The 228390-nt window shown below is 44.1% G+C and overlaps 6 protein-coding genes and 1 long non-coding RNA gene across 58 annotated transcripts; 1 reads left to right on the top strand and 6 right to left on the bottom strand.

The window, feature by feature from the left end:
* Window positions 1-3461: 3461 nt before the first annotated feature.
* Window positions 3462-59873, bottom strand: NOTCH3 (notch receptor 3). Of its 6 annotated transcripts, none has more exons than XR_014522825.1 (35): window positions 59531-59803; window positions 46663-46744; window positions 34151-34293; window positions 33615-33950; window positions 32867-32989; window positions 32236-32469; window positions 31795-31950; window positions 31200-31385; window positions 26528-26641; window positions 25100-25213; window positions 23756-23989; window positions 22397-22507; window positions 21930-22122; window positions 21572-21717; window positions 21090-21203; window positions 19740-19859; window positions 19042-19194; window positions 17689-17917; window positions 16390-16591; window positions 15985-16138; window positions 15008-15192; window positions 13725-13857; window positions 13122-13373; window positions 12621-12733; window positions 11463-11989; window positions 10690-11037; window positions 9699-9847; window positions 9378-9591; window positions 9050-9131; window positions 8646-8808; window positions 8124-8521; window positions 7642-7789; window positions 6437-6534; window positions 4798-6173; window positions 3462-4651 (listed from the first exon to the last, which is right to left on the bottom strand). XR_014522825.1 is itself a non-coding variant. In XM_083490678.1 (34 exons), the coding sequence occupies exons 1-34, from the start codon at window positions 59625-59627 to the stop codon at window positions 4935-4937; spliced, it is 7200 nt and encodes a 2399-aa protein (XP_083346804.1). In that variant the 5' UTR covers window positions 59628-59873; the 3' UTR covers window positions 3462-4934. The 6 variants fall into 6 exon arrangements, 4 of the variants coding, with proteins under 4 accessions (XP_083346804.1, XP_083346801.1, XP_083346803.1 ...); XR_014522826.1 differs by having other exon boundaries at window positions 8124-8431; XM_083490678.1 differs by having other exon boundaries at window positions 3462-6173; window positions 8124-8431; window positions 59531-59873.
* Window positions 59874-76144: 16271 nt separating this feature from the next.
* LOC310700827 lies at window positions 76145-82135 on the bottom strand. 2 transcript variants are annotated; one of them, XR_014522858.1, is made up of 3 exons: window positions 81695-82135; window positions 79116-79244; window positions 76145-76231 (listed from the first exon to the last, which is right to left on the bottom strand). It is a non-coding gene; the product is annotated as an uncharacterized lncRNA (long non-coding RNA). The 2 variants fall into 2 exon arrangements; XR_014522859.1 differs by lacking the exon at window positions 76145-76231 and adding an exon at window positions 76910-77479.
* Window positions 82136-100466: 18331 nt separating this feature from the next.
* On the bottom strand, window positions 100467-109733 carry LOC310700813 (epoxide hydrolase 3-like). 9 transcript variants are annotated; one of them, XM_083490733.1, is made up of 8 exons: window positions 109682-109733; window positions 106056-106317; window positions 105648-105733; window positions 104755-104930; window positions 104253-104381; window positions 103546-103649; window positions 102233-102381; window positions 100467-100906 (listed from the first exon to the last, which is right to left on the bottom strand). In XM_083490733.1, the coding sequence occupies exons 2-8, from the start codon at window positions 106296-106298 to the stop codon at window positions 100687-100689; spliced, it is 1107 nt and encodes a 368-aa protein (XP_083346859.1). In that variant the 5' UTR covers window positions 106299-106317; window positions 109682-109733; the 3' UTR covers window positions 100467-100686. The 9 variants fall into 9 exon arrangements, 8 of the variants coding, with proteins under 8 accessions (XP_083346859.1, XP_083346858.1, XP_083346853.1 ...); XM_083490732.1 differs by lacking the exon at window positions 109682-109733 and adding an exon at window positions 109108-109143; XM_083490727.1 differs by lacking the exon at window positions 109682-109733 and adding an exon at window positions 108379-108439.
* A 2859-nt stretch (window positions 109734-112592) lies between these two features.
* LOC310700814 (epoxide hydrolase 3-like) lies at window positions 112593-118712 on the bottom strand. Of its 2 annotated transcripts, none has more exons than XM_083490736.1 (8): window positions 118574-118712; window positions 117390-117651; window positions 116915-117000; window positions 116104-116279; window positions 115741-115869; window positions 115030-115133; window positions 113761-113900; window positions 112593-113333 (listed from the first exon to the last, which is right to left on the bottom strand). In XM_083490736.1, the coding sequence occupies exons 2-8, from the start codon at window positions 117630-117632 to the stop codon at window positions 113114-113116; spliced, it is 1098 nt and encodes a 365-aa protein (XP_083346862.1). In that variant the 5' UTR covers window positions 117633-117651; window positions 118574-118712; the 3' UTR covers window positions 112593-113113. The 2 variants fall into 2 exon arrangements, with proteins under 2 accessions (XP_083346862.1, XP_083346861.1); XM_083490735.1 differs by lacking the exon at window positions 118574-118712 and adding an exon at window positions 118431-118567.
* A 97-nt stretch (window positions 118713-118809) lies between these two features.
* LOC310700820 (uncharacterized protein) lies at window positions 118810-157280 on the top strand. 20 transcript variants are annotated; one of them, XR_014522855.1, is made up of 10 exons: window positions 118810-118945; window positions 121540-121600; window positions 124930-125010; window positions 143483-143628; window positions 145421-145524; window positions 146465-147078; window positions 150005-150170; window positions 151952-152009; window positions 155068-155227; window positions 156358-156898. XR_014522855.1 is itself a non-coding variant. In XM_083490746.1 (6 exons), the coding sequence occupies exons 2-5, from the start codon at window positions 121540-121542 to the stop codon at window positions 151998-152000; spliced, it is 357 nt and encodes a 118-aa protein (XP_083346872.1). In that variant the 5' UTR covers window positions 118810-118945; the 3' UTR covers window positions 152001-152009; window positions 157065-157280. The 20 variants fall into 20 exon arrangements, 1 of the variants encoding a protein (XP_083346872.1); XR_014522851.1 differs by lacking the exon at window positions 124930-125010; XR_014522853.1 differs by lacking the exon at window positions 143483-143628.
* On the bottom strand, window positions 126335-205088 carry BRD4 (bromodomain containing 4). Of its 8 annotated transcripts, none has more exons than XM_083490703.1 (21): window positions 204871-205088; window positions 185145-185231; window positions 170051-170369; window positions 167812-167949; window positions 166870-167005; window positions 165510-165799; window positions 160643-161005; window positions 157059-157187; window positions 156400-156609; window positions 154197-154396; window positions 152014-152315; window positions 150926-151036; window positions 139605-139657; window positions 138283-138610; window positions 136828-137358; window positions 134288-134400; window positions 133947-134103; window positions 133659-133786; window positions 133265-133476; window positions 132664-132925; window positions 126335-131212 (listed from the first exon to the last, which is right to left on the bottom strand). In XM_083490703.1, the coding sequence occupies exons 3-21, from the start codon at window positions 170333-170335 to the stop codon at window positions 131144-131146; spliced, it is 4017 nt and encodes a 1338-aa protein (XP_083346829.1). In that variant the 5' UTR covers window positions 170336-170369; window positions 185145-185231; window positions 204871-205088; the 3' UTR covers window positions 126335-131143. The 8 variants fall into 8 exon arrangements, with proteins under 8 accessions (XP_083346829.1, XP_083346834.1, XP_083346832.1 ...); XM_083490708.1 differs by having other exon boundaries at window positions 152014-152312; XM_083490706.1 differs by lacking the exon at window positions 204871-205088 and adding an exon at window positions 204288-204458.
* A 4566-nt stretch (window positions 205089-209654) lies between these two features.
* AKAP8 (A-kinase anchoring protein 8) lies at window positions 209655-227025 on the bottom strand. 11 transcript variants are annotated; one of them, XR_014522829.1, is made up of 16 exons: window positions 226907-227025; window positions 225300-225338; window positions 224704-224736; window positions 223108-223396; window positions 221851-222364; window positions 221281-221428; window positions 220875-220921; window positions 220682-220718; window positions 218615-218653; window positions 218433-218532; window positions 217798-217939; window positions 217144-217237; window positions 216466-216596; window positions 214392-214487; window positions 212483-212676; window positions 209655-211067 (listed from the first exon to the last, which is right to left on the bottom strand). XR_014522829.1 is itself a non-coding variant. In XM_083490722.1 (15 exons), exons 1-15 carry the CDS (start codon window positions 226920-226922, stop codon window positions 210627-210629), a joined length of 2166 nt encoding a protein of 721 aa, XP_083346848.1. In that variant the 5' UTR covers window positions 226923-227022; the 3' UTR covers window positions 209655-210626. The 11 variants fall into 11 exon arrangements, 4 of the variants coding, with proteins under 4 accessions (XP_083346848.1, XP_083346849.1, XP_083346850.1 ...); XR_014522830.1 differs by lacking the exon at window positions 218615-218653 and having other exon boundaries at window positions 209655-210353; window positions 210402-211067; window positions 226907-227024; XR_014522833.1 differs by lacking the exon at window positions 212483-212676 and having other exon boundaries at window positions 209655-210353; window positions 210402-211067; window positions 226907-227022.
* Between the last annotated feature and the right edge of the window lie 1365 nt (window positions 227026-228390).

Below are 228390 nucleotides of genomic sequence, written 5' to 3'. Positions count from 1 at the left end.
TAGTCCCTTTTTGCTCACTCCAAGCGGGCAGGTGAACAGGCAGTGGCAGAACAAGGAAGAGGAAGATCAGGGCCAGGGGGTTTAAGGGGTGGCAGTGGGCCTCTAGCTGAAGCATGGCCCTCAGAAAGCATATGTCATCAACGCCTGATAGTAGCTTCTAACGTGGACGGAGTGACTCTCACTGTGTCACCACAAACTATATAGCTTACGTTATGGTGGCCCAGTGAAAATTATTCTGTGTGCAGGCCCACCCTGTGAAGTGATTTAAATCAGGCTCATCACACTTAACACCTTCATTTTTCAGGGGTAGCATCCCAGCTGCAATTTGTAATACCAGTACAGTGGTACTTCGAGTTACATACGCTTCAGGTTACATATGCTTCAGGTTACATATGCTTCAGGTTACAGACTCCGCTAACCCAGAAATAGTACCTCGGGTTAAGAACTTTGCTTCAGGATGAGAACAGAAATTGTGCTCTGGCGGCGCGGCGGCAGCGGGAGGCCCCATTAGCTAAAGTGGTGCTTCAGGTTAAGAACAGTTTCAGGTTAAGAACGGACCTCCGGAACGAATTAAGTACTTAACCTGAGGTACCACTGTACTTGGTTCCTATAGGCACTTTCCCATATGCAGGATCTCTGACATTTTCACTGATTCGGGGCTGCAAAACTTTGGTTTTCAGAGGCCATATTAGGCTGCCGCAGCAAAACAAGACCAGAACCTTGGGATACTTTAAAGACCTAACAAATTTATTGTGGCATAAATGTCTGTGGGCAAGAGCCATTTGAGCAGGTAAGTGAAGTGGTCACATAAGTGGCTTTCTTTCTTAATAACCAAACAGAACAGCATTTTATGGAAGCTGTAGCCCAAAATGTCTCAAGGGCACCAGGTTGGTGGAGGGGGGTGGGGAGGCTGAACCTTCTTCTTCACAGGTCTGATAAAATGGGTTCACACTCACAAAAATCTGAAGCCCAATAATTTTTTTTGTTCTTAAGGTGCCAGGAAACTCTAAATTATTAAAGGATACTACTATTTGTATTTTATTTATGTGTGCAATAAACTCGTAATAGAAAACGCAGTCCCTTACCATCTCTGCTGCCACACAGTGGTGAGCAACTGCTATAGCAATAAGACTGAAAATGTTAAAAAAGAGGAGGGACAGACTACACAGGGAATAACTGAACAGAACTATTAGGGGGCCTAATGGGGAGGTAGAATATTGCAGGCCTTGTGGAGCTTGATAATACTTGCCAACCTAAAGTAAAAATGAACCATGCCTTCTCAAGGCAGTTTCCTGGACATTCCTGGGAGATATAATAGTAATTTTAACAATAATAATTTATTATTTCTTCCCCATCCATCTGGCTGGGTTTCCCCAGCCACTCTGGGCAGCAGAGTTCTATCGTTAGTCAGTCACATCCTTTATTGGATGAAGTACTGTATTAAAATATGATCTCAGGAAGGTGAGTTCTTAAATCTTCTTACTGTATTAGCTATTCAAGGGGCAGCTTTTTCAGTGTCTATGAAACAGCTCATGATTTACCCCCAAGAAAAGACAAGGTTTCATATATGGTTGTTGATTCCTGTGTCCACTATCTGTTGCTTGCTGCTTCTGTTGGGTATTTCACTCTGTGCTCCTTCTTCAGAAGTCTTCAATATGCTTGCATGGGAAAAACTGGGACGTCCCATCAACCACCATACCCAAACACACCACAAGGTTAGATTCTCTGGTTAAGGCAATGTTTCTGTCCATAGACTGCTTCGTATGTGGGAAACCAAAGTAATGTATCCCAACTTCTTTTCAACACAGATATTTTTAGCAGTGAAACTTCCAAGGTTGTATCAGTTCCTGTCTCTGCATTGTGCTGCCACAGATGAGAAAGCATTACATGCACGTAGATTAAGATTAATCCTGGCAACTTGCAAGCGCAAGCCAGCTTCAGTTTAGGAAGCAATAGATTTCCCGCCCCCACTCTGGGGAAACCAAACAGAACACCATTGATTGTTCATTTGCAAATCATGTTTGGAATGCTGTGACGTCATATTGCTTTGATGACTCAGCAAACAAAAACCTCAGGTGAAATCCGAGGCAAGAAAAAGCATTAAGACCCTGCTAAAGAAATGGAAGTTTGCGAGGAAAGTATGTATTTATTTTTCTCTGTTGTGATGGCGACGTAACCTTTTTAAAGGCATTTCTGCTTGTAAAAGGTGTTTTTGTTTTCTAAAACCGTGGGGTTTATCAGGGGTTCTTCCATTAGATGATTTGCTGAAAGACAGCTTAGCCACTGCTCCTACAATGTGCAGCTGCCAGGAAGCATTGTGCGTGTCCTCAGTTCATGTGCAGCAACAGTGAAGCCCAAAAGACATGGCCAGTGCCCCATATCGAATCAAGGGTGAGCCCTAAAACAGTTCCATACAGTGGTGCCCCGCAAGACGAAAAACCCGCTAGACGAAAGAGTTTTCCGTTTTTGCGTTGCTTCGCTAGACGAATTTTCCTTTTTCTAAGCCGCTAAACTGCTAATAGCCTTTTAGCCGCTAAGCCACTAATAGCCGCTAATCCGCTAAACCGCTAATAGCGCTAATCCGCTAATAGGGTTGCTTCGCAAGACGAAAAAACCGCTAGACGAAGAGACTCGCAGAACGGATTATTTTCGTCTTGCGAGGCACCACTGTATTTCCGTGGCAGAATAATGAATGTCAAAAGGATCCCCTTATGGTAGGAAGTTCAAAATCCAATAATGGAAAGCCTATGGACCTGTGCTTCTAAGCACATCGGTCACAGCAACGCTCTTGAAAGCCAGCAACCTTCTTTCAAATGCTACAACGCTGGAGAAGTCACAGAGAGCAGGCATTTGAAAGGGTGGTAGTGGAAGAACCTTTGATAGTAGAGTCGTACCTTGGTTCTCAAACAGAATCCATTCCAGAAGTCCGTTTGACTTCTGAAAACGTTCCAAAAGCAAGGCGCGGCTTCCAATTGGCTGCAGGAGCTTCCTGCACTCAATCGGAAGCTGCAGAAGCAGCGGGACGTTCGGGTTCCAAATAACGTTCGCAAACTGGAACACCCACTTCCGGGTTTGTGGCGTTCGGGAGCCAAAATGTTTGAGTCACAAGGCGTTCGAGAACCAAGGTACGGCTGTATTCCATAGTGACCCAGAATGGAAGGAAAACAAGACAAAACCTATTGAATCTATTTGTAGTAGACTACAGCAGTACCTCGGGTTACAAACGCTTCAAGTTGCTTCAGGATGAGAACAGAAATCGTGCTCCGGTGGCGTGGTGGCCCCATTAGCTAAAGTGGTGCTTCAGGTTAAGAACAGTTTCAGGTTAAGAACGGACCTCCGGAACGAATTAAGTTCTTAACCCGAGGTACCACTGTAAAGATATATGTAAATATGTAGTGGCTTGCTACACAGCCGGAACTTGCAACTACGAAACAAAAAACACACAGAGGAAGCAGAGGCGATTTCCTTATTAGCTATGTTTATTATGCCGCGGCTCAAGCCGCTCTGTACACAAAGCACCCAGCTGCTTTAAAGCTACTTGGTTTACACTGGATTTTTTTTAATTTGTTTTTTTAAAAAAGTTTTTTTGTTTATTTATTTAAATGAGCTAGAAATGGTCCTTCTATGACAAGAGAGGTCTGACTTGCACAGGGCCATTCCCCCACTATTGCTACAGAGCATGGGAAGGGAAGGGGGTGGGGTGGGAAGGAAGCAGCGGTCCCCACCGGACCAAGGTCCTGCCTGGGCCCCTGCTCCCACCAGCAGTATTTACAGCCAGGGATAGCTGGAATGTACAGAGTGCGAAGGGGAGGGGGGGTCAGGGAGTGAGGAAAGTGTAGGTAGTTGGCTGCTGGGGCCAGATGTTTCTGAGGAGAAACAGAAGAAGCATTTTGTGTTCTATCTCAGTACCTTTCACGACAGAGTGAAACTCTTTTTAGTGTCTGGGGCTGCCCCCAAGATTCCCACGCAGTACCACAGGGGCAAGGAACTCGTCGTACAGGGAAAATGTAACTTGCCGATGTAGGCCGAAGGCGGCCTTGGACCAGATGGGAGGAATGTTAGTAAAGGCCGGGAATAATAATAATAAAATATAATAATAAAAAGGGGAAAACAAGAGTGGCTCAGAATACTCTGGAGACTGAAAAAATCCCCATGACCATGGCTAGCGTTAGCTGAAGCAATTTGGAAAGTCAAGGGGGATTTTGTGGGGAACAGGGTGGGAATGCTGTAGAATTTAAGATGAATAAATTAACCTGGAATGTGAAGAAGTGCCAAGTTTTTTTGGGGGGGGGGGCTATGGGGCTTAGTTTCCTGCAGGACAGCGGGCAGGTTTGGGGCTCGACCCTCTGCATAGCAATGCCAGTCTGGGCTAATGCTGCGTACCCAGTACACAAATACAGTGAGCAGAATCCCGCCCCAACATGGTGGGAGGGGAGGTGGGTGCTCGACCCGAGAGGCAGTGCCATGCAGAGGGGGGGAGCAAGGGGCACAGTTTCCTCTCCATTCCTCACAGCTCAAGACCCATAGGAAGAAGAGTGGCAAGACAGGGGTTCTGACATTGCATACATTGTAAAAAATAAAGCGTTTGGAGTAAATGCAGTGTTTATACAAAAAAAAGAGAGTTTATTTCTTTTTTTAAAAAAAAAAAATCCTCCCCTGAAACCTCGTTGCCATGGTTACAAGGGAGGGGAAAGGAGAGGGCCAGCCTGGGCTCTGTGGCAGTGAGGGAACGGGGAGGCCATGCCTTCCCCCTCCAAGACCAGGCATATTTTATTTTATTTTATTTTTTAAAAAAACCTTTTTACACTTGAGTTTTTCTCTTATAAAAACACAGTCAGGGGAAACGACGACAGGAGCCCCTGAGGCAAGTGCAGGCCCCAATGGGGGCCACAGAGGGACACAGGCCTCTGGGATCTGCTCCACCACCCACCTCCTCATGCAAACACCTGCATCTTAGCGGATGGCTCCACCGAAGGCAGCTGGGTGTGGCTGGGCCCCAGGACAGTCGGGCTGGGAGTAGATTCAGACCAGTCGGACAAGGAGTGGGGCGAGGGGCTGCTCCACTGCTCTGGGGACTCTGGCGAAGGAGTCAGGTAGGGGTGCTCACTGGGCGGATGGAGGAAGTGCTTGGGGGTCGCGTCCTGCCCCTGTGTGTAGCTGTGTTGAGAAGGGGGTGTTGGGTAATCCTCCACCCCTGCGGGCTTTAGGTACTGTGGGGGCCCTGCACGGGGCGCCCCCTGGGCCTCCTGGGGCGAGACAGGCTGGTTGGTTCTCATGGTGGTAGCTGGCGGGGGCATGGGCTGGGCTGCCTCCTTGGCCTGTGGAGGAGCTGAGTTGGGCAGACCCTGGGAGCTGTGCCCCATGGCCATGTGGCTGGGCAGAAGCAGCCCTGGTGGGAAAGCCTGGCCTGGTTGGTGCAGGTTGGGATGGGAGGCGGCAGGGTGCACAACCCCTATGATTGGCTGGCACTGGGAAGTGGGGACACGGGCATGCCAATCAAAGGGCATGGCCACGGGGCTCACCATGCCCAGGCTGAGCCCCATGCGGCCTGGTGGCACTGAGAGGCGGTTCATGGAGAGGAGGGTGCCATCCCCTAGGTCGCTCAGGCGTGCCAGACTGACAGCAAAGGGCGCCTCCATCATGCCATGGACCATGGGAGTGGAGGGCACTGACAGGGAGGAGTTGGCTGGGTGGAAGACCCCTGGCGAGGCAGGGTTGGGCACATAGGGGGAGTCCAGTGAGTCAACGGGAGACAGGGTGACAGAGCTCTCCAGGAGAGAGCCTTGGCACTCCAGGTTGAGCTTCTTGGCACGTGCCTTGGCCTCTTTGCTCTCCCTTGCCAGGCTGGCGCTGCTGCCTGCCGTCGCGTTCTTGGTGCTAGGGCGCCGGCTCTTCTTGCCCTGTGGCGTGGGCTTCAAGCTGGGCAAGAAGCTATTGGGAGGGCACATGAGAGGGGAGAGGGAGTGGCCGGCGGGCAACGCCCCCTGTGGGCTGCGCACGGTGTTGTAGTCATCCAGAAGCCGGACAATGTCGTGGTGCAAGCGCTCCTGAGCCACGTCGCGTGGCAGGCGATCCATGTGGTCTGTGATTTCGCGGTTGGCAAAGTGATCCAGCAGGATTTTGGCTGCCTCATAACTGCCTTCCCGGGCTGCCAGGAACAGCGGTGTCTCCTCCTGCCGCAGAGAGGACAGGGTGATGAAGAGCACATACTACAAAGCGTTCTAGAAAAGGAGCCATGAGCTTCTTGCCTCCCTGTAAACCTCCCCACCATATACAGGCAGGGGAGTCACCAGGACTAGCTTAAAGACATTTACAGGGATGGAAAGAGCTGCTCCTGTCAGAAGGAGCCTACAGCAACGGATGTGATTCTGCCAAGTTATGGGGACACATGAAACTTAAAGCATCACATGAAAAACAAATGCAATAAAGAACTTACTTTGCTGTCCTGCATGTCCTTGTTGGCTCCATTCTTCAGCAGCGCAATCGTGGCCTCCACATTGTTGACAGCTGCTGCCCAGTGCAGGGCTGATTTACCTGAGAGGAATGACACCATGAGGATTACTGTAAGTTCTCTCTTTGATACAGAGTCTCAGATCCCACTAGAAGTATTCTGCTGCATCAGCTCCCCTAACTCTCCTCAATCTAAAGCTACCACCTTGCTCCTCACTACCATCCTCGCCTGTTGCTGCTCATTCTGTGCTTTAATGCTGGACCTTCTGTAGACTCTGGATTTGTCCTCTCAGCAAATCAGCTGCTTTGTTATGGAGATGAATGTCCATGCAAGAGTCAAGTAGCTACGGGGTCCCCAGAATCACCAGCAGGTTCCCCAGAAGGTCTTCTGTCATTTCGACCCTGCACACCAAGACCATGCCCTACTCTCTTAATACCCCTCCACACAGTAAGGCGTTGTCTTAATGCATCAGGAACGAGGGCCACACATGGATCTTGGCTTATTTTTATGCAGGTGGGAGAAGGAGAAAGGAGGGCAGGGTGGTGGATTGGAATGGGAAAAGGCAAAATGGGTGGAATGATGGAAGGGCAGGGGATGCCCTCTGCAAGCAAATAGTTTAGAACTCTGGCTGGGGGCGAGAGTATGGGAAGAGGGACGTCAGCAATGGATGCTTGGAGAGGGAAATCCTCTGCACCCAATCAGTTCTGGCAAGGGTTTTCTGTCCCCTTTCCAGCAGTTCAATAGGCAGACTGAAAAAAGAAGAGCTAGTAAAAAATAGGTAGCAGAGAGAGAGGGGGTGTCCTATTGACTCTCAAGAATGTGACGAGAGAGAGATAAATAATAATCCCACACTCGTCACGTGTGTAATCCATCCTTTTGCTCCGTCCACCTCTGGCACTCAGGCCTCTATGATGACAGTGGCTCTTGCCTTGCAGAGCCTCATCAGAATGCATCTAAGGAGCTTAGAGAGGGAAGCAAGAGTCAGGAGAATGGCCAAGTGAATTGCTGATGCTTGAGAAATGCCCAGGGCAACCAGACTGGATGTTCAGCAAGTGCATTTGTGGAATTAATTTGGAATACATTTGCAATGCATGTTGTAGTTCTGAGGAGGCCTCCCGCTGAAGTCTAGCATAACGCAGACTAGCCAAGTAAAAGAACTCAGCCCCGCAGCCTCTCTGGGGGTTACGTACCCATCTCATCCACAGCGTTGACATCAGCGTGGCAGACAATCAGCTCCTCCACCATGCCCTCAACAGCCAGCCTGGCTGCTAGGATCAGTGCTGTTGAACCATCCCCCATTCGGGCATCCAAGTCTGTAGATCGATTCCGGATCAGGATCTAGCAACAGAACATGTTGGTGTGTTAGGTTGGTGCCAAAAACACACACCATCCAAGGCAGCGTGTGCACAGTAACACTATCACCTCAAGTACAGTTCTTAGGTTCCCATTCACTCTTATCAATGCAAAGTACAGCCAGGCTAACTAACTTTTCATATTGTCCCCAGAGAGGTAATGAGTGGATAACACACGAATAACTTCCAGGTGGTAACCATCACAGTGGCTCTCCACTTAAAACGGGAACTGGAGCATGCTGTTAACATGGGCAAGGCAGAGGAAGGGGATTTATGTCCAGGATTTAAAAGGCCACACTAGTCCATTGGGTGAGACCCACCTGGAAGACTCCCTGGGCATCAGCAGTCACGGCAGCATGAAGTGGTGTGCGCCCTGTGTTGTCTTGTGCATTGGTATCAGCGCCAGCATCCAGCAAGCGCTTGGTAGCATCTGCCCGTGCATATCTGGCAGCCAAATGCAGGGCAGTTTCACCTGTGCGGTCTGTCTGGGCACTCAGGTTAGCCCCCTGGCAGATTAGGTCCGAGATTATGTTGGCAGAGGAGTCATCTGCTTCCTCTTCCTCAGCCAGTTCAGTCTCCATTTCACCACCACCACGGAAGGAGGCCAACATAAGTGGAGTGAAACCATCTGTAAGGAGATCCCAACAAGGGTTGTTGCTGTTGTGTTTGGCTTTTGTTAAAAGATTTGCTCTGTTTCTCCTCTCCCATGTGCCACATACTGGATTAGAACAAAACATGTTGGGACTTGTTACAGAAGACAGGAAGTAACAGATCTATTCTGTTCATCAGACACTGTCTGCAAAAGCTCGCAGACCCAACTCGCTGCCCTCATTCCCAATTACCTGGTCCACGGACATTGACGTCCATGCAGTCAGTATCAAATTCACCCTGGGGTGGCGTCAGGGCCATAGATGGTGGCATGCGGATGTCTGCTGCCACCAAGTGATGCTGTGTCCATTGACGGCAGTCCACAGGGTCTTCACGATCTATGGCTGGCTCCTCCACCTGGCAAGGATGAACACGGGCCTGTAGCTATTATGGAAAGACATAATATGCGCCTATTCACCTAGTGCATCAAACTACTTCATTGCTGCTTGCAAACACTAATGAGTCAGGCCCACAGTAGTTTGATGCAGGGAGTAATACCTGCGGACACCAAGAGAAAGGGCGGGGGAGGCAGTGGGGTAGCTCTTGTGAGGAGCTGGAATCCCCTTTCTTAAGCCAGGCAAAGTCTCAAAAGGAATACCTTTAGTCGCTTGGCCTCTGGGCATTCTTCCAGCCAGTCTTCTGAGCTGTCTGGTATTAGGCTCTCTCCTTTGCCAATATTCCTGCAGCAGGGGGAAAGATACACAGTGAAGTCAAACAGTAGTGCAGGGCAAACACCAAGGCTATGGGCTTACACCCTCTTGCTCTTTCCCACACCACACCACAAAATGAAGGAAAAGGTTCTCCATCAGCTAACTAAAGCACAATTGGGAGCAAGTACAAGCCACAGATATCTGACCATTTCCTGCAGAAGCTGAAACCTGCTGCAGGAACTGGGGTTTCATTCTGGGTGAACGAAAGGCTCTTACTTCATGCCTAGGGCATCCTGACCCACAGGCTCACGCCGGTTCTTATTGCTGCTCTCTTTCTTCAGACTGAAGCCTTCAGGGAACCAGAGGGTGCTGTGCTCTCTTTTGCGCCGTGCTACTAGCACACCCAGCACCAGGATCACCAGCAGAATCAGGCATGCCACCACCAGCAATGGCACCAGCTTAAGTTCGCCTTCCTCTTTGATCTTTTCACCTGTAGAAACAATACCGCCCTATTAGGAGACCCTGTCATGACCTTCCTGTAAAGTCCAAACCCAGTCAAATTCTGCTTCCGGCAAATGACTCCTCTGCTGCCCTCACCTCGCACAGCCTTGAGGGGGTATGGGAACTCTAGGCGCTCCACCGCTGACAGGGCAGCCAGGTAGTCTGCAGCACTATCTGCATCAGGGAAGCACTTGTCTGAAGCCTGGTAGCAGAGTCGGTTATCAATCTCAAGAGTGACCTCAGACCTGGAGGAAGAAGCAAGTGTTACGAGGGCCTAGAACTCCTTATCTAGTAGCACACACAATCCTAGGACAAGGCAAGTCAGCCAGCTCCACAAAAGGTCCTGCTCCCCATTCATCCTTTGGGGCAGGAAACAAGGTCTGTTGCTTTTTACACACTGAATTTTAGAATGGGCACTTCCAAATACACACATCAAGGAAAAGACCACCCAAGATCCTATCAGCAGCTTTAATAATCCTAATGTATTTGTGGAGGACAATCTCTTCTTACAAAATGCAGGCTGACTCTTCCTAAGCAGATCACATTTACCCCGTTTGTTCTTAACGATGCATGCAACCCACTTGCTTGGCATTAACCTAAAGCTTCCAGAGATCCACCACTATCTCAGACACTCACTTGCTTCTTTTATTTCATTAGCCACCTTCTGGTACTTTGGCTAAGAAAGCAGTTAGACATCAGAAGCGGTTCTTGAATAATATAATAAAGTTATCTAAAAACGCTTGAATGAATTCCCGTCTAGTTATGGAAATCTATCACTAAATAATCCTGTTATCAGCTCCAAAACAGTTTTTGTGGATTTGTTAGTATTTCCTCAGAACCCTCAGATTTGTATGCCAGTTCTACAGTTGTTGTTTTTCACAGCTGCCCTATTCTGTGAAGGCTGTTGGAAGTAGTTTAGCTGAGCCTCTGGGCCCAACTACCTCTCCTTCCAATTCAGGACCTTCTTATATCCCTCCCTCCATGTTCCTTGAGGCCTGGGTCCGATAACCCCACCACCACCACCACCAAGCAGCTCTCTGAACCCCCAAAGTTCCTTGTTTTTCTTCAGCAACTCTGTGTGACTCACCCAATAATCTCTTGTTCCAGTTCCCTGCGTTGCCGACCGCCAGATCCATAATACGGCGTCCGACTGCCAGACCCGTAATATGGCTTGATCATGAAGTTACCGTCCTTGTCACGGCGGAAGCGCAAGGAGGTTCTCAAAATGGAACTCAGCTTCTGTAGGAAGATGGTGCTTGTGCGGAGCAATTCGTCAGGGTGTAGCAGCACAGTGATGACCAGAACGCCGTCCGCCAAGCGCTCGGGCACCTCCAGCGCACAGTCCAGCCCATCCCAGCCACACTCTTCGTTGTTGCAGCCCTGGTCACAGTGCCCATCAGCAAAGTGATCTGAGCAGTATTTCTCATAGACAGGGCTGTGGAAGAAGGAGGAGGAGAAGGAACTGAGTCATGCCTGTCATAACCAACCCTGTGCCAATACAGCTCACTGGTGCCTTGTTAAGCCCTAAGGAGGAAAGGGCACAAGGCATTATGGGTCTGCAGCGGATTCCTACACCCCACAGCTAACATGGCCAAGTCTCAGAGCTAGTCAAGTGGAACACATAGAAGGAATCCATGCAAACAATACCAAGACTCTGCCATGTTTGGTGTCGGACAAAGGGACAGATATAAATTCATAGGTCTCAGTGGAAGCACCCGTGTTTGTGCAAAGCACCCCTACACTGCCTAAAATAAGACTTGGTTCCTCATTTAGTTGGGGTGGCCCTTGATTCCAGGGGTCTCTGGTACAGTATACACAACTAGATGCCTCCCCTACTCAAGAGGCAGTGGCAGGACTCACTTGCAGCTGGACTCATGGTTCTTGCAGTCAAAGTTGTCGTAAAGGCACTCGGCAGTGTTGCACATCTCATCACACTGGCTGTTGTTGAAGAGCTGCAAGCACAGGGGGCTCTCGCACTGCTTCCAGGGATCATCGACTCGCAGGGAACAGTCACCGCCATCCCAGTGGCAGGCTGGACTGTTGCACATCTTGTCACAGTAGAAATCCCCGGCCTTTGCAGCACACTCCTTCAGCGGGCAGTGGACCTCAGGGAGCTTCAGAGTGCGGGTCTGGCAGCGAAACCCCGTGTAGTCACCAAGACAAAGGCACTGAAAATAAGGGGGGTCAGCAGTCTCATGGCAAGCACCCCCATTGTGGCAGGGCATGCTGGCACAGCTGCTGTTGGCATGCAGGCGGCATTCCGGTCCAGCCCACCCAGGCAGGCAGGAGCAGCGAGGACCCAGCGCTGTGGTCCGGCAGCTGCCACCATTGAAGCAGGAGAGTTCCCGGCAGGAGAGCATGCGCTCACAGCGGATGCCTGAATAACCCTGGAAAAGAATAACAAGCAGAGTTAGGATTGGAAAGCCGGCCAAGCCCTCAAATCGCTCCAACTGCTGGCCTAACAACAGAAAGCCTCTGGCACCATAGCTGCTCTCTTACAAGCGCTCAGCCTGGTGAGTAAATTCTTCCCTCCACAAATCTCAAGGCCCAGCACCCATAACCTGCCCTCAAGAAGTACCTTCCCACACCCCACCATCCTCCAGTACTGGGCACCATTCACCAACACCATCTCCCCTTATTATCCAATATTAGACTTCTGCATTGTGTTATGGCAGTGCATCAAACTTCTCTTGCAGGTTTCACAACCAGAATTCCCACAAGATCATGCAGCAGAATTGTTTCCTGCCACTCCCAAGCAGAAACTCCTTCCATGACAAGCGTTGCATTGGAGGACACTAAACTCTCTACCTCCAAAAAGCCTCCCAGACAGAAACCTTGTCCTAACAGGTACTGAAACTCATTCATAGCACAACACCAACATGTCAACCTAACGGTTCCCCCACCTAATCCTCCCAACCGCAGTCTTCCTTTCTCTCCCTCGCCTAGCCCCTTGCAATGTTTGTGTATAGGAGTTGCATTAGCCACTTGCTGTAAGCAGCTGTGTTGTAGGGGACTCACCCGGGGACAGTGGCAGGTGTAGCCTAGAGGCAGGTTGACTGCCGGATTACACTTCCCACCATTCTGGCAAGGTTGAGAGTCACATGCATTCACAATGTTCTTGCAATGGCGGCCTGAGGATGTGAAAAACAAGAGTATTACTGATGGATTCCAACAGAACCTAGCCCCAAAGACCACCACCCTGCTATATTTGGCCTTGCATCTTAGCACTAGTTCTCAAAGCTCATATTTGCTCACTGAAATGGCCAAAGAGGCCCATCTCACCCAGTCACCATTCCAATCTTTGTTTTAGATCACAAATATGCATTTAGCTGCACAGTTGGATTCCCCTCCACCCACTTGGTTGAAGATGAACTCCTAACTTCTTTCCAGGGGAGAGTCTTCCTACTTGCAGCCCTTGAGCCTGGCTCCTCTACACATCACTGGGGTCCGCTTTGGGCACACTCTCCCTTGCCCCTTGCACACATCAGCCACATGAAAAGAGAACACACTGCCACTCACCAGTGTAGCCTGGCTTGCAAATGCAGTGGTAGTCACTGGCTTCCTGGACGCAATCAAGCGTGTTGCGTGGGTGGCAATGGTTGGCCTGGCACTCATTGATGTCTCCCTCACAGCGCTCGCCTGTGAAACCTGGTGGGCAGCTGCATCGGTAGCCACCAACTCTGTCCACACATGTCCCATTGTTGAGGCATTTGGGGACCCGGGAGCCAGGATTCATAGCACAATCATCTTCATTTATTTCACACAAGACACCTAGAGAGATGACAAACACGCAATCACATTAAACATCCAGACTCAGGGAAGACAAACCTCTTCCTCCTCCTCACAATCCTTGCATTGTCTCTGTGGAAAAAACAAGATTCCTCGCCCTTTACGGTGCCCAACAGTGAGTCAACATCCATCTATCCATTGCCCTGGGCACTGTTGCTGAAGCTGTCCTCCCTCAAAAAGAGGCCTGGGAGCTCCCTTTCACTATTCTTCAACAAAACTGCAAATCCAACAATAAAAACCTGTGCCATAAGAACTTAAATCCTTTCCCCAGTCTGCTACTTTCCTCCGACAGGTAATACTGGTAAAGGTCTCCCTTTACCAAGGAGCACTTACCCAGAGTTCCAGGTGGACAGGAGCAAATGTAGCGGCCAACAAGATCAATGCAAGTCCCTCCATTCTGGCAGGGGTGTGACTGACACTCATCAATGTCATACTCACAGTTTTTCCCCTCGAACCCTAGCGGGCACTGGAGTAGAAGAGAAGCAAACAAGACAAAACAGCAATGAGCACAAAGGGGCCAGAAAGGCTGAAGCCTTGCATCCTTGAAAAGGTTTCCTGCTCTTGGTTCCATTAAAATTTATGTTTTGTTTGTTAAACTGTACTATTATTGATGTGTAAAATCAAGTAAAACTAGTACAATTTCATAAGGAAGGGAAAGTTCCTTCAAGTTGCACCATCCTCTTTCTTGTCCAAATTGAGATTGTTAAACTTCAATGGGACTTTGCGCAAATAAGACTATGGCAAATTATTCCAAGATTTATACAAATAGATCAGTCTGGCTTCATAAAAAGGAAGGAAAATACATAGCAAGAACAAACATTAAACATAATTATGAAACTGTATCACAAGATCATGGCTAACATATGTTGTTAGAAAACCTGCAGCTCTTGTGGATGAACAAAAAATGTGTATCATTTCTGTTTGGTTCCTGTGTAATGCTGTACTTCTTCAACATCTCTAGACCATAGATAGTGAACCTTCTCCAGTCTGATGGCTACATTCCCTTCTGAGCAACCTTCCAGTAGTCATGTGGTGGGTGGAGCCACAAAGGCAAAAATGGGTGGAGAAATGACCGTAAATTTTACTTTGTAGGGCAGGCTGTTTTCTACACATAACACAACTCTCTGCATCCCCCACAAGGGCATATAAATATGGGTTTGGCTGTGCCTGGCGTGATGAGAAAAAACTCTTACAGAGAATTTGAGAAACAACACAATGGACTTCATTGCTGATATGCAACAATGATGTGGCAAAGAATAAAACTAAAGATGTATGGATTTTGTAAGACATGGTGGAAGTTCAACCAATCTGACCAGCCATCGAATAGGAATTGACACCGAAAGTAAGGAAGGTTGCAGTAGTGGGAAAACAATTATAATCCATATCGATATTTCAACGAAATAAAACTTTGGAAGAAAATAGAGGGGTTTTCGTGGTTGTTTTTTTTTTTTTAATTACTGGGAAAATAAGTTGCAGATTTGTGCCATTTTCTTATCTTATTTTGCAATTGTTCACTGGACATTCAACAACTCATCATTAAATGTTACCAGGTTTCCCAGAGTTCTGAAGAGACACCAGGAACCCTGGCCTGTTCCTGGCTGCAAGGACTCCCTCACCTCACAGACGTAGTCTCCCACAAAACTGCGACAGGTACCCCCATTTCGACACAGGTTGTACTGGCAGTGGTCCACTTCACTCTCACAGTAGCTGCCGGTGTAGCTTTTTTTGCAAATGCAGTAGTGAGTATTGCCAGCATCCACGCAACGGCCGCCGTAATGACACACTTGCTCTTTGGTCACACCTATTGTACGGAAAAGCAAATTACACATTGTGTACTGCCACATATTCTGCCCTCCTGCTTCCAAAGGATGATTAGACAAAGTGACTAAAAGCAGGGTAAGTGAAGACTGAAGCAACATTGTACAAGCAAGTTGGTCATAAGAACAGAACCCAAGGGCTTCCTCCAAGCACTAAACTTTATTGCCCACCTCAATTTAAAGGACACTTTATTGGGGAAGCACAACATATCCCAATGTTTCCTAAGTCAGATTTTAATTTACATTTCTGTAAAATGTAAAAAAAAAGCCTCTTTAGAGTCTTGATAATAGAGGTTAAATTGTGACAGAACATGCAACGTGCTCCAGTACCATAGCAGGACCAGGGAATCCAGACCAACTCTCCATTGCCCTCAGCCATTATCACACCATTTTGAAATTATTACAGAGTTTCATATACAGAACTACCACTTCTGCAACAACATTTGCAGCTTTTATTCTGCCCCCTAGAAGCATGGAAAAATTGACTTCAAACGTTGAGCATTTTTAGTTTCCAACGCCACTGGGAATAGCCGTCTGAAATATTGATTGGAGCACCAGTGAACCCAAGGGCATTGTCCCCGCATCACGGAAGGCAAGTAACATTCTCTGTGTCAACTCTGGAAGTCCTGTACCAGCTTTGCCAGTGAGCATAAGCTGATAATGCTGGGGAGCCTGGATGACAAACATGTGTCATCAAGGTCACTGAGGAAGCAGATAGCAGAATAAATGAGGAAGAAGGGCTTCCGTTTCACCGCCCCTGGAGCATGTTTCCTTACCTCGGTTCCTGGCCACCACTTCACAAGAAACATTGGGGATGTCGCAGTAACGCCCAGTCCAACCTCCAGGGCAGGAACAGGATAAGGTAGTGCCTGTTTGCATACAGCGGCCACCATTCTGACAGGGGGAGCGACTACACAAATCCAGCAGGGTCTAGAGGGGGCATGACAAGGCAAGAGATTTTGTGGCAAAATAAAAGCACCCAGCTCCCACCAACGATGACGAAACCCAGGCGCCTTCCCAATCCATCTCCATTAGGTGTCTCCATACTGCAACCACTCTAGGGGCCTGTTTGCAAGGCATATGTACTTTTTTTTGAAAAGATGTAAACTCCATCCAAACTTAGCGGCTCAGGCTTTAACAAGAGAAACCCTGAACCTCGACAGAGGCCTGGGGTGGATTACCTGGCACTGAGAACCTGTGTAGCCCTTAGGACAGGTACAGCGGTAGGACTGCACACCATCCTGGCATACGCCACCATTGAGGCAGGGCTGTGACTGGCACTCATCAATCTCATGCTGGCAGTGGGATCCTTTGAAGCCAGCCCGGCAGTGGCATGTGTACGAATTCACTCCATCCAAGCATGTGCCACCATTGAAGCAGGAGCTGCCGGAACAAAAGTACAGGAGTCAGGAATAAAGGAAGGAGGAAGGAGGTTATCTACCCCAAGAGACACCCAGCATAGGCTAGGCCTGTCCCACCAGCTAACACTTGGCTAGTTGTGCTGGCTTGCATCTGCCTTACACAGAAGTTTCTGTTCTAGGTGAAAAGTGCAACTGTGTGATAAGCCTCCCTCCTTACTCAGTATTTGACCATTCTTTACAACTGGATTGGATTTGCCTGTAACTGACAACCAGGGGAACTTCAGATCTTGCTCTTGTCACCCAATAGCACCCAGCACTTAACCCCAGGCTTAGTCTTGTGTTCATATGAATAACTAATTATCAGTTTTTACTGACAGAGGAGTTAGGAGCAAAGAGGGGACAGGAGTACACTGTCTCCTTTTAAACAGGATCCTACCTACATCTGAACCATTCGTCCATCTAGAGTTTTCTAGAACAGAGCCCTTTCCGCACATTGCTACTAGAATAAGACAGTCACTTTGTTCTAAAAATCAGAGAAGAAAACTCTGGGTCCTTATTAAACATGAAACAGTGGGGAACTAGCTCGAATATATAAAACATGTGAACTGTACAGCAGTAAGCCAACCCTCTTGACTAACTCCTATCATATAGTGCTGTTTGGCTTTGTTCATATGAATGGGGCCGGGGTGGTGCTGTGGGTTAAACCACAGAGCCTAGGACTTGCCAATCAGAAGGTCAGTGGTTCGAATCCCCGTGATGGGGTGAGCTCCTGTTGCTCGGTCCCTGCTCCTGCCAACCTAGCAGTTCGAAAGCACATCAAAGTGCAAGTAGATAAATAGGTACAGCTCTGGCGGGAAGGTAAATGGCGTTTCCATGCGCTGCTCTGGTTCACCAGAAGCAGCTTAGTCATGCTGGCCACATGACCCAGAAGCTGTACGCTGGCTCCCTCAGCTAATAAAGCGAGATGAACGCCGCAACCCCAGAGTCGGCCACGACTGGACCTAATGGTCAGGGGTCCCTTTACCTTTATCCATTCTGCAAAATGTGCCCTCTGAGTAATACAAGTTAAAAGATAGGCAGACATAAGTCACTGTTCCTCATGACAAACTATCCGCTCACCTGTCGGTGCATTCCTGAACATTCTGCTCACAGTGTAGGCCAGCCCAGCCTGGCGCACAAGTACAAGTGTAGCTGTTGACGTAGTCTGTGCAGGTGGCGCCATTGCGGCAGGGGTTACTCAGGCACTCATTGGTCTCAGTTGCACAGTGTATGCCTGTGAAGCCTGGCAGGCAGGTGCACATGAAAGTACTGATGCCATCTTGGCAGGAGCCACCATTCAGGCAAGGATCTGTTGGCAGGGATAGGAATACTCAGAGGGATCAAGACAAGCTCTCAACTCTTTCACTACGACATCCTCCAATACAAAAAGACTAAGATCTTTTGTCATGTTTAACTTCACACATGCAGAGTCACGGACATAATCCAGGAGAGACTGAGGATGGAGCACAGGCATGTTGAATTTTCACTGGCATTAACAGGAGTTAATGTTACATTCAAACATCTCAATCCAAATAAGATCTAGTTCTGTCTGAATATCAGTTGCAGTCACAGTCCACAACCTACTCTTAGTACTGCTCTAGCCTATATTGGAATAGCTCAGTCGGTAGAGCATGAGGCTCTTAATCTCAGGGTTCTGGGTTCAAGCCCCACGTTGGGCAAAAGATTCGTGTACTGCATAGGGTTGGACTAGATGACCCTCATGGTCCCTTCCAACTCTACAATTCTATACCTAGCCAAAGAAATCCAAGTTCTGCAAAGTTTAAAAGTCTGAAGTACAAATGGAACCTGCAAGCAATTGTTGCTATGTTAAGCATTCCTGTTCCCCTGCCAGTTTTTCCCCCCCACCCCACCCACAACAATCCGTCAGCATTCCATGGTCAGTAAGCTTACTCTGTCTTGTTGGACTGTTTAAGAGAGTGTTTCCCCTTCAAAACTTCTTGTAGTCCTGCGAAAAACTTGGGGTTCACCCAAACCTGCCGACACCTCTCTCATATGCATGGAGGGTTCTGTCTTGGCTACATAAGCACTGGCACTCAAAGTTCTGAGTTTGCAATTAGCAATCGTGATGCAACACAGATTATGCTTAGGTAAAAGAAAGCAAATTTGCTTAAATCATCTAGTCTGTACCATTTAATTGTCTTAGCATTTTAATTCTCTAGACATAAGCCAAATGACAAGGCACAGCCACTTCCCAAAATGTGAACTTGGAAGCCAGCCTGGAAAGGCAGATGTCACCTAATGACCTTTCTGCCCAGTTTCCAGTTCTTTATTAGGTTTCCTGTCCTACCAGTGCTCCTTCTTCCTAGAGCTTTCACCCAGTTCTTTTTGCTATACTGCCTCACCAACATAGTTAGCAAGATCTCAGATTCTTGGTTGTTCTTTCCTGTTGTCCCATGTGCTCAATGAACTCACTTGGTTTGCAGTCATCAATATCCAGCTCACAGTTGGTACCAGTGTAGCCGGGACGGCAGGCACACCTGTAACTGCCATGTGTGTTGGTGCAGGTGCCCCTATTTCGACATGGGTCCTGGTCACATTCATTAATGTCAATCTGGCATTGCTGCCCTATGGGGATAAGAAAATATGGTTACTGTTTGTTTTTCCCCCTCCCCCCCATCCACTTCTATTGACTTTTTCATATTGCTGCATCCACCATGTGGAGAAGCAAAAATCCAACAACAATGAAGGAAACAACAAAACAATATCCCAAGCATGTGTCTACTATCAAATAATCAATCACACAGAATGCATAGATATAAGAAAATTATTAGATTATCCAGCCACAATTACCATCAGGAATAATGATAATTTGCCACATTAGAATGGCAGATCTTCTGGTAAAGGTATTTGTGAAGTAATATCAGTACAAGAATGTCAAACCAAGTAAAAATATTTAATTTTACTTCTGAAATTTCTTTTTCGCATTTCCATCCAAAGACACTCAGGACAGTGAGCCATACAAACTCAAATTAGTAAAAATGCCTTTATATTTAAAAGCCACCCCAAAATTAAAACAAATTAAAATATAAAACTGGCACATAGGCTCATAGGATTAGATGCCACAATATTCAGAAAAGTACAGGAAGGATGTGGCTCATGAGTCTGAGTACCTTGCCAGCCTGGTGCACAACCACAGGTAAAGCTCTCATAGTCCGGTGTGTGGTCACAGACACCATTGTTCTTACATGGATTGGGGAAACAGGGAGCCAGCACATTCTCACAATTCCGGCCTGTGGGAAGAGAAATAGATAAGGGTACTTGTTTGGATTTCCACTGGCCTAATAGCCATCTTATTCTGAACTAAATAACATGTATGTCTTGAACTCAACAGGAATACAAATCAAGTTCAGAGACCAAATGTCTAGCCACAAAGTAATGTCAGTGGGAATTATACTTTATACATAAGGTATATATAATAAAGTTAATTCAAGAGCTTTCCCAGTTAGTCAGTTTATAGAGTAACAAATGTTTAGCTGCCAGTCATTTGTTGCATGGATCCAGATGTCTTTCTTTGAGGAAGCACTTTTGTTTATACCCATCTCCAGGCTCCCTAACCATGACATATTGCTGCTTTAAAAATGTGGTTTGCAGAAAGCAGATGGTGTTGCAATTTAAAGTGACTTGTAGAATGGAAGTTGCACAAATACCAAAGGCATCTATTGGATAATGCCTGTGACATCACCAAATGATGAGTGACTCAGATCCTTCTCCCTACCCATGTTGTGACATTGTCGCCTGAACTCAGCATGCACAGTGGCAATTCCCAAGAACTAAACATAGTAAAGGCAACATGTCATCCCTTATCATTTTGTTTCTCAGTCTCTCTTTTTCTTTCTCTCTCTCACACCACACACATCTATTTCAGCTCTCCAAGCACTCTCCCTTTAGAGCACCCAAGTACATACAGTCGTACCTTGGACCACAAACGCCTTGCGAGTCGAACGTTTTGGCTCCCGAATGCTACAAACCCAGAAGTGAGTGTTCTGGTTTGCAAACGTTCTTCAGAACCTGAACATCCAACATGGCTTCCATGGCTTCCGATCGGCTGCAGGAGCTTCCTGCAGCCAATAGGAAGCTGTGCCTTGGTTTCCAAATGTTTTGGAAGTCGAACGACTTCCGGAATGAATTCCGTTGGACTTCCGAGGTACGACTGTATTATCTTTTAAGGAGGAAGAAACAGACACATGCAATATTCTCCATCCATTATTTGTGGCCTAACTATCACACCATTGTCCTTTAGTCATTATTGGCATTACTTATCCATGAATGGCTAAAATGCAGAATATGAATTTCTAACATGGCACTCAGTACAAACAATTACTGCTTATTAATCCCTCCCTTCCAAACTGAAATCCTGGCATGGGGTTTGCATACAAGTCCCTTCACTAGATCAAGTCCCTTAACAAGAATTAAGTTTTGCAGAAGATGTTCAGGTGTTCCCCACCGCCCACAAAGCTCACCAGTGTAAGGCAAGTCACAGATGCAGGTATAGCTGGCAATGCCATCAGTGCAGGTGCCCTGGTTGAGGCAAGGGTTGGAGGCACAGTCATTTATGTTGGTCTGGCAGTAGGTCCCTGCAGAAGAACCAGATAAGTATTAAGGTCCCCATGAACACAGATATCCCTGAAGATGAATCTTTCTCCCACTTGTAATGCCACCAACCAACATCAGCTCCCATGAAGGACCAGAAAATGGAACTGGGGGAAAGCTGGGTTCAGATACCTACAAATCCCTCATAGATCTAGATGGCTCAAACACTGAAGGTTACATAGAAGGCATAACTTTGGACAACAGGCAGAGTATTATCCAGAGATGGCAAGAGATGAAAAACAGTATGTGGGTGAGATATGTATCTTGGGCTACAGAAGAGCTAGACAGAGGTTGAGCATGGTGTAAAGTTCGGGCAACAAAAGCAAGGCAAGGAAGCTATAGAGACGCATACCCTGAAAGCCTTCTTTGCACTTGCAACGATAGCCATTGACATAGTCAGTGCACGTCCCTCCATGCTGGCATGGGTTGGATTCACACTCGTTGTGGTTCACATCACAGTTGGTGCCAGCCCAGCCTGGCTCACACTTACACTGGTACCTGTAGAGGAAAGAAGGGGGGAAAGCAAGGATGAAGAGGGAAAGCTTTCTTACACCCTCCAAGAAGCACCACCCATTGTTAGCCCATTTGACTGGCCTGTAGGAAGTGACTTAATCCACTCCTGTCTTCAGAGCCACCTCATGGGAACAATAGGAGCAAAGCCTGCCTACTCCTGCTGCAGCAGTTCATGCACTGGGGTAATCAGTTCTCACCCATTGATGTTGTCGTGACATGTGCCATGCACACATGGGCTGCTGCTGCACTCGTCCACTTCTGAATAGCAATGTGGATCATGGAATCCCTCGGGGCAAAGGCAAGAGAAGCCGTCTTCACCATCCACACAGGTGCCACCATTCTTACAGGGGTTGGAGGCGCATTCATTAATCTCCACGTTGCACAGGGGACCTAAGTGGGAGAAAGGACTGCTCAGCAACAGAGTGGCCAAGAAGAAACTTCTTGCTGCTTTCATCCAGCTTTGTCCCCTTCACCAGGCATGGATTAAATCCTATAGCATCTATTGAGCAATGCTACCTCAAGCTCTGCCTGCAAAGCCAAACACTTGTAGATTCTGCCATGGTATTCTCTCTTGATTAAAGCTGTAGCTGTTGACTCTGACCCTCTTCAATTCCCCCTACTTCTGCCCCATTCCCGACCAGCAATTCATTCTCCCAGCCATCACCTGTGAAGCCAGGTTTGCAGATGCAGTCATAACGATTGATGCCATCGCGGCAGATGCCATAATCACAGGGGTTGCTGGCACAGTCATCGAAGTTGATCTCACAATTGGCACCTTGGAGAAAAGGATATATCACAGGCCTGAAGAAAGATGCAATCGCCCTACATCAAATGGACCCACAGCAAGCTTGAAATTTTTTTCCTGTCTTGGCTGAGTGACATGTATAGAGTGGAAAGAACTGGTGCAAGTAGGTTTAGATGCAATGAAATGGAAATTGTTATAGCTTCCTATGCATAATCAATGGATTCTGCCCAATAGCTATGTAAATGGTTAATCCTTCGCTGCATAAGGAGATGGTCCCTACCACCTTGAAAGAGGCAGGGGTATGGCCACTCCCAAAGAAGCTGACTCTTTAGTTTGGACTAACTACTGACCAGTTGCAGGCACTCACTTTTTGGGGGGAAGGTGGTCAAGAAGGTTGTGGCAAGTACAGATTATCGAGACCCGTTCCAGCTGTGGCTGGCCTGATGGGATGATTTTGATCAAGAGTGCAACCTTGCTCCTTCTTGATCTCCTTTCCTGCCCTGGAGAGGATTTCCTGCACTCCAGCGTAGCAGGTACACAGCCTGGAGGTGCTTCTGAATCCAGTTTTGTCACTGGAGGTCCAGGTGTGCTCAGTGGCTAAGAGAGCCTTTTCCCAGCTTCTGCTGGTGCAACAGCTGTGACCCATAACTGGACCAGGATAGCTTGGCAACAGCAGCACAGGAGACTCACAATTTGCACACATTTAACTTGTGCGATTGCAGCTTTACGTGCTTGGCAGCCGGCCAGCTGACATCACACAAACTAGATGCACGCAAAGCAGACAGCTTAAAATAAGCTTAGTATTCACATATAAAAAGCCCTTAACAGCTTATATCTAGTTTGTTGGGGGGATTGATTTGCCCCATACATGCCTATTTTGCTGCTTTGATCTGCAAAACTTGAGTTTTATAAGTGACATGTAATGTTTACTCTGCATTTGTGAATCTCTCTTTTAGTATGGCAGCACCTGTGCTTTCGAATTCCCTGCCTATTGACACCAGGCAGGTGCCTTCATTATATTGTTCTTTTTTATTGCAGCAAGTTTTCCCAGGCATTCGTTTAGTTTTGTGTGTGTGTGTGTGTTTTACTTTGCTGATTTTTATCTTGTGTTTTTATTGATAACAACTTATTATATATACAACTTACGAGAGTTTTCTGATTAAACAGTCTATACATTTTTCTAAGAAAATAACCAAAAAGTGTGGTGCTGCTGGATAGGACTGGGAGATGTAAGGAATGAGAGCAAGCAGAGAAAGAGAGCGAGGAGGGATGCCCTACCTGAGGTCCCCTGCAAGCAGTGGCACAGGTACTTATTCACCAGGTCAATGCACTTGCCGCCATGCTGACAGGGATTGCTGTGGCACTCATTGATCTGGTTCTCACAGCGGTATCCAGTGTAACCAGCTGCACAAGTGCAGGTGAAACTAGCAATGCCATCCACACAAGTGCCATGGTGGCAGGGATCTGGAAAGCAGTCGTCAATGTTCCTTTCACACAAAGGCCCCTCAAAACCTGTAAGTGAAAAGGGAAATCAGCATCAGCATCATAGCAATTCATGCACACAGCAGACTGGGGAAAGGTTTTCCCCTCCCTTCCATTTTCATAACTTTTAGGTCCATCCAGATACATTTATCTAATATGTTAGAAAAGCCCAGTGTTTCCTAAACTACTATTTATCTGAAAAGATGCATCCAAAGACCCAAATGTAGCAAGCAAAACATTTATTTTTTTCCACAACTACTGTTAGTTCTCTGTTTTACCTTTACTTAAAACTGCTTGTGTTCAAAACACTGTAATTTTCAAACTGAGAGTCATTGTTTTGTAAGCCAATCAGATATGCATCTACTGTCCTTTTTTAAGTGTCTGAGCAACTGAGAAGGGATGTCACTTCATGTTTATCAAGCAAGTTAGAAACATCAATTAAGAAACTCAACAAAAAATGAGGAGTAACCTAACCCTCCTTTCTCCATTCCACAATGTGAATGAACTGTGTGCACTAATTTGGCTTCCTTTCCCCTTATCCTAAAAGCCGTTCTGTGTAGGCGTTTCTTGCAGTCTGTTAAAAAAAAATCCTACTCTCCCAAGTCCATTTCCTTTACTTCATGGGAATATTAGTTCTCTTTATGATGTGTTGTGGCATGCACTGTGCACCACTAGGTTTCAGAACACAATAATCTTCCTTGGGAATTTCATGGTGTTAAATTCTGTGCTCATCTTTAAACCAAAGTCATCTAAAAGGAAATAAAACAGAACCTCCGCAAGCATCAATTTGATCTTGATCTTTCACAACTATCTGGGAATCAAGAATAGAGAAGTTATTTTGCTGAAGGTTTGATACCAAAGTTAGAAAGTGATTTGACACCTTCCCTAAAAGATGCTCAAAGATGAAGGACCATGGATTGGGAAGAAAGCTCACAACACACCCAGCCCAGGCTTTTCAAAAATGGCACCCATGAAAGGCAGATGTAAAGGATGTTTTGGGGAAAATTTTCTCTCGACTGCATCAGATTCTAATAATCCTTGTGCAGTCGTCATCACAACATCCTCATAATTTGAAACAATTCCCTCTCCAGCAGCACAGAAGAGCATGAAAGGCAATAACTCATTGCAGAGTGCAATTACCTTCTGTACAACGGCACTCGTAGGCATTGGGCCGGTCCACACACTTTGCACCATTCTGGCATGGTGTGCTGGCACACTCATCGATGTCAATCTGGCACATGGAGCCTGAGAAGCCTGAACCCAGAAAGAAAAAGTAGTCAAACAAACCAGATGGACCAACAAAATGAGGAACATGCACTCAATCTGGCAACATTAACATACGTGTTGCATTTCACCCAATATATACAAGAGAAGATCCAAACAACACACACAGAAAGAACACTTGTTGTTATCCACTCTGATGGATGAGAATCTTACACTAACATCTGCGCTATATAAAAAAAGGAGCAGGGAAATGGACACTCAGTGCTGCAGTGGAAGAGTGGAGGCACTATATGTATAGCACCTCTTGTTCCCTAGCTGGGTTTCACATAGAGCTGAGTGAAAAAAGCTTGTGTACTTGGAAGTTCCCAGCTGTTAAAGGTAACAGAGGACTTTACAAGTATGTCTGAAAAGGGCACAAGCTAGGCTGGCAAAAGAATTGAGTGTATACTCATTCTCAAGCTAAGTGTCTGAAGTGGGTACACAGCTAGAGCAAGCCTCGAATAAAATGATAGTTTGGACAGAAAGCTCCAGATAAAGAGAAAACAGGTTCGCATTGGGAGGAAAAATTATGTGGGACAGGAGTCCTCAAACTTCATCCTGGTTGCACAGCACAGCCCTACCACCAGAGGCCTATAGCAAAGGCTCTCAATGTTCTCTCCCCCTCCTCTCCACAGGGGGCTTTGCGGTGTCTGCCCCACATGTAAATTGGGTTCAGGGGCCTGTGCGACAGGCTGGGGGAACAAAGATACCATTGTCCCAGCTCCCACACAGCAAGCTATAGGCCTGTCTGTCAATCAGCCCTGGAAGCAACTGAATGGAGGACAGGGCCCCCCACCCGCTTGGTAGCAGAAAAGCGGAGCAAGTCCTGGGGAATGAGCTGAACACACTCTCCTTAGGGCTACAGTTGCATCCCATACACTGACAAAGAATTCCCCAAGCTGGACTCCTAGCTCAGCAAAGAAAACTTACACAAACTGTACCACAGTGCAAGGGATGAGAGGAAGCACAAGGGGCAGTGTGAGCTCATGAAAAGCTACAGCACAGCTCAACTTAAGAGACTCAAATTCAGCTGAATTCACACAAGGGGCAGACATTTCCTAACATCAGGAGAAGGGATGAAAGCAAGGCTCCTTAAAAACAGGGCAGATGCTCACCAGCTTTATCAAAGTAAGGTCTGGTCAGGTTTCAGATACACACAAACATGCAAACTATTTTAAGAGACCAGAGAAGGTGCCCTGTAGGGGAACAGGCTCAAGTTCACCTGTGCTATGCCAGGCAGGGAGGACAGGTAAGAGAACGATGCAGTGCCATTTATCTCCTTGCTGAAAAAAGCCCTTGGCTTACCGGAGGGACAGGTACAGCTGAATCCATTGACAATATCCTTACAGACGCCACCATTGACACAGGGATTACTCTCACACTCGTTGATGTTGATCTCACAGTAAGTGCCACTGAAACCTGCAACCAAGAGGAACCATTTGTTATTACAATGATTAGACTCACCCATGTGTCCATCACTGTAGCACCACAACCACAGTGAGGCAAGGGGGTCCATCTCATCCTGGCAAGCTCACACCTAGGAATACTAGCTTATTATTCCATAGCAAAGGTGCACAATAAATAACAGCGTTTCGCTTCAAATACAAGGCATTAAAAACAAAATCCCTAATTTTAAAGCTGGTTCCTTATAGTTACTAACTTTAAGAGGTGAAAATGATCAGACAGACAGTTTAAGGCCTATCTAGTAGTAAGAAGGGGGGGGGGAATTCCCCCAAAACTCCAACTCCATCTTTGCTGTCTCTACAAGTCTCCTTGCATCCCATTCCTTCCTCTCCATTATTTCCCCACATCCCGACTTAACCATAATGGTACATACAGCACCTATCCTAACGCAACTGTCTTAAGTTTACGGATGGTGGAGTAAGCATTCCATGCATCAAACTTGATCATGTGTTAGTTCTACTAATCCAAAGCAATGTTTATATAATCTGTGCAACTGCTGAGCTTATTCCATTTTCAATTAAGCAGAAGTTCTGTTCCCACTCCTTCCGTGTCACGACAGCTCAGTGATGGGCCACATGTTTTGCATGCTGAAGATCCCAGGATCAACCCCTGGCATCTTCAGGTTAAAAGAATCAGGAAGCAGGGGATGTGAAAGACCTCTGCCTAAAAACCCTGCTTCCACTTAAGAGTAGATAATACTTGGCTCGACAGTCAAGTTGCTTACGTGTTCCTGATAAGAGAACTGCAGGAACACAAAGAACAGATGAAAATACAGCCAGCAGCTGGAACCAGTGGTAGAAAAGGAAATCAAAAAGGATTTTTTTGGGGGGAGGGAGTACACCAGGCACATTATTATTGATTTATTTTATTAAATTTATTACCTGCTCTTTATCTAAAGTTCCCAGGGTAGGTTAACAACAATAAAATATGCAATTACAAAATAAATAAAGCAGTTAATGCACACAGAAATTATGGGTGCAAAAATACACATGCGGAGCTATCTTATACCAAGTGAGGCTGTAGGTCCATCTAACCCAGTATCTACTCTGACTAGCCGCACTTTCTAAGGTGTTTAGGGACTGCTCTTTTGACCAAGACTGTCTATTAACCAAAGACTGACCACTTCTGCAAAGAATGTGTTCTACCGCTGAGGTATGAGTCCTCCATCTAGCTGTGGAGTTGAGAAAGGCAGCCATAACAGAAAGGAGCAAAAGTGGGGCACTGGACATGCCATGCATAAGGTTAGCACAACAGTATCCTGATTCTCTAGGCAAGGGGGTTAAGCAGGCTCTGGTCAATAGAGGAATGACCACCCTGAATTTGCCCAACTGCTGGTCTGTGTACACATGCTCCAAGGAATCCTTGCAGCTATAAAGGCACAGAATTGCATGACTAACCCTCCAGGCTTTGCTATTCCCAGCCCTTCGCCACTGTAATAAAAACAGTGAAGTCTGCTTCTCCGATGAATAGTTTGCTGGCAAGCAGCACTGAGGAAATCATCAAGGCCCACCCCCACTTTCCTTGACTACTCATAGAGGGTCTGAGCTGCTACAGCCTTAGAGTATCAGTCTCAGCTCCTGGCTGAGACGCCATCTCCACTCCCTTAAGCTACTCTTCCTGCCAAAGGGGAGACAGGAGGGGCAGAATTTTCTCACGTAAGAAGGCACTTAAATTCGTCTCCATATGAACCTTTTTAATGGGAACTGTCTCCAGGAGTTTGCCTGTATCTTCATCTCTGAGGGGGTGGGTAAGAGAATGCAGCGTTTTGTGGGAGGAAACTCCTGTTTCCAATTTGGAGAGAAATCTCTATGCAAGGGGGAAATCCCAAGAGTGAAGGCAACTTCTAATCTCGTAGTTCTAGCTCACCAAAGCCAGGTTTCCCAAATCCTTGGGGGTAGTAGAGAAAAACCTAAAATGGTGGTGACTCAATAACCCTACATAGCCCACTTCCTCCAAGTATCCTTGAGGCAGAGAATCTTCTTGCCTCTGATACTGTGTAGAAAGGAAGTGTGGAGAACCTTTGGTCTTCCAGATGTTGCTGGACTGCAACTCCCATAATCTCTTACCATGGCCCATCCTGGCTGGTGCTGAAGAGAGTTAGAATACAACAACACCTGGAAAGCTACAGGGTAGGCAACTCTGATATAAAAGATATGCCCGCAAGCCTTGCTTATTCCATCCACATTGGGAAAAAGGAATGGGAAAGTAAGAAGCGCCTTGGCAGGAAATGACGGGATGGAAAAGAAAGAGGGAGAGAACAGTGGGGGGAGAATTGAATACTCTGCTTCTCTTAACAGATAAAATAAACAAAGCTGGGAATTGTGAGAGGAAGTTCCAGTGACATAAAAGGAATGGGAGGGTGATGTAGCTCTGGAGCTTACACCATAAAAAAGGAGGAGAGCTGAGGCTATGTGGAGGAGCTTGGAACCATAGCTGTCAATGTTTCCCTTTTTTAAAGGAAATTCCCTTATTCTGAATAGGACTCCTCGCAAGAAAAGGGAAAAGTTGACAGCTATGCTTGGAACAGTTTGATTACATGTGTCTTGTGCAACACTTTGTCCCAATGAACGGAACTGAAGATGTGAGGCTAGCAGGAGGGAGGGGAGCTGAGTTTCAAGAACTGTGAGGACTGCAGGAGTAACAGGAGTCAGAGATGACGCCCTAGTGCAAATGCTGATTTGGGTTTCAAGAATTGGGGCTACACACAAAAAAACTTGGTTTCCAGAACTGTTTTCCAACCAAGCAGCAGCATTCCAACTAACACTCACGTCCCAGTTAAAAACTTTTAAAGGTTTCCTGTTTCTGCTTTGGGAAGGTGATTTTGTAGCAGAGGCACTCCACTTTGTGCTGGGCTCCTAATTTTTGGAGCTGCTTGCCAAATATCTAGGCGATACGTCAAACCTCTTGCTCCATTCTGATCCTGGGGGAAATGATTCCAGAATGCAGCTATACTGGGTTAAGCGCAGTAGTGCAACACTAAAACAAAGTTCTCTAGCCCCTAAACCAAAGCCATTCTCAGCTAGCAGGACCCACCCCTCCCCCAGATTTTTTTTGATTTTTTTTTTTTTTACAAAAAGCCAGCATTAACCAATGAGTGAGCAAGCAAGGAGAATGTTCCTCCCTATATGGGGTAACGGAAACACAAAGCACAGTCAATTCACATCACCCGCCAGGCCGGCCCCACCATTAATATTCCAAGCACAATGCTGCACTCCCACTGTCTGTATGAACATTGTATCGCTTTACCCAGCACCCCAGTCCTATAGCTCTGCCACAATGGGAGGAGGGACAGCTGTATAGTCATCCCTCACTTTCCAGGGATTCCTCCATATGTATATGCTTTCTTCAGCCACCAAACCGCTTCTAAGGATCTCGGCTTGTTCCTCATCCCAAGTCCACAGAATTGCAATGCCATTTGGGGGCAGGGGGCGGGGGGGGGGGATGAAACAGCAGAATACTCCTCCAGGGACCCTGGACGAAGCCTCCACTATTCACAATAATATCTTGCTTCCTGCACCTTTCTGGGCCCTTCTCCTGAATCGGTATTTGCCAGCTCTACTGAAAGTACAAACCATGTTCTTGCTTTGTAACTGCGGGGAATACAAAGCCTGGAATCTAGCAGGGAAAGGTGCAGGTTAGACTGCTATACCTTGTGGCTATCCCCACAACAGTCTCATACCAATCTAACTATTGTATCCCCCCTGCCCACGCGCATCTCTTAGTTTGGAGAATACCACCCACACACTGAAGAATCCAGGCCTAAGAGGAGCAGGCAGTGTGAAAGAAACGTCCTGCTGATATACTCAAAAAAGAACAGGCACAGCCAACGAGACATGGAAGTGTCATAGTCTGAGAGGCACCTCCTGTCTCAAGTGTCTAGAACATGTGAAGAGCAAAAAGAAAGCCACTCCACAGAGCCTCAGTGTAGATCAGTCAGGTATGCTAACACCTGGCAGACAAGATACCGTGGTACCTCGGGTTACAGACGCTTCATGTTACAGACTCTGCTAACCCAGAAATAGTACCTCGGGTTAAGAACTTTGCTTCAGGATGAGAACAGAAATCGTGCAGTGGCAGCGCAGCGACAGCAGGAGGCCCCATTAGCTAAAGTGGTGCTTCAGGTTAAGAACAGTTTCAGGTTAAGAACAGACCTCCGGAACAAATTAAGTTCTTAACCCGAGGTACCCCTGTACTTGGGACAGGAAGCTTCTGGGAGCCCAAGAGCAGAGGCTGCTCTACAATCATTTACATAATATTTTTTGAATGATCTACACTTTACACAGAGCTTCACAACAGCTCTGAAACAGGTCACTGACATTTTCACTTTTAAAAGCAAATTAAAATAAGGAAGTGACTTATCTAAGTCCACTCAGGGAGCCTGTACTTAGCAGGGAATTTTACCTCAATTCGTGCATATCCAGTCGCCTACCTATTCTCTCCCCACATCTCATGCTACCCAAGATACAGTCCTGGATAGGATGGGCACTCTGCTCCCCAGAGCCAGGAAACTCACCTGACATGCAGATGCAGGTAAACTCGCCAATGCGATCAAGGCAGGTAGCATCATTCTGGCAAGGCATGGAGAGGCACTCATTGATGTCTGTCTCACAGCGGGGACCTGTGTAGCCACGCCCACACTCACACCGGAAGGAGCCTTGCGTGTTCACACACTTTCCGAAATGCTCACATGGATTGGCTCCTGGAGAAGGGAAATGCGCATGAAGTGAACATGGCTGGTTCAAAATTACTTCTTCTCTGCCTTCACTTAAGGCAGGGGTGCATAACCTGCGAACCTCCAAATGTTTTTGGACTATAACTCCCATCAGCCCCAGCCAACATAGCAAGTGATCAGGGATAATGGGAGGTGTAGTCTAACAACATGTGGAGGGCCGCAGGTTGTGCACCCCTGACTTAAGGGATAAATCCAGACAAGGAACGAGAAGGGCATGCCAGCAGAAACTGATCCTTCTCATAAGTGCTTTACTTGTCAATAGGCCAACCCAAAAAGCTGGCAAAAGTCCATCTCAGTGACCCCTCTCACATGCTAGAGAGGCAGTCCTCCTTCCTCCACCTTTTGGAATTGCAAAAGAAGGGTGCAGCTGTCTTACCAATGGAGCACTCATCCACATCCTGGTCGCAGGCCCCTCCGGTAAAACCTGGTGGGCATGTGCAGATGGCACGGCCATTCATTGGGTTGGTGTCACAAATGGCATCCTCATGGCAAGGGTTACTGACACAGGCATCGTCCAAGTGGCAAAGAAGGCCTGGAAGAGAAAGGGCCATGAAAGGCAATCACTTGACAGCAAAACAGGAGGAGTGTAGAGAATGGGATGGAATTTATGGACAAGGGGTATCGATTTCCATATGTTGTTCATGTTCAGCAATGTCCTTCCATTTCTGATTAACACCCTATCCTTGTTATCCAATATCCCTTTAATCCACTCCATTCTTTTTACACTGACCAAACCCTTCAAAAATTCTGCCCAAACCAGTTAGCCAGAATAAAAACATATGACATGGACACATTATGCAAGCTAGGAGCCAGTTACCTGTCTTGCCCATAGGACATGCGCAGTAGAAGGAAGCCACACGGTCATGGCAGGTAGCACCATGGAAGCAGACTGCTGTCTGACAGTCATCAATGTTCTCACTGCAGCTCTCCCCTGTCCAGCCGTTGACGCAAACGCATGAATGCCCCCCATTGGTATTGAAGCAAGTGCCTCCATTGTGGCAGGCGTTGGGTTGCAGCTGGCATTCATCCACATCCTCATTGCAGTGCTGGCCTACAGTGCAAAGAAGGTGGGGCTTAGTTCACTAAAAGACCTTCTCATCAGGGATGGCCTAACAGCTGCAGCACCACCTCTCCTTCCCCCATGCACCCCAATACCTCCACACTCACAGCCCTGAGTTGCCCTTTCCTTTGCCCACCATGCACCGAGCCAGATTAAAGCCAGTGTTTTCCCAAACTACAATAAGGTAATATTTCTCAACTCATTCTCTAAAACAGTTGGCCTTCCTGACTTAGAGGCTAATATTAAGTTAACGCTGTATAGAGAAGAAAAGAACATTTCCCACCTCTGCCCAAATCCTAGATAGCTCCCTACATTTCCCATTAAGGCCCTTAAAATCCTAGGCTGTTCCAATCACATTTTGGTTTCTGGACCAATAACAGTGCAGTACCTGTCCACTCTGGGGGACACTGGCAGTTGTAAGTGTTGACGCCATCCACACAAGTGCCTCCATTCATGCACATGTGGCCTGGGCAATCATCTATGTTAATCTCACAGTTGTGTCCCTTGAAGCCTGAAAAGGAAGAAAGGGAGATTTTAGCCCAGCCAGTAACTGTGGAAAAACTGTTGCTAGTAGAGAAAGAAAAATCCTCCCAACAACCCACCATTCCATCCCTAATGTGCAACTATGGGTTGTAATCTTTTGCACACTTTCCTAGGTGTCAATTCCATTGGCCACAGGGGGACAGTTTCAAGCTTGACAAGGCTTGGTAAACACCACAGAGTCACACCACAGAGTCACACTGAGCAATGCAGCGCCCCTCCTCTATTCTAAGCTCTACTCTTGTTCCAAATCTCTGACTAGAACAAGGAAGAAGAATTAGCTGAGCCTTCCACTACACTCTGGCTCCTGCAGTCAAAGCCACATGTGCTGGCTGCCAAGTTCCCCCGCCTCCTCCCACTGCCTAGATTGTTTCCTTCCTGCTCCACCAAAGCGCTCAACAGCTTCCCATGAGCTTCCTGACAGGAGAATAGTGAAGCATGCCACGGTGTAGCCAGAGAAAAGGGTCAAGCTTGAGTCCCAAGTGTAACTCTACGCCCAGCTGCCCTGAGGGATTGTCCCACTCTAAAATCTACCTACTTAGTACTCCATCCCACTCCCTTACAGAAGGTACAAGCAAAGCAAATTGTTCACTCACCAGGTAAGCAAGCACACTCGTAGCTGAGTTCCCCTGTCTGACGGCAAGTGCCGCCGTTGAGACACTGAGAGGGAGCGCAAGGTGTGGAGATGCTCTCACACTGCTGCCCTGTGTAGCCAGCTTGACACTGGCAGTGGAAGGAGCCAGGTGTGTTGATACAGGTACCCCCATGCTGGCATAGGCCAGGCACCCGACATTCATCCACGTCACTCCGGCAGTTACGGCCCTGGTACCCTGATGGGCATGTACAGTTGTAGCGGCCATTCCAGTTGGTGCAGCGGCCACCATTGACACACGGCTTGCTGGCGCAGGCATCAAACAGAGAGCAGTCTTGACCTAAATGGAAGATGATGTACCAAGTGACCTAGAAGGTTATTTCTTCCCCAGAAGGCCAATTTTCTCACCTACAATCTGGACCCATCCTCCCTGGAGAATGTGCATTCCCATCTCCCAGCAAAGTAATCCTTATCAGGAATATGAAACGCCTGTGGAGCAGAAAGACACACGCTGCATCTCACCACATTGCTTATTCTTACCTCGAAAGCCCTTGGGACAGGTGCATTGGTAGTGCACAGTGCCATCTCGCAGAGTGCTCTCACATGATCCCCCATTAGCGCAAGGTGACTGATGGCAAGGGTCTTGAAACTGGCAGTGCTCTCCAATCAGTCCAGGCTGGCATCTAGCAGAGACAGACAGACAGAGTTTACTAGATGGCATCTGCCACTCATGCTATCCCTAATGTACACAAGTGCTATTCTGGTGCCCAATGGACTAGTAACGGACTAATTCAACAAGCAGTTAGACCCACCTTTTATCATACCCCTTTCTGCCATTTCACCAAGGAATTGGGAGCCACAGAAAACAACACAGGAACCTGCAAAGTGGCTTAGCATGAGCATGTCTTTTTCCTCTATTGAGCAACAATTCACTGAAGACAACTTCCTGTTGCTCACACTAAACTACTCCATCAGTGTGTGTCATCTGCAGATTCTGCTAACTGCCCACACTTACCCTTTGCCAAGCTGAAAATAGATATCTTAGACATTGGCCTTCTGTCAGGTTCCAACCAACCATTTCCTCTTACCACTAAATTCCGGGCAGATCTAAGAAAAGTCTTTCTCCCTCCCTATGTAAGATTTTGTCAGCAGGTCTCACTGCAAAACATCGAGGGAAATAAGGACGGGACAATGTTTATACAGATGGCATTCAAGTCAGTTCTGTACCCTCAAGCAGAGCTGTTATGCTGAGAGTAATTCATACAACCTCGGGGCACGGCTATGGTCCAGATGGCTGTGGTTCCTAACTTATCACCTGATGGTTTGGACACCCTCTTTTGTAATATATAGTATTGTCCAAAAGCAGAACAGAAGGCTAGAATCAAAGGTTGAAGGAGAAGTCCAAAACTTGTATGCAAATACCCAATCAAGCAACTCCAGCAGAATCTTAATAATCTCACATTTAATGGTATATTAAAGATGCCTGATTATCTACAGTAGTGAAAAGGATAAATAATGTATTCTTACTCAGAAAACTGGAGTCTCAAGTAGTTAGAAGAATGAGACTTTAAATTCGGCAAAGTCCCTGGTAGTTTCTGACCTTATCCAAATATTACTCCCACGAGATTCCTTAACACCCTGATTCATCTTCTAGTACCAGACAAAAATATTTTAGTCCAACTCAGGAAGCCCAGGCAAACTATGTAGAATTAATGATCAACAAGGTCCAAGAATCCACACCTGTCCAGCAATGCCTAGAAGCAAACTGGGTAGCGTCCAGAAAAGCTTTTATTTTGCTTAGGCATTGATCAAAGTTTACTTTCTGCAGCCACCTGCCCCCCTCCCTGGGTAACTGGACAATCTTGTTTCTGGTGAGAAATGTAGCTCTCGTTAAGGAGGATGAAATTGTGTTATCTAACTGAGGCTGATAGCTCAAGGCCAATATGGCAGCCTGCTTAATTAACAGCAACTGTGCCTCTGTGGGAACGCACATATTCAAGCACCGGAAGGTTCTGGCCAGCTAAGCTCTGATTGGCTGGGTACTTCTGGTCTGGTTCCTATGTTATTTGCTAGATGTTTGCGTTATTCCTTTAGTCCATGCCTCACACCTTTTCCTGATGCCTGAGCACCTGTTTGTGATGTTTGTTCCTGTGGTGTGAGGTCAAGTGGGTTTATACTAGGTTAGATAGTTTTGTTGTTTTATGCTGCCTTGTATTTTTCCCATGTCTACAGTATTCTTTTATCTCTACTTTTTACAGGTTCTCTCTTATATATTATTTATATGCATTGTACAGAAACTACCTCACTCAATTTTCTAGTGTTCTTTATTCTGGAATGCCTAGAAACCTAAGCCCAGTGATGTAGCCTTCTTGGTCAACTGTTACTGCACAATATTTCTGCTTAAGACTCAGATGGCAGAGAGTGAACCTTTAGCTGTTATCTGTCTGACTCTTCAGGGATATGCAGTGAGGTGTGGTGATAGTCTTTAATTTTTGCAGGTCTGGTTAGACAGCTCTAGTGGAATTTTTGTATTAGCTTAGGCCTAACAAAATTCCTGGTTCCCTGGGCTTGGAAGCTGGGCAATCCTGACAGCTTGGGGACATCCCTCTGGTGGCCTGAAGTTTATTTATTCTATTTTATGTATTAAATTTGTACACTGCACTTCATCCAAAGATCACAGGGTGATTCACAACATAAAAATACAAAATAAAAACACAAAATACTTAATAAAACAAAACCTAATACCACCCCTCTTCCACAAACACATTCATCAGCCAAAGGCTGGTTATAATGAAAAGTTTTTGCCTGGCGCCTAAAAATATGTAACGAAGGCAGCAGGCGAGCCTCCCTGGAGAGAGCATTCATCTCATGTTGCCACCCTCTGGACCTCTCATGAAGGAGGCACACTTAGAAGAGTTTCAAATCATGATCACAGGCAGTCTTTGAGATATGGCGGTCATGAGCCTTTATAGGTCAAAACCAGCACTTTGAATTGGGCCCAAACCTAATTGGCAGCCAGTGCAATCAGGTCAGGATCAGTGTAATAAGCTGAATTCTGCACCAGCTGAAGTTTCTGAACTGTCTTCAGAGGCAGCCCAATGTACAACACATTGGAGTAATCTAACCTATAGGTTACCAGAGCATAGACAAGAGAAATTAGGTTATCCCCGTCCACATAGGGGCGCAGTTTCCATTTGCTCCAGCCTAATCTCTGTCAACTCCCTATATCCTGATGGACAGATGGGGAGAACTTTGCATTGGCCCACACAAAGTGAACATGCTAAGGAAACAAGAACGGGGTAGGGAACTCATCCCTCAATTTCCCTGGGCTTTCACATCGCATTCTCATTTGCAGGATCCAGCAGATTGCCACAAGCAGTTCTGTCCACCCATTCAAACGCTCTCTGCCCACCCCAAGAGGGACAAGATAGCAATGGGTGGCATAGGTAAAGGTAAAGGGGTGGCATAAGCAGCACATAGCTCCCTTTCCTAATTCCTGGCCGTCCTGGAGTCTTCAAAAGGGGGTTCCCAATCCAAACTCCACAAGCCTTCCCTGTAAATGCAGCCTCCCTGAGCCCTCCGGCCTGCCACTGCCATGACAACACAGAAAGCTGTTTGCTTTTCTGCCCAGCCTGAACAGCAAGTCCTGGACACTGGCTGAGACAACAGTCAGGGCCTTACAGCCCAAAGAGGAATTGGACAAGGAAAAGGAATGTCTGAGCAAACTACATGCCTCCCCCCACCGCCACCAGGCAAAAAAGAATAAGAAAACGGAAACAGCCATACTGTGGGATATGTCAATTGACCAAAGCTGTTTCTCTGCAGAACAAATCTAGAGCATATGTAGTGGTGAATTTTGTGTGAGTGGTAGCCAACTAAAAGTTAACCCAGGGTGAAAGGCTGGCTGCTGAGTAGTTCCAGTTGCCATGGGAACTCAGGAACTCGGAGGGAAAATGGGATAATTGAAAACTGCAAGCTGCGGAAAGATCTGTCTGAAACCTGCAAGGGGCTCAGTCTGAAAATTGGGAAGATCCAGCCTGAAAATGGAGGAGGCAAGTTCTGCTTCAGTGGAGGGAAATCACAGCCTCCTGAACAAGCAGGGCAGGGAGATGAGAGGGGGAAGGCCCAGCAGGTCCAAAGAGGAAAGTGGACACTGTCCACGAAAGGACTGGCGTCTGAGAGGAAGGCTGCCAGCAACTCTTAAGGCTGCAAAACAACTGTGTGTAAACTGTAAAGAAATTGAGGGAAACTGGGGTGGTATTGTCCAATTTGTATGCATTTGTTGTGTAAAATCAGTTAGCTAGCAGCAGTAGTTTAGATTTAATAACAGCCAAAACATGCAAGTTATCTGTTGTTTAGCAGTCAAATTACTTGCTCACCGAAGTTTAACTTTCCATCATAAATCTAAAGCTTGTCTCTCTAAGCAAAATTGAATACCACTCTGATTGAAATCCATGCAGTGAGGGTTCAAATACCCATCCAAGGAAGCGTTGTAAACAAAATACTACATGTGTCTTTTCAGCAAACCACCCCCACTGTGGGCCTGTTTTCCAAGCAAGTTCAGCTGCTCCACTCAGCATCACTAAGCTTTAACAGTATTTACTTACCCAGTCGGATACCAATGTCATGAGATGACCAAGTCCCAAGTAAGCTTCCCACCCTCCCTTCAATATTCAATTGAGCTCAGAAAGTCAACCAGAGTTGATCCTGGCCCCCCAAAGCAGGCCATCCTAAGTGTCCTATTAGCCTCCAGCCCAAATAAACTGAAGTGTGACCTTCTCTTTCAAACAACCTACAGGCTGACTGAACATAGGTGCACCCATATGCTGATGGGTTAGGAGGCAGAAGAACCAATTTATTGGCTTGTTCACTGAGTTATAGCAGGGCCTGTATACTTCCCGCTTCCAGCTTCTAAGAATGTAGTCTTCAGAAGAAGGTACGGTGTTTCTAGATTGTGTTAACTACTGTGGAAGATGTAAGACCAAAGATAGTTGGCATAGATCTTTGCAGCCTTTGGAGAGAGGAAAAATTGCCCTTGGGAAGACTGAGTGTTCTGAGAATAATCCCCCAAATCAGTGGTTTTCAACAAGTGTGCCATGGCACCCTGGGGTGCCTTGAACAATAGCCAGGGGTGCTGCAGGCAACACTGGCCTCTGTCCCTCTTTCCTTCCCTCCCTCCTGATGCCCTCTTGCGTCTCTGCCTCCCAAAGGCTTGCACAGCTGTTTGTTGCAAAAGTCCTTGCTACAAGGTCCCCAGGCTTGTATGGTGCCTCTGGAGCTGGCCAGAGGTTGGTTCCCAAGCCCCTGTGGGGCAGTTTGAGGAGGCATCTCTCTTGGGGGGGGGGTAACTCAGAGACTGGGGCGGTAGCTGCAGCTGCCCTGGAGAGAGGAGAGGAGGCTGAGGGAACACTCCACAAGAGAGGGTGTTCGAAAAAGGGTAAAAGGCTGCCAGATCTTCAGGCAAGGGGTGACATAACAGGGCTCCTGAGCCCCACAGGGGTGCTGCAGAAAGAATGTAGTTGGTCAAGTGAGCCATGGATTTAAAAAGGGTGGAAAGCTCTGCCCCAACTGATCACTGTATTTAAAGCCAGGGAAGCACATCCACAAGCCAGATTGGAAGGGAGGAAGATATGACTTCCTCTTGAAATGTGGTTTGGTTCATTTGTTCAAGCCATCCATAGCTATTTGCTTTGCAAAGTTGTTTTGTAAGGCAGGAATGCCAACTGGCCACTGAAGGGAGGGGTACAAATTTTAGAAATAAATAAATATTTGCTCTATAGGCACATTACTGCAAGACATCTGCTCCCTAGGTGTGCTGAAAGACGAATGGCTTTACCTTGTGGCAAAAGCTGTGGCCATAATTCTGTTGCCACGAAAGAGGAAAACCACACTCATAGTAAAAGAGATGAGTGACCCGAAGTCAAGGCGGACAAACCAGGTGTGAGTCAGTTATATAAATCTCAGAATAAGCAAACATGAATCTATTTGGCCAAGTGTGTATTTGGGCCAAAGTAGGCAATACATTAAAATATGAGTGTGCTTTGTGTTTACTTAACTTTAAAAATAAAACAGCAGCAGGAGATTTAACCCTTTCCCCTTGAACTTTAGTCCCAGTGAAAATTGTTTCTTGAAGTTGCTATTTCCCTTAGGAAGGAAGGTGCCATTGGCACCAATTACAGCTTGTGGTCCAGGATAAATAGCAGGTTTAATAGGAAGGCAATTTTCACTGAGACCACAGCAAAAGTGATCAAGAACACACACAATATTCCCACCAATTCCCACGTTGTTTTTTCAAAAGGCACATATGCATTTCATTTATTGTTTAGTTTCGCCCTTTGTGACAATGGGCTATAGTTGCTGATGCACAGAGTCCACACTTGCCAAGTACCCCCCCCCCCATGGGACATTCCGCTTGTCGGTACGAGGTTTCAGCGGCCATTTTGACTTGCTCTTGCACTGCGCTCTCGCCCCCAAAAAGCGCTTTCTTCAGGGCGAGGTGCAGGTCACATGACTCGCCCAAGAGCATGTCCTGGAAGACACGTGTCCTGTATTTGAATGTGAAAAAGTTGGGCAGTTTGAGAGTCTTTGCACCCTCCTAAGGCACAGAGGGAAACAAACAGGTCTACAGCAAAACTATGCTCTGCGCCAACAAGCAGGGCCTTGTTTATTTACTGAGCACTCCCTCTTGCCCCAGGCCAGTACAAGGGCAATCTCACTTACCAGTTGAGGGTGGCTAGGTGCCCCAAAGAAGAAAGCCTCTTCTTTCAGCACAGGGAACCAAGCCTTGGCACCATGTCCCTACCTGCTCACATCCGGGGAGTAGAGCTGGTTTTTTATAGCTCTCCCTGGGGCTGTGATTCACCAACTGTGTCTGCACATGTCGCTCAACACTCTCTGACTCAGCCCTTACCCCAGGGCTGCGCAGGCGGCAGTAGCAGGCCTGCAGCCCTGTGCCAAAATTGAAAGACCGAGGGCTGCTTGGGGGCACTGCAGGCAGAACCCTTCACACATCCATCCAGGCAAAAAAATAATATAAACCCCACCACTGTTCCCACCCCACTCACTGGAAGAAAACCAACAACTTGCACAAGGTCAGCAACAGTTTCTAGTTCCTTTGCAATTACTGCCACAGAAAGCTTCAAAGCACGGACTAGAGAAAATGCTTATATCTTGCAAGTAGAGGGAGACCAGGAGCTGACAATCAGCTCTGACCCTCACAAAGCCGGCAACAAGAACCAAACATACATATACACACAGAGAGAGAGTGCCAAATCATAATCCCTGCTGGCAAGGGTTACAATGGCAATTTGCCCCCACAAAACTAAAATGGATTACAAAGAGGAAAAAGAAAACCAGTAGCAAGTAGTGCCAACTCCTTACTGGAGGGGGTTGGAACTGTCCGAGCCCCAATGGAGAAACAGATCAAATAGCTGCAGGGCGCTGGCTGGGCACTGCTGTGTCCCTTTCTCCTGCTCCCCATTCTAAGGCCAGCTGTAGAAACTCATAGCACTGGAATCGAGAACAGTGGGATTGGTTACTACTGCTGTTCTGGCACTATAGCCATTACCCCATCAACTGTGAGGGCTCCATCAGCATGGATGTGGAGTTGGGGAGTCACAAACTCAAAATTCCTGTTTTGGGGGACTAAAAAACCCAGTACCACTCATTAGTACCATGGTGCTTTCAAAAACGTCCTACTCAAGTAATTGGGAGCAAGCAAATAAACTAGGGGCAACTTCATTTTATTTATCTGTAAGCTGCCCTGAGAATACTGCTGTTGAAGGTTAGCCTATAAATCATTAAAATAATGTGACTTTCTCTTGTAGAACATAGCAAAGGAAGCAACTTGTGCACCCTCTTTTTAGTGTCCATTCATGTTTGGGAAGATGCATATCTCCCTTGTATGCATTAAGACATGTGAGGTCCACATGCATGTAGAGCTCACACTTCTCACCATGGTGGAGAGGAGCCATTTTCCTCCCTGCATGTTACACAGGAGGCACAAGCGAGAATATGAGCAAGGGAATCCATTCATCCTCTGTCAGTGCTTCTAAATAACTGGCTCAATTTGCACCATGGGTTAGAGTGAATAAGCAAAGACTGTGGCCACAGCACTACTCCCCTAGTCCTGCTGCTCCTGCACTACCCATGGTTTAGCTCAGCATTACATCCAAAACTGAGCTTGTGGTCTGCCTCCCTAGGTAATCCCCATGTGGTAAAACAAGAATACTGGGTTCAGCTTGTGCTTTTTATGGAGAGAAAGCCAGGTTTTGACCCAATGGTTTGACTCCAGGTAACACAGCAGGTCCAAGAAAGAGTACTGTAGTTGCAATCTTTGCTCTGGGGACCTGCCTTTTGCTTGCTCCTGCCAAGCCATGGTTTGGATTAGCATTACAGTACTTGCAAATGAGATCAGCAATGGGAGTTGCTTTGTACTGCCAGCTGTCATAACCCTTCTTTGGGCTCCAACATCATATACCAAGGGGCAACTTGCCTATATGCTTCCATTTGCTCTGGAATCTGTCACCTTATGGCAAGCTATACAGTGGTACCTCGGGTTAAGTACTTAATTAGTTCCGGAGGTCTGTTCTTAACCTGAAGCACCACTTTAGCTAATGGGGCGTCCTGCTGCTGCCATGCCGCCGGAGCACGATTTCTGTACTCATCCTGAAGCAAAGTTCTTAACCCGAGGTACTATTTCTGGGTTAGCGGAGTCTGTAACCTGAAGCGTATGTAACTCAAGGTACCACTGTACACTGCACTGCATGGTATAGTATAGAGAATTTATGGTATACATTGCAGGATCAAAGAGCAAAGAACTGCCCAAAGGATGCAAGATTTCTGACATAAAAGAGCTCTGCCATATGTGTAACTGGTCTGGGATTCTAATGTCACACTAAAGGCTGCACTAGACACCGCAGTGTCAGACACGTGTTTATTTTGATGTGTCTTCTTATTCATGTATAAAGCAAGGGGTGAGGAGATCTTATTTTAACATTAAAAGGGGGCACCATAAGTTCATTCTGGTGGCCCACAGAAAGGCAATGCACTAGGAGAATTGGCCTCCACAGTCACTTACAGACTCATTGTTAAAACCGTGTTTATGGAAGACAATCTTAAAGGAGGAGAAGGAGGAGGAGGAGGAGGAAGAAGACTAGGCCCTGCACTTGGTTTACTTTTTCCCAACAGCAGAACTAGTGGTCGCTTTGTCCAGGACCAGATTATCAAACAGACCAACAAGGCCCTGGTCTAGATCCTCCGATTTTTGTAATACTATGCTGGTGCTGTCTGCTAATTTCCTCCCCACCTCCCAAAAAATGAAAAAGTTAAAGGGGACCCCCATCAATGTTCAAATTCTCTGCAAAAAAAAGTTTGAGAACCTCTGAGTTATGAAACAGATGTGAGGGAAAAGGGACACATGAACAAGCAGTAAAGGCAAACAGAAGCTGTACCCAGTACAGAACCTCCTCCAGTGGCCCTTACATTTTAGTGTTAATTTCTCTTAAAAATGAAAACCAGGAATCTGTGGTGACTATTAACCTCAGCATTAAAAACAGTGATACAGATTTCATTTCAGTGCCCCAGCTGCCCGATTTCTCTCACCAGGACCCCTTCTGATCCCATTTCCATTCTAGACCACCTCTGCTACCTTGGCTTCCCCATTCCCAGCTCCAGAAACATTCCGTTTCCTTACACTGCTCTTCTTAGTAGCTGCACCTGCCATCTCCTAAGAAAGCCTGTTTTCACATTCATGTGAAGTGTCTCTGGCAGCCCTAATCCAAGCCCCACCTTCTTCAAGATTTGAGGAGGGGGGTGGATTAAAGAGAGAGGCAAAACTAACCTGAGAACCACCCATTGTCCACCTCCTCCAATTTGGCATTGCCAGGCCTGAAGGAACCAAATGGTGACCGCCCCTTTAAGAGGCCTCTCTGCAGGTGTTTAGTGGGGGAGGGGGGAGAGAAGGAGGGGAGGAGGAGGAGGAGTGTTTTCCCTTCAGCACTGGGCACTCCCAGGCCTCCCCACCCAACCTGTCCGACAGGTTTCAGACCATGATGCCAAGAGCAACCTTCCTTTTTCTTCCTCTCTCCTGAGCCCCCAGAGGAACATATCCAGCTTTCCTTAGATTTCCCCACTATTCCAAACCCCCCCCAAAGGCTTGGTTAAGTGCCCAATCTCCTTGGTGGGACAGCTGCGTTCTGAACAGGACTTACAGGTGACTGGTAGTATTTTCTTGTCCTATCATCCCATCCAGGGATCCAGGCCGGGCTTCGAGCCTCCCAGTGATTCACCTGTTCTGGGCGTGCCAGCTGCAGGCAGATCCACCTGTCCTGGATTCCAACACAGGCAACACCATACTAAGCTAGGAGCTCACAGAATTTGCTCAAACACCTGCCACTACGAGAAGCAACTAAAGGAAGGAGGGTGAGTAAGCATCCCTGGCCCGGCTAAATCAAGGTCTGTACATCTGGACCATCCATTGCCAGGAAAGCACAAGGGCATATGACCACAGGGACCACGTGGCTTGGCTAACACAACAAAGAACTACACTGAAATCCCAATAACTATGTCATCCACACATCCTTGGTCTCCCCCTTTCGAGCTTTAACACCACAGTATGGAACCCCTATTACAGAAAAGCAACTGCATCACACGCCAATATAAAATCAGCCCTGGACACTACCGGCAGCATCAGCGATGCCCTTCGAAGCAAGGGTACTCTCCCACCCTTTAGCAGGGCGCCTGTTAAAACACAAGCTCAAGATCAAAAGAAGAGGAGGACAGTCTAGCAGCAGCTTTCAAACCTATAAAAACAACAGGCATCTGTACTGACAGATCCCCATTACAACGTTCCAACAAGAGACATTCTTTGTCTGATAAATGATCTTTTTTAAAAAATAAGCCAAGCTTTGTCATAATTTTAACATACTATGAAGATTAGAAATACATATTTAGTCTAATAAATTCATGAAACAGAAATATAGAGGCGTTATGACACTTTCAAATATTCTAAATTCCATTAAGGCAATTAATTCTCAGGACATAAAACAAACACAAAGAATTGTCACATATATTAAAATTGTAAACACTATAAACACTTAAAACACCATTAAGATGTACAGTGGAACCTCGGGTTGCGAACATGATCCGTGCGGGAGGCACGTTCGCAACCAGCACTGTTCGCAACCCGCAGCGCGGCATCTGCACATGTGTGGGTTGCGATTTGGTCTTCTGCACATGCGCAAAGTGTGATTTAGCGCTTCTGCTCATGCGTGAGCACCGTAACCCGGAAGTAACCTGTTCTGGTATTTCTGGGTTCGGCGCAGTGCACAACCCGAAATAACGTAACCTGAAGCATCTGTAACCCGAGGTACCACTGTATTTATAATGTAGAAATCTTTTAATCTGATAAAATATTTCTCCAAGCATATATAATAAAGCTTACTTCCAAGTAGGCATGTATAGGATTATGTTGTAAGATCATATCAAAACATCAAAAAAAAAAAAAAAAAAAAACCAAACACCTGCAAAACATTTTAGCAATTCACAAAAGTTTTAGTTTATTAGATTACCTATTAAAACATAAAGACATTACAACTTTAATATTGTTAATAAAAAAATGCTTGAGATTTGCATATCTGAAGTATTGTCTTAAATTCCAGTAGAAAGGATTACTGCATACCATACTTTGTTTAGCATTCCAAAACTTCTTAAAGAGTTCCCATTCCTGTTCAAATTTGTTCACTTTATACCTTTCTTCCTTTATAAGAGCCCATGTGATTATATTCAAAATTGCTAAGGCCCATAATGTAATCTATCCTCCCTTTATCTGGGATATCGTCCTCCTTTTCCATGATAAATTATCATATTTTAGGGTCAAAAGAAATGAGACAGTGGAAGATTGTGATCAAGGCTTCATAAATTCTGATTTCAACCTAAAAACAGTTGTGTGGGGTGTTCCAAATTTGATCAAAGGGGTCTTCCTTTAACACCTTGAGCCATCCCACCATCATGTGTATGTTTTCTGCTGTGGGATTAATAGCAACTACATGAACAGGAATTGAGATTCAGAAATAGAGGGGAAGTGTTAAATCCTAGACCAGGGCAGGGAACCTGTGGTCCTGCAGAAGTTGTTTGACCACAACTCCCATCATCCCTGGCCACCAGCCACACTGCTGGGGACTGATGGGACCTGGAGTCCAATGACAACATTTGGCAGGTCAGAGGTTTCCTAACACTGCCCTAAATACACACACCCATTGCAGCTGCTCAATTCAGATCTAGATCTTCTTCATATCATCTGTTTGGGCCCTTAGCTCCTTTGTAGATTCATATTAATATAATTGCTGCGGTAACCAGAAAACCTGTTCTTCTTCCCTCTTTTTTCCTCCTTGTAAGATGTTTGTTTACCACATTTTTATTCCACTCTTCTTCCCAGGAACTTAGGGTGCCTTACATTGGGGGCGGGCGGGGGCGGGTTATCATAGTTTATCTTAACAAAACAAAACACCACCCCTATGAGGTAGTTTAGGTAGATAAATAAGAATTGGCCCAAGATCTCCTGTCTTTAGTGCTTCACTGGTTAGCAGGAAATCACACTCAAGTTTCCTTAAATTAAGTCCAATATGCTATCCACTCCAACAAGTGGATGTCTCTAAATGGACGTTGAGACCAAATTATTCCAGTGTCCCATGGCAAACAGATTCCCAGCTGAAGAATAGTCAAAGTATGCAGTGGAAGCCAATCTGCACCAGTCATTAGTTCCTACAGGCCTAATGCAAAGCCACTGAGAACGATGCACGTCATGTCATGACTTTTGAAGCATTTCCAGGCCCCATATTTCCTAAACTATACTGCATCCTGTCAACAGAGCTCGCTGCTCTCCCACTTCAAGCCAAGCAGCAATTTTTCACAATGACAACTTTACAGCTCCCAAATTACACTACTAGTCTGCCCTTTGTAGGCAGTGGCCCAACCCTACAAACCCCCAAGATGGTTTGACGCACTGGCTGTTGTTGAACCCATGGGCCAAGTTGTGCAAGGGTGTCACTTACATGCAGGCAGCTATCCCGTTGGAGTAAACAACACAGCTCCCACCATTCTCGCAGGGCTTGTCGCCATCCAAGCACTGTATGGCTGTAGGGAAAGAGAAAGAGCTTGGTTAGAGCATGCCATTGCACAGCTGTAGAAACAACAAAGCAATGCCCAGGCTGTGAAGAACAGATCTAGCAAAGGTTACTGGTCACAACAGCTCAACAAAAGCTCCCATGTACGCTCAACCTGGTGCAAGGACAACAACAACAACAAGAAGGAAACAACTATTACCATCATGCCACGAGCTCAAAAAGCACCTCTTATGTGTTATAGTCATGCTTAGCTCTTGCCCCAGGATAAAGGATATGGACTGAACTTGTATCTTTTGCTTTTACAATCTCCATTGCACCCCCAAAGCAGTGTTTTGCTCATACAAAGCTGACTTATACCAAGTCAGACTATTGGTTTATATAGCTCCCTACTGTCCACACCAGGAAGGATAGACTAATACTGCTGGACTCCCAACTCCCGTGATGCAGCCACAATGGCCAGCGGTCAGGAATTATGGGAGTTGGAGCCCAGCAACATCTGGAGGGCCACATGCGCACTGTTAGAAACTCAGGTATATAAAACTAGGCACCAAATGACATCTTGAATCTAGGTTGTGGTCGTCACAACAGAATGTCTATTTGCCAGGGGATTAGACTAAATGACCCCCAGAATCCCTTCCAATGCCACAGTTCTATGATTCTATTATCTCAACTACATTGCTTAACTGTAGCTTGCTCTTACAACAATTCACTTGTCCCAGTATGAAAGAAGAAACACACACAGTGGAAAGGGAAATGGTACTAACTATGGAGTAAGGCAGAGATTTTTCAACTGTGATTGCCAACCTGACGCCCAGAAATCTCCACGCTGTTGCAAGTGGACCTGTGTCAGTAGCAAAACGTGCCTGGTGCCTGGCTTATTTTAAACACTGCACCCCTGGTCTACACAACTGGCAGCATCTCTCTAGGGGTTCAGACAAGAATGCTTGGAAATATTAGAATTGAGCCTGGGACTTTTTGTAAGCAGAACTTTGCCACCAGGCTGTGGCCCTTCTCTCTCTCTCCCCCCCTCACAGAAAACCTTTTCACTTAAACAAGATGATAATGGCAACTGAGAGCAGATTCATCCCATCCGAAGCATTGCCCACAGTCCCACAACAGGAGGTTTTTCTTGCTAAAATTATCATCCATGGAACAATTCATATATGCTATTATTGTTAGGCTTCTGAACACACAGAGAGATGGAAATCATAATTGAAGGTCTGCAGATGCATCTTCAAGGGGTCACGTCAGACAACACAAAACAGGAATAAGGCAGAAATGCTTCAAACGAAGGGAGTGGACAGAATTTCTCACAAGCCACAAGTAGGTTTAGCTGGCTCAGTTAGTGCAACCTCAGCCTCTACACTGCCCAGTAACTAGAGACCGGCTTCATTGGCAAAGGTCAAAAAGTATGGAGAATACCATCAAAAGTCGTAGGGAAAAGAGACATTCTGCAGAACGGCAAGAAAAAACGGCTCCTCTTCAGAGATTTCTCCCTTACATTGGTTTCCCACAATCTAGCAAAGAGAGGGGCAAGCACAGGGATCCATCTGGAATCCCCAAGCAACCAGGAAGGGAAAGACAGCAGTTTCTGGGGGACTGGGCATTCTAGAGAAGACAGAGATCATCTGAGGACTGCAGCTAACCAACTAGAATCACTAAACAACCCAGCAGTCTCAGATCATGGCGAGTCATTGGAGTTATGGAGATTCCACAAGTACTTAGTGACCTCTGACAACTGCCACTGAGAGAGCTAGCTGAAAGTGAGATTCAACCTCCACAGATCTGTATAGAGAGCCCTGTGTATGGGGAGGCTAGTATTTTTAAGAAAACCCTGCAAAACTCAAAGTGGAAGGACAAGGGCCTTGCAAAACTGGCACAGAAAAATGGGGAGCCTGCCGTCTTCCTCTCCCTCCTATGTGCCATCGTGAGTAGGAGGAGCCATTTAGTAAATGCCCAAGCTAAGCCAAGCAAAGCACGTCCCCTGATGGGGCCCAGGCTAGGGGAAAGAACCACAGGCACCCATCTCTGCCAGCCCTGAGGGGGTGTTTGAGTGCCCTCTGAAAGGAACAAAATTAGAGACACATCCATTCCCAAAGGAACCCCTTTTCAGGCTCAAGAGACACTACAAGTGCTCTGGGCCTACTGAAGGAGGGAGATGCAGCCGAGCAGCAAAGGGATGCTGGCTGAGACCCCTCCCCTCTCGAGAGCAGAGAGAAGATGGAAGGAGCTGGGGCCCAGGCAATACACTCACTCTCAGCCATTTCCTAGAGACCCACTTGTAACAGAGTGCGTGCCCAGCACACAGATCAGTCCCAGACAATGCCTCTCCCCCCTCCACTGCCGCCCCTCACTCTGTCGGCATGCAGAGCCAGCAGCAGCACTGCAGCAAAATATGCTCTCAGCAACCGCCCTGTATGCAGACCATATTAAATTCCCCCGCACCCAAAATGAACCTACGCCACTATGGATTTCACCCTCCCCACAACTTGAACAACGTGTAACTAGCAAAGGCTGCATACAAATAGGGGCAGACACTCTGCTCACCGGAACCTAAACAGATATGTAGCCAGCGAGTTTCTTTTACACATGCACACACTCTTACAGGTGAACAATATGGGGCAACCATCTCAAACACAGCTAGCAAGCACAGTAATGAAAAGTATTCCCAGCACAGTTGCATGTGTGTACAGATACATACACATGCACACAATGCGAGGAGCTCACAAAGACAGCATAAACACACCCTGTGCCTGAATGCTTTCAAACCAGCTTAAGCACATGTAACACTGCATACATGAATATGTACACAATCTCACAGGAAGTATAACATGCATAGCCAAGTATCCCAGTGGGAAGCATTCCTGACACAACACAAACCCACAATTTCCTACCCTTTCGTCCTTTCCAGAGCACACAGCCAAGTTTGAGCCAGTGGAATGCACTCCCCACACCTCCAACTCTACAACCAACATTCCAACACGTGGACGCTTTTCAGACATGGGCACCCAAATGTAGAGGGCCTTGCAGCCATAAACACAATTCTCAGCTCTTGCATGGAACCTTATCTCCAAAGGAAAGGCCAGACCTAAACCTACACAGAGGCAAGCCAGTCTGAAACCAGACTGCCTAAAATGTGTGGCAAGCCAAGGGAATAAGGGATCAGGCTTCCCTCTCATATATACATGGGATGGGATGGAATTGCAACATGGGGTACAGTGGCAAAGAGAAAATATTCTTAGTCCTGTTGGCCACCCCCTCCCAAAACACGGCAAGGCAGAAGATGAACTCATAACAGCCTTGATTTTCCACCTTCCAAAGAGAGGGAACACAAGCAACCCAAAGAACTTTCTTTGCTCAAATCAACATTAGCCTCCCCCAAAGCCCAGGAAATTAGCTCTCCAAGGCTCTAGCTTTGCATCAAACCGTCCAGAAACAAGTTAGAAGGCAAATAGGTTTCATGCTCTTTAAAGAACCACTGGGAATAAGAAGTGGCAGAGGTCACCCTTCAAGGCAGTGAAAAGCCAAAGACTACAATTGAGGTGCTCTGGCTCCCACTGCTTTGACTGCTTAATCCTCATGCTCTTTGCAGGGCTCAGCCAGATGCCAGGAGTCCTGGCTTCTCACCTCCACCCCAACCATCCCTTCCTAAAATGACAAGCAGCACTAAACATGCAAGCAATGTTGAGAGAGAGAGAGAGAGAGAGAGAGAGAGAGAGAGAGAGAGAGAGATTGTAAGGGTTATGTGCCCAAGGGTCATCTCAGGCCAATATTTAGGGCTCTGTCAATCAACGAGTCTATGTAAACAATCAAACAAGTTAAGAATTCAGTCTTGTTTGTAGAAAACCACCAACCAAGAATCATTTTTTAAACACCACGTGTTATGCCCAGGAGGAGGGCAGTGGGGAGCCTAGGTTTTCCAGCAGTAAGGGGTTAAGGCTTCAGTGCCTTGCATTAGTTCCTTGCCCTTCTCTACAAGCTAACACAAAAGTTAGGCAAACTAAACAAACTTGCTTGATTTATATAATTTATGCAGCTTGCAAGATTCAGCACAGAATTTGGACTATGATAGCTAGCAATATTTTTTCTTTCCCAAACTCACACAGCTATGTCCATAATAAATCTTATGAAGGACAGCACACCTCACCCAAGATCTCAGGTGCTATGTTTGCCACTCTGGGCTCCTTTGGGAGAAAGGGCAGGATATAAATTTAATAAAATAAATAAAATAAATATTTGAGGCCTGATGATCTGGTCTCACTGAATCTTTAGTGACATGTTGGCCCATGGTGCAATAGTGGGTTTTTAATCAAACATGTCTTGTAAGAAAGAAAGAAAAAACCCAGAGAATTTATCTTGTAAAGACACCCTTAAAGTTTCAAGCATTTAAGACACTTTTAAAAGAATTTGGAGAAGTAAATGCTTCTCTGTCTCAGTGACCTCTGTTTCCTCAACAACAGCATCATTTCTCTCCAGATACAATTTGTTAATCAAGAAAAGCAGCATTAGCTACACTCTAAAACCACGGATTTTTCATTGCACCGCATGCCTAGATATACTGTATATTTGCAATGATGGTTTCATCATAACTAGTATAGCATGCTAACCATGATCTGATTGCTAGGGCTAGTACCCATGTTTAATCTTTGTAAAGCAAGAAAGCAGTAACCCTTGACGACTGCAAGATCTGTTGTTCTTTCACAATTGTCTACTCTGGACCTTCCTGTTTAAAAACATAGGCCTCTGTAGTTCCCTGTGCATGCAGTTTGTGCAGCAAAGTTATTAGCATGGAGCTTGATCTTTGGGCATTTCACAGGAGCCCAGCATCTTAGGAATGAATGCACTACTGACTCACAGCTCGTAAACCCCTTTTTGCACAAGTGTCATGCCACCACACTTTATTTGGGGAACATTTTGTGCTTTGCAGGGCAGACATTGTTCCTAGATCTCCACCATAAGTGCACACAGCAAATGCCTGAGGGAGACTCACATGCCTTGGAAGACACATGAAGATTAACCAACTGGAACTCCTTGGGTTCTGTCCATTCTGTATTCCATGTACAATCGTACCTTGGAACCCAAATGCCTTGCGAGTCAAACGTTTTGGCTCCCAAACGCCACAAACCCGGAAGTGAGTGTTCCGGTTTGCGAACGTTCTTTGGAACCCGAACATCCGAAATGGCTTCCAATTGGTTGCAGGAGCTTCCTGCAGCCAATCGGAAGCCATGCCTTGGTTTCCAAATATTTTGGAAGTTGAACGGACTTCCGGAACAGATTCCATTCGACTTCCATGGCACTACTGTACTTTCAGGTGGACAATACAGTGTTCACTGCAAGACATGCAGGAAGCATTCAGGAAATCCCTGTGATGTTAAACTTGCAAATGGATCCGACCCAAAGAGCTATAACAGTTTACCTACTGACTTCTCATTCTGCAAGACCATCGTAAGTTGTTTCTTCAAGACAGAGGCAAGAATGAGGTGACAGTTGTATGGCAAGATTCTCCACTCCCTGCAAAAGACTCAAATTATATCATGAAGACCAGTATCATGTACCTGATAAGGGACTAGGGTTTTTATCCCACCACAGTAGCTACGCCATAATATACAATCAAAACCGTAATACTGTATCAATTGCAGAGCAGGTCTTTTGAATTCTGGCCTACCCCTGACAACACATCATAGTTTATTCTACTATGACCTTGACATCAGGCTTGCCAAGTTCATCCCTTCACAGAACAGGATGCCCTTGAAATGCCTTAAGAAATATATCCTCCCAGGGCTTGGCAATCCAAGGGTGCAAAACAACCCTTCCTCCAATGGAAATTCCCACTTTTAAAACCTATATTTCCCAGGAGGCCTTTGGCTTAAAACCAGGTCAGATATGTTGACACTAGCTGGGGCTGAAAGAATCTGACTTAAGGATAGTCAGGCTCTGTAATAAAGTTTGCAGTATGAGGAACACAGAGACGGAGCACATGCATTTCAATAGTATGAGGTCACCAATGGGAGGAAAGGATGCTGTGGGACAAATGTCTCTGGAAGAGGCACGTTGGCAATAATTCTTCCCAGCAGTGAGGTATGTTTCCTGGGAAATTATTAATAGGACAATTTTCCAAATTAGTGTCATTTGGATACAATAATTTGCATCAGAAAACTTTCTGATGCCCTAGAGCAGGGATGGGGAACCTGTGGCTGTCCAAACGCTGCTGGTCTGAAACATCTATCATCTCAGGTCATGACTCTGCTGGTTGGGGCTCATGGGACTTGGAGTCCAACAACATCTAGAGATCCAGAGGCTCGACATCCCTGCCCTATAAGAGTGATCTACTTTGACATGTTTATTTCACTTGTATTTGTAAGCAAAGCTAAAAACTTTGAAATTGCCAAGTTTGCCTGATAGTTATTTGCAATTAGGATCCATTCAGTTACTAATGAACTTAAAACAACGTAAAATTTTCTTCAGGGAAAAGGAAAAGCAGTGGAAAATTTTCCAACTAGCAATCCAAGAAGATGTTTTACTGTATTAAATACACATGGGATTCCATTGCTTCATTTTCCTTTCAGAAGTGCGAGCACAGTTGGCTACCACGTCTCAATTAAAATTTGATAAAGGGTCCTCAGATCAGCTGAAGCTGACAGCTGAATCTGGCTTGCACCTCTCTACTTGGCCCTTCCTGAGTGTGAGCAAAGGCCCTGGAAGCCAGGATTCCCGAGTTCTGTTCCAAGCTCTAGATACGGGTGAAGTCAGGGAGGACCAGACTCTAGCGATTCAGCCAAATGTTCTGTCAACACATAGGGCATTATATACATCTTCTTCTGGAGCAAAATATCACCACTCAAAGAGGCTCCAACTTGGAAGTCTGCCTTCAAATTCATTCTTGGAGTTTGAAGCATTTCTAACACTTCCTTTAGGAAGAAAATTTTGCCTTGCTATGACCTCTGTTTGACATGGATAGCTATTTGAAGAACCCATTTCAAGCCATCAAAGGGAGCGTTGCATGCGATACAGAATGGGAGATCCAATCCCGCTTCTCACATTAACGGCTTGAACGATCGCCATGTGATTAAAGGAGGGGAGAGAGAGCCAATGGTGTGGACCCACTGCTCCCTACCCCTTGATGCCAAACATTGAACATGGGTGTCTCTATGGCAGGAAAGTCTATGCATGCAGAGCTCCTGGGCTTCCATGGAAGTCAGAACCCCAACTGGACCACAGTTGCTCCTCATTCTAGGAGCCAGTGCCAACGTGGAGTGAATGGCTAGCTCAGAAAACTCAAACCTGGGGAACTCTTGGGGTTTCTCAGTGATCCAAAATGGCAGAGAAGCTTTGACACCTTGCCCACTGCTATCCACAAACTTCTTGGCCACTGGAAGTACTTAGTGCACCCTAAGGTATACTCTCTATTGATGTAGGTTGATGGTAAGGCTTAACAGACTTAGCCAATGCCCCACATGAAGAGAACATGCACACTATGCTTTATATAGTGTTCAGGAGTTCCATATCCATATCCTCAGGATATAAGTAAATGGAGAAAGTCTGTGCTAAATTCGGAAAGTTTGAAAACCACTCACTACCTCACGGCAATAAGCATGCATGTTACAAGCACTGCTTGCCTTTTTCAAAGGAATCAAAACCTACAAATCAACAAAGACAGAGTCCCAGAGAAAAACCTCCTGCAATTCCCCATCTTCTTTTAACATGCTGACAGCCCATGCCTTGGGTACCACCCACATATCTTGGTTACCATGTAGGGTGTGGTTGACTGATTCCAGGCCCCTATTGGCAGGCACATATAAACAGGACTCGTTACTAACAAAAAAAGAAAGAAAGAAAATTCTGTGCCAAGGTATACAGAATTCTGAGCCAAGAAAAGCTGAAAATCATGACCGGGATAAATTATGCAAAATGAGTAAATTTGCGTGAGTTGCCTATCTTGCATAATTTATTCTTAGTCACAGGGAGGGAGAAACAGCTATGCGTGGCACCAAAGTCCTATTTCCTGAGCAATGGAAGCCCTACTCAGCCTCTCCCGGGTTACTGAAATGTTCCCGGGCATTGCTGAGCCCTACTCAACACTGCAGCAGACATAGAAGCTAGGAGCTTGCTTTAAAGAATGAGCACCAAGATTCACAGGAGGCAGAGTTCTGCACCCAATACCAAGCCTTCTGCTTGGAGAAAATATACTTGGCCTGACTGCTAGGCTGGACCATTGGAAGCTGCCAGACATTGGAAGCTGCCCATCTAGCTCAGTACTGCCTATGCTGGCTGGCAGAGGCTCTCCATGGATGGCATTTCCAGCCCTACCTAGACATGCTGGGGATTGAACCAGGGACCTTCTGCATGTAAAGCAGATGCTATACCACTGTGCTACGGCTCTTCTATGTATGTGGGGACAGCAGTAGCAACACCCAGCAGAGGACAGAAATGAGAGGAATTGGGCCTTTGTTCCAAAATGTTACCACTGCATAGCCCAAGCACAATTCTGGCTTTTAAAAGGGGCAGGTTGAGTCACAGCCACGTCCAAACAGCAGGAGCAACAATGTGCCCCTCTCCCTCACCATCCTCCTTCAGGCTCTCCAAAACAATGAAAAGGATAAGAGTTTACCATTGCTCTCAGTCCAAACGATGTGATCAACATTTGCACTTATTTCCGATCCATTCTGATTTTTATCAACCCAAACTGAATGCAGGTGTGATTAAGCAAGCATCTGGGAAGTCCACAGCAGGCAACCCAATCCTGATTTCCTTAGACTGGTTACCTGTGCTTTTGAATACAGTGGTACCTTGGGTTAAATACTTAATTCGTTACGGAGGTCCGTTCTTAACCTGAAACTGTCCTTAACATGAAGCACCACTTTAGCTGATGGGGCCTCCCACTGCCACTGCACGATTTCTGTTCTCATCCTGAATCAAAGTTCTTAACCCAAGGTACTATTTCTGGGTTAGCGGCGTCTGTAACCTGAAGCGTATTTAACCTGAAGCATATGTAACCTGAGGTACCACTGTACATTCTGCACAGAAGCGTGGTGAACCAGGATCCATGCATATAATGGGACTCGGATGCTGCTTTCAACCCACACACATTCCGCTGAGGCTAATAAAAAGGAAGTGTGGCTACCTGTTAGCGAGGAATCTGGCCCCCCAAAAGTGACTGAGTGCAGCAAGGCTGTGTGGAGGGGCTCCCAGGCTCTCTCCAGCTGCCTTTGTTAGCTGGCTAGCAATGTGGGCAGAATAAAGGGGCAGGGAGTTGAATGGCCAGCCGGCTGGCCCTGCTATTGCATCTGGAGGGGCTGCAGCAGGGAGGCAGCTGCTGTGTCTCAACAACTCTGTGCACAGACAGCTTCAGCTCACAGAATCTACAAAGGGGGTGGGAGGGTGAGGGGAGAGATTCCTCACTGTGTCCACACAAGAAACACAAAGAAAGGCAGCAGGATTAGATACTGCATAGTCAGACATGGGCTCAGTACCATCAAGACTTAGGATACTCCCTTACACAGACACAACTGAAGGCAAGGAAACCTATTGCAAAATGGAAAACACCAACTAAAAGCCCCAAGGGAAAGACCTCTGGATGATTACATTTATTCTTTCTAGAATTGACAAAAACACACACACCCAGATTTGCACTTTTGCAGTCTCGCCATCCCCACAAGCTTAAAAAAAAAGGAGGGGAAAGATTTCAGATACACACAGAGGGTGCCATTAATGACAAAGCTGTGTTACTATCAGATCTGGAAAACTGCGTAGGCAGGGAAGATTTCCTTCCCAATTCCAGAGGATGGGATGGGAGCATGTGCAAACTGGATTCAAATAATCAATTCCACCAATCTCCAGGTTCAATTTTGTATTGAAGTATATTAATTAACGGCATAACTTGGCGCTTGTGTTTTTGGCAAAGCTTAGCACGTATTTAAATGCTCACATTTGAGTCCCTGCTCCTGCCAAATCAAACCACAAATTTCCATTTGAAATTTAGCAATGTTCACTTTTAGGCAATGGGTTGCACCCGTTTTGGAAGGGAAAGGCTATGCCAGTTAAGAACGCTGCATATGTTACAGAATTCAGATGCATAAAGAACAAAGACAAAACACATGTACAATGATCACACATGCAGATCTTTCATGTCATGGCATGTTGCATACATTTTCTGGGAAGCCAAGGCCAAATCAGGGTGGAAAAACCTCATGTGTGCCCGATCATGTGAAGCAGCCCTTGGATGAGGGCTTCATCAAGTGAGGCACTTTCCTGCAGATCATCACATTGTTATCAGCGCAGCCAAGCAGAAAAGAAGGAACAGCTTTGGAAGAGACAAAATGTCTGGCTTGCAGACACTGCTGTGGACGAAGCCTAAGTGTCTAGCCCTAAGGTTCATATGCATACTGTGGTAGAAAGCGGCCTGCTTTCTCTCTCACACAGGGCCCGTCCTACTAGGCAGGAGTCCCAACCCTTGCATGACCCTCATCTGATACAGCCCACACCTAAAAAGAAAGGAAGAAAAAAGACAGCACTCTGCCAATTCAAACTCAGAACACTCAACCAGAGTTGGCCCCTCACCCTGAACCTCCTAGTCTTAGAGGCCCCTCAGATGCTGTTCTGGGAAAACTTGAGGACAGGGGTCCCAGTGCCTTTCGCACCATTTTGAATTCTCTAGAGCCATTAGAAATGTTCCCGTGTGGCTCAAAGCAGCAGCTCGGAGCCCTTGTCTGGCGCAAGACCGCCAGGGCTTCGGCAGCACTGCGGTGGAGTTGCTCAACCAAGAACAATGCCCTGTCTATGTCCAGCCAAGCAGCAAGCTGGCGGGGAGGGGAGGAGGGGATTCATATTCCCGGGCACCCACAATCCACAGCATATCCCCGGCCTCCTGCGTTGGACGAGCCGCACATTCCCACGCACTGGAGCACCAGCTGGCCGGGAGCGTTCTAATAAGCAAGGCCGGCTTCCCCAAACCAGTCAGGTGGCTTCATGGGAGAGTGAAACCCAGGCTGAATAATAGCCCCACGTTCTATTTACCTTTCGCTGCAATTATCTCATCCCTGGCATACTGCTGCACGTTTCATAGGGCAAGCAAGTCGCTGCACGACACCCAATTAAATCATCTTATCTCCCGTTTGCATCACAGTATATTCCCAAGCGCACAAATGGGGGAAAAGCCGGCTTGGTGGGGGGGTGGGGGTGGGGAGGGAGAATTTCAAAGCAGACTGAGCCACTGCAACTCCCCAGAAGCATGGGAACTGGCTGGCCCAGTTGCTGAGCTGTGCACTCCCTAGCATGGCTCCAAGACGCGTTCCCAGTTTCACAGTCAGGGATCTGCAACTTCGAAGCCAGCCACAGACTTAGCTCCTTTGGGTAGGAAACAACAGTGCCATGCCAGGGCTATAGAAGGCATAGTGCGAGAGCAGGATTGGCTCGAGAGGCACTTGGGCAGCTTCTTGGGAATAGCTTGCAGCAACAATAAAAGTTTGTGCATCCAGCAGAATGTGAAAGGGGAGGGCGCGCGAGGGGGCGACAGCTGCTACTACATCTGCCCAGATCATCAACACCCTTCCCTTTGCTATCCTGTACACACAATGCGCAGCAACAAAAGCTCTATCAAATTCAATGTCAGTGTGGGTGTAAAGCCTTCCAAGGAGGCCATTTCATAACAATCCCAAAGGAGAAAAAGGGAGGCGTGGGCGTCACCCCTTAACCCACAACCACCCCACTTACCAGCAAATCATTTCACACACACACAAACCAGCACACAAACTTGCTACACAAATATAAGTTCATGTATGTACCTCTTGCATATATTCCATGAGAAAGAGAGGATGAGTGTGCCTTGCACATGCAATGCATTTTATGCGTTTTTAAACATACGATCATGCGCACATTCACAGACAAACTCACATACACCAGTTGCACAATCAAGCGCACTAAATTCTCAATCCATGCCGTTTACCAAATGCATTTGCATGTCTGCACAACAGGCGTGTTAAACCAAACATTTATTTCCTCCTTTAAGCTCTTACACAAACTCCAGGCTTTGGCAGAACCAAACTCCACAGCATACCCGGTTCAATAAAACCTCAATGGGATACCATAGAAAATTGAAAGCTTCTCCCTCCGCCAGCCAGCCCGAGCAAGATTTGCTTTGCAAGGAGCCGAGAAAGAGAAACAGAGAGCGACGGCTACAGCGGAGACCGAGAGAAGCCAGATCCGAAATCCACGCTCCGGTTTTTCCAGCCGCTCCGGGCTGGGAAGCTTAAACTGGCTGCCGAGAAAGTTTACTTCAAGTAAATAAAAAGTGCAAGATTGTTTCCCCGCAGCTCAAATCAGTGCCGGCGAATTAGCACCCCCCGCCCGCCCGCCAATCCAGCCTAATCGCTCCCTCCCCTTCACACAATCGATAATTAAACAACGATCATTTATTTTCTTTGTGGCCCGTTCCGTAACCCTTTCCCCTTCCCTCCCCTTCTTCTGGCGTGGGGGGGGGGTGCGGAAGAGAGAAAGAAAAGGACGGGGATCTAGCCGGGAACAAGGAAAATAACTTCAGGGTCCCCCACCCACCCACCACCCGCCGCCCGGACTGGAGGGAGATGCCAGCTCAAGGCACCGAGGAGCGCCAAGGGGACTCCGAGAGGCTCCGGCGAAGTTGCTTGAAAAGTTTGAAAAGAGGAAACGAAGAGGCCATGATCGAGCCCGGCCGAAGCGGCGAGGGCTTTCTTCCCACCCGTGCTAGGCTTAACGAAACCGGAGGGGCGAGCGCACTGTGTCCCGTCCTCCCCCCCCCCGACACCCCCGAGGTTCTCCTTACCTGCTCCCCGGGTCAGGCGCGCCAGCAGAGCGATGCCCAAAAGGCTGCAGCCCAGCCATGCCCGCCACGGGCCCCCGCGCCGGGACGCCAAGCCCATTCCCCCCTAAAGTCCTGTTGCCGCCCTATAGATCCATGGAAGGGGCCGCGCTGAGGCTCCAGCCAGACACCAGGACACCGAAAGCGCGGCGGCGGCGGCAGCGGCGGCGGCGCCTCCTCCTCGCTCCCGGACCCTGGGAAACTTCTCGGAGTGCGAGCGGGGCGGGGCGACCCCGCTGCCCGGGGGCGGGGTCCGCACCCAGCCCGCCTGGCCTGGCTCGGCTCGGCTCCCACGCTCCCTCCTTCTCTCTCGCCACCCCCCTACTCAACACCCCCCCACCGGCCCCTCCAGCCCGGGCGAGGATGGGGCGCAGGGAGAGGGAAAGGAGAGAGAGAGAGAGAGAGAGAGAGAGAGAGAGAGGGCAGCGTGGCGCCGCGCAGGATCCCGCAGGCGGGGAGATGCGCGCTCTCCTCGGTGGGGTCGACTTTGGCGGGATGGGTCTCTCCCGACGTTGCCCCCTCCCCTTAGGCGCACATCTGGGCGCCTCTGGGGAAGCGGTGGGGCGGGGAGGCTGGTGGGTTGCTCCTTTGGCAGTCGAGGCCAATGTAGGCTTGCTGGGTTTCGGCCCAGCGAGGCGGATTATTTTTAGGATTTCGGAGGTGGGGGGGCTGCAGGCGAGGGGGGAAAGAGGAGGGGGAAACTGCTGTGGAAGGCTTGGCTCCGGGTTAGGCACTGTTGAGCCACCAGGCCTCCTCGCATTTTCCCACACACGAACTCTCCCGCGAACTCTCTCCAAACGTGACCAAAAAAGTTGCTGTTTTCTTGAACGTCCCAATTCCCCAAGGAGAGGGGGAAGTTTCCATCCTTCCCCCACGATGAGGGGTGGAGGCAGCAGCAGCAGCAGCAGCCCAGAGCAACGTTTGCTTGTTTCCAGTGGCACAAACCCAGGAGCCGGGCCGTGTAGCTGGGCTAGGGCGGAGGGGAGGCACAAAGGAAAGGCTAAACGCCTTTCCAGAAATTTCTTATTTCTGGATTCTCGAAATGGGCAAAGAGCTTGCTGTTTGCTGCGCGGATCTTTGACGACTAAGGAGCTAGGGTGGGGGCAGAGGGAGAAGAGCATTTAACATCCTAATGAAGTGGTTCCCAATTAGCTAATTACTGAGGACCCCCCACCCATTTGTGAAAATTTTGATAACTCTCTGGTAGTTACCTCTGCAAAGCAATTTTTGAACAAAATGTGGAGCAGCCCCTAACAAGCAAACGATTTTAGGTACACTAAAAAAAAAAAACACCATAAATTTTGTGATATTATCATGCAAAAATGACAAAAAATTAGTTGGGGGAGAGGCAACATAAGGGGCTGTGGGCCGCTTGGGTGCATTCTGCGGACCCCCAGGGGTCCCCATGCCCTTAATTAGGAACCACTGTCCTAGTGGGTTCCAGATTTGTGTAGAGATTGTGCTGCATCACAGCATTTTCTTAAGCTGAATCTTCAAACTGGGCCCGAGAACTCTGGCATTATGATGCTGCTGCTGCTGTTGTTCAAAATGTGTGCAGCCTTTTGATGGGATATACAGTAAACTGACATGAAATCCTGGGGGGTAAGACTATTATAATGGTTCTAGCTCGATCAATGGGTATGTGGATTGCCTGTTTAGTTCAAGTAACAGCTATCAAAAAAGAGAAGGGTTTACCAAGCTGTTTTCATGCAAATGATCACTGGAACTCATTGCCACAGTATGTGGATCAAAGGGATAACACAAGACCATTAAAAGGACTGGATAAGCCAATGACTTGGAAGATAATCAGAACACAGAACCTTCTATCAAGAGACTAACATTCATCCAAAAAAAGGGTAGAGTGGAACATAATCCTGGGCTGTGTACAAATCATACATGTAAAACCCAAAGAGTCCTGGGAACTGTAGTTCATTAAGGGTGCTGGGAATTGAGTGGTAAACTACAGTTACCAGGATTCTTTGGGGGAAGCCATGTGCTTTAATTGTCTGGTGTGTAGGCAGCCCTGGTCTCCAGTGGGACAGGATAACAGAGCACATTTTGCCCCTTTCAGTCTCCTTTATGCTCAGTTTGATTATGTTAGATGAATCAGTTTTTTCAAAGGAGGGCTTGGCTCCCTGCTCTACCACCAACACACTGTGTGACCTCACATGAATTAGTCAGCTTCTTTGGCTTTCCTCTTCCATACTCTAGCCATGCAAATAATGTCCCTGCCTTGCTTCACAACAGCAAGGCACATCCAGACTGAGACTTCTGAGTGCCATGATGACAAAGCAGCCACACATCAGAGGAGAAGCCTCCCCTCCTTAGCCATGGGCAAACTCAGTTTCTATCATCAGCTTCCTGCTCTTGAAGTATTGGTTGCTGGCCTAAGGTCTACAGGACCTGCCCATAGTCGTAGCAGAAATCATCACCATCATCAAGCAATTAGTAGTACAGTACAGTGGTACCTCGGGTTAAGAACTTAATTCGTTCTGGAGATCCGTTCTTAACCTGAAACTGTTCTTAACCTGAGGTACCACTTTAGCTAATGGGGCCTCCCGCTGCTGCTGCGCGATTTCTGTTCTCATCCTGAAGCAAAGTTCTTAACCCGAGGTACTATTTCTGGGTTAGCGGAGTCTGTAACCTGAAGCGTCTGTAGCCTGAAGCGTCTGTAACCTGAGGTACCACTGTATTCAGGTGTTCCAAATGGCTCATGTACATTAACGCATGGACAGCTAAAACGTACTTCTACACCTTATGAAAATTTAGCTCTGAATCCTCATAAGGGTCTGAACAATCCAAGGGGCAGGTCTATAAAATGACCATAGCACTACGGTTAGAGCGAACCAAGATTCACAACATGTGTGGTATGAGCTTTTGAGTTTTGTAGCACACTTCCTCAGGCACAGGATGTTTGCTTTGTTCAATTTTTGTGTAACTTAAAATCTCGCACAACACATTGGATGCTCTTAATAAAAGCAGGGCATTTTGCTTCTGCTTGCAGAGTTCGAAAGCTTTCAGCCTTAGTAATTGTCTCACTTCCATCTGTCATGTCTGTCTGCTGAAATCCTCTGTGCCAGTGGGCTAAGGACGGGAGTAAGTGTTTGGTGCTCAAGTCTGAGGAGCGGTGGAACCAGTCTGAGCGAGTCAGGCCCATTCCCTGCTACAGGCAACTAACTCACATCTGGCTGCCTGGCTGCCTTCCATAGGAATGAGCAGAGATCTGGGGCCAGGGACTTTGAGGAATGTTCAGGCTGCCACTCTGCACACAGGGTTCCCACTCATCCTTTGCCAAGACTCTCTCCGAGGGGATGAGAAGCAGCAGATCACACATCCTCCCTCATTGCTGGGACTCTTGACCCACAGCTAGACCCTGAAACTAGGCCCTAGCCCTCCCAAGCCCTGCATTACAATCCAGGCACCATTATTTCTCCCGTTCTCCCATCCCTTACAATGGGCTAGCAGACTTCAGGCATATGGGATCTACTTTGCTTTTTACTGGAAATCCCAAGATCCACCAACCAGAGCTAGATAGAAAAGACAAACATTCAGAATTAAATAATTCTGAAACCAGGAATTTGCTCTGAGTACCAGACATGAACTAAGCTAACAGTCCTTCCACACAAAAGTCCACTCCTAATTGGACACCCCTCCCCCAATTTCTTAATTACAGTGGTACCTCGGGTTACATACGCTTCAGGTTACATACGCTTCAGGTTACATACGCTTCAGGTTACAGACTCTGCTAACCCAGAAATAGTGCTTCAGGTTAAGAACTTTGCTTCAGGATAAGAACAGAAATCAGGCTCCGGTGGCGCAGTGGCAGCAGGAGGCCCCATTAGCTAAAGTGGTGCTTCAGGTTAAGAACAGTTTCAGGTTAAGAACGGACCTCCGGAACGAATTAAGTACTTAACCTGAGGTACCACTGTATCTGCTGCGGTGTGAGATAGCCATTTTGTTGTTAAAGAACTGGGAATCAGAAATCCTTGCCCCGCAATACAAAATGGCACCATTGTTTTTATCCTCACTACATTGATTTTTCAAATCAGACTAAATTGAGGCTGAGCGGATATTGCTTCTGCTCTGCTTCTACCCTGTTACTGCTAGTTAGCATGTACATTTTAGCACCAACAAAATGGAGAGGGCCCTAGCTTCATGGTAGAGCATAAGCAGAAGGCCCCAGCTTCAGTCCCTGTTTTTGCCACTCAAAAGGATCAGGGTAGGCAGCAGGGGTGCCAACTTGAATTGAAGAATTGATTACAAGACGCAGCATACACACACCATTTGAATGGCACTGCCCATCTATTTTGGGGACGGGGTGACCACACATGCACACAGAGGGTACCCTGCAACATTTTGGGACTCATGCTGTAGTAACTGGGCAGCTGCTTCACTGCATCGCTAGATCTAGATCCTTTAGCTTGGAAGGTTGTTGGTAACAGTGCAGTAAAATGCATGTATTCCTTTAAGTGATTTTTATCCCACCCATCTCAGTTTGAGGTGGCTAACAACCCATTTAAAACAAAAATATGATGAACATGCCGTGAGGCGGGGGGAAGGATTTCGGCAAAGAATTACAGTGTTCACTGCACCATGAATTAATACCAAGTGGGATTGTAGAAAGTGCAGAGACTTGGTCACAGGAGCCAAAGCCAAGAAGCAGTGCGAGAAGGGTACCTACTTAGTAAGGGAATGCAAGTCACATGTTGCCACTGTGTGAAATCACTTCTCACAGGTTTGTATTTGTGAGCAATGCAGCTCCTGACTTTGCTCTGTGTGTGTGACTCTGTGCAGGTCCCTGATTCTCTGCCCCTGCCCCACCCCCCTCACACACAATGGCACCTGTATTTTTCCACTAATGAATTATAAGAAGAGTAGAAAGAGCATGTGCTGCTTTAATTAGGGGCCCTTTGAATAGGTGAAAATCAGGAGGAACAACACATCAAAATTTAAGTTAGAAGCTAGCTGTTTATGTTTTTGTCAAACAGGCCACCACTGATCAATGACAGAAAATAATTTAAAACTCAGTTGCTGTTTTTGTTTAACAAGTTGTTTGCTACCAGATCATCTGTAGAAGTGACAAAAGTTAGGCTAGGAGCAGAAAGAGATAATTACTGTGGTTCCTTGTCTCATGGGACACAAATTTCATCCCATGTTTGCTAGCAACCTTGGCAATAGAATCAGGAATGTGTTGGTGGAATTTGCTGATGTCATAAAGCTGAGAATTTGAAATGCTGAGATCAATAATCCAAATGGAGATTGCAAAATTATACAGATTGAATTGGCTGGCGTCATAGGCCTTGGATAAAATAAAAGGGGTGGCCTTAAGGTGCATCCTGCCCCACAGCAAGGTTGCAGTCTCAGTATGCCCACCACCAAGGACTGACTTCTGAGTTGACATGCAAAAGAATACATCATTAGTCAATTCCATTTTGCCTTGCATTGTCTCTATACTAAGCAAATTACAGAAATTTCATACATTTGCAATTTCTACTCCCTACAGTTCTGCCTCAGATGTTTATTTTCTGAATGAATAGTGGTGTGCATCTGGGCAGCCAGAGACCCTCCCAAGTGTGGTGTGGCAGAAAAAGGCAGATGGAACTTCAAAACGAGAAGCTGGGCCCTGGTATCATGATGTAGGCAGGCTTTAACATCTGCTGAAAGAAATTAGTGAGAGCCATTTCACACTTGCAGTGCAGTCCTGTAATGTCTACTCAGAAGTAAACCTCACTGAGTTCAATGGGCTTACTTCAGTTACCGTAAGTGTGTACAGGTTTTCAGCCTTATCGGAGCAAGAGTTTTCCATTTTTCTACTAAGTGCCTTCCAGCAAAACCCATTGATGTTAGAAAGTAAGACACATGCGGTGCACTATGTTTCCACACTTCACTAATTACAAAGAGCACACAAGTAGCAAACTTATTTTCTGGATATTATATGAATTGGCCCTAAAGAGAATAGAGAGAAAGGTGAAAATTCAACAATAGGGGAAGAGGCATGGGAAGTCTGTGCAGACAAACCAATAATTGGAACCCTTGTTCCTCTTTAAATAGTGCAAGCTCACACACAAACTGGGAAGTGGTGCATGCACTACAACAGACCGTGCTACAGACTGTGCAATTTCTTCTTGTGCAATCTTCCATTACTGCGCTTGCGCTCTCTCTCTCTCTCTCTCTCTCTCTCTCTCTCGCACACACAAACCCGCTGTTAATGACCCTAGCGCTGCAATCTTCTAACACACTTACTTGGGAGTAAGTCCCATTGTACTCAGTGGGACTTCCTTCTGAGTAGGCAAGCATAAGTTTGTAGTATAAAAAGTGAAAGGTCATGTGTCCAGAGTGACTACAATAAATAGTTTGGCTACCTGCTATTACCTATTCAGTTTGAAAGGTCAAACAATAAGAGAGACCTGCAGGCACTGATCAGTCATAGAACTGGTGTAATCACAGGCAAGACAAATTAGATTTTCGGGTGTTACACATTTCCATGTGGAAGCAGAATGTCGTGTTCAGTACCCTGGAAAAGACTGCTGGTCATAGAAGTAGCCAAAACTGGAAACAAAAAGTATTTCCAATTAAGTCTGATGCTGGCTGTGAAGAGTTGCAGGATAACATCACATTATTAGGAAAGTGGTTCTCAAGCTTAGGAAGTGAGCCTTCCTGAATATGTGTAGGCAGTTGTCAGGTTCAAGTTTTTCCATCATAGCCCTGCAGATAAAGGTTGCCACCTTTTTTTACAGTGGTGCTGTTTCTGTACTTTTAATAGCTGCTGAGCACACTCGAAACTGCAGGTGAAACTTTCCCTGTCCCTTTATTTCCATGATGTTAATTTTCTGACGCTTGTTGTTCTGCATGTCATGCTGCTGCTAAAGGCACAGGAAAGGGGCAAGTTTATAAAAGGTGGCAGTGCCACTCCATACATTCCTTAGGCATTCCACCATTCACAATCTGGCCCACCACAGTCACCGCAAGGATGGATATCAAATGTTAACGTGCTGGCACTGGGGATCCCTGAATCAACCTTCTGTGTTTTGCAAGGTTGTTTTGTTTTTGTTTGGTTGCTTCACAAGTTTTCTTCTCTGCAAGCCCAGATGCAAGCCTAAGTTTGCTTTGATCTTCCTGCCTCCAGGCCCAAGACAAGAATGAACATTGTCAGCTGAACAGGCTTTTGTTTTGCCTTACATGTTTGGAACATGGAAAGCTGCCTTATACACAGTCAGACCACTGGTCCATCTAACCCAGGCTCCATCTGCACTATGCAGTTAAAGCAGTATCACACCTGAGGATAGCTCAGTCAGTAGAGCATGGGTCTCTTAATCTCAGGGCTGTGGGTTTGAGCCCCACATTGGGCAAAAGATTCCCACATTGCAGAGTTGGACCAGATAATTCTACGATTCTGTACCACTTTGAACAATCATGGTTTTCCCCCAAAGAATCCTAGGAATGGTAGTTTGTTAAGAGTATTGAGAGTTGTTAGGAGAGCTACAATTTCCAGAGTGGTTTAGCAGCCAATACCTCTTTCCCAGGGAACTCTGGGAACTGTGAGGGGAATGGAGGGCGGGGTCTCCTAACAACTCTCAGTACCCTTAACAAAGCCAATATTCTTTGGGGGAAGACATGGGTATTTAAAGTGGTATGATACTGCTTTGAATGTATAGTGCAGATAGGGCCTTAGCATTGTCTGTTACCCTGATGCAGAAGCTTTCCTAGGTATCAGGTAGAAGTGCCTTACAGAGTACCTGGAGATAATGGGGACCTTTTGCATGCTAAACATGTGCCCTTTACACATGCAAAATTATATTATGATTATTACATTTGTATACCACCCTATACCCATAGATCTCAGGGAGGTTCACAACATAAAATTCAAATGTTGTTGTTGTTGTTGTTTAGTCATTTTGTTGTGTCCGACTCTTCGTGACCCCATGGACCAGAGCACGCCAGGCACTCCTGTCTTCCACTGCTTCCCACAGTTTGGTCAAACTCATGCTGGTAGCTTCAAGCACACTATCCAACCATCTCATCCTCTGTCATCCCCTTCTCCTTGTGCCCTCCATCTTTCCCAACATCAGGGTCTTTTCCAGGGAGTCTTCTCTTCTCATGAGGTGGCCAAAGTACTGGAGCCTCAGCTTCACGATCTGTCCTTCCAGTGAGCACTCAGGGCTGATTTTCTTAAGAATGGATAGGTTTGATCTTCTTGCAGTCCATGGGACTTTCAAGAGTCTCCTCCAGCACCATAATTCAAAAGCATCAATTCTTCAGCAATCAGCCTTCTTTATGGTCCAGCTCTCACTTCCATACATCACTACTGGGAAAACCATAGTTTTAACTATACGGACCTTTGTCAGCAAGGTGATGTCTCTGCTTTTTAAGATGCTGTCTAGGTTTGTCATTGCTTTTCTCCCAAGAAGCAGCCGTCTTTTAATTTTGTGACTGCTGTCACCATCTGCAGTGATCATGGAACCCAAGAAAGTAAAATCTCTCACTGCCTCCATTTCTTCCCCTTCTATTTGCCAGGAGGTGATGGGACCAGTGGCCATGATCTTGGTTTTTTTTTTATGTTGAGCTTCAGACCATATTTTGCGCTTTCCCCTTTCACCCTCATTAAAAGGTTCTTTAATTCCTCCTCACTTTCTTCCATCAAGGTTGTGTCATCTGCATATCTGAGGTTGTTGAAATTCAAATATAAAAAAAACACAAAATGCATAATAAAAACAAGAGAATAAATATCCTAACATATAGTCAAAAGAGAACATCTACAATTTTCCCTTTTGGCACATAAATATATAAGAAAATTGTGTTGTCATTTCTGTGGGTTGGAAACCACCTCAAGTACAGCAAGATGGGAAGGCGGTATACAAATTAAAAATTAAATGACATATGCTCTGGGACCTGGAAAGCCCCCTGCTCCTTCAGATGGGTGTGAGTGAGCCCTCCCTTGCTCTTCCCAGGGTTTGAGCACACTGACCCCAACCAAGTTCATCTAGCTAATGTTTATTTCTCATATGCTATGGGCACAAGTGTGTGTCTTTCTTTTTGTTTTGCTCTCTGCATGACACACAAATTGTAAAGAGAAAAATGTTGGAGTCAAACATGTATCAAAGTCTTGCTCTCCAACCCTAAATTAATAGCAAATGGTTGTGATGGCTCAGTGGCGCAAGGAAGGTCCAGCCTGAGCATTCAAAGATGTACTTGGATCTTTCCCACTAAGTAGGATCCCAAGGTGGAAAGACAAAGTTTCACACTATCTCTTAGGAAATTAGTGCAAGAAATTGGATTTGGTAACCTTCAGGCTGTATCTACAACCATCATGCTAAGTTTTTATTTTGGTGTGAGTGTGTTTTGCATAGCTAAGCTGGCAGGTGCTTACTGCTGAGATAGTAGAGATGTTGTATGTCAGCATATAAGCTATTGGGCTTGAACTGGGCTCCCTGGCAGACCATTCATCTGGTATACACTGGAGTGATTTAAGACATTTTACTGTACATGGTTTGACTCTAAAAATACAAATTCTGAACCAAGTTTATTCTTATTCTACATTTGTGATATATTGTGCATATCAAGAAAGTTTACATAGTTACTTTATTTGCATACTTGTTTATTTTGATTGCAGTGCTTGGATTATTGCAAAAAACCCACACCTTTCAACCTCTTGTGGCAGGGAAGAAGCAGGAGCGCACGGAGTGGGCAATGCAGGCGCATGGCAGAGGAACAAGGCCACGGCAGGGGCTTCAGGGAGCTGTGTCCATTCAGAAATGCCATCAAAACTCTCCTGTTTCCCTGAGCTTTTAGCAGGCGTTCCTTTTCTTCCCTCGCAATCATGAAGGCTAGAAACTTTTTTTTTGTTTTAACTGAAAGCTGATTCTCTGGAATCCCAGCCCTCTGCCAGATTCTAGATTCAAAGCTTCACAGAAGAGGACGTACAAAAGCACAGGAGAGAATACACACAGTAAAGGTGCCCAGCTTTACCTTGCTGCCCTTCCTTACAGCAGGTGTTCCATAATGGCCACCAGTGCCAGCTTTTGTCCTCGGCAAACCCAAATCCTCTCCCTCGACACCCTGCTGCTATAGCGTGAGCTGTGTATGCTGACCAGCCTCAGGGGGCACCCTTCCCTTTCGGCTCCTTCCAGGCTCTCGAGATCATTGACAGCCTCTCCCATCAATCTCACCTCCTGAATTCCTAGCTGTAAACCAACCGACCCATAATTCTTTTCCTTCGGTGGTTAAAACTGAGCAGAAGCAGGTCAAAAATGATGGAGTCCTTGTTTTATAGCACACAGTCATCACTGAACTCAAGATGGTCATGCAGTGTTCTGAGAATTTTGGGAAGACCTGTCACCCACTTGCGTCACTGCCTTCTCTCTCCGCTTCTTTCCAGCCCAGTCGCTGCCCTCTGCTTCCCCAGGCTTCCAGCTCAGATGCATCTGTTTATTTTCTTTGCCATTTGTACCAACAAGTGACCAGCTTCTCAGTGGAGGAAGGGAGTGCAGGTAGTGCGGGGGAGGGGCACCTATCATGACTAGAAATGGCATAGGAAAGGAGAACATGAGCATCTGAGTTTGTGTGTGGAGTACCTAGGAGGACTCCAAAGGGCAGGCACTTGTGGATAAGAGGGTCACAGCAGTGGCAAGCCTGGGCAGGCCTCAGCAGGGTGTGGCAGGTTATCATGGCTAGAGTACATGAAGGAGGCAGGCCGAGACCATGAACAGGTTCCTCTAAGTGCTCAAAACAAGTGAGTCAGGTACAAGCCGTACTCAGTCTGTTTGTGTGCATGTGCGCACATGCCCCGATATATATATTGGAACCCAAACCTGCTGAAAAGCCCATCTCGGGGGGGGGGGGAGCTTCAACTTTCTAATCACAAAGTATTTGCGGCTCAGCTCTTCATATTGGGGGGACAAGACACTTTGTCCATGACCAGGAACCCTCTGTGATTTGCTTCCCATCCTCCAGGAGTGAGTCCTAGCCTTGCAAAAAATAGGTGCTAGGACTCACCCTGAATGACGCTTAGCCCCAAGCAAGACCTGGTGGTGAAGAAAGAGGCTTTGTCAACGGTTTCCAGGCATACTATGCCAGGTGTCGGACAAGGTACAGCAGACTTGAGGAAGGGAAGTTTTCAAGGCCCCATTCAAGTTCTCCTCATGCCTGGTATTGCATCTAACACCCTCTCCCCCACATGGTGGTCCCAGCTCAGCAGGGTTTTGGCTGGAGCCGCTGCAGCTGTTTCCCATTTCGACATGGATGAAAAAGATGCATCTTTCAACTTTAGATGCACTCCCCTCCCCACCACGCCTGGCTTCTAGCCCAAGCAAAGCCTGAATCCCTCCCCTCCACTTCCAGCATGCATACTTGCGAAACTATTCAACTCTTTCCCAAATCAATGGCAGTTTAGTGGCAAGATAACTTACCTACGATTTGGCAAAGCACACAGGGACAGATCGACCCCTCTGCTAACTGTCAAAGGAAGCAGGGTTCTAAATCTTGGGATCAATTCCTTTGTCCAATTCACCACAGGAGCCAATCCATCAGGATGTAACCTATCTGGATGGAGGTTGGAACTACACATAATCTTGGCAAACTGTAAATTGCCAAGATGATGTGTGGGCAAGGGGAAGGACTTGCGGGCGAATCTGGTGGGCAGCAGGAAGAAGCCGAATCCTTCCCCCTATTCTCCTCAGCAAACACCCCACCCCCAATGCTATTTATCTCCATAACCAGGCTTATTTCTGGTTTCAGGGAAATGAATTTTTTAAAATAGTTAAAAACCTAGGGAGGGGCCATTTGCAAGGGAGAGTTAGAATTTGGACGAAGATTAAAGCATCTCCCCTCTCACTCACTAATCATCTGCAGATGCCCCCACCCACCCAATAGTGTGATGGGTTCAAAACCCTGCACTCCCCTTGTAATATGTTGGTCTGTCCTAAAGCTGGAGGAGTTCAGACCAGGGAATGGCGAACCTGTGACCTTCCAGAAGTTGTTTGGCTCCAATTCACATCAGCCCCAGCCAGGATGGCCAATGGTCAAGGATGATGGGAGCCATAGCCCAACAGCATCAGACAGCCGCAGGTGAACCACCCCAGGTATAAATGATGAATTTCTAGGAATGTGGAAGAAATGTGCTTATACTTTTCACAAGTTTTAAAGGTATCTGTAAACAAAGTAGGGCAATTCCTGCTATCCACAAGAAGCAAGAGTTTCCAACTATTTCTTTCTTTATTCATTCATTACATTTATACCTCACTTTTCCTCAAAGGTGCATGAGGTGGTGTGGCGTCCATGGTTTCCTCCCTCCCTTTTTATCCTGACAACAGTCTTGTAAGGTAGGTCAGGATCAGTATCATGCAGTGAACTTTGTGGCTGAGTGTGGATCTGATCCAACATTCTAACCACATGATTACCCACCATGCCAAATACCCCTTACCAGACATATATGGGGCTCACCAAGGGCTCAAGAAATCTCCTGGTTTTTGTTGCTTTCCTGGGATTACAACCACCTGCCACATGCTTGTCATTTCTACTGGGGTGTGTTTAGCTTACTGGAAAACCAATTTGTGCAGACTTGACATTAAATATAGGAACAATAAAAGAGGTTGAGGCATGAAATACGTTATCTGGAGGTTGTGGAATCTCGAGGAAATGTTGAGCAGACCTCTAAGGGGGATGCTTTAGCCAAACCATACATGATGCACGCTTTCGTGTTTCTTCCTTTTGGATTTTATTTTAGAAAAAAAAACCTAACAGGAACGATTGAATGGGATAGGAAAGGAGGGTCTAATTAATCGACTCTTTCCTGCCATTTGTCAACTCAAAATCATCCCAGTGCTTTTCTCCCAGTAAAGGAAAAGACACCCAGCCCTTTATCTTTTCCCTAACTGGGTTGAAAACAGCTTGGAAGAGGTGACCTTGAGCAGACAGGAAGGGAAAAGAAAGGGAAAGGATTAAGTAATACATAGACACTTAGACACGCAAACCCCTTCACATCACTATTCTTCCACTCCCAATTTCAACTTACTTTTACTTCAACCTACTCATTTATTTAAAAAAACAAAAACCAACAATAAGTGGGAGGAAGAATCATGAAACTGCTTGTGGTGTAGTTTTGGCCTCCAAATAAAGGATATCCTGTAGAGATAGAACTAGATAGAGCCCTTCCAAATCATACAATCATCCTCCTCAGTGTAATTTGTCTGGACTCTAAAGCTATCCTGATTTTCTCTGCCCATTATGACACTGAGGATGTAACATGGGCCCAGCCTGTCTCCTTCCTTAAATCCCACACAAGGATGGGACTGTGTGCGTGGATAAACAAAGTGTCTACCTTACACGCCTGAATTGGTCCTATTACTCGAAAACAATGGCAATAAATTTCTAGTCTGCAGGCCTAATTAGGCCCACCCAGGCGTCCCATTGGGCCCATGAGGCTTCTTCCCCCAAGCCTCTCCCAGTTGCCCTACACCTGATGTCATACAACATGAGGTGTGAGGCAGATACAAACACAGCAGCAAAGGATCAGTCAGAAAGCAGCGCTTGCATTTGGTGTTTTAAATCTGGCACCAAATAAAAGACGCACTTGGATCAGTTTTCAATTCAGCACTGAAGTTCATGATTGCAGTCAACGCCTGCCACAAGCTGGGCTTGCTGTCGGTGCTGAACACCGAAAGCAAGCCCCACTTTCAGCAGAGAAAGCGGCAAGAGATTTGGTTTTCGCAGCTGCAATTTGCATGAGATCATCATTCTTCCTTCGAAGTGCAATTGTCTGGCATCATGTGATCATATGATATCAACTGAGTGACAGATGAGTGGCCCCACCCAACCGCCAAAATGAGCCTGCAGAGGTGGGCCACATGTGGGTCCAGCCTGCTAAATCAGATTCAGTATACCACCGCCCACCACCCTGGTTCTTTTATGTTTTGGTTCTGCAGTGGTGCTTCTGTTGCTTTGCTCACACAGTGTCTGTTGCTTATTTTTTAAGTCATCTTTCTTCCCAAGCCCAGCCTTGAGCCTATCTTGTGGAAGATAGTGCCACTTTGGCGGCATAAATAGGCAGCTGGAGAATTTGCTCAGCCCACAGCTGACCCTTAGAATTGTGCCGTCTTGTAAGCTTCTTATCTCTCTCTCTGCTACACACAGGAAAACAGACTCCTCATCCACACACATACACAGTGGGAAAGAACAGCATAATGTGGGCACAGCTGCAAGATGTTTTGTCCCTTCCACAGGACATGCACTTATCAGCCTGGGGAAAGTCAAGGGAAGGCCAAAAAACCCATCCGTTCATTGCAACTCCTCTGCTTTTAGATATTCCTGTTGTGGGTGAGACACACCCTTCTCCAGCTACGCTTAACAGAAGGGTAGCTGGGATTTCCATTGCCTTTCAAATCTTCCATTGTATTCCTCATGCTCTCTGCAGCTACCTCTTTTATTTGTGCCTCAATCCTACACCCCCCACAACCCACAGGCTTGTGCTACATAACTGCTTGTCCTACCCATTTTCCCTGGGCATCAAATTCCCATGCCCTTTGGAGGCCTCACTCATAAGCAAACTCTTTTCCTCCAGCAGGAAGGAGGCACCAAGCTCTTACAGCCCTGAACTATGACATTCCCTTCTCCACAGAAGTGGCCTTAACCTGAGAAAATGTACAGCCACTGGCTATTTGAGGTGGCAGAATTGGGGCATCTGTTTTATTATTAAGATAACAGGTGAACACAGGTCTTTTAATGACATATTCTTTGGATGCTCAGGTTTCACATCAAGCTCCCCCTTGCTGTGTTTTATGCCAGTTTTAAATTGTGCTGGTTTTAATTGTGTGTGGGGGGGGGGGTTGTTCCTGAGCTTACTGATTTGCGACTTTTTTTGTTGATCCTTGTGTGGGATACTTAAAGTGCAGTCAAACCAACAATTCATGTTTTGATAGATACATACAGCTCTGAAGCTCACAGACGTTTCCTGTTAACTTGCTAGAGAGAACTCTGTGAGAGACATTCCCACTGTGCCGTAACAGGGGGAAGGTACAGTGGTACCTTGGGTTACAAACACTTTGGGTTACAGACTCCGCTAACCCAGAAGTAGTACCTCGGGTTAAGAACTTTGCTTCAGGATGAGATCAGAAATCGTGCTCCAGCGGTACAGCAGCAGCAGGAGGCCCCATTAGCTAAAGTGGTACCTCAGGTTAAGAATGGTTTCAGGTTAATAACGGACCTCCAGAATGAATTACGTTCGTAACCAGAGGTACCACTGTATCGTTATATATTTTCCCACCTGCCTGGGCACACCCTCTTCCTCACCAAACCAGCAATGTGAGACCATCTGCATATCTGAGCTCCAAGATCAGACTACATTTTAAGCTAGACTGAATTACCATTTTAAGTCTGCCTGTACAAAGCTGCTGTATCTGTTACTCTTCAACAAGTATTCTGAGTGAGTCAATGTTATTTTTATCTTTTACAAGACTACTTTGTGTGTTTGTTGTTTTAAGGGGTGGAAACCAGGAAAATCCAGCCTGCCTTAAAATCCTGGATTACTTAAAACTAGAAGGCTAAAACTAGCCCATCTAAGCTTCCCTTTTAAGCTGCAAAGGGATGGCACTCTACTGCAGAAGAAAGGATATCTATTAAATATCTATTCACATCCCAACATCTTGTAAGAGTATTTATTGCATGTTTTATTGATATTTAAACTGCCCAGAAAACTTAGTTGAATGAGCAATGTATAAATGAAATAAATAAAGCAATAAATAAAAGACCTTATTTGAGGACATAAACATTGATGTCCTTTCTCTACTGAGAAAAACTACAGTGGTACCTCGGGTTACATACGCTTCAGGTTACAGACTCCGCTAATCCAGAAATAGTACCTCGGGTTAAGAACTTTGCTTCAGGATGAGATCAGAAATCGTGCTCCAGCGGTACAGCAGCAGCAGGAGGCCCCATTAGTTAAAGTGGTGCTTCAGGTTAAGAACAGTTTCAGGTTAAGAACGGACCTCCGGAACGAATTAAGTACTTAGCCCGAGGTACCACTGTATTTCAAGAAACTTTCTCCGGGGCATAGTTGCCTCACTTTCATTTTATCGAAATGCACTGGCCACTTTCCTTCTCATTAATTCCTTCTTCCAGTCCTTTTTCCTGGGGGGGACACAGGGGTAAGCATACCCCTAAACATTTTGTGAATCTAAGTTTGACCTCATTGAGGGGCATTATTTCAATATGAGTAGGAAAATGAGAGCACCCTTAAACATTTTTTAAGAAAGAAAAAAAGCACTGCTTTTTGGGCACCTCCTTATGGCTTGCCTTTCCTCCTTGCCTTGCCTTTCCCTCACCTTCCTGCACTGATCTCTGCCTTTTTTGTTCTGCTTGTATTGTGAGGGCAGAGAAGAGGAACTGGTGGGAGGAAGGTCAGGGGCTGTGAGGCCTCCTTTTTTATTGTGCATTCGTTATGATTTATGTTCATGATTGGATCAGGGCACTTCATATGTGACCCGTTTCAGTACCGTACATGCCTGTAAAAGTTTCAGAACAGTCATGCCACACTTCCTTTCTAATCAATGCATGGAACATCCCGATGAAATCCTGTTGCTTTTACGCCGCAAATGTTCCAGGTTTTCTTTGAGTCCCACGTTTGTTGCAGGATAGTGCAAGTTTGTCCCTTCAGACTGCGGTAAGGCAGCAACACTGGGGAAGCATCACAGAAAAAGTGGAATGAGTTATATACTGGAAGGTGGTGCAGTATATATACCCCATTAATGTACTATTATTGTATCAATGATTTGTTGCAGAATACATTCCCACCCCAACAGCTTGGATGGGCCCAGAATAGGAAGGAGAGTAACAACTGAGTCTTTTCCCTTCTGCTAGTGGAAACAAAGGCCACTCCTGCTTCTCTGGTGCAAAGAAGGAGCCAGTCACCAGGCCACGCAAAATACCTTCCATTTAAGCTGTTGACCAGGGGTTTCCCCCTTAGCCTTCTGCCGGATCAGACACGTGAACAGTGAAGCCAATATACCGTGATCTATCCTGACCACCTCACTCTCCAATCCTTTGTATTCATGCTCACTTGCATCTAGCCCCACATTACTAACTCCATAGCAGCCAGGGGATGTGTGAATAATGCCTCTTGTAGGAGCACAGGTCAGAAAGAAAACAAGCCACAAGCCAGCAATGTGATATTTAACCCAGAGAGTTGCAATGCTCTGAAACAGAGTATGTTAGTTATGGTCTCTAGGCAGGTTCTCCAGCAATGTGAGAGGCTGCTCTTTGAAATAAGAAATATAGCAACCCTGGAGTCCCCTGACTCACAGTCTTCTTCCTGGGTGCTTTAAGTATTTGCTGGATGTTTTGGCTACAACATGATTTATATCACTCTAGTATTTATTCAACACTCTTTCTAAGTGCTCAAAGTGTTTCACATGCATTCTTCTAGTAAGGTAAAAGGCCAATGTTACAAAATCCTTATCATATGCCCTGGGGTCTTTTGAAGTGCTGTGCTTAAGTATGATTCAGCTGCCAGTCTGGTAGGCTTTTGTCCATGGAGTGGGGAAAGGCGCCACCTTTGCCTTTTCCCCAGGTGGCAAAATGTCTTGGGACGGCCTTGTCTTCATGCCACCCAATCCTACTCATAGATTCCAGGTTCAATTTCATTCAGGAAGGGCTGTGGCTCAGTGCTGGAGAATCTGCTTTGCATGCAGAAGACCCCAAGTTCAATCCCTGGCATCTCCAGGTAGGTCTGGGAAAGATTCCTGGTCTGAGAGCAGCTGCCAGTCAGTGTTGACAGTGCTGAGATAGTGGGACCAGTGGCTTGAATTGGGCAAAGGTGGCTTCCTTTGTTCCTACTCCCATTGCCAGAGAGCTGATTTGAAGGTCTGCCTTTTCAAAACCCCTTCCTGGGCCCAGGACTGGTGATGGTGGTGGTAGTACTGTATCCTGGAAATGTAGGGCAAAAAAGGCAGCAAGGCAAGGCCCCATTAACCATGTCACCAACTGTCTCATGCACCCCTCCTCTCACCAGGTGCATCAGTAGCAACTGCTAGTCCAGACATGAAAAGTTGGCACTGAAAGTCAGAAAAACCAACCACAAACCCGGCCTGTAAAAAGCTAGGAGAGCAACAGGGAAAACACTAAAATGCAAAGAGTTTTGCAGCAACCCTGGTGGATCCTTTAACAATGGAGTAATTGGGCACCCACTCTATCAATGCTGTCTACATAGGAGATATGCTGTCCCCCTGAGCAGAGGTAGTGTGCCTTGGCAGAAGAGGGCTATTGCCCTTGTGTCCTGATTGAGGGCTTCCCAGGGGCATCTAGTTGGCTTCTGTGGCAAACAGAATGCTGAGCTTTTTCATCTCTTTGGTCTGATCAGCCTAGGCTCTTCTAATGTTCACATTCCTGCTTCAAAGTTGGGTTTAGAAATAGTCAGAAAACAAGAGAGGTTCTACACAGTACTTGTGCTTCTTTAGACAGCCAGTTTGTTGAGCATTCATCCAGATTCACTTGCACAACGTTTATGTGGAGTTTAGACTATATGTCCGGTCTTTATTGACCATTCATACCAAACTGTTTGTGGGGAGGTTATACAATAATAAGCAGCCACCCCAATTTCCTATTGCAGTGTTTATAGATCTACCTGTTAATCATTATTCATCCCACACTTTTCAAGGTAATGCTTTCTTAACTCCAAAAAGTCCATGTTTTAAGTGGATTTTTTCCAGTAGGGTGCCAGAGCGCTTTAATCCACTTTAGTGGCACAAAGCTAAATTTATTGGTATTTGCCTGACAATCTGGAGGCGACACTCACTGATGCAGGACTCATCCACCTGATTTCAGATTTCAGCTTCCTCCCACTGCAGCCCCGTATAACACATCCCACAATGTACAGTAGGTAGGTCCCTCTTTAACCCTCCAGAGTACCTTTTCAGGGGGCACAGGAGGAAAAGAAAGGTCAGTTGTGTAAGCTGCCTTCTGCTCATGCAACTGTTGGATACAAGTCTAAACAATTTTGACTTGGGATTAGATTTATGCCTCACCCTACCTCAAAGCAGCTCATGGAATTGCATACATAGACTATTATCCCATTCGATGTTCACAATCACTCTGCAAGGTAGGTTAGGCTGAGAGAAAATGGCTCTCATTTTATTCTGGATGTTGATGTGTTCTTGTAACCTGATTTGTGTTTTTATTATGCAGAGATTTTTAAAATATTACGTAAATGGTGCATATAAATGCTTTTAAATAGTTAAATGCAGTTTGAATTGTCTGTTAATGGCTTTGAGAGCAACGCCATGATACAAAAGTGGCTTACAAGATCATAGGAAGCTGCCATGCCAAGTCAAATGGTTGGTCCAAGGAGCCAGTGTGGTGGAGTAGTCAGTGACAGACTAGAGCCTGGGAGACCAGGGTTCAAATCTCCACTTGGCCATGCGCCTCACTGGATGACCTTGGGCCAGTCATTGCTTCTTAGACTTACTAACGTCACAGGTTTGTTGCCAGGATTAAATGAGGAGGGAGGGAACCACATATGCCACTTTGTGCTTGTTGGAAATATAAATGTAATAAATTCACTGACCAGCAGTGACTTTTCATGATTTCAGACAGGAGGTTTCCCCACACCTTCCTGAAGATGCTGAGAAGTAGAGTTGGGATCTTCAGCATGCCAACTGTGTGCTCTGTCACTGAGTGTCAGCCATTCCCCAAACTGTAATAAATAATTGGATGAACCAATGAACTTCGTGGCTGAACAGGGATTTCAACCCAGTTTCCCCCCTCTACCTCACCTCTAACATTCTGTCCACCACAATATTCCACACAACTCCCACTTGGTTTGGCAAAGGGTTATGGTCCCACCAGCCTCACCAGCAATCCTTCGCTGCAGGGGCAAGAAACTACTGTGAAATGATAAATACAATTTCAGAAAAGCAAGAGAAAAAGAAGTCAACCACACAGCAAGAAAAACCAGACCTTGGATACCGGAATGAGGGCCAAAGAAAACAAAAGTGGTCCAGCAGTCTGCTAAATGCCCATGAATTCTACATGGAAGTTTTATTTAAAGTATTTATGTTATTTAGTACATGTCCCACTTTTCTTCCATCACAGAACTCAAGGCAGTGTACATGGGGTTCCCAAGCAGTCTCTCTCCAATTCAAGCACTCCACAGAACCAGGCCTGGTTAACTTCAGCAAGATGGTGGCATTGTACTTTCTCAGACTATGCCCTGGGAAGACCTTTTCCCCCAGTTAAGTTTTTTTGTTCAAGGCCCCTGTGTTTCTCTCTGATCCCCCCACATCATAAAGGTCTGTTCTGGGAGCACAGCTTTGCTAGGGCAGTTCTCCATCCTTTCCAGTTCTGTGCAGAACTGGCTGCCGCTTCACTCAACAACGGCTAGGCTGGAGAGGTGGAGAAGCTCAGTCGCTCAGCCCCTATTGGGGGGCCCCCCAACCTAAAGCCAAGGACCACTCCACATTCCCTTTCAGGCAACCAGCTGTTCCCATCAAGCTGCCAGCTGTGTCAGAAGACTGAAAACAGCAGCCCATTGTAGTGTGAGACTGGAGCACTGCCAGGGCATGGAAACAGTGTGAGAGTGTATGTGTGTGAGAGAGAAAGAGAGTGTGTGCGCAGTGTTTTAATCTGAGCCCCCGATTCTGCAGCCCAGACCCCCATTGAGAGGTCTTTCCCACTCACTCCTCCACCTCCCATATCCACCCTAGAGCTGCAGCAAAGCTCTCATGAAAGCCATTAGCTTACTTGTACCCAGAATAAATGTCTCCAGATGGCAACCCAAGAACCCTGGTAAGTCCCAGCTAGCAGATAAGGCCCGTTTGCTTTCATAAAGCAAGCTCCTTGCTCCTCCTGGGTTTCTATTCCATATAGATAATCCTATCCTTCCCTGTCTCTGAAAGTGGGGGGGGGGGGGTAGGAAATAACTACCAGATAGGGCTGGTACAGTTCAGACACCAGAAAATCCATTTTTATTAGATTTCATGTTTCCCCATATTTGTGTCTTGAGCTGTTGCTCTCAGTATCTCCCCAATCTAGGCAAGTTCCACTTCCTGCTGGGAGATGGTGGTTTATAGCACCTCCTGAGAGATCTCATCAATAGTGATAATACTTAACATTTGCAAAGTGTTTTAGTTGTCATCCATGCAAATGATGATTTCCATAATGGTAGTCCTTTTAGGCTCCAACCTTAATTCTGTTGACCTCAGAGTATGCTCTGCTAAATTTAGATTTACTTCTGACAATGGTTAGGATTGCACTGTAGGACTCTTGCAGCAAAATGAGGAGGCTTGTGGCACCTTCACAGACTTACGTTGACGATGTGGATCATGTTTTCATGAACTTCACTTCTATTTGATGAAGTAGACTGTAGCTCTTAAAAGCTTTAGGCCTGTTAAATCGTTAAGGTTCACAAAACTCTGCTGGTTTTCCTGAATTTTTAATTTATTCTTATTTCATACAATTTATATACTGCCTAACGGGTTTGCGACATCAGCGAGATCCGAATCAGGGGCTTCCTGCTTCGTAATGGTCACACCCACACCATACATTTAAATCACACGGCTTCCTCCAAAGAACTGGGGGTACTGTAGTTCGTTAAGGGCGCTAGGAACTAAAGCTCGGGTGCGGGTGCAAACTACAATTCCCAAGATTGGGGGCGGGGAAGCCGCGTGCTTCAACTGTAAGGCGTGAATGCGTCTCTTCACCATTACGCAGAGGACAAAAGCAAAAAAGCTCCTCGGCCCCAAGGGGGTCGTTACACCCACCGCTACCTTATCGGCAGCCCGATGAGGCGCCAGATGAGGCCAACCCCTCAGCGCCACCAAAAGAGAAGCCGCCTAACAGGGGCTGCAACCTTGCGCCCCGCACCGGCCTCAGCACTTCGGATTGAAAAAAACGCTCCTCCTCCTCCTTTACCAGCTTCACTTCTTTGGCTTAAGCCGGCGCTTTCGCTGCGAGGAGAGCAGTCCGCGGCTGCGTTCTCCGTGCAAGCGGCGCTCCTCGGCTCCACTTCGGGCGAGTGCGCCGGTTTGCTCGGGCCACGGAAAGCCCTGCGTACTCGCCAGCCACCTCCTGCACGGTTTGCACTGAGCCGCCACCGCCAGTGCCGCTGAGATCACCCCCCCCCCCCTTGTTTGGCGGTTCTCTTACTCCTCCCTGTATCGGAGCTTCCTGCCTTCTCCGGCCCTCTGCTGTTTGAGGAGTTCAAGCACATACGCACACCATGGCGGCGTTGGCGTTGGGACCGTCTTTGCCCTTCTCCTGCGGTCAGAGCGCCTCTTCCCCAGCTCGCTGGGCTGCCCTAGGTAGCCACCTAGAGCCTCCTCGTGGTAGCGCCGATGGGGCGCAGGGAATCTCTCTCTCTCGGCGTTTCATCTTTCTACACACAATGAGTCCGTAAGTGACTGTGGAGGCCAATTCTGGATCCACGCGTCCTTCCACAGTGGGGACGCAGGTTTCCCGGCGGGAGTTGATCACGGTGTGGATTTGCCAAGCCTGCCTTCCTCTTAGCACGTTTCTCCCTTGCGTCCTGAGTTCGAGTGACTTCAAAGCCCACGACACCTTTGGTAAAGGCTGTTCTCCAGTGGGAACGCTCGCCGGCCAGTGTTTCCCAATTGTTGGTGTTTATATTACATTTTTAAAAAATTGCCTTGAAACAGTCTTTAAACCTCTTTTGTTGACCACCAGTATTACACTTTCCATTTTTAAGTTTGGAATAGAGGTACAGTGGTACCTCGGGTTACATACGCTTCAAGTTACAGACTCCGCTAACCCATAAATAGTACCTTGGGTTAAGAACTTTGTTTCAGGATGAGAACAGAAATTGTGCTCCGGTGGCGCGGCAGCAGCAGCGGGAGTCCCCATTAGTTAAAGTGGTGCTTCAGGTTAAGAACAGTTTCAGGTTAAGAACGGACCTCCGGAACGAATTAAGTACTTAACCCAAGGTACCACTGTAGTTGCTTTGGAAGACAATAATCAGGCATCTGCACAACATGACCAGTCTAGCAAAGTTGATGTTGTAAGGCGGGAGGGGCTGCCTCCCTCCTCAGCCTTTCCTATTCCTGTCTCTGGCTCCCCTTTAAAAGGCTTTGTGCCTCAGTGCTTACTAGCGAGTTATAGGGAATCTCTGCCTTGAAATTCAATAGCACATACAGGGGAGATAAGAGTGGCTTAGTGGATAGAGTGTGGGACGAATCCACTCTTTGCCATGCAGCTCCCTGAGTGGCCTTGGCTCCAGTCTCCTTCTCACCCCCCCCCCAATTACCTCACAGGGTTGTTGTGACTGTAAGTATAAAAGGGGGGCGATGATGATAACCGTGCATGCCACCTTCAGCCACTTGGAGTAAAGGTGTGTTATATTGTTAATAATAAAACCGCTTTGAGGTTATTTGTTTTCAAAGCAGTATACAAATGTTATGAAATAAATGAGCCGTGGCAGTTTTACCATATTATGTCTCCCCTCCAGAAAGACACTGCAACGCTATATACAATTCAGGGGTTTTGCTTTTATCTACCTCTTAATCTGTTCCTACGTACATTTTGGTGGTGGCAAGTTCTAAAGGAGAGGCACCTAAATAGTGTGGCCAACTTTTATCCTAAAAGGGCTTCCATGCTTTGAAGCTGAAACTTTTACTCAGCCTAGAGAAGGAGATAGGAAAGTTTTTAACTGCTGAACATGTAGCCATTAAAAGTAGAGGAGCCCTGCCTGGAGAAAAAGTTGGCAACCCTAGACAGGTTCCTCTTAGGTAACAGCTCCTGCCTATGGTTGGTGATGCTGGGAGAGGTTCCCAGTTAGTGCAAGAAGCAGCCTATGCAGGTATAAAGAATGTGGCTTTGGGGAGGGGGCAAGCTTCACTGCACTGTCATGGTGGGTACGCATTTCATATAACCCACCTGGACGAAAGGCAGCAGTGGATGCTTCTCTGCAGCACCTCAAAGTAGTCCTGCTAAAGAATGGATCCATAAATGAGCTTGATTCCAGAAGCTGCTTCAAGGTTGTAGGAGAGTAAGAAAGAGTAAGGAGGAGTGGGTGGGTGCAGTGGCGTAGCGTGGGTTCTCAGCACCCGGGGCAAGGCAAGTAATTTGCGCCCCCTAACCCGGGGCAAGGCAAGTAATTTGCGCCCCCTAACCCGTGGATTTTAGCACTCGAGTCTCTTCCGTGCCCCCCCAGATGTTGCGCCAGGTGCAGCAGGCCCCCCTGCACCCCCCACGCTACGCCACTGCTCCCACCACAAGTCTTCAGGACAGCCATCCGAAGGCTGGCGCGGGGAGAAGGTCTCTCCGCCCCACCGCCAGGCTTCGGAGCAGCCTTCCGAAGGCTGGCGCGGGGAGAAGGTCTCTCCGCCCCACCGCCAGGCTTTGGAGCAGCCTTCCGATGGCTGGCGGTGGGAGGAGGTTTCTCCGCCCCACCGCCAGCCTTCAGAGGAGGTCCGAGGACAGTGGGGTTCCTGCTTCCTCCAGGAGGGCCGGCCAAACACGCCCCCCAAATGTTGCGCCCGGTGCGGCCGGCACCCCTGGCACCCCCCACGCTACGCCACTGGGTGGGTGTGCAGAAACCACAGCAAGGTTCAAAGCCAGTGCATTAAATAACAAAAATGAAAGTAAACTTCAAGAGCAGGTTTTGTGTACAACAATCTAATCCTAATGGACAGACATAACAGGTGGGATCATAGTCCAGTGGTGGAGCAGACGCCAGGTTCAACCTCTAGGATCTCCAGTTGAAAAAGAAGGAAGAAGAAGGGGGTGGGAAATTTCTCTGCCTGAGCCACTGGAGAGATGTTGCCAGTCAGAAGAGGCAATACTGAGCTAAGCGTAAGAAGCACCTGCTGCTAAAGCCAATGGCCCATTTAGTCCAGCATCCTGCCCTCATAGTGGCCAACTGGATGCCTGTGGGAAACCACCAAGCAGGATTTGAGCCGAACACTGCTCACCCTTCCTGTGCTCTCCAGCAATGGTATTCAGAAGCATTACTGCCTCCAGCTGTGGAGGCAGAGCATACACATCATGGCTAGGAGCCATTGATAGCCTTCTCCATGAATCTGCCCAGTCGTCTTTTAAAGCCATCTAAGTAGGTCATCACTGCCTCCTGTGGCAGCGGGTTCCATAGTTTAACTATGTGCAATGCTCAGACCTCATATAAGGCAGCTTCCTAATTAAACGTGGCCTGAAAAACATACTGGGAAGCCTTCACTAAACTGCACCACAACAAGAGAACTGGACTCTGGTACTTCCTGCCCCACTAGAAACACAGTCCTTACCCAGAGCTCAGGTCAGGAGAGATACATAATGATTCCCACTCACCCCTTTCCTCTTTCCTCATGAGAGCCACCCAGTTGAAGGAAAGGGTGATGTTAAAAATAAAGGAGAATGGAAGAAAAGGTCGGAGAGGAGCAATGCTCCAAGTCGTGGGACACAAATAGCTGAGAGGACCAGTAAGGGAACAACTCACACTGGTATAAATAGCCCTGAAATGCAGACTGTTCCCAGCATTTTGGTCCTTTCCTGCACCCAGCTACTGTAGGCTTCCTGTTAAACCCACACGAGTGCACCCCACCAGGCCAAGTCCATGGCACAACTTCAGTAACAGCATTCCTTTAACCTCTGGCAAGAGAATTAGGCCTACAGTATGCAATACAAGGTCTCCCTGGCAGGTCTCACAGTGCAAGGGGATGTAAACAAAGCCAAATTCCAGGAGATGAGTGGGTGAAGAAACTCCCATTATGCTCAACTAAGCAATTCTGAATGGGACCTCAATTTCAAAGCCATTGTCAAATTTCTGGTTCAGCACAAGGTGACTACATTGTTAGAGTTGGGTGTGGGTGGAGTTTTTAGCCCTAGAGCAAACCCCATAACTTGATTCACAGCTCCCATGAAGTGCACACAGTTCTCCCACTGCTGGTTGTTTTAAAACATTCCCTTCTTTCTGGTGATAAGCCATTGATGATGCTATTTTCCATTGACAAATTCATGGAGGATAAGGCTATCTATGGAAAATAAGACTATCCATAGCTTATCATTGAGCCTTAGGCTCTTAATGGCTACTAGCCATCCATTGTTCCAGATGGCCCCACTAGGCTGACAGTGGGTGGGAGAAGCCCCACTGATAAGCCAGCACCACCTCAGATCCCCAAGGGAAGAAAGCTGGTCCCATGGATTGCCTTTTCAGTACTGAGGGCCCAAGATCCATCCATCCATCCATCCATCCATCCATCCATCCATCCATCTATCTATCTATCTATCATATTTCTTAATTCCTCTTTATCAGATCATTTCAGGGCTGTGTACAAAAGTGTGAATAAAAGAATTCACACAACGTAACTGTATAATATATATTTTATAGATATATGCATACACAAAACAAAAATGCAGAAAAACACAGATCCAACTAAAATGTAATTAAAATGCCTAGGTAAACAAGAAGGTCTTAACCTGGTGTAAAAAAAGAAGTATAAAGTCAATGTCATACATGTCTCCTTGGAGAGGGCATTCCAAAATCTAGGCACTGCTACAGAAAAAGCCATTGGATGTGCCAGAAACACCCTTCCCCTGCATCCCGCTCAGGAACTGCTGTGTTTAACTCCATGTGCATCTGTTTTTCTTTCATGGAAACACACATAGATCTGCCCTGGCCCTGTCTAGGGAGGAAGGGTCTGTCTTTTTCAATGGTCAACATGCATTGCTTAGCATGCTTGTTTGGCCCACTCCACATTTTGCCTCTGATCCCTCCCTTCCCTGGGTCCCGTGGTATGGGCGGGAATGTGGTTTGGGTGGGACTATCCTTTCTCCTCATTGAAAGGACAGTATGGATCTTGCAACACTGCTCTGGGTGAGAGCTCTCTGGGGTGTGTGTCCATACAGAGCTCACTAATCTCTTCATGTGGACCCTGTCCAAGAATGTTGGCTGTCACATTCCAAATCAGCTAAAGCTTCCCAACACTCATCAGTGGTGACCCCCCTCCCCGGTAGAGTATACCGCAGCAGTTTAGACTCAAGGATATGATGACATGCATGGTTGTCAACAACCCTGAATTCAAAAGTAAGGTTCCTAGTCTTCCCACAATGGGAAGACTATAAAATAAATTCCTGGTGTTTCGGGCACAGCAGTGGACATGAGAGCAATCCCAGGCTGATGGATGTTGATACCAATTAAGATGTCCCATAAATGTGTTTCAATTTGTAGCCCTGATTTTTGTTGTGTACTGATATAGAAATATTTTAATTTGCTCACATCTCTAATTTCTCAATCTTTAAATTTATTATATTTATCAGAATGATAAAAAGGGTGGCATAAATAAGGCATTAAGGGTGAAATTCCTGGGACTCACTGGTTCACTCTTTTTTGCCACATTTTCAGAGTTATTTGAAAAATGATTATTTTGGGGGTGTTGGAAAGGCATCGCCCCCCACTTCTTTTATTGATGTTAACCTTTTGTACTTCCATCTTCCGCCACTGTTTGGTATTATCATTTTTAATTAACCCTAGGATTTGTTTTACCTGAAAGTCTTGGCAGCACCACCCCAAATTGGGAATACACACTCCTCCTGGATTAATTTGTTCATAATATCTTTTATTATCTGTGATCTCTTCTCCTCATGAATAAACAGATTTAGCCTATTTTGTCCTCTGTTAATTTTTGAGTCTTCAATACAATATAAGCTGAAAGAACTTGGAAGAGGTATAAGGATTTTGGAATTATGTTGGTTTTAATTGTTGCTATTTTCCCAAGCCAGTTGAGCTTTTGAGCAATCATTCAGAGACATTTTGACCTTTTGCATCAGGGGGTTAAAGTTTCTTTCTAAACTAACTTTACTCCTTTCTTTAGGTGACTGTACACACAATTTCCCTATACAAAGATGAAATTCCATATAGAAAGTTGTAGGAAATAGCAATGCATAAAGTAATCCTGAAATGTGAGATCTTCAGTCCCAGAGGACCTTCCCTACGCATGGATGTTCATTTAGAGGAAAAGCGCAATTATACTTGCAGCTGGCTTTCTTCCAATCTTCTATGGAGGATATCCGAATTCTATTGACCTTCATTCTTTTGTAGAAATTTTATGACAGTGAAAGAAGAAAACCAACTGCAAGGCAATAGTTTGAAAAATTGTAGTACGTTTGAACAGCAAGTTAGCTAAAATTAAAAGATTATTTTCACATGCATCTCATTCTATGGGGCTAAATACAACTCGAAACAGATTTCCAGATGACTAGCTGACCCTGGGACAAGTGCTCCCCCTGTTGGACTCACAGTGCCATTGTCAAGCAGCAAAAACAACTGGAGCACTAGTGCACCCTAAAAACCATAACAAATTTATTATGGCATAAGCTTTTGTGGACAGTCTACTCCATCATATGCATCCTGAGTTACAGGAACATATATACTTGGTTGGGATGAAGGATTGTAAAAGTAAGCTGAGGGAAATGAAATACAGAAAAGTACCGGCAGTCATGATTATGTACTTAACCATAGTAATTCACAAAACAGTTTTTGGTGACTCAGACATTCTGGCATCGGCAAGTCAATTAACACATACAATGTGCTAAAAATCCCTTTGTCTCAGTTAAGTCCACAAATGATAGCATTGAAACACCCGATATATTTTAATTCAGCAGTTTCCTGCTGCAGTTTCCCTTTGAAGTTCTTTTGCTCCAGGATGGGTTCCTTAAGATTATTTACGCGGTTGGAAGGTTGAAATGTGGCACACACACTGGTTTTTAATATTGCCATGTAGATTCTTTAAGCACTGCACTACTGTGAGGAAACTTGTAGAGCAAAAAGTCTCGAATTGGCAACCTGTCAGATATGAATTCTTGCCTTAATCTATTGCCTAATCATGGTGCCACTGCAGGTTGGCAGGACTAGCCCTTAAAGAATCAAAGACCTAAATTAGAGCTTTCGTAAAGGCAGAAGCATTCAAAGAAACCAGTTCTCTGAAATGAGTTTAGGGCTCAGGAAGAGATGCTACCACTGCCTCTTGAACGTAACCCTACCTTTGTTGGCATAGTGGTCCCAACTCCTCCGCTTGAAGAAGTTTTCGATGCCCCGGATTCACTGGCTTTGTTAGGCATGGTGTCTCGAGAAGTCCACGTGGACTAATCCCTAAAGCCTGCTCAGGATTAGTCCATGTGAATCTCTCAAATTTGCCAGGAATTTTTCTGTGTCTCAGGCATAGAATACCAGCAGACATTTCTGGAGGGAGAGGGCATGAACGATTCCCTGAGTGGATTACTCCTCAAGGGGTGCACAAGGCCCCACATTTGAGAGGTTGTCATGGAGACACACTTTGGAAGCGGAAATAGAGCTAGGAAAAGTGCAGAATCTAAATTGGGCCCAGATTGTCCCTCTGCCACTGTTGACTTCCTTAAACGCCAGCACCTCCTCTCCTTCCATAAATAAAATGCAGAGTGGAGCTAGGCAATGTAATAACCAACAACTTCAGCAGTGCATATCACACCCCTCCAGCTAACCAGATTTCCTTTCTGCAGACCACAAAAGAACCGATGAGGGCAAGGGGAAGATCCCATTTCACTCTAGCTTCAGAAGCAAGCAAGACTAATGTTCAGTAGCATTAAATATATACAGGTTTACTGCCTCTGTATTTTTCAGTTGTGGGGTAAGAGTCTGAAGATGGTTCTCAGTCACACATCTGCAGTTGCTAGGGATTTTTTATTTCAAGGTAATAACATGCTGCAGGTGCCCCCAAGATTCTATGCTATCTCCAATGATTTTTAACATCATATGGAATTGTTGAATACCATTGTCACAGGTCTGGAGCACTGATAACACTCAGATGAACATATACATACCATCTCAAGCAGATGTAGCTTTGTCAGTTCTGAACCGGTGCCTGCAGGTAGTAATAGACTAGGAGAGGGCTAACAAACTGACAGTGAACCCCAGCAAGACAGAGGCACTGTTGGTATGCAGCTCTTGTGTCAAGGAATTGGATGTGCAACCTGTTCTGGACAGAGCTGCACTCTCCCTGGAGATGCTGCTAGATCCACTACTGCTAGGTATCACATGGCTACAGTGGCAAGGACTGCCTCCTTCCAGTACCTGCTGGTTTGTCATCTTTGACTGCTCTTGGATCAGGATAGCTTGACCACAGTTTTGCACACTAGTAACCTCCCATCTTAATTACTGTAATATGGTTTGCATGGGGCTGCCCTTGAAGATGGTCTGGAAGCAGCAGCTAGTGCAGAATACAGTGGCACCTCAGGTTACATATGCTTCAGGTTACAGACGCTTCAGGTTACAGACTCCGCTAACCCAGAAATAGTACCTCGGGTTAAGAACTTTGCTTCAGGATGAAAACAGAAATCGTGCTCCGGCGGCACGGCAGCAGCAGGAGGCACAATTAGCTAAAGTGGTGCTTCAGGTTAAGAACAGTTTCAGGTTAAGAATGGACCTCCGGAATGAATTAAGTACTTAACCCGAGGTACCACTGTACTGTCAATGTAGGCAAGGCCGTCTTAAGCATATCCGGCTTCGTGGTGCAAAGATCCCTCCAGCACCTCCCGTTTCCCAGAGTTGTAGACCTTTTCCTAAGCCGCTGTGGGGATCACTCGCCTCCTGCGGAGGCTTGGGAATGAAGCTGCATGCCCGTCAGCCATATGGTTGACGGGGCACAGTTGGCGGGCGTGCAGGGAAGGGAGGCCGCTGGCAAAGCTGCACAGCTCCCCCACTCGCTGGGCGCCCCTGAGAGGCCAGCGCCCTGGTGACACATACCAGTAAGCCCAATAGGAAAGATGGCTCTGAATGTAGGATCATATTCACAGGCAACTGCAAAAGGAGGCACTTTGTACTAGCTACCTATATGGTACCGGGGTCCAATTTAACATGCTGGTGTTAACATCTAAAGCCCTGCACAGCTTGGGATCTAGGTACTTGATGGAATGCCTTATTCCTTAACATCCACTCTGGCTTTTTGGATCAGCAGAGGGAGCCCTTATATTTGTTCCACCAACGAGTGTTGGCTGCTGTGTGAAAATAGGCTGCACTTGGTAATTGTGCCCCAACTCTAGACTTCCCTCCCCCCAGAAGTACGGATGGCTACATCTTAGATGAACTTCTGTCACCTAGTTAAAACAAAACTGTTCTCCCCATCTCTTGGGAGTCTGGCTGAGTCTGCTTTGGTGGTCAATATTCTCTTTATTGCACTCCTGCATCTGCTTGTTGATTTTTACTTGTATTTGGTATACTGTGTTGGGAACCACTTTGGGACAACATCATGATGGTGGAAAGAGGTCTATACATGCTATAAATAAAGAAAAATAAATGTGCACTAGGCTTTCCCAAACTATGCTTCACTCCCAACAATGGATTGCGCCTATGAAGCACAAGCGTCACTCTGGCACAAAGTGCTCCCCAGTGAGCTGACCCCAGCAAACTCCATTGATTTACAATGACATTCCTAGGATCAGCCCACTTTGCTCCTTCAAGGGGAGTGAGGCCTTGGGCCAGGCCATGTTGCTAGGGTGCCTCATAGATCACAGGTTCCCAGTGCCAAGGATGCATATTTGGGCTCATGGAGAGCCCGGTACCATTTTTCTAAGTGGAATTGGCAGCACAAAGCTAGCTTGTTTTATAAGAAAAATTCCATCCTGCCCTTCTAGTGCCCGTACTTACAACACTTTAAAAACACAATACTATAAAATGATAAAATATAACAATGCTGACACATAAAATACACAGCAAATAATATACACAACATTAAATCCAGTTTCAAAAAAACAAGAGATGAGAAGCAAAAATGACCTTTGCAGGCAATGCTTGTTGCTGTTGTTTGCATTTGTCTGTCTCAAGAGGCAGCCTGCTAGAATCAAACTTTATTTTGCCAGCCAGCAAACAAGAGACAGAGGGGAGCACAAATGCTTCCCAAGGCAAAGCACCCCACAATATTAGTGCAGCCTCTGAAAAGAACTCATCGCTTGTCATCTCCAGTCATGCCTCCATCCTAAGCAGGACACAGAAAAGGGTGTCTGTGTCTGAGTTTAGAGGGGGGAAGGATGAAATGAGAGGAGGCAACTTCCCCAGGTATCCATAACCTAAGCCCTTTTGGGGCTTTAAATGTGCTCCCTAACACCCTGAACTGTGCCTGGAACCAAATGGCAGTCAATTACAGGACAGATCCCACATGGTCTATGGTGTGTGTCCACTAACATCTTTGTTGCTGGACTAACTGTAGCTTCTGAAGACTCCTCAAAGGTAGCCCCATGTAGAGTATGTTGCAGTTACCTTATAACTACAGTGTATGTTACCTGAGCCAGGTCTACCTTCCTCAGGAATGGGTACCACTAGTGTGCCAGCCTACATGGAGGTGGGGGTCAGGGCGACATGTTATCTGCATATTGATGACACAATACTCTAAACTAGTAATTTTGGGTAGATGTGGAGCAGCATGAGGGACAGAACTAATCCCTGATGGACATCCTACACCAGTGGCCAAGATGCTGAATAAGAACCCTCCATTACCACCTTCTGGGACTGACCCATGAGGAAGGACCAGAACCACTGTGATAGAGTGCACCTCAATGACACCCCCAATCAGAAGTCTAAAAAGATACCACAGCCAATGGTACTGAATACCACTAAGACGTCGAGCAAAACCAACGGAGACTATCTCCCCTATCTAGATCCCAGCACAGGTTGCCTACCAAGGCAGCCAAATGTGTTTTAGTCTCAAAAGCTGGTGGAGTCCAGAAATAGCTTTTTCAGTAGAGGTCTTACTATAGCCATCTTAAGGCTGGATGAAATTACAAGCTCCTTCAAGGAGACATTCATTCAATTATTATCTGTTCTTTTCATTGAAAAATCTATCTACACATCTGAATGAGAGACATTCATCCTGGAACAGGATAGAACAGCCTGGAATAGGAGTGTTGTCGTACATGGGGTAGGTGGAGAGTGGAGAGGAGTTGAAGAAGCAATGAAGGACTAAATTACATCTTCTCTCCCTCTCCTCCGCTGAGAGTGTAAAAAGAAATATGTGTGTCTTTCACCCGCTTTCCCTTTTTTAGTGGAGACTGGAGAGCGTTATTGTGATGGCATTCATCCTCATAACCTCAATCCCACCCCCTTTCCAGGATACTTATGATACAGTACTTCCCATCAGGGGTTTGAGCAAACAAATTCCTGCTGTCCATTTTCCTCTACACACATCCAAGACTTTCTCTCTTTTTCAAGTCCGGAACAAACCATTAGCCCTTTCTACATTTTTTGTTTTTAAATTGTGTGCATCTATTGTCTTTCTCCTCCACCAGTTGTTGTGTGTGTGTGTGTGTGTGTGTGTGTGTGCGCGCGCACACACACACGCTGCTCCTTTCTGTCTCTGTTTCCTCTCTCATTCTCTTAGAACAAACCAACCCTAACAAAGAAGATTGTGGTCAGGCCACTGGTGCAATCCACCTCTTAAGTCATGTCCTTTCCTACTGCTGGACCAATAAAATAAGGGAATTACTAGAAGAGCAAATAAGGAAGTGGGAAGCAACCCCAACCTCAAAGAGGCTTCATTGGAGCAGCTTATGCTACGTTGCTGTGGAATAACCTTTACTGTTTGGGACAAAGAGTGTGCATGCTGTTCTGTGTTTTTCAGAAATGGTGACATGTTCTATTAAAAACAACAGTAAAAAAATCTAAAAGCACAATTCAAATAAAAGACTAAAAACACAAATAAACAACAAGGCAAGATTTCAACTTCCACCCTACTAAAAAAGGCCACAACATTCTTCAGATTAAGGGCCAGCTCACAAAATTAAAGTATTAGTCTGGTGCCTAAAACTGGATAAAGATAGTATTGGGTGTGTCTTCCCAGGTAGAACATTCCACAAGTGGGGGGGGCACTACTGAAATGACCCTTTCTCATGCTGCCACCCTTTGAACTTCCTGTGGGAGGGGTCACACGAAGAAGGGGCACAGATGGTGATTGCAGGGTCAAGGTTAGTTTATGTGGGGACAGGTGGTCCTTGAGGTATGGGAGTCCTGAGTCACATAAAGCTTTACAGGTCAAAACCAGCATTTTGAATTGGGGCCAGAAACTAATTGGTAACTAGTGCAGTTGTGCCAAAATTAACATTGTTCTTATTTCTTCAAAAGATCACAGGGCAGATTACAGCATAAGAATACAAAATGAAAGCACCAGCTACAGCTTTTGAACTATCTTCAAAGGCAGCCCAATGTTACAGTTGTCCAACATAAAGACTACCAGAGCACAGACAACAGTAGTTGGCTGCCCCTGTCTACAGCACCAGTCAGAACTGAAGAAGCCTCAAGCTACTTACATGCTCCTTCAGAGGGTATGCCGATCACCTCCCATCCATCCAGTCTACCAAACCACCCACTAATAGTGCTTCAGTCTTGTTTTGTCTGGATTAAGCTTAGGTATATTGGCTCTCATCCAGTCCATTACTGAGGCAAAACATCAATCTAACACATCCACTGCCACACATGGAGATGCAGAGGTAGAGCTGTGTCTCATCAGCATATCACAGACAACATGCTGCAAAACTCCTGATGACCTCATTCAGTAGTTTCATATAGATGTTAAACAACATGGGGGATATGGCCGAACCCTGCAGAATGCCACCTTGTATACCCCACAGGGCTGAATACTCCACAAGTACCACCCTCTAAAAATGATCAAGTAGGAGTGAAGCCACTGCAACAAGGTGCCACCCATCCTCAACCCGGACAGCTGCTCTAGCAGAATACCACAGTCAATGGTATTGAAAACCACTGAGAGATCAAGGAGAATTAACAGGGGCCCACTCCCCTGCTTCTCTCCTGACAGAAGTAATCAAAGGGACCAAGGCAGATTCTGAATGAAAACCGGGCCTAGGCCCCAAATGAAATGGATCTATAACATATATGCACACCAATGCCATAATAAAGTGTGCAACAGAACCAAGAGAAATATGTAAGCTCTTATGGTGCACAAATTCCTAATTCAGTATCAGGCTGGAAAATGTATCAAGTCATCGAGCTGAAAACAGTAGTCTCCCAAGAGTTCCTGCTAGAAACATTACTGAACAGGCCCATTTCTGTGCATTCCTGTATCCATGGTGACCACACTTAGCTGCATCTGGACCTTGCTGTTGAGGGGATCCCTGTATAGCTGCAGAGGCAGTGGCACCTCAGTGCTGTTGTGTATGGGATTCTTACATTGAAAGCTACTCCACCCACCCCAGAGGCAGGCCCTGCTTAATGCGAGGAGTCTATTGCTGCTGATTTCCGCTGGTCAGAGACTCTGGCTACCACCTCCATCCCCTTTACTAGGCTGGGTTTCATAACTCTGAAAGGCAGAGCAGAGCTAGGGACACAGATTTCCTTTCCTCGAACAGCCCATGGATTTAGTCTGAATCCTCTCAGTGGCAGCCAGCCTGCACCCCCTTGAGACAACAGGGTAACTCATGTCCAGCCCCCAAGAATGAAGTGAGGCCTGGTTTATGGGAGGGAGGGGGGAGATGTGACATGACTAGCACAGAGTAGCTAAGCTGCACATTCCCAAGGCTAGGCCCGCCCACCATGTGCAAGCTATTAGGCAGAGCAAAGCGTTTCTGGTGCTTGACGAAGAATGTTCCCACAGCAGAACGTGGTAAGGGGAGGGTGCTGGCTGAGAGCCAGACGTGTGGAGATAAGTCTCAAGCTGGCTTGGTCCCAGGTCTCGGCAGAGCCACGTTCACAGCAACCTCTGGCCTGGCTCCCTAGCTAGAGGGCACCACTTCCTTCAGGGAGAAATTTCATCTGCTCTCAGGGTCACAGCTGCCCATGCCCTTTGGCCGTGCATCGGAGGGACTTGGCCCTGCTTCAGCCAGCCGCCCTCAGCAGCCCAACTGCAGCTTCAAAAGGCTTTCGTAGGAACTCCAAAGAACGTTCTGCAATTCCACTCCGTATCTGAAATGGCACTAATACTCCTGCAGTAAATGCAGGGCCATGAGGAGATTCACAGGAACATCTCTTCCACATGCACACACCGGATACAAGCAACTCCTTGTCCTTCCTTTAGAAAATTCAGAGCAGTGAGCAAGAGATTTTCCTTGGCCTTTATCTAGGTATACTGATCAGATCCATACTCCCACTGCTATAGAAGTACAGCAGTCCCATAATTTACACTGAGGTTGCAGTGTAAACCCAAAGGCAACATCAGGCAAAGTCAGAACGACTCCCCTGAACTGCCCGCCATATCCAAGATTTTGACAGAGGCTACTGTGACTATCCCAGAGCGCTATAAACAAGGTGCAGGGCTTAAAAAGCTGTTTCTTTGAGGGGAAACCCTTTGGACAGCCCCACAAGATCTCAATAGAGCCTCCAGAGCCTGGTAAGCAAGGATCTCGTTTCATTCATTCTTTCATTCTTTCATTTATCTATCTGCCTAAAGCTGCAGTCCCATAAAAAAGCATTAAGTTGTGGGCTTACTGTATTAGATACTCCCTAAAAAGGATGAAAAGATTCTCTCCCTGTTCCCTTCCAAAAAAGAGGATTTGCTGGGATGGTAACTTCTCTTTCTTGCTTATAGGGTCAGGTATAGGTTTAGTTTTGTTTCAGGGAGCAAAAAGAGGTCATCCATAGTCATTGCTATAGGGGCAGGTGTCGCCCATTGTGCTACTGCTTCTTTTCAAAGGGCTGGAGCTGCTACTGCTCCAGAAATGTGGTATTTGGTTCTGTTTCAGATCAAAGGATCTACTGGGCAGACCACAGGGGATCATTGCTCTAGAACGTGGTCTGGATCCATATACAAGTGTAGGGACTGCCTTTTAAATGATGCCCAGATGACACCGTCCTGTTATACAGCTTACACAACTTGGCAGAAAAGCAGAACGGGTGAGCAAGTGTTGTACAATATTCCCCATTCAGATAAACCACTAATCATGCTCTTTCTGCAGGCATGTTCTCTGTGTGGTTTGTAGGTATATGCTGTGCATTCACTGGGAGTATCTGACAACCCAGAATGTTTTCTGTCTCACTCTGCCCTAAATTTCTAGGAAGGCTTTGTGTGGATTACATAATGATGGCTCTGAAAAGCTGAGATCCTTAACTTCCATTTCTGCAAACATAAATAAACTCTTCTTGAAGATGTTCCCCACTGTAGCATGAATCATTTTACAACCACCTATTCACGTAAGGCAAAGTTGCAATCACTTGTAATTTTTGTTAAATGAGATTAGTTAAAGCCATTGTTAATGGCTTGTTAGAGGTGACATAATAAAAGTAAGCATAACGGAGTGTATGATTTCCAGCCCCCCTGTTCCCCTTTCACACGATAGGCTAGGCCTGGAGTTCTTTATTCTAGCTACCCATTATAATTAGTAAAAGAGTATCAGAGGCAACTGACTTGTTGGGGTGGCTTGGTGGCCAAGGAGATCATATAAGGTGGGGCCAAGTGGTTTTGGTTTTCTCTCAATCCTCCTCCCTTGCAGGGATATTGTGGACTCTTAAGCTTTGCAGTTGTACAAATAATTGGCACCTAACTAAACAGAAAAGTGTCTCACCTTGATTCAGGAGGCGTCCCTGCTGTCATAGTTGCTTCTCTGGGGGGAAAGTTGTGTGGCCTTCACCATGCTGTTATTAGACAACAACAGTACAATTGTTTGTAGGGGAGGACAATCAATATTGTGTTATCTCCACAACCAGGGCCAGTAGGACATAGCTGACTTCCCACAGTAAGCATGGCAGCGGCGGCGGAGGGGGGACTGGGGGGGAGGGGAGCAGCAGCGACAGTACCCAAATCTGTGCTATGCCTTGCCCTCATGGCAGCCATTTTGTGCTATGCCACTCACGCCACAGTGGCCATTTTGTGACTGGTGTCCTTGAGGCAATCTTCATTTTTTATTCTTTAAAACTCAAAGTAATAAGCAGCATCTATAGCATATCAAACATTTTTTATTTTTATTATCAATTTTTAAAATGAAAAGTTCATCATGATTTCAACAGAAAAGGGGAAGGGTGCCACAGAAAGCGGGGCGGGGTGGGACAAGCATTTTATGATTTGAGTACATACAGCCAATTTGTTATTTACAACAACAACAAAACACTGTCTACAAGTGTTCTTGAGGAAAATCATATGCTAAAATAGGTTATTTGCTGGAAGAAGTAAGTAACCATTATTATTATTTTTGTATTTTTCCTGTACTGTACCTATATATTTTTAAAAAATAAATATTGAGTTTTATTTCATATAGTGCTAAGCAGACTGCTCTATTAGAGCAAGGATTTCTCTTTGTGCAATGGATTGATCTCCCCTTCTTCTCCTACTGGGCGCCTCCTAAATCTGTTATGAAAGTTCCCCCAACTCTCCAGAAAAGATTTGGAGATGGTGCTGGGCTCATGGCAGGAGCAGGAGAGGGAAGATATATCTCCTTGCACGTGCACTCACACAAAAATGAGGTTGAACACAACCCGTGATTTTTGAAACAGAAGTTCAACTAAACTTGATTCTTTGTACCCTTCAGTTGTTTTTCTCCTTGCCTTTTTGCACAGCTCTTTTGAGCACCTAGGCTCTCTCTCTGCTAGTCCCCAATACTGTATGTAAATTGGCTTAAGCAGGAAATCTGTTGCAACAACACCCCCTAGTGGCATTTCAAAAGCACAGCAAATTATAGCCAAGATCATTCTGGTTGAAAAGTGGAATGGCAGAGCATAGCATTTTAAGCTTAAAAGCATCATTTTGTATGAGCAGTGTACATACAGGGAAGATAATACGACAGAGATAAAGTCTAAAATATTGGTGGGGAACCTTTGGCCCTCCAGATGTTGCTGAACTACAACTCCCATCATCATTATGCATTAGCCATGCTTGCTGGAGAGCCAAAGGTTATGGTCTAAGAGATGCTTTCTGCTTCATCAGTACAGTGGTGCCCCGCAAGACGAATGCCTCGCAAGATGAAAAACTCGCTAGACGAAAGGGTTTTTCGGTTTTGCGTTGCTTCGCTAGACAAATTTCACTATGGGCTTGCTTCGCAAGACGAAAACGTCTTGCACTTTTTTCTTAAAGCCGCTTGAAGAGGCGCAGTTGCAACGGACTGTGCTTCGCAAGACGAAAAACATCGCAAGACGAAAAGATTCGTGGAACAAATTCTTTTCGTCTTGCGAGGCACCACTGTACATATAAAGGGACATATAAGCAAGGTGATTTTTTTTTTTTAGTTCAGAGATGAGGATGCTGTGGCACCCAGTTTCAGCCCAAGCCAACGTGGCCAATGGTCAGGGATGAGAAGAGTTGTAATCAAATAAAATCTAGAAAAACACAGGTTCTCCGACCCTCGTTTAAATGTCTGTGAGGCATCACATGGTTTCCTCACCAAGAAACAGAGGAAGAAACATGCTTGACTGGAAGAGAAAAATGACAGCTGATGTGACATTTCACAATGAAGACAGCTGTTGTCACATCTAAGACTAACCAGCTATAGTTTGTGCTCAGTAAAAAAGCTGCCCGGAATCCTGAAATATTGGCACACCATTTCCAGGCTCCCTGATTTATACTAATATGTTATTACCTCTGTTTTAGGGACGCAAGTACATATTCTGATATGGTACTAAACTAACCCTGAACTTAAAAAGAAAATTGGGTGGATGGAAACAAGAGAATGTTAGCCTGAAAGGGACAGACATTGGAGAAGCAAATCAGCTCAGTATATGCCCTCACCTAATATTAGTCCAAGCAATTATGGCAGCCTTTACACAATGGTTTGTGAAAAAGCACAAAGGAGTAAGAGCTAGGCTAGCCAAGGCATTGAGGTGGTGCACTATGGTGGCTCCAGCTGAACCCCAATCTAGCTGAATTACTGGCCCAAGGAAAACCCACATTGGTTTGTTTATTAGACACTCAGATCCTGGTCCTCCTGGACTATTAGAAGTTTGCCAAGGGCCAAATCTACATGATCCTTTCAAGGACAAACAGCAATGTTCAGCAGAAAACCAGGGGCAGGCTGTGATGCAGAAGGATGTTCCAGATTGAGCCCTGTGGCTTTTTCCTCAAAGATAAAGGTGATCAGATAGAGCAAAGATAAATCAACACTTGTTTAAACACACAGCTAACATCACAGGTAGTTTGACCCTGAGTAATACTAGCTCCTGCCACTCCATCCCCGAAACATTTCCCACTTCTGCACAGCAGCTGCACAACAGCAGCACACTAGAAACCCTCTTCCATCTTTAACTTGCAATATTATGTAATACAGTGGTACCTCGGATTAAGTACTTAATTCGTTCCGGAGGTCCGTTCTTAACCTGAAGCAACACTTTAGCTAATGGGGCCTCCTGCTGCTGCCACGCCGCCAGAGCACGATTTCTGTTCTCATCTTGAAGCAAAATTCTTAACCCAAGGTACTATTTCTGGGTTAGCAGAGTCTGTAACCTAAAGCGTATGTAACCCGAGGTACCACTGTATACCCAAAGAACAACTGTACTTTCTACCTACTTTCACAGACTGCAGGCGTTTGGAGCATCGTCAGATCCAAAACAATGGGATGAGCAATAACGGAACAGTATCAAAACCCCTCTTTACCATGGAGGCTGCTTCATGAACCAACTGACATGCTTTCGCAGGGAGAGTCACACTCCCAGGCAATATCACATGTTAAGAAGCAGCTTCCTCCTAATGTGTCTAACTCATTCCAGGTAGATAGTAAAGTAAGAAGGCTGAAAACATTTCAATGTGATCCATGCCAAGGGTCGCTTTCCTGTGTAGTACCATTTGCCAAGGTAGTAAGATGCCAGTGAAAATGGGTGTGAAACAGCAACAGGAAACACAGCTTAGTTCTGGATTCTGCTGTGCTAAGGCACACTCAACAAAAAGCGATATAGAAGGAAAAGCTGTGCTCTTCCATGAGTATTCATGCCGCCATGCTACAGAGGGAGTGAGATAGAAGATTTTTTGCTGAATGCAACAGCTGTGCAGATTCACCATCAGGAAGCCCGTATCAAAAACCCTGAATCAAATCCTTTTTATTGTAGTGCAAAGAACACAGACTTGCAGCAAAACCAGTTAAAGGCTGCATGGAACTCATGTTCCAATATGGTGTAGAAACATTCCACAGGACACAGGGTAGGATCAGCCCTCCAGTATCAGGTCAAATGCCTGCTGTTGTCATTTCCTGGGTGGGAGGGATGCTTGCAGTGCAGAATGCAGTTACTCCCTCTTTCCATTTCAGTCTCTCTTATGGAGGAAAGCCCACATCAGTTGATTGACTTTTTCAGGTTGCTCCTCACAAACCCAGTGGCTGGCTTCAGGGATGAGCTGCACCTTGATGCTCTTCCGCATATTCTGCTCAATACATGGGATAAGCCCTTGTTCCAGGAATCCATCCTTTCCTCCCCAGATCAGCAGGGTGGGCACCAGAATATCCTTGTACTTTGCAGGAACCCAACTGTAGGGATATAGATACACAGGCCACATTCAGATGGCACTTTGTTCAGCCTTCACAATGTTTACTTGCCTGTTTATTTGTGTGTGTTTTGTGATCTTCCACATGACATGAAAGCTACTGCTGGACATCTAGTGCACTCTAGCACAAGTTTAGAGCTCATTTTCATGTTAATGTTTTCCAAAAAACCCAAAACCTGTTTGCAACCCCGTTAACTGAGAAAATCACTAGGAGTTTTGCATTGATAAGATTTGGGGTGCTATCCTGGCATACAGTTTTCCCACACCATTTAAAATGTAGCGTGGCATGGTGCCATATCACTCAAAAAGCCACAGTTACATAATGCAACAGAGATAGTAAAGGTAAAGGTACCCCTGCCTGTACGGGCCAGTCGTGTCCGACTCTAGGGTCGTGTGCCCATCTCACTTAAGAGGCCGGGGGCCAGCGCTATCTGGAGACACTTCCGGGTCACGTGGCCAGCGTGACGAAGCTGCTCTAGCGAGCCAGCACCAGCGCAGCACATGGAAACGCCGTTTACCTTCCCGCTATAAAGCGGTACCTATTTATCTAGTTGCACTTAGGGTGCTTTCGAACTGCTAGGTGGGCAGGAGCTGGGACCGAAAGACGGGAGCTCACCCCGCCGCGGGGATTCGAACCGCCAACCATACGATCGGCAAGTCCTAGGCACTGAGGTTTTACCCACAGCGCCACCCGCGTCCCAACAGAGATACTGCAGTGTAAAAGGATCATTAGCAACTAGGAGAGAAGCACTAGCATTATAACCAACAAAAAAAAACCAAAAAAAAAAAACCCCACATCTGAATGCAGCCACAGAGAAGACACCTGCGAATCTGCACTGGACAGCAGGCAACTCACCACTTTGGCCACTTACCCAAGTTGCGGCCAACCGTACCACTTTCCACACTAGCAGGCCTCATGCACAGCAGTGATGAGAAAAATCAATAGAAATCCAGAAAGACAGCATGCACACACTTCAGTTCCAATTCTAGAACCCAACCTTTCCCATTTCACCATAAGTTAAAATATCTCAGAATCCCCTTCAGAACAGTCACAGGATTTCCTCATCCCCTTTTACCACCATTTAGAAATATATTTTAGGGAGGAAGAGTGTTTTGTTCCCTGCATCCCATAATCCAGTGAAGAATGTTGTGACCTCTCCAAATATTATGACTAGAAAATTCTTGCTGCCAAACAAGTCCCACCCACCCCCAAGGGGAAAGCCTGAATGTACTGGTGCACCACAACTGAGGAAAAGCATATGGTGCCAATACCACATGTGAGCAAATCTGGGGAGGAATGGGTTCTCACGTGGACAGGTTCCTGTAGTAATTCAGGACTGGTGTTAAACCTCCACACTCTGACAGGCTGTACAGGTAAGCCTCTAGCTCCTCATCTGTCAAACGGCGTGCTGGGTTCTGGGCTCCTGTCTTCTTGCCAGTCATAATGAATTTTATTAGCTGTAGAAAAAAAGACACAGCACCATGTGGAAGCTGATTAAATGCACGCCCCATTATCTGACCCAGAGGCAGCTCATGCCATTTTTAGATATTTACTCTCCCTTAGTCTTTGCTGGGAAAAGGAGGAAGCAGCATTGTCTCTTTTCCCCCCTTTCCCTTTGTGCTGGCCCTGATCCTAAAAGAGGATTAGACATATGCATTGACATTGAGGGGAAGGCTTTCGAATGGCCAGGAGCCATTATGGCTATGCTCTGCCTCCACAGCTGGAGGAAGCCTGCCTCTGGATGCCAGATGCTGGAAACTGCAGGAGGGGAGAGTGCTATTGTGCTTAGGTTCTGCTTTGGGGCTTTGCATAGGCACGTGGCTGGTCACTGTGAGAACAGGATGCAGGACTGTGTTTTGGACTACAGTTTAAGCCTTTCCCAGCACTCATCTCCACACTGACTAAAAAACTTTGTATGCTACGTTTTCGTATGCCAAGCGGCAGGGGGGGAGAATGGATGGGGAAGTGAAGGAATAAGAAGGTCATAGTCCTCCCTCCCTCTGGCAGCACTAGAACATGTCATAGCTTGCCATGGCCTTTTCATCCCAGACTCTAGGTAATAATCTCACCACATCTCACCCAGTGCTTTTCTTCTGGGGGGACGCAGGGGTATGCATACCCCAAACATTTTGTGAATCTTTGCACTTTTGTCCATTTACTGTATTTATTTCTTCTAATCTGAATTATAAAATAGTGATTTTCTTGAGTCAAAATGAGAGTACCCCTAAACACTAATTTGGGGGGGGGGGGAAGCACTGCCAATACCTTAGAAATAAACTTTAAAAGCCAGGCCATGTGTATCTAAAGGTAGGCAGGTGGGAGAAGACACAGGATTATGCATTTCATGAACCAAGACAGAGAGCCCAGTGCATGACCTTGGATGAAGGGCAGTATAGAAATTTTAGAAATAATAGTAATAATAACCCTGCACCCAGAGCTGAAAGGAGACTGACAGAGAAATTCGGGATGAATACATAAAACACAGTGGAGAACTGTATTTTAGGATTGTGGAAGAGAACCATCAGACCCCAGAGCAGAATAAAATGATTGGACCCTTTGGTTAATCTGCATGACAGAACATGAGCTTTTGAACCCACTCCCCAACCATTCCCTCAACTCACGTAGAAGTCATTTAAGGACCACAGGAACTCTGGTAGCTTTGGGAGCTGGAACAGAAACATGTGGTTGGATCGAAGCAGCTGGGTGGGATGTCGTGGAAAATATTCTGCAAGGTTGAAGGGAAAGTAAGTTGTGTGTCAGGGCAGTGCCAATTTCTCCACACATGAAATGCCACCAGATACTGGGTGGTATTCAACTATGTTTCAGTTAGAGCAAACCCACTGAAATTAGTGAATGTGAATAAGTTAGGTCCATTCATTTCAACAGGTGCACTCTATGTAAAACTTAGTTGAATGCCACTCTCAGAAACCAATCTTCAAAATAAAATGAAAGATGTCAACTGGAGTTGCTTCTTATTTTCCCCTAACATCTGCGTCAACTTCCAGTCCAAGCAATGAGGACAGGGAGGATCGGGGTTTTTTTTTTTTAAAAAAAGCCCTGCTGCCAGGCTCCCATTTATTCACAAGCAATGCTTGTGTGTTGGGGTTGGGAACTTGAGCAAAGCAGACAACTTCCTTCCCTCTTCCTCCCAAAAGATCTGTGGTGTGAAATGATGGCCCACCCTGACTCTGCATCCTAAGGGCAATGCAGTCATGGTGGCCTTTTACAGTTCTGCAGGCTTCTCTCTTCCATCCACAATCCTATTTAGAGCTAGAAAATGCCAATAGCCATGGTGAGAACTAAAATCATGGGGCAGTACAAGACTTACCTAATAAAACATGTGGTTGAACAGCATCCATGACAATCAGCTTCTCCAGCATATTGGGGTAACTGGCAGCAAATGCAAAAGCTATGATTCCTCCCCAGTTATGCCCCACCAGGATGCACTTAGGAATCTCTATAAAGAACAAATAGAAAGCAATGAAACAGAGACAATGGGCTGTATTCAGTGCTTATCATACTCAAAATAGACCAAGTGAAGTTCATGGACATGAGTAACTTAGGTTCATAAGTTCAGTGAGTCTACTTTGAGTTGGACACAACCTATCATGGACAAGTAAGTATCTGCCTATGGGAAGCTACAAGCCTGCTAGATAATTTCCCAAACCCACATACCAGTTCATCCCCACAATGCTCCATTCAGCACCCATGCAACACTTCTGAAAGCTTAGCAAGACTGAGCAGAGGGCATTTTCCTCCCATTGCTAGAAGGCAAGCCACTGCAATGGCAAGCCAGACCCTTCCTCCAAAACAACCATTTTCACTCTCACCATTCTTCTTATTGGGGCTCAGAGCTTCAATGACATCATGTACATCTGCCAGCAGAGCATCCCTCTGATAGTGCTCACATCCAGCTGGTGCGTCGGAAAAGCCATAGCCCCGCAAATCAAGGGCCACCACCTTATAGGCCCACTTAAATTCCTGCAATTGATGGCGCCATGCAAACCTGTAGAAATACATCCAAACCATAAAGAGATAAGCAGAGAGGAGGGCTTCCCTAACTGAAAATTCCAGGACATCAGTGCCTACTTTTGTTGTGTTGCTTTAGTCCTGCTCTGTAACTTCTACAGTTTTTGCTGCTTGGTTTGTTTATTATTTGTTACAAAGGTTGCTGGTCTGAACTGTATTTCTATATTGTGTACAAATGATTTTATTAATGCTTATTGTACACTACCCTAGGATCTTTAGATGAAAGACAATTTAAAGGTATTTTAATTAAATATAAGTATTCACCTCGTTTCGCTTCCTCACCCTCTAAAAATCAAGAAACCCCCACCAAGCTTTTGCTTAATTTATCATGACCTCTTTTACATTTGTTAAAACTGTAAGTCTACTGTAAATCATGTTGCTTCTGATTCTATGCAGCATAAGGTCAACACTAAAAAAAAGTTGTATTAATTACAATTTAATGATGAAGGCCTTATGGTCATTCACCATGAGAGGATAGCAGCAATCAAGTCCCTTCCTTCGGGAAGTTAATATTTCTGTCTAAGACCTTTGCCCCAACTTTGCAGGAATTTGCTGGCCAGAGAGGTATTACGTGACACGTTGGCCAACAGATCTGTAGCCTGTCACTTCCTGCATGAACCATACCTGGAGTAAATTGATATCAGCTCCAGGCATTGCACTTCTTCCTACTGCCGCACAGAACAGCGACGCTTACCAGTTCTGGGGAAATCCATGCAAGAAAAGCATCAGCTGAGCTCCTTCCTTGCCAGCAGCAACATAATGGAGACGCAGCCCTGAATTCTTGATACCCCAAAAGACAGAGAAATAGGAAAGTTACACACAGACAAGGGCTCAGTGATAGTGACAGGTTCACAATATGTGACATTTCCTGTTAAGAGACAGCTGAGGGAAAAGACACTTTGCATCTAAGACTTTGAAGAGCAGCTACCAGTCACCTTTGAAAATATCAGGGTAGAGGGACAAATAGTTTGACCTGGCAATAAGCAGCTTCCTATGTTCCTCCCAACCTGTACAGTACATGACCAGGATCCTGCCTTCAGCAGCTGTCTGTGAGCACCTGACTATGGCTGGAAGCCTCCCCATTCCCCTCCACTGTACTCACTTTTAGTGTCACAAAGCCGTGCTCCCCATGCGAGGCATCAGTGAGGCATCTTGGTGGAGTCTCCCGTCTCTTCTTGCGCAGCACCTGGAAAGGACCCCTAGACACCACTAGCGACAGGGCCCACCAACAGTAGAAGGCAGCAGCAAGGGAAGCGGCACTGTACACAACCAACCAGGACACGGCATTAGAGACCTTCAGCATCAGTCGTGTGGGGATCAGTAAGAGGCGATAGAGAGAGGCCATCCCCTCCTGTTGTTTGGGGCTGCAAGAGAGAGGCTGCAGTTCAGAAGAAAGAGAACATGCTTTGCACCCCAAATTCAATGCCTGGCATTTACAAGTAGAGCTGGGCAAGAACCCTGCCCAAGAGCTGCTTCTAGTTAATGTAGGTCAGGGGTAGGGAACCTCAGGTCCACTGGGCAAAAGCCCTGTGAGACTTTCCTGAGCCACTGCCACTTTTCTTGGTGTGTAGAATTGTCTGTAGAAACTTCTTACTTTTGCATGGTTAGAATGCAACCTTTTCCCTCATCTGTATGCACCACTGTTATACAGCCTAAGAAAAGTTACTTGCTGCAGTAGTCAGTCCTGAGGCAGATAAACCAATGGTCTGATTTGCTCTAAGGCTGAGGATACACCAGAGTGTGAATGTATGCATGGAATTAACAGATCCTATTTTTCCCCTGTGCACTTTTGTCCATACAAGAGCACTTTTAAGTGAACTCCATCTCGGCATTTACCATCACCACTAGTGGGCAGTGCTTGATGGAATATATTTGCACATGCAAGTATTTGCTTATTTTTAGACACAAGCTTTTGGATATACCAGACTTGCACAAAACACTGTTGGAAAAATGTAAAAAGAAGTGTGTTCCCAAACAGCCCCACCAGCAGCCCACTAAGAAGCACCTCTCACTAACTGAAGTAAAGGGAGGGCGCTATGATAGATGGCACCCAAGCAAAAGTTACTACACACCTTTTTAAAAATGCCCACACAATGTGCTTCAGTACACCTATGGCTGGGATCATACAGGTCTATGTTGGATCCCCACCCTTACTGCATTATCCACAGAATGGACAAATCTTAACTAAATGGGGGGGGGGGGAGTGCAGGTTGCCACTTGGATGAGGACAACATTGTGCAAATGTGACAATTATGCACACATGGGATACTGAACCCACTTTAAACTGCATTCCAAAACATTTGCCCATGTATGTGCACATAAAATAGAAGCTAACTGAAAGGCAACACGTTGGGATCTGCATTCATTGTTACAACGCACCCTAATAATGATTCTTGTATAATTTTTTAGCTACTGTAAAATCTTAGAAGGGGCGCGGCTGTTATGAGGACCTTGCACTTCGGGATCTGCCACGACACTACCGGTTGCAAGTCCTTTCTCAGAAGACCAGAAACTCGGACTCAGCCGCGTTACAAACGGGAGTCCTGCACGGTAGGCACGACGCGTGTCTATAGGAACTCAACCGAGCAAGGTCTCGGTATCCAGCAAACCCAAGCGGGGGTGCTCGCCTGCTAACACGGCTGGGTTCTTGGCTGCCTTCGGATAAAGCGGTGGGGCTCCCAAGCTGAGATAGTCAGTGGCGCGGGCAACCGAAACTCTCTCTCTCGGTACCTCAAGGAGCGGGGAGTCACTCGACGCCGCCCGGGCGCGTTCAATCTCCCCCTGCTCCCGCGACCCACTCGCTCCGGCTTCCGTTTTATAAAGGCAGCGCCGCCCCTCCAGCTCCTCCCCGCGCGCCAAGGGAAGACGCGGCGGCAAGGCGAGGGAGCAGCAGAGCTTCCTTCCCCGCCTCCCGGGGCCTCCTGCTCCTTCCGCGGCTGCTTCGGGCGCAGAGCTCCGCCCGTCGGAGCGACCAGGAAGGCGAATGGGTTTCGGCCGACCAGGCCTCTTTCCGGCAGAGGGATGAGAAGCCTGCGCTGAGCCCGCTCAGGGACGGGGGCGGCTCTCGTCCACAACTGCTCCCTGCCCGCTCGCCTGCTTGATCTCGAGGGCGCGCCGAGAGAGCGAGCGCCCAGGGAGCCAGGCCTGGAGGGTCCGGGCGCAGGGCCGGATCTCACCCAAAGGAGACCCCGCCTCCTACAAGTCAGGCACGGCGGCAAGAATCATAGAGATGGAAGGGACCACGAGGGTCATCTAGTCCACACACACCCCGCCATGCAGGAATATTTTGCCCAATGTGGGGCTCGAACCCACAGTTTGGAGATTGGTCCGAGGAAGGCGAGATGGCCCCTGCCCCTGACACATAAATGACCTTCTCTTTCAACTCGGCTGCAGAGCTATGCTTACCACCCCACATATTCACGCACCGGATCATCAGAGTCTCTTTGAACTGTCCATGATCAGGCAAGGGAACAACCCGCTTTTTGAAACACATTCTTTCCCTCCCACCTGGATTGAGTAAACTACAGTACCCAGAATGCTTTGAGGGAAAGGATGTGCTTTGAATGTGCTTTAAAGGTATAGTGGGCGGTAGTTAGAGCCGCTCACCTCTACAGCTGAAATGGTTCCAAAGTATTTTATTGGTAGTATAATGTAAGGACACAAAACTACAACTTGACAATAAACAAAACATTCTCTAACTAAACTGTATGCTATATTTCCTACAGGTAAGCTGCAAGACAACTGAGATTACTTTGGAAGCTGAGGCACTTGGTGGGGATACAGCGGGCTAGGTGGTCTGGTGGTGCACTTAAAAATGGTGTTAAGTGAAGAGAAGAAGAGCCTGTTGGCCTAAGTGGGCAAAGGATGGCAGCCTAGGCTTTGGTTTAAGGTTGGTGCTTGGGTGGGGGGAACAGGGCTTTGTTTTATTTAGCAGGCAAAAACTCAGCAGGTTGTTTTTTTTATATGCAAATAACAATACTGGGAAAAGCTTCACCATGCCTTTGAGTTCCTTAGAGGAGAGAGGGGATATAAATGTAATAAATAAATGATTCTCTTTCTAGCTTTGTGTTATGCCATGCCTCCATGGCACTCGCTCTCAAAATTCAGAATGTGCCCATGGGCCAAAAGACGTTTGTGACCTTTGCTCTACTTACTGCGTCACACTTGCTCTCTCTTTTCAGTCATATTCCATCTGCTAAGGCAGTGTTTTTCAACCACTGTTCCGCGGCACACTAGTGTGCCGCGAGATGTTGCCTGGTGTGCCGTGGGAAAAATTGAAAAATTCAAAAGAGATTTTTTTTAAAAAAAAAAATGTCAAATTTTCGCCCGCTACGTGGGCGCCGGACTGTGTCCACCCTATTTCCCATCCGTCCTGGGTGGAGATCAGATCGGATGGGATCGGATGAGAGCGGACAGGCGGTCCACTCTCATCCGATTCCCCATAGAGAGCAGCGGGGCTCTGACATCTCCCTCTCCGCACACAGTGGTGGTGTGCCTCGTGATTTTTTTCATGAAACAAGTGTGCCTTTGGCCAAAAAAGGTTGAAAAACACTGTGCTAAGGAAGCAACCTCTGTACAGAGGACTCCTCTAGTCTTTTTATTTCTGTTATCTTTTTGCTTCCTTCACCATCTCCTTTCTTCTTCTCTCTCTTCAATCACTTCTCCCTGTGGGACTTTCAATTATGTTACGCCAAGCAAGTACCTAGAGCAGGGATCGGCAAGGTTTACCTCGCCTGGGCTGGTTCACTCCAGCGGAGATCCCTCTGTGGGCCGGATCGTGCACATGCCTGTGATTTCCGGCGTCTGCATCTGTGCAGACACGATTTTTGGCATCTGCGCATGCAGACTGCTCAGTTCGGGGGCGGCTTGGGGGCTAGTTAAACAACCCCCTTGGGCCCCTTGGGGCCCATGGGCCTCATGTTGCCGACCCCTGACCTAGAGGGTTAAGTTGGAAGGGGCATCGACTGAGCTGCACTACTCTTGGGCACCTTTTGTGCTTTTCCCTGTCCCACTAGCACCACCACCCCTTTCTGAAGGCAAAATGACATGAGGCCCTGATCAGTCCCCTGTCCCTACCTGGGAAATTTAATTTCCCCCATTCGCTTTAATGTCACTTTCAGAACTAAAGGAGTAGGTGTTGCACACAGAATCCACAAGGTGGCTCCCCCTGCAAACATTGAAGTACAGTACTGTACTGATTGTATTCTAGCTTCAGAGTGAAACCAAGCATGCACTGTATAACTTTGCCAGCAGTTGCTGTCATGAGCCTTAATGTATTTTGTTCATACATACTCTGATTGTAGCATTGGTGTGGTTATTGCTAGTTTCCCCAAGTGAGCTATGCTATTGTGTGTGTTTTTTTCAATTTCCCCCAAACTTAAGCTGGATAATCAGGTCCATTGCAAGAAAGTCTGTGGCTCACAACAGTCTCCACTAAAGATTCCAAAAGATGATATTGCTCTTTCCCCATTACAGGTTTTTCTGTAAATATATGTGTGAGATACGGATCGTGGGCATGTGTGAACTGGTACACAAGGAGATCTAGTAACAATGACAGGCAGTGTGATTTGAGTGTCATGGAAGGGGAAGCAAATGTTTTGTTACTTTATTCTCATTGTATTTTTAATGCCAGAGAGGGGTATAAAAATCGTGGGATTTCCTCTGCTTCTAACGCTACAATAACTTAACCATCTTTGTGTCCTACCCACCTTAACTGCCCCTTCCTCAATGCTGCCCTTACAGATTTCCATAAAGGAGATAGATTTTGGTAGTGGAGCTGCAAGACAGCAATATTTTCATCAAGATTCCAAGGCCTGATATATATGGTTCTTGAATTAAATGCTCCCCCATTTAAAAAATAATTACCTGGCATAGAAAATTAAAAAGCTTGTCTGGGAAAAATGCTAATCAAGAACTCCTCTCCTTGACATTTAACTTTACATGTTCCAGGTTTAGACACATACACATGTGCTCGCTTGAAGCAACCACTTGCCTCCTAGCTTGACTGCAGATGATTCATTAGCACCTCTGATCACATGCCTGGCAGAAAATAGTGATTCTGGAATGGAAAATAGCACGAGTTTCATATTTGCTAATACATTATACCCTAAGCTGAAGCAAAAGATGCTCTGCTCTACATTTTAAAATGTGTGTTAACATTAGCGCCACTGTGCCCCATGTTTTGTTTATGTTATTTATATATTTATTTACTTATATATTTAAGTTACACATTTATATTCCACCCTTTCTCCAAAGTAGCCCAGGGTAGCAGACCTGTCAATATAAGAACAATGCAGTTGTTTCTGGGAGCTATATAATGATGATGCTAGACCATATTATCATTACAGTGGTACCTCGGGTTAAGCACTTAATTCGTTCTGGAGGTCCATTCTTAACCTGAAACCATTCTTAACCTGAGGTACCACTTTCGCTAATGGGGCCTCCTGCTGCCACCACGCAATTTCTGTTCTCATCCTGAAGCAAAGTTCTTAACCCAGGTACTATTTCTGGGTTAGCGGAGTCTGTAACCTGAAGCGTCTATAACCCGAGGTACCACTGTATTTATTTGATAATATGCAGCATTAACCACAGCAATTGAATGCCAACATAAACCCTAGTTAAAGAAAGCTGAAGGTCAAACAAGACAGCCTGTTGTCTTCAAGAAGTCTTGAAGCTTGGTCTGCGGAAACAGACAGGTGGAAAGGCAGAAGCCTTTCCTCATCCGCTAGAACTTGCTGATTGTGCTTTGGCCGCAGGTTGCCTTGAGCCTAACCTGGCCCTCAGATCCTGGTACTTCTGAGCTATCAGATGTCCGCCGAGGGTCAAAACTACATGCAACTTTCAAGGGCACAGAGCAGCTTGGCGGGAGTAATGTTCAGCAGAAAACCAGTCCTGGTAACTCAAATGGATTGGAAGCATATCACAGATTAGGGCCTTGTGGCTGCTTTTCCTCCAAAATAAAAATAGGCAAGTCAAGCACACTTGTTTAAACACAAAACATCACAGGTAATTTGGCCCAGAGTAGTATTAGGAACTGCCACTCCATCCCTGACTCAATTCCTGCCTCTGCACAGCAGCAGCATAGCTGGCGGCACAATTCACACTAGACACTCTTGTACCTTTACCTTGTAATTCTAGAGAATATGCCCAAAGGGCACATCTGCTTTGTACCAACTTCAGACTGCCACCATTTGGAGCATCAGGTCCACAACACTGGGGAACAATACCTGTAGTATCAAAACTCCTCTTTATTATGGAGGCTGCCTCATGGGCAGACATTCTCTCCCAGAGCAATGACTAGCTTTAGTCCTGGCAGATGTGAAGTTTCCACCCAGTTGTGTTCCTGTAAGTCACCTATATATGTTCCTTTTGCACATATGTACACACCCACTGGGGGTTTTCTTGTCGTTTCTCCAGTCCACCACATGCAGGATGAGGCACACACTATGAGATCAATCACTGCACCCTCTCTTTGGCATGAGCAGTGGATTAATTCAAGCCTCTTCTTAAGACATCCAACTAATTCCCCCAAGCGTTACCAAGATGTTCTCAGGCACAGTCATGTTCCCAGGTAATATTACATGTTAAGAAGCAGCTTCCTCCTAATGTGTCATTAACTCATTCCAGGTAGACAGTGAAGTAAGAAGGCTGAAAACATTTATTTCAATATGATCCATGCCAAGGGTCGCTTTCCTGTGTAGTTTGCCAGGGTAGTAAGATGCCATTGAAAATGGGTGTGAAACAGCAACAGGGAACATAGCTTCGCTCCAGATTCTGCTGTGCTAAGGCACACCCAACAAAAAAAAAATACAGAAGGAAAAGCTGTGCTCTTCTGTGAGTATTAATGCCTGTATACTACAGAGGGAGGGAGCTGGAAGACCTGTTGAATGCAACTGCTGTGCAGTTTCACCATCAGGAAGCCCATATCAGAAACCCTGAAGCAAATCATTTTTATTGTAGTGCAACGGAACACAGACTTGCAGCAAAACCAGTTAAAAGTTGCATGTGACTCATGTTCCAATATAGGATAGAAACATTCCACTGGGCACAGAGAAGGACCAGATCTCCAGTGTCAGGTCAAATGGCTGTTCTTGTAATTTCCTGCATGCTGGGTGGTAGGAATGCTTGTAGTGCACAGAGCAGTCACTGCCTCTTTCCATCTCAGTCTCTCTGAAGGAGGAAAGCCCACATCAGTTGATTGACTTTCTTTGGTTGCTCCTCACTGACCCAGTGGCCGGCTTCAGGGATGAGCTGCACCTTGATGTTCTTGCACACCTTCTGCTCCATGGGTATGACAAGCCCTTTTTCCAAGAATACATCCTTTTCTCCCCAGATCAGCAGGGTGGGCACCACAATATCCTTGCACTTTGCACGAACCCAACTGTAGGAGAAGATACACAGAAAAGAAATCTGCAAATTGGCATTGGACATAAATCAGTTCACCATTTTGTGCCACTTATCAGAGTTGTGTCGCTTTCCACCCTAGGGAGGCTCATGCACTGCAGCCATGACATAATCGGGAGGCAGCACACCCACACTTTAATTCCAATTCTATAAATGAACATTCTTTTAGAAATTAAAGTATCTCAGAATGGTCACAAGATTTTCTCATCCCCTTTCCTGAAATTTAAACACAGATTTGTGGAGGAGGAAGAGTGTTTTGCCCCTCAGCACCACATGATCCAACAAAGAATTTGGTGCCCTCCAATTATTAGGAGCAGAAGGCTACTGCTGCCAAGCAGTTTCTTCCTCTGCGAAAAAATGCCAATCCCACCCATTATCAAAGCTGGGAATAAATGGGCTCTCACGTGGACATGTTCCTGTAGTAATTCATGGGTGGTTCTAGACCCCTGTCCTTTGAAAGGCCATACAGGTAAGCCTCCAACTCCTCCTCTGTCAAATGATTCTGGTCTCCCGTCTTCTTGCTAGTCATAACAGACTTTATTAGCTGTAGAGAAAAAGACACAGCAGCATGTAGAGGCTAATTAAATGCACACCTCCTCGTCCTGTACAATACAGTCTCCTCAATAAGGCAGAGGCAGCTCATGCTACTAGAAAGCTTTGTAAAAAATATTTGCTTAAACCACCTTGGGCAGGGCAAAGGAGTAAACAGTGTTGCTTCCTTTTAAAAACAAAAAACTGTCCCTGCCCATATGTCTTTACCTGATAGATCAGCTCAGTAATATTTAAAGCTTTTCCCAGCCTGCCTTCCTCCACTATCCACACAAAGGTTATCTGCTACTGATCTTCACATGAGTGAAGACAAATGCACTAGCTCCTACCTATGTCCACAAGCTCCATCTGCAGCAGGGAGACTTTTCTACTTGACTCAGGTAGGCCTCCCATGCAATGTAGATTTTCCAGGGCTCTACATCACAAGAGGAGCCTACATAAAGAGCAGCCTCCCTGTCACAGATTGGCACCCTCCAAATAATCCAGAGAGGGTATCAAAGCAAATGTACTTGTGCCTGCTCACATATCCCACTAGTTCATAGTATGCAATGTCTGAATAGGTTATGACTGCCCCTTGTTTAGCGTAAATACAGTTGTATCTTGGTTCTAGAATGTAATCCATTCCAGAAGTCCATTTGACTTCCAAATGTTCTAAAACCAAGGCACGGCTTCCGAATGGCTGCAGGAGCTTCCTGCACTCAATTGGAAGCTGCAGAAGCTGCGTTGGAAGTTCGGGTTCCAAAGAATGTTTGAAAACTGGAACACCACTCTTTCAGATTTATTACAGGTGAGCTTTAAACACAAGGCACTCTCTATATGGAGTGAGGCTGGGGTGGAGGGGGCAGAAGAGACAGGGTTATGCTTCTTACAAAGCAAAGCAGAGAGAATCACCCTTCACGCAGAGCTGAAAGCAGCCTGGCAGAAGGGTTTGGGATATGCCCATGAAACACATTTAAGATTTGTAGCTCAGCATTGAGCGAAGTGAATGAACAGTCACCAGCAGAGAATAAAGCGCTTTGGCTTCACAAAGTTACACAGACAGCTTGGAAAAGAGATTTGCTGTATTTATATTCCTAATGCAAGAAGGCATGAATGGTGAGGCAAACTCCCCACCCTGCACTCACATAGAAGTCATCTAAGGACCACAGGAGCTCTGGCAGCTTTGGCAGCTGGAACAGGAACATGTAGTTGGAGCGCAGCAGCTGGGTGGGATATCGTGAAAAATATTCTGCAAGGTGGAAGGGAAAATAAGCTGCCCTGCCACACATTAAATATCACCAGAACTACTCATCAAGAGAACCAATATATGGCCCTTTGTTCTTTTTATTTGCTTTTGGATCTATTTTGTGCATTACTGAAATAAAAATACTTTATAAAAAAAAAGAAACAAAATCACCACAACCAGAAAACTATCTTCAAAATAGAGGGCTCAACTGGGGTTGCTCTCATTTATTTCCCTTTAACATCTGGATCAACTTGCAGTCCAAGCAGTGGGGGGGGGGGAGCTGGGTGGCTGTGTTTTTAAATGTACTCCTAGTACAAGGCTTTCATCTAATCATAAGCCGTGTTGGTGTGTTGGTGTCAGGCACTTAGATAGATCAGACAACCTCCCTTCTTCCTCCAAAAAGAGCTGTAGCGTAACAGTGATGGCTTATGCAGGCTCTGCATCCTAAGGGCAATGCAGTCACAGTGACCATTTAACTGTGCAGCAGGGACTAGTCCCTGGCAGATTCAGGCTCCTCTCTCCCTTTTCCAATCCTGCTTAGAATTAATTAGTGAATGCCAAAAGCTGCACACAATCGTAGTGAGTACCAAATCCCGATAGCACAACTCACCTGCTAAGACATGTGGTTGAACTGCATTCATAATAATAAGCTTCTCTACCAAATTGGGGTAACAGGCAGCAAACTCAGAAGCTATGGATCCACCCCAGTCATGTCCCACCAGGATGCACTTAGAAATCTCTAAAAGACAAACAGAAGGCATCAGAACAGGGACAATGTGGACAAGTATCAGCCTGCTTGACAATTCCCCAACCCAAACACTGATTCATTTCAAGGAAACCCCATTAAGCATCAATGTAACACTTGAAAGCTTAAGTATGTTGAATGCATGGCCCTCTCCTCCCATTGGCAGTAGCCAAGCCACTGCAGTGGCAAACCGGACCCTTCCTCCAAAACAACCATTTTCACTCTCACCATTCTTCTCACTGGGGCTCAGAGCGTCAATGACACCATGTACATCTGCCAGCAGAGCTTCCCTCTGATAGTGCTCAGAACCAGCTGGTGCGTCGGAAAAGCCATAGCCCCGCAAATCGAGGGCCACCACCTTAAATGCCCGCTTAAACTCCTGCAATTGATGGCGCCATGCAAACCTGTTGAAATACAGCCAAATCACAATGGGATTAAGTAGAGAGGAGAGCTTCCCTGCTCTGCAGCTTTTATAGTTTTTGCCTCTCCATTTGTTGTATATATATGTTTTGAATAATGGCTCACCCCTTGTTGTTCATCTGTTCCATCAGGCTTTTGGGAATTGACTGCTTTTAATGAAAGGACTGGTGTTGTTTTTATTGTACTTATTCATATGGTTTAAATAGATTTTATATCTGTATATAGTTTTAATTCTATTAAGATTTAATTGTTTTTAATGATAGCTTTTGTCTATGTTTTTAGCTATTCTTGTTTTTAATCCGAAAGCCACCTTTAGTCTTGTCAGGAAGAAAGGCATGGTAATAGCAATACTAATGGTGAACACCCGATGGTCATTCACTGTGCATCATAGAAACTTGATAGCATGTAGCTGAGTAGCATCATCTCCTCTAGGTCATTTCCTTAGGGAAGTTAATCCTTTTGTTCAATACCTTCTCCTTAACTTTGCAGTAAACTCCTCTAACACATTGGCCAACAGATCTGTGGGCTGACTTCCTGCATGAGCCACACCTGCAGTAAATTGATATCAGCTCCAGACACTGCACTTCTTCTAACTACCACACAGCACAGCGACACTTACCAGTTCTGGGGAAAACCATGCAAAAAAAGCATCAGCTGGGCTCCTTCCTCGCCAGCAGCAACATAGTGGAGACGCAGCCCTGAGTTCTTGAGCCCCCAAAGGACAGAGAAATAGGACAGTTACACACAGACAAGAGCTCAGTGACAATAGCTCAAGAGTTTTGCATGCATAGAGTGACAGGTTCACAATCTGTGACATCTCCTGTTAAGAGGCAGCTGATGAGAAAGACTCTTTGCCCCTAAGACTTTGAAGAACAGCTGTCGGTCACCATTGAAAACATCAAGCTAGAGAGTCAAATAGTTTGACCTGGAAATAGGCTGTTTCCTATGTTACTCCCAGTCTCTCAAATACACCAGCAGCCCAGAATCCTGCCTTCACATCCTGCTTCAGCTGCTGTCCGTGAGCACCTGACTGTGGCTAGGAGCACCTGACTATGGCCTCTCCCCCCCCCCCACTTTCCTGCCACTGTACTCACTTTTAGCGTGACAAAGCCATGCTCCCCATGCGAGGCATCAGTGAGGCATCTTGGTGGAGTCCCCCGCCTCTTCTTGCGGAGCACCTGGAAAGGGCCCGTAGACACCACCTGCCATAGGGCCCACCAACAGTAGAAGACAGCAGCAAGGCAACCGGCACTATACATAGACAGCCAGGACATAACATTAAAGACCTTCAGCATCAGGCGTGTGGGGACCAGTAAGAAATGTGTGAGAGATGCCATCCCCTCCTGTTGTCCAGCGCTGTAAGAGAGAGGCCACAGCTCAGGGGTAGATAACATGCTTTGTATGTCAAGGGTCTCAGGTTCAATGCCTGGCATCTCCAGTTGGGACAAGATGCCAATCAGTGGCTTGATTTGGTATAAGGTAGTTTCTTATAGGAGGATTCTTTTTTTAGATGCTATTGAGAATGTCTTTAGGCCACACACTCAAACACACACATGACAGTTTAAGTAACTAACAAAACATTATTCAAGTTTCAAGGATGGTACAGGGTGCCTAGGCAGACATTACTAGGTCGACGTCAGAAATCGAGTTCTTCCCTTTGAAGCAACAAGATGCAAAATCTCTCTCGGGATGCGACCTATAATGAGCAGGGCAGAATCTCGCACAAAAGCTACAGGTGGCATAGCGGGGAGGGCGGGGGGAATCCCCTGGCACAACAAACGAAGTTCACTAAGCCTGCAATCCTAACCCCATATACCTGGGGGCCAACCCAAGTGAAATCAACAGGACTTCCTTCTCAGTAGACATAGTTAACGACAGCGCCTCCTTCCAGCAAGGCTGGATAAGAGAGGTCGCTATCTTATCTTCCTGCCAGGCTTGTTACAAACGGAGTCCTGCCTTGGGGCCAAAGGCTAGGAGGCTGTTTCCATGGAAATTCCACAGAAAGTCTCCCGTCGGCAATCTTCCCCAAACCCACGTCGGATGATCGCCCCGCTGACTCAGGTGGCGGAGTCCATGCAATTCCTCCTGCCAGTCAGAAGAGTGCTAATCCTAACCCGTCTTGCCACTTTTCCTACCTGCAGTAAGGGAGGAAAGCCACTCAAATTCTGGCGCCAAGCAACCCTTTGGTAGACGGTGCCTCGAATTCAGCTCCCCGAGAAGGTGAGCCCCGTAAGTAGCTCTGCCTGCTCCCCCATCGGTCTCCTACCTACACTCTCACCTTGCCGCTCCTGCCTCCGTTTAAAAAGCCGCCCCTCCAGCTCCTCCCCCCTGCGAAGGCCGCTATCTCTGCGCTAGTGGGAAGAAGCTCTGCAGCCGCGGGCGGGGAAGGCGAAGGAGTTGGAGTGCCTCACGCCTCGGGGCCTCGAGCTCTCCTCAATGCAGCGTCGGGCGCAGAGCTCCGCCCCGTCAGAGCGACCACGAGGGCAAAGCCCGCTCGGGGTTTGAGAGGCGGTTGTTGTTGCTCCCGGCAGCTCCCCGCTCGCCTGGCGGAGCTCAGGGCGCCGCTTTGACTCCGAGCCCGCCGAGAGGTGCCTGACCTCGCCCGAAGGAGACTCCGTTTCTAGCATGGTGGCTGGCAAGAAAGAGCCGGGTATTGGCCGAGTTCTTTTTCCTCAAGAAAACCCCCATCTGTTCAGGCCCGTTTAACTCCCAGGAACCTCGCAGGGATTCAAGGAAGGGAAGTGGCACCCCGCCCGACGCACAAACGGCCTTTTCTTTCATTTAGCTGAAGGGCCCCACTCGGATTCAAACCGTGGGCGTAGTCAAGCCCCACATAATCCATACAGATTTGATGTTCTGCCCCCTAACAAAAATCCTGGCTACGGCCATGGTTCCACCTCAACGCCGACCCATGGTCGTTCCTATAGAGCGGAGTAACCGACCCCGTTGTTAAGACTCCAAGCAGATCCAAATTTAAGTTTTTTTAGCTCTCCCGGGCACAGAGACTGAGCAAGTTTCCTTTAGTTTTGTTTATATATCTAACAGATCTACCCCAAAACGGTTTGCCATAAATATTAAAATTACCAATAAAAACAAAGCAATTAAAACATTTAAACATAATTAAAATTACTGGTGAAGGAGATTAAAGCACGTCAACATAGGTGCGTCCTGACAGGTGTACTTTGGGATATAAACAGGAAAAGACAGGAATTCAACCTGGGCGAGTTAAAAGGAACCACCCACATACCACCACAGGTGGATTGGGGCCGAAGCGTATTATTAGTTACAGAACATAATACAAAAATGTAGTTTGATATTAAACAAAACATTCATTCCCAACTAGTTGTATGTTTTACAGTAGGTGTAAAATGCTTGGTCCTACTCATTTGGGGCTTTATAGCTTGCGGGGAAAGCAGCTGGGGAGGGGGAATATAATAAAGTGTATAAAATTATGCATGGTGTAGAGAAAGGGACAATAGGGAAGGTTTCTCCTTCATATAACGTTATAACCTGTTAAATGGTGGGAGATTCAAAAGTACTTCTTAACACAATGCATAGTAATTGCGGAAGTTGCTACCACAGGAAATGGTGATAGTCACCAATTTAGACAGCTTTAAAATGGAATTAAGGGACGCAGGTGGCGCTGTGGGTTAAACCACAGAGCCTAGGGCTTGCCGATCCGAAGGTTGGTGGCTCGAATCCCCGTGACGGGGTGAGCTCCTGTTGCTCGGTCCCTGCTCCTGCCAACCTAGCAGTTCAAAAGCACGTCAAAGTGCAAGTAGATAAGTAGGTACCGCTCCGGCGGGAAGGTAAACAGCGTTTCTGTGCACTGCTCTGGTTCACTTAGTCATGCTGGCCACATGACCCGGAAGCTGTACGCCGGCTCCCTCGGCCAATAAAGCGAGATGAGCGCCGCAACCCCAAAGTCGGTCATGACTGGACCTAACGGTCAGGGGTCCCTTTACCTTTAGCTTAAAATGGGATTAAATAATTCATGGAGGGTAGGGTTATCAAGGTCATGGTAGCTACCTTCTACCTTCATTCTACCTCTGAATACTAGTTCCTTGGTAACAGCAGCAGAGTTCTGTCATGGTCATGCTGTGCTTGTGGGCTTTTCAAGAGTTAAGTTCAGCAATGATAGCTGGTGAAAATATCAGGATGCACATCCTCATTCTCAGGACGCCTTAAGCGTCACATGCTAAAATGGGTGGAGGAAACGGAATCCTCGGCTTAGTTCATATGTAAATAGTATTGCTTGTTAGATAAGTTGATTTGGACATCACCAGCTCATGGAGGTTGTGAAATTGCCCGTGAACTGGAGTCCTGATACGTGGTATGCATGTAATAAAAAAAAACCATTTTACTTGGAAGGGAGAAATCTGAATATATATATAACATATTATTGAATTAAAAACAGAAGCAAAAATGTCAAGAGCCAGCACTAACAATATATTAAAGAGAAAAAGAATACAAAACTTAATGTTTAAAAAGGAATGTTTTCAAGCTATCCCCCCCCCAAACACACATTGCTTCCCCAGATTTCCTGTTGTAAAAAAAGAGCAAGGGACAAAGCTGAGTTATTGCTTCCCCTCCCCAAGGTGCTTTCAGCTATACATCATTGGTGAACAGAAAGATTTTAAAAGTTGAATTCCACCCTTGCACATGGCAGAAACCAGTGTTTTACATCTGGCTCTGGCCTCAATACTATCAGAAACCACAAGACTTCACTCACTGCACCTCCCTGGTATAAGAACTATTTGTTTCAATGATTGGTACCAACCACACCATAATTATTCAACTAAATGGGTGGCATTAAGTGAACCCTTACATTACTGAGCTATTCCCACGCAATCTTGGGGACTGAAATGTGTCAGAAAATGGGGACTCCCTCTTTCAGTGGCATGTTCCTGCAAAAGTGGGTGGGAAGCCAGGTATACTTGCCCTGGGACTTGAAGGACTAAGTTGGCGGGAGGCGGCCTCCATGGACCAGCTGCTTTTTTGTTTGAGTTTATAACTTTATTCTGACAAGACACTTCCCAGGCTTCAGACAAGCTCTGCATGGGCCTGCCACTGGAGTATCACAATTGTTCAAATACTTGCAACATGTTGTAGAAAATAGACATTTGATAAAACATGGTCAAAATCCTGATTACTGAGACATCTATCTGCTCAGAAGTTAAGTTGCAGGCCTAGGCTATCCTGCTGCTTATATGCCTGACCTTACCTATTTGTTTCATCCTTCAGATGACAGCTTCAGATGTCAGTTTTCCCAGGAGAATAATACTCAGCTCCCAGTGCAAAACAGGTAAGAAACCCAAGACTGCGCAGTTGTGTTAGGGATACTTGCAGCTCTAGGAATAGTCCTAGGTGTCACCATTAAAACCAGCTCTTCAGCACTTTGGACAATTCAATAATAAAACAAAGTTGCTTATTATATCTGCAACAAAATGTTGCAGTATGGAGTGCTGTCTTCCAGGGTACGCTTATCCATCATCCCTCCATGTGTTCTTATTCCCAAACTTAAAACAGCATTCTGTGGCCACTGAGTGTGCTCAATCTCATTGAACTGTGTTTCCACCCACATCCCACATGTCTCTTATACTTCCTCCATGCCAGCTGATACTTTCCTTGGTGTGCATGAATGAACACAAATGTGCCATCTATAGGCTTAAGATGACTATTGCTGCTAGTGTGGCTAAGAACATGTCACTCGCGTTATTAGCAGCTACAGTGGTGCCTCGCAAGACGAAAAGAATTCGTTCCGCGATTCTTTTCGTCTTGCGATGTTTTTCGTCTTGCGAAGCACGGTCCGTCGCAACTGCGCCTCTTCAAGTGGCTTTTTTAAAAAAAGCGCAAGACGTTTTCGTCTTGTGAAGCAAGCCCATAGGGAAATTCGTCTAGCGAAGCGACGCAAAACCGAAAAACCTTTTTGTCTAGCGAGTTTTTCATCTTGCGAGGCATTCGTCTTGCGGGGCACCACTGTATAATGAATGTATCCTCAGTTAAGGATTACAGACTTATTGGCAATACAGTGGTATCTCGGGTTAAGTACTTAATTTGTTCCGGAGGTCCGTTCTTAACCTGAAACTGTTCTTAACCTGAAGCACCACTTTAACTAATGGGGCTTCCTGCTGCCACCGCGCCGCTGGAGCCCGATTTCTGTTCTCATCCTGAAGCAAAGTTCTTAACCTGAAGCACTATTTCTGGGTTAGCGGAGTGTGTAACCTGAAGCATATGTAACCTGAAGTGTATGTAACCCAAGGTACCACTGTAATTACTTGTGGTACATGGGAACATTTCCAGAGCTTGCCATTACTAGGAACAGGTATATAATACCAGGGCTTTTTTTAAAGCTGGAACTCAGCAGAACCTTTTTGGTGCGTTCTGGCAGCCTTTCAGCTCAACAAATTTGGGTGGATGCTCAGCAAGCTTCACCACCCCTTTCTAGAACCCCCCCCCCATACTACTATATGCAAACTGACACTGATGTGCATCTGATATGAATAATAATGTGCTTGTTTGTATACTGTTATAAATAACAAGCTGTGGCCTCTTAAACTATGTGTGTGGAGTTATTGGTTTTGTTTGTTATTATGGTATGCGTTTCTGTGGTTTTATATTATAACTGCCCTGTGATCTTCAAATGGATGTTATAGAAATTTAACAATACGCTCTAGTAAGGGAGCCTGTCAATAACCCATTTGATTATATGAGGTATAATCATTCCACCACTATGAAGAGAATTGTATCATTGTGTGTACCCTGTGGTAATTGCTTCTCCCCGTTGCCGCCCCTTGGTTCAAAAGGGGTCCGGGGAGAGAGGGGCTGGCAACGGGGAGAAGCGATCTTCTCCCCGCCGCCCCTTGCTTCAAAAGAGGTCCGGGGACAGCGGGGAAGACGCGCGAGGCGTTCGTCTTGCGGGGTACCACTGTATTGCCAACTGCTGCCTGTACTACATACAAAACCATTTGTAGTAAAAAGTATGACTTAATCCAGTAGTCTGTTGTAAAGTGGGACTAATAGCAGAGTTTTTTCCAATTTGTAACACTTCCCTTGAAAGAGGGGTCATCTGATCAAAATGCCCTTTAAAACTGCGAATTGGGGAGATCACACAGAACAGAGACTTGAATGTTTTATAGTTCTTCCTTCTACTAGTGGTTTTGTAGGCACCTGCACACTGAGCATCACTGATTCCCCATTTTATATTCTGGCCATGCAACCCTATTACTATTGCTCTGATATTTGATGTAGTCAGTCACATAGCAGCTTCAAACGGTTGTCACATCACTACTGTTTTTATCATTTCTGTAGCAATGGAGTGCCCATCATGATAATTCATCATTGCCAAAATACCAGCTGTTCTAGCGTTTTAAACTTTGAGCAGAATGCAGGAGTGTATCTCCTGGCAGGGGCAGGTTGTAAGGAACATGTTACAGCCCTTTCAAGTATTTCCACTTCTTCCTCAGTGATTTCTGGATACAGTTCAACTCAAGATGCTAGTTTGGGTTGTAAAGCCCTTTGATGGTGTACACCTCTTAAAGATGCTGGTGGTCTTAACACTCAGCTGATACCAGCCTGCTTGAGATTACCATCTGTGTACACTCTCAATGGCAACATCTGCAATTGCAGGACTTCCTTCCCCTGAAGACTCGGCAGCATCTGAGGATGTTTCAGGATTGTTGTAAACCCTTTTTACTGTATTTGGACTGGTTGTAAGCAGCTATGGTTAGGGAGGTTGGATAATGGGTTATATAAAACAATAATAAAAAAACTTACTAGTTGGTATTTTTTTACAAAAGTTCACTCAAAGTGAATTAACAACAGCAAATGAATGAATGAATAACATACATTAAAACTAGCATAAAATGAAATAGAGAAAAAATCTAAATCATATTTAAAGGCAGGACACAATTCACTCACTCGAGGCAGGTAGATTATGGGGGTTATGGCACACTGCTGACCTTATAACATCCTCTGGACCCTTGCCCCTCTTGGCTGATAAAAGCTAGCAGGGAGGTGATTAATGCCTCCTTGTGAGAGGGGGTGGTCCCTGCCTGCTTGAAGGAGGTAGTGGTAAAACCGCTCAAGAAACCCACCTTCAGTTCAGAAAATCTAACAACTACCAGCCAGTTGCTAACTTCCCTTTCATGAGCAAGGTTGAGTGGGTGGTCGCAGATCATACTCAGGTGCTCTTGGAAGAAACTGATTTTCTAGATCCATTTCAAAGAGGGTTTAGGCCGAAGTTTGGCACAGACACTGCTTTGGTTGCCCAGTTTGAGGATCTCTGTCAGGAGACAGGAAATGTGTCCCTGTTAACTCTCTTTAACTTCTCAGCAGCTTTCAATACCATCAACCATGGTATCCTTCTGGAGCGGCTGTCCAAATTAAGGATGGGTGGCACTGTTTTTGCAGTGGTTCCAGTCCTAGTTGGATGGACATTTCTGGAGGATAATGCTTGAGTGTGGTTTTTTTGCGTCATGGAGCCTTCAGTGTGGGGTTCCTCAGGATTTGCTTTCCCCCCTATGCTGCTTAACATTTACATGAAACTGCTGAGTGGGGTTATGCAGATGTTTGGAGTATGTTGTCAGCAATATGCTGATGACACTCAGCTCTACTTTTCCTTTACGTCTACAGGTATGGCAGTGGATGTGCTGGAATGTTGTCTTGCCTTGGTAATTAACTGGATGAGAACTAACAAATTGCAGTTCAATCCAGGTAAGACTGAAGCGGTTCTTTAGACTGGGTGGATGGGAGGTTGTCTGCTGTTGATGGGGTTACACTCCCTCTGAACGAGCAGGTATGTAGCTTGGGGGGTGGGTACTTCTTGATCCTTTGCTGTCACTTGAGGCTGAAGTGGCCTCAGTGGAATGGAGTGCTTTTCATCAGCTTCAGCTGGTGGCCCAGCTGTGCCCCTATCTGGGCAGGGATAGCCTAACTTCTGTGGTCTACTTCTAGGTTAGATTACTGACATGCGTTATATGTAGGGCTGCCTTTGAAGTTAGTTTGGAAACTTCAGTTGGTGCAGAATTCAGTGGCCAGGTTGCTCATGGGGCCAAGCCGGTTTGAGTATATTACACCGATCCTGACCTGACTTCACTAGCTGCCAATTAGCTTCCAGGCCCAATTCAAAGTGCTGGTTTTGACCTATAAAGCCTTTAATGGCTCAGGACTGCAATATCTCAAGGATCGCCTCTCGCCATATGAATTGACCTGGAAACTGCAGTCATCATATGAGCCCTTCTTCATGCGCTTCCTCCATGAGAGGGTGGCAACAACAGAAGGAGCATTTTCTGCAGTGGATCTCCATTTGTGGTGTGCTCTCCCCAGGAAGGTCCAGCTGGCGCCATCATTATCCACCTTTAGCTGCCTAGCGAATACGTTCCTCTTCAACCAGGTCTTGGGCTAATAGACATCCTATACCCTTTAAAATGTGTTGGGCAGGAGGAACAGAGGTTACTGGTGTTTTGGTTTTGTGCTTATTTTTATTATATATTTTGTGCTTTAATCTTGTATTTTTATGCTGTGAACAGCCCTGAGATCTATACAAGTTTAATATAAATAAATAAACAAAACATCCTGTTTCTAGTACTGTCTGGCAGCTTTGGATTTTGACTGTGGTCTCCTATTTTAATGGGTTGCAGTCCTGATATTTCAACATTTGGTATGGGGCAGACTTAATTTTTTTAAAATAAGCATTTATATACCATCAACTTATAAAAAACAATAAAATAATTAAAACATCATGAAATTATTAAATACAGAACAAATTAGTTTATTCATCAGAGCATATATAGGTTGCAGTGCTGATATTTCAGCATTTGGTATGGGGTAGATTTGAAATATTATTAGAAAACTAATTGCAGTGGCAATTTCTGTACTGGGGAGGGCTTTCAGAGAACTGAGCTTGTACAACATGCAACTGAAATTTGAACAGTGAGGGAAACCAGTTGATGAGCTGGGACCCAACATTCAGTGTAGCCTTTGCCAAGTCTTCCTGTACAAGAGCGAAAGATCAAAGAAAAAAAGTGTACTTCATATCTTCAGTACAAATGTTTATTTTTTGCAATGAGAACTGCACAAAAAACCTTTAGTATATAAGTGAAAATTCTATGAATTCCCTTCTACAAATGTCTAAAGTGTTTAATACAAGTTTCAAATTCACTGACATAATTATTTGCCAAGCGTTCCGTGCATTAAGTACAGTGGGATTGTACATTTCTCTTATTCATTTGTACAAGACTGAAGAAGGGGAAAAAATAAACAAGATTACATCATTTAGGCTAGACTCCTACATCTAATGTCTGTAATTGTTAAAATCATACATGGGGGTTGGGGGAAGAAAGGGAAATTAAATATGTCTCAGTCTGAATGACAACCAAATTATAAACACAAACATTTTGTAAAAACAGAAAAATAAAACACAAGAATAGCAAAAAATACCTTTGGCAGAAAAAAAAGAATCATGTCCCAACTAACGATATCACCCTATGTTCATCATTCAGAAATGTGTAAAAATAAAATACCAAGTACAGCTTTTAAAAAATTAAAGTAGATAGGTGCAAGCCTGTAAACATTTCAAGAAGTTTGCAAAAGATAGAAAGGAGGGGAGGAGAGTGAGGAAGAAGAACGAGACAGCTGAGTAAGCCACCAATCTAAAAAACTCTATCACTACTTGGAACTCTCAACTACTGACAAGGTTTGGCAAATGTCAAATGCAAAAAGAGGGGTTAACATTAAAAAAGGACTAACCTCACTACTGACTAGATACAAGGGGTGTTGTTCTTTGCATACATATAAATTATATATTTTTAAAATTTTACAGCTGAGGGTGCTCTCTTGGTAGAAGTTCCAGCATCTCCATTTTGTTATGCCTTTATTTTTGTCAGTATGGTGCGGTTTTATTATGTACAATTGTGATGAGCTCATGTGTGACCAACTCTTACAGTGGATGTGAGCTCATCTGTGATCAACTCTTACAGCGGATGTGCACTAAAAGTACCCCAAAAACCCTGAGCTTAAAATTAAAGGAGGGAGATGATCATCCAAAGTGCTTCGTAAAAAGGGCAAGTGGGGGTGGGGGAGACATGGGGGCAAGGAATACTGTGAGAAAGGACTGGCAATGGAAATGAAAAGATCAGAACAACGTTCAGAAGGGAAGCCAAAGTTCCTACTTCCCCATCAAAGATCTGCACAAAAAGAGCCAAGAGGAGAATATTAAGGCCAGTTAATGAACTTGTGGTAAATAGGATGCGCCAGTGGCACAGGGAAGAGGAGGGGATGCAAGGGGCTCTTTCTACTTAATTCTGAGCCGTAGCCACAGTAACATGAGCCCCCTTTCCCTGACAATTTCTGGGATACAATTTAAAACCAAGGGCTAATCCATCAATTAAACCTTCACAAAGAATCTGTGTGAGTGAGAGATTCAACATCTTGTTCATTCTGAAGTAATAATGCTCACACGCCAGCAGTTAAAGGGTGGAAGCTAGTTTTGTGTACAATCCAGCGTACTGTGACTACCATTATGTTGGTCCAAAAAATGAACAGCTACACGTTCCCAAGCATACAGTGACCCCCCCCCCCCCAGGCCAGTGCACAGTCCTCAGAAACCCAGCATCCTTTGGACTACACAGTTGCATTTTAAAGCTAAGGGCAATTATTGGCCAGAAGTCTAGCCCACTCCTAATACAGATCTGCTGGGCTTGGAGATGGAAGTGCAAACACCCCCTTGGCCTTCTCAAGACTGGCAACTACCAGGAAGAAGGAGAACACAGACAACATTTTGCTTGCTTTAAGCAACTCATGGTGGCAGAAAGCTTGACCAACACCTACTTGCACATCCTTTCAGCAAGGTAATACTCGACAGCCTTCACAGAGGCTATCTTGGGAGCATCTCTTCTTTAGACACCCCTTCACTCCCTCAAAGTACCCAACTGTCTGGTACTCTACACAGAAAAGCTTGGAGATCTTCTAATGATGTAGAGTTAAAAAGGCACCTTTAGGTAAAAATTCAGTGTGAAGACCAACAGCTCACAAGAATACCAAAGAATCACTGGCCCCTAAATTCAGTCTGTTCCCTTCAGTACATGGCTACTGCTCCATGCACCTCTGACAACTAAGGGCATAGAGATTTAATTGCTCATTGAAAGGCCAAGTCCAAAGTTAGGCTGGGAATGGGTGACACATGGTCTGCCATGCCATCTGACAGTGGCAGCCTATAGCCTGGTATTGGAGCTGTGCAGCAGGCCACAATACACACCTGTTGCAAAAAGACCTGAGATTGATGCTGAAAAGGACCAAAAGATGCAAGGGCAATACTAATCAGAGGCAGTTGAGAGCTACCTTAGGTATCGCCTTTCCCACTCCTCCCAATACACTGGAAAATCACATGAGGAGTAAGGGTAGTACAGTCTTTTCCAGGTCTGGAGACATGAAGGTAGCCCAGCATAAGTTGCTACCTATATTTATGTCATTTTGGACACCACCCTTTTCACAACATACATATTATATAATACAAGGCTGAGTTTATCTCCCATTTGGCCAGTTATAATCTAGTTGGGCAATGCATCTCATATGAGTGAAAAGATGATGGCAAATTATGCAAACTGTCTTTCAAAACTTATGTCATATGGGAAAATAGGGGTGTCTTTGGCTGAACGCGCAGAAGTGAGGTTGGTTTGAGGTGTTCACGCAAAGTGATAGCATCCTCTACAGCAGCTAGCCAGGGAGGGCCCGAGCTGCCAGGAATAAGTACACTGAATAACAGTGTTCAATAGCCCAACCCCACTGACCCAGACTCAGGACAGTTTCTGTCAGAACAGTCACATTTTGTCAAGAGAGGTATCAACACAAGCTCTACACTGTCAAATTCTGGGGCCAGGAGGTCCTCCGAGAACACTTGTTTGGAGGAAGAGTACAGAAAGGTGAACTATCTATTCCTTCCTCTCCTTTCACTGGATCCTCCAGGGGTCAGCTGCAGCCAGTCCAAATGCACCAAACCTAAACACTTTTCAGGCAGCCAAATTTAAAAGAATTTCACTGACAACATGGGACTTGTCCAAGGCTTGGAGGACCATTGTCCATAAGCAGACAAACCTTGCCTCTTTCTCATTGCAACTGAAGTGGACCAATTTTCACTGCTGGAAGCTACATCATACATTTGCTAAGATTTGTCCACTGCAGGAAGAGGAAGTAACTGAGAGCAATCCCTGCATGGTCTTTTCCAACTTTTGGAAAGTTCTACAGCATGAAACCAGCCATGGGGTAAGATGCCTTCTGGGAAAGTCTCTTCTGAGAAGGCACCAACTGCTTGATACTTTGTCTTCCTACAGTTTCTAGGGAATTCTGTTGCTTTAGGATTGCTCCCAGGGAAAGCTTTTCCCAGGTTTGTGACAAGACAGAAAAGAAACCCTGCTAATTGTGGCCGGAGAATTCCCTTCTCTGCTGGAGCAAGACAGGTGAGGGGGCAAGCTGTCCTTTTGCAGCTTTACCCCCTTAAGTAATTTTTCATCACAAGCAGGATTTAAAAGAAATGTCAGTACGACACCAACTTTAAAAAAAAAGAGATGAGTTTATTCCATGATCAGTACAGACCAAATGCATATTCACCGTATTAAAGTAAAACCAATTAATTACTCCAGAGATTGGCCAATACTGACACACCAGTATTGTACTGTATAGTGGGTATTTATGGCACATAAACTTGGAACAATTCAAAGAGTAAAATGGAAAAAAAACACACTAAAGGTGCTGGGAAAACGATCACTGCTAGTGTGTGAGAGAACTCAACTGAAGGCAAGAGGAGCAGGCCTTCCTGCTGATCCAAGTCCACTCCCACTCCCTCCTTGGAGCTGCTCCTTTGCTGTATAAAAACTAATTTAACAGACTCCATGACATTTAAAACCCAAAATGTATCTTTCTGGTATTACAGTTAAAAATATAGATGAAAAGTCTGGAACTGAGCAAAATATAAGCAGTGTCTTTACAGAGTTTGGTGGGCTCACCAATAAAACTCAAACAAATATATGCCAACTATATTCACTATACAATACAGCCACAGTCAAACACTATTGACAGGGTGGGAGATACCCCTGGTGCTAATGTTTTCCCCACTCCAATCCATAATGAAGAGACAAGAATACCCACTCATGAGCTGAGCAGTGCCAATTTGTCTGGAGGAAAATAAACAGATTGAAAGAAACTGACTTTGGTTGGTAGTCTAGCTCAGATTCCTGGACCTCCACACAATGCTAAAAACAGAAACCTCACTCAAATCGCCAGGTACACTTGACACCTCCGCTAAATTATTCCCTTTTTCACAAGCGAACACTTACAGAGAATGGCTCCCAGCTACAGGCTTGTGGGAAGTTTAGTTAAAGGCAAAGCCAGTGATGACAGGACTCGGAAACAGCTTGTATGTCTTCTTGTACACAGCCTCTCAATGCAGAGTGTCTTGTGCTGCCAGCACACAGCATTGTAGAGTCAAAGACATTCTGTAACTCAGAACTCTTAAGAATAGAAAAGGGGTGAACAGCATTAAGTCCTGGATATACTGCAAGTAAGTTTGGCATAGAGAATATCAAGTGATCAGGGGCACCCTTCCCGGTAACTGCATGTCCACCGACTCAAACCTAGTACAGAGTTGGCTTGTCTTGGTCTTTCTTTCTTCAGTGAGGCGGGGTGGGGAAGAAAATCACATTGTAAGGCAGACTCTGCTGATCCTTCTGAGGCCGCATCTGTCACACATGCAGAAAGGCTGCAGGAATGCTCTCCTCCCAGCCGCCAACAACACTATGGAGAGTCAAAGATTTGCCAGGAAATTAAGGAGTCAGGCAAAGAAAACCAGGCGCTATTAGAAAAGATTCTCTTCAAATATTGCCAGCAAATCACTCTGGAAATTCATGTCGATAGTAGCTGCCATCTGGAAAAGAGGAGAGAAGGCAACTGTCACCCAGGTTTGCAGGACAGGTTATATTCAGATAGCCATGCTTGGCAGGGGGTTGGACTCCATGGCCCTTGTGGTCTCTTCCAACTCTATGATTCTATGATTCTAGAAAAGGGGGCTTTCTGCTGCAGAACCCACCAGGCAGTGGCAATCACTGGCCTGCTTGGCCAGGCGCACTGTCTCTTCCATAAAGGGGCAGGCTGAGTTCTTGACTCCAGAAAACCTAGTGAATAGCACAGTATGTTTGGCAGGTCTAAGGAAATCATACCAGACAACATTAAAAGGGCTCCGGCAGATGGTGCTTTCTTTTCTGTTATCTATTACACCACTGCCTTATAAAAGAAACAGGATAGAGTGACAGTGTCAGGGAACATGATGTTGAGAAATGTGTGTTGGTATGGGAGAGGGAGAGGAAGAGAGAGAATGAAGGATGCGAAAGTGGGACAAGAAGGAAGTATAATTTAACTTCAAAGTAGACACCTATGGCTTGGCCCTAAGAAGAGCAAGTTGTGTGTATGAAAGCTTAGGTGGAATAAAGGTCCCCCTTGTGCTGAAGACAAATCTGATTAAACCTCAGTGGCCCGGTTCACACATAACACCAAGCCATAGTTTGGTTAGTCTGAGTAGACTCACTAAAATTAATTAACATGGCTAAATTAGGCGTATTAATTTTAAAGGGTCTACTTTGAGAAAAACTTAATGCCACCCACAATGTGAAACCATAAGTTGTTGTTGGCTTATGAACATGTCTTGTTTTAACTACAGATAGGGGTTATATCAAAACCCAACAACTCTGCTTAGCTCTGGTTTGTTAGGCCACTGCACTTCAGATGCTCATCAAGCTACAAAGGCACAAGGCAAGAGTGGCATTTAGAACATAAACCAAGCTTTCAAGAAACAAGACATGTCTTGTTTGTTCATCTGTGAGATAACTCAGCATTTGCTGAAGCCATTACTACAAACCATGACTTAGCATTATGTGCACATGGAGCAATGACCATGTGTGGACAGTATCTGTGCACTTGTAAAATGCAGACTCTGGGAACTTCCATGAAAAGAGTATATTAAATAGAAGGTCAGTAAGAAACAAAGAAAAGAAAAATGTAGAAATTTAGAGAGAGGGAAATCTGAGAGCTTTGTCAATGAATATGGAACAACTATTTCTAGGAGGGACACCTGATTTACAGTCACAACCCTAAACATGTTTACTTTACTCAGAAGTTCCACAATTCAGTGGGACTTAACACATAGGTACATGTACATGGGATTGTAGGCTTAACGTGAGAATCCTGTGAAAAAGACTGAGGATCTCTGGCACGTAGTCAGCAAATTAAAAATTATACCAGCAAAGTGAGCCTCTGTTGTTTAGCTTGTTGTCGAAATAGCTTCTCATTCAAACCCCAATAATCCCTTTCTCCCTCACTTACTGCCTCCCTGCGCCTTCGCTCCTGCTCTCGTTTTCTGAGCATCTCTCTCTGTTGGTCCAGCATGGACTGAGAAGCCTGCGGCTGAGAGCTCTGTGCTTGGGGAGCAGAGGCTGCTGCTGACACCTGCTGCTGCTGCTGCTGTTGCTGCTGCTGCTGTGGTGGTGGTGGTGGTTGATGATGCTGTGGTGGCTGCTCCTGGCGCCGTCGGACTTCTTCATGAACTCGACGAGCTTGCTCCAGAGTATCCTCCTCTTCACGACTCCTACCCAAGACCAAAAGTACCATTAAAACCATACGCTACTCTTTGCATCTTTTCCTTAGCACCTGAGAAGGTACTAACAGCGTCCAGGAATAACATGCTGATTTGAAGGCACTGCTCGACAGCTTGTTAACCGTGAAAATACAAAACAACGGGGGTATAGGATTTCTGCTATAGCTTGACTTCAACCTACCTAACAGCAGGTTGGCATAGCAAAAACAAGTCCTAGCACACCTATGCCAAATTACAGCACCTATGATCATAAAATTATATGAACACAATGAAGCATGTGCTTGCTCCTTACTTGCAGGTGAATGGGTTAGCAGTACAGGCTCCTCTCACCTCATTCTCTCTTGCTCCCGTCTCTGCCGCTCCTTCTCCTTTTCTGCTTGTTCTGCCTGAGCCTTCAAAGCCTTCTCACGCTCCTCCTTTTCCCGGGCTGCCCTCTTGAAGTGCTCAAAGCTGTCGCTGCTGGATTTCACTGTAGAGGATGGTGCAGTGGGGTGCTTCTGCACTAAGCTTGCCCAGGAGCCCATATTCTTTAATTTCAAATCCTGAGGAGGAAAAAGAAGTAGTACATTACAGCTTATAACTATAACTCTCTGTTCCACTAAGAAACAATGCCTAGCGGGAGTGTCAGCAATTCAGCCCAGATCGCTAAAATCACATTTTCCAAGGATAGTTATAATACTCTTGATTCACTTTTAGAGACACTTGCTGATAATGGGACTGTTACCTTTTTAGGGGCAACTGGTGTTTTTGGTTCCTGCTTCAGTCTCTCTTTGTCCTGGACTCCAGGTGGTGGATTTTGCTCTGGGGGTCTTATAACAGGCCGCCCACTGTCCACTGGCTTCATCTCTGTTCCTGAAACAACAATAATCACTGTAAAAACCTGTTCCTGTTGGTCGGCACTATAGAAGGATTGATCATGGATCGGTATGAGAAATTTAGCCTTTCCTCTTTTATGTGGACAAATCTACAATGACACATCACACTCGACAAACAGATTTCAATTGTCACTCACGTTGTTGGATATGTGTAGGTGGCTTGATGCTCTCTGGGTGTTTGGGAGGATCCTGCCGCAAGGCTGGGCTGAAAGTCTCATTTCGGATGACTGGGGATTGCATCTTTTCTTCTTTTACCATAGGCTGTGATTGAACCACAGATGCGGCTCTCAGTTCCTGTCACAGCAGGACAAACGCATGTCAATCACAATTTCCTAACGTAGCTTTCCCTGTGTAAGCCCACCCCATCTTGCACTACAAGTGTTTGGCAAATACCTGTTTTCTCACCTTGATAATGTTTTCAAGGTTCATGGGCAAACTGAATTCTGGAAAGTCCTTTACATTCACACTATGTCTTTACCTGTTTTTTTGGCTGGACATTTGGTTGCGGTGGAGACTGATGTTGCAGCCCCTGGAACTGTGGCATCTGTGGGGAATGCATCATGAGAGGAGAAGGTGCTTCTCTCAAATGACCTGTAACAATTCAGCACCAGTCCATCAGCTTCTTATCACAGTTCAGTCAGAGCCATTAACCAAAAGTTCTGAGATAATGGGCCAATGATCTGCAGTAGAAGTTCTGACCAGAATGTGTTACAACTGGGGTTGGGAACGCCTTTACTAAATTATTAGCTATTTACCAAATATGAGTTCATTAAAAGCATTTTTGCCCTCTAATGTTTCTCAAGCATGTTCAGATTATCTATCATATGCTCATCAGTGAATGGAGAATGGGTGTGTTTTGCTGCATACTTGCAGGAATCAGCCCAATGAAGCAATGTGCAAACTAGAGGTTGATCTTTCATTGTCTGCACCATTATGTGGTCTAGCCATAACCTATGTATGTGGATTCTGAATGTGTTTCACAAAAGCTTCAAAATGCTATTTTTCACATTTAATGTTCCCTATCTCCACTCTCATCCCCCCCTCAGTTCCTGTCAGTGACTTCTGCATGCTACCTATGCCCTGATCAGTATCTGCCAATCAATTAAGTTACCTTCCTTGATGCCTTTCAATTGTTCTTCAAGACCAGAGGTCAGCAACCTAAGGCCCATGGGCAGGTTCTGGCCCATGAGCTTCCTGGAACCAGCCCACAGCTGTTCTGTGGATCAGCGTGGGAATTCTGTGCTCCCCCCGCCCAACACCATTTTTTCCGCCTTGGAGACCAACTTCTGGAAAAGTGCCGGAAATAGCGTGTGCGCATGCACACAGGTGCTCTTCCGTCCCAGAAGTGCGCCAGAAATAGTGTGTCCTCACCCGGAGGAGCGCCCGTACGCGTGCATACACGCTATTTCTGGTGCACCTCCGGGACAGAGGAGCGCTGGAAATAGCTTGAGTGCACGCACAGGTGCGCACACCCTGGCCCACGGAGAGGTCTGCCAGGGAGTGGACCAGCCTGGCCTCAAAAAACGTTGCCGACCCCTGTTCAAAACTATTTTATTTTAGCAAAGCCTTTGCAAAGCCACCCAGACTTCACTTACCTAGTCCTCCATCACTATGTGACTCTGTCCTTTCCCATCCAAACTACAAATGAGTTAATACATGACTTTTCCCTTTTTCCATTTCAGTTTTGTCTGTTTATTGTACACTGCAAGCTCCTTAGGAAGAGTTAATATTATATACAGTACATACGTGCTCAATGAATGTTAGCTATGAAGAGGAAGAAGTGAAGACCCAGACAAAACACTTCACTATGCCTCCTTAAGAAATCCAGCACTATGACTGTGAAAACGTTTTCTGGCTCTTCTGTCCTACAGTGAGCACATTATAGCACCTTAACTTTTGCTCCTACATTGCCTGCAGGAACAATGATTAAAGTGCTATATTTTTCCCAAGGTGTCATCATTCAGCAGCGGACTCTTTCGGTTAGTTACAGATGGGCCACCATTTACACTGTATTAGTCCTTTTGAGATATCATAACCGGTGTTCGAAACTCCCATTGTTCTAGGCTAGGCATATTTTGTGACAGGGAATTTCATTAGTATGAGCAGTTTGAGCAGTTTCTGAGCTCTGGGTACAGTACTGCACCTAAGATTTCAGATTAAAACGGCAGAATGGAAGGAAAGGAGAACCTTTTTCTGCCTCCCCACTTCCAGCTACTCTCAGAAGACTGGAGAAGAGAACCTCTTAAGAATATTAGGGGGGTGGGCAGGGGAAGGAACATAATATTTTAGCTGAAGTTCATTCATTTTCATCTTTGTATTCTTGTTATAAAAAAGTGTGCCTAGACATTCTGTTGTTGCGCCATAACCTAGGTTTAAGGTGCCATTTAGCTCCTAGCTTTCATATCTTAGTTTCTAACACTGATCATAACATAGTATGTATGTATGAGATATGAATACAGAATAATGCAGCAGGACACATGGGATTTTTGAATCCAAAAACAGAAAACCTGAGTCAAATGCATTTTACCTAATAGCTCAGATAATCTAAGACAATGGATTGCTTCACCTTATAATATTATTGTCTTTTAAGCAAGGGAAACTGAAGTCTAGGGGAGGTATTAAATGAGCAAGGGGCATTCTGAAAAGAAACACTATGCATGGCACTAATTGAACAGAGTACAGGCACAAAGGAAAAACTGTTGGCTACTGAAGAGTCAATGTTTTGTCAAAATGAAATTGTTATTACTAAATGGATACAATAGTATAACGTTGTCAAACAAAAATATATTGGAGATGAATTTGATTTAAAAACCCACAATAACTCCAGTTAGAAACCCCCCTTTTCCTTCCTTGTGTTCTCTTCAATTCATGACTTTTAAGTAGTGTGATAGCCTCCATTGATTTTATTATAAATAACATCAGTAAAGCATGGAAGATTTTGGAAGCAAAGCAATTCAGGGCCCCCACCCCACCCTGGTACGTTTCAAGTGTTTATTATATTCACGTTAGATTACTCACCAGCTGAATAGGGATCTGGCTTGTGATGTCGCGGCGATGGGTGGTGTTGGATGACTTGCTGGGGTTTTGACGGCTGTGGCGGCGGCGGCTGTTGCTGCGGGAGTAGGTGCTGCTGCGGAGGTGGCTGAGGCTGAGGGATATGGGGAGGGAACTGCATTGGTTGCATATGTACTGGCCTCTGCTGTGGCTGATGCTGCATCTGTTGCACTGGAGCATGGGGGGGAGGTTGCAGGGATGGCGGAGGCTGCGACTGGACCTTCACTGAAGGGAGGAGAGAAGTCTGTGGCTGCACTTTCTGCAGCTGCTGAATGTACAGCTGCATCTGGCTACTACTCAGCAGGTTGTGGTGAGGAGCAGGAGGTTCTTCATCCTCTAAAAGCTCCTGGGGAGGCTGGGGAAGTGGGGGCTGCGGAAGCATGGGTTGCTGGTTAAGAGCTGGTGACACTGCGGGAGGCCGAGCAGGTTTAGGGGGGAGTGCTGCAGCTCGATTACTAGGTCTTGAGGGTTGCTGAGGCAGAGCATTGTGCAAAGCTGCAGAAGAGAAAGCAGGAAGACATTACATCAACACTGTGACACGGAAAACAGTTGTATTATTCTCACAGATTAAGGTCAGGTCTATGCATGCAGCTGAATGGGAATAAGGTTGCTGAGCTCTGATACAGTAGAATGGATTGTACTACTACAGGTTTCAGGTGGAAGGTCACCTTTTTTTTTACCACCACCACCACACACAAAAAAGACCCACACAACTTTTTCTGTGTAAAAGAGGTCAACTGAGAAAGGATCCTGTACATTATGGCATAGAAAACCAGCTCTTTAAACTCAAAATCCTGACCCTTCAACTACGGCCTAGTGTTGATACAATGTTCAAGTCTTTCTAAACCACAGTTTAGCAAGCTGGGAACAAGAACTGGGACTGAACGACATTCCCCATCCCATGCCTCCTCCCCTTCACACACTGATCACACACACTCTGGGTGGCTTACAGCATATCTAAAAACATAAGACATCAAGTGCTAAAACCTCCTGATACAGGGATGCCTTCAGATGTCTTCTAAAATTTGTGTAATTATTTATCTCCTTAACATCTGAAGGGAGGGCATTTCACAGGGTGGGCGCCACTACCGAGAAGGCCCTCGGAGCTGGACCTCAGTGGACTTCAGGCTGAACAATGCGGGTGGAGACGCTCCTTCAGGTATTCTGGGCCAAGGCCATTTAGCGCTTTAAAGGTCAGCACCAACACTTTGAATTGTGCTTGGAAACGTACTGAATGATTTCACTGGATACAACCCCATGGTTTAGCAAACTAGGAACATTATGTCTAAAATGGCCCTCTGATTTCAAGAGAAACTTCCCCTTGATTTGTACTCCCTTGGCCTGCAATATTGCTCAAATGTCCACAATGTCCTATGAGGAACTTAAAAAACTAGTGCACATCCAAGAAACAGCACTCACCTGGAGGAGAAACTACTGTATGCTGATTCAAGTGAGGAGGAGTGCTGTGCTCAGGCTGCTGAGGGAGATGGGGCGGCATTTCTGGCTGAGGAAGGTGTATAATCGGTTGAGTGAAATGTGAAATAGTGTCAAACATATTCCCTGGGAGCGGATGCTCCATAACTGGGATCTGCACTGGAACAAAAGCTGGAGGAGAGGATTTGACTGGAGGGGCTGCTTGTTGAGGGGCTGAAGGAGGTGGTGGGGGCAGCTGCTGTGGTTGCAACTGTGGCTGTTGTTGCTGCTGCTGTTGCTGTTGCTGCGTCTGCTGATGGTGGTGATGGTGATGCTGCAGGAAAGAAACAGAGTATACAATCAAGTTTCTGCATGGGAAACAACGGGGAGGGAGTGCTACCCCTTTCGTTAGACCGCCCTGTCCCTAGTTTCTCCTTCCCAGCATTCACTCAACTGAATCGCTAGGATGGAGAAAAACAGTGTGGAGAAGGGGAGCTGCAGTGGAAAAACTGTGGGAAATGTGTTAGCTTTCCCATGATAATTCTCCACATAAAAAATCTTCTCCCGAAGTTGCTTGCTTTTACAAAAACTGGTTGCTGAAACTTCGTACATGCACTTGTGCGAAGTGTATACCTTAATAAGAGTATAGCAGACCACCGAGCCTTAGGAAGAAAAATATGCAACCAAATAAAGTACTCTTTTAGAAAAAAACAAAACCCACTGTATTTTTTTGAAGTTTACTGTTGCCCCAGCCCCATACTCAATGCCAGCTTCAGCAATCAGTAAATTTATAAAAGTATTCTGCCAGGAAAGATAGCACTGCACAAAGAGCAAGGTAAGTTCAATACTTAGCTTCTTGCTCCCAAACTGTACTTATGTGATGGAACTAACTGAAATACTAAGAATTTCAGTAAAAAAATCTTCAAAAGGCAATTTAAAAATCTTTTTATAACAGCCTCTCTTGTTTGAGCTGCACTTCCTCAATAATCAAACACTTACTTCTTCAACTAGGAAAAAACATTAAGCCTTTGAGGAAACCTGAGAGCTGGACCCAATGATAATTCCTTGTCCATTCTGTACCCTATCTTTCACAAAGTCCAAACCTTGATTAATGCTAGGGGCCTAGATGAATGAATCCTACTGGCTCCATATTCTGTATTGCAGGATTCCATATCTTGCACTGCCTTCCCATGTGAGACAGGTCTAGGGAGCTGAGATGAGCAAAGCTTTGCCCATTCTATTGGACATGGAGTGGGCTTCTTTGTGATAAATTAACATAATGTCAAGCAGAGAAACATTAAAGTATCTTCCCCTATACAACAATGTACCTTCTTCTGTTCTCGTCCAGAATGTCCTTTTTTCTTAAGTTTTGGAGGCATTTCTGGGGGAAAAGAACAACAGAGAATTACAGTGCTTTTTCATAACATTGTTTATATGTAATGCTCTTTAATATAAGTTATTTTATGACTATGAAATTCAAATCAAAAGGCACAAAAGTCATTTCTGGAATCCATAGAAAACTGCCCGATTTTTCCTCCCCCCCCCCCCAATACGTATATGCATAGAGAAAGATGTTCTCTATCCCTTTACATGCCTAGAACAATCCCAATGAATTAACCACTTCTATTTTACAAAGATGCCATTACAACCAATGCAAGCTGTTGAGTCAAAGACTCAAGAGAAAGAAAGCAACCCCTGGGCTTAGCAATTCACTTTTGTGAGCATCTTCCTCCAACAACTCAAGCTGCCTGCATAAATTTTACTACAGCTTTCCTCTGTACTTTCAATACTAAATAATAGCAGCAGCTGAATCAGCTGTGGCCAGGGGTGTGGGTGGGGCTGCATTGCTCTCCTGGCTTCCCAATGCTGCACATCACTGCCAATTACCAAGAGAGGAGGGGCAAGGGAATGGGGAGCTTGGTATGCTGTAGGCTCACTGCTGTCCTGCCCCTCTCAGCAACTGGCATTGGGAAGCCAAGAGAGCAACGCAGCCACACCTGTGCCACTTCACTATTGTACAGTGGTACCTCAGGTTAAGTACTTAATTCATTCCGGAGGTCTGTTCTTAACCTGAAACTGTTCTTAACCTGAAGCACCACTTTAGCTAATGGGGCCTCCCGCTGCTGCCGGAAGCACAATTTCTGTTCTTATCCTGAAGCAAAGTTCTTAAGCCGAGGTACTATTTCTGGGTTAGCGGAGTCTGTAACCTGAAGCATATGCAAATTGAAGTGTATGTAACCCGAGGTACCACTGTATTGAATTAACTGCCATTACCATCCCATGTAGGCTTGTTTCCTAGGTAGCCTCAGAGCAACACTTTGCTCTAGAATTTTTACTACTACATTTGGTTAAGCTTTGCATTACATAGTAAAATTGCTACAAAAATGTCCTCACACGAAGACCATGCTCTGCCTTTCTCAGTTTGATGGCTTTTTGGTACTTAAGGCTATCTCAGAAAAAATAGAAAGCTAAGGTAACCATCTGGGTAGGATTCATCCCTCGCATGCTGGCAATGGGGTGCAGGTGAGCGTGTGAGAGACTTTCTTGTGACAAACATGTGTACAACTGGACAAAGACAACTGTAGAAGGTACTTCAGTGAAGGAAAGTGTTTTCCTAGTCTCTATAAAAAGCCCAAACAGTCTCTGTTGAAAGGAAGTTGGCTCAGATCTACCAACTTAAAGAACAGGTCAGAGTTAGAAACAGCGCACCATCTGGCAAAGAGTAAGTTGTCCTATAGCACAAGGACCTCTGCCTGAGCAACAAGACTTTCTCTCCCTCTCTTCACACCCACAACCTGTTCTGGAAGTTTCCCCCAACTCTATAGAGCAAATTTGGGGGGTGTTGTGGGGACTGCAAGTCTCACTGGGCAGATGGAAATCCTTGTGCTAATGGGACTTTGTTGGCTACAACTCTGGAAAATTAAGGTGCCTTTCAAAACTTGTCACCAGCCACAGCCTAATAAAGACAGCATATGAAGGACCCCTTTACTGCTCTTAAAACAGAACCACATAGCCTTCCCCACAAATAGCAACAAGTATCACGTTCTTATCAATATTCTACCACTACTATCAGTTGCACCGATATTATCCTTCTTGGAAAAAAATCTACAAGTTTACCACCAGGCCCTTTATTGGGGAAATAGCAGTTAGTGGAACTTGTTCAGCTTTCCCTACTTGGTTACAAGGATCCAAAAGGTTTCTAAGTATCAGATGTTTTATTAGAGAAAGACCTTTACTGTGCCAGCTACTGATTTCTACTTTCCATGCAATCATAATTTGAGGGAAATTCCATGTTGCAGTTTAATGATTTAGAGCATTCCTGTGAAATGGGGATAGCAGTTTATTGGCCAAATTACCTGTGAGGCAATTAACTTAAGCAGTTGGTGGCTCTTTGATGTAGGTTAGAATGTGAATAGTATGAAAAATAGGTAGAACCACCCCTAGAAGACAGCTTGGCACCAGCTACAGATCACGTTAGCTACTGTAATTCTTTTTTAAAAGTGACACCTTGAGAGTAAAGCTGTTTAAGAAACTGGACAGTGCTATGTCAAGTTTTCAGTTTATCAGTAACATCTCAGTGCTTAGCATGTTCTAAAAAGCACATGCTACACATTGCTATGGAGCAGATAGAATAAAGGGTAAATGATGCACACATGCATATATGAAAATGTGTGATCTGTTGCAAAACACTGGCCTCTTGTGCTATTATTAGACAATATTCTATTTCTAACAAGAACTATAAATATTGGGATTCCATTTTAATAAATGAGGAATTGTTAGCTGACTAAAAGGGGCAAAATAGCTATGGTTTTGATGCTGATGTCTTGTGTTTGTACTTGTGCTTACATCTCTCTAATAGTTGTATGTGGCAATATCAGCTTCCTTATAAGAACGAGCTAATCAATGAATGAGTTAAGGAAGTAATTTAAAAACCTTTCCTGAATATGCAAACCACACAGGTAGCTGCTTCCAAGGGCTCCAAAGGAGAAAGCCTGGATGCATGTGTGAAGCATGCAAACACAGCCCATACCAGGAGCAAGGATTTTCCAGCCCTTAATTTAAAAGACCTGGGCCTTCAGAATTGAGCTTCTGTAAATGTAGCTGAATAGACAATATGGTGCTTCTGTAAGGAAGCAGCCTTCTTTTATCGCCCTAGGAGTTACCATAACATCACAGGTATAACACATTGTCAAATCCACCTAGAATCCTTGTTGGGGCATCCATTGAACCTGGCTTGCAAATATTGTTCAGTGCTCAGTTTCTCAGAAATCCACCTTGGATTTTTAAAATAGCTTTTTAGTCAATGACAAGCCTGTCATAATGAAATTTTCACAGCATATTTTTGTATATTGAGCTGACTGCACTCATCTGTCTATATTATACTCCAACTAACTGCACTATTGTAAGATGCTTCTAAAACTAATTTCAAATGTTATTTCGGCAATATGGTTGCTGTTAAGTCAGTTTACTGTGGCCAAAGCTTCATGGGCTTGTGATAACACTTTCCTATATGAGATTACATGATAAATATCTGCCGCTGTACTGACATAGGTATTTATTTATTTACGCTTTAACTTGGCAACTGCATGAAAACTCAAATGACATTATATTTGGCCGCATACATACTCCTGAGATAATGTATTATGAATAGGGCCTCAGAGTGGTTTTGATACATTTTTGGATGAGGGCATTATTTAAATGAATTGTCAGGTCAGATAATTTAATTCCTGTAAAGTGGGAGATTATTTTTCTATGGAAAACGTAACTTAGTTTGATGAAGCAGAGTTAACGTCTAAATATACAAGGTTATGAGCTGCATATTCTTTGTGCTTTATTTTCTTGGTCCCATACTCTGCAACTCCCATATAATTTAGCTGTGTGTGTAAACAATACGAAGTGGGGGGGGGGGGGAGAGAGAGAAGGGAATTGTTAAGGGCAAGCATTCAACTTAAGCAACCTGAAAAAACTGACATGGCTATTTAAATTATTTCTGGCATCATTTGAGCCTGATCACTTGGTGACTTGACAGCTGTCTATTCCTGAAATGCAGCTTTCTTCTGGGGGGGGGGGTCCTAATAGGTACTTTATGTGTCACTGTTTCATGCTGTGATTTAAATATTCAGTACACCCTTCAGTAGAATTACACAAATGTGTGACAAACTAATGAATTTGTGCACAAGATACTATGATGTTCACTGTCACATAGGTGAAAAGAAGCTGGATCATCAAGTAGCACCATCAGCATTTCACTATTCAAAATAAGGAACAAGCAGAGGCAGAAGTGAAGGTTTTCTTTGTTTGTTTCAACTGGAATAGTTATTAAAATGTTTTGATAACAGCACACTTGTCTAGGTAAGATAATGCTTAATTTTAAATAATACAAAAACATCCAAACACAACACAGACTTTATGAACTGCACTTTCTGGATTTTAATGCAGTTTTCAGCTTATTTAAAACTGTTAGAATGACCATAAAGTAATTCAAAAGCCCCACTTCCCACATGTATACAAAACCTGATTAACTTCCTCTATAGACCTTGGCCAGCATTCCAAGTATCACAAGGTTGCTTCTGCTTGTGCTAAGGGGGCTTATCTTCTCCCCTGTTCCAGTGGCAGCTCCCATACAAGCTGAAGGGCTCCACCCAAAGGCTGGTGGACCCTCTGGAATAGCTTTCAGGGGGCCCCAAAGTTTGTAGGGCAGGGTAGAAAAATGGTCAAACTTCCTGCCTTGTGTGTGCAGAAGTGTCTTTCACACATGCACAGAGTAGTTTGGAGAGGCTTTGGCATTTGCACTTTTCAGTCCCGCAGAATGAAAATCAGAGTTCATTGAGAAGGTCCTATTTTGGTCATCAGATCCTACAAGGGATTTTCAGTAAAATAAGCCTGGTGTGTTAAAAAAAAGAAAAGAAAAGTTGTTTTATTTTCCAGGTAAGCTAGTGAGTGCTTTCTCAAAAGCATCAAGGTCCAACTAGTTTATATGTCATCTTATATGTTTATTTGATTTCCTTAGGAGAAGTAGCAACAGTGACTGGTGCTAGTATAGAATGTGAAAAGTAATTTTCCCCACTTTGAAATGACAGGTTAAAAACTACAATTTTAGTTATCTTACAACAGGTACATTTTCTGTAGCAAACCAAATTCTTTATTTATTTTTATTATTTTAGAACAAAAATAGAGATACTATACAACTTATTTTAAAATTATTGTGATTACATCATTGTTAAATCATAAGCATGCAGATAAAATAGAAAAACATTATATAAATTACTGATAAATTATTATTTGTAAAGGTAAAATAACTGAACAGCTGAATAAAAATGACAGCAGACAGTCAATTCATTATCAAATGCACTTTGAACAGTTCACACTTGTGCATAAGGGAAAGCAGAATTACAGCTTTGCTAAAAACATGCATTTATACATTCCAATAAAAAAAATCAAGCCTTTATCGTATCTATCCCTTCAGAAAAATTAAAAAACAAATGACAGAAACAAATGCAAAATCGAAAAAACAATTTAACAATACTAATAAAGACAATATATTTCAAAAGCCCTGAATAGTTTTTATAAATGAAGAACCTTTACTGAAATGTTAGAAAGCACTGTGCTGTAGTGTTGAATGCACAAAGGCAATCATTTCAATATGTAGCCTCCCTAATCCTAAAAGCTTTATACATAGTGTTTCTTGCCATTGACAGTATGTACACTGAATAATTCTATTACAAGTCATTAGTACAAAAAAGATTAAAATTTTAGATATTGTTTGTTCTGCCTTCAGGTATGCATATATGCAACCATACTGAAAATATACTTTTGAGGCAACTATTTATAATGCTGGTGCTTAGTTTCTAAGAATTAAAAAATTCTGGATTGTAGGGGGAAATTGTAGAGGACAGTAAGTATAAAGTACCCTTTTTGAAATTAAATACACTTAATGGTTATGTTATAATCTTGAAGATAATCCAGCAGCTGCTTATCAAACAGAGCTCCCATGTAGATGGGCTTCCACAGAACTAGTGCAGAGCTGTACCTGATATGGATCAGAATAGCGAAACCTTTTTCACATAGAAGCTCTGTAGATGCAACAAAGACCTGTGAAGCTTTGCAGCAGCAAACTAACATTAAACACTTTTTCTTTTTAAAGGAGGACTTCCTACCTGAAATATCACTCCTCCTAAATGAGGGTTACTAGCCTACTCCAACCTGCAGCATGAAAAGAGAGCTTCCACCTTCCTACTACTAGGAGAGGTATGATCAAAGTGGGACAATTCAGAATGAAACCAGAAGACCTGATTTATATTGGCTGTCATCCAGTGAAGCCAATCCTTCAGCAGCTTTCATGCCAAACCACTAAACTGCTTTTTAAAATTGGAAGAGGTTTTAAAAAAGTAGTTTGGAGGAGGTTCAGTAGAAGGAGCTGTTGGAAGGGAAACAGACAAGAAAACTCTGGTGCGCACATACCTCTAGATCATGGTCATAGCATATAAGAATGTTTACTCATAGAAGAGGCTTCTCATGTAACAAACAACTCTGTGGGTATAAACCAAAACAGGGATCTAAATTTTTTTTGCAAAGGTCTCCATCAGCCTAGATAACTCTTAAGTAACATGCTGAGAGGTCATAAATGTATGTAAGAAACTGGAGTCACATGAGTTCAGACACAGAACAAAGTCTGCAACAGACCACAAGCTACATGACAACCAGTAAAAGGGAGTAATATTGTACTCAATCCAAATCAAAGGCAGCTTGATGAGAAAGAAGCAAACTGCAAAAAGATACTTGTCTACCATATGCTAAGATTTAGCCAGCCACAATGCATGACATTTGGAAGTTTATCTGTTGTTGAAAATTTCACAGTTCAACATATTTAACTGGAAATGTTTCTCATTTCCTGTAACACAGGTTCCAGAATTAAAAAGCAATTTGGAGAAAGCTGTCAGATGGGGTCATACTGAAAGTATTACTGTAAATTCATTTGGTGAAGGTGCTCTAATTTATTCCAAGATATCAAATGCTACTGAAGAACACTGAAGGCTCATTCAAGTAAGAACATACTCTAATTACAAGGACAGGGCAAACTCTGGGCTGTAGCCAACTAAGTTCATACTAACTTAGATCTAATCATTTCAGTAGCTCTACTCTCAGTAGAGTTTACTTGGATACAATCCTGTTTCTTCTTCCTCCTCAGGTTCAGATAAGCACTAGTCTAAACTATGATGGAGTACCTCATAGTTAAGTTTGCTTCTCTTGTGGACTGAGACCACTTACGACACATGGGGTGAATTCACAACTGAATCTACTCTTCACCTGAAGTCTGAACCTGCTCTTAGATCCTCACCTGCTGGGTCTTGAGAACTAGGCTCATGTAACAAGAGTCTATTGTTTGCAAGTCAAGACAAAAGAAGAAAGAAGAATTCACAAAAAATAAAAAAGCATCAACATATCAAAGTCCAGCTAAAATTGAAAGTGCTTTAATTATTTCAATAGCCCTGTTTTGATAATGAGGGGTTAGTAATGCCAGCTCCAGACTGATTTAGGTAAGGGGCCTAGATGAGGTCCCTCTCAGAGAAATGAAGCAGCTTTGAATCTAAGCAGATCCATAGCCAACTCTGCTCCCCCCCCCATTTCAAGGCCCTGTGCTTTCTACCGCCAGTGAGGCCACCACCATGCTAGATTTCCACTTGCTAAGTTTTCCATGGGTGTAGACAGCAAGGTCAGCAGATGGGCATCTAACTGTCACCAGCAGCACAGATTAAGAGATTAAGATACCTCTACAAGCCGTTTACAACAATCAAACCCAAGGTAATGCCTTGTTTTATATCTGATTTAAAACCATACATATTTTATGGGACCTAAGAGTTCCTATGAGTGGAGTTCTATTCATGGGACACTCCCTCTGGGCGTGAGGCAAGTTTTGCAAATTTCTCCTCCCTCCTGAAGCCAGCCCCCTGTAAGCTGCTCCACAGCGTTACCAGAACAGCACAGGAGGTGAGGCAGGCCTCCTCCCCACTCAGTTCTTTCTGCGGATGGGACACTCTGGATCCATCCTGCAACTGCCTTCCCAAAACCTGCCCCAGAGGGTTGGGAAATCCTTTGGACAGAAGAGATTTACAGGTGTGGAGGGATCAGCAGAGAAGGAAGGAGAATTGATGAACATTGCTCCCCTTCCTATTCTGTTGACAGACACCGTCATCAGAGCAACACTGTTGGACAGAATTAACAAGCCTTTTAAGTAAAAGTTTAAAACAATTCAAATATTGGTAAGAAAGGTCTATCTTATTATTAGACTCTTTGAACCTTTCTAATGCAGCAAAAATCCCAAATAAATTTAGTTGGATTCACCTATATGAATGATGGCTAATTGATGCCACTAGATAAAATTGTTTCCTATGGCTTATATGATTTTTCTGTGCAACAGGGATTCCCCAACACTTTAAATCCCTTTCCCTCCCCAAGTATAAAGTGCTCTATTGATTTGGATGATTGTGGAAGAAATCAATGGGTTATATGCAACTAAATCACTGCACATGCAGAATGACTTCCATGAAAATAATGGAACTCTCCTCCCCTCCTCCCAATCTGCTCTGAAGGCCCAGGGGAACTCCTGGAGCTGACTGGGAGTGCTGGGGGAGAAGGGCGGGTTCACTTGTAGTCACAGAAGTCATACTGTATGTGCAATGATTTAATTGGACACAATCCACACTTCCTATTTATACTCAGTATATGACACATTGCGTATAACCAAACATGCACAAAGAACATGTGTGGGCAATCAATGCATTACGAAACTAAACTTAAATCCCCTGAAGTGGACTTCAACCTCAAAATCAGATGTTACATCTGAAATAACCCTGCGCTACAATATTTTAATGTGAAATTGGTATACGGTCTCAATTGTTAGTTTTACAAACTTTGAAAAGTACAACAGAGTTTCCCCATACATAGAACTCTATTACCTCAGGCATGGTTAATGTTTTTAACTAAAACAGGTATAAAAACAAGCAGAATTAAAATACTATGTAATACACTGGAGACATCCCAGGATAACCCTGTCCCCCACACAAAAGTCATCTTGAAGGTTGCTTATATAAAAAAAACCCATAGCAAATTAAAACAACCAACACAGTGAGTCAAACTGTTGCAAATAAATAAAAACGGGGAAGATGTATCTAGGATGGAATTTCCATAATTTGTGTTCCACTGTGGAAAAGTTCCTCTTTTTACTGCCTGCTTTGGTCATGGTATCTGTAGCACCTGCACATACCCACCTCTTCTTGGCACTTGTCCAAAAGAACACCAAACTTTTTAACATCCCCCAAGTTTAAAAAGCAACAGGAATTTTGCAATAATTTTTTAAAGGGACTCCCAGAGGGAAAATACCAAGTATACACCACAGGTAGATGCTTTTTGAAATGCTTTCACCAGATTCCCAAACTGCTTTTTAAATTAAAAGTGTTTATGCCACTTGTTTTTATAAGCATTATCTAAAAACTGGTGAGAGAAAAGCAGGAATATGTCACTCTTTTCTGAGTCATTCAAATATATTATGCTTATTAGGCACCTGGGTAGGCATAAATATCATTCAGATTGGATAACTAAATACATTCTTGTATACAAGCATTGCTAGCAAGGTTTGTGACCTGATAGTAAAATGCAGACCAAGCTTTCTGCCTCTCTTGTTTTTGTTTTTTAAAGCATAAAAATGAATGTTCTGGGGGAAAGCCTCAATTTACTCTTATGTCTACTATGAACACTTGAGAATTCTTAAGTTAAATTCACTCTAATGAGATCAAACTTGCTTTGAGAAAACAAACTGTACAAGTTAAAATGAGACCTTTTTCTTCTACCAGTCAGGGACCTTTGTTTTAGGGCTGATCAAGAGCTGGAGAACATCTCCTAGTACCAATTTCTGATCAATATGAAAAAAAGCATTTAAATCATATAAATTTATGTTTTAAGAACAACACAAATAAAGTATTTAATCAAACTTATACTGTAAAATACCTTACTCACATATAAACTGGTAGAGCATTTTTGTTTCACAGAAAACCTAGTCTAATTGCCATTTAAATAAGCTTGCTATTGAAATTCAAGACAGTCCAAGGAACAGAGTAAAAAACAAAACATGGAAGATCAAATAAATCTGAAAATAATTTTTCATTTAAAAGCATCTTCTGAAAAGTACCTGCTAGGGCAACCAGATGCAAGAGAGAATACAGCTCATGCACCTTTAATAGTTTTGCAGAAGAGAGAAGTTCTGCAGGTGTAGATTGCATGATAAGGTACACCAACTAAAATTCCTTCTACGCAGTTGTTAAAAATGCAGGAAAGGGCCTTTGTCCTCTTTTGCATCTGACTGTCCTATTATCTGCATAGCCAAATTCCTATCATTCCTGCCAACATTGGGGAAAAACACCCTAGGAATCATCATCGTCATCGTCATCATCATCATCATCAATCTTTATCTCTAAACAAACTCAAGGGCCTTTTCACATATGTATATAGATACTAGGAATGGGCCTCTTGCAGTCTATAGAAGCTCCTTTTGCAACACAGAACAGTGTCTTCTAGAATTTCAGTTGAACACAATTTACCATTTTAAACATAGGAAAAGGTCAGTGAAACTATTACTGCTTATACTAATTGAAAATGTTAATTTTTCCCCACCCACCCTCAGCACACTAATGTGCAAGCCTATCCTAAAATATGATTACACCTTCCCCTGCAGTCGCCAGCACCACATCTCACACAATTCCACAGGCAAGTGGCTTTGGGGATTACAGTGAGAAGGATGTAATTGACAAAAATCACCTCCCTGCTCTCCACCAGAAGGAACCCACTGCTGAATCCAAAGTCTGGATCCAGCCTATGGCTTTGATGAATAAAACCTTAAGGTAAGTCAATCTTTGAAGAACTTACTGTAAAATGCTTTTGCAGTTCATGCGAGAACTGCAGGTCTAATGCAAAGAGTGCACAGAATTTTATTCTGCCATACTTATTCATTTTAAAATATTGATTGTTAGCACGAAACTAAGTGCATCCTTCAAATAAAAAAACAACAACTTTAGGGTCACATGAGGAGTATCAAATGAAACCTGTAAGAGCTCTCAAAGTTAACAGCAAAAATATAGTGAGGGAATGTTAATCAGAAATAACAAAGCTTTTCAGTACGATGATTGCCCTGCATTCAGTCTATTTTTTCCAATAACTTCTCAATGCCATCTTTCCAATACACGATCATACACTGTATCTACCCTCTGGCAAGCTGACTGAACGTTCACTAATAAAAGTGTATCTTACTCTCTATTAGATGAGAAGCCGGTTTAGAAAATATTCTTTTTTTAAAGCTGTGAATCTGAACCATCAGACACATAAAATGGTACCGTAGCACGAATTATAAAGTGGCTCTGCCATCCTAAATTAATAAAGCATTGTTCAGTGCATTTTGAAGCAATCAGATGTGATACCCTCTTTATAACGTTGGATCCAAACTGGGTAAGCTTCGTATACAGAAAATATACTGTATATACTGCTTTACAAAGACCAAATAAAAATTAAAAAAATTAAGAAGACGAAGCCATACTAAAAACATATTTATTTATACAGGAAACAGGTATAGGACTGAGTCTATAAATAATCTGCATCTAACCTGTTTCTGAATCTTCACTGTCGGAGGAGCTGGACTCACTGGTACTCTCAGACTCTGAGGAGGAGAACCCCTTCATTTTAGAGGAACCAGCAATTACATCCACTTTCTCTGCTGCAAGAAGATAATAGCACAATATTGTCATTGGATAAGAATATAATCCAGAACCCATTCTTGTGCTATGCAGTATTCCCCTTAAACACTATGGCCTTGCTACTCTTTTCCCTGTGGAGGATTTGTGCATACTGATATGTTTTTAACTGGCCTAAATGAAGCAATACTTTCAAAAGGGCAGGGAGAATGAGCTGCCATGCTGTTCTTTTTCTTTCCAAGGCTTCAACATAAAACATGTAAAAGAAAAGTTTGCCTTGTTATATAGTCCTTTAAAAACAACGCAGAATTAATGGGACTCTAGATACAAAAAAGGAAACCTTTTAAAAACTGTCAGATTTCTCAAATAGTAATAACTACTTCAAAATGCATTTATTTTCTGCTGTGCACCACTTTTAGAAAGTTTGTCCTTCCTTTGAATAATGTGTATGCGAAAATAGTCAATTATTAATACAAAAACTTTTAATAATTTCCAGCAATGGAGAAGTATCATAGAGCCTTGGTTCATTGCTTTATAAGATACCAACCTATGGTCTTAGAAATATTATCTGCAACTAAAAAAAAGTTTTTGTGTTTGGTTGTGGTGAACAGTCTCGTAATAAATAGAACATTCGTAAGTGTTACAAAACAGTTGAAATAGGCTACAATGGCATAAAATAGAAATATGGTATGTTTTTATAGCTGTTTAAAGAGAAAATATTTGTAATATAGTTATAAACTGAGAAACACTATGATTCAATGGCCTGTATCATAGGCCATCAAGAAAGTCCAGTGATAACATCTAATAGATCTGTTCTTTATTACTAATCTAATCCATCATTTGCTGGAATGGCTGCAACTCCGGAATGAGGGATGCTTTTTCCTTGCATGAGTTTATAGTGCCTGAATACTAATATGTTCCCCCATCTCTCTATACAGTGGAAAGAGATTTAATACACAGCGCTGGAATGTAACACAACTGCTCTGAGCTTGAAAGGTACCTTGAGGTTTCCTCTTTTTCCGTAAACAAGATGTTACATATCTTTCCAGCTCCCGCAATGTGGATGCCTTTAATGTCTCAAAGTCAATTTCAATCTCATCGGGATTGGAGTTTTTCAGCGTGGGTTCTCTTGACTGGATGATATGGACAACCCGGCCTAGTTTTTCGCCAGGGAGTTTGTTAATGTCCAGACTCAACTGTCTCTTTTCTTCATAAGACATTGGTTTACATTTCTCCTCCTCCTCAGACTCATAAGCAGGAGGTGGCTTGGTGTTCTTCAGAGTCACAGGCTCCTTCTTACTACTTAAAGAACAATTATTAATGCATTATTTTACAAAACAATGATTTTAAACAGACAGCAAAATGCTATTCTAAAGTGTGTTGTTAATTATGTTTGCAATTTGTTAGCATTGTCTACTATATTCTGAAATCTGGTATAGTCAAATGCCTAATAGTCTAAGCTGAAAGTCAATAACTTTATAGTTCAAATCTTACCTTAGTTATATAGCCTTACTAGGTGGCCTTAGACAAGCCATCATCTCATACCCTCAATCCACTTGCAATTTGGAAACAATAATGACCTCTTTTCCAGAGTTAATGTAAGGATTACCAAGATAATATATATGAAAATCACTGAATACTAAGGGGGAATACTAAACAGTAAAAGTATTACTGTTTCAGCAAAATAACAGTACATATAAAATGATATATAGCAAAAGAAGAAAAAAATCACAGGGGAAGAAGAAGAAGAAGAGTTTGGATTTGATATCCCGCCTTTCACTCCCCTTCAGGAGTCTCAAAGCGGCTAACAATCTCCTTTCCCTTCCTCCCCCACAACAAACACTCTGTGAGGTGAGTGGGGCTGAGAGACTTCAAAGAAGTGTAACTGGCCCAAGGTCACCCAGCAGCTGCATGTGGAGGAGCGGAGACGCGAACCCGGTTACCCAGATTACGTGACTACCGCTCTTAACCACTACACCACACTGGCTCTCTATTATGAGCAACTCATATTTGCAGAATGCAAAAGCAATCTTAGTTTGTTATGAAAGTGGGTAAGGGAGGAATAGCATAGATAATGATGTGCTATATTTGCAATAGAGACTACACTCTTGTAGGTGCCACAGCACATTAAGGAGATGACTTAAACTGAGTATAGAAATTAGGTCATCACCTGATAGATATCCAGACAGTTCAAAAAGTTCCCCCAAGGGAGGGGCAAGAATGTCAGCTCCTTGCCTTGAGGTCTAGAATGTTCCTGGAGTGGGCTCTGTGCAAGTGCAAAACCCCGTGAGTGGGACTGCACAGAGACCCAAAAGAACCACTCAGTGGGACAGAATTTGCTCCAGACCTATTTACTCTCTATACTGCCATTTGCTCCTCATAGCAGTTGGCAGCTCAACATTATTATTATTTTTTAAAAAAGCTAACTGTTAATTATATTTAAACCTAAACTTTGTTTCTGGGTTTTTTTAAAACATGTAGTCCTATTCCACAGTGAACACACACATTTGACAAAACTCCAGGAGCCAGTTCAGAGAAATTTATGTCTTCACTCTAAAACGGAAAGGCATGCAATTCTCACTGGGTGCTGATCTCTGCATCTTAAAATATAGGCCTTATATAGAACAAATATATCAATATAAATCATGGGTTGCATCCAATGTTTGTTATGCTCAGAATAGATCCACTGAAATAGACCCATAGAAATTAATGGACATGTCTAAATTAGGTAGATTAATTTCAATGTGTACTCAAGTACAACGTAGTTGGATACAGCCTCATAATTACAATTTCCCAACACAGCAGTTTGTTCAAGGACTGCTTGAAATGATTTTGCTGATACTAAGGTTTTCTAACATGCAAAAAGTCCTCAATTGCTCCTTAAAATCTAGAGCGCAAACTGGAGACTGCTGGAGTAAGCCTTTGTATCAGGTAAAGGATCTGCTAAAACCAAAATCCTGTACATACTTAGTTTTCCTAAAAGCCAAGAAAGCTCAAATAAATGGTAGTGCTTTATAACTAGAGTTTTACTTTCATAATACTATATGGTTGAAAATAATGTGAATTCAACTAGAGGTTTTAGATATTTGAAGTATTGGAAGTTTTGCCATAATCCTGACAACACACTTGTTCTTCAGTCCAAACAAATCAAATAAACTATAGATTTCAACACAGAAGGCTGACCTTGAGTTACTGTTACTGCCATTATTTTTCTTGGCCTTCTTAGGTGGTGGATCCTTGGTTTTATTTTTTTTATTCTCTTCTACTTCTTCTTTCTTTTTGTGCTTCTCCTTTTTCTTTTCTTTCTTGTCTTTCTCCTTCTTCTTTGGTTTGTTCTGCTGCGGCTGGGACAGGGCAGCCAACTGCTCATGCACTGCTTTAAGCTAAGGAGTGGACATAAAGATCAATACAATTTTGTTCTGATCTCTTCATTTTAATCTCCCCTTGCAAAAAAAAAAAGAAGGAAAAAGTGCTGATCCCTCTGCTTACTTTGGTGCCCATCTAACTGCTTTTTTACTAAGAGTTTTGTGTGTAATGTTATCAAGATCATCCATTCTACATGAGCAATATTGTCTATTGAGCAGGAAAGGAAGAAACAAGGAAGTGTTTAACTCTAGTTGCTAAAGCAATTAAGACAGCCATGGAAGGTCAATATTCTCCATGCTTCTTCTCTCCTCACATCATATCAACAGTGCAAAGAGTGTGACTCTCAGGCTTCAACAATTTTACTCACAAAGCAAAGTGTGGTGCTGTCCATAGTCAGCAACCAATCCTGCCTTTCAACTTTGAAGCTAGAAAGGTGGGCAGAGATTGTCCCAGCAGCTTTCTAGCTTCAAAGCTGGAAAACTCAGTCAAACAGGCCACTCAAAAATTATAGACCCAAAGTGATTCCAGACTCTTTTCACACTAGAATTCAATAGTACATACAAGAGGAATGTGTGAAAGTAAACTCTGCCTGATTCTTTTAAGTAAAAGTAAGTCCTGGGATAAAAAGCTCATGATAACTGGCTATAAAGAACATATGTTCACTTTTCTCCCTTCTCACCTGCTACAGATCTGAGAACTTTGGGTTCTCTTCCTCCTTTGAAGTCTCAAGTTGCAGGCTTGCAAAATAATGAACTCCAATGTGGGCCAGAAGACCAAGACTTTGCACATGGTTGGGTATACAGGGAACTGAACAGATCCTTACTCCAAACCTGAAAACTGCAGTTACCGTATTTTTCGCTCTATAACACGCACCTGACCATAACACGCACATCGTTTTTAGAGGAGGAAAACAAGAAAAAAAATTCTGAATGAAACAGTGGATGTATCGTTTTTGTGCTTCATGCTGTGGCCACAGACATGTGATCTGATGGTGAATTTGGGGTAGCTCAATGCAAAGATCCTGAGGATCCATGTGGATCCATGCTTTTTAACCACATTTTTGCACCATTGCAGCCCCAGGCAACAGTGGGTGTGTGATTTTGGGGGGGCAGGCTGCTATGTGATCTGATGGTGAATTTGGGGTGGCCCAATGCAAAGATCCTGAGGATCCATGTGGATCCATGCTTTTTAACCACATTTTTGCACCATTGCAGCCCCAGGCAACAGTGGGTGTGTGATTTTTGGGGGGCAGGCTGCTATGTGATCTGATGGTGAATTTGGGGTGGCCCAATGCAAAGATCCTGAGGATCCATGTGGATCCATGCTTTTTAACCACGTTTTTGCACCATTGCAGCCCCAGGCAACAGTGGGTGTGTGATTTTGGGGGGGCAGGCTGCTATGTGATCTGATGGTGAATTTGGGGTGGCCCAATGCAAAGATCCTGAGGATCCATGTGGATCCATGCTTTGTAACTACATTTTAAGTGGGGAGTGAAGGAAAAACACAGAAGGGACAAGAGAGCGTTGTGCAGAGAAGCAGCTGGCTAAGAAAGCAGGAGAGGGATTTTACGGGAGGGAGGAAAGAAAGGCAAAAGTTTCCACAAACCGAAGCCAGCTTTCTCTCTCCTCCTGCATGCTTTCTGGCTGCCTGCGAGGAGCACAGAGAGGAATTACTAGAAGGAAAGACCTCTGCTTTCCCCTCTGCTTGCCTGGAGGGGAGGGGATTTGCCTGCTCTTTGTTCCGTTTGAGCAAACACAGCAACGAAACAGAGGAGGGTGGGCAGGAAAGCTGCAACTTCCTCTTTTCAGGTTTCCCTCTCGGACACAACGCACGATTGATTTTTGCTGATTTTTGTTCCTGCGCTCCCCTAATCGGCTCCAGGGACCCCCCCCACATTCGCTCCATAACACGCACAGACATTTCCCCTTCCTTTTTAGAAGAAAAAATCTGCGTGTAATAGAGAGAAAAATACGGTAAGTGGACCAAAGGTGATGCAGATTCTGAAGCATAAATAGACTACCTGTTCCTGGAGCTCTGCTAGCCGCTGAGCTCGTTCTTCTTCAGAATCGTCGGATGAACTGTCACTATCAGAGGAGCTGTCACTGCTGCTATCACTGGATGAAGGTGGGGGCACTTTGGGTGGAGGCTGCACCACTACTGGAGAGGAAGCTGGAATCACAGGTTCTTCAGGCTCATCTGGCATTTTAGCAAAACGCATCTCGAATACATCCTGGAGAAATACAATAAGCAATATATACATTAATCCCCACTCGGCAACCACCTTTAGGATACTACTTCCCCCAAAGTGGAATCACCAGTGGTATCCCTAGTTCCAAATGCAGAAAGGCAGTCCAGTAGGATACCATGCTCAGTGGATACAAGCCAGAAGACTCAATAGAATCACATTCCTCCTCTTTCCCCACAAAGTTTGTCAACCAGGTTTTGAGCTTTTCTCAAAACGAGGCCTCATGTCCGAGACCCTAGTGAAAAATAAATGGTGTGTGCATATTTTACAGATACATTTTTTGCCTAGAGTAATGTATATATTTGGTGCTTATAGTTGCATGTTTTATGTTAGTTTATTATTTCAGTATTTTTTTCTGATAATTAGATTTTGTTGAACTCTTAAAAAGTAACATTTTAATACAGAACTTAATTTTAAAGAAATATTTTCTTTACCTGCAGTTTCCGTGCCATAGCAACCACCTCATGATCAGGAGGATTATACTTGTAACAATTGGAAAACATCAATCTGACATCAGCTGCAAATTCCTGAGCATCTCTATAATCCCGGTTCTCCAGTTTCGACTACAAATGTAAAAAAATAAAATTCTGCCATTAATATTTCAAATACAATATATGAAGAATATGGAACAATGAAACCAATATTTTGCACTTCTATCACGTGTCTGTCTCTCTGTGGGTATATGCACAAGGAAGCTACAGCAAGATTTATTACAGGCAATGGTTATACTTTAGAGGTGTTTGCAGTACCATGCAGTAAACTACTCTTTACAATGCTCAGAAGTTTCTCACAACACTCAGTGTTGTGGAGAGCAATCTATTATAGGACATGTGCACTAGCACAGTAGATCCTTGAAAGGTATTTGCCCAGTCTGGAAAGAAGTCTAAAAAGCAATTCACAGAATGTTGGCATTCTTACTGCAGAAACATAGAAATCTTTTAAGTAATAAGTTTTTAAAATCCCACAGTTATATATCCTCACTGTCTTTGAAAAGCCGGCCAGATGCACTGAGTAGCACAGTGTAAGACTCAGGAGACTGCCTCTTCCCAGCAGCCAGAAGGGGCAGCTATTGCAAGAAACAAATAGGGATAAGAAATAGAGTAAGATCTCATCTTTCCTCACCTACAGGAGTAGATTACTTGAATAGTACTTGCACTACAGCTGCATGTTAAGTTCTTTATTATGCTAAGAAGATGGATGTTACCACTATAAGGGAAGGTCAATGAAAATCTGGGTTGGCCCTTCCATTAGTGATCAGGCAACTGCAAATTACACCACCTGAAGCCCATTGCTTACCTCTCTTGGCTGGCCCTGCTCCTGCCTGTTCGCTGAAGCTCTCTCCTCCCTCCAGGAAAGACTAATGGAGGGGGGCGGAGTTACATCTCTCAGAGCAAAGCATTTTGGGCAGAGTAGCCACGAAAGTGCATGTGCTGCCATGGTTTGTGGTGGCAGCTAATAATACCTAAGACTGGAGGGAGTTGCAGTAACTTTAAGCTCCCTGATTCCATTTTTAGTATCATTAAGCATTGCAGCAAACTGCAGCACCCCATGTGTTTTCATGGTCCCCCACCCCAATCTCAGATTCATTGTTTGGAGGCAAGGATCCCTCCAGGTCCTTCCTAGAACTAGGCAGGGAGGAAGGAGGTAAGAGCTGGAAGCCTTGTTGGCGCCGCAACATAATGTAACTACATGTGTGAGTGAGTGAATGTCAGTATGTCAGATCAATGCATCCTGAAGTAGCAGCAAAAAAACAAGACAGAAAGCCAAGGGGGGGGGGGGAGAGGTGCTATAGCTAGCACAGCAATGAAGAGAATGGGCAACAGCAGCTTAGGTGACGCAATCTCTTGCACCAACCCTGATACGAACGCAGCACAGTTGACAAAAACTACACATAGCATCTTGGGGCAATTTGGTCCACAATGTCTCCGATGTATGGGATAGCCACATTAATACAGGCAGCCAGTGCACTCTTGACCATGCTGGTGTGTCTATACCACCCCCCAGAAGTCTGAAGAGACTTTTTTTTCATCAATTCATCCTCTTTTCCCTTTAGCAAATTTATTCCTCTACCTACCTATTCTTTTCGGCACCAAAATTATTAACAAGACTCAATTAATTTATTCCTCTTCTTCACATCAAATCTGTCTTAATAATTACTTTTAAAAGGAGACCTATAGTCCTGACAAGAAGCCTGGTTTACAAAAACAGAAAATGTTTACTTCTCTGTAGTTCATCCTCATTCCCCACTTCCACACAGCAAAGCCTTAGGCACAGACAAGGTGACCAACTAGGAACTCCACAGCCCTAAGCTGAACCTGACAAAGAAAAAGCCAGAAGAATTTCTTCCTGTATTAATTTCTATATAAGCAGCACAGCCAATGAAAGTCAGTGGAGTAACCAAAACGAACCCCCCTCCCCCCAATTCTTATGGATGAAATGACTGTCAAACTTAGTTGCTGCAGTGTTACACTGATAGCATCAGAAAGAGAAACTGCAGATGAAATAGCTGAGCTTGGAAGCCAATAATGGTGCTACTGGTATTAAATAAGACCTTATGTATGGCTCCAGTCTGAGCAACTCTGCTAAGAACAAACTTGTGTGCCTCACCTATATTATCCTTCAGAAACTGACTCTCTGAATGGCTTTGACCATTTAATTCTGCTTCTGGCCCTCTAATGCTTAAAATCCAACCATCTACTTGTATTTCATCACATTACATGCCTATGGCTATTCAGCCTTGTAGTTTCTGCTTTTGGACTTGACCCATACTTGCCTTGGTACGTACCCTTTGAGTATGTGACAATGTGGTATACCCATTAGATGGGGATGGTGACTACTTTACCATAGTTGTGCTATATCATAGAAAGCATGGCTTGAACCCTAAAAAGGAGCATTCTACATGGCAACATTTTGTCGCAAGTCTTATTATTATGTATTAATACTGAACATGTGTCATCAGAGTCCTATACAGCTTTATATCCTATTCAGCCTTTCAACTCGTTAGTGAAGCATCATCTCCTAATCTTTCTACTTTTCCCTTTTCTATTCCGTCGAGAAAGTTGCCATTATTTTCTGCACTAACAGGTGTACAAAACCTATTTTGATTTCTAACTACATAGCTTTCCCACTGTGCTACATTATATATTAATTGACGGTGAGCTCTGGAACACCTTCTGAGCATCTGTGCTCTCCCTGCCAAGAAAACTGTCCCCCAGCTCCACCCTGGTAGTACAATTGCTTGCACATTTGCTGCTGGTTCTGGAAAGTCCTATGGTAGCAGCATACTAACTCTGAGCAAAGGCTACAGATAGGAGAAGTCCCTTCATGGTGGGACTGAAATTGATATGAAATTAATAACCTATTTGTGGTGACGCTGAGAAGTCTGATTATAGGGAGAAGCTCTTTCACTGTAAGATGAAAACTGCCAATGGTTTCTTAATCACTTGCTAGTGTCACCTCCACAGTAAAGATAGTACTTTGGACTTGCTGAAGAGGAAGAAGAAAAGCTAGTCACTTTCACTGCTACTTTTTGCAGCCTCTGTAGATATCCCAAGGTTGATCAAGATTTGTGCATCTAACTGCACCTAAGATTTTTCACAGACCAGCATACATAGTTGTTTTTGCATCCAACAACCAAAATCAAACCCTCCCTTCTAGTGGAAATTAAGCTGAAAATACTGTAACTGGACAAAAGGGCCAAGAATACTTGTCTAAACCAGAGGAACTACAAAATCAGTAATCAAGCCTCCCTATCCACAAAGAAGAATATAAACAGATGATGCTCCCTCACATTCCAGATATTGCTGAAATCAAACTCCTGTCAGTCTCAACCAGCAAAGCCAAGGGTTAGGGATGATGGGAGCTGGGAGTCTAGCAACATTTTAAAGTTACACAGTGAACAAGCACATGCTTGCACAAGCAAACACAGGTACAGTTCCTTCATAACTTACAAGGTGTATAAATGTGTGGGTATTGGCTTTCAGAGAAGATTACATGCACAGCTTAAAACTACACTTACTTTAATTGTGCTCAGATCCATGGGATGCTTAATGATATCACGGTAATCATGAAGCCCAAGTGCTTCCACATCCACAGGTTTGTAGAAGGGCCAGGCGTAGGCAGCATGCTTCTTAGCAAACATCTCTTTTATGATGCCACTACAATATTTTAATTGCTCTGACACTTTATTACTGCTACTCTTCTCTACTACATGCTGCTGAGAGTCTGGAACATCCTTCTTAGGCGGCTTCACTGGTCGGCTTTCTCTTCGTGGACCTGTCTTGGCAGCCTTGGGTTCTGTGGGCAGTGATGAGGACTCATGAACCGGGTCTATTGTTGTTGGAGTTGTAGTGTCTGCTTTCCTCTTCACGCCTTTTTTTGTCTGCAAAAGCAAGCAGACACTCTATGTAGCCTTCTGTTACTTGTGTTGGCTAGATAGGATCAAGTGAAATCCTCACAACTGAGTAAATACTCCGCATAAGAAGGGGAAAACACCATCACAAACACTTCCCACAAAAATGGCATTGGACTAGGTTCACTTTTCCCCATAAGATTTTAATAAAGCTTTTTATGATACAATAAGATAAAAGCTAAATAAAAAGAAAAACAAAGAGAAAAGAACATGCAGAGTCCTCTCAAAGGTAGCTCTTAACCCTTGCCTCACTTTTGATTTCTAGAAAATATGTCTGCTTAACTATAGTTAGGCCAAGTATATAATTCAACGCAAGTATCAAGTTTACAGAAAAAGAGAAACAAAAATCACGTAAAAATCTTAATATCCAGTGTAGTGAAATATGGGGGCCAGCAGTGAAGTTGTGTGCCATGAAGTCCCTGGTTCAAATCTTGTCTTAGCCATGAATTCACTAGGTGGCCTTAAGTAAAGTATTACATGAGGTGAGGGGAATGTAAGGCCCTCCTGGCCTCTTTATCTGGACTGTGGGACTTTCCCAGACCACGCCTCCTCACTGGCCTTACTCTGCACCCTTGTCAGCTTTTGTTTGTGTGGAATGTCCTTGGACTATGCTTGCCGTGAAGGACAACATGTGTGTGCGTGGAAGCTTTTGGCTGGAATGTAGCCCATTATACAGAGTTTAGAGTCATGTCTGTTGCTATGCCCACCTTTTCCTTGGCCCCATCTACTACCACCACCATATGGCCCCCAGAAGATTGCTCATGAGGAATGCAGCCCTTGGGCTGAAAAAGACTCCCCACACTTGCACTGTAGTCTCTGCTTCTCATCTGTAATTAGGGGGTCGTAATACCTTGTTCAAACTTTTTAAACAGAGGGCCAGTTCACTGTCCCTCAGACACTATTGGGGGCCAGACTATAGTTTGAAAAAAATATGAACAAATTCCTATACATACTGCACGGATTTTATTTGTAGTGCACAAAAAACCAGGAAAAACAAAGAAGGCAGGATTGTTACAGAACAGGTCTGTCCATGCACACCTCTTCCCACACAAACGCCCGGGAGGGGCAGCAAAAGGAGAAACCTGTGCGCTGATGGGTTTCGTCCACTGCCTCCGAGGAGCCTCCCCCATAGCACTCACAAGGCAGGGAGACACACAGTCCAAGAGGAACGTGGGGAAGCGTTAATTGCACGCGACTCAGGGCTGGCCGCGCCTGCGAGTGGGAACTAGGAGCTGCAGCTGGGTCCAGGGCGGCGTGCCTCTTGCTTCCTGCCCCTGCGAGATTTCAGAGGGGAAAGAGGGGGAAAGGTACGCCAAGAAGAGCCTGTTTCTGGGGCGGGAAAGGAGCGAGAACCCTCGCTGGAGCCCCTCTCTCTTGGGAAGAACTCAGCCTTTGCTGCCCAGCGACGCCCCACCTACTAGGCCCTCCAGCAGAGCCCAGCTGCGGTCGAAGTCGGAACTAGAAAGCTCGCAGGCCCCGCTTCTCCCGGCAGTGGGAGCGGCATCTCAGGGTCTCGTTGGCTGGGCGGAAGAGGGCAGCCGAGCCAGGCAGAAGACGCCTCGCCATCGCCATGCGAACTGCATTCCAACCATTGCTGTTGCATCTTTTTTTTTTTTAAATTATTATTGGTTTGGTTTGTCTGCCTCAAAGGGACCTCCATTTTAAGTTGGGCGCTTGCAATGTGGGGTTGCCCCACTGAGCCGATGAGTCTGTTTCATGGCTATAAAAAAATTAAGACAGCGGCGGGTTCTGCAGTGGCCGGGCGGGCCGGGTTCGGGACCTTGGCAAACCAGATCTGACCATAGTTTGAGGACCTCTGACTTAGATAATGCATGTGAAACGATGCAAACACTCTAAAGTGCTACATACTTGCCATGAATTATTATTAAACAGACAGCTTATGCTGCCCACTTAAAATGAATGTTTTAATTTCCTCCCCAATGGTACTAAGTTTACATGATAAGAGTTCCTGAACTGATGACATGAAAACATCACATTTTGAGAATTGAATTCATTATAGGTTCATTTCACTTGAATGCTGTTTGGAATGGTGCTGTTCAAGATGAAAATTTTGAACACCCAGTTTTGAAACTGAGAAAGCATAGTTGTCTAAAAATCACGTTACCTATATCTACCTTTACAAAACACTCACCACAATCCTATCCAAGTTTACTCAGAAGTAAGTCCTACTGTGCTCAATAGAGCTTATTCCCTAATAAGTACATTTAGAAATGTTGTAATTGTTATCTGTAGTAGGAAGATCTGGTTTTCACTTGCAAGCTCCATGTAAAAGAGAGAGGTGAAAAACAAGGGTCAAACCTCAGTACTGACCTGACCGATGATAGGAATCAAATATCTAAAAATCTGCACTGGAGAGGCTAAAACTGTATCACACTAAAGAGGGGCAATTTCCCATGAAACGACCACACAAATATAAAAACCTGTGCTAACCATTAACATCAATAATGTCTACATTTAGCCATCAAATACATCATCTAGTGGCTGTATTAATCGGACCTTACACCACTTTTGCTTTTCTCTTTGTTGCTTTTCGGTTCTTCAAGGTACAAAGCATGGCTTCCACATGAGGGAGTACATATTGCACCTGGTTCATGGGTGTCGCATTACTTAGCTCAAGCTGACGTACCTGGGACAGTGAGACTGCACAGTTACACATTTCTCTCAAAGATTTTTAAAAGATGTTCTAGGAAGGTAGCAGAGGACATTTCAACCACTTTATTTCCAGGGAAAGCTCAAGGCTCCTTCACGCTTTTTACGGGAAACACACAATTTTAAGAATGTGCACACGTAGCAGAAATGCCCAGCCAATTGCAGCTTACTAGTTTGTGTAAAATGAGATTTGTGAAGTTACTCTCAGCATGGGTACACTATTGGGGGGAAGGAGAATCAACTTTAAGAAAAAGATATATAATAATGTAAGTTTTCTCTTTTACCAAATCAGTACAATGATTCATCCAGCCCAGCACTGACAATTATTCATGCCTCCATTTAGAAACATAGGAGTCATACTATTGGACAATCTAGCCAAGTATTGTCCACACTGTCTGGCAGAGGCTCTCCAGGGTTTCTGTCAAGAGTCTTTTCCCAAGTAAAGTATGGATTAACCAGTGAAACACAATGACAATACATCCAATTGAAACATATGTTGGAAAGGCAGTTTGGCCCTGATGCCATAGCAGCATCGGAAACACCCATGCTGCTACAAGATTTAATCTTTGCAACAAAAACAAAAAACTCTACACTTGCACTATATAAAACGCTACTCAACAGGAAGAAATATGATTTAGAATATGATAGCCAAAAATGGAGTGAAGAGTTAAGGGTACAGATAACAAATAATATATGGGAGCCAAGTATAAAATAAATAGAAATAGCCTCTAAGGATCTGAGATTAAGACTTATTCAACAGAAAATAATATTCAGAGTCCACTGGACTCCAGCAAAACTATACCAGAAGAAAATAACAAGTGCAGACAACTGCTGGAGATGTGGGAGTAAAAAGACGAACTTAGTACATATGTTGATTAACTGCCTGATGATAAGATCATTTTGGTGCGAGGTGAGGATATTTATAACAAGAGTAATAAAAAGAAATTGTTATTTAGAGGAACTGAATTTAATTCTAAATTATATTACGGAAACATGGGAGATTTCAAGGGGTCAAAAAATAAATAAATGGATGTATCGTGCTATATCAGAAGCAAAAAAACTTGTTTTGATGAATTGGAAGAGCTGCAAAAAGATTTCATTGAGCATATGGATTGATAATATGGACAGATTAGCTACATACGAACGAACTGCATGTCGACACAAAATAAGAATGGATAAACATGAAGAAATCTGGAACTAATATTTAAGTGATAAGGCGGATGGTGGTGGGAAGTAGGGGGAGGAGAGAGAGGTGGGAAAATATTGTTTTAAAAGGTGTAGTCATAGGTATATCAGTGTATTCAAATCTGAATTGTCAAATTGTGTTATTATTATTATGGTTTTTATTGTATGTGTCTTTTGCGGTTGATGTTTGTATGGAAAAAATGATTAAACATCTTTTTTTAAAAAAAGAGTCTTTCCCAGCCTGCCTAGAGATACCAGGAACCGAACCTGGAACCTTCTGAATGCAAAGGATGGGCTCTACCACCTAGATTCAACTCCCATTGGTCTCATGCAGAATTCTTTCCCGACCCAAATGAGACATACGAAGGATAGAACTTGGGTCTTCTACAATCGCAGCATATATTCTAATATAGCTCTGCTCTTAACCTTCAGAGGTAGAAGATTACAGGCAAACAAAATTTAAATGGGGGAAGTCCTAACTCTGCAAGAATGTAGTGAGAGAACCTTAAGCAGAAATATGCCCTGGATCAATATGGCTTTCGGCAAACCATTTCACCTATTCATCTAAAACTGTCACTTGCCAAAATGAAACAAAAGAGCAAAGCTGTAATTTACTCACCTTCATGGGCTGTGCAGCAGTTGGGATAATTGGTTGGTGTGTTTGAATGGGTTGGGGGACAGAAGCTGAAGGAGGGGGAGGGGGAGGAGGAGGCTGGGGAGGTGGTGGTGGGGGAAGCTGGGGAGGCACCAGTGTTGGTAATGGCGTCTGGACAATGTGGTCAGGGGTCACAGAAGGAAAGGAATGAGTTGTTTGCACCGGCTGAGGATTTGACTGTGAAGCCTGCGTCTGTGGTGGGGATGATGCTTGAGTTGTATTCTGTACCGTTGATGCTCCAGCCTTGGATGTAACTGTTAGAAAAGGAAGCATCGTCATGTGATGTACCCAGCAAACCTCAACACATGCAAAAACGTAGTTCAAATAGCCCAACCCCCTGCAAGAGAAATCACTGCTATGCCATGGAAATGCTGGGGAGATGTAGGTAAATCAAGAGGCTGCGTAATTGAAAGCCTTGTTACCAGGCTCATTATCTTCAGCTGGCTGATAGCCTAGTTACCTAGTTCATTATCTTCAGCTGTCTGCACAACAGGCTGACCATTCTCAGTGCTGCTTCCAGAATTTTTATTTTTTTTTTATTTTTTTTTGCTAGACCTGCTGTGGGCTCCTCAAGGACTTTGAGCAAGACTGGTTGAGTGTGCACAAAGCTGGAGGCCTTGTGCCCCTCCAGGAGAAACCATTGCTATGCCTTGGAGAAAGGTGGGCAAATAGACTGGCTGTGTGACTGGGAGCCTCATTACCTGGCTCATTATCATCAGCTGAGAAACAGTGACTGCTGTGGCTATTTCTGGGACTGCCTTTGGGGTGCAGGGCATATCCCCCCCCAAAAAACCCCCAATAATAATGAATTTTTGCTTACCCGTGTTACTGTTTTTCCTTTCTTTATAGAGATTGATGTTTGGGGGCTAAACTGTACATGAAATTGGAGATACTGATTCCTACCTCTTCTTAAAGTGACAACCTTCTATTTGGATAGCTTTTGGTTTGTTGGGGGAGAGGCATGGGAAGTATTCTTACCCTGTACATTGGAAAACTGAAGAAAGTGATTTCTATACTCCACTTTCCCAGACTGAGAGCCTATTAGCAGAGATAGATTCTGCCCCCCACCCCAAGACAAAGGGAGTGATTGATGTCAATGCTTTGTTTAAGAGATGTTTCTGCATTGTTACTTGCTGACACTAGGTAATTCTCTCTCCCCGACATGGATACTATACGTACATGAAACACACATGCACAAACTCAAGTTCCTTTCAAGTACAAGCTAATCCACTTTCAAGTACAAGCTAATGACACTGAGCATTGGCTAGTCCAAAAGAAAGGAAAAAAACCCTGCAAACTGAATGGGCAGTACCAATATCAGTACCTGTTTCCTTCTTCCCCCGTCCTCTTCCTTTTGTCTGGACTATAACAATTTCAGTTTCTTCCTGTGTCATTTCAGATATTTTCTGCAGAAAAAGTTTTTCTAGAGCTTCTGCCATTAAAACAATATCATCCCCTGGCTGAACAAACAAAAAATGTAAGAGGTTACACTCATTCATAACTCTGTGATAGCATGGGAATAACAGAATGACGTAGCAATAAATCTGCCTAATTCGTATCAATGACACCTGGATGTGCTGGATGCCATGTTCTGGGGTTGTTTCCAAATTCTATTCAAAGCAAACCCACTGAAATTAATGGACCTAAGTTAATCGTGTCTATAAATTTCAACAGGTCTATTCTGCCTTAGATGAAGACTGGACACAGCCCTTGATACGGATGTATTTATTGCAATGTGATCTTAAGACGTTGTGCAGAGCTTTTAGATTCCAATTTCCAAGCTGCACACTTTCGGGTTCCCTTTAACCACATCATATTCTACACTGTGTCTAATGTAGTCACTTCTGGGTTCTACTTGACTTTCTCCAAATCAAATTTGGCCATTTCAAGTATTTGCCAGCATACGGCTCTCGCCCCCCAACTCACTGTATTTCATTATATACACTTATATCTGCTTTTGAAATGGATTCAATAATATTGTTTTGTTGTAGAGATTTATATCTTGTTTCTTTTTGTTGTTGTTGTTTAAAAAAATCTCAAGGCAGACAAATAGAGTTAAACATTTGGAACCTGCTTGTTTTAAATCTCAATTCTGAAAACTGTTAAAAAGTGAAGAATTTTATCTTCTCTAAATAAAGAATATATTTTAAAAGAAATGTTGCTTCTAGGGCAGGTAGAAGAAGGAAAGTACTGTTGCATGAGAGAAAGTCTCATGCAACGTCACAGACACATCATTTGAAAGCCCAAATATATGAAGACAACATACCTTATTATAGATATAACAGTTTGTAAACATTGTATTGAAGTCCTGGATACATTCTTGAGCATTCCAGTAGTAGTTATTCTCCAAGCGTTTCCTTATTGTTCCCATATCCATAGGAGTTTTAATAATTTTATAATAATCCTGTGGCAACAGAGAGGATTAATTATTATAACTGAAAATTTTACCAGGAGTACTGTATTCAAGGCTTTCAGGTAGAAAAGCTTAAAAAAATTCTCTCTGTCCCAACTTAATATGTCAACATATTTAGTAACAATGTCTAGAAGATAAAATAATTTTAAACTTAGAAGCATTCAGAGTCTTATCAAAACAACTGGCAAAGAGGGAAATCATTCAACCTTTTAATCCTTAGCTATTGTAATATCTATTTATAACTGCTTCTACACAGTCAGACACATTAGTGCTGTATTATTCACATCTTTTACACCCTTTGTAGCTAATGGCAACTTCAGATGCAACATCCATTGGGGGACTGGTGTGGGGACACATGGGTAAAAGAAACCCATTTTAAATCCTTATCCCTCCATAGCTACTTTTAACCAAAGGCAGGATATAGTCCTATCTAGTTCAACCCTCAGTTCCTCTGTGATAAGGGTTTAAAACAGACTTTTAATGTACAGGACAGACGCACACCTAATGGCCGATAGAGCCCAAATTTCATGACAAATAATATGGTAAACCATCAGCTGACTGCTCAAACAAAATAAGGTATCTGCACCCAGTAAACAATGTAAACCAGAACTTTTAAAACAGCATTTCTAATGTTGGGAAGGATTCTGGGGCTGCAGCTCACAATTCCTTTCAATAGTTCTCTTTTCGGACCACCAGTTTAGTTAGCTAGTCTTCAACAACAACAGGACATACTGAAAGACAGGGATTTGCCTGAACTGCATATATAGCTTTAGTAGTCAGGGAATGAAGTAGCCCTGTAAGCATGCTCTGTAACATTTCCAATGGGCTCTGGTAGCCATTTAATTGTTCTTTCTTTGGCAACACAAATTTTCAACAATTTCATGGTCAGAAGCATCCCTGTAGCACCATGCAGTGCTGCGAAGCACAGGAATGATGTGGATCAGGCCCATGAAATCCGGATAGGTACACTGGCCATCACAGTTGTTAAAATCAACCTAATATCCTGACTAGGAAGAATACAAGCTGACCACTGACCAAGCATGCAGAGAAATCTATTTAGGAGTGCTCCAACAAAGGAATGTTGTTTCAAACAGCTTGCAAGATTTCTGTCACACTGCCAAAGTAATGCAGCTGAATAAAATGGTCCCTGAGTGGTGGGGATGCAGCATATCAGTGTCCACATTACTATGGCCTGTTGGTTAGCTAGTAAGTAGACTTTGAGGTCTTATTTTCAGATTTTTCACAGAAGAACCCTTTGGATAACTAACAAGATAAATCATGGAGGCATGGCTAATGTGAGCCAAGTAGTAACAAGGTATCAGAAAAACTAAAAATGAAAATAAAACCTCCCATTTGCCAACCAAAGCAATTATTTAGGTTTGATATGAGGAAAGCTAAGCATCAAGCAAATAAAAATACTCCTATACAATAATTATAAAATAACCTTACCATACAAAAAAATGTTGCTGCCACAATTAATTGAAAACAAATGCTGTGCTACCTGCTATATAGAGCCCAAAGTGATACAACTCCCACCCAGGGGAATTATGTCTACATTAGATACACATTACGGGGAGAGATGTTGGGAACCAGCAATGGCGACTGAAAATATGGGTGGGCACGCCAGATGATAGCCCTTCAAGCATCCTTCCTATGAAATTTAGTTCATTGAGCATAACATATGCTGCTCTCATGCTTCATTTTCTCCCCACCCACATGCCTACTCCTTACTCCATATTACCTGCCTTATTTCCCTCACTTTACTGTAGGCCCATTTGATGCCCCCTTGTCCTATAATGTTCAGTACTTTAGAATCTCACCTGACCGCATGCTTTCTTTAGTCCTGTTCCCAGTCCCTTCAACACTTCTGAAGAAACTTTAACGTTTATGTTTATTTCCGTCCTCATGAAAGTACATTTCTATTCCTCTCCTGTTGACCCCCTAGCCAATTCCGCTGCCACACACATTTTTTTCCACCTTTGGGTTGCTCCTCACCTCCCATCTTCCACAAGCATCCCACCCCATGCCCTCTCACACCACTAAATGTTAAGATACATTGCTGCTCCTTTAATTCTCTTAAGTCTATACTTACAGGGAGGTTTAGTTTGACAGCATCCACAGGCTGCTGGAAAGGCCATGAAAACTGATGTTTCCATAGTGTCTTGAGCACCACTTTGAGCAGATACTGCAGCTGGTTGGTCATACGCTTGGGTTTGTTAGGATTTGAGGTCTCTGGTGGAGGTGGGTTATTAGCTGCAGTACTGCCTTGCTGGGTTTGGCCCTGTGCCTGTGTTGTAGACATTTGTGTAGCTTCTAGTCCATCCCCCATTACTGGTAAATTTCTCAGTCTTGTCCCAGGGCCACTCTCCGCAGACATGCTATTGATCCCATTGCATTCTCCACTAGGCACTCTGTAAAGCAAATGCAACAATATTAAACATGGGTCAGATAAGGTTAACTACACATTTGTGCACAAAACATTTTTTTTTTTGGTGCTTGCTCCCATTTGCACAGAGTAAAAAAAATGAACCCACACAAGTATGTAGCTTGATTCACCCTCTTACTTTGTGAAATCCTACACTAGGCAAGCAACCAAACCATCAGAGTACCCTGAACAAAGCAGGTGTGGAGTCTTCTAGTATAATCCATCTTTTCTCTTCACCAAACTTTACTAAACATTGCCCCTATGAACAAGATCCAAGGCTGTGCTAGCAGGCATGCCAGGGCCTTCCTTTCCACTCCCCCAGCCCCAGAAACAGATTTTGGCAGCATCCAAGGGGCTACAGAGAGAAGCAAAGGAAAGGGAAGTTATTTTACACAAGTTCACAGCATCAGCAGGATGCCATAGCTGGATGTTACTCAAAGTCTTTCACAAAAAATGCCTTTAAAGCATGTTTACCCCACTCCTCAAATGAAAAGACTTTCAGAGTAGCTTACATAAGATCAATTTAAAAAGGCAGTCTCTGCTCACAGGCATGCAATCTAAAAGAAATGACACAAAAGGAAAACAATGAGGAGGGAAGAGGAAGGCAAGTATGTTCAGAAAACAATTCTTAAAGGTACATAATAGTCCTCAATGACCAACTGGTATGGAAACAATTCAGGAACAGAGGGAGCCAAATTGAACTGGTCTCAGCTGAGTCGACTGAGTGGTCCTGCTTTCCATCTCTCCCTCTGCTAGGCACATGTCCTATTTCAGAGGAAAGGGTGAGTGCCACAACTGAAAAGGTCCTCTTCATGATTGCCACAGGATAGTCGCCGTAAATTGATTTATATAACACATTTTCCACAATATACATCTGTATTCAAAGCCGCACAGTTTTTAACAGCTGCAACTAGCAGTGAGCATAGCTTTTCCCTTCCCTCTTTCTGGACTGTTGTTTACTCATGGCAAAAATCTCAATTTTTCTCCCGTACAATGGAAACTTAGCTATTGTTCATTAAAGTTAAACTGGCCATATTTGGAACATTGTATTCAGTTCTGGTTAACAAATCTCAAAAGGGTTAGAACTGGAAAAGATGAAGAAAAAGCAATAAAATGATTAGGAGGTTAGAACACCCTCACTTGCACGGAAAGGCTAAAATGCTTCAGGCTTTTTGGGTGGCTACAGTGGGACAGGTTTATAAAAGCTTTCACTATGTCAAATGATGTTTTTCCTCCTCTCAAAATCCAGAATAGAGTCATTAGGTTAAACTGGCAGTAGATTCAAAATGGTTTGGTGTTTGTTTTTTTAAAGCACTTATTCACATGTCATTTAATTTATAATTTTTTCTACCACACAAAATTATCAAACTTTGGTCCCCAGCTGTTGTTGGACTACAACTCCCATTATCCCTGACTACTGGGTTCTGCTAGCTAGGGATTATGGGAGTTGTAGTCCAACAACAGCTGGGGGCCCAAGTTTGAGAAACACTGCATATGTCCTTAAATAAGAATTCTGGGAAACAATAGCAGAGAGCTGTTGCCTTCATGTGCTGCTTCTGAGTTTCCACCAAAGAAAGAAAGAAAGAAAGAAAGAAAGAAAGAAAGAAAGAAAAGGATGTTGCTGGCTGCTGTTGGAAACAGGAAGCTGAATCAGATAGATCCTTGGTCTGATTGAGCAGGATTCTCACACTACTCCCTTTTCCTTACCATACCTTCAACCAGCATGAACCAGTTGGAAAGTTCAGCAGCTATTACTGTCATATCAAAAAGTGGCATCAGTGGTGGAAAAGGTAACAGAAGTATCACTTCCCACTCTTCCACCCTGGTGGTGCAGAACACTTCAAGGGATGGCCCAACTTGTATTTTTAAATTCTTCCTTCATAATGAAAGGTGGGTAAGAAATCAAATAACAAAATTAAATCAGTATCCCCATTTGCTTTTAGGGAAGAAGCAAAAACTGTTTTTGTTCAACAGGTTTCTGCAAGACATTGCTTTTAAGGATGTATAATTGTTGCCTGTTTTCTATTTTTGTTTTTTTATTTGTTACCTTATTATTGTTTTAACATTTGTAAAGCAACATGATTACATTTTAGTAAAGTGATGATAAAATGTCAGAAATAATCTGATAACACCATTGCAATTCTTTTATCAAAAAGCAAGAAAAAGGAAATTTTCAGCATTCAGTCTTAAACAGAAAAATTCTTCAAACACTATCTCAATTTTTAAAAAATGCTACTTAACTCTTTTTTATGTTCTTTTAGGAAATGCCTTGAACAGCCCAGATCCCTTTTAAACAGTGCAATACACAAGGAGTGTCAGGAGAGGGTGCTAAAAGACTGGAACACATAATCTAGCCCAAATTTCCTAATTCTCTTATCTCATATACACAAGCTATAAAAGCTATGTGTATCATTTATGCATTTGAATTATTATTTCTTAGACTGTTAACATTCTTAGACTGCCCTCCTATAAAGAACATGTAATTTCTAATAAATGACAACTGTGAATTGGTTATTAAAATTACTTGAAATGAAAGAAACTGAAGCAGCGCCCTAAGTGGATCCTGATCAGTGAGATCCAGTATGCCAAAGGAGACATCTGCAACAGGGAGGCACCAAGCCTTCTTGATCTCAAAACCATGGGTGGCTAACCTGTGGCTCTCCGAATGTCGTTGAACTACAACTCCCATTATCCCTATCATGCTGGCTGGAGCTGAAGGGAATCGAAGGGCGACAAGTTAGCCACTCTCATGAGCAGCAGCTACATTCAGACATCAAACTATGCTTCAATGTGACAGGGTCATACATAGGTGAGTGTTAGGATCCAATGATGCCCCTTCCCTCTCCTCTGGTTTAGCTACAAGATAATAAACTTTTGCTTCCAAATTCAACAACCCACAGTTTCACATTTTGTCTGAGCATTGCTGTCAACTTTTCCCTTTTCTTGCGAGGAATCCTCTTCAGAATAAGGGAATTTTCCTTTAAAAAAGGGAAGCGTTGGCAGCTATGTGTCTGAGCTCTATAATATGACCAGTCAACTTCAAATGATGGGTTATGAAGTTTAACTATCCAGTTTCATTTATTAAATTTCCTCCCAATGAGCCCATGGTGGTCTGTACCTCTGGTTTATCTATATAACACTATGCCAAGATTTTGTAAAATAAAGTAAATGCTAGCTAACTTCTCGTCCCGGCTGGAGGTGATGAGGAAGTATGTGTGTCCGCGACTTTGGTCATACTGCTTCCTGCTCACGAACATAGTGCTAAATCATGGTTCAGCACTGCATGCGAACTGGGCCTTTGTCAGGTTTGACAATATGACAAGGGGTGGTTAATAAAAAGTAAAGTGAAAGCTTTTGAATTCCTACTTGCAACCATGCCACATGAAAAGAGGAGGGAAGTGATTGAACCTAAAGTTTGTCTAAGCTCATTCCTGACAGGCTAAACCATGGATTACTCTGACCTGTGAATGTAGCTGCAGTATTGGTATAGTTTGCACACAGCTCCAGAGCATGGTTTAGTGCTCCAGGTGTAAACTGGAATGAGTTCAACCTCAGGCTTACACACTCCATCCTCCCATATGACTAGGTGGTTTTGCTAGTATTTAGTTTTACTTTCTCATCATGCTGTCTTACAACCAGGACTATGGTTTATCACAGACTTAGTTTCAAAACAAGCCCAAGGCTTCATTCCAGGTTGTGCACAAAGCACTAAACCATTATTATCAGTACTGAGGCTCAACTCTACCTTTTGCAAGCTTTCTGCTTCCTTATGACCGCCTACATCAGGCTTGTGAAGCCAAGGTGTTTGTTCCTTGTTCTTTTACTTTGACACTTAGCCTGTGGCCACAATACAACACTGGGAGTTGAATCTACAGTGCAATTTTATGTTTGTTTACTCAGAAGCATGACTCACACCTAAACACAGAATATTGCATACCATTTCTTTTATTACAATAGAAAAAAAATTTTTTTTTAGTACCTAGTTTACAGACCCCCTGAAGCTCATTCAAGAACCACAGGTTAAGAACCCCTGCCTTACAGAATTAACTACTTTTAGCAGAGACTGAATGAAATTCATACAAATTTGAAAACACTGCTATAAACTGTGAATTAATGCACTTCCACACTCTATTAGAATAGCAAAAGTAATGTAAAAAGGCAGGCTCTAGATGCAGAAGTAATTTACAAACAGGAGGTTCAAATTATATGAACCTGGCTTGAGAGCAGTACATGTGAAAAGGATCTAGGAGTCTTGGTTGACCACAGACTTGACATGAGCCAACAGTGTGACGCGGCAGCTAAAAAAGCCAATGCAATTCTGGGCTGCATCAATAGGAGTATAGCATCTAGATCAAGGGAAGTAATAGTGCCACTGTATTCTGCTCTGGTCAGACCACACCTGGAGTACTGTGTCCAGTTCTGGGCACCACAATTCAAGAAGGACACTGACAAACTGGAACGTGTCCAGAGGAGGGCAACCAAAATGGTCAAAGGCCTGGAAACGATGCCTTATGAGGAACGGCTAAGGGAGCTGGGCATGTTTAGCCTGGAGAAGAGGAGGTTAAGGGGTGATATGATAGCCATGTTCAAATATATAAAAGGATGTCACATAGAGGAGGGAGAAAGGTTGTTTTCTGCTGCTCCAGAGAAGCGGACACGGAGCAATGGAGCCAAACTACAAGAAAGAAGATTCCACCTAAACATTAGGAAGAACTTCCTGACAGTAAGAGCTGTTCGACAGTGGAATTTGCTGCCAAGGAGTGTGGTGGAGTCTCCTACTTTGGAGGTCTTTAAGCAGAGGCTTGACAACCATATGTCAGGAGTGCTCTGATGGTGTTTCCTGCTTGGCAGGGGGTTGGACTCGATGGCCCTTGTGGTCTTTTCCAACTCTATGATTCTATGATTCTATGATTCTATATAAGGTACAAGTATCATTAATGCATTATGGTTCTCAAAGCAGGAGACAGGCCTTGTGAGGCAAGTTTTAAGGATGGGAAGTTTCTACACTTTGTTCCCTAAACCAATGCACTGTGTTCAGTGGTTTAGCTTTGACTGAAAGCTCATTTTTTCATCATACTGCTTTCTTCTTGGAACTTTTAAATCTTTCTGTGACAAGATCCTGCTTCCACCCTTTTATTTTGGTCTACTTAGCTCCATACCTGAAATGATGAGCAACTGTAGTATTTTATTTAACCTCTGTCAGCTTCAATCCATTTTAAATCAATGCATGTTATGTTTCCCCAACAGTTTTATTCACGGTGGAAAACAGGTACAAAAGAAAGAGATATTTGACACTATTGTTGTAGCATCTCTCCTTTGGCTTTGTATGTAATGATTCCAGCACAAACACACATAATCATTAACTGTGAACACACAGCAGCACCAGAGAATGCAGAAGTTGGCCATCACTGCTCCAGGTCAAGAAAGGAGAGTTGAGTGAATAATTACTACATGTTGCCCCTATCAAACTAATGTCCTAGCATGATTACACAGAAATAAGGTTTGGCTAGAAAAGTGAGAAGTGCAACATTTGCCTTGCCTAACAAAAAGCAAAAGGACAGAGGTCAACCTACAAGGTTCCTCAACAGAATCCTGTTTTTCTTAACTATCCCTGGAGTAAGTGCATACAATTACCAAGCTGATTCATCCCCTATGTGCAGATTTCATGGCCAGCAAGAAAATCAATACTTCAGACTAACATGACATTCTTATTGTTACAAAAGGAGGGGTACCATGACATTTCCTGTTATATCCAAGTCGAGAGACTGTAGTTTAATCCTGATTTAATGATTTCAGATCTTGATTTTTAGTTTGAAATCAAACCATTGTCTCTTAAGCCTACATGATTACAAATACATCTCCTGTCCCCAAAAGAAAATGGATTGGCAATCTCTTATAAAATCCCAGAAAGTAAGGGTGATTACAACGGTCAAGTACTGAACGTCCTCACTTAGCACAAGCCACTTTGGTCCTCCAATGGGCTCCACATAGCACAGCAGTTAGGAACCTCCAGCCCACAGACAAGGCGCTGCAGGAATCTTAATGTGGTCTACAAGGCTGTCTCCTTGAAATAATGCCTATTTGCCCCACACCTGTGATTTCAGGTGTAGGGGCAGGTGAAAGCAAGGCTTCAAAGGAACAACTGAAAGCCTTAAAGGTGTGCTCCTGATAGTTCCTCTGCAAGTGAGGTTTGCTGTAAATGCTAATTTGGTGCTGACAGCAAGCCCCACTGGGATCAGCTGCTCTACAGAGTTCTCAATCAAAAACTTCATAGTTCAGCCCATAGGGAGCTTGCGCTAAGAGCTGATCAGAGAAATACTTCATTTTCCCACATGGTTGGATTTCAACAGTTGAAACCAAATCACACAGGCAAAGAAAAACACTCCACCAGAAAATACAGTGATTGACAGATGAGCAACCTATCCCACAGACCAAAGTGGCATGCAGGCATTGGGGGACGTCTGAACCTGTCCACTGGCCAGATCCAGTTTTCCACCCCCAAGACAGGAGATAACCAGACTATAACCTGGACCTGTAAACACACCTTCCTTTTGAGTACTCAGGTGATAACTTTTAAATTGAGCATTGAATTAGTCATTAACATTGCAGTCACGTACATATACTTGTTTTTGCCTTTACACTGTCTTGTGATTGGACCATTTTGCCATCTCATTTATCTCATGCACTGGCAAAGGGGTGGGATTATTAAACATCTGAAGCAAAAAAGGAAAAGGAAATCCAAGCAGAATGGGTAGAAGCTAGTTTGGACTCTTAGCCAAATAATGCTGATAGTAGGTGAGCTATGATTTGATCCAGGGAAGGAACTTGCGTCCTTAAGCCAAGCTGCATACTGAATATCATTTAGAAGTGACTAAGTTGTGCCCCAACTGTTGAAGAGTTCCTGTGTGCACAGTCGTGCTCTATAACTTAATACACATTGGTAGATCACAAGAACTCTAGTGCAAAACAGTAAGGCAATAGAATACTGAAGTTGGCCCACTCCTGGTCCCTTGAACAGTCAAATATTATCAATTAGATGCTAATAAACTTTTTAAAAACCTAATTGGTATGCTCTCTGCTGTGGGCTGGCTGACTTATATGCACAAAAGTGGGAACCACAAAATGCAAGCCTGAAATTGTGGCAGTCACCTGTTATTTCCATGAGCAGCACAATATGCACTGTTTGCATACAGAACATAAAACCTTCACAAGCACACACAATGAAATTAGACATGGTGGCAATTCAAGGCTTATAACTCTGTAAGTTGTTCCTGTTCAGAGACCGCTGCTGTTAAGCAAGAGGTCAGCTAGGGAAATTAGGTCCAATTGTTTAACTGGAAGCACAAAAGCAAAAAAGTTACAAGGCAGATAATGACAGTTCCTATGTAAATACATTGTAACAGGCCCCGATTCCTGCACTGTTGGGAAGTAAGGGGCCCTTACTACTGCAATTCTATCAAACGGTCACACGATTCATTTTGAAATTCCTGACTTCATGGAATATTTGGTAATATTTGATTATGGTCAAATAAACACTGTAGTGACTAAATTAACTAGCCTATCAACTCTGGTCTATGTATTTCTCATATAACTGGATACTATATTCCATATACAAATCTAAATCTGAATATATTTGAAGGCATTCCATTCAACCCTATCTGTTATTAAATGATAGGATCAATTAATCAAGGTCTATGGAATAATGTGTAAAGAGGGAAGAGAAATTTCTCTCTCACTGGAAGTGAGAGCAGTCTAATAAGAATAAATGGCAGTGGGTTCATAACATAAGACACGTTTGCACATAATAATAAGCACAGAGGTATTGGCTTCCCCTCATGGTTTGTTTAAAGAGAAATAAACAGGTTGCATGAAATGCTAACTCAGTGCTGTGGTTTGCTTCTTCCTTCCTTGGCAAAAGTGAAGAGTGTGATTTGAGTAGCCTGCACCAGAACATAGCTTGTTCATGGTCAGCCAGTATGTTTGTAACTAAGGGTTACCATAATGTGCCAACCAGGCTGCAGAGGTGTTTCTTCACGTAGGACATAATAAATCTAGATATACAATGCAACAATGTATGGCAAAATTGTTGCCAATTTTCACGACTTTAAAAAAGGATTGGACAAAGTCACTGACTAGTAGGCACAGCATACAAAAGCATTGGGAATATTGCTATTTAAACACTTTATGAGTATGTACTAGGTATTAGGGTCAATCTGAAGCAGGACCACCTGGGTGAATTTTACCCTTATGCTTTTCATATAATCAGTTATCCATATATCCATATATAACCATATATCTTTATGATGATTTTATATAATCCATGCTTGAATCATGAAGGCTTTTGCAGAGCTTAAAGCAAATTGCTTAGATTTGAAAAATCCAAAAGGACCTCTGCCCCAGTTCTCTCCCCTTGTTCTTCTTATGTCCTCAATGTCTCGCCAACATAAGGGGGGAAGCAATAAATCTGATATGCTGGCACATTTCTCCTGTCCAGGCAGGGTCCTTAGCAGCTAAAACAGGAAAACGCTAACCACAAATGTCCCCGTATAGCAGATGTTGCGTAGGAGAGCTATCAACAGCGTAATGGCCGAATAAAGTTCCTTTCTCCTTAGGTTTCCTTTCTCCTTTCTTACCATAAAGCAGGGGAAAGGTCGAACTGATGTACAGACTGAAGAAAGCAGAAGTTGGGAGGGAACTCTTTACATGATCAGGGGACAAGGCTTGAATGCACTCATTGGTTTTATTTTTGCTGCCGTGTCCGATTGTATTCGATTATGTCATGTATGTACTCAGGTATAAAGCCTCAGGGCGCTAGAGCTGGGGTGCCCAGTCTCTGGAAACGATTCCACTGGGTCAATTATTGCTCAGCAATAAATATCACTTTCTTCTTCTCCATTGCTGCGCCTGTCAATTCTTGGACACAATTTGAGTGGGTCACAGGTACTTTAAAAATCCTTGCAACAAATCAACAAGAAATGGCCATTGCCATGGGGTGACATCCAGCATCATGCAAGCAGATTCCCACTTGTGCAGCAAGACTTCTGCTTCCTTTCCTCTCACCCCATATGTACAACCTGAATGCTAGATTGACCTTTAGTTTAATTCAATAAAAGAAATCATCCTTCCATAGAAATTAATGGATCTAAGTTAGCTATGTTCATTAATGTCAATGGACCTACTCTAAGTAAGACTAAATTTGGATACAACCCTATGTATGCTGTTACAGTACTCCAACTAATTGGTTTCTAGTGTAATCCTTGATATCAAACTCCTCACATGTGGTTAAACAATGTCTAGCAGGTTACAGGGTAGCTGCGAAGTCTTGAATTGCCGGAATCCAGCAGAAAGAGATATATAAGAATGTTTTACCCTTTCTGGTGCTTCTAGGCCAGTGCTTTTCTACTGCTGGATAACCTTCCTGGTTGTATTTATGTGCCAACTTAAGGACCCTTGCGGATCAGCCACAAAACCCACAGATACATGCCCAAATCATTAATACATGAAACACCTATCCAAAAATCTTCCCAAACCTGCCATCCTCCCATTAGCCTCAGGAAGCAGGTCCAAAACATCTAGAAGGGCATCTCTACACCATGTCCCAGGCATTAAAAAAAACTACACTAAGCAGAGGCTATGTGGCATGAAAAACAGTTAAAACACAGTATTTGTAAATCAGAAATGGAAGAGGTGTTTAAAAATAGCTAGTTTTAAAAAGAACTACCAACATGATCTCCTGAGATGTTATTGGACTCTAACACTGATCCAACCCAGCCAGCATGGCCAATGGTCAGGAATGACAGGGGTTATAGCCAAACATCTTGCCAGCAACACCTACCCTACCCTAAGTATTATCAGCTTTTATTTTTATTCCCTTAGTCATATACAGTATTCTGCAAAAAAATTCCTTGCTCAAGGATGTAACTAGCCTGGACCATGATGTAACACCACCACACAGTGCGGTTTTTAACCCCAAAAGAGGATGGCTTAATAACAATGCTAAGCCAAACTGTGCAACAGTACATCATTGGTTCAAAAAACGTTTGTGCATAACTGATTACAACTACTACAGTGGTACCTCGCAAGACGAATGCCTCGCAAGACGAAAGAGTTTTTCATTTTTTGAGTTGCTTCACAAGACGAATTTCCCTATGGGCTTGCTTCGCAAGACGAAAACGTCTTGCAAGTTTGTTTCCTTTTTCTTGGGTTTGCGAAGGTAGGAGCTGTGCTGCCATTCCTATGGGAAACCGTGCTTCGCAAGACGAAAAATTCGCAAGACAAAAAAACTCGCAGAACGAATTAATTTCGTCTTGCGAGGCACCACTGTATTATCAATTTGTTTCTGGATAGCAATTCTATATTGCTACAGTGGGGACTGGATGGAAAGGGAAGAGCAGAAAGAAGAATGGCTCCCTTTAGAAAAAGTTCTCAAAACTGTTCGAATGGGCATAAATTGCTGACAACTGTGATCTCTAACAATGCTATTTTGCTCCCTTAAAAAAATGGGCAATGAGAGACCTAGAAGCCAGGTATGCCACCCTCACTACCTATTTACAGTCTCTTGAATAAATAAAAAGGAACATTTAGAAGTAGAAATAAGATTGAGACTGGAATGTAGAAAGCTGTCTTCTACGGATTCAGACCACTGGGTCCATCTAGCTCAGTACTGTCTATCTACATTGACTGGCAATGGATCACCAGGGTTTCAGACAGGAGTCTCTCCCAATCCTAACTGGAGATGCCAGGGATTGAAATGAACACTAAAGCGGATGTAGGAAGAGAGTCAAGGTAATCTGTTAATTTTCAGTAGTTAAAAAGTTACCATAAATATTTTATAATACGCTTTTATTTATTATATTTAAAATTAGTTACAAGTTTTATACTGAGAAGTCCATAAGGCAGCAATAAATTGAAGAGATGGTATAACCACAAAAACCCAAGATCGATAAAAATGGCTATACTCTAACATTTACTTAAAATTACTCAGTCACCTAAATAAAAGTCAAAATGTCATATTCTTTTCTTGTGCTCAGGTTAACATTGATGTTTCTCCTCACTTGATTTTTCATAAAAGGTTTTTATTGTCTGAACACTTAACACAAGTCAGCATAAAGGAAGATTCTGGAAACCTCATTAGGACTGATCATGCAACTGAACAAGAAACATCATATCAAACAGCAAGTTAAATATGTCTTACAATCCTAGCTCCAAATTTTAATGAGATGTTTCTGGTCCTTACGTTTTTCATGGAAAAAACCCAAAATTGTGTAAAATTAAGCTTTTCAATGTGTTTTCAACTATGATTAGTGTATAGTGGCATGATAACAGAATGGATCAAGTACAGAATCCACCAAAATTCAAAATTAGCTAAACATATAGTACATGAAACATAAATAAAATGGTACATATTGAGTTTGTATATTTTAGCTAGAATTCCAGATGAGTTTACATAATTTTAAGGGGACAGAATTCCAAAACCCCTGTATAAAGTTTATTCAAGATTTACTATTTCTCTAAAGAAAAATAGCTATATGAAGCTTCAGTACTGAAGTCCTCCTGCAGCTAGCAGGCCTGTCTTCATTCTGGCCCTCCCTAACAATGTGAAAATCTCCTTGAAAATCTCAACATATAGAAGAATTGAACATGGGTATCTTCTCCCATAAATGTCTACAATCTTAGCACCTCTCACTTTACACCACAAATTACCAACATCTGAAGTCTCAAACTAACCTTCGTGAGCAGTCATGAGCAACCTGACTTCACCATTAGGTTAGCACCATCTAGCAGTAAGGACTTCATCATTATGGAGCGCATGCATTTAGGTACAAGCCACAATAAATTTCTTTTAGATGGATTATAAGAGAGAAAGATTTTTATCTTCATAGTAAAATGTATCAATAATTTTTAATGTATTTTTATTAAAGATTTATTGGTTTACAAAAGTATGTGCAATGTCTCTTTTTTCAAGTTACAGATATTAGTGTTACATCAGGAAGAAAAGGGGGGAAAGAGATGGAGGGGCAGAATGGTGAGTGGGAGTGTGTCAGGTGGCGATGTTTCTATTTTACTTAATGTATGTGTGGGGTTTTGTGTCAGCGTCGCTTGTGCAGGTTCTCTTTGCTATTCGCTTGTGTTCCTCTGGTGCTGAGAGGTTAGGGGTTGGCCTAGGGTGTAATTGTTCATTCGTGATTGGCTGTGGTGAACTTTGTTTTCATGTGTGAGTGGGGTAGGTGGATGTTTTGGATCAGGTTAGCCATATTGATTTGTATGCTGTTGGTGGATTCTTGTCGTCGTCTTGTTGGGCTATGTATATGATAAAGGGGAGCCATACTGGGGTGAAGGCGTCTTCTTCTATTTGTCCCCGTGTCAGTTTCAGTGTACTGGTTAATTTTTCTAGTAAGGCTGTTTTCCATACCATTTGTTACCATTGGTCCATGCTTACTCTTGACAGGTCTCTCCAGTGTCTGGTTATGATGTTTCTGGTTGCTGAGAGTAGGTGGGTTATGAGTTAAATGTATCAATAATTTAAGGCAGACTAGGGAGCCTCAGGTTACATCCAACTAAGCTGTCCCATTTCTGCAGGTTGAAAGCCTTGTTTGTGTGACTTCCTCACCCTCTCTTCTCTACACACCCTTCCAAATCTGCTTCAGAGGTTTTGGGAAAACCCCAGAGCAGATCTGTGGATGCTGTAGGGGAAGAAGTCCCATTGCACAGGTGGAAGTACTTGGGCCAATGGCATAACTTCTTTGGATACAGGCTTTAGGGCCAAATGAGGCCTTCCAGGCTGCTCTATTCGCTCCACAGGATTATCTCTAGGCCATAGTCCTTTTCAGGCTACACCCCTCGCTGGCTGTGCTCTGTACCCTCCTTGAATACTTTTGCTTAGTTGAAAGTGTCCTGGACTTATGATAATGACTCTAGGTTGCCTGAGTTTTTGTGTGGCTGAAATGCAAAAGCAAGCCTAATAGACAAAAATCAGCAAAGGTTCAGGGTTACTATAATACAGGAGTGGCCAACTCCAAAGAGACTGCGATCTACTCACAGAGTTTAAAAACTGGGAGTGATCTACCCCATTTTTAGGGGTTCAGGTCAAACATTTTGAGCTTTTTTAAGGACGGAAAGCCCTGTTTTGGGGGGTTCAGGTCTAAGTTGTTGAGCTTTTCTTAGGGGAGCCAAAGTTGTTGAGCTTCTTTCGGGGGAGCCAGTGATCTACCAGTGATCTACCACAGATGTCCAGTGATCTACTGCTTGGACGTGCCTGCTATAATACATTAAGATTATAAGTCAAGCCAGGGGGTGACAAGAATGGAATGAGTCAACAACTTGGAAGATGCAGAAAATATTTCAGCTGGGATGAGGAGGAGTGAAGACTCAAAGTAATAATGAGGGAGAAAATGGAGCACCTCCAGGAAGACTAATCAGGAATACAGATATCACAATGAAGTGTTCATATAATGTGGAATCAAAATAAGAGAACAACAGAACAAAATGAACTATGAGGCAGTTAACATCCAAGATGAAAGCAGTAATTTGGAATTTTTTCTGTACACATTCCAAGTTGTTCCAGTTCATTAAATAGCTTGCATGATACTGATCAAATAACTTAAGGAACAGCAAGATGCTTACATCTTAACTACATTCACTAACTAGGCACATACTGCAGATGTTTGACAGTACACCAGTTGACCAAACTGGGGCCACGGTTTGGGAGTTCCAGGGCAAGCTACCCTCAGTGGTTCCCTCTCAATGATGCCCACCCCCTGCACCTGCTAATTGGAGGACAGGTGCATGCCTGCCCCAGGTGGTGCATCAAACAAGTACCAGGGTAACACGGCACAAATTAACTTGCCCATGCCATAATGTTGATTACATTGGAGCAGTGCTAGGGAGGACAGGTGCATGGACCAGGAGCTTCACTCATCAATACCAATGGGCTCCACCTCCATACACATGTTGGGAATGGCACTAGCATAATGAACAAGGTGGTGGTGAGTAAAGATGCACTACATAGGGTCAGCCATTCCCCCAGGTTGAGCCACATCCGCTATGGTGGTAGCAGTGAGTCCTGTTGGGGTTCCATCATTCACTCAAGTGTGCCATGTACTGGTGCTGAGTTAGTGACCAAAATATATTCAAGGCTAGCTTAACCGGAAACACTCTTTGGCACTTCCCTCAAAAGACGTCTACCTAATTAGGAACACAGGCACAGCCAGATGTGTCAACAAAAAATAACGAGCATTTATGAGGCCATTTTTGTTTAAGTTGTTTTTTTTTTTTTGGTAGAGATGTCCCAGGATGTTTCCAAGATTGGCTCGTTTCCACTCAGCTTGCTAAATTCCAGAAACCTTAGAATCTCACACAACAAAACAACATTTTACTGTAAATAATCAGTACAAGATGACTCACTCAGCTGTCATTGTACTAGTACCAAATCTACCGTATTTTTTGCACCATAACACTCACTTTTTTCCTTCTAGAAAGTAAGGGGAAATGTCTGTGCGTGTTATGGAGGAAATGCCTACGGATGGCATGCCTACGGATTTTCCTCCTCTTAAAAACTACGTGCGTGTTATGGTCGGGTGCGTGTTATAGAGCGAAAAATACGGTAATTTTTTTTTTAACTCTTTCAAACTATCAGCCATCCAATACCATTAACATACAAGAGCCTCGCCTCACAAGATAACCCAGGGTGGATACGCAAAAGCAGAACACCAAATTTTCATATACGAAAACACAGTAAGTAACATATATACAAACACATTACCTTGAGGCAGAGTTTATCCTTGTCTGATTTCTCTCCTGTTTTCACTCTCTAATCTCCATTTTTTACACTTAACTACGAAGTGTAAATCTGCACAAAAAATAAAATATTAGATTAGTATAAAATAAAAAGAAATCAAGAAACAAAAATACAGTTTAACATTTCAAGTTCAACTTATGAAATTGTGAGGCATCTTTAAATTCAAATCCAGCCATGTAATTTCACTATCTTGAAAAGGGATGTTATGAAGGTGAGAAATGCTTTACTATGGCAGCCCAAAAGTGTTCTGGTTTCATCAATGGTCAGTGAAATGCCTTTAGTAAAGCTTGTAAGCAGGGTATGAACACATTTACAATATCTCAATTTTTGCCCCCAGCATTAAGAGTTAGAGCTGTTTTGGCAGGCAGCTGTAGATGGATGTAACCTCTGTGCAGGACAATCCTATGTTGACCATTGCGGTTATTTGTGTTGACTTAGAAGTTACGGTTCACCTGCCAGTTACCACCATTTGACACATTAAACACAACTACCAAGGGTAAAGGCTTAAAAAACGGATTTACTCCTCCAATACCAAACAGATCAGAGCTGGAGAAAATATAGCAAAGAGGAAATCATTAGTCTTTTTTCTCCCACGTTCCTACTAAACAGCAGAAAGGGAGGCCTGAACATTTATGTTGAAGCTTTAGTCAATTCACCTTCTCCACACTGTGCATGATTTTATACACTTCTTACTCATCTTTTCTCTAAACTAAAAAGCCCCAGATGTTATAACCTTTGCTCATAGGGGAGTTTCTCCATCCACGTGATATTTTTGGCTGCCTTTTCTCCCACTCTCATAACACTAGAACTTGATGCCATCCTATGAAGTTGAATGTTTGAATAAACAGAAGAACTTCTCCACACAGCACATATTAGAACTATGGAGTTGCTCCCACAAGATTTAGTGATGGCCACCAATGTGGCTTTAAAAGAGCATTAGCCAAAGTCATGGAGAATAAGACTAACAATAGCAACTACCCAGAACAGCTCTCTGTTTTACTTCCCCTCTTGGATGAACTGTGCCTTTGAATACCAATTGCCAGGAAGGAATCACAAATTGAGATAATGCTATTGCACTCAGGTCCTCCTTGTTGGTACCTGACCTTTAAAGCCCTAAAGGGCCTCAGGCCAGTATACCTTACAGAGAGTCTCCACCCCCATCTTTCAGCCTGAGGTCCACTTCCGAGGGTCTTCTGGCAGTTCCCCCATTGCGAGAAGTGAAGCTACAGGGAAACAGGCAGAGGGCCTTCTTAGTAGTGGCGCCCTCCCTGTGGAACACCCTCCAACCAGATGTCAAGGAGATGGAGATAAAGAACTACACAAGTTTTAGAAGACATCTGAAGTTCCTGTATCAGGAACTTTTTATTGTTTGACATTTCATTATTATTTTTCTTTTGCTAGAAGCCACCCAGAATGGCTGGAGAAACCCAGTCAGATCGGAGGGGAATAAATATTAACAACAACAACAACAACAACAACAACAACAACAACAACAACACAACGCCTTTCCAGAGGCACCTGGTTGGCTATGGTGAGAACAGAATGCTGTACAAGATGGACCTTTGGCCTGATGTAGCAGGGTATTTCTTATGTTCCTAGAATCATAAAACCATAGAATTGTAGAGCTGGAAGTGAACATGAGATTCATCTAGTCCAACCTCCTGCAATACAGGAATCTTTTGCCCAATGTGGGCTTGAACCTATGACTCTTAAGATTAAGCATAAGTTTCTTAAGCATAAGAAACTCATGCTCTACTGACTGACCTATCCCAGAGTCTGTTAGGTGATAATACTATTCTGCCTTGAAAACACATGATTTGGGTGATCATGGTTGTATTAAACAGCACCATTAATGGCTTTCAACAGAGCTGTCAAACATGGCAATGAATGATACCTTTAGAAATATACCACATGCCCTGGGATAAAAGTTATTCAACTGCCAATAGTGAATGACTTCTATTTAAGGAGGAAACCAAACATCATATCACAATGATCTAGTAAACTCTTTCATCAACACCTTTTAAAATATTTTTTACCCACAATTGTGTCTCCACGTATCTGAACCGGTTACAAACTTTCCTTGAGTCAACCATTTATTGGCAATGATCCTGATGAAGTTAGTTATCTCACTGATTTTATCTGCTAAGTGTCATTCAGGGAAACAAGGGAACCAATTACTACACCACCTCATGTAAACACTTCACAAGTCTGAAAACAAAGTCTACTGTCCCACCTCCCCCCCATTAACCACCATGGTTTGGGCTGGTCCTGCAAATAACGATTGCAAACTGGGATCTGATCTTGGTCTGCAGGGCAAATGTAGGCCATGTTTTGTTAGTTCCTTGTAACAATGAACTGATTTTCTACATAAAAAAATTCCTTCCAGTAGCACCTTAAAGACCAACTAAGTTAGTTCTTGGTATGAGCTTTCGTGTGCATGCACACTTCTTCAGATACATGCACACACGAAAGCTCATACCAAGAACTAACTTAGTTGGTCTTTAAGGTGCTACTGGAAGGAATTTTTTTATTTTGACTATGGCAGACCAACACGGCTACCTATCTGTAACTGATTTTCTACAAATCAGGAAGAAATTCAGTAAGTGGGCTGTGCTGAGAAAGAGAACTCATTCCTTTAACAGCTAGCCACAGCTCGGCATATGTAAACTGACTTTCTGTGTTTGATTTACTACTTTACATGTTTCATAAACGACAACACAGCAAACTACCATTTTGCTCATGACCAAGGCATGCATGACCACCAACACACGTGCCATTTTCAGCCCTGGAAGGAGGCAGAACAGGCTTATGCATGCAATGACAGAGAACACAACTCCCACACAAACAGGGGGTTGCCTGTATTTTTCAATTTTCATTCAAATTCTGAAAGTTCAGTGCCACAAAAAAATGCAATCCATTCAAAAGGAATGCACAGATATTAAATTTAAACAGATTAGAAAAACCCCAAGTATTTAAAAGTTTTAGCCATAGAAAAACATTCTGTATTGCCTCTGAAACTCCCGTCCGTTATGCAAATAAATTGTAAAATGTTAACTATAGTTCAGCCTTTCACTTAGGAACAATCTTTAAGATTCAAATACACCAAGTATATCTACGAATAGAAAAAGTTTAAAAGAATTCACAGATAAATCCAAGTCAGTCTTACAGTGATTCCAGAGAGAAGATAAAGAAGTACAGGATTACTGAATTGTGTTGCTCTATTTGAAAGACACTTATTTCCAAGATTTGTATCTCACCATAGAAGTTGCATATTTTAAAAGTAATTTCGTGGCATCCAATGTTTCAAGTTTTCAACAGCTTGCCAATTAATAGGTCATATTACTCAAAAGAAGTTAGTGGAATTTTAAAGATGTAGTAGACAAATTCAATTTCTTGCAAATTAATATTTGCACTGCTTATCAGTCCAAGCTTACTGGCAGAATGAATGTTGTTCTACTTGTTTTCCTTGCCAGTACTATTGCTGCACATTTCATCATCTCTTCAATGTCAATCGTTTCAGTACAATGCTGCACATTAAGGGGACAACTAAGAAACCCAAAGCTGTACTGTTTTACAAAAGATAGGGAATACTAAGGTTTTTAAAAAAAAGCCTGTATGGACTTACAGAAACAGAGGGCAAGCTCCATCCCTGCATGGGTGAAATATCCACATGCTATAACAGAGCTTTCTGCCTGCCCACACTTCCATGCACAATGGAAGAGAGTTGCTAAGCATTACAGTCAATGAGATGTCTCTGTGTGTGCCTCCTATCTCCTGTCCACTCCTTCACTCCTCTACTTGAATTCCCTAAGAGTGGCACACAAAGACTCCTGCTTGTACACATTAAAAAGGAAGGTTGTAAAGCAGAATTCTGTTAAGCCCTTCAGAGATACCTCCACTGTGATTGTGTGAGAAAGAATACACACTCTTTATTAAAATATGACTTGACTCAAAACCCCAGGCTGTCCCCCCATTTTACAGGATCTTATCATCAACATTTACCCCAATGCAAAACTCACCTATGGATATTAATGACAAATGAGCTTACTGGAAGCAAGAATTAGGTTACAAATTGGGTAGTATTAACTCAAATCTAATGCTCACTTTTTTGGCCAAATTACTTTCCAAAAATTAAGGTTTGCATTAAATTCGATAGCACATTAGACTCGAGTAAATACGGTATGAAATCAACTCAAAGAAATTTTAATCTATAAATATTCACATTTTTAATCAACCAATATGAATAAACCTGAAAATGCCCCAAACCAAGAGTTCTAAGGAAAAAAATCTAGGGTGGTAACCTACTAAGCTATTGTGCAAACAGAACAACTTCTGCTCCCATGAGGAACTTTCCCTCCCATGAGCCCGCACCCTCAAAATGTGCTCTCAGTGCTCTGGAGGTTTTCCAACCCTCAAGAGCACATCTGGAAACAATTGGGGGGGGTGGAAGTCCCATCACACAATGAGAAGAATCCTTACTTGATTCACCCATTCATTTCTATTCATCAATAACAGGGGCCAGTTATATGCATCTACACCCCAAATAATGAACCCAGTAGCCTTACTTGAACATTAGAACATAAGAAGAGCCTGCTGAATCAGGTCAACTACCCATCTAGTCCAGCTTCCTGTGGCCAAACAAAAGGCCTGTGGGAAACCCGCAATAACAAATGGAGCACAAGAATCATAGAATCTTAAGAGATGGAAAGGATCCAAGGGTAATCTAGTCCAACACCCTGGAATGCAGGAATCTCAGCTAAAGCATCCATGACAGATGGCCACTCAACCTCTGCTTAAAAACCTCCAAGGAAGGAGAGTCTGTTCCACTGCCAAGCAGCTCTTCCTGTCAGAACACTCACGCCTCCTGTGGTTTCTAGCATGGAGTGTGGAATAACACAGAATGAGCAATACATGCCCTGTTGCTCCCCCACCACATGAATTCTCACATATTCACACACACAATACATATCTTACTCTAACACACACCCCACATACTTGAGCAACCCCACAGCATACAGAAACGCTCATATGCTGAGCAAACAGAGAAGTCCTCACTGCTCCTTCTCTCCTGAGACAGGTTTTTTCCCCCCAAGGCCTCTCCACAAAGCTGACAAACTGCCTTGATACCAACTCCACATAGCCCACGAGCAACAAATGGCCAGCTGAATGGGCCTAAAAAGGTCAAGCAGCCAGATTTTCTGTCTGGGTGGACAAGCCCAGATTATAATAGGGTCATTCACCACTTATAACAGATCCATTAGAACAAACTCGGCTGATGTCCATTTCAGGTTGCTTTAAACTTCGCACATAAGCTGAATAGATTTCCACTCCTACAACCAGACTTCACCTTTCTTCTCTCCCCCCCCCCCCCGCAACTGTCTTGCACCCTCAAAATCTACCCAGGAACAGATCTGGGGGAGAGGCAGGGGCAAGGAAAGAAAGAATGACAGAATCATTGAACTGTAGAGTTTGAAGGGATCCAGAGGATCCTCTAGTTCAGTGTTTCCCAACCGGTGTTCCGCGGCACACGAGTGTGCCGTGAGACATCGGCTGGTGTGCCGCGAGATGCCTGGAGGGAGGCGGGTGAGTCGGGCGGCGAGAGGCGGGGCGGCGGCGGCGAGGAGAGGCCGCGCCTCCTGCTGCTGCCTGGCGCTCCTCCTCGCAGCCGGCAGCGCTGCCTGGGCGCCTCCGCGCGACTCTGCCTCGCTGGGTTTGGTCTCCCAGCAGAGACGGGTCACACGCGCCCCTCCCTCCCTCCCTCAGCCTGCGCGGAGGGAGAGCCAGAGAGAGGCATCGCTCCTGCGCTCCGAGGCGGATTGAGCGCAGCTGAGAGGAGCTGCCGAGGGAAAAAACTTTCACTTTTGTGCGTCCCTCCCGGCGTGACGCTGCGCGCTGACGTCACGGGGCGGGGCTTTAATGGTGGTGTGCCGCGAGATTTTTTTTCAGTAAACAGGTGTGCCGTTGCCCAAAAACGTTTGGGAAACACTGCTCTAGTTCAACCCCCTGCAATGCAGGAATCTCAACTCAAGCATCCATGACAGATGGCCATCCAATCTCCACTTAAAAACCTCCAAGGAAGGAGAGTCCACCACCTTCCAAGGTAGACCATTCCACTGCCAAACAGCTCTTACTGTCAGAAAGTTCCTTCTGATGTTGAGTTCGAATCTGCTTTCTTGTAACTTGAAGCCAATGGTTTCGGCCCTACCCTACGTAGCAGAAGAAAACAAGCTGGCTCCATCTTCCATGTGACAGATATTTGATGACCATATCTCCTCTCAGTCTCCTCTTATCCAGGCTCAACATACCCAACACCATCAACCATTCCTCATAAAGTTTTGTTTCCAGACCCTCGATCATCTTGGTTGCCTTCCTCTGCACACATTTCAGCTAATCAATATCCTCCTTAAATTGTGGTGCCCAGAACTGGACACAGTACTCCAGGTGTGGTCTAACCAAGGCTTAATACAGTCGTACCTTGGTTTTCGAACTGCGTAGTTTGAGAACATTTTGGCTCCCAAATGCCGCAAACCCGGAAGTGACTGTTCCTGTTTGCGAACTATTTTTGGAAGCTGTACATCCGACGGGGCTTCTTCAGCTTCCGATCGGCTACAGGAGTTTCCTGCAGCCAATCAGAAGCTGTGCTTTGATTTCCAAACATTCTGGAAGTCAAACAGACTTCTGGAACGGATTCCATTGGACTTCCAAGGTACAACTGTACAGTGGGACTATGACATCCCTTGATTTGGACACTTTACTTCTGTTGATGTTGAAAGATTATGTCCCCACTGTGTTAATGGAATTCTATTTGTGCAACACTGGATTCCGTATCATCACCACCTCCTCACTGGTATACAAGCATGCTCTGTGGTGTGCTCTGTCAGATTTAGTTTGACTTTTCCACCACTTACACTCAAGTCCTCCATCTGTTGGATGTTCTTCAACTTCACAAAAATCTAAAAAATCTCCAAAACAGTTACAGGGTGGATGCAACCCATCAACTGCTTCACTCAGTTTCCTACTGACCTATTCCACCTAGCCACAACATAAAAGCAGCAGACAGCTTTGTGCACTCTTCATTAATGAACAGTTGGTCAATCCACAGATGCATGGAGATGCTCTTTGTGGCGTGAATGTAAAATTGCAGATGAAGTTACAGATAATAATGTTCTATCTTGTTAGGAAGAAGAAATAATCACCTCAGGCAGTATCTAAAGAAGTAGTGAGAGTCCATGACCTGTTAACAGAAACTGAAACCTCCCCATTTCATGTTTTTCGAAGTGAGACAATTAAAGGCAAATATGTAAGAAAAATAATTGGCCTGCAAGTATTTTAGTTTTAACTAGGGGACTGTTATGCCAAATTACCGTACATACAACCAAAATGTATGGTTATTGAACATTTGCTATTATCTAATACTGTATACTAGTGAATTCCCCCAACAGAGAGAGGTACCAATGACAGACAGCTATGTTGTTGTTGCTATGATTGTTATTTATTATTTTTATTCTAGTTTTAGCTATAAAGAGAATTCAAACAGATGAAATGTTTTTTATTTTAATCCAAGTGCTAAATTAATGTTATGAGTACTTTGAAATTTTCCCAATTGTTTAACCATGGGATTGAGTACTTCCTTCCTTCTGACAACCATTTCACATGCCAAGTTAAACCATTGTTAGGGCCATCCAAAGATAGCACTTAACAAGTTCCATAATGTTGTTTCAGATCATGGCTTAAGTGGGATCCTATGTTAGCTCTAACTGTAATTAGCATGGCTGCCAATGTAACGGGTAACTATGATTAAGCCTGGGAGTGGAGTGAGAATAAATACTCCAGAATCAGGGGGCAGAAAGACTATTCCATTTGACTGCATGGTTAAGTAAGTAATAAGCAGTGATAATTCTGAACTGGCCCTTCCTCTCAATGTATTATGTTGTATGTTAGCTACTTCCACAAAGGAAATCATAGCACAGTTTCAGACAAACTGGCCATGCAAAAGTCAAACTCCAATACTTTCCACCAAATAGGGCCATGTGGCTTGAGCTTCTGAAAACAGATAGTCCCACACTCTCACTCTTCAAGCAGCAATTATCTGTAGCAGGAGTGGAGGAAATGTTTGCAACAAAAATGAATAGATTGCATCACTACTTACACAATGAAAATCCAACATTATGCTTACAGGTATGGTATCACAAACAGCTAAAGATAGTGTTAATATTGTCATCTTAACACTTCATTTCCCTATAGTTCTAAAACAAGTATAGAATGCTGTGTATGTAGTAACAATGCTATTGGTGTGCTAGCATGGTGGGACTCAACTTCACAGCTGGCTGGTGGAAACTAACACTTGTGTACAAGATTCAGCAATACTTTTTAGACCCATGCCCAAAAGGCAACTGAAGTATGTATTAAAGCACTAATCAGATACACAATATGCTACTAAAACACACAATTTATTAACTTGCTCACGTAACAAGATTAAATTTTGACCAGTTACCCCATTCAAAACAAAAAATATTCGGCAGCTTGACATTATTCCTTATAATTCTGAAATGGAAATATGCATGTGGACAAAGAGGGTGCCCAATCAAGCTCTTGGAGAAGGTAAAAGCGGGCTACTGCCAGTGTTAGAAATTCAGATATATAAGCTAGGCACCAAATGGCACCTTAAATCTAGCTTACAGTTGCCACAATGGTCTATTCACTAGAGGATTGAACTAGATGACCCTTGGGGTCCCTTCCAGTGTTAGAAACTCAGATATATAACCTATTTGCCAAACAGCACCTTAAACCCGGGCTGTAGTCGCCACAGTGGAATGTCTAGGTGCTGTACCCCACAATGGGATGATGATTTTAATTAATTCCATTTCTATACTGCTTTGTATTTTGAAGAACAAATCTCAAAGTGGTTTACAATGTATTAAAACATCAAATAAAACAATCTGGAATAAAACTAACTCAACCTCCAAGGAAAATATTTCTACTACTAATGTATTATTTTTACCCCGCTCATCTGGCTGGGTTTCCCCTGCCACTCTGGGCGGCTTCTAACAAAAAAATAAAAATACATTAAAACATCAGTCATTAAAAACTTCCCTAAACAGGGCTGCCTTCAGATGTCTTCTAAATATCATATAGTTGTTTACTGTACTTCTTTGACATCTGATGGGAGGGCGTTCCACCGGGCAGGTGCCACTAACAAGAAGGCCCTCTACCTGGTACCCTGTAACTTCTCTTCTCATGGTGAGGGAACTGCCAGAAGGCCCTTGGCGCTGGACCTCAGTGTCTGGGTTGAACAATGGGAGTGGAGACGATCCTTCAGGTATACTGGGCTGAGGCCGTTTAGGGCTTTAAAGGTCAGCACCAACACTCTGAATTGTGCTCGGCAATGTACTGGAGTCAATGTAGGTCCTTCTCTAAGTGACATTTTGCTTTCCCCATTCACCAACCTCGCGTCCAAAGATCTCCATATGGTCACAACTGGACTCACACCAGTTGCAAAACACGCCTGCCTAATTTCGAACACTGGACTCCCTTACCAGCACTACAATTCTACGATTCTATGATGTCAATTACACTGCTTGCCTCTTACAACAATTCACTTATCCCAGTATGCATGAATGAGAAAAACACACAGTGGAAATGGTATTAACTATGGACTAAGACACAGGTTTTTAAACCATGGTCTGTGAGAACCATTTGGGTGGCCTGTGGAAAGGCTGAAACACAGTGAAATATACCTATAGCTGTGATGATGGAGGATCCCAGCAAGGGGTCCATGATTCGTGCAGCAGCATAGAAGCACAAGACATGCCCAGCCCTGCAGAGCTGCCTAGATATAAGCCACTAATCCAAATTTCACTCTCACATCAAACCAGCATGCTTTATATTGGGAACTGATACCAATATGCTTAACAACTATTCAAGAATGAATATGGACATGGAAATAAACAAACAGCACGGATACTGGCTGGAAAAAGCTACTGAGTGATAGTGCAGAACTCTGAGAAGCATGGACATGTTTGTTCTCTATACTTCTTGGCAAGCAGCAACAAAAACTCTGCTCATTATACAAGGATTCATTTATCTCAAAGCAAAAATTATGCAACAGTCTGTAACTATTTGATGAGCATTTCATTAACATGGCCACAGGAATGGATTACACCTGAACAGAAGGAAAGCAAAGGACGTAGGTTTCTGAGGTAAGTCTGCAGTTGAAGAGGCAAATAAGGACAGGTACCACAAAACCATTTATAAACAGGGGGAAACAATGGTAGTTGCTAGCCTACCCTGCTACAATCCCAGACACATTCAGTAGATGACTTGATAATATGAGTATAAAACCAGATTCAGTTGCCTGCAAGGAAGACAAGCATTGTTTTTATTTATATTTCACGATTCTCAAGTCTTTCCAAGTCATGCTTCAGTTCTCTGTAAAGCCATGCTGCATTCCAACACATTTATTTGCTTTCGGGACATAGCGTCTCCATCAGAAAAGGACCTTGCACTCTGATTTCACAGTGAAAGAAAGGACTTGGACAGAAGGCATCAGAAATACTTTGCACCCCGATTTTAAAATATATTGGCAAACACAGGTTTTAAAATAACTAGGCCCCATAACTTAAGATTCTAGCCCCTGTTTTACCTCCATGAGGCAGTATGCTTCCAAATACCAGTTGCTAGAAACCATGGGAAGGGAGAGTGTTCTTTGTGCTCAAATCTTGCTTGTGGGCTACAGGCATCTGATATGATTACTGTGAGAACAGGATGCTGGATGGGCCACTGGCCTAATCCAGCAGGGTCTTATGATGTTCCTACTATTTATTTTATACTTTTAAACTAGTGTTAGAAATGAACCAGGTGAGTTTTGTGACTTGCGTTGTGTCCAACTGCGACCATGTGGAGATCTCTGGATGCCAGATGGGTGAATGGGGAAAGGAAAATGTCACTTAGAGAAGGATCTGAAATATTTTCCTTGAAGCTTGAATCTGCTTTATTCTGGATTGTTTTATTTTATATTTTAATGTGTTGTAAACTGTTTTGAGATTTGTTCTTTAAAATATGAAGCAGTATTGAAATGAAAAATATTAATAATAAAAAATCCCACCAGAAAAAGAAAGGCACGTAAACATTCCGCTGTGGTGACCGTAACCTAGGTTTAAGGTGCATTTAGCAATTAATTTATATATCTGAGTTTCTAATGCTGATTTTGACTGCTCTCTCAATGGCACTTGTTATTATTATGATGTTTCATTTCTATGCCATTTTATATTTTAAAGAAAAAAATCTCAAAGAGGTTTACAACACACTGAAACATGGGCTCCTTGGAGAAAAAGGTGGGATATATAAGCAATAAATAAGCGCTTCTGCTTAGGAAAGCTGGAGAGGCCAGCCAGATGGAGATGTCAGTCACCAACCTGGCATCCAAAGATCTCCATGTGGGCGCAATTGGACCCGCACCAGTAGCAAAATGTACCTGGCGCCTGGCTAGTTTCTAACACAACTTCTCTGCCAGTGACAGAAGCAGCAAGAAGGGCAGAAAAGTAGTGCTGGCAGCAGCAGCTATGGAGACAACAGTATAGCAAGGCAACACTTCTCAATAAGCTGAATAGTGGAAACCATATTAATGGGAAAGTATTTACCTTCTACTTTAACAAGCTATACTATAACACAATCACAAAGTGAAATATATAAGTACAGTAAGAAACACTTTTTCCAAGACTATATCTGAATGAACTTCTACCTAATAGATTTAAAACAGATTTAATTACTCTTGCCATATAGAGACAAAATTGAAAGCAATCTCCTTAAAACTAACTTATTTTGAAATAAATTATACTGATTTTGGTCACATTCCTCTGATTCTATGCCAAGGCTTCCTGCACTGGGTCTCATCAGCAGTGTTAGAAACTCAGGTCAGCCTATACTGGGTCTCATCAGCAGTGTTAGAAACTCAGGTATATAAGCTCATTAAACCAAAGTTTCAATTTCAGTCACCAAAATGAAATGTCTAGGTGCCATTTTTGGCCAAGGCGGCTCTGAAGTCTTTTATTTTTTTCTTTTTCAAATGATGGATTGACTGTGATTCTCTGTTAAACATCTGGCTAGTTCAGATGACAACTAGGTTAAGAACTTTGAGAACTCACTTTATCCAGAGACAGTCCACATATACGGTAAAGGTACCCCTGACCATTAGGTCAAGTTGCGGATGACTCTGGGGTTGCATGCTCATCTCTAGGCGTTTGTCTGCAGACCACTTCCGGGTCATGTGGCCAGCATGACTAAGCCGCTTCTGGCGAGCCAGAGCAGTGCACGGAAACGCCGTTTACCTTCCTGCCGGAGCAGTACCTATTTATCTACTTGCACTTTGACATGCTTTTGAACTGCTAGGTTGGCAGGAGCTGGGACCGAGCAATGGGAGCTCACACCGTCGCGGGGATTTGAACCGCCGATCTTCTGATTGGCAAGCCCTAGGCTCTGTGGTTTAGACCACAACGCCACCCACGTCCCTTAGATATATGGACTGATACCTATTTTTCTTAATGTTGACAGACCAGGGCAGTGGGGGGACAATCTACAACAATTAAGTGTAACATTGTTCACAGCTCCTGCCCAGGCTGCACAGAAAAAGCACTTTGGTTCCATAAATTCATTCTGATTGTGCAGATATAAGTGATAGAATTCTACAGGGTGGGGTATTAGTGTGTGAAAACAGTCAGGATCCAGTGATCCCTAGGCATGTACCTCCACATGATGGAGATGTCAGAAACCATCCTGGCACTTGGCTAATTTCAAACACTGCTCACCAGCTGCACTTTATATACTACTACAACAACCCACCAACCTTACAATTTCGGTGGCAGTTCTTAGTGATATGACAGACTCTGTGCAGGGACCATTTAAGAAAAATTATGGGCAGATGCTTGAAAGTATGGGAAAGGCTACTTTTGAGATAGTTTTAAGATAGAAATGGAGCCATTCATTGACCCTGAACTCATCAAGGTAATGGAAATATTGGTTATATATTTACAACACTGGAGCAGCTGATGAACAATGTAAGTCCAAACAATTAAGGGACAGAGTTCCTCTAAATCCCAGGATCTCAAAATCGAGCAAGAAAGTGCCTCAGAGAGGCATAGTGTCCAGCTAAGCTTCCCTTAGTACTACTACTTTGGGCAATACTGGCACTTTTCTCATTCATGTGGCCTTCATTTTACTTCTGAGCCAATACTGTCATGGGGTGAGACTGAAGAAAGTGGTCAAGTAGCTTGGCTGGGTTCTACATGTGTGGTTAACAGTTGCTACAGGAGAAACTCTGGCATGGAAAATAAACTGGCACGGCTGAAACCCACCGCAACTCCTACAACTCTCAATTATAGTGCTTGGTAACTGGGATAGTCTAACTACTAAGCTTCACCCCGCAATTCCTGGAACAACTTACTGATCAAACCTTTGTGTCCTGGCAAGATCATCTGAATGACTGCTCAGCCAGTCTCTCCCACTTTCCTTTCCCACTTCTCCTGATCTTATACTTCTGCTGACTACTACCTAGACTGAGGTTGCTTCCTGATGCATTCCTCGTTCTCATTTCCACCTCTCCTTTTTCTTCCTAGAAATGTATAATGTCCAGAACAATTAAAGTTATTTGACTCCTTCAGCAAAATAAAATAAAAATGTATCCTTTAGCATATAAAAGTGTGCTGTTCAGTATACTGAAGAAAATTACTAGGCAAACATGATTACTCAGAATTAGGACCGCCATTTGATTACGGCTTGCTTCCAGGTAAGTACACACAGGATTGGAGCATCAAAAAGATAAATAGCACGAGTTTTGTAGCAGTGTCTGACCTGGTTTGTGTTTCAGTTAATGCTGGTGCATGATGCTCAAAATTCCTATTTTGCTCCTCCCCACACTAGGACCAACAAACCACAAATCTTGGCCTATTGTGTTGTCTAATCCAGGGCTTGTGGTTTGCACAAAGTACAAGTGATAGCAGAGTTTGTTCCTAGCTTACTGTTCATGGCGTGTTTTGGGGAAACAAACTAAGAGCACAGGTTTAGACAACACGTGAAGCAAAAGCTTGTTTTTATTGCTCCCACAGTCATGATCAGGAACATGAGAGCAAACAGTCTCCACTACCATGCTACTAGTGACATCAAACCACTTTGTTAGCAGCACCAAAGTGATCTCCACAGGGCAGTGTGTATGGAGATCCTGGCCTGGGCTGCCCAGAAGGCAAGACCTCCCCCCCAACTGCACCCTTGCTGATGTGGTCCACAGGAAAGCAGAGCAATAGCTTAGCTGGAGGAGTTGACAGAGGAGGCGTACAAAGCACCATCCAACTGCCTGGATTTGGGTAGCATCTACTCTTTAGGCTTTTTTCCTCCCGCAAAGCAGCAGAGCTTTATGATCAGAGTTTTCCTTCTCTGAGACAGGCTACCTTCCCAGGTTGACAAGCCCCACCTGCCCCTCACTGCCCTCTACGGCATGTGCAGAAACTGCATTCTTGACCACTGTACCCACTACTGATTTTGTCCATTCAATTCACATGTAGGGAAAGTCCCTAATTCACCTAAGGGTTGAGACTCATCAGCTACCCTCACCAGGTTTAGCCAGCCAATCAAAGCAATTCCTGGGAAGCAGCTGCCGCCGCATGCTAACAGCTTCTAGGAGCCACTGGTGAAAACTGAGTGCAGGGTGAAGACCAAAGGTAGACAAACTACCCCAGAAGGAGGACAACATGTCTCCCACCAGAGGTATTACTCCTCCCCCAACATCCCCTATACCCCCATACACTAAGCCACAGTTAAACATTTACTAAGGTTTAACATTAGGTGTGAACACACCTTTCTGGTCTGAAGCAGGCATAGGCAAACTCTGGCCCTCCAGATGTTTGGGACTACAATTCCCATCATCTCTAGCTAACAGGACCAGTGGTCAGGAATGTTGGGAATTGTAGTCCCAATTTTATCTGGAGGGTCGGAGTTTGCCTATGCCTGGTCTGAAGTGAGATGTGAAAAGGACAGTCATAAGGCAGAGGCCATGTCAAAAAGACAGCTGCTGCAGGGTACTTGCTTCTACTTATCTCCACACTATTTCAAAGGTTACAAGAAGAAAGCAGCATTTCACAAGCAAAGACGATCATTTGTAGTACATGAAAGTGTGGCACACTCTATACAGAATTGTGTCTTGACAATACAAATTGTCTTAAAACACATTTCACTCATTTTTAAAAAAACCTGATAATTTTGGGAACAACTTAAAAAACAACAACTTCAAACAAGAGAACTGGGTGGAAATGCCTTATGTGGGAATGTACCATGCGTAGTTCTCATGATCATACCAGACTGGGACATTGCTATTTAATCATAAGGTAAGAATTGGAATGGTCCAGGTGCTTTGATGGATACTTAAATATTTAAACCACTGAAGATTCAAGAAAATTCTCCTTTCCCAGCCATTTATTTATTTATTTTCCCAGCACCCACGCAAAGCTGCAATCATATAAGTAAATCACATGTAAGTTGTGGGTCTAGTACATAGAGTTTGACAAACTCAAATACATTAAGTCAAAAATCCATATTCCTAAGACCACCACTAAGTTCCACGTAAAGATATACAACTGGTAGGAACTAAAGATGGATTTACACTCTTAAGTAACCATATGTTCTGCCAGAACAGTACTACAGTAGACCACCTGTTCTGAAGACTCCTACAGTTATGGCTGCATGTGCCGTCAGAGGGGTACGAGTAAGGGTCTCCTTCAAACCAATGAGATTTAAGAGGGCTACACAAAAAACAGCAGAGTTCAATTTATCAGATTATTGTGTGAACTGAATACAAACTACAGCATTATTATAATTATTATGTTACGTTTGTATACTGCCCTTCATCCAAAGATCCCAGGCCAGTTGACAAAAGAAAAATGCAAAATGACAACAAATTCCATAACAAATCGGCATGTCAAAAGGATGCACTTTAGACACACTTCCACATGCCAGCAAATTCCTAGAATGCTGCTAATGCAGACTGAACTACATCCCTACCTGCATATAAGAACTCAAACGTGCTTCAACTGTATCACTGCCTCACTACCAGCCCTTTGCACTAAACTAAAGATAGCCAACGTGATGCCCTCCGTATATTGCTGAACTACAATTCCCATTGCTGACCATTAGACGTTTTTATTTTGGCTAATATAACCAAGCGAAACCTCAAATAAATAAAGGAAATAAAAACTAAATAATTTAACCTGGGGAGATGGGAAATACAAGAAATTGTAGATTTGAATTACACTGTACACTGGCAAGCATACCTTTACATCGGTGTTAAAAACTGAGATATGAAAGCTAGGAACTAAAAGGCTCCATAAACCGAGGTTATGGGCGCAACAACGGAATGTCTGGGTGTGCTTTTTTATAACAAGAATACAATACAAAAGAATGAACTTCAGCTAAAATATTAAGTTCATTTTTCACACAGTCTAGTCCTCCCCCTGCCCACCCCCTAATATTCTTAAGAGGGTCTCTTCTCCAGTCTTCAAAGAGTAGCAGGAAGTGGGGAGGCAGAAAAAGATCCTCTTTTCCTTCCACTCTGTAATTTTAATTTGAAATCTCAGGTGCAGTACTGCCCCCAGAGCTCAGAAACTGCTTGCACTAATGAAATTCCATCACAAAATGTGCCTAGAACAATGGGAATTTCAAACACTGTTTCACCTATATCATGTCTACTTTGTGCATTATATTTTTCCTATATAGACATGCTGACAAAACACGTACACTTTTGATTTTCACAAGTCACGGCTTTATGCATTCTTGAAAATATACAAAAATTATAAGCAAGTGTTTATGAAGCAAAATGGGCAGTTTTTATACAAGAAAATGTATTAAGCAGCTTTTGCCTGAAGCACAATAATATCAAAGGCAATACAACCTTTGATTAGCTGGAATTCTGTAGCTGTACAATTGACCATCTTGTGTAGGCAAAGCCATAGTGAAATTTCATGTACTGTGAAACAAACTGTGACCATAAGAAATGTTCTACTGTGATGCTAGTTTAAGCTGTTCCTCATGCATAGCTGCATGCTCCATGGAGTTCAGATGCAATTTTAAAGTCTAACAACCATAAACAAAAATGGCTAGTGGCCAATCCAAACACTCCATAAATATTTTTTTCCATGGAAGCAGGTAATTTCCTTCCACATCATTATTACATGGTCCTGGGGCAGCAGGTTCACTTTCAGCAACCCAATCAGTAGCCTGCAACCACTGGTATAATGAAAGGAATAAAATTTACCTCTGAAAGCAAACAAACTTATTTGACTGTCCCACAGATAATAATTCACCCCGCAACTATTATAATCTGCTGCAGGTGAGAGAAGGGATAAAGAAGAATCAGGAAGAACTACACAAGAGCCAGGAGGTCATAATACAGTGATAACTGCTTCAAGAACATATCTGAGCCCAGCCTCCATATAGTTGGGACTATTGCAGCTGTTGGGACCAGAGGGATATTAATTAAATTGTGATAAACTGTTCTTGTTCAGTTCCAACTTTACTAAAGCACTGGCAAATGCATTCTCAGGAAAAAAATCCTCTGCAAGAAACCAAGAGGGGAAATTACCATCATTACAGAGTAATAAAAACAACAACTGCAGGTCAGGTTAGTGTGAGACTCTGCCTATGTAATAGGTTGCATGCTATATCCACACTGATTTACTGGACAGCACAATTCTAAGCTTGTTTATTCAGAAGTTCCACTGAATTCAATGTGGTTTACTCCCATTGAGTTGAGTTGAGTTTGGACTGCAGCCTTCACCTTGAAATGCGCAATTTAGCATATTCAGACTTGGTCCCTATTTCACTACTGCAACTGTATAACTTAAGGTGAATAATCACTTTGCCCCCAAAGAAGCCTACTAGCAACGTTGATCAATTTTTTTTGGAAATTATTATAAACTTTATTAGCTTAAATTAAAATTGCAATAAGGCAAGCATTATGCTAAAAGAAAGCAAGGATGACAGCTGATTTTATCATAACACGCACTATGTATATGAACACTTACAAAAAGCATCCATCATTATGTAAGGACCCATCTATACAAAAACCATTATCACCACACACAATCACTAAATATCCACTTATGTTACTACTAAGTGGCCACTCTCTGTGGACTAAATAAAATTTTTTAGTTTTGCAGTTGTTCTAACAAACGGTAGTCTGTTCTAATCATGATCCACTTCTACCTAGTGAAGCTTTCCAGACCTGCTAAGAATGCAGCCCTCAAACCCCACCCCACTAAAGGCTCCTCATATTAAGTGCAGGGTTTCTACTGGACCACCCGTCAGGTATCTGCGTTATAATCCAAATCTACCGTTAGATCCCACTGAACTACATGGCACCGCTTTAAGGCTTTTGTTGATTTGTTGACTGCGGGGGCAAAGGTTGGGAAGGGAGAAAGAGCCATTACGTGTGGTCCTCACAGAGGCACAAACAGCGCGCAGCCGTTTGTACGTACTTAAATCGGGCAGTTAAGGAATCGGCCCCCGGCAACGCTCCGAATCGGGTCGCAAGCGAAAGATCCGCTGCTGTCTCTGCACACCGTTGCCAACTGCGGCCTTGTTAGGCGGGACGCCGCTTGCCGCGCATCCTCCGGGCCTTTCGCTATCAGGCTACACAACAGGAAGCCAATAAACGTGCCGGTCCCGAGCCAGGAGACCAGCCGGCACAGCCCCCCTCCCCCGCAACTCGCAGGGGGCCAAGGCACGGCCAGACCCGCTCACGGGGGGAGCCAGGTGGGGGCGGCGCCGGGCAGGAGTAGCGGTCGAGCCAGGCCTACAGGAACCGCAACCTTTGGCAGGCAGGGCACGGAGCGAAGAGGCGGAGCCGCCTGCCTCGCGCGCGCCCTGCTCCGAGGAGCCGGTCAGACCGGCGCCCTCTCGCAGCGGAACCTCCGCTAGCGCCGCCGCCGCCGCTTCCCTCTCGCCCGCCCTGCCGCTCTCCCTACCGGAGCCGCGGCCGCTACTACCGCCGCTTCCCCCTCCTGCTCGATGACAAAATGGCGGCGGCAGGAAGTACCATCAGCACCCGCCCCGCCCAGGTTCGCTTACTGCGCCACCCGCGCACGGGATCCGGGCGCCCTCGGCGGGAAGGCCCTCCGCCGTTTCGAATATGCATCCCAGCCAGCGGAAGGCCCGATGTGCAAGGGCGGCGCGAGAGCCGCCCACAACGCACCCCGGCCTCATAGCGGTACAGGCGGAGGGCACGGACATACTTACGGCAATCACGTACCCTTAAAGGGAGCAGCGAAGCAGCCCTTACGGAAACGGCGTAGCCACCATAAGCCTTCCACACCACCTACCGCAATCCGCGTAACCGTGCGAAATAGCGAGCCACATCTTGTTCCCGATTAACCCACCGTGAAACTTAGCCGTCCACCGCGAAAATGCAGAGGGGAGGGGGGTGGGAGAAGTTGCCCTGCTCACGCGCGGGCACGGGACACCAGAGACACCAGGCAGCGTAGGCTGAGGAGGCTCGCGTAAGACCTTTGCGCAATAGGCCTCGACGCAAAAAGCGTAAGTCGCCTGACGCAACGGTCACATTACGCAATGCGGGTTACGCCGACAAGACAACGTAACTGAACAAGGAGAATACCAACCCCCGCAGCCTCTCCCGGCCCGGCCCAGCTCTTACCTGACGGCGGGCGGAGAGCCGGAGAAGGCCGCGTTGTCACCAGCCTCCTACCAGGCCAAATCCAGCAAAGCCCTGAGTGAAGGGGAAGCGCCGCACTCCGTAGGGAGGGTCGGGGACCACGGCGAACAGACCAGGGCAGAGAGCGACGGGCAGCGGGACCAGCAACGGCGGGGCTGCACTGACCTCACCACGCAGCGCGTTACGTCACCACGCAACAAGCCACGCCTCGCGCAGGGCACAGGACTTCGAATCCAAGGTTCCCTTACCTCACGGCCACGCCCCTTCGAGTAAGGAGCCCTCCGAGTGGGCGCCGGGAGGAGCGCTTCTCAGTCCGGCCAGGGAGACGGCGCGTGAGGGGTAGCGTAAGGCAAGCGGGAGAGGGAAGAAAGCTGCGTCGTCGCCGCCGCGTCGCAAGCGAATGATGGTGCTTGGGAGATGGGGCTTACCGCCCCACAAAGGTGCTGTTTGCTCTTTGAAGAACGTAGGAACTGCCGCTCTTGTCTCCAGTCCTTCCTCCGCGCGCCCAGCACAGATACCCGGAAACGTGACAGAACAAACTTTGCTCGTTAGAATGCACCACATCCCCGTTTCTGATCTCGCCAGCGGGTCCAATCCGACTCCGCGGATAAATTTGCTACTGCCAACAGTCAGGGAATTAATTGCCCACGAAAGCGTTTAGCAAAGACTACCATCATGTCACATAGCTCTCCTGCTTGTTAGTCCGCTGACCGGGTTACTTTTGAGCTCTAAGGCTGTTGGTGCTCGATGATAATAATAATAATAATAACATTATTCCTCGGGGCTGGGAATTCTGTGGCGCTTCACTCTGCCCAGTTGCACGCATGGGAATGCGGCGCTATGACACATAGAATATACCAGCGTTTCAGACAAAAGCAAGCCCTTGGTGCACCACCAGTCCCGAAAAAGATGCTAAATACACAGTGGAAAAGGCGACGGGGACCAGTTTCTTCTCTACAAAACAACCCCCAGTGGGAACCTCATTCGCAGAATAATCAGGCCCTTGCTCTTCCCAGCTCGTCAGTATTCTTTCAGCAGACTGGAAAGGAAGATTATAGAAGAGGGAGCCTTTGTTCACCTACTGGAGCAGAGGACTTGGATCGTAAACTCTCATCTCCGATCCACAGCGCCTATGGCGACATGGGCAAGCTGCCTTTAAGGTGGAAGCACATCGGAAATAACCCTATCTATTTTATACTTGGTATTTCTCATGTATATATATGGGTGGGGGAAGAGAAGGCTCGACTTTTAAGCAGGTCAATCGTTCAGCACTCCCTTTCGTCCACATATTCTGAAGCAGGAGGTCAATGATACCTATAAAAACACGGGCACACCTAAGCATAGCCTTTGTTAAAGGTAAAGGTAAGGTAAAGGACCCCTGGACAGTTAAGTCCAGTCAAAGGCAACTATGGGCTGCAATGCTCACCTCGCTTTCAGATCGAGGGAGCTGGCGTTTGTCCACAGACAGCTTTCTGGGTCATGTGGCCAGCATGACTAAACCACTTGCGGCGCAAGAGGACACTGTGACAAGTGCCAGAGCACACTGAAACGCCATTTACCATCCCTCTGCAGCTGTACCTACTTGCACTGGTATGCTTTCAAACTGCTAGGTTGGCAGAAGCTGTGACAGAGCAATGGGAGCTCAACCCATTGTACGGATTCAAGTTTTAGTACCCTCAAGCAACACAGTTCATTTTACTTGTTGTAATAACTATTAAATGAATGGAAACTTCCCAGCTGCTGTCCTCGTGTAATAGGGCGTGTAGTGGACAGTGAGAAACATTTAATAGGAAACAGAACAGTGGCCATTTAGTAGCAGGAGAAGATCACAAGGTTGCCTATGAACTGTTAAAAGTATTGCTAGTTTTAGAAATGGAATGACCACCTGCGTAATTCAAGAAAGGTGCCACCTGGGCCGCTTTCCAAACTAGAACTATAGCAGTCAGCAGCTATATCTTATGTGAAGGAAAGTGGCAGCTTACAACAAAACCCAGAAGTTACTTCGACATTTAAAACATTTGGGCTGCTTTCCTACATTCCTACTTGAGAGTAAGCTGGAGTAGTGGTTAGACTGTTAACAGTGCTATTTTTCTATATATAAAAAAGAGGTGCTTGAACTTGCCACAAACACCTCCCTTGTTTCTCTTATAATAGCAATGGTGCCCACCTGAGAGGTGCTGGAACTGAGTTTTGGCTGTGAAAAAAAGCCCTGTCAGATTAGGACCAGGTTTTAAGTCCCAACTCGGCCAAAAATGTGTGCAGCAGTAGCACACTCACCAAACTGAGTGACCTTTGGCCAGTCACTTTCTTGACCCAACTATCTCACAGGACTGTTGGAAAGATGAAATGGGGAAGAACACCTTGAGCTCCTTTGAGGAAAGGAGGGATCTAAATGCAATAAATAAGCCCCATTAATTTATTTGTACCTGAGCGTACAAATAAAAGAGGAGTGTCATGTCTACTCAGAAACACTGGTAGTGGTGTAGATATAGGAATGCATATATTAATGAGGTAGGTTATCTGTAATACTGGAATAGAACACTAATGCACCTATCATAGGAACTTTGGGAGCTGCCATATATTGAAGAAGATCATTAGTCCATCTAACTCAGTAATGAGTTATGCTCACTGTGTTCTCTCCCACTTACAAATGCTCCTATATAATGGGGAAAATGTTACCTTAGCCAGATAAGTTATGTGGGCTTTTTGTGTGTGATTTACAGTACAGTGGTACCTCGGGTAAAGTACTTAATTCGTTCCGAAGGTCCGTTCTTAACCTGAAACTGTTCTTAACCTGAAGCACCACTTTAGCTAATGGGGCCTTCCGCTGCCGCCGCGCTGCCGGAGCACGATTTCTGTTCTCATCCTGAAGCAAAGTTCTTAACCTGAAGCACTATTTCTGGGTTAGTGGAGTCTGTAACCTGAAGCGTCTGTAACCTGAGGTACACTGTAGTTGTAACTTCCCTCATATATACAAAAGTTAACTGCTAGTGAAGACCATAAATCGAAGCTTAGCATATACGGTACATGTCATAGGACCACAAAGAGATAATCACCTTTATAACTAAATAGTCTGCAGGCAATGAGAGAACCTGGTCTGGAGCTGAGAAACTGCTTTACCCACAAGATTCTACAATAAATTAACAGATAAATGCTAATCATTGACTACATTCAAACAAATTTTCAAATTTGTAAAGAACATGATTGAACAATTATTCTGCTCCCCCCTTTCCAGCCAGCTCCTAGCTCTAATCAAACGGGTTTTTGTCATGCATGCTTCATTACTTTGATGACAAAAGCAGACCCAAGGAAAACAGTCTGATTTGCAATATACTGTACTATACAAAGCACATGCCAAGGAGTGGTCCATCACAAAGGAGTAAAAGGAGTGTTCTGCTCTCAAGGAAAGAGAGGGGAACAAGTAATGGTTCATCTCAGGCATGCCAATCTCAGTAGAGTACCAGCTGTTTTGGCAGGGACCTGTTTTAACCTGTATAACCTGCTAACTATGAGAATGTCCACTGTTCAAGGTTCAATTGCATGGAGATGATTTTGTTAGAGATAGAATATGGGGCAGGAATTACTACTTCTTAATGTGAAGTGGGAATTGACCGATTACACTGCTCTGAACTATGGCTGCAGCTACTTAAGGGAGGATCGCTCACTCTTCTATCTTAGCCTGATTGTCATGTAATAATTGGCAATTCCTTCATGCAACTTTCTATTGTTACCGTTCCTTTTATTCAGTGATAAACCATTAAAGTGCTTACTGAAAAAGAACAATTTGTGGTGAAATATAAGAATGGGAAGTTGCATGAATTAAAATAATGGTATCAATATTCATATAGGAAGCTTCCTTATACCAGGTCCAACTATTTGTCCATGTAGTACTGTGCTGCCTCCTCTGATTTGCAGCAGCCCTCCAGAGCCTTGGCTGAGACTGAACCATTTAACTGGAAATACCAGGGATTGAATCCAGGCTGTTGTGTGTGCAAAAACATGTTCTCTACCACCAAGTGTCAATGCAAAGATAACTTCCAAGTAGTATCAAGTCAAAGTAGTGGGATATTCAGTTGAATGTGTCATATTCTCTTTTAAAGCCATCCACGGTGGTGATCATCACTCCATCTTCTGGGAGCAAGTTCCAGTTATTGTGTGAAGCAGTACTTTTGTCTGTACTGAACCTTCCACCATTATAACTTCATAAGGATGGCCCTGGATTCTAGTATGATGGATAAACTTTTCTGTCAACCTTCTCCACACTATGTATCACCTAAATCATACCCCAGCTTTTCTCTAAACTAAAAAGCCCTGAATGCTCTAACCTTTCCTTATGAGGACTTGGATAATTTTGGTTGTCCTTTTCTGAACTCTTCCCAGCTCTATAGTGTCTTGAAATGAGGAAACCAGAACTGTATGCAGTACTCAAAGTGTTGTTGCAGTTTTATTTTCAACTCATTTCCTAACAATCCCTGGTCTCAACCTTTGGTATCAACCACAAGCCCGACTACCTCACTGCTCACCCTGGCTCTAGATTATCAATGAATGCTTTTGATATAGAAACTGGATTTAATATTTATTCCTCTCCTTCAACCACATAGCAGAGATAAATTTATTTTCCGTGTATGGTAGCTCTAGCATTAGCGTGTGTGGGATGTGTGTGTTCTAGACAGCAGTCAGTCAACTGCTCTTCTAACATGAGCAATAATGTGACCACATTGTTAAGACAGCACACGTTTTGGAGCCAACTAAATGTAAGATACTAGTTTTCAGTTTCAGAAGTTTATTTAACTGCTAAGACAAAAGACTGGGGTTGTTGTTTTCTTTACAAATAGTGCTCCATTCCACTCTTAAAGCTTTATACTATGAGCATCAATCCTAACACTCACAAATCTGCTTTTATTTTGCTGGTCTTGGTACTGCTTCAATACTCACAGGGCAATATTTGGCAATTCACTCCATGAATGATACGTTTGTGATTTTTATTAAGAGAATGGAGATTCAGTGGTGGTATAACTTTTCTCCCTTAGGCTATGCCTCTGTACCAGCATAATGTACAAGCTGCAGCTTGCTAGCCAGAAAATCTGAAATAGTGCTCAGTAGAAACGATAACCCCAGTGTGATACGCAATCATCTTGGTGCTTAAAAACAAGTTACAGATGCTATTTTCATGCAATATTGCAAACTGGATAAAGAAAGTAAGTTTTCAAGGCTGCAAGTCTTTTCTTTAGGAACTTAAATGAGCAAACATTTTCACAAGCAAAAACACACACAGACTTCACTAATCTACTCCTTCATAAAGAAGAGGCCAAATTTAGTTTCCAAATTAAGCTATATTCTTTCAGTACTGAAAAACGAACACCTGGAAGGAGCCGAATGATTAACAACTTTGTTTTTTTCCAAATAGTGTTGTTCATTCTACAATGAATAAGTCACCAAACCTTTCTTGGGGAATATACAGCCTTCTGCACGCCCTCCAACTAAAAGTGGATTAGACTTCCCATTCTCCATACAACAATGAAGAACAAGACTGCTTCCATAACAGAATAGATGAATTCCTTTCTTCAAATCAGTAACAAAATTGGCAGCACTCTAGAAATGCACATACAGGTACTGCACTGACATAAGATTTTTTTTCCAGGGTGTATTTGGGGGGGGGGGGGGAGGAGATTATACAGCTAAGCCAGTCAAAATCATCTTCATACAATCAATTGATACAATCATTTATATGGTCATTCCTATGGCAGCTCTGCATTTGCTACAATAACTGGTTCCTCCTTGGTGTCACTGTTCTCAGCTGCTGCCATTTCAGTGGAGTTCCCTTCTCTCATCTCCAAATGCTCTTGTTCCTCCACTTGGCTTTCTGCTGCTCTCACTTCAAAGCTTTTTGGAGGATGGGCAGACAGTCCCTCTGTTGTTCCTACTGGCTTGATTCTCTCTTTTTCCTGCTCCTCCTCCTCTGCAGATTTATCTTCAGAAAAGATTATAGTAGAGCAAGCTCTCTCATCCCCTTCTGGTTTAGCAGTTTCACTGACTTCAGTGGTTGTGATCTCATCTGCAGCACTCTCTTTTCTCTCTACAGCAGCACTTTCTGTAGCCTTTTCAGCTTCTGCCCCCTCTAAGGCTCCAGAGTCATCAACAACTTGGTCAATGTTTTCATCTGTAAATGGGTCATCACCCTGACAAAGGGAAGAAGCATATTATTACTGACTCACAAAATTGTCTGAACCTCCCTTAGACAGCCTCATACCTAGAATGCAGAAGTTTGCAACTGAGTGATTGAAATTTGAGCACCCTCACTTCAAAGCACAATAGTCTTTCTTGCCTCAAACAACTTAACAGACTACATTTTTGCTAAATTCTTTCACATGTGCCTGCCAGCACCCTAAAGCCTGTGGTACTAATTGGAAAGCTGACAATGTGTCTGCCTCACAGGAGTAAGATTGGAATGCACTTTGCTGCAGTATATTTACTGTAGCATCAAGAGATGTAATTCTATAATAGAAAAATCCAGTGGAATCTTAAATAATTTTCAACACACCTTTTGAGCCTTCAGCTTAGAGGCAGAAACTGTTTTTAGGAAATACCCAGTTGCATCACAGCTATGAAGTGCTCAGCTCTCTCACCACACTATTCAACACTAGCAAGTCTATAAACCAATGATGGGTACTCATACATTTTTGTGATCTCATTAAGCAGAACACTCTTTGTGTCCAAGAAACCTAAGGGAATGACTGTACTGGGAACCACTCATACAGCAGGCACACCAAACTCATTCAGACTGAGGTCATGGCTTGTCACTGACCATATCAGGGTCAGTCCTCTCTTTTGCTCTTGCTAGAATTTCTGTTCTTTATTAAAGGAAACACCATATGGAAACAGCAGACACACTAGTGTTGTTCTGCTGATTCTCAAAACCAATGTCTGTCATGTACGGGGATTAAAACCATTTTCTCCCCCACCCCACCCTGCTTTTGTGGATCACTCGTGGCTGACCTGCAACTGATGTACAATGGAAAGGCAGCATGCCAGTGCAGAAATCTAGCCCTTAACCTGATCAAATTCAAGTGACAATTTCTGAACCACAATACTCATGAGGCACATGAGTTTCAAGTTCTCTTCTGGAGTCCTGCTTTTCCATCTATATCCATGCAGTCCCAACCCACAAAAATTGGGCCAGATACAGTACTGCCAAGGATTTCTGCACCTAGCAACTAAACATTTATATTTTATGACCCAGTTGGAGACTAACTGCCTCCATGAAAGAAGATCCATGCAGGTGAAAGACAAGTAGCGCCATCTTCTTTGACTGAAAATCAGCCAACCAGCTTTATTCACTGATGTTCTGTAGTTTCAGAGCTCTAGGCTCTACCCCGCGATTTGGATGTGTCCATTAATCGCTAATTAAAGGGGTGGGGATTCAAAGTCAAAAGCTTCCTCAGGAAGGGCAAGGTGCCAGCATCCTTTAAGGGAGGAAGTAATATGCCAATGTTCAAGAATAATTTCTTGATGCCAACTGCATCACCCTGCCTCCAGCCTTCCTTTCTTGGGGAAGGTGCTGAGAAGATTTTTGATGGGGCAGCTCTGGCATTACCTGGAATCCTCAGATTTCCTTCACCCCTCTCAGCCTGGTTTTGCACCTGGGTATGGTACGGAGACTGTGCTGGGTGGGTCGAAGATCTCCTCCTGCTGATGGACAAAGTTCAGGTGTCCATGCTGATTCTGTTAGACCTGTCGGCAGCCTTTGATACTGTTGATCATGAGGTGTTGCTGAGGCACCTGCGGACCCTAGCAGGGGTAGACGGAGTTGCGCTTGAGTGGTTCCATTTTTTCCTCCGAGATGTCCCAGAGGGTGGCACTGGGCAACTGCTCATCTGCCCCAAGGGCTCTCTCATGCGAGCTACGCAGGGTTTATTCTGTCACCCCTCTTGTTCAACGTGTATGAGAGGCCGCTGGGGGAACACAGCCTCAGTAAATAGGCCATCAGTGTCAACTACAAGCTGATGTGCTCAGCTTATTTTTTTTCACTGGACCCAGAGAGCAGAGTCTCAGTTTTACTAGTGTCTGTCTAGCAGAGACTAGTTAATTGGCAGAAACTCAGTCTGGTTAAGACCGAAGTGTTGCCATAGGGACAGAGCGGACACGTAGAGGAAATGACAACATCTGCTCCCCCATTAGTTATGCTTGCCATGAGAGGGTCCTGTTGAATCTTGGGATGCTCCTGGATTCCCAGGTATAGGAGCAGCCAAACTTGTTTCTTTTCATCTTCACCTGGTCAGAGGGCTGCAGGCTTTCCTATCAAAAGTGGAACTCACCAATTACATATGGCCATGTATGCTACATCAGCAAACCCTCAATGGTCACACAGGAGTCTCCACAAGACCTGCAAATACTCATCTAGGCTACCACTCTTCCCATTATTGGCTCATCACATCCCTGCTTTGGAGATAAGTGGCGTCTTTTCCATTCTCAGCAGGGTAAAAGGCTAGTTTGATTTACAGAGCCATAGTGAAATATTTTGGAGAGGCCTTGTCTCACTCATGTCATGCACTGTCCAACAGTTGAGATCAGATCACCTGATGTCAACTTTCTCCCACACATGATAATTGGAATAATATTGGGACTAACAAAATTTGCTTTGACTTTGGATGCTGTTCCCAAATTAATTTTCTTTAACACGAAACTGAAAACTCATTAGGGAAATCAGCATTACCTTTCTACTCAAGAAAGTCCACTCCATGCTGTGAGCAAGAAAAAAATGCTTTTTCTCAACCAACCAGATAAATTTTCAAGCAGTGCTTAGGTTGGGCACAATGCTCCCCCTCAACACAGCTATATTTTATATTAGCAGAGGGTAGCCTGAGGATAGTATTTATTTTGCTAATTAATCTAGTTGTAAGCAGCTATAAATTTCTTCTATACTGGCCACATTAACACATCACAGTAAGCCACAGTAAATGGTTTGCCATAAAAATGCAGATCCCTAGTTTAGCATTATGCCTGAACCTGGGATTGTGGTTTGTTTCACTTCAAGCAAATCAATGTGAATCCAAAGTTTGTTCTTGGTTTCCTAATCATGATTTGTTTGCAGTGAAATAAACCACGACCCTAGGTTTGGACATAATGCTAAACCAGGGACTGCCATTTCTCGCTTCTGCTTGCACTGCTCAGGGAGGAGTGAATGAAACCTGTATATGCATTCATTTTAAGCCTTTAACTACAGTTTAGTGTAATGTGTGAATACAGCCAGTGTCTGCTAGTATGAGTATCCAACACATCTGGGAGGAGTGGGAGTGAATGCTAGAGAGGAAGACACTAATCAAGGCTCAGATTATACATAAGAAAGCAAAGAAATAATTTTGCTTCCCTCCATCTTATGTGAAAAGACACATGCAGCACACTCAGCAATATTACTGTGATGCTCTGTTGAGGCCAAGCTGAAGCTCCTGCGCTCTTGCTCTGTGAAAAAGCAGGACTACACAGCAAACATCCTGCTTACTTACCTTGAGGTACTTTTCTAGCATTTTCACAATGTGCTTGCTATTCAGAACACTTTTAGCTACGTGGAAACTAGCCTTCTTGAAATGTTCAGCTGCCATCTAGGAAGTGTAGAAACACAAGTCAATATGATGCCTAAGTACAAAATAAGAATGCTGCAATTCTGGCTATCTTCCTTATTTTACAGCCATCACTTTTGCAGCACTATGCACTCAAGACTTTGTAAAAGAAAAAATACTTAAGAGTAAATATGGTCAGTGAAAAGCTCTTGCCATAGACTTCCTGGTGATGCTTCTGCCTAGGCATTTTCAACTTACATTATGCTGGAGCTAGGGTTTTGTTCTATATTTGGGGTATTTCTATAAAATGACAAAAACAAAAACCAGCTCTTCCTCCAGCAGAAGCTTCTGCTGGATTGCACTCCCTTCAACAAATGGAATAGTTTCAATGAACAGAAGGGCAACTCTGGATCCAACACACGGTAATAAAAATGACGGAAGCTTATAAAAAGTGAGTCTAGGACAGGAAACTAAAATATGCTTTATATGAACTAATATATTTATTTGGGCATCTTTACTGCCAAAGGGGGCTTATTTCACTATCAGAAGTGTAACCAAAACCAATAGTGCTTTTCTATAGTGCTTTTATCCAACTGTTTATATTTAATAGTGCTTTACTGTATTGATATTTCATAAGGGAAACTTCAATACATACTGCATAAGAACAGAACCAATTTGCACCTTCTCTTCTTACACAATAGAGATACGTTGGCTAAATTTTCCTTCAGGCCGAAGTAGAAGTCGTTATATCCAAGTTTCAGTTATAACATGGCAAGTTACACATGTGTCATCAAGCTATTCAAACATTTATCAAATGTAGGTGTAATCTATGTAGCCTATGTAATCCTCTATTCTGTAGCCTATGTATTCCTCTATCACTGTTCTTAGCCCTATCACAGACTTAAGTCTTTCAGGGACTATAAGGAAAAATCAAGCACTGTAACTTTACTCATACTCCAATAAAGTTCTCCTCTTTTGTAGCTACAGGTGTCATTATTATGGTTTCTCAAACTGGAAAAACCATGCATATTATTGGCACTTTTTAAAAAAGTAGACTGTACATAAAAGAATGCTTTCCTGAAGCATCACAAAAGTGGTCTGATAGTTTTCATATTTCGAAAAGGAGATACAGAGACACTCATGCCCTTGAACTAAGAGCCATGACTCACCCAGAAGGCATTCAAATCACCTGCACTTGCTTTTCCTATATAGTGAAATAACTCTTAGGTTGAGTCCCAGACATAGGAGGAAAAAGGGAGAGATTTTATGATGGCCATCAGGCAATGCCTTGCCCCACCCTCCAGCCCTAAGAGCCTTCAGAATGGAGTTGCTCCCACAGGCATTATGTTTATGTGTCCTTTAGTGAACTGAATAGAGTGGAATATTATGTGTCATGGAGGTGGTGAGGGTGTGTATGAATCAATCAGTCCTAAGATAATTTTTAATTGCTATCTTGCTAATGTTGCCAATATTGTTTTATAGATTATGAATGTTGTGAATCCTATAATATGCTTTTTGTTGTAATTGTGCTGTTTAGCTTATTTTTTTAGTTGTTTTGTTAAGTGTTTTATGGATTTTAAATGTTTTATTGATGGTTTGTAATTGTTTTACTGATGAGTTGTTCATTATTCTACATGCTTTATGTTGCTATTGTGATTTTCTATTATGTTATTGTTATTTACTGTTTGTAAGCTGCTTTGCAATTTTTGTGAATGAAAAGGTGCACAGAAATATTTTCTAATCTATGCTATACTATCATTTATTAGCAACCAAAAAGCAGGTTAGTCATGCCTTCATAAATAAGTTTTCAATTGTAATTGAGAAGCAAATCCCAGATTTGAAAAAAGTGTCAGGTATGGAATAGCAATCAATCAAAGAATTTCTAAACCTGCATTACTAAACACACTAGCAGGTAAGCCCCATGCAGTTTGTGGGACTTGCTAAGCAAGCACACATGGACTGCTTTCTAAATCAATGCACTTCATTAATCAATCATATAGAAAATACTAATACTGCTTACTCTGCGATTCCTGTTGTGATCAACAGACCTCAGGTGTCTCTGGAGAAGATGATGTTGTGCAGGAATTAGCATATCACAAGCCATACAATGAGCAGCATCTATCTTTTTAAAAAAGTGCTCCTGGCCAATTCCTGAAATGGTACAAACACAAATTAGATGCATACAACTGAACATAAACTATTAAAATGGTGTAGTATGTTATTTCTCAAGCAGTTGTTTTGACACCATTCCCAGAAATTGGCTACATTAATCATTTTAAGCATACAAACTAAGAAACAGTTGGTCAGAGAAACTAGAAGAGAATTCAAAGGCCAATGCAAGAAACTCACTACAGCAATAATGGTCATGCCATTAAAAAACCCCCAGCTGCTACTGCAAAACTCCTCACAAGCATTAGCTTGTCTGTCCCTAGAACATCCTAGGGCAACATGACCCAAACATAGGGGGAACTATTACAACAATGGCTATAACCTTGTTTTTTTGTCGAAACATCTCTGCTCTCTTCCTCACAGCAACAGTTAACAGCCTGCCTAATCTATCAGAAGGTGGTGGACTCAGCTTCAATGGAGATTTTTAAGCAGTATTTGTATGGCCATTTGTCATGGATACTTTAGTTGAGATTTCTGCACTGTACTTTCTAGGTGGTGGATTGAGAATTCTTAATAGTGTTCCACTTACCTTTGAAAGGATCTGGTTTTTGTTTTGGACCATCCTTCTCCGTTAGCTCTTGTCGGCGTTTCCCAATTTTCTTATTTCTGTTCACTATATATTTCTGGGGATTGTAAAGGAGAAAATATGTGTAATCAGGGAAGTCACTGTCTCCAAAACTGAGTAAAAAGTCCAGCTAGAGGTGACATTGCAACTATACACTAATCACTCAAATTAGTAATCTCCAATCACTATGTAGTTCACTGGATAACGGCTTCTTAACAGTTCTGTTTCACTCTTTCCTTCACACTTTCAGGTGGAACTCATCAACTCAAGCCCTAATGACCAACCAGTTAGACACTGCTATCCGGAAACATGCTGCAGGTAACAAATTACTTGATAGTAACTTGACAAAAAACCTAGTTCAGGCTTCCTCAACCTCGGCTCTCCAGATGTTTTTGGCCTACAACTCCCATGATCCATAGCTAGCTGGACCAGTGGTCAGGGATGACGGGAATTATAGTTTCAAAACATCTGGAGGAAGCCTGACCTAATTTAAGAGAAACTTACAAAAATAACCACTAGCAATTCTTTGGGCATTAATCGCAATTACTGGATAGCAGAAGCAGTTCAGTTACCTGATAGTTGTTTTTGTTCACAACTTAAAAACCCAAATAAGCATACCTGCAGGAATTCTACAGTCTTGTCAGGCAGTTTGGTCCCAATGTATCGCAGGACCTCCTTGTGAAATTTGCTCTGTAGATGCTTCTCCATTTCTTCATCATCAAAGCTTCGGAATTTACATACAGAGCAAGCAAACTGGATTCTAAAGGAAGGCATTGAAGTTGATTTTTAGTACACATTATTTATGAAATTCAATACATGAAAAATAAATACCATAAATTCAACTATTGTCCTAACAGAACCTAAGAAACATTCTGTCTACCAGATTCCTTTGCTGCTTCAATCTAGGGTTGCACTGTTTGTTTATTATAGCAAACTATGCAAACTTATTAGCAATTTAAAAGACAATGTATGAAACTAAATTTTACATAGCAAGAGCCATTTGTTTTCCTTGAGCTGGAAAGCAAACTTGCAGGGTGGCAGCAAAAAAATTACTTTTGTAGAAAGAGACAGCCCAAGAAACTTTAGTGAATATTCCTGGAGAAAAAACAGAATGTTCTCAATTACTGTAGCCATATTTTGAAAGGCTTCATATAATGTGGGTTTAATTTTATGTATGAAGCAGGAATTTAAGTTAAAATGAATTTTAAGCCAAAGATGTTTAAAGATGTAAGAGTTTTAATCTGTTCAGTTACCTGTCCATAGCACGATCACGCATTCGATCCCTCTGCCTCTGCTTCTCTTTTCTTTGTTTTGACTCTTCATCATCATCATCATCAATGCCATCACCAGATGCTACAGAAAGTTACATTTAAGGAAGTTCTTTAAGAACTAACGTTCAACTGCATTACAATGTCATGGGATGAAAATACTGTACCTTCTAATCTCTTTTCTCCTCTTTCCTTGACTTGCTTTTCTAAGGGTCAGTTAAAGATCTACCATGTGAAGGCAATAAAAAAAGCACTTACCTCTATCAGTGTTTCATATGGCAAGTGTAATTCACAAATATTATTTACATTATTCATTAAATTGCACTTTTTCAACACAGCCATAGCCTCCCTCATGATATACAACATAGACATGAGGGCTAGTCTCATAAGAAATACTGCCACCAGTGAAACTGCTTTCTGTTAGTCTTCACGCTTATGTCAGTCCTCTGAATGGTTCTTAGCTAGTGCAGTGGAAGAAGGTGGAGTGGGGAACAGTCACACTCATATCCCTAGTCAACTCTGAAGGTCACTGGTTTGCCTTGGGCAAGTCAATCTCAATCACAGAATGGACACTAACATTTCTCTCTGAGCTTCTTAGGAAGACAAGAGATACATAATAAATATGATGTAATAAACAAACAGTAACAGTAACAGAAGCAGAAACTTGAAACAATGTAGTCTCAAAAATAGTAATGTATGTTTCAAAAACACAACACACACTACAACTATAAGAAATACATTGAGATGTGCTGAAACAGCTGGGTATACCTATACTGTTCACTAATATCTTTCTTTATGTTTCTATCAAGCTAAACAAATGGCCCAGGGAATGGAAACTGGTTACTGGACAATGAACAAACAGCAAAATGGCATGTGAAATTCAATGTTAAGTGCAAAGTGATGCACAGTGAATTTTTAAAAGGGTATCTTCACAAGAGGAAGTCAAAATTGTCTGACTATCCAAGACAGATCTTGGGGAGTTCTTATGGAAAGCTCCTGGAAGAATCAATTCAATGAGCTGCAGCAATGCAAAGGGTAAACTATATCAAATTATTATGGAAGTACTGAAAATAGTAAGAATCAGAGTATTATTCAAGTTTGCAACAAGGCCATATTTAAAGGCATGTTTTTGACTCATCTCAAAAACGGTATCAAAACTGCAGAAGGTAAAGATATGAGCATCTGTGATCACAGAGTTGAATCTCCTACGAGGTTGGGAGAAGCTAAAGAGTTAAAGGTTTTTAGCAAATAAAAGGAATTAAAGTTCAGAGGGCTGGCAGTTTACATAGGCTTACTTCAAACTAAGCCAACTAATGGGCATAGTGTGAATGTGCTGTCTACAGAGTCTCTGTCTCTGTCATGATGTATTAGCTAAGATTCCTGCATTGCAGGGGGTTGGACAAGATGTCCCTTGGGGTCTCTTCCAACTCTAAGATTACATGAGAGGTGGTTTCAGCCACTTTCCTGCTGCTGCACTGCACAGGGCTAAGCCTCACGCATCCATACTAAGTTACAAAAACCAGCTCATAATATGTAGATAATACTAGAGCTTGGGACTGAAAAGAGTAGATTTTAGAGTATAGTATTTATTTACCCAATTAATATGTTATGGAATTCACTGTCACATGATGCAGTGATGACTATCAGCTTTAGATGGCTTTAAAACAGGAATTATCACTAATTTGTTGAATACTGGCAAGAAAACTGAAAGGAAAGAAAATAAAGCTGAGGATCTTAGATATAATATTTTCAGTTTTCAGAGACATCTGGCTAGTCACTGCTTCTAAGGAAGATACATGAATGCTACAATACTATCTCCCCTAAGGCGTTAATATTGATGTTACAAGTTTTTGAGTTCAAATTAATTTTAGCCGGTTGCATCTACAGTGGTACCTTGGGTTACGAACATAATTCGTTCCAGAAGTCCATTCTTAACCTGAAGCATTCTTAACCCGAGGCGCGCATTCCCTACGTAGGCCTACCGCGGCCCTGGAAGTGGATTGCGTTCATATTCCGGGGTAAGGTTCGCAACTCGGGACACCTACTTCCGGGTTTGTAAGTTTGTAACCCGAAGCATTCGTAAGCAGGACTGTTCGTAACCCGAGGTACCACTGTAATGGCCTCCATAGAAGATCAGAATGGAATTCCTACCCACTCCACAATCCCTCATAACAATCCCTCATAACTTTCAAGTGGAAAGTTAATATAGGCCTGCCAAATGAATTAAACCCTACCTTTCCTCTTTAGATTTTCATTGCTTCTCTCATGCTCCTTTAAAAAAAGGGAGAGAGGGATTACACACAGTAATTAATTTTACATCTCTTAAAAGCTCAATGTATGCTGCATTACAATGTCAGCAATCCAAAACATTCATCACTTTAAATGATCACTTCTGAAAATCCAGATACTTTTGAAAAAGTTACTTACACCTTTATCTCTTTCATCTCCTGATTTGTCCTCTCCTTCACCATTATCTGTCAATACACAAGACACCATTCAACTACTGTGAAAAGTTCATTTTATTTTATAGTCTAAACATAGCACTCTTCTGAGATCATTTAAAGTGGAAGTTTGGTTTCCATCTGCTGAGAAATTTACTTGCTAGCATATATTTCCCAACTCTTCTCCATCTTACTCCAGAGATGCAGGCCATTTATTTATTTGGTGAACTGTAACATTGCTGTGAAGTACTATATTTTATAGTAGCACATCGAAGTAGGAGGATTTATAATGACATATTTAATAAATGATTAGAAGACAAATAGGTTGGTACCAAAGCAAAGGATGAGAAAAAAGGAGACTAGTCCCTAATGTAACAAAATCAAAACATTACCATTGTCAGAATAACCTCTTTCACTTTCTGTCTTTGTCTGTTTGCCAGTGTCTGGTTCATCTCCACTTTGGGAATGTTTCCGTTTGCGTAATCCACTTTCAAAATCTGAATGCCCACCAAAACGACCACGAAATGGTCTCCTCTTTGGCTAGAAAGAAAAAAAGAGCAATACATGCTTGGCCAGTTTGTTGGCACTTGCCAGGAACCCCAGAATGCATTAGTTTCCTGCTATAAATGTCCTCTTTCACAAAAATACATTTCCTGCATTTCCTTAGTAAAGAATACAGCCCAACCCATGCACCCAAGGAACACCCATATATCGCTACCTCACAAGCAGGCATTTTTTCAAACAGTTTATCTCAGTTCCAATAAAACAAAAACATCACTATTCTGTCAATATCACTTCCAATTATTGCAATGAAAAATAAAAATAAATGGTGTTATATTAAACATCTACATAAAAATAAGACCATCTTCTCTTGTTGTTAATCCCTGAACCAATCTGATGATTTACAACTACTGAAACAGCTATAAATGTAAGAGTTCCTAAGGTTAGTGTGCTAAACTTACTCTGCCACGTGATCTGTTGAAGCCATAGGGCATGTTCCCAGGAAACCTTCCCATTCCCATTCCTTGCATCCCCATCATGCCATAATCATAATCCCCATAGTTGCCATAGTCTCCGTAGTCTCCATAATCGCCATAATCTCTATACTCTGGGACGAGTGCTTGGGAAAATAGTGATGGAAGCCGGTTGGGTCCAGGTCCTTCCATATTCCTTCCACCCATGTAATTCATCTCATTCCATTGTGCAGACATCCGTTCTGTACTTGATGGCATGAAGTGGTCACGATTGAAAGTGTTTGGGTGCCCTCGATTCTGGGCCCTCCCTCTGGCAAAGCCATAGTTGTTTCCTCTGTTGCGGGGCTGATCTCTGCGGTCACCAACATCATCATAGCGGCTTCCAAAAGAATCATTCCGATCTGATCCAACTTCATTATAGTCATAGCTGGTTCTGTACAGGTCACGATCAGGCACGGATGCTCTAGAATCATAGGACTCATAAGACTCAAATCTGAAAGAGCTGTATTACAAGCAAAGAATTAAGTCAGTAGTTATAGAGGACTTGACAGGTAGTCCAAACAGACTTGGCACAGATATAAATTTGCATGCTGGAGGCCCTCTGAAAGTTTATTTGCTTCTCTAGAAAGAAGGGGAAATAGCTTAGTGGTGGAGTACATGCTTTGCATGCAGAAGGTTCCAAAGTTTAGAATCTCCAGGTAAAAAAAGACAAGTAAAAGGACTGAGAATGACCTTTACCAAAGAGCCTGGAGAGCTACTCCTATTCAGAGAAGACAACACTGAACTAGATAGATCAATGATCTGACTCTGCATAAAACAGCTTTATATGTTCACTGTATTGGAATAAGGAGCAACGCATTCTACAACAAAAGTAGAAGGAAACAATCTATATTTGTTAGACAGCCAGGGACCCTTACAAATTATGAAAGCTATATAACATGTATTTTCTATGTGGTTTCAAGGCACTATTATGAAAACCCTGTTTGAAAATCTCTTGTGGTACACATCTGATAGCTGATGCCTCAACAACAGAAGGCAGCAGACCCTCTCTTCAACAGGTTGCCTTCTCTTGCATGAAAGCTTTGTCATCAGAAACTATAGCATTTGTTTAACTGTACCAATGTTAAACTACTATCTACATATCAATTAATCAATATTGTTCTACCAGTTCTTGTTTTTAACAAATTAAGGTTCAATTGAGAACTAGAAATATGTTTTCAGAGATGAGGAGAATCTTTAGTTTACCTCCCCTGATCTTCCATGCCTTCCCCAGGACCACCACTGCCTTCCTTTGACAGCATATCCAGACGCTGGTTTATTTTTGCTATAATGGAGTCAGAGTTTTCTGTGCCCACTGACCCACTACCGTAATTTACAACTGGCATGCGAGAGCCCATCTCAGCACTCATTGTCATGTCGGTAGCTTTAGGAGCGTCCCAGGTAGTTGCAGCAACACTGGCAGCATCATAGTTGTATGGGGCAGCTGTAGTAGAGCTGCTGGTTTGGGCACTGTAATAATCATAGCCTTCATAGCCTGGAAAAAAGGAAAGACAATAGTACAGTAAAAAAAGGGGGGTCCAAGTTTCAAGGGTCGATCTTATCTATGGAAACCATCACCACAGCCAACACTCACACTCAGACACACTTGAAAACAACTGTCAGATACCAACATTAATAGGCCACCACTGTCCACTGCCACAAGACCAATGAAGAGTTATTGCTTTAGTCATGTGCCCACAATTAAAGAGGTGGAGATTTTAGGTGTGTTATTATCATTTTTCTTCTATAAAAGCAAATTTAACCCACCCCATGTTCCTTAGAAGAAGAACAGTATAAAAGTTAGAAACATTACATGACCTATATCACACACTGTTTTGTATACTACAAGCTTAATTCTGCAGCAAAATTTTGCAGATTATTTCTGTGTGTATGTGTTTCACCTGAGTTTGTGGCTGATGAGGCTGTCTGCTCAGGATTGAAGGGGTTAATTCTCTATTTGTGGCAGAATGGTACCTGAATATATTCTCATCAGGACAGAAACATGCCCATGACTGCCTGAAGTTCTGATTTCGTCAGAAGAGGTCAAGGCCCCCTCACTGTCCCCCTTCTGCAGCTCCCTGCCTATACTCCCTTCAGCTTTGCTTCATTTGTCTATTAGCAGCTATATTAAAATCTTGGATTTCTCCAATGATTTCTATGAGAGGCTCTCATTTCCAACCCTGGGTCTAATTAAGAATAATTTTCCAATGTGTGGATAGGTTATTCCCCGGTTTACAATGAAATGGTTCTTTGTGCTGTTTTTGTATCTATATATCTCTTCCTCCACCCCTTTCTCTCCATCCACTGGATGTAGAAGGGAAAGATGGGGAATGGGAGAAAAGTATAAATATAATGCTCAGCTTCCACTCTCCCTAATTCCTACTAAACTTCCCTTCTCTCTCAGTTAGCCTCTCTTGCATTCCTGCCAGTTTTGAAGCCTCCCTTCATCAGCCACTTCCATTCCCTCTTCCTCCAATCCCCACCGCCAACTTTTAAGATTCTGTAACTACTAAGCATGCTTAGCCTTCACTGGGCCTTTTCAGGGATCCACCCAGATAGTTTTGATTTTTTAAATATGTCTGTGCTTTTGCAAACCTCTGGGTTCCCCTAAGCATGCTGATACTCAATGGCCCTTTTTTGGCTACAAAGTTGTTGTAACTCTGGAGCCAAGTTCGGCTTTAGGAGGAGTGATGCAAATTCACATACTTACATAATGCCTCTAAATGTTCCAGTCAGTTATTCTTGTTAATTCTGAGAAAATTGGCAAAATACTTAAGACAGTACTGCAAATAAAACACATACCTTGCCAACTTGCTGGATTCGTTGAATAGCCACCTTTTAAAGAGACAAAAGTTTACTTTTACATTAAACACGACAATCAAAGCGATGTTAACACAACACAGATTAAGTTCTTTCACAAGGCAAGCAATTTAAAACAATTTTCAATGAATTAATTCTTTGACAGCAACACAATAAAACACAAGTGTTGTGTTAAAGAGTTAAGTACAGATATATAGGCAATATCCACCATCATACCAGAGGACTTCCCCTTCCTCTCCTCTACCTGCAGCTACTCACACCTCTCAATCTACTCTAGAATTACCCAACTCTCTGGAGCAGATTTCAGAAGTGCATGGGGGCTGCAGAGGGGGAGGAAAGGGGAAATTAGTTGCCCAAATAGCTAAAACTATTGGACATCTCCTATACAAAATAAAATCCTCTCAATATATTGTCCCCAAAGTAAAAATTCAAGGCTGCTCAGGACCTTTAAAAAAATATTATTTGTGACCCATGCTTAAGAGAAGCATATTTATTTATAAACACACTTATGCTCAACATTCTTAAGGTTATCTTCTATTTCTTTTCTAAACTTTTTATTTTAGGAGATCATGACTTACCTTGAGTACTGGTGGCCTCAGTACCCCAGGAACTATAACCTGTAAGAGAAATATTGACTCATTAACTCACACACATTAACTTCTCCCCTCCCAGACTCTCTTAACTACTTTCACATACAGCAGCTGTAATTTGAGTGAAAATGTGACTACTCAAACATGCCAATTTACAGTAGTTAGTGGTTTGCTGTGAAAGCACCAATCTCATCCATTTTGCCTGCCTTCTCCAGCACACAAGGGAAACAAACTATGATCAGTAAGCCAGGGACAAACTGTGGGTGAAGACAGTGGCTTGTTTGGAGCAAAACAAACCACAACTCCCAGTTCAGACATACCGCTAAGCTAGGGGTTTTGTTTCACATTTAAAGATGACAAAATTATCATATTCACAGTAAACCACCCCTAATCTTCAGACCCTGCCCGTTGCACATTCTGCAGATGATACCAGACTGTATGCACACCCTGTTGCATCCAACAAAATTAGGAAAGGAACTAAAAGTAAAACTACTACCCCATAATGCTGTTTTATACAAATCTATGGTGGGACTGCCTTTGGAATACCGTGCATAGATCTGGTAGCCTCATCTCAAAAAACGATATTGTAGATTTGGAAAAGGTTCAGAAAACGCAACCAAAATGATTAAAGGGATGGAGTGAAAGGTTGCAACATTTGGAACATTTTAGTTTAGGGAAACGATGATTAAGAGTTGACATGATACAAGCTTATAAAATTACAAATGGCATGGAGAAAGGGGATAGAGAAAAGTTTTTCTCCCTCTTTCGTAACTCTAGAACTCATGGACATCCAGTGAAGCTGAATGTTGGAAGATTCAGGACAGACAAAAAGTACTTCTTCACTTAGTTAAAACTATGGAAGGCACTTCCACGGGAAAGAAGAGACGGCTGCGAACTTGGATGGCTTAAAAACAACGACGAGATAAGTTCATGGAAGATAAGCCTATTGACAGGGAGTGACTAGCTACAGTTGCACAGGCTTTTTAACAGGCGGACGCCTCCCCAGGCGTCGATTGCATAGCAGGAAAAAGGATTCACTTGCTACCTACAGGGATGGCAGAGGCGTTAAAGACACAGGAGTCCTGCCAGGGAGGGGGAAGCTGTTGGCAACTCTTAATAGAGATGTGGAAACGACTTCTCTATATGGACCAAGCGCTAAGCCCAGGAAGCTGCGGGTGTCTGTAGGAGGGGGCAGGCCGGCTACAAAAGTTAAACCCCCACCCCCGGGGGAGGAGGGGAAGAGGCGGCACCCCGCGCAAAGAATGGGGTGCAGGAAACGGGCGCTAGAGCAGAGGAAAGGGGTCGCCTCGACGCCATTTTGTGTCGTCTTCGGAAAAAGGGCCTAGTCCCGCCTTCCTCGCAGACCGCGGAGATTAGAAAGAGGCGCTCCATTCGCCAGGCCAATCTCCGAGAGGGGCAGCGCCGATGGCCAATCAACGCCGCCCGTGTCTCGCGGAGGCGCTTGAGAGTCACCAGGCCTAGTCGGTGCGAAAAGCCACCACGGTGAGGTAAACAGCCCTACCCCGAGCGAAGCCTAACCCGCGTTTGCCGGGTTTCCCGCTCCCTTCCCCCGCCCGCGCAGCGCCAGCTCTCACCATAGCCCTGATCCATGGCTTCCCTCTCCGTCAACCTGCGACCACGCAGAGTAACCTATACCCTCACTGCGCGAGCGTTGGAGCCCACCGCGGATTGGCTCCTCTTGCGGACTTCTGAGTTTCTATTGGTTGCGATCTCAAAGTCCTGCCCATTCGTGTTTCCCGTGAGCAGCTCCTACTCCCGCCTCGCCGCGTGAAATCCCTTCCCATTGGGCTGACTTCTTAAAGCGACCGAGATGGCTCGTTTTAAGAGAATTTTCCGGTTCCTGCTTAAATTGGTGAGAGGCAACGGTGGAAGGAAACAACGCGGTGTATTATGAGCCTATATGAAGTGGCCGCGGGGAGATGATCTCATTTGTTGCAGTGCTGGGAAATAACTCTTCGCTCACACACAAAAAAGCAAGCAGCTGCAAGAGGGTGACTTATTTCCCCACCACCCTAGCAAAGACCTGCGCTTTTCAATGCATGTTGCAGATGAAAAATGATATAGATGTTACACTCCTGTCCCTTTCGCAATGATTTTTTGTTGCAAAATCCAAAATCTAGTTTGGTATCGTGCTTTAAAAATGCTGTCTCTCTAAACTAGGACAATACTCCTTGTTAAAAGACTGGTTTGTAATTTAACTCCTACAGCCTTTCGCTGTCGTGGAATTAGGTAGGCACCTGCTGAATTTCTAGATGCTATTTTCCAGATGCGTAGGCATGTTTTTCTAATCTGGCGAAACAGTCTTGTGGCACCTTAAATACGAATTAATGTAACACAGCATAAGCTTCTATAGGTCACCATCCATACAGAAGTATAAATACATGTTTTATAGTATTTTAATAATAGTAGATTCTCTATCATTAAGGTGCACTTTTCCCGACAGGTTTCTGTGGGTAAAGGGCATAACTATTTCAAAGCACTGCAATGGAAGAGAGCCTCAGATATAATATAATTATTTGGAATTCTATTAATTTCTACAGTATTACAGTTCCAGTACTCCTGGCCTACCCATTTCTGACAGAATGGGAAGAGAGGTCTGCATGGAACTTTATTTTTAAAAATAGCTGTACATTGCTGAATTGTTTTACAAGGATGCAGAGACCCCCTCTCAACCTTCTTTCCTGTTTTGGGAACAGAGGAAGATACGTTATATGTCCTGTCCAGTATCATCTACAGTGACTGCAGATCTTCAGGATTTCAGACAGGAATCCTTCCTCAGTACTACTTGGAAAGGGCAGGTGTTTATCCTGAGGTCTTCTGCATGCAAAACATGTGCTCTAGCACAGCCATTCTTTCATTTCCAACAGAGAAACTATCCATAATGCAGCTGTTACAGGCACAAAGATTGTAAACCTGCTGTTGCTCTATTTCCTAATCTTGAGACACACTAACTAAACAGTACGGGCCTTGACTGCTAAACCTTTCCACAACCACTTAATGATGACCTGATGGCGAGCCTGAGCTGGAGTATTTGTGTTATATCCAGGTTCTACACAGA

The sequence above is a fragment of the Podarcis liolepis genome (genome assembly GCF_965112155.1).
Source record: "Podarcis liolepis genome assembly, chromosome: 2".
NCBI lineage: Eukaryota > Metazoa > Chordata > Lepidosauria > Squamata > Lacertidae > Podarcis > Podarcis liolepis.
Note: the sequence above shows the minus strand (reverse complement) of the source record. Positions and strands in the feature narration are given on the sequence as shown.

Excerpts from the sequence above, each read along its gene's own strand:
- AKAP8 (XM_083490722.1), bottom strand. Across the intron at positions 222,365-223,107 it reads GGCATGGAAGATCAGGGGAG|CTCTTTCAGATTTGAGTCTT; the intron begins GTAAACTAAAGA and ends CTTGTAATACAG. Across the intron at positions 216,597-217,143 it reads AAAACCAGATCCTTTCAAAG|GAATTGGCCAGGAGCACTTT; the intron begins GTAAGTGGAACA and ends GTACCATTTCAG.
- LOC310700820 (XM_083490746.1), top strand. The coding sequence starts at position 121,540 with ATGACAGCTTCAGATGTCAGTTTTCCCAGGAGAATAATACTCAGCTCC. Across the intron at positions 125,011-150,004 it reads CAAATTGCAGTTCAATCCAG|TCGCCAGCACCACATCTCAC; the intron begins GTAAGACTGAAG and ends CTTCCCCTGCAG. Across the intron at positions 150,171-151,951 it reads TTGATGAATAAAACCTTAAG|TGGAAAGAGATTTAATACAC; the intron begins GTAAGTCAATCT and ends CTCTCTATACAG.
- LOC310700813 (XM_083490727.1), bottom strand. Across the intron at positions 105,734-106,055 it reads ACGGCTTTGTGACACTAAAA|AATTCAGGGCTGCGTCTCCA; the intron begins GTGAGTACAGTG and ends TGGGGTATCAAG. Across the intron at positions 103,650-104,252 it reads TCAACCACATGTTTTATTAG|AATATTTTCCACGACATCCC; the intron begins GTAAGTCTTGTA and ends TCAACCTTGCAG.
- LOC310700814 (XM_083490736.1), bottom strand. The coding sequence starts at position 117,632 with ATGGCATCTCTCACACATTTCTTACTGGTCCCCACACGCCTGATGCTG. Across the intron at positions 117,001-117,389 it reads ATGGCTTTGTCACGCTAAAA|AACTCAGGGCTGCGTCTCCA; the intron begins GTGAGTACAGTG and ends TGGGGGCTCAAG. Across the intron at positions 113,901-115,029 it reads GGTCCTTAGATGACTTCTAT|CTAATAAAGTCTGTTATGAC; the intron begins GTGAGTGCAGGG and ends TTTTCTCTACAG.
- NOTCH3 (XM_083490675.1), bottom strand. The coding sequence starts at position 59,627 with ATGGGCTTGGCGTCCCGGCGCGGGGGCCCGTGGCGGGCATGGCTGGGC. Across the intron at positions 33,951-34,150 it reads CTGTCCCAAGGGCTTTCGAG|GTCAAGACTGCTCTCTGTTT; the intron begins GTAAGAATAAGC and ends TCTTCCATTTAG. Across the intron at positions 6,174-6,436 it reads AGGACATGCAGGACAGCAAA|GAGGAGACACCGCTGTTCCT; the intron begins GTAAGTTCTTTA and ends TCTCTGCGGCAG.
- BRD4 (XM_083490703.1), bottom strand. The coding sequence starts at position 170,335 with ATGTCTGCGGAGAGTGGCCCTGGGACAAGACTGAGAAATTTACCAGTA. Across the intron at positions 151,037-152,013 it reads GAAAAAGAGGAAACCTCAAG|CAGAGAAAGTGGATGTAATT; the intron begins GTACCTTTCAAG and ends ATCTTCTTGCAG. Across the intron at positions 138,611-139,604 it reads CTGGACGAGAACAGAAGAAG|CATCACCATCACCACCATCA; the intron begins GTACATTGTTGT and ends TCTTTCCTGCAG.